This window comes from Schistocerca piceifrons, chromosome 6, assembly GCF_021461385.2.
Source record: "Schistocerca piceifrons isolate TAMUIC-IGC-003096 chromosome 6, iqSchPice1.1, whole genome shotgun sequence".
Classification (NCBI taxonomy): domain Eukaryota; kingdom Metazoa; phylum Arthropoda; class Insecta; order Orthoptera; family Acrididae; genus Schistocerca; species Schistocerca piceifrons.
The window spans coordinates 466,132,473-466,420,830 of NC_060143.1; the positions used below are offsets into that span (position 1 = coordinate 466,132,473).

The following is a 288,358-nucleotide window of genomic DNA, read 5'->3' on the forward strand; positions in this document are numbered from 1 at the left end:
ATGAGGTGTACAATATTTTTTTAATTGAAGCAAAATGTTAGGAAACAGTGGAAGACAGAATAGTATAAAGGAAAAACAGATGAAGATGGTTTACATAGTTGATGCCATGATTTGGAATGGGATAACTACAATGGAATGGCACAGAACTTCACCAATAAGAATTATAACTCTACTTTTTAATGCAGTTACAATGTTGCCTGAGTTGTCAGGGTTGGAGCTTAGGCTGTGCACTGGGCCAGGCCACTGTTGAATACTAGTATCTGCTCAAGGTTTCGTATGGAAGGGGGGGGGGGGAGGGGAAGAGGACAATAATGAGCACTACATCCACCGTCATGTGGACATTGCGATTACAATGACAATCATAACAAAGTATGCATTCAAACTTTTTACTTACTTCATGTGTTTTTACACCAAGCCATACTTTGTACTGGGTTTGTAAAATGCTTGAGCAGCAGTAGTCCCAATTTTACTAATGAGCTTCAGCAAAAGGAGGATCACTTTTGTTGTAGTTAAGACATTGCATTGCCAATGGAAGGATTAGAGGGTAAAATTTTCAAAAAATTGAAATTTTCTGCTATACATTAATGACCATCAAATGAAAACTGGAAGAGCTTGCTTGCACTAATTTCTCATAGAACATATGAGTAGACAATTTCTCTAAAACAACATCAGAATTTCTTTTCATAATGTTGTTACGATCCTACCTGGACTTTCCATTGTTAGAATATATTATTAAGCTGCCATACCTACATGAAACAGTATATTTTCACTGGAATATAGAAAACAACCCCTACAAAAATAGAAATGTATCAGTTTGTAACATATCACTAATTACTTTTCTGAACAGAGTTGTTGGAAAAAAAATTGTTCTGTAAATAAGTTTTTATCTAATTTAATACAAGAAGTTTCCTAAAATTACATTTATTTCATATTGTGATGAAGATTGTATTATTTACATGTGCAGGCTGAATTTCATGGAGCTTATACTGGCAGTGAGCAGTAATAATACAAGTACTATATTAAAATACTTAATATTTGTTTAAAAAATTCAGTTTATAATTAAATTTGTCATTGGCTGTATTGTAAGAGGAAGACAGCTGAAAACATTCTTTCTACACATTCCAAATTTTAATGCCCAGCCAGCCTGTTAAAACATGCTACTGATATATGCAAAAATAAATAAAAATAAAATTAAATTTAGTTTACTTTTATTTCTGAAAATAGCACAATGTATTTACATGATGTCAGCACTCTTATACACACAAGAGTCTTTCAGTGGCAGACCTGCCCAGCAAAGAAATGTTCTTTTCTTTACAGTAAGCGCACTAAACATTTCTTGCACACAGCAGCAGAGTGTGCCACACAGAAACGGTCTTTCCGGAGGCAGCCATTCTACTTCTTAGCTTGTTTGGAGGGTGCTTCTTTGGCAGCATCCTCTTCACGTGGTTCATGCGGTGCTGGAAGTTTTTCCCAACTGGGTTCCACACCCCAAATTTCTCTGGCATATTCTGCTATTGTGCGGTCACTTGAGAACTTCCCAGATGAAGCAATATTATTTATTGCCATTTCTGTCCACTTGCTCTGGTTCTGGGAACAGAACAGTGAATTAACAACAATGGTGACAATGATAATCCGAGAAACATAGATTTATAGTCATGATACGTTAAGTTTTCATACATAGTATCTTCATCTTGAAGAGATTTTTAAGTGTATCAAGCCTGTCACATACCTGGTACACTTCACCAACTTTTTCTTGGCACTTAATATATGCTTCATAGTCAGCTAACAAATAGAACCTGTCATACTTCATTAGCATGTCAGCAACATCTCTGAACTCATCAGGGTTGCCTGGGCTGAAGAAACCGTTCTGTATCTGATCAATACACTGCCTAATTTCAGGGTTACTATTATAGTAATCGTAAGCATTGTAGCCACGCTTCTTCAGTTCTTCTACTTCATCAACAGTCATGCCAAAGATGAAAATATTATCACGGCCCATCTCTTCTGCCATTTCTACATTTGCACCATCTAATGTGCCAATTGTGAGAGCACCATTCAACTAGAAAATGAAAATAGTACACAATATAATGGATTATTTTGGCCTGCTTTAACACAAACATACAACTTTACAGCTGTTTATGGATAAAATCAATGGTGAGTTTGAACAGAAATATATTAGTGATGGTGAAAAGATATTTTACGCTCTGAAACATGTGAATCGTTATTCAGTTATTCACTGTTCTGGTTACATCTTGGTATAGAACTACTTGAATTAACAGTGCTGTGGCCAGCTGTATGTTATGCTATTAAAAATTGGCACGATTGCCACTCGCACTATAATTTGACATTTACTCATACAGTTCAATGAAACCTCCTAATACAATCTAAAAGGCAAAAGTCATGTCCATCAACTGTGAGAATTTAACAGGGTTGACATAATGAGAAAATAAAAGCCTTCTATTTGTCATTTTCGAACTTCATTCTTTATGCTTAATCAGTCATACTGGGGTAGGTGTATTGCTGTACTTTGTCTACACTTACCATGAACTTCATGTTCCCGGTTCCTGAAGCTTCAGTGCCTGCTGTGGAGATTTGTTCACTCAGATCTGCTGCTGGCATTATTCTTTCTGCCAGAGTCACCCTATAATTCTCCAGGAAGATCACTTTTAGTTTGTCACCAATAACAGGATCATTGTTCACAATATTACCAACACTGCATATTAGTTTGATAATCTTCTTTGCCATATAATAACCTGGAGCAGCCTATGAAAAACAAACAAAAGCAGAGTTCACAAGATGGAACAGTTTACATACTCTTTTGGTTTCATGTTCAATGACTTTTTTTTAAAGATCTTATGAACTGCGCAGAAATAAATCTTCTTTTCCCCATTTGGTATCTTTCTCAGGTTCATATTTGAACAAAGAAATACATCATAGAGAAGTTATATTTCTAGGAACGTGTACCTCAGAGCTTCCCCATTCTTTTATCACCACATACCACATAAGTAAGTGTAATAAACTATTTGTTTACACACATGAAGTAATGGCTTTACTGCAAATATTTCATTTGTGAAAATGATGTTGTCATTCATATAGATGGACACTGGGTGTAAATGATATAACTAAGCAGAAGCTGTACTTGTAAATGTTGTGTTGCCCATTTATGTTTCAGACGTGACTAATAAATACACATTGGTGTCCAAAATTGAAGCAACAAACCACTATTTCCCCGTTCTGTGCCCAAGTCATGATATAATCATACCAACTATCAACAAATGTCCTTACAATCATGTTCTGCACTGAAGATGGCACACTGGTCAACGGATAACCATGCGAGCGATGACAACAGGGCACCCGTCAAACGGGGTAGTACCTGTCCACAATCACAATGTACTGAGTCACAGATGGTGCAGGATGGTACAGAAAAGACACGTACCAGACTCTCTCCACTGGAAAGCCATAGGAAGAAAGGAAGTAGGACAGTTGCAAACTGATTTGGACCAATGGCTTAATGTGAATCGTTCTGTTGTGTCTTGGATGTGGCGACAGTTTTGAGAGACCAAAATTGTATCCCAAAGACCCGGGCAGGGCTGACCATGTGTGACATCAGAAAGAGAGGACTGTTACTTGGTTGTAAGGGCACAACAGTACCAACTTAGTACTGTACAACAACTGGGATCTGATCTCGCAGCATTTTCTGGACACGTTGGATCGAGGCATACGGTGTAGAGGAAGCTTTGGCAGAGTGGCCTTTATTGTCGGAGACTTGCTGTGAATGTACCTTTGACATGTCTTCTCAGGAGGGAACATCTAGAGGGGAGTTGTCAACATGCCACCTGTACGGTTGAAGAACGAGCCAATGTTCTTTCACAGGTGAGTCCTGATATGGTCTGGAGAGTGATTCTCAATCGATTTGCCTCTAGAAGGAATGTGGAACACTATTTTGAGACCCAAAATTTGTGGAAACAAATTGATATCGATGAGGGTCCACAATGGCATGGGCAAGGATTATGTTTACCACTCGAACAGGTCTTGAGGAAATTGTACGGGTGAATCGGCAAGGTTTAACTGCTGTCAGGTATCATGAGATCTTGGGACCTCATGTGCTGCTGTTGTGAGGTGCTGTGAGCCCAGACTTTGTACTGATGGACAACAATGCTCGACCTCATTGAGCACGGGTGGCTGATGATGTCTTGGAAATTGGACATATTGTATGCATAGCATGGCTTGCTAGCTCTTCCAATTTGAATCCCATGGGATACACTGTGGAGACAGGTTACATCATGTCAGCATACACCAACCACTCCCCAAGACTTGCAAGCAACTCTGCAGCAAGAATGCGGGTTATTGCCTCAACATGCGATTGATGACATCATTCACTGCATGTCCCATCATTGTCAGGCCTATGTTGCTGCCAGAGGTGGTCACACTCCATACTGTGCACATCAATCAGTTGCTGGACTGTGTGAGCAATGCTGTTAAGTTGGAAAAAACGAAGAACATTTTTGTCTACCGTTACGCATATTGCAATTGTTTACATTCTGTATTCTTTACACTATTTCTACTTTACTGTCATCTATTTAAACTGTTTCCTGGCAAAGTAAATGCAACCTTGCAAAGTTTCCATTTGTACTTCAATTTTGGACACCAGTGTACTTCAAATAACACGATTTACATAAGTATCAGATTCATAAAATACGTTGCCTATGTTTTAATTAAGTTTTTAATAACAGCCACAAGTTGCACTTTTTTTGCTCTTCAAATGTACAAGAGCATCATCAGAATATACAGTTTAAAGTTGGCTGACAGCATTAAAGATTGCATTTAAAGTTCGCTGACAGCTCTAAAGACTAACTGGCTGTATTGTAGTCCTATATCTAAAGTATAGTAGTAGATGATGCCACTGACAGCATCCAAGATTAAATGGAAATGCCTGTTCTTGCTAAATCTTTTAATTATTCAGGTCTTTGAGGTGCACCATATGTGTTAGTTATATCTCACAGCCATATTGTACTGCTGGTCTTCATCCTTGATACAAATGTTACAGAACTGATATGTCAGTGGGCTGGAAATGGTCAATGTGACAGCAGTCACAACATTCAATTGCTCCAGATGAAGATGGAGAAAGCTCAAGATTTTTGCCTAGATGTGACATACACGTAAATAAAAAATTTACAGGTTTGTCTGCCAGATGAAACAGTAAATTTTTTATCCAAAATAAACAAATGAACAAGAACCATTGCTGTATTATCAGAATCAGAGTCCTTCTGAAAAGTCTGGTTATTTAACCCTGCAGTAGTTGTGTGTGGACTGACAGTCCATACGGATGATTTTTTTTTTTCTTTCCTTTTAATCTTGTTGGACCTAAGAATCACTTGATCCGTGAACCTTCCTACAATCAGCAGTACTATGTTATGCCTTTGTGTCATTTGGACTGAAGCAGTGGTGGTGGAATGGTTGACAATTATGGACTCACAGTCCCGTGCAAGCAATGGTGTTACCTGAGTAATAGTAAAAGGTATGCTACTATTGGCATATTATTGTTAATTTTCAAGAGGTTTCTTATTATTGCAGTGTTACTTTCTGTTAGTTACATTGTTTTGTTAGGTTCAGGTTAGCTACTTACTTTATTTATTTATTTTACAGAATGGTTGCACATGAAAAAGTCTGAAAGAATTAGAAACTTGCTTGCTGAGGTTTTGGCAGAGAGCGATCATGAAGGTGACTTTGATGATAGATGTGAAGAAAGTGTAGATAAGGCATAGGAGCAACCTGAAAATTCTCATACAGAACACGAGATGTCCGATGGTGAAGACACTATTGACAATATCAAAAATGATCCAGTGTATGTTGGAAAAGATCAGGTTACAAAATGGAATAAACATGAACCTTCCAAAAATGTTAGAACCATGTCCGAAAATATCATAATCCATGTTCCTGGTGTAAAGTCTACTCTAAAACATCTGAAAACACCAACTGAAATTTGGAAGCATTTTTTTAGTGATGATATTATCAGCACAATAACAGGAAAGACAAGCCTGTTTATTGAGCCCCAGAAGGGTAAATTTTCCAGAGACAGGGACTGCAATGCTACGAGTGCAAGTGAAATTCAAGCTCCAATAGGTTTACTGCATTTGGCTGGAATGATGAAGGCTAACCATCCAAATGCAGACAATCTATGGAAGATTGATGACACAGAGGTAGAAATTTTCAGGGTCACCATGTCACTGTCTAGATTTTGCTTCCTTCTCAGCTGTCTGCAATTTGGCAAGAGACAAAAGACTGAAATATGACAAGTTAACTCCAATACGAAACATTTTGACATTTTTGTCTAGAATTGCAAAACAGCATACACTCCCTTTCAATACCTCACAATCTAGGAGAAGTTAGAGGCATTTTGAGGCAATTGTCAGTTTAGACTGTATATACCCCGCAAGTCGAACAAATACGCAATAAAAATATTTGCCCTTTCTGAGGTCAAAATGTATTATGCCCTTGATATGGAAGTATATGTTGAAACAAAACCAGAGGGGTCATATTATGTAAGTCGCTGTAGCTCAGAGACTGTCTACCTCCATCAAAGGAATTCACAGGAATATCACAGTGGATAACTGGTTTACCAATCTTCAGCTGGTTGAAACACTGAAAAAAGATTTTTGGCTAACTTCATCAGGAACCACATGCAAAAACAAAAAGGAATTGCCACGTGAATTCACAAAGCCAAGTAAGCATTCAGTGGGTTCAAATATGTTTGCGTTCAGAAAATCTTGCAGTCTTGTAACATCTACTCCTAAGAAAGGCAAAAATCTTGAACAGTTATCCGGTCTCCACCATGATGAGAGTGCTGATGAAGAGACAGGCAAAACAGAAATGATAGTCACGTGTAACAAGACGAAAGGAGGTATAGACATGTGTGAAAAGTTGTGTGCTGTCTAAAACTGTGCAAGACACACTTGCTGATGGCCTATGGTCATATTTTATTCATTACTTAATGCTGAAGGCATCATTTCTTTAGTGATTCATGCTGCCAACAACCCAGCCAGCTGCTCTCCACAAAGAGATCTTCTGCACCAGTTGTCTTATGAGCTTGTTACAGAACACACGTGAGTCCGAACTGCCATGAGTACCATACTGTCTAAGATTCCTTCAAGGATTTGAGAAATTTTCCAAATTGGGGTGAAAGCAAGGCCCACCAACTATGGTAACAAACAGAGAGGACATTGTGTATACTGAAACAGGAGAAAGAACAGACCTACCAGGTACAGCTGCTGCTAATGAGTAAATATCTGTGTTTGGAACATGCATGTGTTATTTGTTCAGAATCTTTAAAAAACAGAGGACTGTGACTGAACTGTGTAAACTGAAAGAACTGTTGAACGAATGTGTGCCTTTCATCCTGTTTACGATATTATTAAACATCTTTTTCATATCCACACAAATATTGTAACATATTTGGAGACTTAGTATTTCAGTGGAAGTGGACAGAAAAAAATGTACCTTTATAAAAGGTATGTACTTAGTACATTAAAATCAAACATAATAAACAGCATATTCTCATTTACTTTGTTGATTTGCACTTTTAAATTTGTATTTATCGCCAAGTGGACTAAAATCCCACAGTGACTACTGATGGTACTAAGCATTGTGCAACTAATGCAGGTTAATATGGGTTTATTTGTACAACTGACAGAAATATATTTGGAGTAGGCACGGCATTCAAAATGTGAACAACTACTGGTATGGTGCACTGCCAGTCTTTGGCTAGTTTCTAGGTGGTTACTTGAAAGCCCTGTCAAGAATAGTATGCTGGCTCCCTTATTTATGAAACTATATGCATGGTGAATGCAAATGTTATCATCAAACTTCCATGACTCAATCAAGAGATGCTTAATTTCCTATGCCTCCACATGAGCCCTAATTTTTCCTGCCTTTGTCTTCATGGTCCTTAAGCGAAATAAATGTTGGTGGCCGCAGAATCATTCTGCAGTCAGCTGCAAATGGCTGTTCTCTAAACTTTCTCAACAGTGCTTCATAAAGAGAATATTGTATTCTCTCCAAGGGTTCCAATTTGAGTTCACAATGCATCTCCCCAACTCTCACATGTTGACAAAACCTACTGGTAACAAATATAGCAGCTTGCTTCTGAATTGCTTCCATGTCTCCCTTTAATACAATCTGGTGGGGTCCCAAACACTCAAACATTGCTCAAGAGTGTTGCACAATTGCTCTGTAAGTGGTCTCCTTTGTAGATGAGCTACACATTCCTTAAATTATCCAAATAAACCAAAGCTGACCATTCACCTTCCCCACTACTGTCCTTAAGCGCTCATTTTATTTCATATCACTTTGCAACATTACATCTAGATTTTTAACTGTCACGACTTTGTCAAGCAGGACACCACTAATACTGTATTTCAGCATTATAGAATTGTTTTTACTACTCATTCATTAAATTAGATTTTTCTACATTTACAGCAAGCTGCCATTCATCACACAAAATAGAAATTCTGTCTGTCATCTTGTATCCTTCTACACTCATTCAACAATACTTTTCGATATGCTACAGCATTATTTGGAAAGGGACACAGATTGCTCCTCATCCTGTCCTCAGATAATTTATATATAGGGTGACCCAAAAGTTCATTAATATTTGAAAATTCAATTCTTCACACAATAATGTAGGTACAGAGGTAAAAATTGACACACATGCTTGAAATGATATGGGGTTTTATTAAAACCAAAAATGTACATGAAACAGCCAAGAGATGGCACTTCAGATGATACAAAAGCAATAATTAGCACAACAATTAATATGTAGCAAAGGTGTTGCTCCTTATAGCAAATGCTTAACATTTCACCAACATTCATTAACAATACCTGTAGTTGAGGGACAATATTTTTGAACAGTACTCTATAGCATATCGGCAGGTATGGTGAGTTATTTCCATTAGATGTTGTCTTGTTAACATCCCTAGTAAGGTTGGACGATCGCAGTGCACTTGCAACTTCAGGCAACTCCACAACCAATAATCACACAGATTGAGGCCTGGGGCCTGGGAGCTCAAGCACAATGGACATGGCAGCCCAGCATGGAAGCCTCAACAAACGATATGCACAAGAGATCTTTCATACATGTAGGAATATGGGGTGGAGCGTCATTCTGCATAAATGTTGTATCTTCCAGCATGTGTTTCTCATGACAGCTCATTTTAGACATGCTTCTCATGCGGCCTCACTGATGTGTTGCTGTCCAGCACCATCTGTTAGCCAGTTTTTGTATTTGTTTTTGGTTTCAATAAAATCCCATGTCAATTCAGGCATATGTGTGAATTTATACCTCTCTACCTACAGTGTTTCGTGTTTTAGTGCATTTTCAAATGTTAACCGACTTTTGGGTCAGCCTGTATATAGAGAATGAGAGTTGTCCCATCACGCTTCCTTGGGGCACTCCTGATGATACCCTTGTCTCTGCTGAACACTCAACATCAAGGACAATGTACTGGGTTCTATTACATAAGAAGTCTTTGAGCCATTCACATATCAGAGAACCTATTTCACATGCTCAAACCTTTTTTAATAGTCTGCAGTGAGGCATGGTGTCAAACTGTTTCTGGAAATCTAGGAACACGCAATCTGCCTGTGCCCTACATTCATAGTTCACAGGATATCTTGAGGAAAAAGGGCAAGCTGAGTTTCACTTCAAAACACTTTCTAAATCTGTGCTGATTTGTGGACAGAAGCTTTTCTGTCTCAAGGAAAATAATTATATTTGATCTTAGAATATGTTCAATAATTCTGTGGTGTACTGATGTTAAGCACATGGGTCTAATTTTGTGGGTCCATTCTCAAATCCTCCTTATATACAGGAATTGCTGGCACTTTTTTCCAGTCACTTGGGAATTTGTGCTGGGTGAGAGATTCCTGATAAATGGAAACTAAGTAAGGGACTAAAGCTGTTTAGTATTCTCTGTAAAACCAAACTGGGATTATATCCAGACCTGTGGAGTTATTTGCTTTCAAGTCTTTCAGTTGACTCTCAATGTCAGGGATGCCTATTTCTATTTCCCATATATGGAAATCTGTGTGATGGTCAAATGATAGTATGTTAATGTGATCCTCCTCTGTAAATGATTTTTTGAACATTAAATTTTAAAACTTCAGGTTTTCTTTTATTGCCTTCTGTTGCGCAAGACTGGTTGCCGAGTGACAGAAACCCTCAGCCTGCTTAATGATTTTATGCAGGACCAGAATCTTCTCAGGTTCTCAGAAAGATCTTTTGCCAAAGCAAGGTTGTGAAAGTGGTTGTGTGCCTTGTGATTCTTTTTTTACCCGAGAGTAAAAAAAAATTTCTTGTTCAGCATTTTCCACATTTTATTGCTAACACTGAGTCTTTCCATCCTTAATCCACTTACTAACTACATGTTTCGCCAGGGTGAGACTTACATTCAATTTAAAGTTTTCTCATAATTCCTTTACATATATCATACTGAAACTAAATTATGTCTTTTCACTATCCAAGTACGACACCAAGAACTGCTTATCTGCTCTTTGTACCATAAATACTCTCCTAGGCTTCTTGATGGATTTATTAACTTTAGCACACATTTTTGCTATGATGACATCACAATCACTAGTCCTTGCCTCACACTGTTGGTAAGGTCAGGTCTGATTATAACTACAAGGCCTAAAATATTTCCATTTAATGTGGGTTGTTGAACTAACTGAAGAGAGTTTTTTGAAAATTTATTCACAACTATTTCACAAGACTCTCTGTCTGTACCACCTGAAGTGAATCCACTGGCGTCCCAGTTTATTCTCTATACATTAAATTTATCTCCAACTAACATTGCATGATTGGGATATTTATGTGCCACTTAGTGTGGACTTCCTTTGGGTGGTTCCACAAGTCTTACAGCAGAATCGGGTGGCCAGTAAAAGCATCCAATTATTAATTTGAGTTCACCAAGGCTGGTTACTCATGTCCAGATAACTTCACAGTCAGATTTGATTTCAACTTCAACAGACAATTCATTGTATTCTATTAGCTGAACAATGAAATGTCCTCATGCCTGAAGCATGTTGCTGAATCATATGGATTGTAATATGCAGTACTGGCTGATATCGAACTCATGATAAAGTAACACTTTGAAGAGCTGTTCCCATTGTAGGCATTGTTAAGAGATTCTACATTCTTTGAGCAAAATATTTTTCTGCGTTCTTTCAATCTGCACTGAATTGCCCCTCCCATTTTAGCTGGTTGCATACAAGCAGATTTCTGTGATGGGCCAATTCCATAAATATATCTGATGGGTCTGGCCCAATGACCCATCATTTCACTCTAAGGTGCAGTCCCTGCCCAACCAAACTAGTCTCCCCAATTTGCCCACAGGCAACTGATTTTAGGGGTTGCAACTGTGTCTTACTGCAAGCACGTTGTACAGTGTGGTGTTTTATAGGTGTCTTATTATTTCTTGTACATTTATGCACTTTAAAATAGTTTATACCTTCAAGGGAAAGTATAGATGATGCTAGGAAGAAAACTGTGGCACTCATCAATCATTTGGCTCCTCTGGATATACAGTAATTTATAATACCAGTAAAAAATGCACATAATATACTTATGGGTAATAGCCTTCCATAATGAACATTGTACAAGCAACATTTTATAGGCACTCACTATAATGTTGGTTTACACAACTCACACCACCCCCCTTTTACGCCTCTTTCAAGACACCAAACCTTTCTGAGATTATTTCTGAAATTACTGAAGGCATTTTAAATCCGCCTTTGCAACTACAGTAAAATGTGTATTTCTGTCACCAAATGCACCTTGTTTTACTAAAATAAAGCATCATCAGTGGTTTCTAGAGAAACATATTTACAATCTGGCTTGCCATCTGCATCTAAAAAAAAGAGTGCATTGCAAAGGATGATTATTTTACTTACAGTACATTTGTCCAGTTTTCTGCTTGCAGTTTTGTGGGGTATTCCGCATTTGGCACTTTTGTTAGTTTTTATAAGACACTTTGAGTATCGTATAGAAGTGTTCCAACCATCTCTCTGTACAGCCTATTTCTTTACATTTTTGTTCGTGTATTGTTCATGTGTCAGTTTTCACAGACAAGATATGTGGTCTTGGGCCTATCCTCTTTACTTTACTTGTAGTAACTAAAGCTTGCTGTCACCTGGAAACCAAGCATTCATCTGTGGCAAATTTCGAGTATCACCTACTTGTCTCTGGTTGGCAAGTTAAAATTTGCTTCTTTTGACAAAACAAGGCAGGGTTTACACAGTGTCACCTTGCTAACATCCTAATGTGATTGCAATTATGGTAGAACGCTGAAACAGTTGTTTATTAAATGAGGAAATGAGGACAAATCAGGTCAAAATCTTGGTATAAGTATACAAGAGTAATTTCTTCACTTACATTGTTGCACAGCCACAGTAACTCACATTTCACCAACTATTGATGACCCTCAAAAAATTACGTCATTCTACTGCAGAAGTCTGTAGTTAATTGTGCATTGCGGTAGATAAGAAAGTTCCACTTGTTTACCTTATGGCAACATACTCTCCTCTTTGCTTAATATCATTTGCCAAAATCCCGTTTTGATATCTCAAACCATTTGTGAGACATGAGGGGCGTTATGAGTATTTCATTCTAACTTTATTGCTGGTGCATGCGATCGCAAATGAGTGCACTATATAACATCATTTTAAAGAAACTATGTGAGAAAGATTGCAGGGTAGCAGCTGTGAGCGTGCCATCTGCCAGAGTACTGTGTCAGCCACTGGCTCGCCAAAAACTTACGGACTTGGCTGAATGAGGCCCATTGCAAAACTCTGCCCGTGTGTATGTATCTACTGAAAGACGAATCAGCAGTTTCCAGTACTGAAGGTAACAATCTCAAGGTTGTGCCTCCACTAATGCACAGAAACTGCCGCAAATGTCTGTGGCCCATCACTAAAATCTACTCGTGTGGCCAGCTTTTGTCACATCCAAGAAATATTTAGTGTAAGTTGGTTTTTTAGTGAGTTCAAACAGCAAAAACCAAATTAACCATACCAGTACTTTAGTAGGCATATCAGGTCTATACATAAGTACCATATTTTAGAGGAGGTGCAGAGGCTTCTGCTGATTTTTTGTCCATTTCTTAAGGATTATCTGGCATTCCTCATGATCATTTAAGTTTGTTAACAGCCAATTTATCAATGAAACCTTTGTCAACATATACAGATCTTGCTCATCAGGCAACTGACTAAAGAGTGAGCCATATTGTGGGGCAACAATTGAAACTAATTTGATAATTCTAGTTAGATTATAACTATATGATAAATATAATGAAGCAAATAGAGAGAAAGTGAAAAGGGGAAGATTATGCTGTTACCTATGAAAACAGACGTAAGACTTAGTTACTAGTTTATGAAGACACCTCAATGTGAAAGTTTTAAATGAATGAGAAGATTATTTATGGCAAGTGCATTAGGGTAATATCCCAGAGAGAGTGGCTACAGCATATCTAACATCTGTACAAGAAAGCAATTTATGTGGAAGAATGTATCAAATGATGTTTTAGTGGCTTGACAGGGAATGGGATGAAATGTTATAAAAGAATACTAAGAACTAAGTTAATCATGCATGGTCAAGATATTTTCACAGCCACATTAGGACCAAGATAAGTGAGAAGCAGTGGGAAACAGATGTCTGGCAGGCATAATCATACAATGTTGCACTAATTTTTCCCTTTGCATTAACAAGACACTCATTCACATTTCACAGAGAAATAATGGAGCTACCTGGACAAATGACCATTGTGAACAAAACAAGTTATGGCTGGAAATCAGTTGTGATCATTGTTAGTTTACACAGAAGAAATATTAATGTTATAACAGACTAACAATATGCATAATCAACAATAGAAAAGTAGATGTTTTTCACTGATTGCTTACCTTGCCACCAATCATAATAGTACGAGGTGAGATCTTGACATTAGGGTTCCTTTTAATTCTATTGTACATTGTTATTATATGAAGGCAATTCAGCAACTGACGCTTGTATTCATGGATTCTCTTCACCTATGGCAACAAAAGAGTAGCCATGTGTCACAAAAGAAGGTAAAAATATTTTTGTTGCTGAACTGAAACTTCATAAGTTCTTTTAATGATACCTGAATGTCAAACATTGAAGCAGGATTTACTTTCACATTATACTCTTTTTCTAGCAGTTGGGCCAGTTTCAGCTTGTTCTCCTGTTTGACCTTCATGACAGCTCGCTGGAATGTTGCATCCTTTGAAAATGCCTTTAGTTTCTGCAGCTGCTCCAAATGCACAATCCAGTCTTCACCAATTTTCTAAAGAATAAATAAATACATAAATACTCATTGCTTTAAATCTGTATGACATTGAGAAAATAATTGTGCAATCAAATTTTCAACAATCTTAGTGTTAGAATAACTGCATGAAAACTTCTACATTTACTTAGAAATGATAAACATTTTAAGGAAGAGTCATGTGCAGGTTAATTTTTAATTCTGGACACATCTAACACAAAAATAAGAAATCATAATAGTCTCCAGTAAAATAAGTTTCACTTATCCCTGCCCAAACACCATCCCCACACAGCAGCAAATTCACTCAAGGTAGTGGTGACAGTTACTGTTTTTTTAAGAGCTTTAACTGACTTTGACAATACACTTTTTATGGTGATACAAATTTTCTCATTTTACCATTACCAATTTCGAGCCACTTAGCAACTTTTCATCAAATGGTATACAGTTCTTAATGATTGGTTGTAACATTGTGGCAGGTCGTCACACAGCTGTGCCAGGACAGACAAAAATTGAAGTACGTATGGATTGCATGTCTGCTGCTTCAACAACAGATTTTATCAATCATGACTTATTTACAATTAAATCACTGAAGTAACAGTTCCAGCTTTTTCTGGAAATATACAAAACCAAATACTTCTGGAGATGGATACCATGTGGTCAGTACAGTACCGAACATCAGTATTGGTAATCACTGTCTGCAGGTTCAACTATAAACACACACTGAAAACACAACCTTCAATTAGACACAGTCCCACATCAGACAGACTGACAGGTCTGCATGCTAGACAAATGTCAACTATAGATATCAACAAAGACCAAGCAATATCATCATCAATAGATACTCCAGAGAGTCTGCTGTAAACATCATTTGGTTGACAAGTGAAACCATGGTTGTTTGCAGCAGTCATTGAATCTAATGTGAGTGTTATGGCATGTGATGTGAAGTGGGCAAATGTATCCTTCCACCCATGCCTATCAGATGATGTGCAATTATACTGAGTGATATACTTATATCCCCGGAGGGCTTACAAGAGCAAACACTGAATGTGGCAAAGTATCCGGAATTATTTAGTCATAAGGGTGGTGTTACTTACTTATGAAAATACTTATAGTAATACAGCAATACTGTAAGTAATACTGTCAAATCAACCTTATGATGTATGTAACTTTAGATATTAAGTTGGTACATAAGTTCGTAGCATTTTTGTTTTTCATGTTGGTGTGCTGGTGGCTCGAGTTTACATATTGTCATTTCGTCACTTTGGGATAGTGAGCGGAGCTGTGGACACTATAAAATGGAGTGCCAAGGTGAGAAATCTGAACATTTTGAACATATCCTTCTGTTTGATTTCAATAGAGGAGTGACAGCAGTGAAGACAGCCAGGAACAGTTGTGCTTTCTATTGGACAGAGCACAGGAAGAAAATGGTTTTCTTGTTTTAAGGAGGATTGTTTTGACATTAGTAACTCTCCACATTCAGGAGGACCTTTGGGTTTGATGAAGAGTGTTTAAAGGCATTAATGCACAATGGTGCATGTCATTGTACTCAAGAACCGGCAAATGTGAAGAACTGTGATCATTCCGCCATCATGTGACGTATGCATTTAAAGGGGAAGGATCAAAAAATTGGGTGTACGGGTACTGCATGCTCTCAGCTGAAATCACAAAAAATCTGCAGGTGACCATATGTGCACGTCTGCTTGGTTATCATCAATTGGCTTCTCAACAAAACTGACCATTCCTATCTCTTATCATTATTGGTGACAAGAAATGGTGTCTTTATGCTAACATAAGGAAAACCTGTACGAAGTGATGCTACTCAATGATAATGCCCACTTGCATGCTGCTAGACTGACAAAGAAACCTGTATACAGGAGTTAAGGTATGAAGTCATTTGCACCCACCTTATTCAACTGAACTTGGGCCCTCAGATTTTCACCTTTTCCACACTCTATCAAACAACCTTCAAGGTTCCTCTATGGATGAAAATGGGCTCCAAACATGACTCAAGTTCTTAGCCTCAAAACCATGTGATTTCTACAGTCACGAAATCAAAAAGTTACCCCAATGTTGGGAGACTATTGTAAATAGTTAAGGAGAATATATTACTGATGGCAAAAGTCTCTGTTATGCGTATCTGTTGTGTTTATTAAACTTACAGAATAACAATATGAACTTATGCACCAACCCCATACTTTGCCACATTCAATGCTTACTTGTTTCAATTTTCCTGTCTTCCACCACAATACATTCCTCACAATGCTACAAACAACTGTGAAGAACTTTATACCATCTAATGACAAATCATCAGGTGTCCTGAAACAGTAATGGTAAAATAAAAAAAGTTAGTAGTCATTTCTAAACATTCTTATTCATCACAGGTACAGTATTCCACACCCATAATGGATGAAAGTTTTCTTTTTTGAGGTTTTGAGTTTGACCCACAATAATAGCAGGTATATGAAGCAGTGTCACTACAAATTGACTCATTTACCTTTCCTGCAGAATTTTGGAACACGTATTATGTTAGAGTATAATGACTTTTCTGGAGAATAGAAATCTACTCTGTAGGAATCAGCATGGGTTCCGAAAAAAAACGATCGTGCGAATCCCAGCTCACGCTGTTAGTCCACGAGACTCAGAGGGCCATAGACACAGGTTCCCAGGTACATGCCATGTTTCTTGACTTCCACAAGGCATTTGATACAGTTCCCCACAGTTGTTTAATGAACAAAGTAAGAGCATATGGACTACCAGACGAAGTGTGTGATTGGATTGAAGAGTTCCTAGATAACAGAATGCAGCATGTCATTCTCAATGGAGAGAAGTCTTCTGAAGTAAGAGTGACTTCAGGTGTGCCGCAGGGGAGTGTCGTAGGACCGTTGCTATTCACAATATACATAAATGACCTTGTGGGTAACATCGGAAGTTCACTGAGGGTTTTTGCGGATGGTGATGTTGTTGTATATCGAGAGGTTGTAACAATGGAAAATTGTACTGAAATGCAGGAGGATCTGCAACGAACTGACGCATGGTGCAGGGAATGGCAATTGAATCTCAATGTAGACAAGTGTAATGTGCTGCGAATACATAGAAAGGAAGATCCTTTATCATTTAGCTACAATATAGCAGGTCAGCAACTGGAAGCAGTTAATTCCATAAATTATCTCGGAGTAGGCATTAGGAGTGATTTAAAATGGAATGATCATATAAAGCAGATGCCAGACTGAGATTCACTGGAAGAATCTTAAGGAAATGCAATCCGCAAACAAAGGAAGTAGGTTACAGTACACTTGTTCGCCCACTGCTTGAATATTGCTCACCAGTTTGGGATCCGTACCAGATAGGGTTGGTAGAAGAGATAGAGAAGATCCAACTGAGAGCAGTGCCCTTCATTACAGGATAATTTAGTAATCGCGAAAGCATTACGGAGATGATAGATGAACTCCAGTGGAAGACTTTGCAGGAGAGATGCTCAGTAGCTCAGTACGGGCCTTTGTTGAAGTTTCGAGAACATACCTTCACCAAGGAGTCAAGCAGTATATTGCTCCCTCCTACGTATATCTCGTGAAGAGACCATGAGGATAAAATCAGAGAGATTAGAGCCCACACAGAGGCATACCGACAATCTTTCTTTCCACGAACAGTACGAGACTGGAATAGAAGGGAGAACCGATAGAGGTACTCAAAGTACTCTCTGCCACACACCGTCAGGTGGCTTGCAGAGTATGGATGCAGATGTAGATGTAGATGCATGGTACCCACTTAAGCATTAAGTTTACCTCCGCAATGAGATCAGCCAGTCCGGGGTTGCAGAGCAGCAACCATCTTCTAGGGGTTATTCCATTTGTCTTGTTCTGAAACTTATGAGGTGTCATCTCATAAAAGTCATGGAACCTGTAACAAAATAAAAAATTTTGTTAAACGTACTACCTCTATGAATCTTAAAAACTAAAATTATGTACACCTAGTAATTATCTGTATTTGTAACTTCTGCACAAATTTTACTACATTTGAAAAAAATGTTGTTGTTGTTGTTGTTGTTGTTGTGGTCTTCAGTCCAGAGACTGGTTTGATGCAGCTCCCCATGCTACCCTATCCTGTGCAAGGTTCATCATCTCCCAGTACCTACAGCAACCTACATCCTTCTGAATCTGTTTAGTGTATTCATCTCTTGGTGTCCCTCTACGATTTTTACCCTCGACGCTGCCCTCCAATATTAAATTGGTGATCCCTTGATGCCTCAGAACATGTCCTACCAACCGATCCCTTCTTCTAGTCAAGTTTTGCCACAAATTACTCTTCTCCCCAATTCTATTCAATACCTCCTCATTAATTATGTGATCTAACCATCAAATCTTCAGCATTCTTCTGTAGCACCACATTTCAAAAGCTTCTATTCTCTTCTTGTTCAAACTATTTATCATCCATGTCTCACTTCCATACAAGGCTACACTCCATACAAATACTTACAGAAACGACTTCCTGACACTTAAATCTATACTTGATGTTAACAAATTTCTCTTCTTCAGAAACGCTTTCCTTGCCATTGCCAGTCTACATTTGATATCCTCTCTACTTCGACCATCATCAGTTATTTTGCTCCCCAAATAGCAAAACTCCTTTACCACTTTAAGTGTCTCATTTCCTAATCTAATTCCGTCAGCATCAACTCGACTTAATTCGACTACATTCCATTATCCTTGTTTTGCTTTTGTTGATGTTCATCTTATATCCTCCTTTCAAGACACTGTCCATTCCGTTCAACTGCTCTTCCAAGACCTTTGCTATCTCTGACAGAATTACAATGTCATCGGCGAACCTCAAAGTTTTTATTTCTTCTCCATGGATTTTAATTCCTACTCCAAATTTTTCTTTTGTTTCCTTTACTGCTTGCTCAATATACAGATTGAATAACATCGGGGAGAGGCTACAACCCTGTCTCACTCCCTTCCCAACCACTGCTTCCCTTTCATGCCCCTCAACTCTTATAACTGCAGTCTGGTTTCTGTACAAATTGTAAATAGCCTTTCGCTCCCTGTATTTTACCCCTGCCACCTTCAGTATTTGAAAGAGATTATTCCAGTCAACATTGTCAAAAGCTTTCTCCAAGTCTACAAATGCTAGAAACGTAGGTTTGCCTTTTCTCAATCTAGCTTCTAAGATAAGTCATAGGGTCAGTATTGCCTCACGTGTTCCAACATTTCTACGGAATCCAAACTGATCTTCCCCGAGGTCGGTTTCTACCAGTTTTTCCATTTGTCTGTAAATAATTCGTGTTAGTATTTTGCAGCCATGGCTTATTAAACTGATAGTTTGGGAATTTTCACATCTGTCAACACCTGCTTTCTTTGGGATTGGAATTATTATATGCTTCTTGAAGTCTGAGGGTATTTTGTCTGTTTCATACATCTTGCTCACTAGATGGTAGTGTTTTGTTAGGCCTGGCTCTCCAAAGGCTGTCAGTAGTTCTAATGGAATGTTGTCTACTCCCGGGGCCTTGTTTCGGCTCAGGTCTTTCAGTGCTCTGTCGAACTCTTTGCGCAGTATCATATCTCCTAGTTCATCTTCATCTACATTCTCTTCCATTTCTATAATATTGTCCTCGAGAACATTGCCCTTGTATAGACCCTCTATATACTTCGTCCACCTTTCTACTTTCCCTTCTTTGCTTAGAACTGTGTTTCCGTCTGAGCTCTTGATATTCACGCAAGTGGTTCTCTCTTCTCCAAAGGTCTCTTTAATTTTCCTGTAGGCAGTATCTATCTTATCCCTAGTGATATGCAGCTCTACAGCCTTACATTTGTCCTCTAGCCATCCCTGCTTAGCCGTTTTGCACTTCCTGTCGCTCTCATTTTTTAGACGTTTGTATTCCTTTTTGCCTGCTTCATTTACTGCATTTTTATATTTTCTCCTTTCATCAATTAAATTCAATATCTCTTCTGTTACCCAAGGATTTCTACTAGCCCTCGTCTTTTTACCTACTTGATCCTCTGCTACCTTCACTATTTCGTCTCTCAAAGCTACCCATTCTTCTTCTACTGTATTTCTTTCCCCCATTCTTGTCAATCGTTTCCTAATGCTCTCCCTGAAGCACTTTACAACCTCTGGTTCTTTCAGTTTATCCAGGTCCCATCTTCTCAAATCCAAAAAAATGTAAACGACAAACATTTGATATTATGCCAGTGCTTATTTTTTCCTGGAATGAAATGAAATGGAAGTTAACCTTTTACTATGAAACTCAGTTGTACAGAAACTTACTATCAGTACGTCCGTATTAATTTTGTGTGTTTATCATAAGGTCCTATAATAACATAAACACTTATATAGAATTACAGGTTCTTACACATCTTTCTTCAGAATGTCTGAATGAATAGCTGCAACTCCATTTACAGCATGTGAACCAACAATGCAAAGATGTGCCATGTTGACCCTCTTTTCACCATGTTCTTCAATCAGAGACATACGTCGTAGTTTGTCTAGGTCTCCAGGGTACTTCTTGCCAACCTCCTGTAAATAATAGGAATTGAGAGACATGTGAATAAACTTAGAAAGTACAATAAATAAAACAAAATTATTTTTGTATACGTGCACAGTGAAATAGATGAGTTATTTCTGACCAATTTCAGTTTCTAATGCTGAGTAGGGATTGGCACAGGTGAAAAGAGTATTTGACTTGCAGAACTCAACTCCATCAGCATCTGGCATGAATTTCTGCACTTTGACAGATGTGTAGTATTCCTCATTCATTTTCAACAATAAATTAGCAGTATATGTCAGGTCAAAACAAATTTAAAGTTATACAATAAAGGAACTTCCAGGATGGAAACAATGAGCAAACATAGTTGTTTTGATGCGGGGTACAAAGACAAACACAACACATATGTTTAATTAATTTTGAAGATATAACATTTTTCCAGTGTAAGGGAAAAGAACACTACCCCACAACTGCAGTGACACTGAGAACTTCCTCAGGATCATACATTATTTCAGCTCTAATTTTGTTAGTTCCATTACCTTTCCCATCCCAGCTGCCACTTGGTTCCCTGGCTGTAGCTGCAGGTTGGAGTGTTCGCATATGTGTGGTTGTACCCATGAGTCACAACTGTAGTCAACTTTTACATACTTGGGAACAACAGTTTCTAGAGATATGAAAAGGTATGGTCATTTAGATTCAGTTATATTAGGCAGGTGGCAGACTTTGAATCATTGGCAGGATACCAGGAAAATGCTGTTAGTCTACGAAGGATACCGTTTACAAAACCCAAATAGGAGTAGCAAGAGATACTGAATCTACATTAACGGATACTGCAAATGGTCCCAGGTTTGCGCAATTCATGGGAGAGTGTCCCAGAAATGTTGAAAAAACATGAATTGTCACACTTTAAGATAGATAGAAATTATACCACTACAGCCAGCTTACAAAGTTTTTAAACCAGTATTATTTGGAGAATTTAGAAATGTTCTTTAGCCCCCTATATATTGCTCCCTTAGCGGCTGAGAATATATTATTACACTAACCATAGCACATGCTTCTCACACTCCACACAACCCTTAAAATTGGCACTGGGCCTTTACAGTCAATGAAAGGCAAATGAAATCTTGGTCCAGCTGTTGGTTTTAATATGTAATTAATCTCCAGTCCCTGAAATACTCCACTGTGAGTAATATTTTCTAAAAATAAAAATGTTGAGTTTCAGAAATTAACTAGAAGAGAAAAAAATATTTTCCTACATGAACAGTGCAAAGAACTGGAAGAGAATAACAGAATGGGGAAGATAAGTGGTCTTTATCTCCTGATATTCTGATGCCATATACTAACATTATTTTTCACTGCACTTTTATGAGAATCTTGTTTATATTTTAACGTATCTAATACCTGCCTTTCTAAGCTTCTCATTAATCTTAATTTCATTCAATGTTGGATCATTGGATAGTGATCTTAGCCTGAAAAAGAGGTACTTTCATGAGTTCCAGTCCCTCACCCCCCTCCCCACCAAATTATTTTGCTATCATCCTGGCCAATTTACCCTTCCCTTTCCTACTGAGATGCAAGGTCATGCCTCGTGAATTCCATTCCTTTTGAATTATTAACTTGGATGTTGAATTGAAAAATGAATGTGTTACTGTGCATGGAAACTGTATGGTTTGGCAGTTAATCTGTGTAGATTCAATACCTTCTAACTGCAATACAGTGCAGTTCCAGTTTTATAAAAAGTGAACTGTTGCTCATGTTTCTAAGTTATAAACGGAGGCAGGAGATTACTACAGATTTCGTCTCCTGAGTAAACTGTTGAATACTGCATTCTTCGATGGGGAAACAGTAGGGAATAGATAAGATATAAATATGAAGTAAATAGCTATCTCAATGTAAGTGAAATTTATGCTTGAGTTTTTTGAAGTGATATAAAATCTCTATGCCAGCTACAAGAGAACTGCTTTGGTATAGAGACAGACTTGACGCCAAATGGGATTACAAAGAGTTTTCCCTGTTTTGTCACTCTCCCTTGCATTATAGCTTCACCTTTTTCTCTCTGCTATGCACCAACACAAATCTCACTGAGGTTTAACAAAAACCTAAGTTCCACTGATTGACTGTTAGATTATTTTATACATTATGAATGAAAACACATAACACTGGTGTAATGTTTTACAATATTTATTATTTGTTCACAAACCAGTTTTCGGATGTTATGTCATCATCTGATACATAGAGAAGCACGTGGTGCAGTGAAATTTTGTTGGCTCAAAGATTTTTAATTAGTGCATCTACATAATATCCTCATACTTTCTGGAACATGTTACCAAAGTTTATTGTTCAATTATTTTCTTCTGTGTACAACTGTTGTAATTTGTCCGTATTTTATTAATTAATTTGTCATATGTTTTATCTTAGTTAAATAATCTTACATTTCATTTACACTTAAGTAATCCCTCTTGTTTTATTCCTTAATCTAAGATTAAAATTTTTCATCTCTGGTAATGGAGATACTCTGTAGATGCATTAGTTTCAAATCTCTGATCCAACAAAATTTCACTGCATCTCATATGTATCTTTGTACCTGATGATGCAATAGTCAAAAATCAGTTTGTGATGTTTTCATTCACAATGAAAACCTTAGTTGTACATAGAAGTCTGAGACATCATAACCTTTATTTATCAAGGTGAGCTGGTTTCATTCAATGAAGAACTTAAATTATCCCTGACAGAGAGAACTTTGTAGCAGTACTGAAGGGAAATTCAACTGGGGGAAAAAAAAATAAAATAAAATAAAAAAAAGAATTTATGAGGCAGAATGACTGACTAGTATGTAATTTCAAATGGAAAAATGTGTTTACTGTCGATAAATACATATAAGTAACAGTGGCAGACTACAGGAGTCATTGGAACTAATAGTTCCTTTGTCAGTGAGAAGAGAGGAGCCTATAGAGGTGTTGGTGCATTATGAGAATAGTCGTTGTCTTTTATAAATTTTCTAATAGTGTTACAGTTGATATATATTTTTAAAACAACAATTTGAGAGATAGCTGCTGCAATGCTGACTAGACTGAAGAAACTTTTGTTTATAAGAAAGACTGAAATGATACATTTTCTGTAAAATTTAGGAGAAATTTATTCAGGCAAAACATTATGACCACTACCCACTGTGAGGCTGAATGCCTCCTGGTGGTGTTGTGGACATGCGGCACAATAACGAAAGAATGTAAGCAGAACAAAGACAAATGAGCAGTCACCATAGCTAAGATATGTGCCACAAATGCAGAAATCCAGTGATTCGGTTTTGTTTCGTTTTAGGGTGCAAAAACAACTATTCATATGCGCCCATGTTAGAACCTTACAACACTAATACAAAAAAGGAGCTAAAACCAATCAATGGGAGGAAAGAGAGCTACGAAAAAGGACTTCCTGTTTGAGCTTCTCCACAAAATATGCCATAGAGACAATGGAGGTCCCAAACTATGGCGGATAAAAAGTAAAATACAGTTGACAGTCTATGCGTTGTTCGCTCAAACAGCCAATAACTCAAGACGGCAAACAGACATTAGAATGTAAATGGTTAAGAAAAGGGCATTCGGTCACAAAATGGCAAACTGTCGAAGGTTGATTTCGATGAGCACAAAGTGGTAGGCGAGCACCGCTTAACAAGTGGCAATGGCTAAAATGAGAGTCCCCAATATAACTGTCTGAAATGATCTCATTGTGACAAGAGGGCTGAAAGGAGGATGGCACATCACTGGGGATAGGTTAATTCCCCGGAGCTTGTTCCCTGGAGGTAGAAAACAAGTGGACCCTGTGATTCCAAGAGCATCTGTAATTCCTCCTTGTTGGATTTAAGGCCCCAAACACGCTATTGGAGGAGAGTCATGACGGAGAAAGCGGGGGAGGAAAAAAATGAAGGGTTGTACCTCGTTAGTTGCCGAGTGCCAGCCTTTGAAGACGCACTGCTACAGGGTGCAGAGGCTGGAGGAGATCTACAGAGTCATCAGCATTCTCTTTGGATCAGGTTGCAGATTCCAGGTCAGAAAAATGGTTGGCAGTGCACACCAATGAAATGGAGATCTGCCAGGTGAGGGTATCATGTGACAACACTGTTTAACGGGGGTCTCTGCGTTGGCAAAGGAGAAGACTTTTTGCCTTTGATTGAATTTTTTGAGCCTTTGTGATTGGCAGATGGAGACTCAGATGCCTGTTGGCTGAAGGAATGTAAGAAGTCACTGCAGAAGTGTTCCTTCCATCCTTTTGTGGCCTGCTGGTTGTGGAGCATGGGATTTCGATGCCAAGGGCATAGATCTGGTGGCTTCGTGTGCAGTTGTAGGAGAAGCAGACAGGGATGCTACAGTGATACTGGGCTATTTGATAACTGCAGTGCTGAATTTGAAGTTACAAGTCTGTGTGGCCATGTCCTTCATGGAGCAATGCATAGCAAGAATGCTACTGTAAGTGCTAGATGGTAAAACACAGGGCTTTTCGACTAACCAACAATTTGCAAGCGACAGGGAAAGGGACTTTTTCCTTCAGCCACACCTCCTGTACGGTCCACTCACTGAGATAATGGGACATTCTCAGGATGAGGCGGCATGGTCTCCATTATAATTGATACAATGGGGAGGAGAAGGAAGGCAATCGCCCTAGTGGGCAACCCTACCACAAGTAACACATTTGGCAGTGTTCTTACGTAACATTCAAGTGTAGTTGTAACATGGACACTGGTAGCAATGCATCAGATTTGGAATGTACAGTCAGACTGTGATGACTTCGTAGCCTGCTTTGATCTTTGATAGAAGCACTACTCAGTCAAAAGTGAGAAAAGGAGTGTGCATAGGAACTTAGATCGCATCAACCTTTTTCATTACCCAATGTACTGCAGTGGTTCCCTAATCAGGGAGAAAAGTTTCGATTTCTCCCTCAGTCAGACCATCAAGCAGCAGAGGGTAAATAATACCACGTGAAGAATTCAACATTTGACGGAGCTCTACACAACAGGATACCTGTGTAAAACGGAAGCTGTAAGCACCTGTTAGGATTGAAAATTAACATTGGCTTCCAAAAACAAAGTCCTATTATGTTGATGAGAGCAAGATTTCAAAGAATCAGCAATTGCATCCACATCTTTCTGAATAATAAAAGGACTAACTGTAGCAAAGGACTGACCACCTTTAGTACGTGATGCCACGAGGAACCAAGGTGCGACAGGGAGAGTCTTTGAATCTCTAGCCTCAGTCTGTTTACATTTAGTAGACACAGACCGAGATGAAGGTGAGTGACTCATTGCAAAAAAATCCCCCATTATTGCCAGTGTCTCTAATGGCATGCTCCTTCCAACTGGGGCCCCTTTCGGATGTGGGCTCACCCACTTTATATGATTGTTCACACCTCTGGTCACACCTTCTGAATTTGTGACAAAGGTACCAATGGGCAATTTGGAAACATCACAGCTCAGTCAGTCATCCCTCCCTGGGCCTGGCCTGCACCAGGGGTACGTGTAAACCCTACCTGTTAACCCGGGGCTGGGAATTATGCATTACCCAGTCACCAGTTATGCATCAAGCATGTGGGCCTCCCTTCAGAAACACATAGGGAGGAAAAAACAAAGGAACTTCAAACACCAAAGAGGAGGAAAAGTATGATATGCGGAATGAAGAAAGAAAGAAAGAAAGAAAGAAAAAACAGATGAGGGACAGTTCTAATGCCAGGCTATCGAAACATCAGAATACATTCCCAAAAACATCCCAGACATGTTCCCCAGGAGAGGGGAAAAAGGATATCAGAAGTATAGACATGCAGCACGGAAAGGGAAGAGGTACTGCAAAGGCTTGCGCCCATGGTAGCCAAGTATGAACTCACCAAAGAGTGGTGAGCCCCCTGGGGGGAAAAATCCACTGACGTAAGTGGTCTTGACAAAAGGCACATTGTTGTGACACAGCAGCTGGAAATGAGAATCTCTGAAATGGCAAAGCTGGTTGACAGTTTGTGCACTACTGTCATGAGCACCTACAGAAATCGGTTGAAGGATAATGGAATAACGCATAGGCTGTATGGTAGTTGTTGTCCACATCTCATCACAAAATGCAGAGGTCGGAGGATCCGCCACTGTGTAATCCAGGACACGCACTGGTCTGTGGCAGATCTGATGACAGAATACAATGCTAGTGCAGGAACACACCATTCAAAGGCCATTGTTGAACATGGAGGTCCACATCACATCACCCCTACATGTTCCTGTGCTGACCCAACAACATCATCAGTCACGATTGCAGTGGGCACAGCCTCACTGAGTTTTCACCATGGATCGATAGAAACCTGTTACCTGTTGAATGAATTGCATTTCTTGATACAACAGGTTGATGGTTGGGCCCTTACACACCATCATCCAGTCGAATGGCTGCTAGAAAGGTGTATTGTGCCACAGACGCAGGTCGGCAAGAGCAGACTTGTGCTATGGGTTTCACTGAGTTGGGCTTCTATGGGACCTGTGGTATTACCCAAAGACACCATGACAGCAATGAACAACATGAACATTACTGTGGACCACCTGCACCCCTTCATGATTGAAGTCTTCTCTGAGGCAATGACATTTTCCAGTAGGATAACCCTCCACAATACAAGACTAAAATCATGCTGCAGTGGCTCAAGGAGCATGATAGTGAACTCATATTTATGTCTTAGCCAGCAAATACCACTGACCTGTGGACATTGGAACACATGTCGGGCACCTGCTGCATGCCCACAAACCACCATCCTGTAATTTGCTGTAATTTAGTGACTAGTCAGTAGACATCCGGTACCATATACTTCTGGAAACCAATCAAGGACTTGTAGAATCCATGCCAAGCAGAATCACTGCTCTACTTTGTTTGAAAAGTAGAGCTACATGAGATTAAACTGGTGGTCATAATTTTTTGGCTCAGTGGTGTATATTACAAATGGCAAATATAAGAGGGAGAGAGGCTGAAGTTACCTTTTCTCCTATTTTCTTATCAACTGTACTATATCAGTGAAGCTCTCCTTTACATGTTTTTACAACAAAAGATGATAGAAGTAAAATGTTTCTTTTTCCATTGTATTTAATGGCAAACTTAATTTGACTGCTATAATTTTTCTGATTTTTATCAGGAATAGTGCTCAGACTTAAATCTCCTTTAAAAAGTCATCCCTCAGATGTGTGAATAAGGCTCTCAAAATCAAGGAGATCAGGGTCCAAGTCATATCAAACCACTATTTTGATATGCTGATAAAGCATTTAGCTTACCTCAAGATGGATATGATTGATGTGGTAGATGATCTGCATGTGCCGTGGCAAAATTCTTTCAATCATATGCACAGGCCACCTCTCCAGAGCTTCAGGTAGCACAGTGTGGTTTGTGTATGCACAGGTACGTACCACAATATCCCAAGCCTAAGGAAACAGTGTTTCATTATATACATAGATAAATTTCTGTGCCTTCATACAAATCTACATCATTCTTACAACAACCTCAGGAAACTTACATCTAGGGACCATTATATCAGATAATCTGCAGTCAGAAAAGCATTATAGGGACTGTAAAGTTATTAAAAATCTTAAATGAGTATTGAAGTTATATCTATTGTCTTCCATGAGATAATTTTTGTCAAACACTTCTGAAAACAATTACAAAGTCACAGATGAGAAGAAACCACAGCATAATACCTTCTCCCAAGGTAAACCTTCAACATCCACAAGAATTCGTTGCAACTCTGGAATAGCCATTGATGGGTGAGTGTCATTTAGTTGTATTGCAACCTTCTCTGGAAATTGATCAAATGAGGTTCTCACAGCATCACGGCTGCCAAATTTAGAGGCCTTGAAGCGACGTATTATGTCCTGTCAAAAATATCACATTATCAAAAATCACTTCTCACATCTACCAAAATCAGCATAAGATTTCACAGCTGTTACCTGAAGGGTTGCAGCACACATGAAATACTCTTGTTTCAGTCTTAGTTCTTTACCCTCAAAGAAATTATCATTGGGGTACAATACACGTGAAATATTTTCTGCAAGGTTTCTGTCCAATACAGCCTGAATATAATCACCATCATTGACTGAAAAAGAAAAGAAAAATGTGCCCTATTGAAACATAAATAATTTATTTTGGTCAAACATAAATCACGATTCACAACACTTACAAAATTTGAGGTTAAATTCAACAGGTGACTTTGCTGACCACAGTCTCAAAGTATTGACCACATTGTTACCATATCCTGGAATTGGACTGTCATATGGCATTGCAAACACAATCTGAAACAAAATTGTTGAACTGCATTACAAACTTACATATTCACTTCACAAGCTACCTTACAGTTTGGGGTGGAGGGCATGTAGAGTACAATGATCATTTTGCCCTCACTTTCCTGTTTCATTTGTGAATAATGTGCAGAAAGAATGTGTGCTGATCAGCCTGCAAATGTAACAATAATGGCAATTTCTATATACAGAAATATGTAAAATAAGGGAAATTTGACCACTCACCTATAGTGAATCGATATGTGGAGCACATAACAGAAAATGGACTCTCACCATGCAACATGGCCATGGGATTGTTTGTGGGCATGTCGGTATGGTTGGGCATGTGAGTGTGTTCTTGCTGCAAAAATAGTTATTGCTCAAAACTACTGAGTGCTGTTTTCTGTTATGTTATGTGTAGCAGTGCTCCATGCATCCATCAGCTACAGTGAGTAGTTGCCTTTACCTTATTTTACATAATGTGTTAGTTTATTTGTTGTGGAAAGTGCATTGTACAACTTGTCCCAGCAAACATCTGAGTTGCATGTATTGCTTCTCTTTTAGCATCTGCTGTGAGGTGGACACTCACCTCTTTGCTGTTATGTGACAAAGTTATGGCAAGAGAGAAAGTTGGACAAATAAGTGTATACCATAGCAAGACTCTACAGGATTTGTCATTAGCATGGGGAATGTTATGTAAATAGACTTGAAGTGGATAAATGATGTTGTTGTTGTTGTTGTGGTCTTCAAGTCCTGAGACTGGTTTGATGCAGCTCTCCATGCTACTCTATCCTGTGCAAGCTTCTTCATCTTCCAATACGTACTGCAGCCTACATCCTTCTGAATCTGTTTAGTATATTCATCTCTTGGTCTCCCTCTATGATTTTTACCCTCCATGCTGCCTTCCAATACTAAATTGGTGATCCCTTGATGCCTCAGAACATGTCCTACCAACCAAACCCTTCTTCTAGTCAAGTTGTGCCACAAACTCCTCTTCTCCCCAATCCTATTCAATACTTCCTCATTAGTTATGTGATCTACCCATCAAATCTTCAGCATTCTTCTGTAGCACCACATTTCGAAAGCTTCTATTCTCTTCTTGTCCAAACTATTTATCGTCCATGTTTCACTTCCATACATGGCTACACTCCATACAAATACTTTCAGAAACAGCTTCCTGACATTTAAATCTATACTCGATGTTAACAAATTTCTTTTCTTCAGAAACACTTTCCTTGCCATTGCCAGTCTACATTTTATATCCTCTCTACTTCGACCATCATCAGTTACTTTGCTCCCCAAATAGCAAAACTCATTTACTACTTTAATTGTCTCATTTCCTAATCTAATTCCCTCAGCATCGCCCGACTTAATTCGACTACATTCCATTATCCTCATTTTGCTTTTGTTGATGTTCATGTTATATCCTCCCTTCAAGACACTGTCCATTCCGTTCAACTGCGCTTCCAAGACCTTAGCTGTCTCTGACAGAATTACAATGTCATCGGCGAACCTCAAAGTTTTTATTTTTCTCCATGGATTTTAATACCTACTCCGAATTTTTCTTTTGTTTCCTTTACCGCTTGCTCAATATACAGATTGAATAACATTGGGGAGAGGCTACAACCCTGTCTCACTCCCTTCCCAACCACTGCTTCCCTTTCATGCCCCTCAACTCTTATAACTGCAGTCTGGTTTCTGTACAAATTGTAAATAGCCTTTCGCTCCCTGTATTTTACCCCTGCCACCTTCAGAATTTGAAAGAGATTATTCCAGTCAACATTGTCAAAAGCTTTCTCCAAGTCTACAAATGCTAGAAACGTAGGTTTGCCTTTTCTCAATCTAGCTTCTAAGATAAATCGTAGGGTCAGTATTGCCTCACGTGTTCCCATATTTCTACGGAATCCAAACTGATCTTCCCCGAGGTCAGCTTCTACCAGCTTTTCCATTCGTCTGTACAGAATTCGCGTTAGTATTTTGCAGCCGTGACTTATTAAACTGACAGTTCGGTAATTTTCACATCTGTCGACGCCTGATTTCTTTGGGATTGGATTTATTATATTCTTCTTGAAGTCTGAGGGTATTTCGCCTGTCTCATACATTTTGCTCACCAGATGGTAGAGTTTTGTCAGGACTGGCTCTCTCAAGGCTGTCAGTAGTTCTAATGGAATGATGTCTACTCCCAGGGCCTTGTTTCGACTTAGGTCTTTCAGTGCTCTGTCAAACTCTTCACGCAGTATCATATCTCCTATTTCATCATCGTCTACATTCTCTTCCATTTCTATAATATTGTCCTCAAGTACATCGCCCTTGTATAGACCCTCTATAAACTCCTTCCACTTTTCTGCTTTCCCTTCTTTGCTTAGAACTGGGTTTCCATCTGAGCTCTTGATATTCATGCAAGTGGTTCTCTTTTCTCCAAAGGTCTCTTTAATTTTCCTGTAGGCAGTTACTATCTTACCCCTAGTGAGGTAAGCCTCTACATCCTTACATTTGTCCTCTAGCCATGCCTGCTTAGCCATTTTGCACTTCCTGTCGATCTCATTTTTGAGACGTTTGTATTCTTTTTTTCCTACTTCATTTACTGCATTTTTATATTTTCTCCTTTCATCAATTAAATTCAGTATTTCCTCTGTCACCCAAGGATTTCTACTAGCCCTCGTCTTTTTACGTACTTGATCCTCTGCTGCCTTCACCACTTCATGCCTCAAAGCTATCCATTCTTCTTCTACTGTATTTCTTTCCCCAATTCATGTCAATTGTTCCTTTATGCTCTCCCTGAAACTCTCTACAACCTCTGGTTCTTTCAGTTTATCCAGGTCCCATCTCCTTAAATTCCCATCTTTTTGCAGTTTCTTCCGTTTTAATCTACAGTTCATAACCAATAGATTGTGGTTCACATCTGCCCCTGGAAATGTCTTACAATTTAAAACCTGGTTCCTAAATCTCTGTCTTACCATTATATAATCTATCTGATATCTTCTAGTATCTCCATAATAATAATGATAATAATCAAAAATATTTTACTGCAAAGATACAGAACATTTTGTATTTTAGATTATTTATAATGGATCACAGGAAAGAAGAATGAAGACAAATGGTAGCTTACAGAATTTTCACTGAGAGATCCTTCTGTGGACTCAAACAAGATGTACACAAAAATCACTTCAGGATGGGTAGCAAGGAATGTAAGAACTTCCTACAGCACTGTGTGGATGGGGACTTTGCTAGTATGGAAAGTGATGCCGATAACAAGTAATCACCGGTCAATTCTCAAATTCTTAACTGTTCTTTACTTTTTAACAAATCTTTGTAATTGAAGTCAAATGGATATTGAAAGACCAAGCTAATTAGAAATTAACAGTATTTATTGACATTAATTGCTGCAATAGTCAATTAAAGAAATATAGTCCAAGAGCAGCAACAAATGACTAAATAAACTTGCTTAATTAAAAAAATTATTAAGTAGTCTGCTTTAAAGCAATATATAAAATAAAGAATTATGTCAAAAACAAACCTGTGTATCAACCCATTTCTTGCCCTGGGGAGTATCTTCCACTCTCCCATAGAAGTTCACTGGTAGCATGTATTCCGGCCGTGCCTTCTCCCATGGATTTCCAAATCTTAACCAGTCATCTGGCTCTTCAACCTGACGAACACATTGTCAGTGTGCAAAAAAGGAAAGTAATATTTTGTGTTAGCAACAATTTTTAATAATGAAGCCCATGGCATGCCTACTTAATTGATTTCACTCTACACTACCCTACACAGTCTTCAGTATTGTTTTACTGTTTAACAGTTACACTTCTACCAGTGTTTGCTTCTTACATAGAGATATGGAAAAATCATTAAAAACTGAAGTTTAGTCAGCAAACAATGGTGAGATGTATGTTGAGAATTACTAGGTGAGATAATAAAACTGAATCCCTGCTATTTGATAAGCTGTCCTTAGTTGCCAAAAGAATTGGGTGTGGAGGCAATGGAAGAATGCTATACTCAGCATAATGGCTGTTGCTATCAGAAGAGAAGTGTGGGAGGCACATACTTTGCCCTCTTCACGTAGTGCTGGCACTGCACTTATTAGTACTCCATATTAAGCATCTGCTGAAGCAAAAGTGACTTACATCTCATTTTGTTTGTGACCGTCATTCCCCAAGTAGGTGCCCACAATAGATTCAGAATTTTTCACCATTTATTTTGAACCAACCAAACAGACAACAAAATATGACATTCACTAACAGCTGTTGCACTTTAAACATTAGCAGCCCAAAGTCTTCCAACATCTATCAGTTCAAGAACTAGAGAGCCTAGAAATCAAGAAAAATTTGAAAAATAACATGTTTTGGAACTGTATCTTAGTCAGTGTCCACTACCGTTATGTCTTTCCACTCAGAACTATGTCTTTTGTATCCTATCCTTTCTCCCAACTACAAAGTAAAAATTAGGATTTTATTATTTTGCTATCTGAACATATAAACAAGGTGCCTGCCTCAGAACAACAAATGCAGTCATCAAGGGCACTCAACACCCCATCATTGATCATGTTACAGAATGTGACAGCAAGGACTGCCCGCTTCCTACACTGTCATCATCTGGATATTTGGATTCTACTTCCAAGTACAAGGGCCTCTGAGCTGCAGAAATTGTAACTTTAACTTTAGCTGGACTGCGAGAGCTAATGTATTTTAATTTAAACTAATTCCCTGCTTCTTTGGTTTTCGTATTTCATTCTGCTTTAACATTCCCTCTGCCTGCCTAACAGCATAATTTATTTATTATCTCCCCACAGTTTAATCCCCCCATAGTTTTATCATGTTTTTTCTTGACATTATTTATTTCTCATTACCATTATCTACCTCTTAATGCATTATATTTCATCTCTCATCTTTGCTCTGTCAGTTATCAATAGTTAATTATCAGTAGTACCCTGCAATTTACATTTTGGCTCTTTGTTTACATTAACTACTGATTCCTTCCCACATCTTTCCTTTTCTCCTTATCCAATGGGTGATTCCTCCTTTCCTCCAGTGCCTGTAATCCTCTCCTTCCTAGCTCTATTTTTTTTATTAATTTATTTTATTAATACTGTATGCCATAGATTCAACTTTTATTTTTTGTTTATGTAAGCCCTAGTAGTGAAGTTCCCATTTCTGGGGTTTGTGAGGAGGAGCATGACATTATATCAAATAGCCACAGCTGGAGATGATCCAGACAGGCACTTTGAAGCCAGATGTTACTGATTGAGTTCTTGGATTAACAAGATGAATCTTTTAGTAACAAGGAACTAAGAGTAAAAGTTTCATAACTGTTTCATAATTAGATCATCAACCTGAATTCAGATCACATTAATATTCAGTAGAGGGTGCATTTGAATAAAGGTGGGAGAGACATAGGAACTTCGAGGAGGAGTATTGGAGTGTAAACAGCAAAACTTATTTGAGCACCATCTATATTTCCAATAGTACTCACAGTCTCCATTTCATTCATCTTTATATTCTCTCATACTTACTAAGTGGTGGAAAAAGTAAGCAAATGTGGTTTCTCAAAAGAAGACTTTTTTAGTGGTATTCAACACAACATGTTTTACTGATAGCACTTCATAAACTAGGTGATTTCTAATCAAGCAAATATTTATAAAACATTTTAACATTAGTGTCAACTGCCAAAAATAAAATGAAATAAAATAAAATAAAATAAAATATCAGCGAACCTGTTCTCCATTCTTGATTTTTTGAGCAAATATACCATACTCATATCGAATTCCATATCCATAAGCAGCAAGCCCAAGTGTTGCCATCGAGTCCAAGAAACATGCGGCAAGGCGCCCCAGGCCTCCATTACCCAAACCAGCATCTTCCTCAAGTTCCTCTAACTCTTCTATATCTAACCCCAGCTGAAAGAATAACATTACTTTTCTTTATTCTACAGCAACAGAAAACAAAGTAAGAATAAAAAATTATATCCCCTTTTGTGTAATAATGCACACAGTAAGTTATTCTTACCTGATACATTGCCTCATCACATGCATTCTGGATGCCAAGGTTAATCATCGTGTTCTGAAGGGAACGGCCCATATAATATTCCAGTGAGAGGTAGTATATCCTCTGCAAAAAAAAATTTATGTTAATATTTACATTAACACTTCAAGTATATGACACAATTCATACTTATTTTGTATGTGGATGTCCATGTATAACTGGAGGAAAATCAGCCAGACAACAGTAAAGTAAGTTTATAAAGCAACAGATTTCCATATGGTATTAACTCTATATGGATCATATCTGTCAGTGGTACCCAAATCATACACAACGTGGAACCAAAAAATAGAATTGGTTGACTTAACTCATTGTTATCATTGCAGTAACCCAACATAGATTTGCTTCTACAGGAATGATTCCCAAAGGTCTTGGAGTACAGCTGAATGTACTGGAATATCATCAATTTTTAGTTGAAAAAGAATGACGAATTTATGTATGAGGTTTTGATTTGACTCAAGAAAACTCAATACATTTTTAAAATTAATTAAATCATGAGTGAAAAACATTATTATTTGCATTACATTCTTTAACAGTATTACTCTGCTTGCATCATGCAATGTGTTATGTGTTATGTGTGTGTTTGTAAGACAAGTCAGTAAGAAAGATGTGCCACATTAACAACAATTAGTCTGGCAAGCTGGCCTATTGGACAGTTTTCCTAGGCAGTTTCCATACTTATTTTGTTAAATGATAGATATGATAGTAGCCAATTTAAATTTACAATGAACTATCAAATAAATATATAAAAGTATATTGTACAATGAGATACGTGACTTTCCTCATTTATGCATGCTACGGTGAATCTTTTGCAGGCACCCAACACACAGCCCCATGATGAACCGTTAGGCTTCCAAGATAGGAATTTTGTTTAGTTGTTTTCAATACGAAGTTGAATGGACTACAGTAAATTTGAAACTGGAGAAAAATAGAAAAGATACTGCTGACACCAGTATATTGCATCTCACATCAAAGGGACAAACTATTGATCAAATACTTCAGTGTAATAATATGAGGTATGAAGCTTGTCATGCCGTGGATGTCTAAATTTCTAGACAACATAAACAGGATAACAGACCTTAAAAGGTCACTTCAGAACTAACAGCAAGTCATCACTGGCAAGATGGCCTTGTACTGAGAAGCCTATACCAGTTACATGTTGTAAATATATATTATGTGAAAGGACTAATCCAGCTACAGAATTACTGTGGGAAGACATCTGCTCTTCCTCACTTATCACTCAAGATATTGTAAAGAAGACAAAGTAGGGAGGGATGTAATATAATTTCAAGTAGATACTAATTGAAGTTACTGGCAGCAAAATCATTTTATTAAGTTTTCCACACGTTCAGTGTTCACCAGTGTTAAAGTCAAATGCTTGCTTACATTCTTTTATTTACAAAATAATGTAATGAACTGCTCTGTAAAAAGAGAGGAAGGGCTACTTAAGATATCTGTTACTTGCTAACAATTGAAAAAATGTTTTCACACATTTTCTACTGTAGCAGAATAATCCTGCTGTCTCAAGAAGTTTTCAGATAATACCACATGATCTGAATTCACTTACATGAAATGGATGCAGGTAATGGAAATGATATCACTGAAGTGTGGATGACTGAGCCAAATCAATATCATTGCTGACCCTCTTCCGGATTGGAGAGCCATCTACATGTTTTCAGAACTTTGTAGTGGCATAGAGCAACAGCAAGTGGTCAAATCATAATGAAGTCTTACTTCATATTATAATTTATTACTGGACAGTTTGAAATGACACAAACCCGTTATCAAATTTCAAATCTGACGAAACATCACTTCATCTCTGTGATAAAGTAGTGGTTTCATCGCTATTCAAAACGTAATAAAAGTTGTGTTGCATGAAACCAGGCACCAATAACTTGTAATGTGCAAGTAAGACTGTATACTACATGTTATGATCTCTGTTTGTTCAAAAGTAACAGAAGGTAAGTCTGTGACTCAGGAAGCTTGAGTCAGGCTTGGAGTGATACTCAGATCACCTAATGGTTAAGATAACTGCTAATGAAAAGCAGGAATTAAGATTCAAATTTAAAGGCGACACCAATTAGCATTACTCATACAAGGTGTTTCAAAAATGACCGGTATATTTGAAACGGCAATAAAAACTAAACGAGCAGCGATAGAAATACACCGTTTGTTGCAATATACTTGGGACAACAGTACATTTTCAGGCAGACAAACTTTCGAAATTACAGTAGTTACAATTTTCAACAACAGATGGCGCTGCAAGTGATGTGAAAGATATAGAAGACAACGCAGTCTGTGGGTGCGCCATTCTGTACGTCGTCTTTCTGCTGTAAGCGTGTGATGTTCACAACGTGCAAGTGTGCTGTAGACAACATGGTTTATTCCTTAGAACAGAGGATTTTTCTGGTGTTGGAATTCCACCGCCTAGAACACGGTGTTGTTGCAACAAGACAAAGTTTTCAACAGAGGTTTAATGTAACCAAAGGACCGAAAAGCGATACAATAAAGGATCTGTTTGAAAAATTTCAACGGACTGGGAACGTGACGGATGAACGTGCTGGAAAGGTAGGGCGACCGCGTACGGCAACCACAGAGGGCAACGCGCAGCTAGTACAGCAGGCGATCCAACAGCGGCCTCGGGTTTCCGTTCGCCGTGTTGCAGCTGCGGTCCAAATGACGCCAACGTCCACGTATCGTCTCATGCGCCAGAGTTTACACCTCTATCCATACAAAATTCAAACGCGGCAACCCCTCAGCGCCGCTACCATTGCTGCACGAGAGACATTCGCTAACGATATAGTGCACAGGATTGATGACGGCGATATCCATGTGGGCAGCATTTGGTTTACTGACGAAGCTTATTTTTACCTGGACGGCTTCGTCAATAAACAGAACTGGCGCATATGGGGAACCGAAAAGCCCCATGTTGCAGTCCCATCGTCCCTGCATCCTAAAAAAGTACTGGTCTGGAGCGCCATTTCTTCCAAAGAAATCATTGGCCCATTTTTCAGATCCGAAACGATTACTGCATCACGCTATCTGGACATTCTTCGAGAATTTGTGGCGGTACAAACTGCCTTAGACGACACTGCGAACACCTCGTGGTTTATGCAAGATGGTGCCCGGCCACATCGCACGGCCGACATCTTTAATTTCCTGAATGAATATTTCAATGATCGTGTGATTGCTTTGGGCTATCCGAAACATACAGGAGGTGGTGTGGATTGGCCTCCCTATTCGCCAGACATGAACCCCTGTGACTTCTTTCTGTGGGGACACTTGAAAGACCAGGTGTACCGCCAGAATCCAGAAACAATTGAACAGCTGAAGCAGTACATCTCATCTGCATGTGAAGCCATTCCGCCAGACACGTTGTCAAAGGTTTCGGGTAATTTCATTCAGAGACTACGCCATATTATTGCTACGCATGGTGGATATGTGGAAAATATCGTACTATAGAGTTTCCCAGACCGCAGCGCCATCTGTTGTTGAAAATTGTAACTACTGTAATTTCGAAAGTTTGTCTGCCTGAAAATGTACTGTTGTCCCAAGCATATTGCAACAAACGGTGTATTTCTAACGCTGCTCGTTTAGGTTTTATTGCCGTTTCAAATATACCGGTCATTTTTGAAACACCCTGTAGATGTCAATCAGCATCTATTTTGAAAACACTGGTCATCTGAAACCCAACTCTCACTTGACAACCGAGCGAGGTGGCACAGTGGTTAGCACACTGGACTCGCATTCGGGAGGACGACGGTTCAATCCCGTCTCCAGCCATCCTGATTTAGGTTTTTCGTGATTTCCCTAAATCGTTTCAGGCAAATGCCGGGATGGTTCCTTTCAAAGGGCACGGCCGATTTCCTTCCCCATCCTTCCCTAACCCGAGCTAGCGCTCCGTCTCTAACGACCTCGTTGTCGACGGGACGTTAAACAACACTAACCTAACCTCACTTGACATCCTAAAAGCTGTGGATCAAGAGAGTCAGGCAGATGTAGTACGTCTTGACCTCTCAAAGAATTTGATTCAGTTCCCACTGTTTATTAGAAAAAGTATGATCATATGGGATAGGAAACAAAATGTGTGACTGGATTAAAAATTTATTGGGTACAGATGACAGCATGTTATGTTGGATTGAGAGTCAGCCAGAGATGTAGAAGGAACATCAAGCACATCACAGGAAAATACGGTGGAACCCTTGGTTTTCATTTTTATATTAATTACCCTGTACATAATAGTAATCCCAGGCTTTGCAAGAGTGCCAATTTGCTTTATGAGTAAATGTACAGAACTGTAAAACTGTGAACTTCACAATGAAAAACGTAGTGTCCTATGACTGCAATATCAATGAATCCCAGTGAAGTCAATCTGGCTGTATCAATTTGTACTGAAGTGAAATGGAATCGCCACAGATGCTCAATTGTATTTAAAGCAGCGGGTTAAACTTCAGTTCCTTAGTAGTAAAAATACAGCAGTCACATACATAGTGGTTTGGTTGTGGGGAGGGTGGGGGTGGGGGGGTGAGGGTGAGGGGAATGTGAGAGTTTGTTACTTCACCTCCCCCCCCCCCCCTCCCCCCTGCTCTCCCTCAAATATAACTTGATGCCTAAGATTTTAAATACAATAAAAATATATCATTATTGTATTAAAACATTGTATACAACGAATTGTTTACATCCACACACAGTACATCACTTCAGCATAACTTCCTAGGAATTGCAAATCAGATAAATGCATCATTTGAAAAGTACTTGTCCAAAAATTTTACAGAGAACTAGGCCATCCAATTGATTCAAGAAGTATAATAGCAACAAACATCCACAACTCTGACAACTTATACAGTATAAAATCGAAGTGTGCAGTCACCATTATGAGTGCTAGCTCTACGATTGTGAACACAGATCCGCAGACTACAGCCGTATGCGAACATGTAAATGGGGACAGAATGAGATTTTAACTCTGCAGCTGTGGGGAGGTTGCTGTGTCTTTGTGTTGTTTCCACCTATGTTCAGAAAAGTCACTCTTACCAGCATTTTTTCTTTGTGAAGCACCTTTTCCCCTTCTATCCTGCTTTCTCACAATGGCCTGTAATTTACCGGTTCCACTGGTCAGCTCGAAAACTATGTCAGTTTTGTTGTTGGGAACAGTATGGTCACCCTATGAATAGAAGCATTTTCCTGGCTGGAATGTTTTATATTGCCAGTCAGAACGAAAACCAATCCATGTGGACCAGCCCTCGGGAAAATAAGTGAAACGTATCCTGTGTTACACAATGCATGGAATTTGTTAGAATATCTTGCCATGTTCGAAGGAAGGAATGAAGGAAGATCCGGTTCAATGTCCCATCAACATTGGGGTCATTAGAGACACAGCAAAGGCTCAGATTGTGTCAAGGGAAACGGTCATGCCCTTTCAAAGGAACCATCCCAGCATTTGCCTAGAGCAATTTAGGGAAATCACAGAAAATCTAAATCTGGATGGCCAGATGCGGGCCTGAACTGTCGTCCTCCAACATGCGAGTCCAGTGTGGCCATGTTTGAGGCACTCAGTTCTTGTGATACTGCGTTCTCCAAAAGTTAGCAGAAAATTTTGGAAATTAATATATATATATATATATGGTTATAATAGAGGGAAACATTCCACGTGTATGTGTGGATGGATATATGTGTGTGTGCGAGTGTATACCCGTCCCTTTTTCCCCCTAAGGTAAGTCTTTCCGCTCCCGGGATTGGAATGACTCCTTACCCTCTCCCTTAAAACCCACATCCTTTCGTCTTTCCCTCTCCTTCCCTCTTTCCTGATGAGGCAACAGTTTGTTGCGAAAGCTTGAATTTTGTGTGTATGTTTGTGTTTGTTTGTGTGTCTGTCGACCTGCCAGCACTTTCATTTGGTAAGTCACATCATCTTTGTTTTTTGTATATGTATATAAATATTTTTTTAAGATCTTTGGCTATGCCTGAAGTGCAAACAGTGTGTAAAGGAGGCTAATTATAAAACATTGATGTGTCTCACCATAGCATATTGCTCTAGTGTGTGGGACCCACAGCAAATAGTACTAACTGGGAATATTGAATGTATGCAAAGAATGGCAGCACCAATGGTCACAGGGTTCTTTGACTCATGGGAGAGTGTCACAGAGATTCTGAAAAAACAAATGGTGGATGCTTGAAGACAGATGGCAATTTTTACATTAATGCCAACTTTCTATGAATCAAGAACTAGTATTAACAGAAGAATCTAGGAATATACTTCAGCCCCCAAGATATCACTGCTGTAGTGACTGCGAGGACAAGATTATACTAATTCCGCACTCTATTCTCGAATGGAATGGGGGAAAAATCCTCTCTGAAAGTATCTGTCCTCACTACTTTTGTCAAATAGTCACTGTGCACAGGCAGCTTTCGTACTGAGTTTGAGTATAATATATTTTTAATTATTGTAACTAGATATATCTGAGTTGCAATGGTTCTTTTCTCACTCGATGCAAAACGGCTAGCCATGGTAGAAGCCAATGGAGTATTAGCGGTAGCAAACCCAAGCTGTGCTACAATGCTTGTAATGCTGACCTTACACAATTTTAAAAATGCTTCTTTTGCATGCTAAAACTACAATATGATGATCTGTTGCAGATGCCAAGGAAATCAAGAGGGCAGACCACTATGGGGAGTTGAAAAGAGTGAACAATACAATTCATTCACAATTTATAGAAAAAATTCAGCAACTGATGCTAGAAGAATGTTCAAAGGCCTTTTCAGTACCTGAATTGAGTGTAAAAAAACTAAACAAAAATTGTAATATCTCAATTATGACAAAAAACTAATTTCACTTATTAGTAACAGGCAACCCTCATCAAGCGGATAAGACTGTTAGGCAATGGAGTCTGCTCACAGTATATGGACAGTACTGCAGCCTTGGAATTCACAGTAACTCCTCATAGATTTTCTAAAACAGAATGTCTAGTAGGAAAAGATGGGTTTGGAGCATTTCTGAATGAAACCCAAGGATCAGAATTAGGAGAAACAAAGCAGCATCACGCATTAACAGATTAGTGGGCTTCGTCAAAATTATGTTAAGAAATAGTTCGAAAACCTGGAGGATTTTTCTTCTTCTTCTTCTTCTAATTGTGGCTTCACACCAAATAGCATATACCTGATAAAGCAGGTAACCACAAGAGACTGGCACATCATTTGCCAAAAACACAAGTTCTAAAATATCTGCCTCAGTAAAAATTCAGTTTTCACTAATGACATCACGTTTTACAAAAAATTTTATTTCTCTTCACACACTGAGGTACATGGGGAACAGATGTACTGCCTTTAACACATGTGGTCAGGAAAAGCTGGTGGATGTAGTAGTTTAAATTTTTAATTATAATCTCTTCCCATATGCACAGTAGGCCTATCAAAATTAACTGAAATAAACAGAACAGCATTACACTGATGTGACAATAGTCATGGCACACCATGAGGTGACAACAGCCATGGCACACCGCCTAATATCGTGTCAGACGTCCTTTTGCCCGATGTAGTGCAGCAATTGGACGTGGCATAAATTCAACAAGTCATTGGACATTCCCTGCAGAAATATTGAGCTACGCTACCTTTATATTTGTGAAACTGTTGCCGGTGCAAGACTTCATGCACGAAATGATTTCTCGAGTATGTTCCATAAGTGTTGGATGGGAGACACGACAGGTGAACTGGGTGGCCAAATCATTCATTCAAATTGTTCAGAATATTTTTCTAACCAGTCCAATTGTGGCCTGGTAACATGGCACACTGGTTTTTGAACATGAATTACATGAATGGTATCCAAGTAGGCAAACATAACCATTTCAAGCCAATGATTGGTTCAGTTGGACCAGAGGACTCAGTCAATTCCTCATCAACACAGCCCACATCATTATGGAGCCACTACAAGCTCGCACAGTGCCTTGTTGACGACTTCAACCCGTGGCTTCATGGGGTCTGCGCCACACTCAATTCCTACCATCAGCTCTTACCAACTAATATTGGGACACGACCAGACCACGGTTTTCCAGTTGACTAGAGTCCAACCGATATGGTCACGAGCCCAGGAGAGGCACTGCAGGCGATTTCGTGCTGTTAGCAAAGGCACTCGCAACGGTCATCTGCTGTCATAGCCCATTAATGCCAAGTACGAGCTGCACTGTCCGAACGTATACATTCGTTGTACATCCCACATTGAGTTTTACAGTTATTTCATGCAGTGTTGCTTGTCTGTTAGCATGGACAATCCTATGCAAATTTCGCTGCTCTCGGTCATTAAGTGAAGGCCGTCGACCACTGTGTTGTCTGTGGTGAGAGGTAATGCCTGAAATCTGGTATTGTCGGCGCATTTTGACACTGCTGATCTCGGAATACTGAATTCCCTAATGATTTCCGAAATGGAATGTCCTATGCGTTTAGCTCCCATTCCCCATTCAAAGTCTTAATTCCCGTCGTGCAGCCGTAATCACGTGTGAAACCTTTTCACATGAAACACCTGATTACAAATGAGAGCTCTGCCATTGCACTGCCCTTTTATACCTTGTGTACGCGATACTACCGCCATGTGCATATGTGCACATCGCTATCCCATGATTTTTGTTCCCTCAGTGCAAGTTAAAAATACAACGGTTGCTGTAGTCATATTTTTAGCTAAAATTCCTTGATCTACCGGAATTCGCTCCCTAATACTTCATTGTGCAGGAGAAATGTATTTTCGTAACAGTACATCTACATCTACATCCATACTCTGCAAGCCACCTGACGGCGTGTGGCGGAGGGTACCCTGAGTACCTCTATCGGATCTCCCTTCTATTCCAGTCTCGTATTGTTCGTGGAAAGAAAGATTGTCGGTATGCCTCTGTGTGGGCTCTAATCTCTCTGATTTTATCCCCATGGTCTCTTCACGAGATATACAAAGGAGGGAGCAATATACTGCTTGACTCCTCGGTGAAGGTATGTTCTTGTTACTTCAACACAAGGCCGCACCGAGCTACTGAGCATCTCTCCTGCAGAGTCTTCCACTGGAGTTTATCTATCATCTCTGTAATGCTTTCGCGATTACTAAATGATCCTGTAACGAAGCGCGCTGCTCTCTGTTGGATTTTCTCTATCCCTTCTATCAACCCTATCTGGTATGGATCCCACACTGCTGAGCAATATTCAAGCAGTGGGTGAACAAGTGTACTGTAACCTACTTCCTTTTTTTCTCGGATTGCATTTCCTTAGGATTCTTCCAATAAATCTCAGTCTGGCATCTGCCTTACCGATGATCAACTTTATATGGTCATTCCATTTTAAGTCACTCCAAATGCCTACTCCCAGATAATTTATGGAATTAACTGCTTCCAGTTACTGAGCTGCTATATTGTAACTAAATGATAAAGAATCGTTCTTTCTATGTATTCGCAGCACATTACACTTGTCTACATTGAGATTCAATTGCCATTCCCTGCACCATGCGTCAATTCGTTGCAGATACTCCTGCATTTCAGTACAATTTTCCATTGTTACAACCTCTCGATATACTACAGCATCATCCGCAAAAAGCCTCAGTGAACTTCCGATACTATCCACAAGGTCATTTATGTATATTGTGAATAGAAACGGTCCTATGACACTCCCCTGCGGCACACCTGAAATCTTAGTTTGGAAGACTTCTCTCCATTGAGAATGACATGCTGCGTTCTGTTATCTAGGAACTCTTCAATCCAATCACACAATTGGTATGATAGTTCATATGCTCTTACTTTGTTCATTAAACGACTGTGGGGAACTGTATCGAACGCCTTGCGGAAGTCAAGAAACACAGCATCTACCTGGGAACCCGTGTCTATGGCCCTCTGAGTCTCGTGGAGGAATAGCGCGAGCTGGGTTTCACACGATCGTCTTTTTCGAAACCCATGCTGATTCCTACAGAGAAGATTTCTAGTCTCCAGAAAAATCATTATACTCGAACATAATACGTGTTCCAAAATTCTACAACTGATCGACGTTAGAGATATAGGTCTATAGTTCTGCACATCTGTTCGACGTCCCTTCTTGAAAACGGAGGTGACCTGTGCCCTTTTCCAATCCTTTGGAACGCTACGCTCTTCTAGAGACCTACGGTACACCGCTGCAAGAAGGGGGCCAAGTTCCTTCGCGTACTCTGTGTAAAATCGAACTGGTATAGTATCAGGTCCAGCGGCCTTTCCTCTTTTGAGCGATTTTAATTGTTTTTCTATCCGCCTGTCATCTATTTCGATATCTACCATTTTGTCATCTGTGCGACAATCTAGAGAAGGAACTACAGTGCTGTCTTCTTATGTGAAACAGCTTCGGAAAAAGACATTTAGTATTTCGTCCTTTAGTCTGTCATCCTCTGTTTCAGTACCATTTTCGTCACAGAGTGTCTGGACATTTGGATCCATGTGTATGAGACAATGATTGCTGAACAGCCCTCGTACCAGTTTTGGGAACTGGTTTCGGTAGTCCGCTGCATTACTTAACACGTCTCGTAATCAACCGAGTAAATTATTCGTAGGCGAGGCGGCGCGGGCGTTCTAGATACGACGGCGATGGCCTCGGCGCTGCACCCATTAACAGGAGTCGCTGCTACTCACCAGATGTGGGACGGCGCCTGCAACGCGATACGTGGTCCCAGTTCACTGACCGCGCAACCACTTTCACTTGCGGCCCCATACATCTCTTACGCCGATACCCGACTGCTCTGCCTGAAGCGTGTCGCTGCAGCGATACACGACCACCTCAATTCATAAACGATTTGTAGGGATCGAGTCAAGCGAGTCACCAGCAAGGCTAGTTTCAAGCTGTTATCTGTTATAGGCTAGTTACACGATGTTATCAGTTACAGTCTGTTATCCACGGCCAGACAACAGGAAGTGAGCCGAGATTGGAGTACGACATGCAACACATGTAAGGCTTAAATTAGGGCTGCCTGTATGGGATCAGCGAGCAGCGAATCGGACTGCAGGAAGGTGTCATCTATCCTGCTTCTATTGGACGTCTAGCTTATTTACACCAGTAGTTGAACAATTACATTATTTTCCACACGCTCAGGGTTTTTCCCCCCACAATCAGTTTTACACTATGAATGATCTTAATCTTATACTGCGATTTAAGTTGCCAACTTTATATTATTACGTACTCAGTGGTAGTCTTCGGTTCCAACAATCACAGCAAAGGTATGTTTACACTCTGACCGGCTCTCTGGGCCTTTTCAGTGGACGAGTTATTATGTAAAGTATTCAAGTAATTAGGGTTCTGTATAGAAGTTAGTTTGTATTTTAGTTTTATAATTTAGTTTCTCCTCTTTTACTCTCTTTTTGAACAGATCTGAGAAGGAATTTATAATACAGAGGAATCCAAGGAAATGTATCCACTGTTTAAAAGTCTATAATTGGCAAACTAATTGACGGAGTTGTCTCATCTTTGGTAGTGTAATAGCTTGTAGTTGCAGCAATCGTCACACAAGCGATGTATTGCGTTGTTTTGTTTTGTCAGACGACAGTCGCCAGATAGTGTTTTGATCTTAGTTGTACCTAGTTACTCGAGTAAACATGGCTGGCGCAAGGCTTACATTCGATGACAGGAAGTCAGTTTTGAAGTGGTATTTTAAGTACGAAAACATTAATGAGGTTCAACGGCAATGGCGAAATGAGTATGAAACAGAGCCACCGACACGTTTAACGATTCGTCGCATCCGAGACAAATTTGAAGCCGAAGGCTGTGTTACAGATGTACACAAACAACGATCTCGGCGACCTGTAACAGTAACAAGTCCAGCTAACTCCCGTCGTGTGTTTTCACTTGCTCACCACAGAAGTCTGCGAGTCAGTATGCCCGTGAAACTGGAGTGAGTCGCTCAAGTGTTCGGCGAATTTTGAAGACAGGAAAGTGGAAGTGCTACATCCCACGATTGCTACACGCAATGAACGAGGACGACCCAGATTGTAGAATTCGAGTACTGCGAGTGGTTTACTAACATGGTGCACAACGATGAAGAGTTTGCAGAGATGATTGTGTGGTCTGATGAGGCACAGTTCAGACTCAATGGTACGGTAAATCGCCACAATTGCATCTACTGGGCCGTCGAAAATCCGAACGTCCATGTAGACAAAGCCGTGAATTTGCCAGGAGCAAATGTGTGGTATGGGTTGTCTTACCGGGGCTTGATTGGGCCATTCTTTGACGGCACAGTTACCGGTGAGATGTACCTTCAGAAGCTTCAGACATCCATTTTACCTGCCATCCGAGACTTGTATGGAGACTGAAGAGTTTACTTTCAACAAGTTGGTGCCCCAGCCCACTACCAAAATCGTGTTAGGGCGTATCTCGACGAAAAACTACCAGGAAGATGGATAGGTCGTAGAGGTGCTGTGGAGTATCCACCACGTTCCCCAGACCTAGCTCCTCTGGCCTTCTACCCGTGGGGAACACTAAACGACGTCGTTTATCGACAAAAGCCACGCACATTGGATGAACTTCTAGAATTCATCGTACATTCATGTGCAAATATCCAACTGAACACGTTGCAGTCAGTAGTTCGTGTTGGAGTTCGGTGGCATCGTTTGTGTGTGGACGTTAATGGTGACCATTTCGAACACCTACAGTGATAACTTTAAGTTGGACTTTAAGCTGCACTTTCACCAAAAATGAGACAACTCCGTCAATTAGTTTGCAAGTTATGGACTTTTAAACAGTGGATACATTTTTCGGACCCCTCTGTAAGTCGAAACCGGTACTGATACCACATCTGTGACATGCAGCTCAAGTATACAACAAAAAAATAAATTTTACAAGACAGTCACTGTCTAAGTAACTCTTCATCGTATAAATGATCCCGATGTAAACAAGCGCGGTGATCGGTCAGCGGTCATACGACTCGTTCACGGGTGGTGTTAAGTTATTGGAAGTAGGCTCTAATTATGTATATTTTATGTTATACTAGCGCTAATGAAATTTTAAGATTTTCTGCAGCATTAACAATAGCAATAGTTTTGGTGATCAGTAAGCTGAATGCTTATGCCATGCATTTATTATTTCAAATCTCAGTGTACAGTCGTGCCGGCCGCGGTGGTCTCGCGGTTAAGGCGCTCAGTCCGGAACCGCGGGACTGCTACGGTCGCAGGTTCGAACCCTGCCTCGGGCATGGGTGTGTGTGAGGTCCTTAGGTTAGTTAGGTTTAAGTAGTTCTAAGTTCTAGGGGACTGATGACCGCAGTAGTTGAGTCCCATAGTGCTCAGAGCCTTTTTTTTTTTGTACAGTCGTTTTTCTCCGATCAGCTCTGGGACGACATTATGGCCAGTTCTCATCGGTACATGTCAGCTTGGTTTGTAAATACTTTCAATTTCTCCTGTAAACGTGGAATATCGAAACGCTTGATTTTTCACCGTCTTTTTAATAAATTTGAAAAATATGGTATAGGATCTTTACAAAAATATCACCAAATCTACACAGTTGCGGTAGCGTAGTGGGTACAGTAACTGCAGCAAGCTTGTGGGTATCAATTGCTTTTATGTTTATCGAAATAGCATCTTGTGTTGCACATTTGAGAATAAATGGAGTGTGCGAAGGAAAATCAACCTTTGTATGTGACAATGCACTACTCATCATTTGTCAGCTTGTAAACGGTGACCTTCCTTTGCAGAAGCGTTCAATTATACACATCATTCTGAAGAAACATCCGGAGGATAGGAGGGTGCAAGGAACCTCTCCCATGGAGGGTAATGAATAAAATGGTGGGAGAACATATGTGTACTATGAAAAACAGATCTTTGTACATACGAAGATATTTTGCGATGTTAGAATAATCTGATTTTTATTAACTTTGAAAGTTTTTGAAACACATGTTTGTTTCTTTCAAATGAACTTTCAGTTTTTATTTAAAACTCGGCATTAGGAACCCCTTATCCGAAGGACCAAATTACACTCTTTAGCTGTAAGATCTCCTCCTTACAAATACGACTTACGTGTCACCTGAAGATTTATGTTATAAGTAGTACCAATGAATGTGTGCTACGTACATCTGAAAATTTTGATTTCACAGTTTCGCCAAAATAACTATTTTTAAAAAGTACCACGAAACAGAATTTTCCACTATGGCCGGCCGGACAGTCTAACTCCATTCTTCCTGAGAAGGTGTCCTTTGCTTTACTCCAAGTGCCTCGTCAATCGGCGACGAATCTGGGGGATATGGCTACCGCGACCAACCGGAAGTCATTTAAATGTGGAAACCTTCCCGCTGATTTGAGATGTTGCTAAACAAATTAACGGGAACCTCAAGCGAGAAAAATTCTCTGCGTCATCGATTAGCGGTCTGCCGATGAATGCGAGGTGAACACCCATCCCTCCCACATTTTATCTCACAGATTGGGATGAATCTCACCGGATGAACTTGATGTTGTCCTATAATGATATCTTGATGTGACTAGGATTGCCATACGTCCGGGTTTCCCCGGATTTGTCCTAGTTTTGAGTCCTGGTTTTCTTATACAAATGCCCACAGTAAAACTTTTTTTTTTTTTTTTTCGTGGTACTGAGTGATGTGGTGCACTGGTTAACACATTGGACTCGCATTCGGAAGGACGACGATTCAAATCCGCGTTGGGTCATCAAGATTTAGATTTTCTGTCGTTTCCCAAAATCTCTACAGATGAATGCCGGGATGGTCCCTTTGAAAGGGTACCGCGGATTTCCCTCCTCGTGCTTGAAACAATCCGAGTTCGCGCTCCGTCTCTGATGACCTCGATATCGACGGGACGTTAAATCCTAATCCTCGTTTGTTTATAGAGAAAAAACGGATTGAAAATAAACAGATTTTAACAAATCTTAGTTAAATTCACTAAATGAGGACTAGTGCGTAGGTTCTTTCGTTCCTTTTACGTTGAAAAACCAGCGGCTAATACGTTTAAACGTTCTCTACCCCCTATTTCCCATACTTCTTTACTGAGAACAACGAGAAGCCGCCAAAAATCTAGGATTGTATGCGTTGAGGACGGGAAAAACCGGCCGGTCAAAGCCGATACCGGTATTTTAGTTCTGAATAACTGGTATTTTTCGGTATTTGTTTCGTCTCGGTTATAACACATATATTTTTTAGTGATAACCAAGAAGAAAAACTGAAATATTAGTTAGCCGTAGCAGAAGTGCTAAAATTTCATATTTTTCAATAACAACTTTTTTTAAAAAGGAGTAAATTTTATTCGTAAAATTTGCATTGGTTTGAAATATTGTGTTATTGTAGAAAATGGGAAAAGCGATCAGTGATACTATAATAACAATGCCGGCAGAAACGAGCAAGCCGTCCGTTGTGGCCGAGCGGTTCTAGGCGCTTCAGTCCGGAACCAAGCGGCTGCTACGGTCGCAGGTTTGAATCCTGCCTCGGGCATGGATGTGTGTGATGTCCTTAGATCAGTTAGGTTTAAGTAGTTCTAAGTCTAGAGGACTCATGACCTCAGATGTTAAGTCCCATTGTGCTTAGAGCCATTTGAGCCATTTTAGAAACGAGCAACACACACATGGCATAAGAATTCGTACAGTATTGCTGAGACAGTACTGTCCCCGTTGCCATGTGCCGTGGCCTAAGATACGCGTGTGCGTTGTACTGCAGAATGGCATCAACCCTAGTCTGGAAATATTTTTACGACGTGACGTAGTAGTGAAGTACAACGCTTCATTTGGTTTAAAATATTAAAGATCTGTCTGCCATTTATATGAAAGAGGAAGGAAACTGCGGTAACAGTAATAAATTAAAAACTTGACAGCAATCCATTCTTGTTGTTGTTGTTGTTCTTGTTGTCGTCTTCAGTCCTGAGACTGGTTTGATGCAGCTCTCCATGCTACTCTATCCTGTGCAAGCTTCTTCATCTCCCAGTACCTACTGCAACCTACATCCTTCTGAATCTGCTCAGTGTATTCATTTCTTGGTCTCCCTCTACGATTTTTACCCTCCACGCTGCCCTCCAATGCTAAATTTGTGATCCCTTGATGCCTCAAAACGTGTCCTACCAACCGATCCCTTCTTCTAGTCAAGTGTGCCACAAACTTCTCCCCAATCCTATTCAATACTTCCTCATTAGTTACGTGATCTACCCACCCTATCTTCAGCATTCTTCTGTAGCACCACATTTCGAAAGCTTCTATTCTCTTCTTGTCCAAACTAGTTATCGTCCATGTTTCACTTCCATACATGGCTACACTCCATACAAATACTTTCAGAAACGACTTCCTGACACTTAAATCTATACTCGATGTTAACAAATTTCTCTTCTTCAGAAACGATTTCCTTGCCATTGCCAGTCTACATTTGATATCCTCTCTACTTCGACCATCATCAGTTATTTTACTCCCTAAATAGCAAAACTCCTTTACTACTTTAAGTGTCTCATTTCCTAATCTAATTCCCTCAGCATCACCCGATTTAATTTGACTACATTCCATTATCCTCGTTTTGCTTTTGTTGATGTTCATCTTATATCCTCCTTTCAAGACACTGTCCATTCCGTTCAACTGCTCTTCCAAGTCCTTTGCTGTCTCTGACAGTTAACATTGTCAAAAGCTTTCTCTAAGTCTACAAATGCTAGAAACGTAGGTTTGCCATTTCTTAATCTTTCTTCTAAGATAAGACGTAAGGTTAGTATTGCCTCACGTGTTCCAACATTTCTACGGAATCCAAACTGATCTTTCCCGAGGTCCGCTTCTACCAGTTTTTCCAGTCGTCTGTGAAGAATTCGCGTTAGTACTTTGCAGCTGTGATTTATTAAACTGATAGTCCGATGGTTTTCACATCTGTCAACACCTGCTTTCTTTGGGATTGGAATTATTATATTCTTCTTGAAGTCTGAGGGTATTTCGCCTGTCTCGTACATCTTGCTCACCAGATGGTAGAGTTTTGTCATGACTGGCTCTCCCAAGGCCATCAGTAGTTCTAATGGAATGTTGTCTACTCCCGGGGCCTTGTTTTGACTCAGGTCTTCCATACAGTAAAGCTGCATGTAGACAATTGTAGACATTGATGTAGACAATAAAAATATAAAGTAGCCGATCTGCTGCCTATGTCTACATGATAAGCCTTTATCTGCTTGTAGCCTTTGAAAACGGACAAATTAACACGAAAAATAGAGTTCTTCACCCTCAATTTTCACTTTATACTCAATTTTCACCTTTTAGCACTGAGTATTAGTAATGTCCAAACAGTGGTATGATCTCCGATTACAACATGTTTTCTGAACAGTTTCAAAAAATTACAATCAATAGGAGAATATTAGTGACTTTTTACAGTATTCAGCTACTTATTACTCTTCCAGAAAAGCAGTGAATGGACGGACTAAGTTTTCTTGTATTTGCCTGTTTAATGTTTCAATTCTATGTATCCTGAAACACTGAGACGAAATTTTTCAATCTACGATTACTACACGCTATTAAAAAAAAATTTTACTTCAGAAGCCGGTTATTTTGCGCGATTTTAACAGTCAGGTTAAACTGAGGCGGAAAAAAAAGATATAAGCCAAAACCAGTTGTTTCAGCGATAACCGCCGTCCCTAGTACGCACCGCGCCGCCGCCCCGCCAACCTATACGCAAGCAAGGCAAGGCATTCCACATGCCCACGCTGCGAACATAATGTAATGTTTTAACAGTCATTTGTCTTCTAGTGATTGAGTTCAATAACAAATAACTGCCGCCCGAAGTCGCCGAGTGGTTCTAGGCGCTTCAGTCTGGAACCGCGCGACCGCTACGGTCGCAGGTTCGAATCCTGCCTCGGGCATGGATGAGTGTAATGTCCTTAGGTTAGTTAGGTTTAAGTAGTTCTAAGTTCTAGGGGACTGATGACCTCAGATGTTAAGTCCCACAGTGCTCACAAGGGAACCTCCCCATCGCACCCCCCTCAGATTTAGTTATAAATAGGCCTTGAAAAACTGAACACAGATCAATCGAGAAAACAGGAAGAAGTTGTGTGGAACTATGAAAAAATAAGCAAAATATACAAACTGAGTAGTCCACAAGTAAGATAGGCAACATTATGGACACTGTGAGTTGAGGACCGCCGTGGTCCCGTGGTTAGAATGAGCAGTTGCGGAACTACAGGTCCTTGGTTCGAGTCTTCCCTCGAGCGAAAATTTTAATTTCTTTATTTTCGCTAAGTTACGATCTGTCCGTTCATTCATTGACGTTTCACTGTAATAAGTTTAGTGTCGGTGTTTTGCGACCGCACCGCAAAACCGTGCGATTAGTAGACGAAAGGACGTGCCTCTCCAATAGGAACCGAAAACATTTGATCGCAAGGTCATAGGTCAACCGATTCCTCCACGGGAAAACACGTCTGATATATTCTATACGACACTGGTGACGGCATGTGCGTCACATGACAGGAATATGTTGTCGACCCACCTAACTTGCACACTTGGCGAATGGGTAAAAAGATTCTTCTACCTTGCCCGATTTAGGTTTTCTTGTGGATGTGATAATCACTCCCAAAAAAGTGATGAAAACATAGGAGTTTGTGACATAAACTGCAACAAATGAATGCAACAGTTTCACAGTCGCACAGTTTTCCCTGTGCCCTGTCAAAACATATGTTTTTTACGTTTTTCAAATGTTTCCATGTGTAGACCGTCAAATCCTGCATATGTCCAAGCAAATCTGAACATGTGCTGGAATTTTGGATAGCGAAGTTGATTATGTGTGAGTACGTGTACTTGCATAAATGTCTGAAAATAAAAAATTAAACTTTTCACTCGAGAGAGGATTTGAACCAAGGACCTCTCGTTCCGCAGCTGCTCACGCTAACCACGGGACCACGGCACTCGTAAGTTCACAGAGTTCTTGATGTTGCCTACGTTGCGCATGGACTACTCAGTTTGTATATTTTGCTTATTTTTTTCATAGTTCCACACAACTTCTTCCTGTTTTCTCGATGGATCTGTGTTCAGTTTTTCAAGGCCTATTCCTGTGCCAACTTATAACTAAATCTGAGGGGGGTGCGGTGGGGAGGTTCCCTTGTCAGAGCCATTTGAACCATTTTTGAACAAATAACTTAATTTAAGTTCATGTTCATGACTGCAAATAAGTAGTACATTCAAACCATAAACGTCACTCTATAAGCGCTTTTACAAATCACTGTTAGTATTGTGTGTATTTTATATCATAGCCGCTCATCAGTATAAAGCATGCGCAAGCTGGCGTTGACAGCACTGAAAGACAAACGGGGAAACATCTTTCCCTCCCAAGTCCCCGCTTCACATGGGACATTATGTTCGTCTCACATGGGACGCCAATGTTCGTCGGCCAGCTTATTGTCGACGGTCTGTGTGTGCCTCGGAAAATAATCCGATTTAACCAAAATGTCGCGAGTTTTAGATACCTTTCTCCGGGGTCGGGAATTTAAGTGACGGCAAGCCTAGCTGCGACGGAGGTTTGTTGACCTAGTCAGTGTCACATCAGCTGCTCCACATGCTGGAAGTTAACGTAATGCTAGTGTTGCGTCCTGTCAAATGGCTTTTGTCTGTCGTTTTGCTGCACCATGGAGCACAGTTATTCAGGAGATACGAACTCGCAGTACGGAACATTGCGCAACGGGAAGAATTCGTTGTCTCTTGGCTGGGGAGACTGCATTGTCTTGCAGAGCGTTCGAAATAGAGACTGCCTACCCGCCCCTCCCCTTCCCCTCTGCGAAACAATGCACGTTACTTGGAAACCTGCAATAATTGCCAGTAACACCGCAGTTGTAACTGTGTCTATTCTGCAGCCAACAGAGTAACTGGTTTACTGGTATCGGGGCGCACAACTGCAAAATCCCGCAAATTTTAACTAATAATAGTTTTTGAAAACGAGAACTGGCGATTCCTTGATGCCTCAGGGTGTGTCCACTCAACAGATCCTTTTAGTCAGGCTGTGCCACAAACGTTCTTCCGAATACCTGAAACGTAATCAGTCTAACTGTTCGCAGCTTCATTCACATGTAAACGCACGTATGAAAGACACGAGGATTATACACTGCTGGCCACCGTAAATGCAACACCCTGAAGGAAGCATCCGAATCAAGTGAAATTTACACCATGGGTTTGCAGCGATGAGATATGCAACTGATTAGAATTTCAGCGCAGACGCACATCACGCGCGCCTGTGGCGCCACCTCATAGCGCCATTTAAGGCTTGTCGATTTCGACGAGTGTACGTTCGGCACGTGCGTTTACCTTGTGGTTGTTTCACAAGACGATCAGTTACGCCTCGTAGACAACAGCGAACATCGTTTGATCAAGTATCCGAGTTCGACAGAGGAAGGATAGTGGCTTACCGAGATTGTGGATTACCATACAGAGAAATCGCTAGTCGTGTTGGACGAAACCAAACAATTGTAATGCGGATATGTGACCGTTGGATGCAGGAGGGTACGACGGACCGACGTGGTCGATCGCATTCACCTCGGTGCACCACTGCACGTGCTGATAGGCAAATTGTGCGCATGGCAGTGACGGATCGCTCAGTGACATCCCGAACCATAGCATAGCACATTGCTTCTGTAACGCATCATCCAGTGTCTGCGCGTACCATTCGACGCCGTTTACAGCAGAGTGGTCTGTCCGCAAGACGTCCATTGCTTCGTCTACCATTGACGCAGAACCACAGACGTCTCCGTCGCCAATGGTGTGATGACAGACTGATGTGGACGGCAGAATGGAATGACGTTGTCTTTACTGACGAGGCACGCTTCTGCCTGCAGCACCACGATGGTCGGATTCGAGTGTGGAGACACCGTGGAGAGAGGATGCTGGACAGCTGCATTATGCAGCGCCACACTGGTCTTGCACCGGGTATTATGGTATGGGGCGGTATTGGATATTACTCTCGCACGCCTCTAGTACGCATTGCCGGTACTTTATTTAAATAGCCGGCGCTACATATCCGAGGTGCTAGAGCTAGTTGTCCTTCCTTACCTCCAGGGCTCGGCCGCAGCCATATTTCAACAGGATAATGCGCGACCACACGTGGCACGCACTGTCCAAAGGTTCTTCGTCAATAACCAGATTGAATTGCGTCCCTGGCCGGCTCGCTCTCCGGATCTTTCGCCGATAGAAAACATGTGGTCCATGGTTGCTCAACGAGTGACCCAGATTACATCCCCAGCTGCCACACCAGATGATCTTTGGCAACGTGTGGAAGCTGCTTGGGCTGCTGTACCCCAGGAACACATCCAACGTCTCTTTGACTCAATGCCGAGACGTGTGGCAGCGGTGATCTCCAACAATGGCGGCTACTCTGGCTACTGATTCTGGCAGGAACCACATGTCACAGACGTCTGTAAACGTAATCATTTGATACTTGGTCAACATGTTATCTACAAAATAAATGTTGTTGTGCTACCTCTTGTCTTTCTTGGTGTTGCATTTACGGTGGCCAGCAGTGTACCTTAGCTGAGAATAGATTGCCATTATGTTCTGTATTACCGTTATCATCACGTAAACCATTTTGGCATTTCGTGGTTTTGCCACTCAAGGCGAACAGTATTCTTACTTACCACAAACTTTTATAACCCACTGTATACAATTTTGTTAGAAAATATAGCTGGATCGATGAGTAAATATTACTGTTTTGAAATAAAAAAAAGACGCGCTAAGATATCTCAATAATTTTATTTTTTACATGAAAGCCTGTACCTTAATCTACTTTTCTACATAATTTCCGTCAATATTGAGGCACTTGTCATGGCGCTGTACCAGTTTTTGAATACCCTCCTCATAGAAGTCTGCCGCCTGACTTGTTAACCACTGTATCACCACTGTTTTGACTTCGTCATCGTCTTGAAGACGCTGACCGCCCAGGTGTTTGGTTCAAATGGCTCTGAGCACTATGGGACTTAACATCTTAGGTCATCAGTCCCTTAGACGTAGAACTACTTAAACCTAACTAACCTAAGGACATCACACACATCCATGCCCGAGGCAGGATTCGAACCTGCAACCGTAGCGATCACGCGATTCCAGACTGAAGCGCCTAGAACCGCTCGGCCACTTAGGCCGGCACCCAGGTGTTTCTTCAAGTGCAGGAACAGATGTTAGTCACTGGGCGCAAGATCGGGGCTGTACGGAGGATGATCTAGAGTTTCCCATCGAAAAGATGTGATGAGATCTTTGGTTTGATTCGCCACATGCGGACGGGCATTGTCTTGCAGCAAAACGATGCCCTTGCTCAATTTCCATCGACTGTTGCTTTGATTCTGGTGTGACGTAGGCCACCCATGTTTTATCGCCCGTAACAATTTGGTTTAAGAAATCATCACCGTCGTTGTGGTATCGCTCAAGGAAAGTCAATGCACTATCTAAACGTTTGGTTTTGTGCGCATCCGTCAACATTTTCGGTACCCAAAGTGCGCACTATTTTCGGTAATTTAAGTGCTGGTCACAATGTCATATAAAACACTACGAGAAACGTTAGGAAAGTCATGCCGAAAGGAGGAAATCGTAAAGCATCTGTTTTCTCTCACCTTATTGTCTACTTCCTGCACCAAACTTTCATTAACGACCGAAGGACGTCCACTCCTTTGCTCATCATGCACATTTGTGCGGCCATCTTTAAATGCTCTCACTCACTTTCTTACTATTTCATCACTCATAATGTTTTCTCCGTAAACTGCACAGATCTCACGATGAAAATCAATCGCCTTTAGGCCTTTAGCACTAAGAAATCTTATAACAGCCCGTACTTCACAGTCGGCGGGACTCACGATTATCTGAGTCATTTAACACTCAGTACACAACGTAAACAAGGAAGAATCGGACTGTAATGGCGTCAGTGCGTAGATTAACGTACAGGCTTTCATGTAAAACTAAAATTATTGAGATATATTAGCACGTCCTTTTTTAATTTCAAAACGGTTCTTACTTAAAAAAACACGCCTCGTACTAGAAACCGAAAGATCTGTGGTTCACTTCCAGACCAGTCCTGATGGGTTGCTGTTGCTCAAAACGTCTACGCAAATGGTCTGTACACAGACGAGAATAAGGGGAGGGCGCATCAGCTCAAATAGGATTCACTATTTTATGGATTTTCTGCCATTCCTTAGTCGTCATATGTAATAATGCTATCTTCTTAGAGTATAAATCCCATCTGTGCAGCTATACAAGTTTCACTTCTTTTATTTTCCAAGAATTTTCGGTGCTCTAACATACGCATTTTGTTTCTTACTACATTTGTGTATTAGATACGTGATGAAATGAATTCTGAATTTATTTCTACATTACAGTTTTTAGTCTGAAAATAGCCAATAACTGTAATGCAGAAAGAAATTCAGAACTATTTTACCACACTTCTAGTATACAGGATAGACAAAGACTACCTGAGAAGATCAGAGTCCGTCGATTCGAGCAAAATTTTCCAAATAATCGTCGGTGGGAATAACTGTTGTGGAGCTAGGCTATAAAACGACAGCCAACCAGCCATGGATAGGAATTTAAGGTTTGCCTAGTTTTGACTGTTCAGTTGATACCCGTATCTTTAGCTAATTTAATTAGTAACTGCGTTCTTTCGCGTAGCTGGTATTAGTTGGGGCAAGTTAGTGCAAATTAGGGATCCGGCCGGGCTTCGTACGGGTAGCAGAAAGTATCTACGGCCCTCGTTTAGCGTATCTTGTTTGAGAGCCACTGCGTCGAGTTATGAATAGATGTCAAAGAATAAGGTTAATAACTGAATTTCACTACTTTCATATAACTTACGCGATGTACGCAGCGCACTGCAGGAAATTTGCCTGGAGGCACGAATGTTGTGGGTTCGGTAAGGAATGGGAGTTTGGAGTAGCGTTACAGTCTGGAGATGCGTGACCGCTACGGTCGCAGGTTCTAATCCTGCTTCGGGCATAGATGTGTGTGATGTCCTTAGGTTAGTTAGGTTTAAGTAGTTCTAAGTTCTAGGGGACTGATGGCCTCAGAAGTTAAGTCCCATAGTGCTCAGAGCCATTTGAACCATTTGGAATATCGCGATGGAAGTAATATGTTTACAACCAATGTAAATACTGTCTGCGAATTATGGATGTATGTGTGTTTGGGTGATTCAGTATGTAACGGAGGGTGGCTGCGGTGGCACAATTAAAAAATAAGAAAAAACACGTTTGTTGTATATGTTTCGCTCATGTTACAGCACTTCACGTAAAAAATCGTGTCCACATCTAAGTTTGATTCAAGGAAGGCAGAAAGCTTAAAGCTGAGTCATTTTCTGCGCTGCTGGCAGAACGTACTGTATGTAAACGACGCAGATTGGCTGAAGTAGTTTTTCAGCAAACGCCCTCGTAGCATAAAAATGAAACACCACATATTTTGGATTCGTTATTTCCGTTATGCAGCTGTTTTCAAACGGCTGCGGCGAAACTATTGGTTAAAAATATTTAGTCATATTTAATACGTTACTTCACACTTGAGTAACTCACTACACGTCGTTCGAAGAATTTGAAAGAGCGTGAACTGTGGTTACTTTGAGGACAGCAAGAACTGGCAATCTGAAATTAATGCTATGTTAAAAGGTGGAGTGAAAGAAATGACCCAGCCAGGATTGGCTCCCACATCCTTTCAGCTTCCAGTCACATGCTCTACCACTAGACCAGGGGTTTCAAAACTTTTTCTTAGACAGAGCACTTTGAGAATCCTTTTTGATCGAACACCTTGCATATTTTGAAGGTTAATAAAATTTTTAAAAAAGGACAAAATATTGTTTATATTCAATTTTAAATTACAACTAGTAACACAGAAATCATAATGAAATTAAAATAATTAGTCAAAATGTTTAAAAGAAAACGCCCTGTAATATTAAGTTTTTCCGCAGAGCACTTATTCAGTTCCTGCAGAACACCAGTGTTCTGTGGAACACAGCTTGGGAAACACTGCGCTCGACCACCAGTCCAGATGCGAATTACATCCCGTTTGCTGCGTTCTCGAGGGATTGCTCCTCTCTCTATTTACGGCGGCTGTTCTCTAGGTGGCATTGGCATCATTTTCATAACCTAACTGTAACTGAAGACATGCGCGGAAAAACGGACTAACCCTTAAATGTAAAAGCTTAGAGGTAAGTGTTGTCATCAATTGCCAGGTACGGGAACTATCAAAATTGACATTGGTCTCACCCCCTAAATATCACTTAGGGGTGAGACCAATGTCAATTTTGATACTTCCCGTGCCCATCAACAGATGACAACACATATCTCTAAGCTCTTACATTTGAGGGTTAGCCTGTTTTTCCTCGCATGTCTTCAATCATAATTCAAACAATCATAATTCAAACAATCATAATTCAAACAATCATAATTCAAACAATCTGAACGACATGTTTATAACTTATACACAAAAACTTTCGTCGTAAGTCAGTATATCTAACGGTCAAACCGGATCAAAATCCATAAGGCAGTTCCTGAGATTAGCGTGAGTATACAAACGGATGTGAGCAAGCGACTTCAGCTTATATTTACTGATAACAGAAGAGAAGATAAGAGATGCACACACTTCCGTACGCCAGTCGCTGATTGCCCGTCGTTTTATTGAGCTAGTTCCTCACTGGTGCATTTCTAACCTATAGTTAGCTGGAAAATTAATCCCCATTTGATATCCCCTATCCTGCTCTGACCTTATTACCAGATTGATTTTCTCCACCCGTCGCTTGGGGTATCTAGCCGAGAGGAAGCTCCCAAGCTTACATTTGTATACAGTGCGAACCACAATTAGCAGGACAAACTGACACAGGTGGAAGTGCAGGAGGGAAAGTGGGGGCGCCAAATGATAACTGGCTTGTGTAGAAAGAAATGTACTAGAACTGGCCCTGCATATAGCTACAGACGCACTTCGGCACAGCTTACGAGCAGAAAACTGACTGACGATACAGGATTCCTTTATAGAAGCTCTATGAAACTTAAGGACGCCAGTCGTACCAGGTAGTGCGGTATTCACAGATCTCTCACAAGGGGAGGCCGCCAATTGTGAAATTCAGATTCGATTCATACTGCGCATAATAAAAGCTTATGGCCAGAGGTGTAATGTGGCAAAGCACCAAGATGCACTTCTCAGCCGTTGTCGAGAAAATCGACAGTTAAAAGAAACCGTTGCGGTGAAATACTCTCTACGATTCATGATTTTTCTACAGCGTCATAGCGCAGCGGTAAGCGCTGGGGTTCGTAATCCGCAGGTCGCCGGATCGAATCTCGCAGCATGCAATTTTTTTTATTATTATTAGTTTTTTGCAATTCATATATATATATATATATATATATATATATATATATATAGCTTATGCATGTTGGTGAAGGCGGATCGCTCTCCAATTGTACCGCCTCCATTTTTCCGTTTGTTTAACAGGGTGTACCAAAGCTGTCCCGTCCGCACTGATTTTCGACGATGTTATAAGTTGCGCTAGGGACCGCATCTATCTTCTTTCGAAGTTAGCAGGCAACTACGCTGTTATGGGGCGGCTCGTTTCGGCCTTCAAGTGTCCTTCAAGTGTAACGAGCGAGTAACGGAGTTTATATTTCATACCTGCCACAGCAAGTTTGTGTTCGTGGGGTCTCTATTCTAATTCGAACGTTTGACTTACGCTATACGTATTCGTTTCTACGTCTTCCGTTAACTATACGTGGTTAACATTATGAAGACAATTAATAACATTTGTGAAATACAACTTTGTTTGCGGAAAACATGATGATGTTCGAAGTCGCCAGTTTTTCCACGACAAGCGACTTCCAACAACTTATTATATGCATAATTGTTGCAACTGATTGCCGGGAATTATATATATATATATATATATATATATAAATTACAAAAAACAAATACTAAAAAAAGTTGCATGGAGCGAGATTCGATCCGGCGACCTTCGGATTACGAACCCGAGCGCTTACCGCTGCACCACCGCGCTGTAGAGAATTACTCATCGTAGAGAGTATTTCACCGCAACGGTTTCTTTTAACTGTCGATTTTCTCGACAACGGCTGAGAAGTGCATCTTGGTGCTTTGCCACATTACACCTCTGGCCATGAGCTTTTATTATGCGCAGTATGAATCGAATCTGAATTTCACAATTGGCGGCCTCCCCTTGTCAGTTGCCTAAGTTCAGTACTTTCATCTAATAATGAGCCCAAGGGATCAGAAAAGCTTGTATGCAAATTTTACACAATGGTTTATGAATGGAATCTGCGTTTTCCATTATGCACCAGTTCTAGTACATTTTTTTCTACACAAGCCAGTTATCATTTGGCGGCCCCATTTTCCCTCCTGCACTTCCACCTGTGTCGGTTTTTCCTGCTAATTGTGGTTCGGACTGTATACATACTTACGCTTGGGAGCTTCCTCTCGGCTTGATGCCTCAAGCAACGGGTGGAGAAAATCAGTCTGGTAGTAAGGTCCGAGCAGGATAGGGGATATCAAATAGGGATTAATTTTCCAGCTAACTATAGGTTAGAAATGCACCAGTATGGAACTAGCTCAATAAAACGACATGCAATCGGGGACGGGCATACGGAAGCTTCTATGCAAATTTTACACAATGGTTTATGAATGAAATCTGCGTTTTCCATTATGTAAACGTACGGTCGGGACACCACTCTGCAATAAACAAGATAAACTCGTCGATAGTAGGTGCCCCAAAAATTAAAATACGAGATATCATATTACGCACAAAGTATTCTTTTACATTTATCTTGGATTGCAGTATAAGTTCAGGGTCGTGGCTTCTGACATGTCAGTTCGTCTCGTGTGCGCCTTCGATAATCAGAGCGCTTCGGCCTTGTAGGACATGCTGTCTCACTCGCAAGCTGTGACGCACGCATATACGTTGTATCCAGCTCACTGGAGTCTACAGTCTACACGTTGGAAACGTAGCCCTTTCTTTTCTACGTTAGTATTATGCTGAATCCAACAACAGAGTCTACTGCTAGATTTGAAAATTTAACAGATCAACAAAGAGCAATATCCTCCGTCCTAGCCTTCCTTGACTAGATCTTTCATTCAAAGGTAGAGAATATATCGACGAATATCGGTCGACTTTTGGGGTAACACAAGGTAAGGTACATTTTTTGTCCTCTGTCAAAGACCAGGTACATGGTACGTTCTGTTCATGACGTCTTACGCCTGCGCAACGTTGCGGTGTAACGGTGTGCAGATGCAGCTTGATATAGGCTACTTAGATCTGACCAAGAGGACCGTAGAAGAACGCAGCTATGAACATACACAATAAATTCGCCCGCATCAGCCGAAAAGTCTGATGTTCCAGAGCACTGCCGCACTACTGATCCAACTGATTACTACAAGATGGAACTTTCCGTCCCAACTTCAGACTACTAGGTCAATGTTCAGGAGCTCAAGACTGAATTCGACTAGCCCGTGACCTGTTAAACAAGGATGGAGACTTCTGTTTGAACTCGAGTGAGATTCAACTGTGTTAAAACAGACGTGCAGAAGGCACCAGCGATTACTAGGCCTACGAACAGTCCTCGCCTTGCGAACATCGTTGGCTGTTATCTCTGGTTTTAACAGTCGACAGGTGGCGTTCGTGCTTCCTAGGTATAGTTCCTCTTCGTTTGTCTTTCTAATGGCGTGTACAGACGCTGCCCTGTCCACGGCGAAGTGAAATCACAGAGTAGCAATTCTCACATGCAGGTATTGTCTTGAGAATGGAGGGATGTTTCGGCGTACGGAACATCAGCCGTCTTTGACGATTGTGCCCCCGATTTCTGCTTCAAACAGGCATCACTATGTCGCCGGTAGTCTGTGGTACGACACCGCTAGATACACTAGTAAGCCCATCAGCCACACCACACCGTTTCGCTTCAGTGACAATCTATGTTTGACATGTATTAATAATTCGACTTAGTATCAAATTTAGTTGTGACAAAGATATTTTTGGACCTGACATACTTTGCGCACCAAACACAGCTTCTAAAACGACTTACAGCCATTGCTAAAAGTGCTCAATTCGCTTGCGACTTTGTTAAATAAAAACGTACTCTTCCTTACCAATGATCGCCTGATACCTACGAAGCTTATTTGTGGCTACGGAAATTTCTTAAGTAGTTACAGATTGCCACAAATCTCAACAGTTTTCAAAGAACACACTGCAAACACTTTCTAATATAACTGCAAAAAAATGTGGACAGGGGGCATGAAGTTGTTCCAAAATCACAGCACCCTGTGTACGACACTTCTGTCACCGTTGCTACTTCACAGCCCTTTGGAATGCACTGTTATTTAATTAGTATTATGCTATTGTCTGCATCAGACAGCTACTTTAAAAATAAACCGCAGCTGTTTGAACGCTGTTACCCATAAACTAAGGACACGATATGTAATTTATCCCTGGAGTTATTCGTTGCCGCCGTTCTTAAATCCTTATTGGTCTTTTTGAATCGAAAATTGCAGTTTGTTCCATCGCCGCACTACGTTATTCTCTTCTTCTCTACTGTATTTAAAGGATGACCTCCATAGAATTTTTAGGCATAAAAAAAAATGGTTCAAATGGCTCTGAGCACTATGGGACTCAACTGCTGAGGTCATTAGTCCCCTAGAACTTAGAACTAGTTAAACCTAACTAACCTAAGGACATCACAAACATCCATGCCCGAGGCAGGATTCGAACCTGCGACCGTAGCGGTCTTGCGGTTCCAGACTGCAGCGCCTTTAACCGCACGGCCACTTCGGCCGGCTTTTGGGCATCCTCGTCGCAGATAGTGATTGTCTTGTATACCTCGTCAGGTTATGTATTAATTTCTACAACAATAAGCTTTGACAATCTACTAGTCTTGTGCTTAACGCAAGTCTCTCAGCGAACCAGGATGCTCAAATCAGGTGTCCAGAATACTGCTTCTTTTCCTCGCCCTCATGCTTACGACAGACATGTTCAGATACGAGAAAGATCCCATAGCAAACTCTGTGGTGGACAAGCATTAGGGAAATCACAATACAGGATTAGAATGCATTAGAAAAAACAAAGAACTCCAAAAACTGACGGCGCAGTTCCTACTGCAATCCGAGATCATCACAAAAGAGAACAGAATCTTTCTACACTGACAGCTCAAAGGCTCACTCGATTTATCGATAGGTTGCTCTCAAATCGCACTGTTCGAGAGTAAAATATTGTGTACTGGTTACTACAGTGAAATTACTTCATATAATGATATTCCAAGTTATTCAGAAACTAGTTTTACGCAAATAAAATTTGAGTATGGAAAAGGGAATACACGGAATTCAACATTTCCTTTGTACTTTATTTGGCGGTATTAGTTTAGTTTTGACAAAAAAGCGCACAAAAGAGCACCTTACCATAACGCAACTTCCCTGGGAGAGCGAAAGAGGGGAGTTACTGTCAGTGACACGTGCATTACTTTCGGCGCAAAGTGTGAACTACTAGAGTATTTCTCGGCCTTCTGGGTTTATTATTGCGTTACAGCTTAGACAATAAAGTCGGTCAAGTAACCGCTGGATCTGTGGAATAGTTCAGATCGTACGGCTTTTTAAAGTTGTCATGTTGTACGACTTTTGTTCTAATGCTTTAACTGTAATCAGTACCATCACAAAATTCTATGTTTTTGAGGTTTACTGTTATCGGAATTTCATCAAAATTGACGAAGGCTTACTCGGAATTAACTCCTTGATTTTTTTTTCAAAATTTAGGAATAGGGTGACTGAATTAAACCACATCGAAAACATCAAGAAATGGCAAGACGTGGTGGTAGAAATATGGCGATTAATTCTGTATGAAACAGATGACAATATACGCATATCAGAAGAAAGGGCACGGTAGACTTATGTGCAAAACTTAAACGATGAAAGTAACTTTCGCATGATGTGTCATTACCAAGTAACTGAGCTCAAAACGTTTGAATCATACATAGAAACAATTGCTCCCATATTGTACAGAAGGTAAATACGCAACGAGACGAGCAGTAATGACGTTTTCATTTAAAGATAATATTTTACTGGAGTCACCACGATTCAAGACGTGTCTCTTATTTATTCCCAAACTCAGCGTTTTTTTCTCCTGGTGACATCGAAGTTAGTTATGCTGGAAGTGAACTGCCATTTTAAGATTATATACGAACCTCGCCCTTGAAGAGATTAGAAGTCAAAATGCGATTTTAAAAGTCGATACCTATCAGTTACGAATGTTAGTAAACTGTCGTTCTGAGATTTATTGATTTTTTTTTTCGCGGTATCTATTTCATATTATTTCGCTCAAAACAGCAAATGTCGCGTTACTTTTCGTTTTATCGTATGCACGAAATTTTCCCGCCTTTATCAATACGGGGTTATGACAGTCCGAAGACAGGTATTTTCCCGACTTTTCATAACAGCATTTTGGGAAAACGTCGTCTAAAACGCATTGACCCTAAAATACTATGTGGGAAAGAGAGTTCATTTTTATTTAAGAAACAGGGTGCAGAATGGTTTTTTAAATCTTCAGCGGGGTTTTCGCTAGTTTGCAACCCCCTGGCAGATTAAATCTGTGCGCTGGACGAGTCTCGAGTCTGGAACCTTGTCTTCCATGAGCACTACTCTTAGCGGCTGAACTATCCGGACATGACTCACTACTTGTTCTCCCAGCTTTGCTTCTGTCAGTACCTCATCTCCTGCCTTGCGACCTACTCATAGGTTCTCCTGTACACTTTTTCGGAACCAGCAGTCCTGGAAGAAAGGATACTGCGGAGATACGGCTTAACCACAGCGTAGGGGACTGTTTCCAGAAGGCAAGCACCAGTCTTCCTCTTTTTGGGCTGAGACATTTACTTCACTCAAATTTTCTGCCACAAACGATAAAAATACACACTATCTAACCAAAAATATCCGGACACTCTGCTGCGAGGCGGAATTGATCACCAGATGTCGCCTGAGGCTGACCTGCCACTGAAATTGGAGGCTAGGAGTATTGGGTTGCCAGTAGTGAATAGGTCAGTAACAGAAGACTGGGTTGATCATAAGAAGAAGAAGAAGAAGAAGAAGAAGAAGAAGAAGATGATGATGATCGGTTTGTGGGGCGCTCAACTTCGCTGACATCAGCACCCATACAATGTCCAAATTTGTACACAGTCCAATTTTTACACAATCCAATCTAGCCGCTGTCACGAATGATGATGATGAGGATGAAATGATGAGGAAAACACAAACACCCAGTCCCCAGGCAGAGAAAATCCCTAACCCGGCCGGGAATCGAACCGGGGACCCCATGTTCCAGAGGCAGCAAAACTAGCCACCAAACCACGAACTGCGGATGGCTGGTCAGAAGAGCCCAGCGATCGAACATAGACTGGTCAGTCACCTGAGTAACAAAGCCATCAGCGACATTTCAGCCCCAATGAAGCTGCCTAAGCCAACCGTTGGTGATGTGTTTGTGAGGTGGAAACACGAAGAAACAACCACAAGTAAGCCTCATACACTGACGGACAGGGACCGTTGAACATTGCAGAGGGTGGTTGTACAAAAATCGCATGAAATAAGCGGTACGGATCACTCGAGAGTTCCAAAGTTATACAAGCTGTTCAGCCACCACAATGACTGTGTGAAGAGTTAAAAAGAATGGGTCCCAGTGGTTTAGCAGCTTCTCATAACCCACACACTTCTGTAGTCAGTGCTAAGCGACTGGTGGAAAGAACACCACTAGATAGTAGATGTCTGGAAAAAAAGAGTGATTTCGAGTGATGAATCACTCTATACCCTGTGATGATGTTTGGTTTGTAGGGCGCTCAAGTGCGCGGTCATCAGCGCCTGTACAAGGTCCCAATTTTTTTTCACAGTCCAATCTAGCCACTGTCACGAATGATGATGATGAAATGATGAGGACAACACAAAAACACAGTCCCCGAGCACAGAAAATCCCCAACCCGGCCGGGAATCGAACCGAGGACCCCGTGATCCAGAGGCAGCAACGTGAGCCACTAGATCACGAGCTGAGGAGAAGAGTTTGGGTTTGGCGAATGCCTGTGGAATGTTACCTGCCATAACGTGTAGTGCTAACAGCGAAGTATAAGAAATCGCAAAATGTACTCGCCAAAGGATATGAACACATCTATCAGCATTGTGCACTGCATACAGTAGGGGACCGTTCAGAGATTATGACTGATTGTATCAGCATTCCAATGCATACTGCCAAAAAGCAGCGTCTGTGAGGCAATGGTTTTTGGACAGTAACATTCCTGACATGGACTACCCCCCCCCCCCCCCCCCCCAGGGTCCCAACCTAGACCCAATAAAACATCTTTGGAATGAGTCTGAACGTCGATTTCACTCCAGAACGCAGCGTCTACCACCACAACCTCCTCTGGTTTCGGCCATTGAGGAAGAATGGACTGCCATTCCTCTACGTAGGTTCAGACATGACACCAAAAGCGTGTAACATACGGGCGAATAGTGAACACATCCCAAACGGATGTCCATTAACAAGTGTCCACATACTATTGATCAGATATTACCGAGGTGAATCATCACATGCTAGCAGAAAAAGATGGAAGGTGTTAAACACATAAAGAGAATCTCATGCCAGCCGGAGTGGCCGTGCGGTTCTAGGCGCTACAGTCTGGAACCGAGCGACCGCTACGGTCGCAGATTCGAATATGGTGCTCGGAGCCATTTTTAGAATCTCATGTCGCGTCAACAAGGAAATCGTTACAGAGGGAGGTCTAGCACTATCTGAAAAGACTGGATGAAAGGAGTGGCAATGGTTTTGTACAAAGAATTACTCCGTGACCTACTTAGTCTTGCATGAAGTACGAAAAGCAAGGGAAATCTATATAAGAATGATCGAAGGGAACACTTCTGATTCTCCAAATGTGAGGCTTGTGTGTTACGGTGCCATGTCGTTCGACCTAAGCGAGGGGGGAAATAAATGAACTTCGTTTCAATGCAGTAAGGCTGGGAATATGCCTGTCAGATCCTAATATTTACAGAAGTGAATGGAAAGTTTCTTCAATGTGTAGTGTCTATGTAACCTAGACCACGAATATTTTGTTAGAGACCGTATTTCCCGCATGTCCAGAGGGTTGTCGACTCCCTTTTTGTGCACGGTATTCTAGCGACTCATCTTGTCTGTAACAAGTACTACGAGCACTCGTCTACGATGTACTCTGCTTCTAGACTCTAAATATTTGTAATGGTCTGGCCATCGATCGGAGTACTTGACAAAAGACGTCCGGGTTCAAATGGATCAAATGGCTCCAAGCGCTATGGGACTTAACATTTGTGGTGATCAGTCCCCTTAGAACTACTTAAACCTAACTAACCTAAGGACAACACACACATCCATGCCCGAGGCAGGATTCGAATCAGCGACCGTAGCAGCAGCTCGGTTCCGGACTGAAGCGCCTAGAATCGATCGGCCACAACGGCCGGCTTTCTCGTTTCTGCCGGCATTGTTATTATAGTATCACTGATCCCTTTTCCCATTTTCTACAATAACGCAATATTTCAAACCAATGCAAATTTTACGAATAAAAATTACTCCTTTTTAAGCCGGCTAGACGTCTAGGACAGTCGCCGACATGTGTGTAACATGGGAATCGGTTATACACACGAATGCCCGAAAAAATGCACCGTCTACCAGCCACCCTAGGAAAAATGAAAACGTCCTCTGTCGCACGAGCGTCGAGTCTGAGGGATTGTTTATTTGACACCGCGACACAGAGACAGAATGCTCTCTCACAGCAGAAACATGGTTTTTCAGGTGTGATAAATCCGTAATCGCCAGCCATTCAAACCGTACTGAGTTACTTTAGAAGTGCTTTTCCTGCTGCCTGTGCATGAAGGGGAGGTTTACTATCTTTTGGTTCAAAAAATCGATTTTCTTAAAATTGCATTTTTGGATCCATAAAAGTGTTTAGAATCCACCCCTGAAACGGTTTTTCCGAATACGGAACGGAAATGTTTGTTATTCGCGGTTGAAAAAAAAAAATGCAGCTGCCTGAAATCGACCTTTTTCACTCCCCCTTTTTTTTCGTGAATTTAGACTTTGTAGCCGCTAAATATTATTCTATGTGCTTTCCCATGATTAAAACTGGTAAAGTGATCAAGGGGCTTACGACGTACTACGGCTTGGCAATCCGACGGCATTCCAATTCGATGGAACAGATGACGCAGGCAATTTGGGCAACGTATTTCCACAAGTGTTCGACGGATGACCACCCACAACACCAAAATTGTCCGGCTGGGGAAACTAGTTGGTCCAAGTGGCGCATTGCAGAGGCTACCGGACACCTTTACGAATATCAACACGACCAGCCGCTCTCCAAAGAAGTTCAAAAAGTGGTTCATCTGATTCAGAGGACGAGTTATTGCACCGGTGCTTGGGAAGGTAGCCCCCAAGCATTTACATTCTGGTGCAAAGACAGTGGAGATTGCGACTTTCCTGGCAGTGAGCAGCTTCAACGAAGGGTATTCAGCAATTCTGAAGACCATGACAACGACTCTATTCGACTCTATTCGACGAAGTTCGCCAAGTACTCGGACGACCACCGGATTCAAGCGGTCGAAAACCGCTTGTCACCGGCCGTACGAGCAGCTCTGGAGCAGCGCAGGATGGCCCAGATCGAGCAGAACGCTCTCTATGAGGAAGAGGAAGGACTAGTTTATGGACCCGGAATAGCAGATTGAACGTAATTTGCATAATACTGCATTTATATGTTGTCAAAACTTAAAAAGAAAGACATTTCGAGAAAAAAACCCTTTTATCGCGCGGTATGGTAACTTCAAATCTACTGACCCGATTAGCATGATTCTTTGTTTCCGACGAAGCTAACTAAATTGTCTACGTGTTTTACGACTTTTATTCCGATCCATCAACTATAAATATTTTTAATTGGCTGACGAAGTCGAAAAATCTATGAAAAAACCCCTATTTTTTTTCAAATGGCCGCCATTTTGTTTCCAATGGACCAAATAACTTAATCGAGGTACAACTCCTGAAGAATCTTATATACTTCGCTAACGTCAACTCAATTTTGATTTCAGACGAGCCTGCTGATCTGTGACATACCGCGCGTGGAGGTCTACATCGAAATTTTGTTTCGTTCCGACGACACTTCCGCCTTTGCTCTTCGACATTTCCGGTCGAAAAAATTCCAGTTGTTAGGGGAAATATCAATAGACATTTTGAACAAATTTTAAATTGATATCCATAACAGATCCCGAGAAAAAATTTCTCAAAGAACATGGTTTTTTCGGGACAAAGACAGTAAACTTCCCCTTGTTGTTGTTGTGGTGGTCTTCAGTCCTGAGAGTGGTTTGATGCAGCTCTCCATGCTACTCTATCCTGTGCAAGCTTCTTCATCTCAAAGTACTTACTGCAACCTACATCCTTCTGAATCTGCTTAGTGTATTCATCTCTTGGTCTCTCTCTACGATTTTTACCCTCCACGCTGTCCTCCAATGCTAAATTTGTGATCCCTTGATGCCTCAAACCATGTCCTACTAACCGGTCCCTTCTTTTTGTCAAGTTGTGCCACAAACTCCTCTTCTCCCAAATTCTATTCAATACCTCCTCATTAGTTATGTGATCTACCCATCTAATCTTCAGTATGCTTCTGTAGCACCACATTTCGAAAGCTTCTATTCTCTTCTTGTCCAAACTATTTATCGTCCATGTTTCACTTCCATACATGGCTACACTCCATACAAATACTTTCACAAACGACTTCCTGACACATCTATACTCGATGTTAACAAATTTCTCTTCTTCAGAAACGCTTTCCTTCCCATTGCCAGTCTACATTTTATATCCTCTCTACTTCAACCATCATCAGTTATTTTACTTCCTAAATAGAAAAACTCCTTTACTACTTTAAGTGTCTCATTTCCTAATCCAATTCCCTCAGCGTCACCCGATTTAATTTGACTACATTCCATTATACTCGTTTCGCTTTTGTTGATGTTCATCTTATATCCTCCTTTCAAGACACTATCCATTCCGTTCAACTGCTCTTCCAAGTCCTTTGCTGTCTCTGACAGAATTACAATGCCATCGGCGAACCTCAAAGTTTTTATTTCTTCTCCATGAATTTTAATACCTACTCCGAATTTTTCTTTTGTTTCCTTTGCTGCTTCCTCAATATACAGATTGAATAACACCGGGGAGAGGCTACAACCCTGTCTCACTCTCTTCCCTACCACTGCTTCCCTTTCATGCCCCTCGACTCTTATAACTGCCATCTGGTTTCTGTACAAATTGTAAATAGCCTTTCGTTCCCTGTATTTTACCCCTGCCACCTTCAGAATTTGAATGAGAGTATTCCAGTTAACATTGTCAAAAGCTTTCTCTAAGTCTACAAATGCTAGAAACGTAGGTTTGCCTTTACTTAATCTTTCTTCTAAGATAAGTCGTAAGGTCAGTATTGCCTCACGTGTTCCCATATTTCCGCTTCTACCAGTTTTTCCATTCGTCTGTAAAGAATTCGCGTTAGTATTTTACAGCTGTGACTTATTAAACTGATAGTTCGGTAATTTTCACATCTGTCAACACCTGCTTTCTTTGGGATTGGAATAATTATATTCTTCTTGAAGTCTGAGGGTATTTCGCCTGTCTCATACATCTTGCTCACCAGATGGTAGAGTTTTGTCAGGACTGGCTCTCCCAAGGCTGTCAGTAGTTCTAATGGAATGTTGTCTACTCCCGGGGCCTTGTTTCGACTCAGGTCTTTCAGTGCTCTGTCAAACTCTTCACGCAGTATCTTATCTCCCATTTCGTCTTCATCTACATCCTCTTCCATTTCCATAATATTGTCCTCAAGTACATCGCCCTTGTATAAACCCTCCATATACTCCTTCCACCTTTCTGCCTTCCCTTCTTTGCTTAGAACTGGGTTTCCATCTGAGCTCTTGATATTCACAGAAGTGGTTCTCTTCTCTCCAAAGGTCTCTTTAATTTTCCTGTAGGCAGTAGCTTAGCCATTTTGCACTTCCTGTCGATCTCATTTTTGAGACGTTTGTATTCCTTTTTGACTGCTTCATTTACTGCATTTTTATATTTTCTCCTTTCATCAATTAAATTCAATATTTCTTCTGTTACCCAAGGATTTCTATTAGCCCTCGTCTTTTTACCTACTTGATCGTCTGCTGCCTTCACTACTTCATACCTCAGAGCTACCCATTCTTCTTCTACTGTATTTCTTTCCCCCATTCCTGTCAATTGTTCCTTTATGCTCTCCCTGGAACTCTCTACAACCTCTGGTTTAGTCAGTTTATCCAGGTCCCATCTCCTTAAATTGGCACCTTCCCCTTAAAATAGCTATTTCTAAATACTGAGCGCGGCCTGCAACCATAGCGCACGGTAAGTTCACATGCACTGGAGCAAGGTTGGATCGTTAGTGCGGAAGCATTCTATGGAAGTCTTAATGTGTCGAAGTGCCGCACGGAATTATCATCCCAGCGTTTCCCCACGTGAATACCCAAACGCAATAAACCGCTCACAGTGACCCGTCCCCCCTACAGGTCAGCTATTCTGACGGGCGCAGATTACGAGCGACATCCGTCTCTCCGTATCTTACTCGCGTTTTTTTGATGCAACTCCACTTTTCCGTCTCCCTGCGATTGTGGCAGTCTGCACGACAAAGACTTCTGTGATACTCTGTTGCTACGTCTATTACTTGCGTAATGAGTCTCTTAGCAGCGAATTCTTTCAGCACTGAATGATGTCATACTGCAATCAAACTTTTATATCCGCATCTGTACACGGCAAACCGCCGTACGATGTGTGGTGCAAAGCATGTGTGTACGGGCGTCATTTGCACAGAAGGAACTAGGACTATAGATATTTTTAAAAAACATCGGGAATTCGATCTATAGATATTTAAAAAACATCTTTGGCGGCTCTCGATATATCGAGGAAACGAAGCGATATATCGACGGAAAAGTAAAGACATACCTGGCTATAAAAATATCGGCTGAACATTGTGAATACACTGCCTGTTTTAGAGCTGTGTATTTTAGTATCGATTTATTATTAGAAATTCTGTTCATCAACAAACTAGCAGCCTGTCTACCCCCCCCCCCCCCCCTTAGAGCAAGAATAGAAAGGAAAACGATGCACCCGGCCGTGGTGGCCCATCGGTTCTAGGCGCTTCAGTCTGGAACCGCGCGACCGCTACGGCCGCAGGTTCGAATCCTGCCTCGGGCATGGATGTGTGTGATGTCCTTACGTTAGTTAGGTTTAAGAGGTTCTAAGTTCTAGGGGACTGATGACCTCAGATGTTAAGTCCCACAGTGCTCAGAGCCATTTAATCATTTCTTCGAAACGATGCACGTTGATGCTTGGCGTTAACCACTTTGCTAACATTGGTAACTGCATGTAACTGGCACAATAAAAGGTGTACGATGGGTCCGTCATTGGATTTCGTCACATATCGAATTTGTCTGCAACACCTCATATCGACTACACTGTGGTTTTTTTTTTTTTTTTTTTTTTTTTTTTTTTTTTTTTTTTTTTTTTTTTTTTTTACCAGCGACATAGCTGTTGTAGTGTCAAAATTGTGTGGTGAAGCTAAACATCGCAGTTTCTTTTGCTAGCGCCGAGCGACGATTACGTCAGCATTTCCCCTCATACGTCTCCGCTTAACGTGAAGATCAACCTTGCCATTTGGCTACGAAGTCTTTCGCGACGTATTTCTTGAATAAAAATCTCTCGTTGTACATGCCGCGTCATTCAGAACAAAATTCCCAAGTTTTCGACCACTACCTGCATGGTCGTCGTCAGGGCTAAAACAGTTTTAGCCCTGACGACGACCATGAAGGTAGTGGTCGAAAGCTTGGGAGTTTTATTCTGAATTGACGCGGCATGTACACCGAGAGATTTTTATTCAACCTTGCCATTTATTTTTTTTTGTTCATCATTTTCATTGTTTTCTAACGCGGCTGTTGAGCTATTTCTTCACATCGAAAATCTTGTTGCTCCATTTATATCGGCACATCCCACTGCTGAGTGATTTCCCTAAATCGTTTCAGGCAAATGCCGGGATGGTTCCTTTGAAAGGGCACGGCTGATTTCCTTCCCAATCCTTCCCTAACCCGAGCTTGCGCTCCGTCTCTAATGACCTCGTTGTCGACGGGACGTTAAACACTAACCACCACCCCCCCACATCCCACTGCAATCGGACTTCTTTTGAAAAAAATTATCGATATATCGATATTTTATCTACAGCTCTAGTAAGGACGACTGACTCTCGGGTTCCATACAAGGAAACAAGAAGCGTGCCGTCAATGAAGTGCCATTAGAGACGGAGGACCAGATGCTATTAAACAAGGATTACGAAGGAAATCAACAGAGTCCTTTCCAAAGAACCTACTTCGGGACTCAATCGGTGTAATGTAACCACGTGCACCGGCTATTAAGTCGCTGCAGGCTGGTGTGTCCCTTAAATCTACTTACAACTGAAACTGTTACAAGCTTTCAAAAGGCGTCTTCTCGCCATGAACTGCCGCACTGGCTGTATGATAAACACCTATGTTTGAAAAGTCCCGTACATATACAGGGTGTTTCAAAAATGACCGGTATATTTGAAACGGCAATAAAAACTAAACGAGCAGCGATAGAAATACACCGTTTGTTGCAATATGCTTGGGACAACAGTACATTTTCAGGCAGACAAACTTTCGAAATTACAGTAGTTACAATTTTCAACAACAGATGGCGCTGCAAGTGATGTGAAAGATATAGAAGACAACGCAGTCTGTGGGTGCGCCATTCTGTACGTCGTCTTTCTGCTGTAAGCGTGTGCTGTTCACAACGTGCAAGTGTGCTGTAGACAACATCGTTTATTCCTTAGAACAGAGGATTTTTCTGGTGTTGGAATTCCACCGCCTAGAACACAGTGTTGTTGCAACAAGACGAAGTTTTCAACGGAGGTTTAATGTAACCAAAGGACCGAAAAGCGATACAATAAAGGATCTGTTTGAAAAATGTCAACGGACTGGGAACGTGACGGATGAACGTGCTGGAAAGGTAGGGCGACCGCGTACAGCAACCACAGAGGGCAACGCGCAGCTAGTGCAGCAGGTGATCCAACAGCGGCCTCGGGTTTCCGTTCGCCGTGTTGCAGCTGCGGTCCAAATGACGCGAACGTCCACGTATCGTCTTATGCGCCAGAGTTTACACCTCCATACAAAATTCAAACGCGGCAACCCCTCAGCGCCGCTACCATTGCTGCACGAGAGACATTCGCTAACGACATAGTGCACAGGATTGATGACAGCGATATCCATGTGGGCAGCATTTGGTTTACTGACGAAGCTTATTTTTACCTGGATGGCTTCGTCAATAAACAGAACTGGCGCATATGGGGAACCGAAAAGCCCCATGTTGCAGTCCCATCGTCCCTGTATCCTCAAAAAGTACTGGTCTGGGCCGCCATTTCTTCCAAAGGAATCATTGGCCCATTTTTCAGATCCGAAACGATTACTGCATCACGCTATCTGGACATTCTTCGTGAATTTGTGGCGGTACAAACTGCCTTAGACGACACTGCGAACACCTTGTGGTTTATGCAAGATGGTGCCCGGCCACATCGCACGGCCGACGTCTTTAATTTCCTGAATGAATATTTCGATGATCGTGTGATTGCTTTGGGCTATCCGAAACATGCAGGAGGCGGCGTGGATTGGCCTCCCTATTCGCCAGACATGAACCCCTGTGACTTCTTTCTGTGGGGACACTTGAAAGACCAGGTGTACCGCCAGAATCCAGAAACAATTGAACAGCTGAAGCAGTACATCTCATCTGCATGTGAAGCCATTCCGCCAGACACGTTGTCAAAGGTTTCGGGTAATTTCATTCAGAGACTACGCCATATTATTGCTACGCATGGCGGATATGTGGAAAATATCGTACTATAGAGTTTCCCAGACCGCAGCGCCATCTGTTGTTGAAAATTGTAACTACTGTAATTTCGAAAGTTTGTCTGCCTGAAAATGTACTGTTGTCCCAAGCATATTGCAACAAACGGTGTATTTCTATCGCTGCTCGTTTAGTTTTTATTGCCGTTTCAAATATACCGGTCATTTTTGAAACACCCTGTAAATATGCCGGTAATAAAGAAGCGGGACGTCATTAGTGAGGCCTAAGTTGCTTCTCATGGCGATGAAATAATAAAGATACGAGGGGACTTCAAGAAGTGAGTTTACACCTGTCATCACACGCTAAGGGCGTTGCGTAACAAGAATGGCGCTTTGTCAGAAGAGAATAAATGTTGTGGCTTTCCTGCAGCCACTGTTCTGCTGCAGTACAGATAACTGGTGCACTACAGTGTGGGAGTGAAATGGCGCAGTAACTGGAAACGTGCTTCAGAGTTGAAGTGCGCGAGGCAGTGCGATTCTTACTAGCGAAACGTCTAAACTGCAAACAAATTCACCGTCAAGGTCTTGCCGTATTAGGACCAAATTTTATGTCGCGTCCAGCCGTTGTGGGATGATGCCAACTAATTGATGAAGGCCGCAAAAGCATGGGTAGTGGTGATCGGGTAGGAAGGCCATCGACATCGACTACAGACCACAGTTTCCAGGCAACCAAGGAAGTGGTTCACAGCAATCGCAAATTTTTCAACGATACAGACTTTCACACAGCACGTCCCCAATGGCTTCCTGACCAAGAAGCAGAGTTCTATCGTTGAGGAACTGGTGACTGGTGACTTGTGACTTGTGACTTCGTTGAAAAATAGTGTCATGTATCTGCGTCACTCTCAAGTGTAGTGCAGCATTGAACAAAAGTTACTTGGCCAGCCATAATAATGGGTCACTTTTTGTAGTCCCTTCGTACTTTGAAATGGTCTTCTACTAGTTAGATGGTTCAAATGGCTCTGAGAACTATGGGACTTAACATCTGAGGTCATCAGTCCGCTAGAACTTAGAACTACTTAAACCTAACTAACCTAAGGACATCACATACATCCATGCACGAGGCAGGATTCGAACATGCGACGTAGCGGTCGCGCGGTTCCAGACTGTAGCGCCTAGAACCGCTCGACCACTCCGGCCGGCCTTTCTACTAGTTAGACTGAGCAGCTGTTGTTATTCAATCTGTAATTTCTTCAGGGGAGTGTTTTATGTACATCATGTCTAAACGTAACGTGGAACAACAAATATGTCACACATTGTTCGAGATAAAAAAAAATCGTAATGTGGTAGAACGAGAAGGAGCTGTAAACTAGACTAACACTGAATGTTATTTTCTCTGAATAATACTTTCACTCTTGAAAAGAAGAGAACAATAGCACTTTTGTCAAAACTTGGGGGGAAATGTGTTTAGATGAAATATTACAGTTTGGTGGAAGTGCGAGTTAGTCAAGGAGCGGAAAGAGGTCGGCCGTGACTTTTTCAAACAAACCACCCAGGTATTTGCTTCAATTGCTTTAGGAAAATAATGGAAAATGTGAACCTGAACAGCTGGGCGGAGCTTTGAGCTCCCTTCCTCTGAAACACAAATATGATACCTTAACCACTGCCTCAACTCGCATCGTGGGAATATGTTTATTGTACGGTTGAAGTCATCGCGCCCAAGACACTATCAGCATTCGTATCCTATCTTTACGTGACCGCAGAGATCAGAATAAGCTTTGCCATCACGTGTAGCACGTCACATGGCGCATTCTTCGAAAAGTCTCACTTTTATTCCACTATTCTTTTAAAGAGATACTCAACACTACTTAGGCAAGTTCACAATTCCACAAATAAACGAAAATTCGCTACTTCACTAGCCCGGCAGATAAAGTTTGGAGTATTAAACGTAGAGTAAAGTAAGTGTACTTCCCAGATTGAGATCGTCACTTCGGTGTAATAAATCATTCGCGAAATATTAACAGTGTCAACATTACACTGGACACCATATTAAATGAATGTGTACATCGTTTTGCTTCGTTTGGAATATGGTATTACAACATGGCGAGTGATCTGCTAAGCACACTGTTTAGAGATTCCTGCACTGTATGTAGGATACATCTACTCATATAAAAAGTTACGCGCCGAGGAGGAGAGAAATGAAATTTCGTACAATGAGATATTGTCATTTGATATCAGTGATAACAAAATCAAGTAAAATGGCTAACGAAAACGGCAGTATGCGCTCAATGCTGGTGCCCCGGTCCTCGGTGCATGCAGTGGTTCGGGAAGGGTGTCATACAGTTATATCCCCCTCTTAGAACGTCTTCAACAGGCTCTCACGTACCCTACATTTTGCACTGGGATGGAGTCGACGTCCGAGCTGGCCCACTAGCGTTCTGTCCGGGACAGGACACACTGGAGCATTTTGCTTTCCAGAGAGTACTACAACAGCATGCAAGCGGTTCGTGGAGGAACATACAATGTTTTGTCCTATTGAAAGACAATCACGATACCCTATCATGAGGTGTAACACTTGAGGATGCAAGATTTGTTTTGTTTTGTTTCGTTTTAGGACGCAAAAAACAACTGAGGTCATAAGCGCCCATATCACGAATAAGTAAAGGAAGGTAAAAGCGACTATACGTTAAGCCCAATCTACGGAAGAAAAGAGAGCTAAATAGAAGAACGTCCCCTTAGAGAAAGGTCCACAAAATACGTCGTAGGGACAGCGGAGGTCTCTAATCAACGACTAATGTCCTTAGCCATACTACTACGACGGATAAAAAGTAAAACGCGATGGCTAGCTTTCTTGGAGCTGTTACATTAAGGGGTTGACTGTGTACCGCACACAGAGGCTCTGAAGGGCAGTAAGAGAATCGGAACATATGAGACAATTAAAAAGCCTGTGTCGCTGTTCTGGGTGGCCTGACAGAGGGCGAAGACATGTGCTGTAAAAATCGAGCAGTGTTCTGGAAGCTGATACCGAAAATGGTCGGTGCTAATGAAGGCACACCCGATACCACGGTCGGTCTTACGTGCATCAGTGTACATGAAGGTGCTATCGCTAATTTCCGTGCGAAAGTCGAGAAACATAACTATATGAGTACTGTACTTGTGAAGTAAATGAAGCCCACGATGGGTCGTCGCACGAAGACAAGATGGTGAAGGGAATGTGGCAGCTAGTGTGAAGTTAAGCTACCGGAGCAGTAGCCAAAAGTGAACTCCGGGAGGTAACAAAGAAGACCACGCCCCATACTAGCGGTCAAGGGAGTCACCGATAAAGGGCGCTTAGGATGGGTGGCTGGGCATGGAAGACAAACGGCATGCGTATCTGCTGAGGAGATGATCACGCCGGTATGACACTGATAGTTTGGCAGCTCCTGTAGAGAGACTCTCAACCAGGCTGAAAGACGCCAGTGGCCAAACGTATTCCGCGATGGTGGATTGTGTACAGACGGCGTAAGATAGACGGACGTGCAGAGGAATAAACGAAACCCTCATACTCAGCTTCGAACGAACAACATGGTATAAAAGGAAGTACCGCTTAGGACATGTAGGACATTGATTGACTGAGTACAGCGTATGGCCAGGTAAGACATGTGGGAGGAACAAAGTTTCCTTTCAATCATGAGCCCCAGGAATTCCGTACTTTCAGAAAATGGAAGAGCAAAAGGTCCAAGTTATAAAGATAGTGGAAGAAATCCACAGCTGCGCCAGAAATTCAAACAAACTGTTTTGTCAGTGGCAAAGCGAAAGCCATTCTCGATACTCCACAAGTAAAGACGACCGATACAACGCTGAAGACGCCGCTCAAGGAGAACTGCAATAGACTGCAAAGTCGTCGACGAAAAGTAAGCTGGAGATGCCTAGCGGGAGACAGGCCATAATGGGTTAATGGCTATAGCAAGGAGGACGTCGCTCAGGACGGAGCCTTGAGGCACTGCGTTCACCTGGGTAAGACTGTCCAACAAGACCGAACCCACACATACGTTGTAATCTCGGTCTTTCAAAAATTCCTGAAGGAAATGGGAGAGATCGCCTCAGAAGCCCCACCTGTAAAGAGTCTTCCAGCACGAGTAGTACGTATATGAAGTCTTCACGGGTTGTCGGCCGAGTAGCATCGTCGTCTCGTAGCAACGTTTCGATGGAATGCGTCTCTATCATCTTCAGGCGAAGATGATGGAGACGCATTCCATCGAAACGTTGCTACGAGACGACGATGCTACTAGGCCGACAACCCGTGAAGACTTCTTATATGAAATTAGAAAATATAAAGTTAGAAACTGTGTATATGTCTTACGGTAGCTTAATTCACGGCGCGCAATTTACCTAGAACATGTTCAGTCAGTATTTGAGAATGAGAGCACTTATTTATTTTCAACAAACTACACACACACACACACACACACACACACACACACACACACACAAACGCTTGTCTGATCTTTCTCCTCGCTTATAGTTCCACAAAACAGTTAGGCATTTGCTTGTTCAACTATAAAGGTATTACATGCTTAATGTCAGATATTAAACACATTAACCGATTTGTAAAGCAAACAGAAAACTGAAATTGTTTTATACATGGGAGTTTGATTCTATAAGGACTAAAGGAAGGGGGGTGGGGATTACATGGTCATTTGTTGACAGCAGATGAAGGTACGTACGTCTAATAATTACGTGTACGTCGGACAATTTCATGCAGGCGTTTAACATTTTTGTCACTCTGTATATTACAGTATTCACTCCTCTAGTGAAATGTACAGGTATGCTCGGTTAACAGTGCAAACAAAGAGCGACGACCAGTGACCCGCGCAGGTAACGGTAAGCACTCGCACGGCGGGAATTGTGCGTGACGATTCTATTCAGGCAAGTCGCCAAACTGGCAAACTGGTCCCATACGAAACTTGACGAGGTGCCAAAGGGGGAGGGGGGGGGGGCTAACAGGACACACAGAGAATGAACGGACCCCGCTTTGCTGGTACGCCTCGGCAGGAAATCTGCAACAGCGGCGATCGAACTCACTGACTATTCTACAAGTAGCGTCCTAGGTTTGTCAACTGTACACAGGTGGTTCATGTGAAAAGGTTTTCGACGTGGTTATGGCGGCACGACGGGAATTAACAGACTTTGAACGCGGAATGGTGTTGGGGCTAGACGCAGGTGACGTTCCATTTCGGAAATCGTTAGGGAATTCAGTATTCTGAGATCCACAATGTAAAGAATGTGCCGAAAATAACAAATTTCAGGCATTACCTCTCACCTCGGACAACGCAGTGGCCGAGATGGCCTTCGCTTAACGACAGAGAGCAGCAGCGTTCGCCTACAGTTGTCAGTGCTAACAGACAAGCAACACTGTGGAAAATAACAGCAGAAATCAATGTGGGACATACGGCGAACGTATCCCTTAGGACAGTGCGATGGAATTTGGCGTTAATGGGCTATGGGAGCATATGACGGAAGAGAGTGCTTTTGTTAAAAGCATGACATCGCTTGCAGCGCCCCTACTCGGCTCGTGACCGTATCGGTTGCACCCTAGACGACTGGAAAAGTGTGGCCTGGTCAAATCAGTCACGATTTCAGTTGGTAAGAGCTGATGGTAGGGTTCGAATGTGAGGGAGACGCACTAAGCCATGCACCCAGGTTATCAACAAGTCACTGTGCAAACTGGTGCTGGCTCCATAATAATGCGGACTGTGTTTACGTGGAATGGAGGGAAATGGTTATGTTTGGCTACTTGGAGACAATTTGCAGCTATTATTGTACTTCATATTCCCAAACAGCGATGGCATTTGTATGGATGACAATGCTCCATGTCACCGGGCCACAATGAGCAGATTATGGCAGCATTTTACTTTTTGAAATTCGGCCAATAATTATATGAAGTACTGAAAACAAAATTTTTGTTGCCCCTGGAAGCATTTAGATAGAAAAAAATGCAATGATACCTGGGTGACAGTGCACTGGCTTAGCGATTTAGTTCCAAATGGTTCAAATGGCTCTGAGCACTATGGGACTCAACATCTGAGGTCATCAGTCCCCTAGAACTTAGAACTACTTAAACCTAACTAACCTAAGGACATCACACACATCCATGCCCGAGGCTGGATTCGAACCTGCGACCGTAGCGGACGCGCGGTTCCAGACTGAAGTGCCTAGAACCGCTCAGCCACACCGGCCGGCAGCGATTTAGTAATACAGACACAAGGTGGTTACGATGAACGGAATATAGACCGAGAAAACAGATTATTGAGTGATCCTTTAGTCCGAAGCAACTCCAATTGTATAAATAGCTGTTCGTACGGAGGAGTTTTGGTCGGACGAATACCTGGTCGGCTTCCGCTCCGAAGTAGCTTGCCCTGTCTATAGCGACAGGTGTCTTACTTGCTTTTGGAAGGATATAAATGTTCTTGCACTGAATGCTTTGAATAGTCTCAAATGCAGAACTGCTTGTTAATCAGGGGCTGCTATCGTATAACCGGACTGTGAGTCGATTAGTGAATACTTTTAATACCCAATCAAGCTTTTATTAGTCGGATTATCCATTTTACTACGTGGCCATGTGGAGTCATTATACTAAAATGAACAGCGTTAGTACCGTACTTTACGGACCGTAAGACGCAAATTTTTCTTCGAAAAATTGCCTACAAAATTCAGGTGCGCCTTTTACTCTAAATTAATACAAAAATGTCCAGTGTTTGATTTAAAATTCCGGCCAGTCTTGAAAACGGCCATATATTCGATGCCGCGGAAAACCTCTCTCTATCTCGCAACATTAGGTCTACTGGCAGCAGCAGTGCACCGATAGGACGAACATGAGTTGCGCGGATTCACAAGTTTGCAGACACTGTCTCCCTCTCGCTCCGCCATCACGATGCCTGAACATTGTCCAGCCTATAATACGTCATTGCAGGCTTCGGTGCCAGTGAACTTGAATTGAAAGTGATTTGCGTTATCAGTAAAAGTGCAAAGCTTTTGTTAGTAGCTAGTTTCGTGATGGAAAAAAAATGGTATTCATATAATTCGGACTATAAATTGACAGGAATAGCGTACGCAGAAGAACATGGCAACAGAGCAGCTGAACGGCGTTTCGGCCTTCCACCAACAGAAAAAAAAAAATCGCGACTGGCGGGCTTACTGAAGAACTGAAAAAAGAGGAAGATTGAATGTGCAAATAGAGGACTGAATGTACAATGCCCAAAACCAGTAGATGACGTATTGAAATGGATTCAAGGACACCGTCAAAATGGCATTGTAATTAATACAAAAATGATTCAAATACACGCTCGTAAGCTAGCGCTACAGTAGAACTTGACAGACTTTAAGGGTGGAGTTGGTTGGTGCTACAGCTTTGCGAAGCGTTACGGACTTAGCATGCCAAAACCTTCTGAAATACCGCCAAGTGTTGTTCACATACATGACAATGGTTGGATGGACGAGGCTGGTATGAAATTATGATTAACAGGGTGTGGGAGAGATGGAAAGGTGCTTTATTGAACAAGAATTCTCTTCTTGTGCTAGATCAATTTAGTAGTCATTTGAAAAATTCTATGACAGAGAAATTGAGGCAGGGAAATATAGAGCTTGCTGTTATTCTCGAAGGACTTGCTTCACAATTGCAATCACTTGATGTATCGATAAATAAACCATTTAAAGCGTATATGAGAGAGAAATGTAACAAATGGATGAAACCCAAAATGGATTCTCGCCGAAGGGAACTTTGAAACGATCTATAATCGAACAAGTGCGTCAGTGGATAAAACAGTAGTGTTCTAGAGAGAGAGAAGATATTGGTGACAATTCTTTCAAGAAGTGCGGAATAAGTAACGCTCTCGATGGCAGTGAAGACCATCTTATACATGAAGAAAACGATGACGACGAAGAGAAAGAAGAAGAAAGTTCAGATGATTTTCGGGTATTTTCAAGGTCATTTCGATTTTATGAACTAAGATTTTTTTTAGTTTGGCTTTGCAATTTAATAATAAAAATTGTAAAAATGTTACTTTTTTAACAAACTGCTTCAAAATTAAGCTGCGATTAATGGTCCACAGCGTCTTATAGTTTGTAAAATACGGTGTCCATTTAACTCATGGGCCGGATCTAGTTTCCGCTTACCACTGCAACTTGTTATATTTGGGGAAAAGGGATGTCGTATAACGCCAACGACTGATTTATATGACGAAAGGGGCAGTGCTATACACACAAGGCGGTCGGAAACAGTCTGAAAAGCTTGCAAGGGAGTTGGAGGGTAGAGTGTGCAGAAAATAACTGTTAAAAAAGATTCGATACGTTACGCCGTTTTCCAGTTAATTAGCTTTGAATTCAGCAAATCAGGCTGTTGTGCACGAAAATTCGAGCGGACCACCTAATATACAGGGTTATTACAAATGATTGAAGCGATTTCACAGCTCTACAATAACTTTATTATTTGAGATATTTTCACAATGCTTTGCACACACATACAAAAACTCAAAAAGTTTTTTTAGGCATTCACAAATGTTCGATATGTGCCCATTTTGTGAAGCCGATAATTAAGTTCCTCCCACACTCGGCGCAGCATGTCCCCATCAATGAGTTCGAAAGCATCGTTGATGCGAGCTCGCAGTTCTGGCACGTTTCTTGGTAGAGGAGGTTTAAACACTGAATCTTTCACATAACCCCACAGAAAGAAATTGCATGGGGTTAAGTCGGGAGAGCGTGGAGGCCATGACATGAATTGCTGATCATGACCTCCACCACGACCGATCCATCGGTTTTCCAATCTCCTGTTTAAGAAATGCCGAACATCATGATGGAAGTGCGGTGGAGCACCATCCTGTGGTACGTTTAGCTCCCTGCTTGCTTCATTCGTCGACTTCCGCGGGCTACGCGTGAAACTTGCCCGCACGCGTTCAACCGTTTCTTCGCTCACTGCAGGCCGACCCGTTGATTTCCCCTTACAGAGGCATCCAGATGCTTTAAACTGCGCATACCATCGCCGAATGGAGTTAGCTGCTGGTGGATCTTTGTTGAACTTCGTCCTGAAGTGTCGTTGCACTGTTATGACTGACTGATGTGAGTGCATTTCAAGCACGACATACGCTTTCTCGGCTCCTGTCGCCATTTTGTCTCACTGCGCTCTCGAGCGCTCTGGCGGCAGAAACCTGAAGTGCGGCTTCAGCCGAACAAAACTTTATGAGTTTTTCTACGTATCTGTAGTGTGTCGTGACCATATGTCAATGAATGGAGCTACAGTGAATTTATGAAATCGCTTCAATCATTTGTAACAGCCCTGTAATTAGTATCAGTTGTTCTTATAGCTTGATAACAGCGCAGGAGACTGCTTTGCTTTTGGGTCGGTTTCGATCCTTACTACTTTCCCACCTCCAATACCTGTATCGCTCTCTTGTTGAATTTTAGAAAACCGAACTAAGGATCTCCAGCGGGCCGCTTCAATTTGCACGCGCAATGGCCTGATCGACTAACTGCAATGCTACTTGACTCTGAAACGGCGCAACGTATCGAATTTCTTTCTTAACAATTACTCCTCACCACGACCTACCCTACAATAGCCTTACCAGCTTTTCACTTATGTTAGGCCAAGACACACCTTACAGCAATAAATAAAGACCTTGACCTCTTGATCTTTTAGCTTGGTTTCGTAATATACTGAAGGAATGCTGAGAATATAAAATCTAAGGAGAAATATAATTTGTTCCACCATGAAAAGTAAGCTTTCAAATAGTAGACATAAAGTATAACCAAAAATAGGAAAGAGTGACTTTGCATGCAGAGATCGTAGTATCTATCAACTCTTATTGTATTCTCAGATTAATAAAAGAAGGAACAAAGATCTTCAACAAAATCACATTCAGATTAAGGTTAGTCCTATGAAATTAATTTGATGAAGTTAAGGGAAATACTTAATTCACATCCTTTAAACTGATTAAAAAGATCTCGTTAGCAATAATAATCGGTAGTTGGCGTGAGTGATCGAGAACGAGACAAGTACAATATAGCTGAATTACTGCCAGGCTGAGAAACAAAGGAAAGATATACACTCCGTGAGGACGTGGAGGTTAGTGTTGTTATACCGGTATGTGTGAGAAGCTATTTAACATTAAAATTAGTTATTGGTAGCGGAAAGAAGACCTCTTGTACAGTTGTAAGGTTAATTAGAAAAAAAGAGTGTCATTATATTTAGTAGATACTGTTAATAAAATTCATAAATATTTAGTACAGATTTAGCGATTTTTGCGATTGAGATCATCATCATATTTCATACTTTCAACTGTTTGCAAGCATACAGTGTGTAGTAAGTTATTTTATAAGAATACATTTGCTTAAGACGTACTTTATACTTAGTACTACAAATGGAATATTAAGGAGTATAGCTGTAAAGAAAAGTAATTTTTTACCAGTGAGGTGTCTCTAATTTAAGCACCCAGATCGCAGTAAAAGTCTACGCTGGTTTCTGGTTATTTTGCTGTAACGATTAATTGTATCTTCTGTAGATATATTCACTACCCAAGACTTGAGAATTTTATGTAATAGGCCCGAGGCATAGAAACTAAATAGGGAAGCGCCAGGACATAATTTGAGGCCTTACAAGCTACTGTGCTGTTTCCCATTCCTGATCAGACTAATGCCTGCAACCATGCCACATTTTCCGTCTCAGATAATACGAGGGGCGTTTGAAAAGTCTGTGCAAAAATAAAAACTACTTACGTGTTTGGGGTAAACCTTTTTCAGTTTTCAACATGGTCTCATTTTAGACTTATACACTTCGTCCAACGCTGTTCTTATTTGTCGATCCCTTTCGAATAATAGGATTTGTCAAAGTCTGCAAAATAGCTATTAGTTGCTCCAATCACCTCCTCGTTTCAATAAAATCTTGGTCGCACCAGCAATTTCTTCAAATTGGGGAACAAATAGTAGTCCCTGGCAGCCAAGTCTGAGGTGTGTGCTCGTGCATTGTCATGATGGAAAAGGACTTTTCTGCGGGCCAATCGACGGCGTTTTTCTTGCAGCCCGGTTTTCAAACGGTCCAATAACGATGAATAATTTGCACCTGTAATAGTTTTACCCTTTTCCAGATAGTCGATGAGGATTATCCCTTGTGAATCTCAAAAGACAGTAGCCATAACCAGCCGAAGGAATGGTCTTCGCCTTTTTTGGTGGAGATTCTCCCTTGTTAACCCATTGTTAAAATTGTAGTTTGGTCTCAGGAGTATAGTAACGTATCCATGTTTCATCCACAGTGACGAAACGACGCTTGAAGTCCTGCGGATTCTTCCTAAACAGCTGCCAACCATCCTTGCAACACCTCACACAGTTCCAGTTTTGGTCAAGCGTGAGCAATCGCAGAACCCATCTTGCGGATAGCTTTCTCATGTCTAAATGTTTATGTAAAATATTATGTACCCGTTCATGCGAGATTTCCACAGCACTAGCGATCTCACGCACCTTAACTCTTCTGTCATCCATCACCATATCATGGATTTTACCAATGATTTCTGTAGTCGTAACCTCCACAGGGCGTCCAGAACGTCCAGAATCACTTGTGGCCATATGGCCAGTCCGAAAATTTTTAAACCGCTTATAAACTGTTCTAATCGAAGGTGCAGAGTTACCGTAATGTTTACCATGCTTCTCTTCAGTCTCCTGAGGCGTTTTGCCTTTCATAAAGTAATGTTTAATAACCACACGAAATTCTTTTTCGTCCATTTTTTGACTAGCACTCGACTTCCTTGATTCACACGAATGCCAGACACAAAGAAATAGACCAATATGGCGGAAACCTGGTGTGCGTTCTTTCCAAAGATGCTACTAACTAAACATGAGCTCGATACGCGCCGGTGGTGCCATCTCTCGGTTTTTGCGCGGACTTTTCAAACGCCCCTCGTATGTCAAAGAGTAGTATAAGCTAAGTCGAACAGGGTTACAGAATTTACGGAATACGCTGTGTATGATGCTTTAGACGCGTATGCTATAGCTACATAAAGGCATAACATGTACTGACAAGCAGAAATCTATCTTGCTCAACCTGTGGACGTGTAAGAAAGAACGACTACATGAGGAACAGACGAATCCCCCTCAAATACAACTAACACCAAATACTTCCCACAACGAAGTGTGAAGCAGCTGTGTACGAACAGTATGTCATTACTATAGATGTTTGTCGCCTTCGGGAAAGCTACTGGGAGCACAAGGAATGAACAGCTTTTGTTTGTCCATCGAGAACTGGAGATGCTCTGACAGCGATGGAGCTGTCTTCTGTATGCCGAATGTAAATACAGCCGGTGTGTTTCGTAATGGCTTGCAGGTGGACAGGAGCGAGTTCTGGGGCCGCCGCTGCCTGCTCGCCTTTGGCTGGCTGCCAGAACAGCCTGAGCAGTACAAGCCGTCTCCAGCACCCTGAGCTGTGCCGTCACAGTGTCCTACCTGCTAGCTGGCGGTGGCCGAGGCCTTGGCGGCCTGTCAAGGTGACTGGCGGTTCAGCACATTTCTGGTGACGCTGCGCATCACCCAAATGCAACTGCCAGTCACTTCCTGCGACATTTCACAACTCGTTTCGTAACGATGATCATGCTGCTGCAGAGAAGTTATTGCTTGAATGCAGAATTTGCCAACATGGCGTGTGCAATATTTTTCGATTGATGCCGAAACAGGTGTACAAAGCTAGGAGTCAAGAAAAGGTGAAGACAGTACATCTACACTACTGCCCATTAAAATTGCTACACCGAGAAGAAATGTAGATGATAAACGGGTATTCATTGGACAAATATATTATACTAGAACTGACATGTGATTACATTTTCACGCAATTTGGGTGCATAGATCCTGAGAAATCAGTACCCAGAACAACCACCTCTGGCCGTAATAACGGCCTTGATACGCCTGGGCATTGAGTCAAACAGAGCTTGGATGGCGTGTACAGGTACAGCTGCCCAAGCCGATTCAACTCGATACCACAGTTCATCAAGAGTAGTGACTGGCGTATTGTGACGAGCCAGTTGCTTGGCCACCATTGACCACACGTTTTCAATTCGTGAGAGATCTGGAGAATGTGCAGGCCAGGGCAGCAGTCGAACATTTTCTGTATCCAGAAAGGCCCGTACAGGACCTGCAACATGCGGTCGTGCATTATCCTGCTGGATCGCAGGGATCGAAAGAAGGGTAGAGCCACGGGTCGTAACACATCTGAAATGTAACGTCCACTATTCAAAGTGCCGTCAATGCGAACAGGAGACGTGTAACCAATGGCGCCCCATACCATCACGCCGGGTGATACGCCAGTATGGCGATGAGGAATACACACTTCCAATGTGCGTTCACCGCGATGTCGCCAAACACGGATGGGATCATCATGATGCTGTAAACAGACCCTGGATTTATCCGAAAAAATGACGTTTTGCCATTCGTGCACCCAGGTTCGTCGTTGAGTACACCATCGCAGGCGTTCCTGTCTGTGATGCAGCGTCAAGGGTAACCGCAACCATGGTCTCCGAGCTGATAGTCCATGCTGCTGCAAACGTCGTCGAACTGTTCGTGCAGATGGTTGTTGTCTTGCAAACGTCCCCATCTGTTGACTCAGGGATTGAGACGTGGCTGCACGATCCGTTACAGCCAAGCGGATAAGATGCCTGTCATCTCGACTGCTAGTGATACGAGGCTGTTGGGATCCAGCACGGCGTTCCGTATTACACTCCTGAACCCACCAATTCCATATTCTGCTAACAGTCATTGGATCTCGACCTACGCGAGCAGCAATGTCACGATACGATAAACCGCAATCGCGATAGGTTACATTCTGACCTTTATCAATGTCAGAAACGTGATGGTACGAATTTCTCCTCCTTACACGAGGCCTCACAACAACGTTTCACCAGCAACGCCGGTCAACTGCTGTTTGTGTATGAGAAATCGGTTGGAAACTTTCTTTATGTCAGCACGTTGTAGGTGTCGCCACCGGCGCCAACATTGTGTGAATGCTCTGAAAAGCTAATCATTTGCATATCACATCGCCTTCTTCCTGTCGGTTAAATTTCGCGTCTGTAGCACGTCACCTTCGTGGTGTAGCAACTTTAATGGCCAGTAGTGTTTTACTCTACGCTAAATTTTGCTACCAGTAACTTAAAATAATTCATTTTCGTGATATGCCTCGAGTTTATCTTCGACAGCGATTACATGTTTCATTACATCCCTTTGTACATAAAGTTTCTGTGAACTTCTTTTCTAACAGGCGAAACATAATACATAATCACCATTCCAAATTCTAGTGTGAGATACAGTTCATCTAAATTCTTGTGCTCCGTCTGGGAAATGGTTTACAGCCTTCTCTGAACAGTCAAAGGAGATATTCTGATTGATTGTGAAGATCACACCTAAATTAGGATTCTTATCGGTTTGTCTTGCTGGACGAAATTATTTGTTTTCTTTACCGTCAAAGCATATGGTCAAACCATATCCTTCACCCGAAGTAGGTAGTTTCTCTCCATTTTCGTCGTCGTTTGTCTAACCCGCAAAATTTACGGCGGCTATTAAAGTCTCCCAAGCTGGTAAAAGGAGTCGGTAATGGCTGCAACGATAGGGGTTGCCCTAAATATCTGGTGGTATGTACACTTGTGCAATCTTCAAGTCACATAGATCAGCGTAGATTAGTTCAATGTTTTACTCCCCTTCCCTTTTTTTTTGGGCAAGTTATGATAATTTATTCTGAACAATCACACATTCTTGTCCTGTTCTTAACTGTGACTAGCAATATATTAACACAATACATCACAAGCACAGATCAACTTGTTAAGAACTAGAATGGCGCATATATTGACAATTATATCTAAAGAAACAATTGTTACTCCCGTATCAAAAAGCATAAACAAATAATTAAACCTGTAAAATAAATCATAATTGCTAGTAAATTTTTTTTTGTTTTTGTAGCTGTGGTCTTCTGTCCCCACCACATTCCAAAAGCTTCTATTCTCTTATTGTCTGAAATGCTTATTGACCGCGTTTTACTCCATGCAAGGATATACTAGACACTGCATGTCGTGACACCCCTCAATTTACTTCGAACACTTCGACTATTAACAATGTGTACTATAGCATTCTCAGCTCCTCGTAATTATATCTCTAACGCGTTTTAATGACTGTGAAGTTTTTCCTGAAATTTGCCAGTATAAAATTAGGCGGGGAGTATTGTGTTGTCAGTATAGAAACAGTAACAGAAGAATGGGCCAGTCACTGGATGTCACCTGAGCAGAAAATTCATGAGGGAGACTTCACGTCTGCTCAAGCAGTCCAAGTCGACTGTTGCTAGTGTTGTGCTCTCTATCTAAAAAATATACTTGTGAATCATGTCAGGGTTGCTGTACATATTAGTATTTGGCAGAGACTGTTTAAATGAAATGATAATGCTTATATGGATTTCAATGTAAGACAACAACCTGGCATTATTGACTGTCATTGACATAAGCTAATATTAGATAAAAACAAATTTTGCACAAGTTGACAATGTGAAAAAATTTATTGTTACTTCCGGATTCTGTTAGACAAATGTTGTGCCGTATACTCTCGTGTAAGGGACATGTAAACTGTGTTTACAATGTATTTTGTTGTTATCTCGTTAGCCACGCTTATGGGAAAAAGAAAGATGGATATTAGGCATGTTGAGAACAAAAACCAGTCCTGTTCTTTGTTTTGCGTAATACATTAAATGTGCACCGCCGTTGACTGCTACCGGTAAGATCTTAATATATATATATATATATATATATATATATATATATATATATATATATATATATATATATAAAAGTGGCTCTGAGCACTATGGGACTCAACTGCTGTGGTCATAAGTCCCCTAGAACTTAGAACTACTTAAACCTAACTAACCTAAGGACATCACACACATCCATGCCCGAGGCAGGATTCGAACCTGCGACCGTAGCGGTCGTGCGGTTCCAGACTGTAGCGCCTAGAACCGCTCGGCCACTTCGGCCGGCTTCATATATAAAAGGAGATGCGCTGACTGATCGACTGTCTGTCTGACTGACTCATCATCGCCCAGGTAAAACCACTAAGGATAGAAAGTTGAAATTTGGAGAGGGTGTTGATATTATACTATAGGCGTTGTTTAAGAACGGATTTTTGAAATTCCACCGGTTAGGGGCTGAAATGTTTTATGAAAATATTTCATTATGAAAATATTTTTAAAGCTAAATTTGGCTTCTCGGTTAGAAATAAAAAATGCATTTAAGAGTTTTTTGAAATTTAGTAAGGCATTTTTCGAAATTCCATCCGTAAGGGGGATGAGAGGTCTTTTGAAGATATGTCGCTATTACGGCAATTTTTAATGCTACAACTAGAGAAAATTTGGTTCTCGATCAGAAATAAAAAAAATACATGCTTCAGCATTTTTTAAACTCAACCGCGTCCGCAGCTCGTGGTCGTGCGGTAGCGTTCTCGCTTCCCACGCCCGGGTTCCCGGGTTCGATTCCCGGCGGGGTCAGGGATTTTCTCTGCCTCGTGATGACTGGGTGTTGTGTGATGTCCTTAGGTTAGTTAGGTTTCAGTAGTTCTAAGTTCTAGGGGACTGATGACCATAGATGTTAAGTCCCATAGTGCTCAGAGCCATTTGAACCATTTGAAATTCAACCGTTAAGGGTATAAAATAGGGGATGAAAATTTTTATGGAAATATTTCATTAAGAAAGCATTTTTGCAGCTACATGTCTGAGAATTTGTACTTGGCTTTCCGGTTAGAAACAGAAAAATACATGTTTCAGTGTTTTTTTTTTTTTTTTTTTTAGGTTCAACCCCTGAGAGAGCGAACATTTTTAGGAAATTATTTCGTTATATTAAATTAAAACTAAATTATGAAAATTGATATCTGTGTTAGAGGATGAAAGTTTCTATGGAAATATCACCACAAGAACTCAAAAGGCAGGATTAACAAAGACCTCTGACTCCAGCTACCAGAATAGCTTTTCGGTCAGAAGTATATTCGGAAAACGCCATGCTCATACGGCCTTAATTAGCGTGAAAAGTTTAAAAGATGTTGCAATTTCTGAACAACATAAAGATTCGATTAAAGAAAAACGAAAAAATTCTGTGCTGATTACACAGTCTGCGCGAGCGAAGCAGCGAGTGCTAAGCTAGTAATTAAATAAATTCCGTAACCTAAATGGTGTCTGGTTGTTGCAAATTCTCCCTCGATAATGTACGACACGGTCACTGCGTTCCCCTGTCGACTGAGAAACAAAAGCAGGAAGTTTTCAGGGGGAACGGCTGGGTAGCGTAACGCAGCGGAGGCAGCGCAGACTGAGCTGCCAAGAGTCGAGAGACGCAAGCTGCTGCTTCGGGCTCCCACTGTTCCTCCGCCCCTTCAGTTCCAAGACAAACAGGCGGCAGCCGTGGCGTCGCACCTCAGCTGACGTGAGTCACGCACACAAACCCAAATCGCTCCAAAATAGACCGCCTGAGCCCGTGTTGACACGCTCAAGGCACGTGCACATAGTGCGTGAGGTGCCAGCACGTGTCTCCAGGAACAGCGCTGAGTGGACGAAACAGTCCCACAGCGCGTCGGTTTAGCTTTTCTCACGCAGCCTACACGATTTACAGTCCACGAAATGATGGAAATTCATTTCTACTACAGATGCCGAAGAGATGACGACAATTCGCCAGTAACTTAACTGACTCACCATACAAAAACATAGCCGCTCGAAGGAATGTATAGAACAAGATTAATTAATGTAATAACATCATCCAGACTCATCTAAAAGACAGCATTCTTCAAACCCTTTGCGCCAGATACGAAGGGCGTTTGGAAAGTCCGTGCAAAAACAAAAACTACTTACTTGTTTGGGGTAAACCTTTTTTATTTTTCGACATGGTCTCCTTCGTCCAACGTTGTTCTAATTTGTTGATCCCTTACGAATAATAGGAATTGTCCAAGTCTGCAAAATAGCTATTAGTTGCTGCAATCCCCTCATCGTTTGAATAAAATCTTTGTCCCGCCAGCCATTTCTTCAAATTGGGAAGCAAATAGTAGTCCAAGGGAGTAAAGTCTGGAGAATAGGGGGGATGTAAAACGAGTTGGAATCCTATTTCCATTAATTTTGCGACCACAACTGCTGATGCATTGTCGTGATGGAATGGACTTTTTTGCGGTCCAATCGCCGGCGTTTTTCTTGCAGCTCGATTTTCAAACGGTCCAATAACAATGAATAATATGCACCTGTAATAGTTTTACCCTTTTCCAGATAGTCGATGAGGATTATCCCTTGCGAATCCTCAAAGACAGTCGCCATAACCTTTCCGGCCGAAGGAATGGTCTTCGCCTTTTTTTGGTGGAGATTCTCCCTTGGTAACCCATTGTTTAGATTGCTGTTTGGTCTCAGGAGTATAGTAATGTATCCATGTTTCATCCACACTGACGAAACGAGGCATAAAGTCCTGCGGATTCTTCCTGAACAGCTGCAAACCATCTTTGCAACACTTCACACGATTCCGTTTTTGGTCAAGAGTGAGCAATCGCGGAACCCATCCTGCGGATACCTTTCTCATGTCCAAATGTTTATGGAAAGTATTATGTACCGTTTCATTCGAGATGCCCACACTACTAGCAATCTCACGCACCGTAAATCTTCTGTCATCCATCACCATATCACGGATTTTATAAATGATTTCTGGGGTCGTAACCTCCACAGGGCGTCCAGAACGTTCAGCATCACTTGTGCCCATATGCCCACTCTGAAAATTTTGAAACCACTTATAAACTGTTCTAATGGAAGGTGCAGAGTCGCCGTAATGTTTATCAAGCTTCTCTTTAGTCTCCTGAGGCGTTTTGCCTTTCATATAGTAATGTTTAATCACCACACGAAATTCTTTTTCGTCCATTTTTTGACAATCACTCGACTTTCTTGATTCATACGAATTTCAAACACAACGGAATAGACTAATATGGCTGAAATCTGGTGTGCGTTTTTTCCATAGATGCTACTAAATAAACACGAGCTCGATAAGCGCCGGTGGTGCCATCTCTCGGACTTTGTGCGGACTTTTCAAACGCCCCTCGTAATTTTCTGACAGATACACAAAAGGATGACAACCTCAAAAGAGCTATTTTTTAAAAACTTAACAATGTGGTAGCTTGTTATTATAACAACCTCACGAAATGCAGCTCTAATATTACGAAGAATGTACAAAATCTGCGTCATTTCTCAATATTGAAGAAAGAAACAATGAATTCTCGAAAAGTCTTACAAGGGAAAATCCACACCGCACCCCCTTAGCGATAAGATGGCCCAGTGGATTCCCCTTCAGAAACTGAACACAGATCAAGCATGAAAACAGGAATAAGGTGTACTGAACTGTGGAAAAAGCATCAAAATCGTAACAGTGAACGGTCAAAGCCCAACATGTGTAACATAGAGCGAGTTTGAGTGACCGTGGCGTCGTGGATATTACGTGGTCACGGTGTTGGACTGCGAAGGGAGGAGACCTGTGTTCAGATCTCCCTCGTGCCCCATGTCATTTCTTTTTTCAAAAAATTATGAACTGTCTGTCCGGTCATTGACGTGACTGTTCGCTGTATTCAAATACGCATCTGTGTCGTGGTGTACCGTCAGTTTGCAGCAGCGAGGTGTAAGGAACGGACCTCCAGACGCACACACCTCCTATTTGTCCTACATAAATACCACATGTTAAGACTCTTGCGTTCCATATTGGAAGGTTTGACTCTTGAATTCCTTTATTGTAACACAGTTCACGCCCGTTTTTTTTGTTGTTTTTCCTTTCTATGCGAGATCTATGGGGCATCTCACCTGCTCTCACTACGCCGCCCGATGTGGCCGAGCGGTTCTATGCGCTTCAGTCTGGAACTGCGCGACCGTTACGGTCGCAGTTTCGAATCCTGCCTCGGGCATGGATGTGTGTGATGTCCTTAGGTTAGTTAGGTTTAAGTAGTTCTAAGTTCTAGGGGACTGATGACCACAGATGTTAAGTCCCATAGTGCTCAGAGCCATTTAAACCATTTTTTTATTTACTTGTGACGGTAATATAGGGTGTTTCAAAAAGAACTTTACAACTTTAAAAATTCATGTAAATTTATTGAAAGAAGATACAGAGCTGGGTTTAGTGTTATTTTGTAAGGAAACGCATCAAGTTTTTTTTTTTTTAACCTTAAACCGAAGACGGTGTATGTGGCTTCCGCTAGTTATCCTGCACACATCCCATCGAAAGTCAGTTTCTTCCCAACCTCGCTGTAGCACTGCAGGTGTAATTTGCTCAGTGGCGACGTAAATTCTTCGTATAAGTTCAACTAGAGAAGCCGGCACAGGAAGTACAAACACGATATCCTTGACGGCTCTCCATAAAAAAAAAGAGTGGTATCAGATCTGGGGAACGTGGGGGCCATGTAGTTGGCGCATCACGGCCAATCCATTGACCTGGACAGCGGTCGCAGAGACAATCCCGGATTTCAGCCAGGTAGTGGGGTGGTGCACCATCTTGCATGAAGTAAACATTTCGTTCTTGGTCATCCTCATGGATCAGTGGTATCAAAAATTGTTGTAAGATATCCAGGTACGTTATCCCGTTGATGGTTCTCTCACGGAGAAAAAGGGACCGTACACTTTGTTCTTGCTCAATGCAAAAAAAAAAAAACGTTCAGTTTAGGGCTATCACGAACGCGTTGCAATCTTTGATGTGGATTTTCACTGCCTCAAATCCTACAGTTAACCTTCGAATCTTCAAAACACACAGCTAGCACGCTCGGGTCCAGTGAAGATAGCAATCTTTAATGCAATTGCCACTAGCGCTCCTTACGATGCGATTCGGCACTAGCGAACTACGCAAGACAAAACTTTATGTATTTCCCTGCAAATTAACACTGCAATCGCCTCTGTAGGTACTATGAATTAATTTATATGAATTTTCGAAGTTGTAAAGTCCTTTTTGAAACGCTCTGTATATTCTTACCACACAACTCATATTCTGTAGCCAACGTGTAGTGTGACAATTGCCAAGACTATAGAAGTCAAAGAGACACGTTAATGACCGTAGAAAAACAAATTTCAGGGCACAGGGGAAGTTTGAACACGGATCTCCCACTTCGCAGTCTAATACCGTAATCACACAACCACGATGCCAAGATACTTGCTGGCCCCTCGATGTTGCATATCTTGAGCTTGGACCGTTCACTTATTTTCTCAAACTTCAGTACACCTTCTTCCTGTTAGCATGCTTGATCTGTGTTCAGTTTTTGACGGGATATTCACTGGGCCATTTTATCACTAAATCTGGGGACGGGGGAGGTTGCGATGGGGAGTTTGCCTGTTGGCAGATACAATTCATTGCATTGATTTTTCCTGATGTTGTATAATAAATATATAAATTTATACTGTTTCACCAGCATTCTCCTGTAGCTTTTCGTTACAAATCAGCAAAAAAATTGTGACGCAGAATTCAACTAGATTGTCAATACTTTGGCAGAAATGCGAATATACTCTGCACAACGTTACTTAGTGGGCAACACGTACAAAAGCGTGGGTGATACATACTTGTGAAAGTGAGCTGAAATAGTAAACTTGGTACTACACTTTGGCAACGTACCGTACTGCTAGCAACAGGTGGAATTAAAATTCCTGTTACGTTGAAACAGTTCTTCAGACCGGGCACAGACATAACGCCTGAACTGTACTCGCAAGACGGCTATAAACGATGTTTCTCAAGTTCACAACCACATCAGTTTGAACTGTGTCCGCGACGCGTCGAGCAGAATCTCGATATTTTCAGTCGAAATGGCAGTCCGTCCAGACATCGAATTGTTATCACCGGACTGCTTCAGTCTGCCATTATCCATCCATACGGAACATCGCGCGAGTTGTAGAGAAAAAAAAAAATCTGGCTGGCCACAGCTCCCATAAGTATAACGATTCTTAAGCCTCGTATCACATACTCTTTTTAATCGACCATCCTATCTGTCGAGTTTTATTTGTCACAGGCCTATCTGCCTGTCACCTTTTAGGGTGTCATGAGTTAAAATGACACTTCTCGCTGAACAGAGAATGTACAGCGTTTGTGCGAAATGTACTAGGAAGTTAGGTCTGCATTGCGCTAAAACCCCAAGTGCCGTTAGCTGTCTTAGCAGTGAGCTGCCAAAGACTTCGCGCCAGCACGCGTACCTCGTTCCCCACGCATCTGCCAGCTTAGAGCGGCAGATATGGCTTTCAGCCAGCAGTATAAATCACGTACGCGATGCCTGCTGAAATATGCACTCACCGCAGCTAAAAGCTCTAATCTCGACCTGTCTGCGCTTAGCAAAGTACAGTTAAATGTCTGACATACTGTCCATTCTTGAAGGGTCATCAACCACACTTTAAATACCTAAACTGAACGCCAGATTGCAATATACACTCCTGGAAATTGAAATAAGAACACCGTGAATTCATTGTCCCAGGAAGGGGAAACTTTATTGACACATTCCTGGGGTCAGATACATCACATGATCCCACTGACAGAACCACAGGCACATAGACACAGGCAACAGAGCATGCACAATGTCGGCACTAGTACAGTGTATATCCACCTTTCGCAGCAATGCAGGCTGCTATTCTCCCATGGAGACGATCGTAGAGATGCTGGATGTAGTCCTGTGGAACGGCTTGCCATGCCATTTCCACCTGGCGCCTCAGTTGGACCAGCGTTCGTGCTGGACGTGCAGAGCGCGTGAGACGACGCTTCATCCAGTCCCAAACATGCTCAATGGGGGACAGATCCGGAGATCTTGCTGGCCAGGGTAGTTGACTTACACCTTCTAGAGCACGTTGGGTGGCACGGGATACATGCGGACGTGCAATGTCCTGTTGGAACAGCAAGTTCCCTTGCCGGTCTAGGAATGGTAGAACGATGGGTTCGATGACGGTTTGGATGTACCGTGCACTATTCAGTGTCCCCTCGACGATCACCAGTGGTGTACGGCCAGTGTAGGAGATCGCTCTCCACACCATGATGCCGGGTGTTGGCCCTGTGTGCCTCGGTCGTATGCAGTCCTGATTGTGGCGCTCACCTGCACGGCGCCAAACACGCATACGACCATCATTGGCACCAAGGCAGAAGCGACTCTCATCGCTGAAGACGACACGTCTCCATTCGTCCCTCCATTCACGCCTGTCGCGACACCACTGGAGGCGGGCTGCACGATGTTGGGGCGTGAGCGGAAGACGGCCTAACGGTGTGCGGGACCGTAGCCCAGCTTCATGGAGACGGTTGCGAATGGTCCTCGCCGATACCCCAGGAGCAACAGTGTCCCTAATTTGCTGGGAAGTGGCGGTGCGGTCCCCTACGGCACTGCTTAGGATCCTACAGTCTTGGCGTGCATCCGTGCGTCGCTGCGGTCCGGTCCCAGGTCGACGGGCATGTGCACCTTCCGCCGACCACTGGCGACAACATCGATGTACTGTGGAGACCTCACGCCCCACGTGTTGAGCAATTCGGCGGTACTTCCACCCGGCCTCCCGCATGCCCACTATACGCCCTCGCTCAAAGTCCGTCAACTGCACATACTGTTCACGTCCACGCTGTCGCGGCATGCTACCAGTGTTAAAGACTGCGATGGAGCTCCGTATGCCACGGCAAACTGGCTGACACTGACGGCGGCGGTGCACAAATGCTGCGCAGCTAGCGCCATTCGACGGCCAACACCTCGGTTCCTGGTGTGTCCGCTGTGCCGTGCGTGTGATCATTGCTTGTACAGCGCTCTCGCAGTGTCCGAAGCAAGTATGGTGGGTCTGACACACCGGTGTCAATGTGTTCTTTTTTCCATTTCCAGGAGTGTATTTTGACCTGGAGCCGTGCGATCACCAGAGATGCTAGACGATTTTCATCGTTGGTAAAATACTGTAAGCTGTTCACGGAAGCCACCAATAACTTTCCGAGTAAAAAATGTTCAAATCTGTGTGAATTCCGAAGGGACAAAACTGCTGAGGTCATCGGTCTCTAGACTTGCGCACTACTTAAACTTGTGCTAAGAAAAACACACACACACACACACACACACACACACACACACACACACACGCGCGCGCGCGCGCGCGCGCGCGCGCGCACACACACCAATGCCCGAGGGAGGACTCGAACCTCCAGCGGGAGGGGCAGCGCAATTCGTGACATGGCGCCTCAAACCAAGCGGCCACTCCGCGCGGCACTTTCCGAGTAATCTTTTGTCATATTTTTCGATTCTTGGGTTTAATAGTACAGTTGCAAGGTAAAGTGATAATACACTACTGGCCATTAAAATTGCTACACCAAGAAGAAACGCAGATGATAAACGGGTATTCATTGGACAAATATATTATACTAGAACTGACAAGTGATTACATTTTCACGCAATGTAATCACATGTCAGTTCTAATATAATATATTTGGGGCATAGATCCTGAGAAATCAGTACCCAGAACAATCAGCTCTGGCCGTAATAACGGCTTTGTCCGCAGCTCGTGGTCGTGCGGTAGCGTTCTCGCTTCCCACGCTCGGGTTCCCGGGTTCGATTCCCGGCGGGGTCAGGGATTTTCTCTGCCTCGTGATGACTGGGTGTTGTGTGCTGTCCTTAGGTTAGTTAGGTTTAAGTAGTTCTAAGTTCTAGGGGACTGATGACCATACGCCTGGGCATCGAGTCAAACAGAGCTTGGATGACGTGTACAGGTACAACTGCCCATGTAGCTTCAACATGATACCACAGTTCATCAAGAGTAGTGACTGGCGTATTGTGACGAGCCAGTTGCTCGGCCACCATTGACCAGACGTTTTCAATTGGTGAGAGATCTGGAGAATGTGCTGGCTAGGGCAGCAGTCGAACATTTTCTGTATCCGTGCAGGCCCTGCAACATGCGGTCGTGCATTATCCTTTTGAAATATAGGGTTTCGCAGGGATCGGATCAAGGGTAGAGCCACGGGTCGTAACACATCTGAAATGTAACGTCCACTGTTCAAAGTGCCGTCAATGCGAATAAGAAGTGACCGAGACGTGTAACCAATGGCACCTCATACCATCACGCCGGATGACGAATACACGCTTCCAATGTGCGTTCACCGCGATGTCGCCAAACACGGATACGACCATCATGATGCTGTAAACAGACCCTGGATTCATCCGAAAAAATGACGTTTTGCCTTTCGTGCACCCACGTTCGTCGTTGAGTACAGCATCGCAGGCGCTCCTGTCTGTGATGCAGCGTCAAGGGTAACCGCAGCCATGCTCTCCGAGCTGATAGTCCATGCTGCTGCAAACGTCGTCCACTGCTCGTGCAGATGGTTGTTGTCTTGAAAACGTCCCCATCTGTTGACTCAGGGATCGAGACGTGGCTGCACGATCTGTTACAGCCATGCGGATAAGATGCCTGTCATCTCGACTGCTAGTGATACGAGGCCGTTGGGATCCATCACGGCGTTCCGTATTACCCTCCTGAACCCACAGATTCCATATTCCGCTAACAGTCATTGGATCTCGACCAACGCGAGCAGCAATGTCGCGATACGATAAACCGCAATCGCGATAGGCTACAATCCGACCTTTATCAAAGTCGGAAACGTGATAGTACGCATTTCTCATCCTTACACGAGGCATCACAATAACGTTTCACCGGGCAACGCCAGACAACTGCTGTTTGTGTACGAGAGATCGGTTGGAAACTTTCCTCATGTCAGCACGTTGTAGGTGTCGCCACCGGCGCCAACCTTGTGTGAATGCTCTGAAAAGCTAATCATTTTCATATCACAGCATCTTCTTCCAGTCGGTTAAATTTCGCGTCTGTAGCACGTCATCTTCGTGGTGTAGCAATTTTAATGGCCAGTAGTGTACATTCACTTTTACGTGTGCCTACAGGGCAGAGTGGCACTGGTAACTGTCTGGACCAACTGTTATTACCACGCAAATGAGTCAAATTAACGGGGGAACAGTTCTCTCAAAACCAACGCCGAACTAAGACGATTAAAATCGTCTATCTTTAGCTACATCCAATATGGATTACAGAATGTTGTTTATTATTTCACAATGCCATCAATGCCACATGGTCTTCGCTAAATTAAGTACACCACGCGTCAATTTACGGCGTACCACAGAAGTCAGTCAACAATGGCTACGCGGTGTACTTTCGCGAATTTCACATGGAGTCACTTGCCAACCAGTATATAAAATTTGATTTGCTTCCGGTAAGAAATAATTCACGTTTTATCCATGATTATGCTCAACCCTTTAAAGCCTTAAATTGTTTGAAACGATGTTTCTTGTTGTTGACATCAGAGTGGTTCAAATGTGGGGGTCAATGGAGATTGATGAGTTACTGGCAGACAGTGTATCTGGTTGCTCTAACGGTAAATGGACTCAAGCTCATTAGAAATTAGAGACACGACGGCAGCGACACGGCGCACTATGGACTTCACGACATACCGAAAGCGATGGTGAGTCATCGTGTGTCATGAACGCTCAACCGCCGCTCACAACTCTGTCAATGAAGTGCCAAATGTCCTCAGCAGGAATGAGGTCAAGTGACAAGACAGAGGAAGGGCGGAAAGGGAGCTCTCTCAGACAAGCACACTCATTTGCGTGGTGATCCTTAAACATTTCGGGTGCAATGGTGAGGTGCATAGGTATCTTGCTGAACGCAATGGTCGCCTGCGGATTGCTACAGGGTTACAAACGGATGTACATCATAATGGTCAGCCGGAGTTTTATTACAGATAATGTGAACGATGTTTCTAGTAAAGGCGTGGGGCCTGAGTTGGAGAATGAAATGAGTTTCCGACAGTCCACCTCAGTTTTCTTGTGACACACATGCCACTATCTATCTAATCCTTCAAAACGCTGCATAATGGTCAGTCTTGTGAGACTTAAATGTTCTGCAGATTTAAATGTTTAAAAATAATTGACATTTGTACACAAGGGATTACCATTCTCGACTCTCGGCTTGGAAATCTGCCTCCAAGAAATGCAGGCGGTTTGACAGCACTGCCGAGTTAATCCTCAAATCACAAAACTGAATCTTTTAAGTCGTGGATATCACAAACATGAACTGTCGAGTGCCCTCACAGAATACGACAGTGAGTGAAGACCAATACGAAGACTAATACAGTGACCAAGTATACGCATACCGACCCTACATATCAAGACCACTCTGAATCAAATAAGCCATACTTTTCGTCTCTGGGAAGTCACAACGAACTTGTTCGCAATTAAGATTTGTCGAAGCAACAAACAGCGAAGTCATGGACCCCATCGGATGAGGGAAGGATGGGGAAAGGAAATCGGCCACGCCCTTTCAAAGGAACGATTCCGGCATTTGCCTGAAGCGTTAGAGGAAAATCACGAAAAACCTGAACCAGGATGGCCGGAAGCGGGTTTGAACGGTCATCCTCTCGAATGCGAGTCCGATGTGCTAACCACTGCGTCGTCTCGGTCAGTCAACAAGGTGATCTTTTTCCTTCGCGATTAAAAGGATGTAGCCTTTCTTCGCGGAACGAAATGGCTGTTAACTGTGAACGCCATGATGCGTTTTTATGAATATTTCTCCAAGATATATGACTTCTTTTTGGCAATGATATCGCGTCCATTATGAAGACTCTTGGCCACGATGTCGGTGTAAATGAATGGCGCATCTTCATAGATTCCAAAAGTTAGTCAAAGCAGTTCTTCTTCGCAACGCGGAAAACATTTCTTTCAGTTCCGAATTGCTCAAGCGGTCAATCTGACGAAGACTTGAGAGAACTTTAAATAGCTACGCACATTTATCAAGTATAACGCAAATGTGCAGATCTTTAGAAAATTTCAATTCTTCTCAGCTTGCAGCTCGGGTACAAAAAACACTCTTTCTATGCCAGTGGGACAGCAAAGACAGAAGAAAGTACTGTGACGGGAAAAGTTGCCTGCTCGAAATTAACTACTGTTTGGACGAAACAATGTCCTGTAGGCTCCAAATATGTGTGTCTATCTCTGATACACATTAAATTGGGATTCGTGAAAAAGACAAAACTTCACATGTATTTAAGTACTTGCGAGAGAAGTTTCCAAGTATCAGTCAAACCAGAATAAAGGTAGGAATATTTTTTGGGCTGCAAATTGAGGAATGAATGTCTGATGAACATTAACTTGGTTTGTTGAGTGATGTTGAAAGAATGGCAAGGTTGTCTTTCAGATTGGTTGTAAGAACTTTTTCTGAAGTCATAGGGTAGGGGACTACCGCGACACTGTACAACAACTACCGCGATCAAATCACTTTCTAGGATGTAGCGTTTGACTTAAACCGTTGTTGATGTGTTCAGGCCCAACACTGGTTTGATGCAGCTCCCCATGCGAGTCTATCCTGTGCAAGCCTCTTCATTTCTGCGTTACCATTGCAACCTTTTTCTTTTCTTGACTTCCGGAAGGCGTTCGATACAGTTCCGCACTGTCGCCTGATAAACAAAGCAAGAGCCTACGGAATATCAGACCAGCTGTGTGGCTGGATTGAAGAGTTTTTAGCAAACAGAACACAGCATGTTGTTATCAATGGAGAGACGTCTACAGACGTTAAAGTAACCTCTGGCGTGCCACAGGGGAGTGTTATGGGACCATTGCTTTTCACAATATACATAAATGACCTAGTAGATAGTGTCGGAAGTTCGGTGCGGCTTTTCGCGGATGATGCTGTAGTATACAGAGAAGTTGCAGCATTAGAAAATTGTAGCGAAATGCAGGAAGATCTGCAGCGGATAGGCACTTGGTGCAGGGAGTGGCAACTGACCCTTAACATAGACAAATGTAATGTATTGCGAATACATAGAAAGAAGGATCCTTTATTGTATGATTATATGATATCGGAACAAACACTGGTAGCAGTTACTTCTGTAAAATATCTGGGAGTATGCGTGCGGAACGATTTGAAGTGGAATGATCATATAAAATTAATTGTTGGTAAGGCGGGTACCAGGTTGAGATTCATTGGGAGAGTGCTTAGAAAATGTAGTCCATCAACAAAGGAGGTGGCTTACAAAACACTCGTTCGACCTATACTTGAGTATTGCTCATCTGTGTGGGATCCGTACCAGATCGGTTTGACGGAGGAGATAGAGAAGATCCAAAGAAGAGCGGCGCGTTTCGTCACAGGGTTATTTGGTAACCGTGATAGCGTTACGGAGATGTTTAGCAAACTCAAGTGGCAGACTCTGCAAGAGAGGCGCTCTGCATCGCGTTGTAGCTTGCTGGCCAGGTTTCGAGAGGGTGCGTTTCTGGATGAGGTATCGAATATATTGCTTCCCCCTACTTATACCTCCCGAGGAGATCACGAATGTAAAATTAGAGAGATTAGAGCGCGCACGGAGGCTTTCAGACAGTCGTTCTTCCCGCGAACCATACGCGACTGGAACAGGAAAGGGAGGTAATGACAGTGGCACGTAAAGTGCCCTCCGCCACACACCGTTGGGTGGCTTGCGGAGTATAAATGTAGATGTAGATGAACCTACATCCATCTGAAGGAACATGGTAATGAAGAAAGGTTTCACAAGATATTTACAAATGTAAAAGCGTCATCAAGGCAAATGGAGAATCACAGTATTGTCCCATTACTGCTGGTCCTTATGAAAAGACGTTCTTGAGACAAAGTATCGCAGGAAATACGGAAGGAAGTAATCTTACCTATGACTGTGTATCTGTCTTTTCTGCAGTTTGCATAAAGAAATCTTGTGAGAACGTTCATTTTGCAATTATAGTGCATAGGCTGGTGCAAGCATTTAAAAACGAAAAACATAAAACATTATTTCATGAAAACTGGGACGGGTACAGAAATTCTGACATTAGATCTAGATTCAGGGATGTATTACCTTCGAATAATATTATTCATGTAATTGATTTTTTTTGTATTGGCCGGTATAATTGTACAGTCAATTCTCGTGTGTTTCATGGGCGGGATATACTGACAGACGTATCTCGGGTATTTCATTACGTGTGAACAACCTCCACGTAGGTATACTTCTTCCTGCTTCACTGAAACTACTGCTGTTGGTGATTGCAAACTGTAATCTGAGAAAGGTTACTAGCAGGCGTTCTTCATAACGCTTCCAATGAGATCGATATGAAGCCGCCTCGTGCGGTTTCGTCTTACCCGCCCTCTATCATCGGCGTGAACCAATATCAAACAAAGACTCATCAGTCCAGTGACGTTTAACCATGCTTCAAGAGATCAACGGCGGTGTTCTTGCAGCCATGCTTATCTCTGTGCACTTTGACCTACAGCGAGCACGTGGATTGGGGCGATACCAGTAATTCAACCATCCCCAAGTTCTGTAAGGAATGTAACTCCCACGTATAAAACACCTTCAGAGTCTGATTCCTTTACACACGAGTATTAAATATTGACGCTAAGCCTGTACGCGCGTGAAAGTTACGAAAAGGTTGAAAATTATGTTTAAAAGTTTATCGGAAGTCGCGACGTCCTCTCATTCTCAAATACTGGATGCATTAGTCTGGGTAATTTTCGCGCCATGATTTACGCGGCTCTCAGACATGTACTCAGTCTCTAATTGTAGTACGTGATTTACTGTGTTAATCTTTAACATAATACTATCCCTCTGAAAGCTTAGATTATGACAGAATTAAAAATTTTTAATTAGATCAGTAGCTGTACGAAATGTTAAAAAAAAGTCAAATTTTTATTGCCCCTGAGCCCTTAAGAATGGCAACTTATAATTGGGTCCGTGCCCTGGGTCGGACGTTTAGTAAGACAAATAGCGGCTCACCAGCAGAGTCGTAGCGATGTGATCCTGCAACCCTGGCAGCACTGCTAAAGATTTGGGACACACTGCGGGCGTGAACAGTGATGCTCATGTCACAATTCTAGAGGTACGACGGACGATTTTCGTCTGTTTACAATGTTCTCCCGTTGAGAACGCTGAAGTTAATTTTGTTTCCTCTTAATTCTCCAGAGCAATCTCACTACTGCTGTAATATTCCGCAAGCACGCTCTTTATTTGCTAGGCGACGGTGTGGATCTATATCGAAGTCTTCCCATACGTCTCGGAACACGACATCCATATGTGCTCTGGTACATATAGCCTTCTCGATCTCTCCAACTAACACAGCAAGATGGATTTTCACACGACTGGTGCTTGCGGAATCTGCGCTTCTTCCTACAGGGAAGTTGTTCGGCGTTCCGACTCTTGATACGTAAAGACGTCATAAGGATATGGATTTGGGGGGGGGGGGGGAGGGGCAGGGTAGGGGGGAGGGAAATAGAGGCGTCTCTGAAAACTCCCCAAACATCCAATCCAAGTTTACAGAGCGCTACCTTTCAACCCTATGTAATTTAAAACACAATTTCCTTGTCAAGTGTTAACAAGAATTCCACGAGAAATTAATGGATGCTTATATTCACAGTTGTTATGACGTCAACACATTCTAGGGATGGTCTTGTTTCATTTTAATCATATCCGTAAGAAGCCAGACTGATTCCTTTCTGTATATATGGCAACCAAACTATAAGTATGTCTTTGGCGTCCTGGATGTCACAATATATGGTGACGGTTTCACGAGAATTATACACTATTGGCCATTAAAATTGCTACACCACGAAGATGAAGTGCTACAGACGCGAAATTTAACCGACAGGAAGAAGATGCTGTGATATGCAAATGATTAGCTTTTCAGATCATTCACACAAGGCTGGCGCCGGTGGTGACACCTACAACATGCTAACATGAGGAAAGTTTCCAACCGATTTCTCATACACAAACAGCAGTTGACCGGCGTTGCCTGGTGAAACGTTGTTGTGATGCGTCGTGTAAGGAGGAGAAATCCGTACCATCACGTTTCCGACTTTGATAAAGGTCGGATTGTAGCCAATCGCGATTGCGGTTTATCGTATCGCAACACTGCTGCTCGCGTTGGTTGAGATCCAATGAGTGTTAGCAGAATATGGAATCGGTGGGTTCAGGAGGGTAATACGGAACGCCGTGCTGGATCACAACGGCCTCGTATCACTAGCAGTCGAGATGACAGGCATCTTATCCGCATGGCTGTAATGGATCGTGCAGCTACGTCGCGTTCCCTGAGTCAACAGATGGGGACGTTTGCAAGATAACAACCATCTGCACGAGCAGTTCGACGACGTTTGCAGCAGCATGGACTATCAGATCGGAGACCATGGCTGCAGCTACCCTTGACGCTGCATCACAGGCAGGAGCGCCTGCGATGGTGTACTCAACGACGAACCTAGGTGCACGAATGGCGAAAGTCATTTTTTCGGATGAATCCAGGTTCTGTTTACAGCAACATGATGGTCGCATCCGTGTTTAGCGACATCGTGGTGAACGCACATTGGAAGCGCGTATTCGTCATTGCCATACTGGTGCATCACCCAGCGTGATGGTATGGGGTGCCATTGGTTACACGTCTCGGTCACCCCTTGTTCGCATTGACGGCACTTTGAACAGTGGACGTTACATTTCAGGTGTGTTACGACCCGTGGCTCTACCCTTCATTCGATCCCTGCGAAACCTACATTTCAGCAGGATAATGCACGACCGCATGTTGCAGGTCCTGTACGGGCCTTTCTGAATACAGAAAATGTTCGACTGCTGCTCTGGCCAGCACATTCTCCAGATCTCTCACCAACTGAAAACGTCTGGTCAATGGTGGCCGAGCAACTGGCTCGTCAAAATACGCCAGTCACTACTCTTGATGAACTGTGGTATAGTGTTGAAGCTGCATGGGCAGCTGTACCTGTACACGCCATCCAACGTCTGTTTGACTCAATGCCCAGGCGTATCACGGCCGTTATTACGGCCAGAGGTGGTTGTTCTGGGTAATGATTTCTCAGGATCTATGCACCCAAACTGCGTGAAAATGTAATCACATGTCAGTTCTAGTATAATATATTTGTCCAATTAATACTCGTTTATCATCTGCATTTCTCCTTGGTGTAGCAATTTTAATGGCCAGTAATGTATAATTATATGTTTGGCGTCCTGGATATCACAGTAGCGGTATGGTGACGGTTTCACGAGAAATCTAGGTGGAGTGGGTGGCAGCCGCTGCTGAATATCACCTCGACAGTGCTTACTAGGAACCGTCTCTTGTTCCTTTTGCTAGTGTAGTTACTTCTCAGCACAGCATGCGGTATATGTGGGTGGATCCGTCTGAACCTTGCACAGATCTTCTGTCTGCCACCCCTTGTTCCCTTCACGTCTGGCCACGTCTCTGACAACGCAGTTAGATCGCCAGCTGGACTGATTCTCTCTTGTATTCCATTCTTTGCTCTGATCTTCGTAGTTGGTCGGTCTTCTCACTCCCCACAAACCCGTGTGTCCCTTGGTCAGCGTTACTTCTGTACCGTTTCTTCGTAGTTACAATACAGTAGAGGCTGTTTAGTACGGTAAATAGAGTTTCCTTTCTTCTTACCAACTGGTGTTAAGTGTCTGGAACGCGGAGATGCTCGGCTGTACTGTAGCGCCTTTTCAATAGTCTTCATTAATATGCAAGTACAGTACCTGGTTGATATTTTCGGTACAAGGTAGCAGCCGCAACTGTTATTACGACTCTGCCTAGCGTTGAAAATCAGCTTGTGTAGCATCTTACTGTAAGATGGCGAATTTTATTTATCAGGTCATTCCCAAAGCTTTGTTGCTGTTTTGTAATAAATTTCTTGCTGAGTTACTTTCTAAGTATGGGTAAGGGTGCTTCCAATGTTTCTATTACTAGTCAATTCGTCAAAATGGATCCTAAAACTCAGGAATAATCACGGCGCTTTGTAGTGATACACATCGAGTGTCTCCGCGACATGCCTAATAACTCCACCATACGACACGTTGTAATCTAGATGAGGTCTATCACGCGTGATACACTCGTAAAGCCATGACCGGATCCATGCCCCTTGTGTTTCCCGTTTTGGCGCGAGATACAGGGCTTAGAACAGATAAAACGATTACAAACGTCTTCAACTATTTGATGCTTAGCGATACACTGATAAGAATCACACAGAATGTGAAAGAAACCTCAGAATATTTTCAGTTACTTTATTGGTACTATGTTTAAGTTAAAGGCAACGTGTTTCAAGTGGCCGGCTCGTACTTTTTCCTTAGCAGAAATACCCTCGAAACAGCCGATGCCATCTGCTTCCATCTGAAGGTGCTTGATTGTATCGCTGATGCAATTTTTGCACTGTAATGACAGTTATGTTGGTCTGCCAGACAACGAGGCTGCTGCCAAGTCTGCAGTCCTCGTACGTCTACATCTACATGATTACTCTGCAATTCACATTTAAGTGCTTGGCAGAGGGTTCATCGAACCACAATCATACTATCCCCCCACCATTCCACTCCCGAACAGCGCGCGGGAAAAACGAACACCTAACCCTTGCTGTTCGAGCTCTGATTTCTCTTATTTTATTTTGATGATCATTCCTACCTATTTAGTTTGGGCTCAACAAAATATTTTCGCATTCGGAAGAGGAAGTTGGTGACTGAAATCTCGTAAATAGATCTCGGCGCGACGAAAAAGTCTTTGCTTTAATGACTTTCATCCCAACTCGCGTATCATATCTGCCACACTCTCTCCCCTATTACGTGATAATAAAAAACGAGCTGCCCTTTTTTGCTCCCTTTCGATGTCCTCCGTCAATCCCACCTGGTAAGGATCCCACACCGCGCAGCAATATTCTAACAGAGGACGAACGAGTGTAGTATAAGCTGTCTCTTTAGTGGACTTGTTGCATCTTCTAAGTGTCCTGCCAATGAAATGCAACCTTTGGATCGCCTTCCCCACAATATTATCTATATGGTCTTTCCAACGGAAGTTGTTCGTAATTTTTACACCCAAGTACTTAGTTGAATTGACAGCCTTGAGAATTGTACTGTTTATCGAGTAATCGAATTCCAACGGATTTCTTTTGGAACTCATGTGGATCACCTCACACTTTTCGTTATTGAGCGTCAACTGCCACCTGCCACTCCATACAGAAATCTTTTCTAATTCGCTTTGAAACTGATACTGGTCTTCGGATGACCTTACTAGACGGTAAATTACAGCATCATCTGCGAACGACCTAAGAGAACTGCTCAGATTGTCACCCAGGTCATTTATATAGATCAGGAACAGCAGAGGTCCCAGGACGCTTCCCTGGGTAACACCTGATATCACTTCAGTTTTACTCGCTGATTTCCGCATATTACTACGAACTGCGACCTTCCTGACAGGAAATCACGAGTCCAGTCGCACAACTGAGACGATACCCCATAGGCCCGCAGCTTGATTAGAAGTCGCTTGTGAGGAACGGTGTCAAAAGCTTTCCGGAAATCTAGAAATACGGAATCAAGTTGAGATCCCCTGCCGATAGCGGCCATTACTTCGTGCGAATAAACATCTAGCTGCGTTGCACGTCAACCCACTTGTTCCTATATTCCCTCCGATAATCTCTGTGTTGCCCTCTGTCAGGAGGTGGTGTCACGTTGGCATCGCCATTGATTCTCCCTTCATGGGAATAAGCTCCCAGCAACTTGGACGACTTCCTCTCGGCCCTTCCGCCGGGAGGAGGTTATTTTAACTAGGATGCTTATAGGGCACTGCCTTTTTAGCCATCGCCATTTGCTAAGTGGCGTTCCCCCACCACTTAGTGCACATTGCGCCCAAGTTTTAACTGTCCGCCATTTCCTGACGAAAAGCCCATTTTTTAACCGTTTACGTTCCCGCTTGGGTTTGCTCTCTGAGTTATCGGCCGTTTTAGCGACTGAAGCGCAGGCTGTCAACCGCGTTTTACATTTTATCCGTCATAGCAATATGGCGAAGGCCATTTAATTTTTAGTTCTGGACCTCTGTTTCTCTATGGCGTATTTTATAGGCCTTTCTCCACGTCCCTGTTTTTACCTATCTTGTCTTACGTCGATTGGGATTGACATGTAGTCGTTTTTTAACTCTTCTCTGTCTTCGTGTTCTATAGTTTTGCTTTGGGCGCGTGTGACCCCAGTTGTTCTTGAGCGCAAAAAAAAAAAGCAGAACAACAATTGACAAATTCTATTACGCAAGATGCCTAACATATGTGTTCCTCCACTGTCATATTACGCAACTTCCATTTATACTCACAGCGCATGCGCCGGTTGCGGATTCACTAGGCTTGCGCATAAATCAAAACTGGACTTTCTATTATATTATCTGCAATTCTTGTCGATGTGCACTAAGCATTTAACAGTTTTAGCTGTTCATAAAAGATTTCGCACTTCTTAACAACCAGGATGCGTGCGAACGCGTGACCTACTTGCGCCTGGTTCTACTGCTGCGCTGAAGTTCTCACCAGCTGCCTCGGCTAGGTCACGTCCCCTCTTCGCAATTGGCTGAGATCATCTCTAGTAGGCCGCAAGCCTATCATGCCATCAGGCACCCCTCCATCCTCAGCGTCCGCTCTGCCACAGCTCTCTGCTCAATTTCCTCCATACATCACCCACTCTTTCATGAGGCTCCATCCACCTTCACACTTAATGCCTCTAAGCCAATGCACGTAGTTAATAAAACCACACACGGAGGCACATCTATCATGAAAATAAAAGAATTAAGTTTCTGCACAGAATGGTTTACTTTCTGACATCTAGCCCAAATGACAAATGAAGGGGTCGGCGGAAGAAAGTGGTAACCCACAATAGCATAATTTTGAGTTATTGCATGTTACAGTTTGCTTAAATTCAAAGACACGAACAAAAACAGTAAAACGGAACAATTTACACTGAAGAGCCAAAGAAACTGGTACACCTGCTCAGTGTCGTGTAGTGTCCCCGCGAGCACGCAGAAGTGCCGCAACACGACGTGGCATACACTCGACTAATGTCTGAAGTAGTGTTGGAGTGAACTCAAAAAATGGCTCTATGCACTATGGGACTTAACATCTGAGGTCAGCCGGCCGAAGTGGCCGTGCGGTTCTAGGCGCTGCAGTCTGGAACCGCGAGGCCGCTACGGTCGCAGGTTCGAATCCTGCCTCGGGCAGTTGGTTGGTTAGGTTTAACTAGTTCTAAGTTCTAGGGGACTAATAACCTCAGAAGTTGAGTCCCATAGTGCTCAGAGCCATTTGAACCATCTGAGGTCATCAGTCCCCTACACTTAGAACTAACTAACCTAAGGACACCACACACATCCATGCCCGAGGCAGGATTCGAACCTGCGACCGTAGCAGCCGCGTAGTTCTGGACTGAAGGGCCTAGAACCGCTCGGCCACAGCGGCCGGCGGTGGAGTGAACTGACACCACGAATCCTGCAGCGCTGTGCATAAATCCGTAAGAGTAAGAGGGTATTGAGAGCTCTTCTGAACAGCACGTTGCAAAGCATCGCAGATATGCTCAATAATATTACAGTATGGAGAGTTTGGTGGCCAGCGAAAGTATTTAAAACTCAGAAGTGTGTTTCCGGAGCCACTCTGTAGCAATTCTAGACGTGTGGGGTGTCACGTTGTCCTCCTGGAAGTGCCGAAGTCCGTCAGAATGCACAATGGACATGAATGGATGCAGGTGATCAGAGAGGTTGTTTAGCACGTGTCAGCTGTCGGAGTAGCATTTAGACTTAGCAGGGGTCCCATATCACTCCAACTGCACACGCTCCACACCATTACAGAGCTTCCACCAACTTGAACAGTCCCCTGCTGACATGTAGGGTTCATGGATTCATAAGGTTGTCTCCACACTCGTACACGTCCATCTGCTCGAAACAATTTGAAACGAGACTCGTCCGACCAGGCAATATGTTTCCAGGCATCAACAGTCCAATGTCGGTGTTGATGGTGCCAGGTGAGGCGTAAAACTTTGTGCCATGCAGTCATCAAGGGTACACGAGTGGACCTTCGACTTCGAAAGTCCATGTCGATGATGTTTCGTTGAATGGTTGGCACGCTGACACTTGTTGATGGCCCAGCGTTCAAATCTGCAGCAATTTGCGGAAGGGTTACACTTCTGTCACGTTGACTGATTCTCTTCAGTCGTCGTTGGTCACGTTGTTGCAGGATCTTTTCCCGGCCGCAGCGACAACTAAGATTTTTGTCTCTCCGGATTCCTCATAATCACGGTACACTCGTGAAGTGGCCTTACGGGAAAATCCCTATCTCATCGCTACCTCAGAGATGCTGTGTCCTATCGCTCGTGCGCCGACTACATCATCACGTTCAAACTCACTTAAATCTTGATAACCTGCCATTGTAGCAGCAGTAACCGATCTAAAAACTGCGCCAGACGCTTGTTGTCTTATACAGGGTGTTACAAAAAGGTAAGGCCAAACTTTCAGGAAACATTCCTCAGACACAAATAAAGAAAAGATGTTATGTGGACATGTGTCCGGAAACGCTTAATTTCCATGTTAGAGCTCATTTTAGTTTCGTCAGTATGTACTGTACTTCCTCGATTCACCGCCAGTTGGCCCAATTGAAGGAAGGTAACGTTGACTTCGGTGCTTGTGTTGACATGCGACCCATTGCTCTACAGTACTGGCATCAAGCACATCAGTACATAGCATCAACAGGTTAGTGTTCATCACGAACGTGGTTTTGCAGTCAGTGCAATGTTTACAAATGCGGAGTTGGCAGATGCCCATTTGATGTATGGATTAGCACGGGGCAATAGCCGTGCGCGGTACATTTGTATCGAGACAGATTTCCAGAACGAAGGTGTCCCGACAGGAAGACGTTTGAAGCAATTGATCGGCGTCTTAGGGAGCACGGAACATTCAAGCCTATGACTCGCAACTGGGGAAGACCTAGAACGACGAGGACACCTGCAATGGACGAGGCTATTCTTCGTGCAGTTGTCGATAACCCTAATGTCAGCGTCAGAGAAGTTGCTGCTGTACAAGGTAACGTTGACCACGTCACTGTATGGAGAGTGCTACGGGAGAACCAGTTGTTTCCGTACCATGTACAGCGTGCACAGGCACTATCAGCAGCTAATTGTCCTCCACGGGTACAATTCTGCGAATGGTTCATCCAACAATGTGTCAATCCTCATTTCAGTGCAAATGTTCTCTTTACGGATGAGGCTTCATTCCAACGTGATCAAATTGTAAATTTTCACAATCAACATGTGTGGGCTGACGAGAATCCGCACGAAATTGTGCAATCACGTCATCAACACAGATTTTCTGTGAACGTTTGGGCAGGCATTGTTGGTGATGTCTTGATTGGGGCTCATGTTCTTCCACCTACGCTCAATGGAGCAAGTTATCATGATTTCATACGGGATACTCTACTTGTGCTGCTAGAACATGTGCCTTTACAAGTACGACACAACATGTGGTTCATGCATGATGGAGCTCCTGCACATTTCAGTCGAAGTATTCGTACCCTTCTCAACAACAGATTCGGTGAACGATGTATTGGTAGAGGCGGACCAATTCCATGGCCTCCACGCTCTCCTGACCTCAACCCTCTTGACTTTCATTTATGGTGGCATTTGAAAGCTCTTGTCTACGCAACCCCGATACCAAATGTAGAGACTCTTCGTGCTCGTATTGTGGACGGCTGTGATACAATACGCCATTCTCCAGGGCTGCATCAGCGCATCAGGGATTCCATGCGACGGAGGGTGGATGCATGTATCCTCGCTAATGGAGGACATTTTTAACACTTCCTGTAATAAAGTGTTTGAAGTCACGCTGGTACGTCCTGTTGCTGTGTGTTTCCATTCCATGATTAATGTGATTTGAAGAGAAGTAATAAAATGAGCTCTAACATGGAAAGTAAGCGTTTCCGGACACATGTCCACATAACATATTTTCTTTCTTTGTGTGTGAGGAATGTTTCCTGAAAGTTTGGCCGTACCTTTTTGTAACACCCTGTATAGGCGTTGCCGACCGCAGCGCCGTATTCTGCCAGTATACGTGACTCTATATTTGAATACGCATGCCCATACCAGTTTCTTTGGCGCTTCAATGTATATAGTACGCAGATATTTCTGGTTGGACAAATGGAAATACTTTTTACTCGGCCTGTGGTGCATTCGGAAACAAAACTGATACCGTAATCAGACTAATCCCTGCTGAGATGAGACCACTTCCTACCACCGAACCCTTCGTTTAAGTTTTTGCGCATAATATTTCGATGACCGAGTTCGTTGCAGACGCCGCGTTCCAAGTACAGTATGATATTTTTCAAAAGCTCTAAGAAACACGCAACAGCGGATAAAATAGCAACGGCGCGGATTTTAAAAATTGCAATTAAAACCCTAAAAGGCTTCCACAGAATAACTTAATAAATAATCTCACCATTATTTTTGAGTCATCTCCATTCCCTTGCACATTTTGTCCAGTTACCATGTTCATACTTCCTATCTATGTCATGTATGCTGCATATGTTGTCCGTTGTATATATTTAGTAGCTCTCCTACGGGTTCCTCACTTTTATAAACAAGGACATGTTTTGTAGCCACCTTGCTACGATCTACCGCTCATGCACGACTTTCAGTCTCAAACCGGCGGAGCAACTTCCCGTGTCGAGAGCGGTAAGCGCTCCAGCGGCCTTTTCAATGCCCGTCACAACAGACCGAAACTCTCCATATTCAATGCATTTTTTACTCCAAAATTTCTTGTCAAACCTACAAAATTGTTATGTCACTGAATAACAGATTTGCTATTCTTGCGGAAAATATACTGTGGACGTAAATAAGAAAGTGCATGCATATATCGCTGTGATTTTGTTTCATGGCCCCTGGTCACAATCCGTCTAGTTTTCTTCTCTACCCTTAAAAGTAGAGTAGGCTGTTTCGAGGTGTGAGCCATTGTACAGTCAGGCCTTATGCAGCCACATAGCCAGAGTGTTGGTGGTGTGCCAGAGGGATTCTCAGTTGAGAACGTTTGTCATTTGTGTATGAGTGTATGTAGGAGGGGTATGGGGGTGGGGGTGGGGTGGTTTCCAGCTCCTATGTTTGCTCAAATGGCTCTGAGCACTACGCGACTCAACTGCTGAGGTCATTAGTCGCCTAGAACTTAGAACTAATTAAACCTTACTAACCTAAGGACAGCACACAACACCCAGCCATTCCTATGTTTGCCTTACTATTAAGAGAAATCACCTGAAAACGAAAGAGAGGAACTCTCTTTAATTTAATTGGCTCTGAGCACTATGGAACTTAACTTCTGAGGTCATCAGTCTCTTTAATTTAATTCTGGGAGACTATATGTCTGTTGTGGCATAATTCTCAGTGCAGACTTCACAAACCGTGGCGAAGCGGACAAGCGAGCTGACGGTGGAATGCTGCTGCCGGTCTGGGGTATTGCTGAAACAGCATCCTGCTGGACTCCAGTCTGCCGCAATAGCCGGCCGCCGCGACCGAGCGGTTCTAGTCGCTTCAGTCGGGAGCCGCGCGACTGCTACGGTCGCAGGTTCGAATCTTTATGGGATCAAAAGCTATTGGAAGTGAAATAATTAATCAGCTAAACTTGCATTTGAGGTGTTGGTTAGCGTAGCAAAATGAAAAGTAACAGTGTTCGTTGCTTGCGTTCCACTGAAATTTAGCTGCCAGTTATTATAACTTTCTTCATGTTTGCCGCAAGCACTGAGAAAGTACCAGCAGCGTTTCCTCCTGACTGCTTGCGGTTTGATGGAAGCACCACCAACTGCAGCTGAGTGTGTCTACCAAAATCTTCCCGGAACACTTCGCAAGCTGAGGCGCAGGTCAGAGACCTAGGATGAGTTCACTAGCAGCTAGTGCTTGGGCGAGAGGAGGTCCCTGATTAACTGCGCGGAATTGATCCTACCAAGTTCGCTACGGTCCTCCTACACTGCCACAAGGTTGTTGGCTCCTCTGCAGCTGTCTCCCCAGCACTTTGAACCCCACCTCAGCGGCAAAGGTGGTGGAGGGTCTACGGAGCGCCAAGGTCACGCGGAGGTCAGATGGCTCGGCGAATGTGAGCGCGATACGGTGCGGGCGCGGCTGTTATTTTGAATGCGACTAAATGCGGACTGCTGGCAGCTGCCCACCGCGGCCGCGGGCGGGTCACCGCTCGGTACGAGTGCAAGGATAGCCGGCGAATCGCGAGCGCGCTGAAGGTCGAAGCGGTCGCTCTCTCCCCGTCACCTCTCGGTCGCTTCATCGGCGGCATTTCAACAGCCCACGGCCCAAAACTGCTATTACGAGGGTGAGTCAGATGAAAACCTTAAATATTTTTTAAAATATTATTTATTGTGCAGAACTGACACAAAGCTGTATCATTTTTCAACATAATCTCCTCCACGCTCAATGCAAATCTTCCAGCGCTTACAAAGTGCATAAATTCCTTTAGAAAAAAAACTTTTGGTAGTCCGCGCAACCACTCATGCACCGCGAGGCGCACCTCTTCATCAGAACGGAACTTCTTTCCTCCCATTGCGTCTCTGAGTGGTCCAAACATGTGGAAATCACTTGGGGGCAAGGTCTGGTGAGTATGGTGGATGAGGAAGACACTCAAAATGCAGGTCTGTGTGTTGTGTTGGCAGAAGAGCCAACACCGTATTACTAGAGGAGGCCGAAATGCACGCGTTTTAGCTCACGCAGGCTGGCGTGAGGAGGGAAGGACTATACTGACTCGAGGTCTGGAACATGACAAGGAATTAGAATGCAGAAAGCGGACGTAATTACTTTGATACTTAACTTTAATCCATTAATGACGAACGACGCTCTTGACGGTACAGGAGTCACAATATTATCTGTTCAGAAGACATAGTAACTGAATATGGCGCCTTGCTAGGTCGTAGCAAATGACGTAGCTGAAGGCTATGCTAAACTGTCGTCTCTGCAATTGAGAGCGTAATTTGTCAGTGAACCATCGCTAGCAAAGTCGGCTGTACAACTCGGGCGAGTGCTAGGACGTCTCTCTAGACCTGCCGTATGGCGGCGCTCGGTCTACAATCACTGATAGTGGCGACACGCGGGTCCGACGTATACTAACGGACCGCGGCCGATTTAAAGGCTACCACCTAGCAAGTGTGGTGTCTGGCGGTGACACCACACTGTGATTGATGCAACTGTTGTACGGACAGTGTGGGGCCTCGCATTGTGATGTTGCAAAAGGACACCTGCTGACAGCAATCCACGTCGCTTTGATTTGATTGCAGGCCGCAGATGATTTTTTTTAGGAGATCTGTGTATGATGAACTGGTGACAGCGGTCCCTCTAGCCATGCAATTGCTTAAAATGACGCCTTTTCGTCCTAAAAGAGGGTCAGCGTAACCTTCCCTTCTTCGGTTTAGGTGATGAGGAATGGCGCCATTGCTTGCTCGCTCTCTTCGTTTGCGGTTGGTGGAAGTGATCCCAGGTTTCGTCCCCAGTAACGATTCTTGCAAGGAAGCCATCACCTTCTCGTTCAAAGCGCCGAAGAAGTTCTTCACAAGCATCAACACGTCGTTCTCTCATTTCAGGAGTCAGCTGCCGTGGCACCCATCTTGCACACACTTTGTGAAACTGGAGCACATCATGCGTAATGTGGTGCGCTGACCCATGACTAATCTGTAAACATGCTGCAATGTCATTCAGTCTCACTCGGCAGTTTTCCTTCACTATCGCTCCAACTACTGCAATGTTCTGTGGAGTCACAACTCGTTGTGCCTGACCCTGACGAGGAGCATCTTCCACTGAAGTCACACCATTTGCGAATTCCCTACTCCATTCGTAGACTTGCTGCTGTGACAAACTTGCATCACCGTACTGAACCTTCATTCGTCGATGAATTTCAATAGGTTTCACACCTTCACTACGCAAAAACCGAATAACAGAGCGCTGTTCTTTCCTGGTGCAAGTCGCAAGTAGGGCGGCCATCTTTATACTGATACTGCGACGGTATGTGTGTATCTGCGCTTTGCTGCCACCTACAGGCCATTCTGCACGCTGTTTGTAGCACGCTTACCAACTTACAGGATAACGGAGCGAAATTTCGATTTGTTATTACAAATTTAAGGTTTCCATTTGACTCACCGTCGTAAGTGCGTCCCTCTGGCCTGCTACCCTTTACCATCCACATGGGCACTCTGTAAACTAACGGAATGTGGCGGTGGGTATTTCTGGCACTATTATCAATCCCCCGACCCATTTCCCCTATTACATTCACGAATAGTGCGCGGTAGAAACGACTACCGCTAAGCCCCCATATTCTTCTTAGGTCTTCAAACACCAGGCTTGTTAACAGCAGCTCGCCATGGATTTGTCTTACGCCTTCCTCTTAGAGCAGTACAGGTGGTGCAGCTGGTATCCTCCGTGATCTGGTTTATGTATTCTAGTCTCTGAAACTTCCTGGCAGATTAAAACTGTGTGCCGGACCGAGACTCTAGCTCGGGACCTTTGCCTTTCGCGAGCAAGTGCTCAACCGACTGAGCTACCCAAGCACGATTCACGCCCCGTCCTCACAGCTTTACTTCCGCCAGTACTTCGTCTCCTACCTTCCAAACTTGCGCATACTCCGCTGCAGAGTGAAAATCTCAATCTGGAAACATCCCCCAGGCTCCTTTCTTTCAGGAGTGCTAGTCCTGCAAGGTTCGCAGGAGAGCTTCTGTAAAGTTTGGAAGGTAGGAGACGAGGTACTGGCGGAAGTAAAGCTGTGAGGACGGGGCGTGAGTCGTGCTTGGGTATCTCAGTCGGTAGAGCACTTGCCCGCGAAAGGCAAAGGTCCCGAGTTCGAGTCACGGTCCGGCATACAGTTTTAATCTGCCAGGGAGTTTCATCTCAGCGTACGCTCCCGCTGCAGAGTGAAAATCTCATTCTATTCTAGTCTCTGTCTGCCTCTTGTGTACTTTGTTTCTATTGTCCCTTCAGTGATAGTTTTAATGACATCATCATGGCTCAGAAGGTGGCCCACCCATGTGTCCCTTCTGTGCTTCAAGAGAGAGAGTTTTTCTTCCTCCACTCTGTGGAGGACCTCATCATTTGATATCTTGCCAAAGCAGGAAATGAGCATTCTTTGGTAGCACCGCATCTCAGAACTGTTACTGTCTCTTTTTCTGCTTCTCCGTATGTCCATGTTTCACTTCTACACAGCAGCACACTCCAAACTTCTTTATGAGGTCTTCCCTGAGATGTGAAAAGGTTTCTTTTCTCGTTAAAAGCAGCTTTTGCCTGGTGGATCTGGCTTCCAGTGTCCTTCCTTTACCTTCCATCTGACGTAATTTTACACGCTAGATAGGTCAAGGACTCGACAGTCTCCAGTCGCTCATTGTTAAGTGAACACTGGGCAGCGGTGTTTTGTCTACTCACCACTAAGATTTTTGTTTTCCTTTATTAATTTTGATGTTGTAAGAAGAATTGAGGGTAGCCTCCATCAGGGAGAGCAAAGCTTCTAATTGTTCCCAATCTTCACTTAACACTTCGAGGTCATCAGCAAATCTGAACATCTCTATTTTCTTACCATGAAATGTAATTCCTTCTGTAGTTTCTTGTTTCTCACTGACTTCATATGTTGGCCCCAGAATGTTTCCACTGAACAAGACAGGAGCGTGTGAAGAGCTTTGTTGTACACCCTCCTTAATAGCAGCTTCTTCTTTATGTTTTTCACATTTTATCACGGCAGTACTTCACATTTTATCTCTGCAGTAATTTTCTGTCTCTATACTGTATGCCACTCCCTCTCAGCATCTCAAAAATCTGTAGCCAGTCTACCCTGTCAAATGCTTTTTCTAAATCAACGACGGCAATCCGTGTCTTGAGCCTTCCTTCGTGTTTTATCAAGAAATAATCGTAAGCCGAGTATTGCTTCTCGCGTGCCTACACGTCTTCCAAAGTGAAACTGGTCGTCTCAGATCACTACTTCTGCCCTGGCTTTGATCCGCTTTAGAATGATAGTCAAGATCGTGAAAGCTTGTGTTATCAAACTGTGGGTCATACATTGTTCACATCTGTTTGCAGATGCTCTCTTTGGTACTAGCACTGTAATACATTTTTAAAAGTCTGTTTGGAGCACCCTGTTTCGTATATAACTTGTGTGAGAGGAAAGTGTTCTTAATGTAGCTGTTGTCTAGTAGTCTTGATGAGTTCTGCTCGTATTTCATCAACTCCACTGTCTTTCCCACGTTTTAGCTCTAATTCATTTTTTCGTCGTGGTCATTTCGCAAGTCACATTTGGAACCAATATGTTGTCCGTCTGGGAACGTACGCTATCGGATTTTCGACAGTTGGAGTTTCCTCAGCATCTTCGTATTGCGCTGTTCTCACTGCACGATTCCATGACGAAACGTGCAGCCCTTCTTTGGATCTCTTATTTGTCCAGCCTCACATCGAAAAAAAAAAATGGCTCTGAGCGCTATGGGACTCAACATCTGTGGTCATAAGTCCCCTAGAACTTAGAACTACTTAAACCTAACTAACCTAAGGACATCACATACATCCATGCCCGAGGTAGGATTCGAACCTGCGACCGTAGCAGTCGCGCGGTTCCTGACTGAGCGCCTAGAACCGCTAGACCACCGCGGCCGGCCTCACATCGATCCCAGACTGATTAGGAGTAATCAATATTCAGTCGAAAGTGTGAAGTCATTACAGTTCCTTGATATTCTTCCAATGAATCACAGCTTACCATCTGATTATCCTAGAATTATTTTTGTGTGAATATTCCACATAAGGTCGTTCCGAAAGAATTACTCTGATGGTTGTTATCGTTTCCAGTAGTTTACCACCAACAGCGTAATCAAACAATAATCAGCCTCTTCCCCTATTTATTTGCAATATGTTACATTAATTTACAATCACGGTAAACTGTCAGTACTTGTATCAGTTGTTTGTGCTCCGCAGGCGTTCCTGAATTTGATACAGTCCTCTGACGTTGAAACCATCTCATAGACAACAGTATCGTCTGGGAACAGTCCCTAGGAGTTTCTGATATTATCCATTGGATGATCAGTCTCACTTGACAACAGAAGGGAATAACCTGCAGAAGCGAACTAGTAATTCATGCACAAGAACCAAATGAGAGCAAAAAGCAAAAAATTAAAAAAGAAAACTATGTACTCAGACTTTGTGAGACACACCTGCGATTATTGGCACTGTTGATGTGGAAACTTAAAGACCTAAAATGACCCACATATGGCATACCTCCTGTACAAACCAAAATAACTACTTACTAGGGTTAAAACAAAAATCTTATGACTTCTAACGCAAGTACCAATAGATGTGTTCGTATGATAGTGCGGGAGCATCAGTCAAATTCTGTTGTGTATGCAAGAACTTTCACTAGTTCCGGCGTAATTAGGAACTTCCAGCTACGATGGGATTTCGGTTGTTGGGCCTACCGTAAAATTTAACCACCACTGTCTGACATCGGCGATAGAGACGCCATGTATCTGCCTGCATCCACCGAAAGCCAGTGAAGAGGTAGACCTACGACAACGTGTCAACTTTCTCCAGTGCTGTCATGAAAGGACTGCTTTCACTTCATTTCTATTCTGCGATTACAGAATACAAACACGTACTTCTACTCGGTAACGAAATCGTGTCTCGCTCTCAATGTGGAATGTAAATGAAAGTAGGTGGCAATGTCGAAACCCACACTTCATTTTAGAAGTGAAGTCTGGAGTATTACTGAACATCATCAACATCATCACCAAAAAATGTTCAAATGTGTGTGGAATCTTATGGGACTGAACTGCTAAGGTCATCAGTCCCTAAGCTTACACACTACTTAACCTAAATTATCCTAAGGACAAACACACACACCCATGCCCGAGGGAGGACTCGAACCTCCGCCGGGACCAGCCGCACAGTCCATGACTGCAGCGCCCTAGACCGCTCGGCTAATTCCGCGCGGCTCATCATCATCATCATCATCATCTTGTTTGTTTCGGAGGCTCTAACAGTTATCAGTATTACCATACGTCCACGATTTTCAAGCCTCTCTTCTATCATTTGCGAAGGGCAGACTGCCACCGGATTGACAACGTTCTGAGAGAATCTGGGCTACTCGGAAAGAAGCCTTACGTAATAACCTACATGTGCAGCTCACTTCTAGCTGGGTGAGTACCGGACTTCTATGACTATCCAACATGGGAACAAGTGCACACCATATCGACTGCTCCAATAAACTTTTAGAGGGTTTCCCCTCGTCTGCAAGCGAATAACAGCTTACTGAGAAGTAGACAATTCTTAGATTTCACAATGACCACTTAAAACAACATATTGTGTGTAACATCTGTTCCACAAAGAGAGCACAACTAATTAAAGACAACTGCCTCCGCTTACTCAAAGAAACTCTCTACTGGCGCAAGTTGTGTGTCTAACGCAGTTCGATTAAATTATGGAACAATCATATCGTGTCTGGAAAACTACGATTTATATTCGATCATTAATGATGTTATATATCTGAAGATGAGGGGAGGTGCCTTGAAAGTCGTCGTGGTGCAATGAACAGATTTTTGTGGCTGACTAGCATTTTTGGTGTAACGGACTGAAATCGAAAGGCCTGAGCAAAAATACATCTTCATCTAATACATTCCATCGGCTCGGAATTCGAAGTGTCTGTGCGGAAACGAGGCAGACGATGACGGCGACGCGATTATTATTATTATTATTAATATTTTGTACTTGCTCTGATCGACCTCCAGCGCACAGATTCCTTAGCAAGTTTCAAGGCTTTAATAAAGTTCTTCTTAGCTGTGAAGAAAAGTAAAGTACTTAAAGGATTAAAAACATAAAAACATTGTGATGATAAAGCGTTTGGAGCGCCGTACCACCAATCTGTTTCCGCACGTGACACATGGAATGTAAGTAGCTGTAGGTTTGTTATAATGTTTAGAGATGGTAAAACGAATATTATGTTTTGTTGTTTCAACTGTAATATTGGAAGAAATGTTTGTGTTTATTTGTGTTTCATGATACGAGCCGGGGTGTGGCAGTAGCGGAAGGAAATGTCTTCCCGTTGTCACAGCGTTAACGGCCATCAGGAACATGACAACGACGGTCGAGTTCCAAAGAAGGCGTCCCGAAGCGACTCTCCCAACCTTGCCGTAGTAATAATGGGAAAAAGGAAGAATGTTACAAACTGAAAAAAGATTTTGTATGGAATTGATACTGTGAAGATCGAAAGAGTTCATGTTCAGCTTTAGTCACGAGTTGGTGCAAACTTACTCATCGACGTTGTTAATGTTTGATACGTGGCTATTTATAGCTGTGTGATTTCACTGTAATGAAGTGGATAAAAAGTGAAGTTATTAATTCTGAAGTGTTCAGTCGAAAAGTTTATATGAGGATAATTGTTACGAACTGAGTCAGAGTGGAATATATTGTGAATCAAGTGAAGCTGATTTTTTAAAGTTGAAGTGAGCTTAATGAAACGGATAATGCTGTCTTTGGAATATTGAATGCACGGACGTAATATTTTATGGACTACACCTCACGGCGACTAGGATGCTGAGATTTTCTTTAGCAGGCATACAAAAGATGAATCTAAATACATAACATTGCAGAAACGAAGGTTTATCAAATTACGAACGAAATAAGTTTTCAAGTGACAGTTGTAAATCAACAGACAAAGATTATCTTTGTACTTGAAGCACAGCTGCGGCGGACCACTATGCCAAAGTCGCTGAATATTGTTAAGTTACGTTACAGGCAGTTTTAAAGTGGAAAGTCATACTAATTATGGAAAAGTGTTAGCTTTAATTAGTCCAAAAGCCAATTATTCTTTAAAAGTGAAACTTCTTGAGTGTGGGGTTTCTTTTTAGTGAAAAATCATTAACTAGTCCAACATCAACTGTTATTAGGACCAAAGATCAATTGCTGTGGAAACTTGACAGAAAGTGAATATCTTTGGGTTGCTATGTCGACAATATAAAACAAGACCGTGATAAGGAAAGTTTTATAATCATGAATACTACTAAAGCTACTGCTACCAATGCGCTTACGCCCTCGACGACCGACCGTTAAAGCTGAACCTGCATATTGATTATATCTTCGGAACTATACAGTGTACGGTAGCTACATATGTGCTTTACTTTATTGCAGTAGCATATCGTAACTGACAGGTAGCACCTTTTCGTCACCAAGTAAGAAATTTGCCATGCCACTGTAACATCCGAAAAATCTGAACTCGGGTAAACGAACGCATTTCGCTACTGGACTTCTTTATTGTCAAATGACAATGTTCTCACATGAGTACGTTGCGGGAGGACCCACAGGCGGCGATTGGTAACATATCGCAGGTAACGTATGCGCCAGACTGATTCACTGACAGAATATTGAAGAAGAGTAATCCATTACGAAAGAGGTAGCTTACAAAGTCTTGTTCGACTGATTACAAAGAGAGGCAGCGCATTTCATAACAGGTTAAGTCTTTAGCATATGTCTAGAGACCGAAAATCTCCTCTGCGGGAACCAACATGGGTTCAGAAAACAACGATCGTGCGAAGCCCAGGTCACTCTGTTTGCCCACGGGGCACTGAAAGCAGTACATACAGACGTCCAGGTAGATACCGTGTTCCTTGACTTCCAAAAGGCATTGGACACAGTTTCTCACTGCCGTCTAATGAACAAAATACGAGCGTATGGAATACCCGACCATCTGAGTAAAGTTTCGAGCGAACAGAACACGCCATGTCATTCTGAACGGAGAGTAGTCTTCAGACGTAAAAGTAACTTCCGGCGTGCCCCAGGAGAGTGTTAAGGCACCATTAATTTCCAATATATATGAGTGACCTAGTAGATAACGTCCGAAGTTTCATGAAGATGTTCGGGGTTGATGCTGTTGCATACAGAAACGTGACGACGATAGAAAATTGTACCGAAATGCAGGAGGACAGCACGGATTGGCAATTAACTCTCAACATAAACTAATGCAATGTACTGCGAATACAAATACAGAAAGACAATTTACCATATGATTACAAAATTGCTGAACAATCAGTGGAAGCATTTACTTAGCCGGCCGGTGTGGCCGAGCGGTTCTAAGCGCGACTGCTACGGTCGCAGGTTCGAGTCCTGCCTCGGGCATGGATGTGTGTGATGTCCTTAGGTTAGTTAGGTTTAAGTAGTTCTAAGTTCTAGGGGACTGATGACCTCAGAAGTTAAGTCCCATAGTGCTCAGAGCCATTTGAACCATTTCTGAACCATTTACTTCGTAAAATATCTAGTAGTATGCTTAACCTGTCGCGAGTAAGATAGATGCCAGAAAGAGTCATTGGAAGAGTCCTCAGAAAATTTAGTCTATCGAGAAAGGGATAACTTACAAAACATTCTTAGACCAGTACTGGAATATTGCGTCCGTACGTTACAGGACTGATAAGGGAAACAGAGAAGATCCAAAGAAGAGCAACACGTTTTGTTACAGGTTCATTTAGTGAGAGCGAAAGCGCCACGGAGATGCTTAGTCAATTCCATGGCAGACGCCGCAAGCGATCCGTTCTGTATCACGTTAGCGTTTATTGTTGAAGTTCTCAGGGCGTAGTTTCCTTAATGAGTCAAACAATGTATTACTTTTTTCTACGTAAATTTCGCGAAAAGACCATAAAGATAAAATTAGAGAGATTCGAGCCTACACGTAGGCTTACCAGCAATCGTTCTTCCCGCGAACTATTCGCAACTGGAACAGGAGGAGGAAGTGACACTTGTACACAAAGTACCCTCCGCCACTTGCGGAGTATAAATGTCGATAATGGTCTGGATCGCCAGGAATCAAGTTAGGATGCCGATGAGACTGTGGAATCACTCGATCGACGTCCTGAGGCGTCAAGGAATCGTCTATTTCGTAATTACTGAGGAAGACTAAGGCCTGACTATAGTAAGTCAGTAGAGATGGATGTAGGTTGCTGTAGTTATGCAGAAATGAAGAGATTTGCATCGGCACCGTAGTGTGTGGGCAGCTGTATCCAAACAACTTCGTGTGGACGCAATGCAGCCTTCCACCTGACGATAATGGACATAATTAGGCTGAAGCTGACTAATGTTTAGTGTGTCACCGAGTCAACTGCACGGTGCCAATAGAAAATAAGCGGGAAGTAATTAGATGGTTTGAGAGCAACTGGATGGAACCGGTTGTACTGGTGCAATCATTTCCGCAACCACCACACGCAGCGAGAGCGCGACAAGACGCGAAGAGGCGCCCGTACACTGCGTGACGTAAGAGGTGACGTCACGGAGACCTCGCGCAACTGAGCACGAGGCTACAGTGTGCGAGGGCAGTGACTGGCGGTCAGTCCTCCCGCGCCAGAGCCCGGCTTATCTACACGGGGTTGCGGAACGGTTATCGCCGACGCGTGTTCCGCCGACAGCTGACTCGGTGCGGTCTCGCTGGAACCTGAACGCGTGGACAGGTAGTCTGCACGACCACGCCCAAACGCTCTACTTATTAGGTTGCGATGTCTCGTCATCACGATATCCCGGAGAAAAAATATGAAGTATGGGAGAGACAGTGCACATGTAAAACTAATAAAGACTAAACTTGGCATTCACAATGGCCTCTGGGCACGTTGGTGTGGCACCGTCTCACACAGCCTACACTGAGATGACAAAAGTGGTGGGATAGCGATATGCCCCTATGCGGATGGTGGTAGTATCAACTTCACGTGGTATAAAAGGGCAGGGCATTGCTGGAGCTGTCATTTGTACTGAGGTGGTTCATGTGAAAAGGTTTCCAACTTTATTACTGCCACACGATGCCAATTAACAGACTTTGAATGCTGAATGGTAGCTGGAGATGGGTCATTCCACTTCGGAAATCGTTAGGGAATTCAATATTTCGAGATGCACAGCGTCAAGAGTGGTCCGAGAATAAGAGATTTCAGATATTACCTCTCACCACGGACAACGCAGTGGCTGACGGCCATCACTGAAGGTTGAGAGCAGCGGTGTTTGCGTAGATTTGTGACAAGCAACACTGCGTGAAATAACCGCGGAAATCAATGCCGAACGTATCCGTTGGGACAGTGCGGGTAAATCTGGCATTAATGGGCTACGGTAGCAGACGACCGACGCGAGTGTCTTTGCTAAAAGTAAGACATCGCCTGCAGCGCCTCTCCTGGGCTCGTGCCCATATCGGATGGACCCTAGAGGAATGGAAAACAGTGGCCTAGTCAGTTGAGTCCCGATTTCGGTTGCTAAGAGCTGAGTGTGGTGCAGACGTAAGTTGTCAACAAGCACTGTGCAAGCTGCCACGTAATGGCGTGGGCTGTGTTTATACGCAATGGACTGAGTCCTCTGGCCCAATTGAACAGGTCATTGACTGGAAATGGTTGTCTTCGGCTACCTGAAGACCATTTGCAGCCATTCATGGACTTCATTTGCCCGAAGGTTCAAATGGTTCTGAGCACTATGGGACTCAACTGCTGAGGTCATCAGTCCCCTAGAACTTAGAACTACTTAAACCTAACTAACCTAAGGACATCACACACATCCATGCCCGAGGTGGGATTCGAACCTACGACGGAAGCGGTTACGCGGTTCCTGACTGTAGCGCCTAGAACCGCTCGGCCACCCAGGCCGGCTTTTCCGAAGGACGATGGAATTTTTATGAGTGACAATGGCCTATGTGCTTGAAGAACAACTTGGACAATTCCAGCGAATGATCTGCCCACCCAGATCGACCGCCATAAACCCATCGAACGTTTATGCAACGTAATCGAGAAGTCAATTCGCGCACAAAATCCTGCACCGGCAACACTTTCGCAATTGCGGACGGCGGTAGAGGCGGTATGACTCGATATTTGTGCGGGTGACTTCCAACGACTTCTTGAGTCCACGCCACGTCAATTATACTGCGACGGGCAGAAGACCCGACTCGAAATTAGGAGGTAATCCACGACATTTGACACCTCAGCGTAATGTTACCGTGCACGATCAGGATATAGTCCCTTGGGGTCATCAAGACTGCTTTGACACGATTCGCCACGACTTCCTCTCATCAAATTTTATATACGTACTTCGCAAGTCGCCATAGGATGTACGGAGGAGGCTAGATTGCACCATTACTAGCTTTACAAGTCCTAATTTCTCTTACCTTGTCTTCTTAGATCTTAGGCGAAATGTACGATGGCGGCAGTAGAATCTTTCTGCAGGCAGCTGCAAATGCCTCTTTAATACACTCCTGGAAATGGAAAAAAGAACAGATTGACAACGGTGTGTCAGACCCACCATACTTGCTCCGGATACTGCGAGAGGGCTGTACAAGCAATGATCACATGCACGGCACAGCGGACACACCAGGAACCGCGGTGTTCGCCGTCGAATGGCGCTAGCTGCGCAGCATTTGTGCACCGCCGCCGTCAGTGTCAGCCAGTTTGCCGTGGCATACGGACCTCCATCGCAGTCTTTAACACTGGTAGCATGCCGCGACAGCGTGGACGTGAAGCGTATGTGGAGTTGACGGACTTTGAGCGAGGGCGTATAGTGGGCATGCGGGAGGCCGGGTGGACGTACCGCCGAATTGCTCAACACGTGGGGCGTGAGGTCTCCACAGTACATCGATGTTGTCGCCAGTGGTCGGCGGAAGGTGCACGTGCCCGTCGACCTGGGACCGGACCGCAGCGACGCACGGATGCACGCCAAGACCGTAGGATCCTACGCAGTGCCGTAGGGGACCGCACCGCCACTTCCCAGCAAATTAGGGACACTGTTGCTCCTGGGGTATCGGCGAGGACCATTCGCAACCGTCTCCATGAAGCTGGGCTACGGTCCCGCACACCGTTAGGCCGTCTTCCGCTCACGCCCAAACATCGTGCAGCCCGCCTCCAGTGGTGTCGCGACAGGCGTGAATGGAGGGACGAATGGAGACGTGTCGTCTTCAGCGATGAGAGTCGCTTCTGCCTTGGTGCCAATGATGGTCGTATGCGTGTTTGGCGCCGTGCAGGTGAGCGCCACAATCAGGACTGCATACGACCGAGGCACACAGGGCCAACACCCGGCATCATGGTGTGGGGAGCGATCTCCTACACTGGCCGTACACCACTGGTGATCGTCGAGGGGACACTGAATAGTGCACGGTACATCCAAACCGTTATCGAACCCATCGTTCTACCATTCCTAGACCGGCAAGGGAACTTGCTGTTCCAACAGGACAATGCACGTCCGCATGTATCCCGTGCCACCCAACGTGCTCTAGAAGGTGTACGTCAACTACCCTGGCCAGCAAGATCTCCGGATCTGTCCCCCATTGAGCATGTTTGGGACTGGACGAAGCGTCGTCTCACGCGGTCTGCACGTTCAGCACGAACGCTGGTCCAACTGAGGCGCCAGGTGGAAATGGCATGGCAAGCCGTTCCACAGGACTACATCCAGCATATCTACGATCGTCTCCATGGGAGAATAGCAGCCTGCATTGCTGCGAAAGGTGGATATACACTGTACTAGTGCCGACATTGTGCATGCTCTGTTGCCTGTGTCTATGTGCCTGTGGTTCTGTCAGTGTGATCATGTGATGTATCTGACCCCAGGAATGTGTCAATAAAGTTTCCCCTTCCTGGGACAATGAATTCACGGTGTTCTTATTTCAATTTCCAGGAGTGTATATCTCATTAGCGCTTCCTGAAAACAATGTCGTCTTCATCCCACGCATTTCCATTTGAGTTCATGAAGCATCTATGTAATACTCGCGTGTTGGGTGAACCTGCCGGTAATAAACCTAGCAGCAAGCCTCCGAATTGCTTCGATGTCTGCCTTTAATCCGACTTGGTACAGACCCTAACAATGGAGCAGTACTCGAGAATGGGTCGCACTTGTGTTCTATATGCGATTTCCTTTATAGAGGAGTTACAACTTTCGTAGAATTTTCCCAATATACCGATATCAACCTCTCTCCTGCTACTGCCAACCTTACGTGCTCGTTTTATTTAATATCGCTTTGCAACGTTACGCCTAGATATTTAATCGAAGTCAGTGTGGTAAGCAGTACTGAATTAATACTGTATTCGAACACTACGGGATTGCTTTTCTTAATCATCTGCACTAACTCTGATTTATCTATGCTTGGAGCAAGCTACCATTTGTCACACAAAATAGAAATTCTGTCTAAGTCATCCTATGTCCTCTTGCAATCACTCAACGACGACAATTTCCCGCCATTACAGCGTCATGAGCAAACAGTCGCAGACGGTTGCTGACCCTGTCCTCAACAAGAGGAGTCCTATGAGATTTGCCTGGAGAACTCCTGGCGATAATCTTGTCTCTGATGAACATTTGCCGTCCATGACAAGGTACTGGAGTTTTATCTCTTAAGAAGTTTTCAAGCCAATCACCGTTGGGTGACTTGCGGAGTATAACTGTAGATGTACATCTGAAAGTCTATTCCATGTGCTCGAACCTTCGTTAACAGTCAGCAATGGGGCGCTGTGGCAACAAAAATCTAGGAATGTCTCTCGCCCTTCGTTCACTGTTCGCAGAATATCGTGAGAGAAATAGGCAAGCTGAGTTTCGCACCAGCGATGCTTTCTAAATCCGCGCTGATTTGTGGACAGAAGCTTTCTGCCTGAAGGATATTTTATGTAGTCGAACTTGGAACATAGTCAAGAATTCAGCAGCAAAACGATGTTGAGGTTACTGACCTGTAATTCTGCGGGACCGGTCTCTTACCCTTCTTAGACAGGCGTCACCTGAATTTTTCTTTTTTTTTTTATGTCAGTGTGCCCTTTGGGCTGGACGACAGATTCACGATAAATGCAAGGCAAGAAACGTGTCAGTGCCGAAGATTATTCTCTATAAAATCGAAACTTGCACTCAACGACCTCGATTATGCTTTGGACATATTCCAGCCTCTGGTCGGCTTTGGTATTTTTGCCCTATGCGGCTCGCTCTGGTATCATCGAAGTTATTCCCTGACTTAACCCACACCCTATTATCCAGTTCATTCTTCTAGTCCGTGTTTTCCATGTATTCACCTCCGATTCTTGAGGGATTTTCTGTGACACCACTTCTCAAAACATTTCGATTCTCTTCTCTTTTGGTTTTACCACCGTCCATGATACACTTCCGTGTTCGTAACGTATATTCTCAGAAATTTATTCTTCAAATCAGATCCTATGTTTAGTAGTAGTAGACATCTTTTAACGAAGAATACCCTTTGCCTATGCTAATATGCTTGCATAAAGTTAGCGCAGCGGATGTGAATACATAGTGAACCGTTTCCAAAATATGCACCGATTTCATTCCTTTCCCTATCTAATGATGGGATAAACAACCTGGAAACGACGGGTAATTATCTAGTATAATAATTATTTAAAACAGCACAGAGAGATGTTCAGCCCTAGCGGTAATGAGAGTCATCGGTGTGTGGAATGAAGGGAGAATACTTTATCTACCAATGGCGATGCAATTTCAGTAAGATAGATCGTCCATCCACACCAATAAACGAGTTATGCCCAAGTTTTCGTCAGCTGGCTGAAATCGACCGTAAAAAGTACCCGACTTAGGGGATGTTACAGCGTAGGATTAAACTACGATTAACGAGGTGACAATTCGAAAAGGTATCTTGGTAAGATTCGCTGATGGCATTGCTGTTCTCGCTGAATGCTAGGAAGAATTACAGGACCTGTTGAAGGGAATGAACAGGCTAATGATAACTGAATATGGATCGAGAGTAAAGAAAAAGAAAGAAAGAAAGAAAGCCAAATCATTGAGAAGTGACAGAAACGAGATTAGCGACAAACTTACCAAAATTTGTGGCTACGTAGAGATGAAGTGAAGGAATTCTACCACCTTGCACGCAAAATGTACCCACCTCCGTAGTTCAGCCATTAGTGCCTCATCGTGCAATGCAGATGATCTAGTACAATCCCGATACAGATTGGTATTTTTCCTAGTGGCAGGACTGGAACGGAGTGCAATCAACCTCTCGAGGCCGGATTGAACTACTGGAACGAGAAGTAGCGGATGCAAGTTGTGGAACGCTAACAACGGTTTGCTGACCCCAGGACCCTCTCTACCGTAGTGAAGGATGCCTCGGAAGCTGCTCAGCAAGGCGTGTCCTCTGGTCCTCACCCCCGAATGACTTTCTTTTGGCAACGAAATAATGCGTGAAGAACGAAAACAAGGGGGCATAAGAAACAGGTTCGCAAAGGCAAAGATACCATTCCTCGGGCGAAAGGTCTACTAGGCCCTAACTTCAGAATTAAAATTTCTGAGAATTTACGTCTGCAGAACAGAACATGAAAGTGAAATACTATTTGTTATTTTCTTTTAGCCTGTTACCTACTTGCAAGAACAGACCAAACGGTGCACATGAATTTGTATATATGAGCATAAAACGCAATATTTTAATATAAAATATCAAATATGTTCATATAACTCAGCGATAGGGTGTTTAAGGAAAAAATGTATTACAATATCTACTGAAATAAACAAAAAATAACTGAATCTACAAACTACTCTTTGGCCATATGCCACGTAGGTATATGCTCATCCGGAATTCGGAAGGCACACACTACTGGTCTACTGTACTATACGACATAGCTACGTCACATATTTTGTAGTTTATAATTCTAAATTACACTATACTATACAATACTAGACTATGCACCACTGCACTACACTACACTACTCTACTCTACTGTTCTTGGTATCAGAAGCAAAACTAGATTTCCTCATTTTGTCTGGGTTAACCTCTGGCGCATGGAGACATAGCTTAGGATTCGCATGTGCTGTACGACCACGGCAACCGAAGTGCTGAGACTGCGAAATGGCTGTTGGGTCTCAGGAAATCCTTCCTAGTGCTGCCCTAGGCTCATCTCCTCGGTGCTTACGGACTCGTCATGACGTATGGCCTCCTCTTCTTTTCTCTCTCCACCATGTAGCCTTGCATTTCGTAAGCCGCCCGGCGTATTACCAAGACTGCTGACTCATTGCCAGATAATGTGATCCGGGGTGCCGATTGCTCTGCATTCACAAGTGTGTGTGGTGGGTTGGGGTATTTTCAGTACATACGAGGGTCATTCCAAAAGAAATGCACACTATTTTTGTAAAAATACAGTTTTCATTATGCATGTGTGAAAGTTTTACAGCGTGTAGATACATCCTTCCCGCTTGTTTTCAAACTTAGTTCAACCTGTTCCCGTGAGTGGCACCGTCACAGCATGTCTTCAAGATGGTTGCTACACTTTACGCTCGTCAGAAGCAACGTGCTCTCATAGAATTCCTTTACTGTGAAAACGAGACAGTGGGAAACATCCACAAGAGGTGGAAAAAGGTGTATGGAGATGCTGCTGTCGATCGCAGTACAGTTAGTCGGTGGGCAAGCAGGTTACGTGATGAAAGCGGGCACGGCAATATTGAGGATTGTCCTCGCAACGGCAGGATTCGTAGTGCACACACTCCAGACAATGTGCAGAGAGTTAAAGAATTGGTGACTACTGGCAGACGCATCACAGTGAACGAATTGAAACGCTACGTTGGGATAGGGGAAGAAACTGTTTGCAGAATACTGAAAGTGTTGGCGTTAAAAAAGGTTTGTGCCAGGTGGGTTCCCAGGATGTTGACAGTGGCTCACAAAGAAACAAAAACGGTATGTAGCGAACTTTTGGAACAGTACGAGAATGGTGGAGATGAATTTCTTGGAAGAATTGTGACAGGTGATGAAACATGGCTCCATCATTTTTCACCAGAGACGAAGAGGCAATCTATGGAGTGGCATCATGCAAATTCACCCAAGGAAAAAAAAAAAAAAAAATCAAAAGCACAGCTTCTGCTGGAAAAGGTTTGGCTACAGTGTTTTTCGATTCCGAATGACTCTTGCTTGTGGACACTATGCGAAGTGGAACCACCATAAATTCTGATGCATATGTGATGACAGTGGAGAAACTTCAAGATCGACTGAGTCGTGTTCGACCACATCGGCAAAAGCAGGACTACAATGCACGGCCACATGTCAGTCAAAAAACCATGGAAGCGATCACAAAACTCGGATGGACAACACAAACACCCGCTTTACAGTCCTGACCTGGCTCCATGTGACTATCATCTCTTTGGGAAAGTGAAAGACTCTCTTCGTGGAACAAGGTTTGAAGATGATGACTCTGTTATGCACGCTGCCAAACAGTGGCTCCAACAGGTTGGTGTGTGTGTGTGTGTGTGTGTGTTGGGGTTTATGGGCGCTCAACATCGAGGTCATCAGCGCCCTGACACACAGTAAAAGGAACGAATGTGGAGAGACCTAATAAAACTGAAAAACACACTCAAAGCAGGAAAAGAGGGAAAATACGACCTGAGAAGGTAAAACCTAAGGTAAGGGATAACATAGCGACAAGAATGACATAGGAAACCGTCAGTGTCTGGCCACTTACATAAAATATGGGCGAGCTTGTCACACAGGAAACAAGTTAAAATCCCCTCCCTAAAATCTTTGTAAAAACATTCGACATGGCACAGAACTTTAAAACTTTAACCACATTCGTCCGAGTGTTGCCTAAAAGAGTTGGCAGGTCCGCTGGCAAGGCAGCCGCGGCCCGCTGGTCAGAAAATAAAACGCAATCCAATAAAACGTGGCGCACAGTGACCTGGACGCCGCAAGCACCACACAGTGGAGGGTCCTCCCGCCGGAGCAGGAAGCCATGCGTCATAGGGCTGTGGCCTATTCGAAGCCGAGTGAGGAGAACCTCGTCCCGTCGATGGGGCTGAAAGGAAGTACACCACACACGCGTTGTGGGCTTGACTATACGGAGCTTATTGTCAGTCACTTCCAGCCACTCATCCTCCCACCGACGCATGACCCGTGAGCTCAACAGCAAGGTGAGTGCGTGCAAGGGGATAGCACACTGAGATACGTGTGGATCAAGACACGCTTCCTTGGCTGCGAGATCTGCCCCTTCATTCCCAGCAATGCCAACATGCCCCGGAACCCAGCAGAAAGCTACAACCTTCCCCAGTCGCTGTAGTCGGAGGAGGGCATCCTGGATGGTCTGGACTACTGTAACTGCCGGATACAAATGGTGCAATGATTGAAGGGCACTGAGGGAATCGGAACAGACAAGAAATTTAGGAGAGGAAGAATGTCTCATCTCCTCCAGCGCCCGCAAGATCGCAGACAATTCTGCATCAAAGACCGTGAAAGGCGGAGGCAGTCGGACCTTAAGGACACGATCCGGAAAAACAACGGAGCAGCCAACGGAATCCCCTTGTTTCGACCCATCCGTAAAAACCGCTACATAGTCGTGGTGCTCAGATAAAACAGCAGAAAATGCTGCATGAAAAACGGTGGCAGGAGTGCAACCCCTCTTGTACTGCAATAAATCTAAAATCACTCTGGGCCTCTTCAGTAACCAGGGTGGCAGGTGGTTAAAACCCTGGATTTGGGGTTGTACAGACTCCACACCAAGCGACTCTAGAACACGTTGCACACGGATCCCAAACGGCAACGTAGCCCGGGGACGGCGGGAAAAAAGGCGTTCCAGAGGTGGATGGGCAACAAGGCGGTGAGCAGGCGAGCTGGGAGCCGCAAGAAACTTACAAGCCTGGCGCACCAGAAGGAGCTGCCGCCGGATGGTAAGTGGCGGTTCGCCAGCCTCAGCACAGAGACTTGGTATGGGACTGGTCCGATAAGCACCCGTGGCCAGTCGAATCCCAGCATGGTGGACAGTGTCAAGGATCCGCAAATAAGACGGCCTCGCTGACCCATATACTGTGCACCCATAGTCCAGCCGCGAACGCACAAAAGCCCGATAAAACTGAAGGAGACGCGCCCTGTCCGCGCCCCAAGACCTGTGGCTGAGGCACTTGAGGATGTTGAGTGCCTTCAGGGATCTGGCTTTCAAGTCACGTAGGTGTGGCAGCCATGACAACCTGGAGTCAAAAATTAGTCCCAGAAACCGCACTGCGTCTCTAAAATGTAGGACAGCATCCCCCATATGCAAGGCAGGCAAAGTAAAAAGACGACGAGAACGATTAAAAGGAACACAAACACACTTATCGGCAGAAAACCGAAAACCTGTCTTTGCAGCCCACTCCTCTAACCGCCGCACTGTTAGCTGCAACTGACGGCTCACGGTTGCAACACTGGAGGAGGAACAGAAAACAGCAAAGTCGTCCACAAACAAGGAGCACTGTACTGGACTCCTCACTGTAGACGTTATACTGTTTATGGCTATGGCAAAGAGGGTAACGCTTAAAACACTGCCCTGGGGGACACCGTTCTCCTGCTCAAAGCGATCAGACAGTGTGTTACCAACGCGGGTCCGAAAAAACCGCTGAGACAGGAAAGACCGAATGAAAATGGGGAGGCGGCCACGAAAGCCCCATTGATGCAGTTGTGCAAGAATACAGTGTCTCCAAGTAGTATCATATGCCTTGCTGATATCAAAGAAGATACCGATACAGTGATGCTGACGGAGGAAAGCCTGCTGAATAGCCGCCTCGAGGAGTGTCAGGTTGTCGACTGTGGACCGAAATTTTCGGAATCCACACTGAAAGCGGCTAAGGAGCTGCCTGGTCTCTAGCAGCCAGACCAGACGACGGTTAACCATTCGTTCCAGGGTCTTTCCGACACAGCTTGTCAAGGCAATACTACGATAACTACTGGGACATGTGCGGTCCTTGCCTGGTTTGAGGAGAGGGATGAGGATTGCCTCCCTCCACGAGGTGGGGAAAACTCCCGTCCGCCATATGAGATTAAAACATTCGAGGAGGATTTCCTTTGACGCCGCTGGCAGATGGCGAAGCATGGAGTACCGGATGCGGTCGTAACCTGGTGCGGTGTCAGAAGCCGCAGTAAGTGCCGATTCAAGTTCCCACATGGAGAAAGGGGAGTTGTAGGCCTCAGAATTGTTCGACCGAAAGTCCAGCTTCGCTCGTTCGACAGTCGCACGGTAGCGACGAAATGCTGGAGCCTGGGTTGCAGTGGCAGTACTTTGTGCAAAATGCTCTGCCAGCGTCTGAGCAATGGCTCTGGGTGTTGTTTGGAGGCATCCCTGGTTCAGGACTGCAGCTATTGGTAGACGGCTGCGTTTACCGGAAATCCTCCGGATGGCTTCCCATACTTTTGTGGAACAAGTGGAACGGTTGATGGAGTCCAGGAACTCCTGCCATGACCTTTTCTTGCTCTCTTTAATGACACGGCGTGCCCTGGCTCTCGCGATGCGAAAGGCGGTAAGATTGACTGCTGTTGGGCGGCATTTAAATCGGCGAAGAGCCGCACGCCTGTCCCGGATGGCTGAACGGCACTCCTCCGTCCACCAAGGCACAAGGCGCCGCTTAGGAGGGCCAGAAGACTGTGGCATGGACAGGTCAGCAGCATGATGGATCACAAGTGTGATGTGATCCACCCATTCCTGTACGCTGTTGTGGCGTTCAAAGACAGCCAATCGAGTGAACAGAGGCCAGTTAGCCCTGCCAACCATCCACGATGGCGGCCTCTGCTCCAGCAATACACCATCCAGGAGATGAATGAGGATGGGGAAGTGATCGCTGGAATGAAGGTCGTCAATGACCTCCCAGTGAACAGAGTCGGTGAGGGTTGGAGAGCAGAAAGATAGGTCAATGGCTGAGAATGACCCTGTAGCAGTAGAGAAATGAGTCGGAGTACCTGTGTTGAGGATGCACAACACTTGAGATGTGAGGAGGCTCTCCAAAATTCGACCTCGAGCGCAAAGAGAAGTGGAGCCCCACAGGACATGATGGGCATTGAAGTCTCCCAGGAGGAGAAAGGGGCGCGGGAGTTGGTCGATAAGATCTGTGAGAGCGTCTAAGGTCATTGCATCCAGAGGGGGTAAATAAAGGGAGCAAACAGTAAGCCTTCGACGGGAATGAATTGCAACTGCAACTGCTTGCAGGTCAGTATCCAGGGGGAGAGCAGAGGAGTGGTGGTCATTAGTGACAAACACGGCGACTCCGCCTTTGGCTCTGTCTCCAGTCAGGTCATCTTTGCGATACAACGTATAGCCCCTGAGTACAGGAGCATCAGAGGGTTTTAGATGTGTTTCCTGTAAACACAAGCACAGGGGGCGTTGCCGTGCTAGGAGGTGCAGTTCCTCCACATGTGCCCGGAATCCATTCATGTTCCACTGTATAATGGGAGCCATCGATCAGGGTGGGAGGACCTTCAGTCGCACTTTCTGTCGGGGAGGAGAGGCCACAACAGGTGGAGGCTCAGTTTTGGGGCGAGATGATTGCCCCAGTCTGACATCAACCTCCATCGCCTCTGAAGAGGAGTCGAGAGAGACGTCAGAAAGAACGACATCAACATCAGCAGACTGTAGAACTTCAGTCTCCTTGAGCGGTCGAGTCTTCACCTTTGGTTTGGGCTTCGATTTTCTGGCCAGAGGTGGCAGTGGAGCCAAAACCTCAGAAGCAGTAGGGGGTGTAGCAGCGCTGGGCATTGCACAAGACTGGACCTGGGAAGGGGCAGGAGGTTCCATAACGTCAGCGACCACGGCCCGGTCAGAAGGCCGGGGAGGAGCAGCAGGCTTCACAGGAACAGCAGCAGCACACGTACATTGACAAACGCAGGTGCTAGTGCTGACAGTAGCAACCTCCGTTTGTGTAGCGGCATCAGTTTTCAAGACTGGCTGTTTCAGAACGGAAGAAAAGGAAGCAGCGAACGTGGGCGGCTGCAGGGACTTGTAAATTTTCTTTGCCTCACCGTACGGGATGCGTTTGGTGGTTTTAAGTTCCTGGATCTTCCGTTCCTCAAGGAAAACTCTACATTCCCTACTCCACACAGGGTGATCCCCAGAGCAGTTGACACACTTGGGAGGAGAGGAGCAACCAACTCCCTCATGGGCGGCTTTACCACACTTCCCGCAAGTGGCTTCCCCTTTACAACCGAGAGTAGTGTGTCCAAAGCGTTGGCACTTAAAACACCGCATGGGGTTGGGGTAATAAGGCCGTACACTGAGACGTAGGAAACCTGCCTTCACATACTCGGGCAATTTGGTGCTGTTAAACGTAAGGATGAACGAGTCAGATTTCAGGAGAGCACCATCCACCCGTTTCATAACGTGTTGCACGTCGACAATTCCTTCCCGGGACCATTCAGCCTTCAGTTCGTCTAGGGGAATATCAACGAGATCTCGGCAAGTCACAACACCCTTGCTGTAGTTCAAGGTGTTGTGAAATTCAGTCTCAATCGCAAACTCCCCAAGAAATTGTGCCTTCTGAAGGTTCTGGACTTGCTGGAAGCTAGATGTTTCAACCAACAAGGTGCCATTTCGCAAGCGCTTTACAGATTTTAATGTACCAGCAATACCTTCTAAGCCTTTCTGGATGTAAAATGGCGAAACTTTGTCGAAACTCCCATCTTTTCTTTTAATTATAAGAAACACATTCTGCGAAGCAGCATGCGTTCTGTTACTACTACTACCTGAATCAGGAGGACTGGCTACACGAGCCCTCTTGTGAGATTGGGTGTTAGAACCTACCAGCGGCCCACCCTTTCCGCTGGGGGGAGAAGAAGAAAAGTTCGAGGGTTCCATCTCGGTCCCACGAGCAGCTAGGGAACTAGGAGTCCACCTAGACAGAGCCCCGCATGCCTAGGTAAGCCTTATACAACTGAGGTGCGGCAGACTCCCCAGAGGTCGCCCGCTAACGACTGTTCCACCTCAACAGCCATGCATCTCATCGGCGCGCAGCACACCTTGAGATTGAGGGGTTTTTTATAGAGGTGTATTCCATCCTCGCGACCCGGGCGGTCAAGCCAAGATCCCCATTCCCTGAGACACACAACATTCCACCGCCGCGCCGCACGGTGGTCGTTGAAGTATGCTTAGAGGTTACGGTGACAGGGGACTGGCGGCGCTTACCAGTCCCCAGCTCAGGAACCCCGGGGTCGCCAAGCCCGTACCCAGCAAACGAATGCTGAGCCCCTGGGGGCTCCAACAGGTTGGTCCAGAATTTTACCGCTCGGGAACACAGGCGCTGGTTCCAAGATGGCGTAAGGCAGTTGAGCGGGATGGAAATTATGTGGAGAAATGAAAATATTCCCAGAATGGCAAAGGTCTCTAGTTCGAGTCTCGGTCCGGCACACAGTTTTAATCTGCCAGGAAGCTTCAATGAAAATATTTGTTCCTAAAGGATGTATCTACACACTGTAAAACTTTCAAATATGTAGAATAAAAGATGGATTTAAAAAAAAATAGTGTTCATTTCTTTTGGAGTGACCCTCGTAGGTGGGATACAGACCATGTTCCGACAGGTAGTTTACAGCTCCCTTGGGCGGAAAGAGATATGACTTCTGTTTCTTCTCCCTGTTTCTTGTCATTCTCCATCAATGCATGTTTCATTTTATTTTTAGATGTGGTACTAGCGCCCAATATCTCCTTTTTCATATCATACTCGCCCTTTTTGAGTCAATATTGTGCACCTCTTGTCTTACAGTCAGGTCGGAAGCGTATCAGTCGGTGTTTTACACGCGCTTCAGGGATGTGGTGTTAACTGTTGAAAATCAATTGAACTGTTACGAAATAAGGTTGTTCTCTGCAGAAGCGGAGAACAGGAATATGTAGTGAACATCTCTGAGATGAAGACACTGGCAAGGGTCATAGTATGACTCATTAAACTAATTGAAAGACTGGCGACATCCCGCCCAAAGAAGTGAGAAAATCAAGCGGGCTGAAACAGCGGTGGGCTTGAACAGGTACGAAAGACATGCCACAAGTTAAGGCAGCCTTCATTAGCTTCCGGAGAAACGATTCGTTGCGAGACGGGGTCAGCGCCGGGCCAGTTAGTGGCTGATCATCAAGATACCACGTGACGCCTGTTGGCACTATAGCAGCGATGAGCACTAACTGTCGCGAGTATGCGTGAAGATTGCGTCCTGCGCTCGAAAGAGGTCACTCGGGCTAAAGGACGCGAGAACTTGCAAATGTACCCTCATGATCAGCACCACAGTCTAACATAACTCAGCCGCGACGCTCACTACTGTAAAAATTATTACGGTCTGACAGGTGATACGACTCAAGCGCCCCAAGCGGCGAAAAAGGAACCGTCATTGTAATTATTTCTCTACTTAATTAACACAGCAGTTATTACATTTTTGCGTTCTAAGCATTAGTAAATTATCAGAAGACGTGAATGATAGTGAAAAAAATGTAAAAACAGCCTAAAGTCACTGATTCAGTTATATTAACGACAACTTATTTGTTAAGAAATACTTTCGAATATGCGTATAATTTCATTACAATCAGCTGAAAGCAAGAGAAAATAAACTCACATTTCTTGCATGAGAAGCATATATTGCTTTTGTTGTTTGTTCTTGTGGTGGAAGTCACTTCGTTGACACGCAGGAAGTCTAATGATTCGCACATTCTTACACTTCACTCGGCTTTCTAATGCATGAATATTTTTGTGAACGTAATTACTTTTGTCTCAGAAGCGAATGTGTTTTAAGATTCTTGCCGTTTGTGGCTCAGATGTAGCAACAATCGTGAAATTGGCTGCCCTGTGTTGGGACACAGTTCTGCTGCTTTTGTTGTTTTATTGCCATGTCTGTGTCGTTTTTACTTGCAGTTGTGGTGGCGTAATTGGTGTGTTAAATAATGCAGATATCGCCTTCCATGCCGGTCTCCTACGTTCCACATTCATTGATTTGACTGAACCTTTGGTGAACAAAAATTCACGTTGTAGAGTAGATATGCGATGTCTTCCTGCAAATGTCAGGTCTTCTGATGTTTACTAGCAATTTTTTTGTTCTTAAAAGAACACGACATTCTTCAGTAATTATCTGTAGGTTACAAGACAATCGTAAATAAACTGTTTTATACTGTAGCGGTTCACACACACACACACACACACACACACACATGTACACGCACACACAAAATCTTGCTGTTGTTGTTGTTGCAATTTATTGCGCTACAGACGCTTACGACTGTAAAACCCATTCTGCATATCAATATAAACAGTTATGATTCGCATTTGCAAGCTCACACCGAGCTCGATGGTATAACTTCCTGGCCGCTTAGCGTGTTGCGTGGGTAACAAACACGAGACGAAGTGTCGCAGCTGTTTTGTTACACTGTGACCAGAACGAACACAACATCGCTCTTTCCAGCTGTCGTAGACCAGAGGGATCTTTTGTTTGAGGCATGGTGTACCTTCCACACAGAGGTCGTCATCACCGTCTGAGGGCCGATGGAGAGTTTTTGCCATGTCATGGAGAAACTGTCCATTTCTACGGTTATTTCCATTAATTTCCAACTAGATCACCATAAACAGCGTTGATTAATATATTTAACTATGGGCGAAAAAGAATTAATTCAGAATGATCTGCAGGGCACACTGCACATGGCCTTGCTCACTTGCTGTTGAATTGACTGCACACTACAGCAAGCGAGCACGGCTAAGTACAGTATGCTATGGGAAAAGCTGTGAGTAGTTAATTGTACAAATGTGACCCATCAGTTGAAAACCTCTACTGTGTGTCTAGTGTCTACAGGCGAATACTCGGATACATGAAAAACAGTTAAATAAAAAACACTGATGATGCCTAGTATGGGTAGGTAAAACATGTTTTGTTAGAAACAAAATAAACACTTGCAAAAAATGGAACTTTTCGTATTTACCACGTTAAATATAACATTTTGAAGTAACAACCGCGGAAGAATGGCTGCACATATTAACAATAGTAACCCAACCAATTCATCTACAAAATTAACATGCTAAGTCGCAAATATTATTATCCTATGAAGAAGAGTGCAAATTTTGCTGATGAGTTGCAGGAGTTACTCTTGTACCATTTACAATCACACCTGAAGATGATTGATGGGAAACGAAACTGGTCACGATAGTACTAATAATTTAAAAAAAACGGGATGGAATCTATACGATACTAAAATCTGAAATGTGATATACTTCCTGCAAAAGAAACTTCAGTTTAACCCCGAATTCTGTGGTTTCTGCAAAACTGTACATGACTGAGCTCGACGTAAGAGTAAGCCATTTTAGCATTTTCATTAAGATCCGTCCGTGTTTACTGTATGCAGTTTGTCAAAGATTTCCCGTGGAATGCACATATCTACCAATAAAAGTAATTTTCCAACTATCTGCGGTGAAGCGCAGGTACAACACAAAATACGACACAAAAAATTAAGTTCACAGTTTTCAGCCTTCTCCGTAGACGAATGGAGTAGACCAAAGCAATTTTAAAATTCTTTATGACAATGGTAACGCTGATGATACTGTGAGCTCACTGTTAACCAAGCATCCCGCAAGGTAAAAAAAAAAAAAAAAAAGAAACAGATGTGCAGTCAGATTAATAACCCCCTCCAATCATGTTTACGACAAGAATATGGGAGGAATGGCTGTTGATGTGCGTCTGCGTGGACAGCCATTATTCTTATTTTATCTTCTTGGTCTTAACAACAGCGATAAGAAGGGGGATTAAGAACACGAGCAGATTTTGCCTTTGAGAATGCTTTCTTGGACATATTACAAACACATTCAAGTGAACAGGTGGATTCCGTATTGCTGGATTTCCGAAAGGCGCCAGACACTGTAAAAACACAGGCGCCTGCTCATTAAAGTACGATCATGCGGAATGTCTTAGCAGATGTACTATAAAGTTTTTAGCACACTACGCTGTTGTCTTCGGCACTGTATCGTCGACGGACGATCGTAAAGAAATGGTAGCTCCCTTTAAATGTGAATAAATGCAACATAATACCTTTAAGGGCGAGAAAGAATCTGACAGTTTGCGATTACAAGACTAGTGTACGTATTTCGGTGTATGACACGATATGAAATACGCGACCATATAAAATAAATCAGGGAATGCGAACGGAAGACAAATTTATTGGGAAGGTTCGGGGAAACTGCAGAGCATCTGTAGAGGAAGACGTCAGTGTAACTGATTCTAAAGCATTGACATGGCGTTTGAATCCTTATGAAGTGGACATGACAACGAACATCAAACGACACGACACGCGCTGCTAGGATCCTAACGGGGCGGCATAGCCCATACGAAAGTTTAACACTAATTCTATGGGAAATGAAAAGAGAATCCTTGGAAGAAAGTCGAGCAGTTCTCATGAAACCCGGTTGGATAAATTTAGAAACTGTGTAATCCAAGAAAACGGTGCGACAAATCGGCTTCCAGGATCCCGCATTCAGCGTAAGGATCATGAGAATCAAGTAAGAGATTAGGGTGTGTACGTAGACATTTATTTCCACTCTCTCAGTACGTCAACGGAATAAGATAGAAAATCGCTAATATTTCGCGAAGTACCTTCCGCCATGCACTTATTTGCAGAGTATGTATGTAAATGCATGTGTACATACGTTTTCCGTGTTACATCAGGGGTCTTTCCCCATACGTCTGCCACATGCGATTCTGCAGTATTGCTTTCAAACATTCATATAAAGTAAAGAAAAGCATGCATTTCTTTATATTCACTTGACTTTCCTTATTAGTGCATTGTTGGTAAAAGCTTCTATAAGCAGTCTCGTTCGTAGATGAACTCTTATTATTAATGAAGCGAAATCTCTCATGCTCTTTACGTATAGTTGTGCATAAGCGTACGTTCAATTTGATATCCCCACTCGAATATCATTACAAAGAAATGAAGACTGCTATAATTTACAGACACTGCATCTTAACAAAGTAGAGAAATGTGCATACTTTGTGGAAACCCAATGAACAACAAGAACCGATCTGTCTTTCTCACGTACGGTTTTCATACCAGGTGGCTAAAATTAAAGTGAGCTACTGACGGAGGTCCAGTGTGGGCTGTAATTTTTGTATGGCGGCACAACTCGACACGAATACAAGTGTGTTAGAGCGAAACCGATTTGTACTGAAGAAAAAACGGTTTCGGTTTTGACCAACATGTGCAAATCTGGCGCCGAACATTGTATGACATCTGTGCTGTCATCTGACAAGCAATAAGGGTTAATAAGAAAATTAACATTATGCCTTTCTCACTTGTTTGACCTTTTCTGCCCATCTCCCGTTCTTAAGCTATTAAAAGGTAACATTTCTAAGCGTCTTTCTTGCATTCACAGCGTCAAATTTGCACTTGGTTGACAAATTTGGGACTAATCTTTCTCCAGTGGTAATCGGTTCCGTATTATTTCATTAACATATCTCCTCAAGTTTCACTGCCATACGATAATTACAGCTCACACTTGACCTCTGTGAGCAGCCGCACTTTAATTATAACCATCTGGTACTTATGCTGCCATGGTCCCATGTGGAAAGTTTCGCAAGAAACAGTATCTTTTCTATTGTAGAAGGAGCCAGCTGGCAAATTTCCAAATAACGCTCTAGACAAAGTATTCAGAAATATCTCGCTACCAGAAAACTACATTACGTAATTTCCTAAATAATGCAGAACCAACACACAACTTTCCTGAAACAATGAACTTTTGAAAACAAGTACCTACTCGCTCAGATACTACACAGATGTACGGGGGCGTGCTGAAAAGTAATACCTCCGAACTTTTTTTGTGAAAAGTCTTAAAAACCTCAAATAAAACAAACTTAATTACCATTCTTCATTTTTATTCTTCACGCCTACATATTTACACATTTCTCCCTACGACAGATCAATTTGTTGATACTGTCACTGTAGAATACTCGACTTTGTTGACGAAGACACAACCTCACTTCTACTTGCACCACATCAACATTACCAAAGTGAAGTCAAAGTTTTTTTTAAGTTCTCAGAGGTTCTTTCTTTTTTTTAAGTTTCGGAAACAGATGAAAATCGTATGAGGCCACGTCGGAATTGTATGGGGGGATGATTGATGACACTGAACACAAGTGGCAGCGGGCTGCAAATATGTAGACACGAAGAATAAAAATGCATAATCTTAATAAAGTTTGTACTGCTTAAGAAGCTTTAAGAGTTTTTACATCAAAGATTCGGAGGCATTACTTTTCAGCACGCACTCATTAAGTAGTCCACGATGCTGATCGCTGTGTACAATTAAAATGGAAGTAGGCTGTTATCAATATTTTGCAACATCCGAATGATTCGATAAACTAACCCAACGACCTTTTAATACTTGTGCTGTCTTTTCTTCGAGACTGTGGTGATCTTAGCCATTCTGCTTCTTACTGGCAGTAACCAGATATGCTCAAGTTGGAAACTTTCAGTTTAACGTCCAAATGCGAACAGCTGGACATACTCACAATTCCATACATCATTTGCTAGAAATCCACAGATATTCGGCTTGTAAAGAGATGAACGCCATAGGGGAATTAATAGCCTTTCTTCCTCGTTTTCAAGAAACAGCTACTGTCTTTGCACAAATTTCATGTTCGCCATAGATACTCCTAGCAACAGCCTTGCCGCAGTGGATACACCGATTCCCGTCAGGTCACCGAAGTTAAGCGCTGTTGGGCGTGGCCGGCACTTGGATGGGTGACCATCCGGGCCGCCATGCGCTGTTGCCATTTTTCGGGGTGCACTCAGCCTCGTGATGCCAACTGAGGAGCTATTCGACCGAATAGTGGCGGCTCCGGTCAAAGAAAACCATCGTAACGACCGGGAGAGCGGTGTGCTAACCACACGCCCCTCCTATCCGCATCATCAGCTGAGGATGACACGGCGGTTGGATGGTCCCGGTGGGCCACTTGTGGCCTGAAGACGGAGTGCTTGAGTGCATGGATACTCCTACTAAGAGAAAGACATTTGAGTAGTCACACTCCACATTTCAGCATAAGAAAAACGGGAGACCTTTTTTCATTTTATGGAAACACAGAATGTTCTAGAATCCCCACTGGACATTAATATCATCTGATGTACCTTGAGGGCCTGTTCAAATTTACGGTGATTGCAGGGTTTGGCTGGAAATGATAGCAACGTAAGTGTGAGCTCCTGAAGGCCAGGCGTTAGAAAAAAGAAAAGAAATTTTGGCGCGGATCGGGCGAGCTATAATCAAGCAGCGGCGCTTGGCGCAGCAGCAAGACTTCACAATGCTAAGACGAGGGTCGTGTGTTCGAGTCCCAATGTGGAATCAATTTCTTTCCAATTTTTACGTTACTTATACTGCAAATAAACTGAAATAATGTCCAGTACGTTGTATTTATTAACATTTTCATGAAAGTCATGGAAAGAAAAGACAAAGGAAAATGTTACACTGCAAATAAATTTCAAGGAAGGAATTATAACGTGTCCACGATAACTTGTTGTTGTGGTCTTCAGTACTGAGACTGGTTTGATGCAGCTCTCCATGCTACTCTGTCCTGTGCAAGCCTCTTCATCTCCCAGTACCTACCGCAACCTACTTCCTTCTGAATCTGCTTAGTGTATTCATCTCTTGGTCTCCCTCTACGATTTTTACCCTCCACACTGCCCTCCAATACTAAATTGGTGATCCCTTGATGCCTCAGAACATGCCCTACCAACCGATCCCGTCTTCTAGTCAGGTTGTGCCACAAACTTCTCTTCTCCCCAATCCTATTCAATACTTCCTCATTAGTTATGTGATCTACCCATCTAATCTTCAGCATTCTTCTGTAGCACCACATTTCAAAAGCTTCTATTCTCTTCTTGTCCAAACTATTTATTGTCCATGTTTCGCTTCCATACATGGCTACATTCCATACAAATACTTTCAAAAACGACTTCCTGACACTTAAATCTATACTCGATGTTAACAAATTTCTCTTCTTCAGAAACACTTTCCTTGCCACTGACAGTCTACATTTTATATCCTCTCTACTTCGACCATCATCCGTTATTTTGCTTCCCAAATAGCAAAACTCCTTTACTACTTTAAGTGTCTCAATTCCTAATCTAATTCCCTCAGCATCACCCGACTTGATTCGACTACATTCCATTATCCTCGTTTTGCTTTTGCTGATGTTCATCTTATATCCTCCTTTCAAGACACTGTCCATTTCGTTCAACTGCTCTTCCAAGTCCTTTGCTGTCTCTGACAGAATTACAATGTCATCGGCGAACCTCAAGGTTTTTATTTCTTCTCCATGGATTTTAATACCAATTTTTCTTTTGTTTCTTTCACTGCTTGCTCAATATACAGATTGAATAACATCGGGGAGAGGCTACAACCCTGTCTCACTCCCTTCCCAACCACTGCTTCCCTTTGATGCCCCTCGATTCTTATAACTGCCATCTGGTTTCTGTACAAATTGTAAATAGCCTTTCGCTCCTTGTACTTTACCCCTGCCACCTTCAGAATTTGAAAGAGAGTATTCCAGTCAATATTGTCAAAAGCTTTCTCCAAGTCTGCAAATGCTAGAAACGTAGGTTTGCGCTTCCTTATGATCCACGACAACTTATGTATGTAAAATTAGATTTTTTTTATTTTACCGTTGTAGGGTAGTGCGGTGAAATTTGCCGTTAAGGGACTAAGGCAGCAGACGACTGAAGCGAGTGCCTTTGCTAGCAGCACTACGTCGCCTTCAGCTCCTCTCTTAGGCTCGTGACCATGTCGGTTGGACCGTAGACAATTGTAAAAACGTGACCTGGACAGATGAGTCCCGATTTCCGATTGTGGCGCAGACCTCACGGAGCCATGGAGCCAAGCTGTCAACAAGGCGCTGTGTTAGCTGGTTGTGGCAACATAATTGTGTGCGTTGTGTTTACATGGAATGGACTGGGCCCTCTGGTCCAACTGAACCGATCATTGACTGGAAATGATTATGTTCTGCTGCTTGGAGACCATTTGCATTCATGAACTTCAGTTTCCCAACCAACAATGGAAATTTTATGGATGCCAATGCATCAAGTCACCTAGCCACAATTGTTAGCGATTGGTTTGAAAAACATTCCCGACAATTCTAACGAATGGTTTGGCCACCTCGATCGCCCGACATGAATCCCATCGAATATTTATGGGTCATAATCGAGAGCTCAGTTCGTGCACAATATCCTGCACCGGAAACACACTCGGAATTATGGAGTCCATGCTGCACTACGCCGAGCAAAAGAAACGCCGACATAATATTAGGAGGTATCTCATGACTTTTGTCACCTTAGTGCAAGGCGTCCACGAGAACATATATAAGATTCTTTTGTTATTTTACAGTTGACGATTTACAGGCTGAACAACGGGAACTTATTATTCGCCAGCAGCTGAGGAAAGCTGCTCGAATGTCGAAATGACACTAACGGAATTTCTGTATGCTTTAATTACAATCCCTTCTTGAAAAGGTACCCAGAGTCCTCGTGGACGGTGTTAGTAGGCCTTTCTCGATTGGGACTCGAGCGCACGGTCCTCATGTTACTGTTCTGTACTCTATCCGCTAAATATATATATATATATATATATATATATATATATATATATATATATATACTCATGGAAATTGAAATTAGAACACCGTGAATTCATTGTCCCAGGAAGGGGAAACTTTATTGACACGTTCCTGGGGTCAGATACATCACATGATCACACTGACAGAACCACAGGCACATAGACACAGGCAACAGAGCGTGCACAATGTCGGCACTAGTACAGTGTATATCCACCTTTCGCAGCAATGCAGGCTGCTATTCTCCCATGGAGACGATCGTAGAGATGCTCGATGTAGTCCTGTGGAACGGCTTGCCATGCCATTTCCACCTGGCGCCTCAGTTGGACCAGCGTTCGTGCTGTACGTGCAGACCGCGTGAGACGACGCTTCATCCAGTCCCAAACATGCTCAATGGGGGACAGATCCGGAGATTTTGCTGGCCAGGGTAGTTGACTTACACCTTCTAGAGCACGTTGGGTGGCACGGGATACATGCGGACGTGCATTGTCCTGTTGGAACAGCAAGTTCCCTTGCCGGTCTAGGAATGGTAGAACGATGGGTTCGATGACGGTTTGGATGTACCGTGCACTATTCAGTGTCCCCTCGAGGATCACCAGTGGTGTACGGCCAGTGTAGGAGATCGCTCCCCACACCATGATGCCGGGTGTTGGCCCTGTGTGCCTCGGTCGTATGCAGTCCTGATTGTGGCGCTCACCTGCACGGCGCCAAACACGCATACGACCATCATTGGCACCAAGGCAGAAGCGACTCTCATCGCTGAACACGACACGTCTCCATTCGTCCCTCCATTCACGCCTGTCGCGACACCACTGGAGGCGGGCTGCACGATGTTGGGGCGTGAGCGGAAGACGGCCTAACGGTGTGCAGGACCGTAGCCCAGCTTCATGGAGACGGTTGCGAATGGTCCTCGCCGATACCCCAGGAGCAACAGTGTCCCTAATTTGCTGGGAAGTGGCGGTGCGGTCCCCTACGGCACTGCGTAGGATCCTACGGTCTTGGCGTGCATCCGTGCGTCGCTGCGGTCCGGTCCCAGGTCGACGGGCACGTGACCCTTCCGCCGACCACTGGCGACAACATCGATGTACTGTGGAGACCTCACGCCCCACGTGTTGAGCAATTCGGCGGTACGTCCACCCGGCCTCCCGCATGCCCACTATACGCCCTCGCTCAAAGTCCGTCAACTGCACATACGGTTCACGTCCACGCTGTCGCGGCATGCTACCAGTGTTAAAGACTGCGATGGAGCTCCGTATGCCACGGCAAACTGGCTGACACTGACGGCGGCGGTGCACAAATGCTGCGCAGCTAGCGCCATTCGACGGCCAACACCGCGGTTCCTGGTGTGTCCGCTGTGCCGTGCGTGTGATCATTGCTTGTACAGCCCTCTCGCAGTGTCCGGAGCAAGTATGGTGGGTCTGACACACCGGTGTCAATGTGTTCTTTTTTCCATTTCCAGGAGTATATATATATATATATATATATATATATATATATATATATGGCCCATGTCTAGTTCAACCAGTACCAAAACTGCTTTTTTTCCCTAAACGCTTGGCCATCTGGAGTTCACGCTCCTTTCACATTTCTGGTCAAGCCTTGCTTATACCATAAGTTTGTACAAAATCGATGACAGTAAGTAGGCGCTGTCCCCTTGTACGTTGAAGTCTTAACATGCGACACGAAGACGCTAAGAAGAGTCACGTTTTTCATTTCGCATCCGTGGCAGTGAATAACTTGTAAGCGAAAGAAATTCAGTGATTCTGTCTGTCTGTCTGATGCCGTGATAGAGGAAGAACAGGAGTCGACAGGGAATAGATAGGGGATCCAGAATTACAATTAGAATTTAAAAGAGCTCTGGAAGACTTAAATAAGGCAGAAGGGATTGACAACATTCCACCGGAATTTCTAAAATCACTGGGGGCAGGGGCAACATAACGATTATTCACGTCGGTGTGCAGATTGTACGAGACTGGCGATATACCATCAGACTGTCGGAAAGATATTATCCATACAGTTCCGAAGATTACAAGAGCCGACAAGTGCGACAATTGTAGCACAGTCAGCTTAACAGCTCATGCATCCAAATTGCTGACACGTATAATATGCAGACGAACGGAAAAGAAAATCTAGGATCTGTTAGATGACGATCAATTTGGCTTTAGGAAAGGTAAAGGCACATGAAAAGCAGTTCTGACGATGCGGTTAATAATGGAGGCAAGACTAGCCAAAAATCGAGACACGATCATAGGATTTGTCGACCTGGAAAAAGCGTTCGACAATGTCAGATGGTGCAAGATGTTCAAAATTCAGAGAAAAATAGGGATAAGCTATACGGAAAGATGAGTAATAAATAGTACGTCCAAGAACTAAGAGAGAACAAAAGAGTGTATGACCATGAACAAAGTGCACGGATTAGAAAGAGAGTAAGCCATGGATGTAGTCTTTCGCCCTAGTGTTCAATCTGTACATCAAAGAAGAAATGACGGAAATAAAAGGAAAGTTCAAGACTGGGTCTAAAATTCAAGGTAAATGGGTATCAATGATAAGATTCACTGATGACCTTATTGTCCTGAGTGAAAGTGAAGAAGAATTGCACGATCTCTTGGATGGAATGAAAAGTCTAACGAGTACAGAATATGGACCGATAGTGAACCGAAGGAAGACAAAAGTAAAGAGAAGTAGTAGACATGAGAACAGCGAGAAACTTATCAGAACTGGTGATCACGAAGCAGATGAAGTTAAGAAATTCTGCTACCTAGGCAGCAAAATAACCTATGACGGACGGAGCAAGGAGAACGTAAAAAGCAGACTAGTACTCCCAAAAAGGGCATTTCAGGCCAAGAGAAGGCTACTAGTACGAAATGTGAGGAACACATTTCTGAGGAAGTACGTTTGGAGCACAGAATTGCATGGTAGTGAAACATGAACTGTGGGAAAACCGGAATAGAAGAGAATCGAAGCATTTGAGATGTGGTGTTACAGACGAATGTTGAAAATTAGGTGAACTGATAAGGTAAGGAACGAGGAGGTTCGCTGTAGAATCGACAAGGAAAGCAATATATAGAAAACACTGACGAGAAGAAGGGACAGGATGGTAAGACATGTGTTAAGCACTCTGTCTTCAGGCCACGAGTGGCCTACCGGGACCATCCGGCCGCCGTGTCATCCTCATGGAGGATGCGGATAGGACGGGCGCGGGGTCAGCACACCGCTCTCCCGGTCGTTATGATGGTATTCGTGACCGAAGTCGCTAACTATTCGGTCGAGTAGCCCCTCAATTGGCATCACGAGGCTGAGTGCACCCCGAAAAATGGCAACAGCGCATGGCGGCGTGGATGGTCACCCATCCAAGTGCCGACCACGCCCGACAGCGCTTAGGACATGTGTTAAGACATCAGGGAATAACTTTCAAGACAGTAGAGGGAGCTGCAGATGGTAGAAGCTGTAGAGAACGACAAAACCCGGACGGAGTGGCCTTGCGGTTCTAGGCGCTACAGTCTGGAACCGAGCGACCGCTACGGTCGCAGGTTAGAATCCTGCCTCGGGCTTGGATGTGTGTGATGTCCTTAGGTTAGTTAGGTTTAATTAGTTCTAAGTTCTAGGTGACTGATGACCTCAGAAGTTAAGTCGCATAGTGCTCACAGCCATTTGAACGACAAAAATTGGAAGAAAACCACTTAAAAACTGAGGACAAAGGTTTCACGTGTTGATCTGAAATTTAAAGATTGGCACAGAAGAGGAATTCTTGGCGGGCCACATCATGCGAGCCAGAAGACTGAGGACTCAAAGAAGTTGTCACACACAACACATTTATACGAACATGTTTTGCCCAAGAGTGGTTCTGCGACCACATTGAACTTCAGGCCTCGCTATAAGTGGCTCGTTAAGTCGTTTCTAATGTTAGAGGAAGGGAAGAACATACCTGCCGCAAAAGGACCATGGCTAATAACCACCGTGGTGTTCAACTGTCGTGTTGAGGACAGTTTACCAAGCGTCATAACAACAGAGGAAATTACTGTTCAATTACACACGTAACAGTAATGTTTCATCTTCATCCATACTCCGCAAGCCACCTGACGGTGTGTGGCGGACGGTACTTTGAGTATCTCTATCGGTTCTCCCTTCCATTCCAGTCTCCTTTTGTTCGTGGAAAGAACGATTGTCGGTATGCTTCTGTGTGGGCTCTAATTTCTCTGATATTATCCTCATGGTCTCTTCGCGAGATATACGTAGGAGGGAGCAATATACTGCTGACTCTTCGGTGAAGGTATGTTGTCGAAACTTCAACAAAAGCCCGTACCGAGCTACTGAACGTCTCTCCTGTAGAGTCTTCCACTGGAGTTTATCTATCATTTTCGTAACGCTTTCGTGATTACTAAATGATCCTCTAACGAAGGGCCTTGCTCTCCGTTGGATCTTCTCTATTTCTTCTATCAACCCTATCTGGTACGGATCCCACACCGGTGAGCAGTATTCAAGCAGTGGGCGAACAAGTGTCCTGTAACCTACTTCCTTTGTTTTCGAACTGCATTTCCTTAGGATTCTTCCAATTAATCTGGCATCTACTTTACCGACGATTAATTTTATATGGTCATTCCATTTTAAATCACTCCTAATGCCTGCTCCCAGATAATTTATGGAATTAACTGCTTCCAGTTGCTGACCTATATTGTAGCTGAATGATAATTTTTGTTTCTATGTATTCGCAGCACATTACACTTGTCTATATTGAGATTCAATTGCCATTCCCTGCACCATGCGTCAATTCGTTGCAGGTCCTCCTGCATTTCAGTACAATTTTCCATTGTTACAACCTCTCGATATACCACAGCATCATCCGCAAAAAGCCTCAGAGAACTTCCGATGTTATCCACAAGGTCATTTATGTATATTGTGAATAGCAACGGTCCTACGACACTCCCCTGCGGCGCATCTGAAATCACTCTTACTTCGGAAGACTTCTCTCCATTGAGAATGACATGCTGCGTTCTGTTATCTACGAACTCTTCAATCCAATCACACAATAGGTCTGATAGTCCATATGGTGTTACTTTGTTCTTTAAACGACTGTAGGGAACTGTATCGAACGCCTTGCGGAAGTCAAGGAACACGGCATCTAGCTGGGAACCCGTGTCTATGGCCCTCTGAGTCTCGTGGACGAATAGCTCGAGCTGGGTTTCACACGATCGTCTTTTTCGAAACGCATGCTGATTCCTACAGAATAGATTTCTAGTCTCCAGAAAAGTCATTATACTCGAACACAATACGTGTTCCAAAATTCTACAACTGATCGACGTTAGAGATATAGGTCTATAGTTCTGTACATCTGTTCGACGTCCCTTCTTGAAAACGGAGATGACCTGTCCCCTTTTCCAGTCCTTTGGAACTCTACGCTCTTCTAGAGACCTACGGTACACCGCTGCAAGAAGGGGGCCAAGTTCCTTCGCGTACTCTGTGTAAAATCGAACTGGTATCCCATCAGGTCCAGCGGCCTTTCCTCTTTTGAGCGATTTTAATTGTTTCTCTATCCCTCTGTCGTCTATTTCGAACCTACCATTTTGTCATCTGTGCGACAATCTAGAGAAGGAACTACAGTGCAGTCTTCCTCTGGGAAACAGTTTTGGAAAAATACATTCAGTATTTTGGCCTTTAGTCTGTCATCCTCTGTTTCAGTACCATTTTGGTCACAGAGTGTCTGGACATTTTGTTTTGATCCACCTATCGCTTTGACGTAAGACCAAAATTTCTTACGATTTTCTGCCAAGTCAGTACATAGAGCTTTACTTTCGAAACAAACAATGAGCTTTGCACCTCGGTAGAGCATCGATTAGGCGTGGAAATGATCGCGAAAAAAGTGGAATAGGTCACGTGTCGCACTGGCTGGTGGTGATTGTCATAGAGGCAGACGCTCACTTTCCTACTAGGACTCGTCCAAGTGTTGCGAAACGGCACAATTAAAACGCAGGTGCCAGGGGCCTGGCGAGCGATCAGCTGTCTGGCTTGGCACTGCACCACGGGGCAGACCTCCAAATCTTCCTCTCCTTGCACTCCACGTGCAACGAAAAAACGAGTTGTGTGTGTGTCTGTCAAGAACCCTTTTTCTCAGGAAACATTCAACTGTACGAGGGTCACACCAAAAGAAACACATACTATTTTTGTAAAAATACAGTTTTCATTCTGCATGTGTAAAAGTTTTACTGTGTGTAGATACATCATTTCCGCTTGTTTTCAAACTTACAAGGAGACGGCACCACCGTGGGTTCGGGGATTTGTCCGAATTTTAGTGAGGTGAAGGAGAACCCCTAACACCTCACGTGGTTAAAATATTAGGACGCACTACCCGAAAAATCCCGGGAAAAATCGATCCAAAGTTTCTTAGGTGCCGTATGAGTATAAAATGTTAGTGCATTGCCGAGGCGCCGTCTGGCCTAGAAACCTCAACGAATTGCAAATTCGCAGGAAATAGGCCTAATGGAGTATGTTTTTGTTGGTAATTATGTCTTCGCAATTCGCAAAAATTTAATGAAGCCATATCGTCAAGAAAAATTATCCAAGGAAGAAAAGATCTTTAATTACCGCGCTCTAGGGCACGCAGAGTTGTTGAAAATACATTTGGAATATTGGCATCAAGGTTCCGTATTTTCCATACAACCATAAACTTGAAGCTGTAGAATATTGACACTGTGATATTAACTTGCTGTGTTTTACACAACTTTTTGCGCAGAAAAAAACCCGCAATTTTACACACCATATGAGTCAATGGATCGCGAAAATATCAACGAATGTTCTCTTGAACTGGGCGAAAGATGTGACGAAGAAACTATGCACTCCCTGCAACGTGGAAGGAGTGGACAAATTTTTGAAAGCGCAGAAACTGTTAGAAATAAATATAAACATTATTTCAGTACTACTGGAGCTGTTCTATGGCAGGATGGATTTGTATCGTAAAAAACTTTGTTTTGTAAAAAAAAAAAAAAAATGCTTAGGGCTCGGACTCTTACGCCAAAGGACTCGGGTTCGATTCCTCCTCCGGCACTTCTGTTTCATTTTCTTTTGTTGTTCCACCAATTATTCAGAAAGTTTTCCAAACCTGCATTATCTTTAACAAATTAGTTACATTATTGAATAAAAATTATTTTCTTTTTGTCCAACAACACAATTCATGGCAGTGGGTTTTCCATTTTTCATTGCAAAGTATATGAGGAGAAACAGTGAGTTTTTAATCAGAATAACAAAGTCGATTCGGAAACATTCAATTTTTATACATATAATAATTATGAACAAGAACTGCAATGGTAATTATCGTAAAAACAAACAAAGCAATAGCTTTTGCGACATCTTGCGCAACATATGAAAACGGATTTTTTACAGTCACAGAGCATTTACAATAAATCTGTACAAAAACATGCCCCATTAACATTTACGAAAATGTTTCGAGTTTCTGATAATTTTGATGCTGCACGACAATGCACGGCCACATGTCAGTCAAAAAACCATGGAAGCGATCACAAAACTCGGATGGACAACACTGAAACACCCGCCTTACAGTCCTGACCTGGCTCCATGTGACTATCATTTCTTTGGGAAGCTGAAAGACTCTCTTCGTGGAACAAGGTTTGAAGATGATGACTCCCTTGTGAACGCTGCCAAACAGTGGCTCCAAAAGGTTGGACCAGAATTTTACCGTTCGGATATACAGGCGCTGGTTCCAAGATGGCGTAAGGCAGTTGAGAGGGATGGAAATTATGTGGAGAAACGAAAATATTGTTCCTAAAGGATGTATCTACACACTGTAAAACTTTCAAACATGTAGAATAAATGATGGATTTAAAAAAAAATATATACTGTGCATTTCTTTTGGAGTGACCCTCGTATGTCGTATATTAAGAATTACAGTCGCTCGTCGGCGTAAAAATTTTGAGCTATAAAGTCAATGCAATCAAAAGATATGACCATTTACGTCACATATTTTGATATTCGGAAACTCACTCGCCAAGATTTACAGAGTGCTTTCCGTTCACCTAGAACCACGAAATTTGGCATGAAGCAAGGCTTCGCATTACAAGTAAAGGAAAAAAAATCCGAAAATTCTGAATTCGTAATTATACAGGGTGATTCACGAAGATGTGCAAATATTTCGATACGTTATTCTACAAGTAAAACTAAAGACAAGAGTTCATACTAACATAGGTCCGCAAATGTTTGGTTACGAAGTTAGGGCTAATAAGAGATTTTTCCTGAAATTTAGCAACTTGGCCAATATGAAGCCATCGCAAAACTGTACGAGGTTAAAGTAAAGCACGATTTCCATTTATTTTGTTGTTATTAGTCTGGTAAATCTAAGAAAACATGTCCCAGGCGTGTATCTGCAGTTGTTTTCCAGAACATCTACAAAAGCAAAGATTACTTACAAGTAAATTTGTTTACTTTCCATTAAGAATGTAGAAATGTTTATGTCGTTATTAGCAACCATTAGTGAGCTGTTTCAGTCGTTTCTTAACCTTCAAACGTGCTAGTTTTCTTGTTGTTCAGTGGAAGAACATAATAACAACAGTGCATTTAAGTGAAACCACATAGTAACTGTTGTAGTTTACTTGTGAAATAGGGATGCCTTTCAAATTTACGACATAGGAATACGCCGATATGGTGTTTATTTATGGCAAATGTTCTTCTGTTGAAAACTGTGAAATTGTCTGGAATTTAAAAAACAATTTGAGCCAAGTACTTAATAAATTAAAAATTTTACGAAATTACGTCTTTGCTTCTCTGGATGTTCTCGAAAACTACTGCAGATCCGGGACTTGTTTTATTAGATTCATTAGACTAATAACAATAAAATAAACGGAAATTGTGCATTACTTTAACCTCGTACAGTTTTGCGATGGCATTGTATTAGCGAAGTTGCTAAATTTCAGGAAAAATCTCTTATTGGTCGTAACTTCGTTACTAAACATTTGCGGACCTAGGTTTATCGGAACTTTTTCCTTCAGTTTTACTTCTAGAATATCATACTAAAATATTTGCATATCTTCGTGAATCACCATGTATAAAATGAAAAAAATATTCTTTCGTCATTTTTTTTTATCCGTCTGTCTGTCTCTTTCGACCATTTTTCTCTCTATCAGTTTGGCGCATCAAGTTCAAATTGATGTCACATAATAACGCCTTACACAGAATGAGATTTTCACTCTGCAGCGGAGTGTGCGCTGATATGAAACTTCCTGGCAGATTAAAACTGTGTGCCGGGCGGAGACTCGAACACGGGACCTTTGCCTTTCGCGGGCAAGTGCTCTACCAACTGAGCTACCCAAGCACCGCTCACGCCCCGTCCTCAACAGCTTTACTCCTGGCAGTACCTCGTCTCCCACATTCCAAACTTTACAGAAGCTCTCCTGCGAACATCGGTTCGCTTGTTAACAATTTCGCATGTCCTGTCTGTAAGCTAGCCGCAGTGGCCGAGCGGTTCTAGGCGCTTCAGTCCAGAACCACGCTGCTGCTACGGTCGCAGGTTCGAATCCTGCCTCGGGCATGGATGTGTGTGATGTCCTTAGGTTAGTTAGGTTTAAGTAGTTCTAAGTCTAGGGGACTGATGACCTCAGATGTTAAGTCCCATAGTGCTTGGAGCCATTTGAACTATTTTGAACCTGTCTGTAAATTCTCAACAAATGTAACCTTGATGAATGCGTTATTCAACAGTTCTTTGATTTCGGAAAGGTGCTGCTCTACAATACTATTTCCATCCAAAGTAATTATCTGCTTTCTACAACAATGTAAGTTTCAGTCGACGGAAGTTCTCGATATAAAAAGTTCTAATAAAACTGGTTTTGAATACAGTTAAACAGATCATTTGCGAGGAAAGGTTGATATTATCGCTATGTAAGTTGAGCGAGCTATAGGCTTAGCTTGGAACTTAATCTTTTATACTGGGCGTGGCATTCAGACTAACCCCGACGAAAACAGTTGAAGACACGAGAGGAGATTTAATGGCTTAATGGAACTAAAAACCCCGCAATTTTTTTAAAAAAATGCTTTTGTACGTAGGATCTATCTGTCGAAGATGTAGACATGAATGCAATGAAGAGAGACACTGGTGAATACGAAGAAACACAGAAATCTCATGCTGCACCTCGGTTTTGAAAAGTCTCTGATAACACACACACACACACACACACACACACACACGTGCGCGCGCGACCAAAACCAATGACACCTGAGACCGATCGATTATAACACCGCCATGTCGTTTCCTACAATGATGGAACTCCTACTATGGAGAAGGCAGAGCGTCAACTAAGCACCTTGGAAACAGAGATGATACGATGCGTAACAGATTGTCTCTGCAGGATCAATCAAGGTCAGCTTAACTGCAACTGTTATTATGTCTTAGGAAAACAATCGAATTCCCAAAATATTATTTTCGTAACGAGTCGGACTATTTTCTGGTTCCAACCACATTAACCTTTTTCTCCAAGAATTTTCCAAACATTCTAGGCGACGCCTTAGTGATACTCCCCTGCCCTTGTTAGTAACAAGAAATCATCGTAGACTGACATCATAAAAAAATTGGACAGCGATAGACCTGTGAACTGTTACACCGATAAGGAGATCCCTATGCGCTCCGAAAACAAAGTGCAGTACGAGAGCAAAGTGAATAAGGTGGCGCCACGGAAGTGACGAAGCAACGCATTATACAAGGATCTACAATTTGTAACACAATATGTGTAAAACAGTAGATGCACGTGAAACCCAGTCACTGTGTCATGAAAGAGGAAGTATGCTACAGTAGTTCAGAAACAACATCACTGTCGAGACAGACGAAGTTACTTTAATGGGACGTATGAAGCTAGTTAGTCATTTGGGGTGAACTACCACTGCTGCGAAAAAATGTGTTAAAAATTTCGCAAGAGATACATGATGGAGTGAGGAGAGATGTTAATACGACCACTCCTAACGGACGTGACGGACTTATGTTAAATCTTTTCTGCCGACTTTCGCAGCATGTGCAAGTCTCAACAAGAATTACACATATTATACGTGTCTGTCTTTGACTACGATGATTAACGTAACTGAATTTTAGAATGGCGATGTGTTACAACTGAAAAGAAAAAGGAAGCAAGACTAAGGTTTAACGTCAGCCTGACTATGAGATCACTATAGAGAGGGAACAATTGCTCGGCTGGACTGGAAAGGGAATGTACCCATCACAGCTTTTACTCTGAGTAACTCTGGGATACCAAGGCAATTTGAAATCCAGATAGCCTGGGGGAGGTGGGGGGGGGGGCGATTTAATCACACATTCTCCTGAATCCGATTCCACGTCAGTTGACAAATGATTGTCTTCTGGCTGGCTATATGTCAGTGGCTCCCAACCTTTCTTCGACCATTACCCCTGAGTGCAATTAGACATTAGATAGTACCTCCACCCTCACCCTCATAATCACCAACATTAGCACCCAACTAAACTTCAGAATGAATGACTTTTCTTCGAACACATTTTTAAAATGATGAAAGATGAATGATATTTAGTTTCTGTGTGGTGCACCGCAAGTGCTACCCACAACTCCTTCTCAGAAAAGCAAACTAACTATCCACACTGAGGGTACATATTTGTTACAAAACATGCTTCCTCTCCATTGCAACACTTGGTTGGGGCCGGCCGGGGTGGCCGAGCGGTTCTAAGCGCTACAATCTGGAACCGCCCACCGCTACGGTCGCAGGTTCGAATCCTGCCTCGGGCATGGATATATGTGATGTTCTTAGGTTAGTTAGGTTTACGTAGTTCTAAGTTCTAGGGGACTGAGGACCTCAGAAGTTAAGTCCCATAGGGCTCAGAGCCATTTGAACTTGCTTGAGCTGCACACTGCAACCCATTTAAAATCAAACAAGTTCAGATGTGCGCAGTATACTTACTGTTCGTAAATCACGTTGTTGCTGCAGTCCTTACTTCTGAAATGGCAGAAATTAAGACGACTTCAGGCTGTTATTGCTTTCCGTCTGATCACTCTAGTAAAAAAACTCTGTACAGCACTATAGTAGCCCTGCTGTGTCGTGCTGTCAATTAATTCATTTATCTCTTTCGGCGCGAGTAATGACGCAATTTCTGGACTCCTGCAGGTCCTATGTACAACATGGACAAAACGTTTTCTTGAGGTATTTCGCATTTGTTACGTATATGTCTCACTTTTATCATCAGCGACATACGGGACAGAGCATAACATACATGTGCAGTGGGTTGACTATCTAAAGAGCCTGTAACCTATATCGTATTAATGCTACTAACTGAAACGAAATAATTATTGATAATTTATATGATCAATATTAGAGTCTTACAAAATTGAGATAATAGTAAGGATCTTTTGAAAATATTTTAGTTTCGTGACTGAAACAGAATAGAATCGTTTATTTTTTACTCCTTAGAAAGTTTCATTTTACTCCTAAGGGGGTAACATCCCCCGGGTTGTGAACCACTGGCATAGGTTATAGCCGGGCATTTAAGGTCTAAAATAAACAAGAACCAACGGTCTAGTCCCTAACGATAAATGGTCCTAATCCGCTTGTTTCTCTAATGCGGATGTCAGTTGGCAGGCACTTGGCAGTTCAAAATTGCCTCCCCCCTTTCACAGGTGTGAGATCCTAAAGAGATTACATAGCACAACGCGTTTGTGTCTACACGCTGTCGCAACTGGACTCAGGATCTCTTGGTCGAAGGCGAACGCATTATGTACTCTTGGATAAAGAATAACTTCCGGCGCGCTTTATGTAAGTATACATGGATCCATGCTGTTGATGCTGTATATTAATGACTTGGCAATTTTTTTGCACATGATGTCGTTATCCAAACGATGTACTGTCTGAAAAGAGCCGCAGAAATATTCAAGTCAGGTCTTGATAAGATTTCAAAATTGTGCTAAGACTGGCTACTCGCTTTAAATGCTCAAAAATGTAAAATTCTACACTTCACACAACGAAAACTACAATATCAATAAGTCACAAATGGAATCAGTCAACTCATCCAGATACATAGGTGAACAGTTTGTAGGGTTATGAAATGGAATCATCTTACAGGCTCAGTCGTGGGTAAATCAAATGGCAGACTTCGATTAACAGACAGGGCACCTGAAAAATGCATTGGGCCTACGAAGTAATTTCCTTACTGAACACTCGTACGACCCATGCTAGAATGTAGCCCTAGTGTGCAGATTCCATGCCAAATATGACTGTCAGGGGAGATTGGCATTTACAAAAGGCAGCACATATGGTCACAGGTTTGACCCATAGGAAAGCTCCCGCGAAAGCCTACGTAAGGAGTTTTTTTTTTATATAAAAAAGGAACAGTATTAAGTTAGTAATCGAGAAATATACAACTCCCCGTGAATCCATCCCGCAAGGACCGCGAAGACATAGTGATTAAGCGCGCTCGGATTTAGCGATCATACTTTTAAGCACTCCACACGCGAATGGAATAGAACGAAGCCCTATGTCGTACGCCGGCCGCGGTGGTCTCGCGGTTCTAGGCGCGCAGTCCGGAACCGTGCGACTGCTACTACGGCCGCAGGTTCGAATCCTGCCCCGGGCATGGATGTGTGTGATGTCCTTAGGCTAGTTAGGTTTAAGTAGTTCTAAGTTCTAGAGGACTGATGACCACAGTAGTTGAGTCCCATAGTGCTCAGAGCCATTTTTGGAACCCTACGTCGTACAATTTGAAGTATCCCTCTGCTATGCATTCACAGTGGTTTGCAGAGTACAGGAGTAAAACAGACGCAAACCTGTATTCGTACGAAGTGACCTTTACCGCAACAGAATAACATGAAAATGTAAAAAATTATGCGTTAGAATTGCGGAAACTTTAACACATCAGTTGTGTGTTTTAGCTTCTTTAATAGAACCTAAGCTTTTAATGACCATTATTTATCGACAACATATTGGCATATTGGGGCAACGTCTAAATAATATAAGTTAGCAGCTTTTCTTCTTTCACCAGATGTCCTGCTTCATGTCGCGTTCGTTTGTATATTTGACCTTACATTTTTTCAAACAAGCTTTACGTAACTTTTTACATCTCTATAGACCGAAGTGGAGAATTTGTTATGACACTGGGTGTCATTCAGGAGGAAAGCTGTTAATATTCCTGTAAAGCCAACCTGATTAACGCATTCCGTGGTCCAGGCAAATGCCGGGAAGGTTCTTTGACAACGCCACGGGTTTCTATCCCTACCCATATCCAAACCAAACGCTGCGTTCCTTGTGGCCTTGGAAGGATTTTCAGCTCTAACCGTCATCCCTTCTTTCTTCTCTTCTTTCTTCTAACATTCCACATAAGATTTCCAAAAAAACTGTGAGCTGTAGAGTCTTAGATGTTCACTAGTACAACAATGACCATAGATAATACAAGTACCTTCGTCAAATACCGTCACAGAACAATCATTTCCAATGGTTCCATTTTGGTTTTGATTAGCAACGATAAATTACAGGCCAAAAAATTTATATCTCTGCCTTGGCGACTGTAATTAAAATGTAAAGTATTGAGAAAAGAGGAGAACTGGCAGTCTCAGGCTTGAAGCCTCGAGGACAGGAAGGTACTTTCGCGTTTAGTGACGGGATGCTCTCTAATGACCTGTCTTACGACTCTGCGCAGTTCTCCATAAACGACATATCAACAGGATTTAAATATAAACAGTAAAAATGGAGGCTATCAAATGAATTGACAGCGTTTATACTGTAACAGTAGATGTCCTCTGTACGCCCACTTACGAAGCTATCTACGATTAATACCACATAGATCGGAATATACCACAAATACTTGAAAGCAAGAGTCAAAATATCAATTATTTTTAAGTCTAGAACGATGCGTAAAGGAACTATACATTAGCACAAAAATAAGAATAATGCGAATATATCACCGATCTGAAAACGCAAACGTTGGTGTCATTTCACAATCGCCGGCGCGCGAGATTCATGTAGTACTGTAAGATTTTATTTCAATATCCAGCGCAAAAAACACGTTGCCTTACATTTAACAACAATTAGAAAACCGCGTACAAAATTGAAAATTATGTTTTAGTGGAATTTTTTCTGACAACTACATTCTCCTTTTTGATAATAAAGAGGACTTTGTTGGAAACAAATTTCGAGGCTATGGTGTTAGGTTATAACTTAATCAAATTATTCGAACAGAAATTTTTGCATGTCACATCTACAGTTTTTAATTATTTTCCTTAAGAAAGAAGGGTTTTTGCGTAGTTTACTAGAAAGATATATACATTTGCAACTACTCATGAACAATGCTAATCGTATATACAAGCGGAAACATACAGTAAAAAAAATCAGTCCTAGTTTTTGAAATTGTTAATGCTGCTATTTATGTAAGTTTTTTAAAGCACGAGAAAGGGTGTTTACCCACAACAATCAGCTGTTTGTTTATTTACAAATGTGGATTAGAAGCAGACGACAAAGCTACAACTCTTGCATGTTTCAGCATACATTAAATTACATACATAAAAAAGACACTTACCTTTGGGTCTTTTTCGTAATAATACTGCTGTGTCCTGATCCATCTTGAGACTAAATTGTCTCTAACACAATGGGCTAAAGCAAAATAGTAGTCCCTCGGTGTCGAAACATTTCGGTCTTTGGCAAGAGTGTAATGCAGATGCCGATTAAACGATTTCTTTAGTGTAGATACAGTTTCCACTTGTGCTATTCCTCTCACGCTAATCTGCTTCCTCTTCTCGATATCAGACTGAGGTAATGCCATCCTTACACTTTGCTTCCGAGCCCTAACCAACACAGACCGCGAATGGGATAGTCACCTTCAGAAAGGTCGTGTCTGGAAACAGTGGCGATAGGTGTCACTGGTGTAGCTGTCATCTGCTGCGCGCCGACGAGGGAAGTTCAAAAAGGAGGGTACGTGATTCTTTACAGTTCATGTTATTCTTCCACAGTGGTTAGATAGACTCCTTAGAACATAAGTGATGGAAGCATTTAATGTGAATACGTTTTAAGGGTGCCGTATAACTACGGCGTAGGTGGTTAGTCACTGTATACGAGTCTCCGAAACTGATAGCTTTTGTTGCTTGTGCTTGTTTAGAGGAGTGACTGTGTGAACGTTTGACATAGTCACATGTACGTATTTTCCTCTCTGTTGTTGTTTTCTTTGTTATTCTTTTCATACGTACTTAAACAATTCGGACGTATTTGTTTCTTCCAGAGATTGTAGCCGGAGTTTCGTTAGTCTTTTCATTCTTGTACGTCTACGGCCTCTTATAACGTCTCTTTTATATTAATTACCTGTTAGCTTTAATCAGAGTAGATGTTTATCGGCCGATTTAGTAATGAGCGCACACTGTATCTGCGATACTACTACCGTCCAATTGTCTTCAGTTTGTGGCATCAACAAGAAAGGCATATCCGTAGGGACTTGTATGGTGAGCTTCTGACTAGAATCGAGGTAGGACCACTATTAGATTCAGCCGTCTTTAGAAAATGTTCGCAAGATCACGAGACGTGTTAATTTTGCATGTATATGAAGAACAAAATAATAAAATAGGAGGCTGGCGAGAGTGTTACAGTTTTCTTATCGATTTTCATCGTAAGTTAATGACATTCCTGATTCTTTTGCGAGAGCCAACTTAAAAAAAGGAGATGTTGCAATTTTTATTCACAACACCCTTAGGTCACAGGTTGTAGGTGTAACTACTGCACTGAATAAGATTGTGAAAACTGGGCAGTCAAACTAAATCTCTAGAAGCAGTACGACATAATCATATAATCTACAGGGCACCAGTAGGAGATATCCCAAAGTTTCATTCTCAGTTAGAAAGAGTCCTTACAAAACTTTACAAGAGTAACAGTAAAATTTCCTAATGTGGCGTTTTTAACATTGGCTTTTTGTCAACCAATAGTAACTGTATAAATTAGGAACAGTGATGTCTATTTTAACTTATACCCTTTCAACTCCTTCTCAAGAAGGATTTGTATGTGTATGGGTGCATGACTGCAGTAAGCTTGTGATTGACAGTGCTTCCCCATACTCCACAGTGTACTATGATGTAAATATACAGGCTGTAGTAAAAGGCCAATCTGATCTTGATGGTCAAATAACAATCTTAAAATTCAGGAACAGAAAAACATTTTATGGACAAACCCAAGTTAGGTGTATCAGAATAATAAACAATGAATCCTCCAATATTTGTAGAAACAGTCTACAGCAGGAACTATGGGAAGAAGCCTACCATGAAGACATTATGGATAAGAAACTGTTACTCATTTTTAAACCTTTTTCTGAAACACTTTGAAGCAAGTTTCCTCCAAAGACAAAACTAAATCAAATCTAAGTAGGCAGACAGAATGGGTAACATATGGGATTAGAATATCATTTGTCAGAAAAAGAGAACTTTACCCAGGATAGAGGAATAGTACACACAAAGCAAAGAAAATACACTATAAGATATATTGTAAAATCTTAAATGTGTAATCAGAAACTGTGTAAAACAAATTACTACAATACTTTCTCACCATGGCATCAAAAACCAATCATTAGCTTGGCAAGAATCATACACAGGTAAAGGAAACAGGGTTGCCCTAACAGGTGCTGCTGAAACAATAAAATCAGAGTGGGCAACTGTTGAATACAATGTTTCCCAAGGCCCAATCCCTGGTCCACTGATCTTCTTAGTGCACATTAATGACCTACCAATATCAGTACATAAAAATGTAAATGTAGTAATGTTTGCTGATGATGATAGTATCTTGATCAAGGGTGTAGAATCCTCAATGCAAATTACAACTGAAGCAATAACACAACAAATATACAAATGGTTCACAGCAGATAGTCTATCATTAGGCTTTCAAAAACAAATTCAACACAATTTCCGACAGCAAATAACAAGCTTAAAGGCTTTGAAATAGATTTCAGTGGTCAGAAAATAAATGAAACTTCACACATATGATTTAACAAATAGTTAATAAATTAAGATGGAATTAACTCATTGATTACCTGCTCAAGAAAAGCTCAGCACGTTTTCCTCCAAGAGCTATTTTGTGCTATTTTGATAAGGAGACAATAATCTTGTCATATTTAGCATTTTTCCATCTCATATGATGTAATATTCTTGGGAAATGCTGCAAAAGTGAAAAACGTTTTTCATATACATAAACGAGCTGTGAGATTGACCTATGGTGTTTCAAGTTTGACATTCTGTAGGCAGCTATTCAAGACACTTGGAATATTGACACTCGCAAGTTAGTACATCTACTCATTTGTAATCAACAACTAGAGGTTTTTCAGGACAAACTATGACAGTCACAGTCATAACACAAGGCAGAAGCAAAGCCTTCACAGAGGCTCAGCTACTCTTAATGTAGGACAAAAAAATTTATCCAGGCAGGAATAAGAACTTACAATAATCTCCCACTGAGTATAGAAAAGGCCATTGACAATCTTCATGTATTCAGGAGGAAACTAAAACAGTTCCTCATAAACCATACTGTATATAATATAAATGAATTTCTAGAGCTATAATTTTTGTAAAAGATGTATTATAACATAAGTGATTTAATTGTATTCCAATGTATGTAATACTATATCTTGTACAATAGTGCCTGCAGTACTGTTGTTTTTATTGAAACCTTGAATGTAATATTGTATATCCTGTACTGATTATAGTATTGTTTCTTTTTCTTCTTTTTTGCCATATAACATTGCATTAATTGACCTGTTTTACATTACAGTACAATCTTTGTACAAAATATAATTTCACAGGATCAATCAATTAATGTGGGATGGAATTGTTTGAGTGTTCGTGGCCTTGCAAATGGAGCCTGCAGTCTTCAGAATTTGTTATAAATTTTTCCATCTTTTAAAAAGATTATATGATACGCACATCACTGGCCATTAGCATGCTAAAGTGTCATACATTTCACAATGTGAGATACCTCTCCAGATCCAGAAGAAGTTACTTTCTGTTCTTGCGCCCATGATAATAATTTACAATTTGCTTATTCAAAAGCAATTAACATAACAATTTCAAAGAATTTTAAACTATGCATCAAGCACTTAGACATTTCCTTCCACACTGTAGCTGCAATTACTTCATCTTACTATGTAAGAGGAATGGGAATTTGTAAGTGATAGTTTACCCTCTTGGTATCATTCTGGAGCTGAGGAGCTTATCAAAATTGTGGTGCCATTTCTCACAGATAGCTTTTCTCACACATGATTTTCCTGTTTCATACTTTAACAAGCTAGTTTAATGACTGAAGGGCTTATGGGCAGCATTTACCTCCATATAAAATTTACTCATCTCATTCTGGTTCCTCATTTATTCCAGTTCTTTGATGTTTGCTTTCACCTACTCCCTCTTTCTTTTGTCAATGCATCCTCTCTTCAGTCCTACTTTTTTTCTTTATAAAGTTCCACTAGTGCTCTTGTACAATTGAATTGCAATGCTATTCTGCATGCCACATTCTTTTCATCTGTTCCTATCTCTCACATGATATCAGACTAAGCAGATTTTATGCACCTTGCCTCAGTATTCAGTGTTTCATTTGATGACATCTTCCCCACATTCTTTGTCATTTCCCTCATATCCTCGATGCTGTAACATCTTCAGAAACCCAATGATATGTGATACTCCTGCTATTGCTCTATAATTGCAGATGATTCTAGAGCTGTTAAATTATATTTTTCTCTGTTGGTTTGGGTTCCATTAGATGCATTGGGGATTTTAGCCCTCAGTCGTATCCACAGCATAATATGGCTCGAAACTACAGTTGGGCCTCTGAGAATCCTGATGTCCAAGGGGTCCAACTTGTGTCTGGCATCAATCAACTTATGATTATCTGGTTAAAAATGTTCTTATGTGGAGACTTCCATGTTGCTTTGTGTATAACTTTGTGCAGGGACAGTGATGAACCCACAATCAGGGTTTTGGGATGGTAGCATTAGAATTTCACTACACTGGAACGACATCCTGCACAAAGTTCAAAAATGTACATTAAAATATTACTCTTATTGCATTTTTCTGAGTGAAGAATATCCCTTGAGAATTAATAAATTATAATAAAGTGAAAAAATTGAAGTAAACAAGCTTTCACATTTCATTGTCAGTGGAGATTATTCACATTCTTCCACATACTAGAAATTATCGTAAGGAAAGTAGTAAAAAAAAAAGTCAATCTTTTGAAAGAAACTTGATGGTTCACCAATGATGCCAAGTAACTTCATTTTGTTTTGAACAGCAGTCTAACATTTTTGTTGTATCAACATCTATATGACATAGGTATAAGGGTTGACTGAAAAGCAATGCCCCCACCTTTGTAACTCTTCAACAGTTGGGAGCATTGGTATGCGGCAGGTACTGGCTTGTTACATAGCCTCTTCTCTACAGCTTCAGTTGGCAGGAAACCTTAGCATTGAACGGTTGTGTTGTTACAGTGTAAAGTATGGAACCCTGCGCAGATGGTCAGTCAATGTGATTTAATTGTGTTCATGTGAGTACTGTGTGTCGTTGGGCGAGTAAGTTTAAAGATGTTGAGGCGGGAGCATCTGACCTGCGTGACAAACAAAGAATTGGACGGCCTGTGACAGCAACCACTGAGTTGCACAAGCAAAATGTTGACAGATTGATTCAGGATGATCGTCGTATCACTCAGAGAGGAATTGCAAGAACTATCGGCATTTCACAAGAACATGTAGGTCACATTATTGCTTTGCTTGGTTCTCGGAAGATCTGTGCATGATGGGTATCCTGGATGCTGACCCCTGAAATGAAAGTGCACAGACTTGAAAATTGCCAGGAACTCCTCGCGTTACGAGAATGAAGGTGATGCCTTTCTCCATTCACTTGTGACAGGAGACAAAAGGTGGATACACCATTATGACCTGGAGACGAAATGTCATTCTATGAAATATCAACACAAAGACTCGCCCTAGAAAAAGAAATTCAAGACACAGCCCACTGCTGGAAAAATCATGGCCACAGAGTTCTGGGACGCAGATGGTGTTATCCATGTTTATTTCCTTGATCATGGAACAACAATAAATTCAGAGCGTTACATCACAACACTGTGAATTCTGAAACGACAGGTAACAAGGGTCTGAAAGGAAAAGGGAAATGTTTACCTGCAGCATGACAATGCTATACCACACACTTCACGTGCCAGCACAGCAGAACTTCTGCGACTGAATCTCACCACTGTGTGGCATACTCCATACAGTCCAGATTTAGCATAGTTTCCATATGTTCCTGATAATGAAAGATGATCTGCAGGAACATCACTGTGCTTCTGATGAAGACACTGTGAGAACTGTGAGACTGTGATTGCGGAAACAAAGTTTCGACTTCTTCCGTGGCGGCTTCAGAAAACTTTTTCATTGTTGGCAGAAAAGTATAGAGTTGGCTGTGGTTATGTGGAAAAGTGAATATTGGTAATTAAAGAACACATTCTAAGGATTATCTCTACATCTGATTTATTAAAATATTCCCATCCAAACCCAATTAACGAAGGTGGAAGCATTACTTTTCATTCAACCTTCATACGAGGAAACTTTTACTGCAGCAAATTAAAGTTTCACAATTATGTAGTTATAAACAGCAGCATCTGTTTAATTTAGCTGACTTTTAATAGCAGTTAGAGATTTAAACTAGTACTTGGAGAACTGAAAAATACCATTGTCTGTACTCATGATATCAGCATTAGCTAAAAATTCCATTCGAAGCAATGTTGTTTTTCTGTATTTACAACATGCTCCATTACAATATTTGCAATACAACATGTTAAAAGCAATATGTTACTCTCCATAGATGAATCTTATTTAGCTGTGACAATAATTCCACAGTGTGATTTGTTGAAAGATTAATCACATCTAACTGAATTCCAGAGAGATTTGTGAGAGTATATTCAACGTGTGTTACAGATCTTGAAGTAGACCTATAGTAGTACACTTTCTTCAGATTTTGATGGCTTCAAGATATACGTAAGATATTAAATGAAAGAAGGCAGTAAATTCCTGTTTTCACATAATTCAGCATAGTTTGACATTCTGTTATAAAATAGAGAGTCTGATGTTTGATTTTGTTCACAAGAATATTTCTTTTAGCTCTGCTCAGACACCTACAACATAGATTAAGTGAGATTCAGCTATTTGACATATAATAATTGAGAAGATCACACAACAGTTAAGACAGCTAAAGTTTCATACTTTCTTTCACAGGGAGTACCGGCAAAGCCTTTATTACCATCAGAGAAGTTTTTCCTGTAGTCATGGTACTCCCACAGTATTGTTAATTCAAATTCCTGTGAATTTCTTTTGTGCAGAATGTATAGTAACTGTATTCTACATTTGCCATTGTATACCTTCTGTTGATTATTTTTGTCACATACCTGACACAGATGTGGGAAAAATATTCGTCCTTGATACATGGCAGAAATGGCTTTCCTGTCTGTAAAGTTTCCAATGTAAATAGGTATCATAATACTTCATAATATTAGTAATTTGTTACTGAAAACAAATACATCTGACTTCTTTGGAACTAGGAAAGCAGCGGAAGAGACATTCACTGCACTTTTGCAGGCCAGTAGGGACATGGAACTCAATGCCAACCAACAGAAAATCATATAATATATGGCTGCTGGGAAAGCAAGTAAGTACATCATGCTATCCTCAGTAACATTGGACAAATATACTTTTGAGATACCTGTGCAGTTTAAATATCAGGGATCAACTGTCGCCATCTCTAATGGCACCTCGTAAGAAATTAGAAATTAATAGCACCCAACAGCCTATGTTGCATTAAAAAAACCTTTTTCCCCAACACCCATAACTCATATCACCAAACTAATGATTTATACAACACTTATAAGTGTTTTAAACTTTGCCATTAAGATCAAAAGATATTGGAATGCTAGATGCCTATTAGAGGAAGATGCTTTGAAACCTGTGAAGGAAAAACTCATATGACTAGGTAAAATCTGACTGTACAATATATGTAAATATCCACTTATTCAAAGAATATTGAAGTAATTCAAACTGAGATGGGTGGGCATGTGGCCTGGATGAGAATATAACTAAAATGATATTACATGGAAATCCAGGGAGTCAGCGGGAGAACCTGCAGAAAAAAGGGTGTAGTAGATGGAAAGCTCAAGTAAGGGATCATGATAACTGTTGTGACCATGGGGAGGGGGGAGGGGTGAGAACAAAAGCGTGGTGGGACCAAATGGGAGCGGCCCGTGAACAAACAAAACGAATGGGAAAGGACGGACAAGAACAACGACAGATGACTGGGCAAGACTTTACGAACAACAACACACAAAAAGCAACAGTGTCACAAGTGAAAACCTCACGAATCGACAATGTCCACTCGTACATCGAAACAAAGTAAAGTAAACACACTGTCTGTAGGCAAGATGTCGATAAACTCATGCAAATATCAGACTGCCTCACTGAGTGAGAGGCAGGCACTTAAGTACGTGGAAGGGTACGTCGCTATTGGCAGCTGGGAACACGTGCTCTACCTTGGCACCCTCACATTATACGTGTGTGCAGCCACGGCTTATGGCGCGACGGCTGCAGAGACCTCTAGTGATAATCGAGGTCCATGCTGTCTGGGGCAGATTCAAAACCCGCGGTGCTCAGTACCAGATCCCTCCCCCCTAAAACTTGTGCTTGGGGGGGGGGGGGGGGGGGGGAAACACCCCGTACAGTGCCGCGGTGGTCGGCAGATGAGAGAACACCCAAGCTCATCAACTGCCGTTGGTGGGGAGGAAGGGATGTCTGAGATGTCCATGACAACTGACCCAGAGGCCAGAGTGGCAGACGGAGCCGCCAATCCACGTGGGGGCAGGGAAGGCTGGTGACAGGCCCGCAGGGAGGCAGCAACTGGAAGCAGCGACTGTGACTTGAGGACCATGTCTGTACTCGGAGGAGGTGAATGAGGAGGAGGCGGCAGCGGGAGTCCCGTGGAGGTGTGCAGGCAGAGCTGGATATGATGATGGTGCTCCAACCATTTAGATGACTGCACCGACGTCACACGCCACCCATGGGCCACGATGACCGTGGCGGGCATCCAACCCACCTTGCTTCTGTACACGCGGGCCCACACGGCCGCACTGGGGGCTTAATGCTGAGAGGGCCGGGAGTGGGGGCGGGAGGGGGATGGCATCAGCAAATGGATCAGGGTCCGCGGCTGTCGCCCATGGAGGAGCTCCGCTGGACTACATCCATCAATTGATGTGGTGCAATAGGTGCTCAAAAATAGGGTGAGGGCCGCCATGGTTGGAGTTGTTTCGACCGCCTTCATCAACTGTTGTTTAAATGTGCAGACAAGCCTCTCCACTGTGCCATTGGAGGAAGGGTGGAAAGGCGGGCTACCACTGATGCCGTTGGCCTGACAGAAGTCGTGGAAGGGGGATGCCGTGAATTGGGGGCCATTATTGGAGACCAGTGTGTGAGGCAGGCCTTCAGTGGCAAGAACCTGGGCCAGGGCCATGAGTGTGACCTCCATGGTGGTGGATGCCATGCGTTCGACATATGGGTATTTGAAGTAGGCATCAAGGATAAGTAACCACGCGGACCCCAAATACGGTCCTGCAAAATTGAGATGGATGCGATCCCAGGGCCGGTGAGGCACAGGCCAGGGTGCGAACGACTTGCCTGGTGATGCGCACAAACAGTGCACCTGTGGACCAGGCAGTCGATATCGCCACCAATGCCAGGCCAATACACGTGGCAGTGAGCCTAAACTTTCATATGGGACATACCCCAGTGCCCGTGGTGCAACAAACTGAGCACTTGATGCTGCAAATCTGGAGGGATGACCATCCAATGTGGCCAACGGAAGGACATCATCAACCACGGAGAGCCTGCGGTACAGGTGGTTCCCGGGGCTGAAGTCGGCATGCATCCGATGAGTAATGTAGGAGGGTACCCATGGACCATGTAGCAAAGAACCTGCCACAAGACAGGGTCACCTCGTGTAGCTGTGGCAATGTGAGCAGCCATAAGAGGCAGACTGTGCAGCTCATCCCAGCAGGCAGAATCAATGTGAAAGCAGAGGACATCCTATTGGTCAAATGCAGGATCGGGGCCTGCTGGGAGACGTGACAAAGTGTCTACGTTAGTATGGTGGGCAGTGGGCTTATACTGGATGCTGTAAGCATAATTTCGTAAAAATAACGCCCAGCGCTGGAGACGTTGAGCCTTCCGCTCTGGAAGGTGAGAGTGGGGTCAGGAAAGCCTAACTATGGGTTTATGGTCCGTCAGGAGGGTGAACTTTGTCCCAAAGAGATAGGTGTGAAATTTTTGGACAATGAACATGACTGCCAGGGCCTCCTTTGCAATCTGGGAGTAGTTCCATTGTGCTGGGGTCAACGTCTTAGATGCACAAGCGATGGGTTGTTCTGAGGCATCGGCATTCCGATGTGTGAGGACAGCCCCAACGCCGTATGCCAACGCATCAGCCTCCACAACCAAAGGGTGGTCTAGAGAGAAGGGAGTAAGGCAAGGGATGGACTTCAGCATCGCCTTTAAATGGAAAAAAGCCTGGTCACAGGCAGGAGTCCAGTCAAAAGGCACCCCTTTGTGACACAAGTGATTGAGGGGTTGAGCAATGGAAGCAGCCTGGGGTAATAACTTTAAGTAATAAGTAACCATGCCCAAAAACACCTGGAGTTCAGGTAAGTCCTTGGGACGAGGAAGGGCCTCAATGGCCGCGACATTACGATACAAAGGGCGAATGCCATCTTTGCTAAGCCAGTGGCCTAAGTATTCCATTTCCAGCTGAAAAAATCAACACTTGTCCAGCCGACAGATTGGAGAGTGTGCAATAAGGCACTGAGGTTTTGCAGATGTTTCTGGTGGGAATGCCTGGTGACCAAGATGTCATCCAGATAATTCATGCAGGCAGGTATAGGCTGTGTAAGCTGCTCCATGAACTGCTGGGAAATGGCCGGTGCCAAAGAGACACCAAATGGAAGGCACTTGTACTTGTACAATCTGAAAGGCATATTGATAACCAAGATGTTCTGGGAATCGGCATCCAAGGGTAACTGGTGGTATGCCTCAGCCAGGAAAAGTACTCTCCCCCGGCAAGCTTGGCGAGAAGGTCTTCCTGTCGGGGAATGGGGTAAGTGTCTATGACGAACTGAGCACTGACAGTAGCGCCAATGTCCCCACATAGCCAAAGGGACCCTTTGGGTTTCCATATGACCACCAATAGCGTCTTCCAGGCACTGTATGTCACAGGATCCAGAACACCAGCGGCCTGGAGCCGATCAAGTTCCTGCTTGACTGCCAGCCATAAGGCCACCAGAAGGGGTCGGGCCCAGAAAAAGTGAGGCTGCACATCTGGCCAAAGTGTGATGTGTGCCTGAAAATCGGAAGCACATCCGAGATCCGTCACAAACAATGACGCAAAAGCGGAGCACAGATCTTCCAAGTCCTGAAAAGGAACAGTTGTGGAAACGACCTTAACTTCATCAGAAATTGAAAAGCCAAACAGTTGAAATGCATCCAGGCCAAAAATATTTGAAGCCATTGGATGGTCGATGACACCGGGGGTGTAATGCTGAGAGGGCCGGGAGTGGGAGCAGGAGGGGGACGGCGTCAGCAAATGGATCAGGGTCCACGGCTGTTGCCCATGGAGGAGCTCCACCGGACTACGTCCATCAATTGGTGTGGTACCATAGGTGCTCAAAAATAGGGTGAGGGCTGACATGATTGGATATGTTTTGACCGCCTTTGTCAACTGTTATTTAAATGAGTGGACAAGTCTGCTAACACTTTTCTCGAATTCTTGAACTAATCATCATTATATGTTTTTATTGTAGTAGCACCATTATTTTCTTTATGATCTCCTCACATAACTTAGTTTCTTTAAGCTAAATTCATTTATTTTAAATGTTTTTAAACCCTTAAATCCATAGTCCAGTTTGTCAACTTCCAGACTGTTGATAAAGGGATCCAGTGGATTTTCTGGTCCTTAACGTAATTGTGTTTTTTTTTGTTTATTTATTTGCAATATGCTCCATTACAATATTTGTAACACGTATGTATTTTGTAGCCATGTATGGAAGTGAAACATGGACGATAACCAGTTTGGACAAGAAGAGAATAGAAGCTTTCGAAATGTGGTGCTACAGAAGAATGCTGCAGATAATGTGGGTAGATCACGTAACTAATGAGGAGGTATTGAATAGGATTGGGGAGAAGAGAAGTTTGTGGCACAACTTGACTAGAAGAAGGGATTGGTTGGTAGGACATGTTTTGAGACATCAAGGGATCACAAATTTAGCATTGGAGGGCAGCATGGAGGGTAAAAATCGTAGAGGGAGACCAAGAGATGAATACACTAAGCAGATTCAGAAGGATGTAGGTTGCAGTAGGTACTGGGAGATGAAGAAGCTTGCAGAGGATAGAGTAGCATGGAGAGCTGCATCAAACCAGTCTCAGGACCACAACAACAACAACATGTATTTTTGTGTGTGTGTGTGTGTGTGTGTGTGTGTGTGTGTGTGTGTGTGTGTGTGTGTGTGTGTCTATTGCTGATGAGGGCCATTGGCTGAAAACTTTAAGTGTGAAAGTCTTTTCATTGTGCCTATCTGCAACTCAGCATCTCTGCTATATGATGAGTAGCAACTTTCCTTCTCATAATATTGTTACATTCCATCCTGTATTTTCCATTGTATGATGATGATGAGAGAAAGGAGAGGGTGAAACCCAATGCTGGCACATAATCTACTCCTTGCCAAACATTGGCAGTCAAAATTTTTCCCTAGCACCAGGATTCGAACCAGCTTACCTTACCATCGAAAGCCATTGCACAGGAATGCATTACCAATAGACATGGGTACATAATTTTCACTGAGAGAAGGACAAATGTGATGTGGATTGCCTATTAAACTGTAGGCATTCATTTAACTGACTGTGTTAGGGAAATTGGTAATCACTACTTTATGATCACATTTAGTAAAGAACAGTGATTTTGAATCAGCATTTAATTTTTTGAAGAATATGTTCTTTTCCTTGAAATCAAACAGCCTATTAATTGACAAATAATTACTGGCAAAATCCAGAATGGCTCTGTGTGTTACTTCTACCGTGTATTTTTGCTGTTAAAAGGTTACTCCTAATAGAAATAAAAACAGATGACCCTACTATCAACCTTTATGAAATGTAGCCAGGCATCTGTCTTGGGAGCATCACAATGGTCTTCTGTGCCAAAAATTAAGCAAATCAGTTTATACAGTGAAATATTTTATCACAAGTTCATATTTATAATCAAATGCTTATTGTGTGTTCTGTAGTGGTGTAGCCATAGCTCACATATGGAACTGAAGTATTGGGGTGTTAGGATACAACTAATTTTAAAATACAAGCAGTAATATAGTTTAAACAAAGAGGAGGTACAGAGCAACAGTCAGGTGCAATTACATTTAAAAGTAGAATAAGTTATCAGTCGAAGTCCTTCTCAGATGTAGGTGGGAGGGGCCACTCCCACCACCTCTCACATACACATTCATACATGTACAGCTCTTACACAGAAAACCCTCATCATCTCCCAATTGCAGTGAATAGCTAGCAGCCACATCGGCTTGGGTGGACTAGGGAAGAACAAGTTGACAAGATACTGAGTAGGCTGGGTGAGTGGAGGAACACCATTGTGGGTAGTGGAGGATATTTCTCATTTCAGGACATGATGAGAGGTAGACAACTCCCTCATGGAGAATGTGATTCAGTTGCTCCAGTCCTGGGTGGTACCGAGTTACAAGGGGGCACTCATTTGTGGCCAATGAGTGAGTACTGGAGGTGGGGGGGAATGGTAAGTGCCTGGAGGAAACAAATTGCGGGAGATCTGTTTGTCAACAAAATGTGGAAGGTAATTTTGGTCTGTGACTGCCTCAGCAAGGACCTCAATATATTTGGAGAGGAACTGCTTATTACTGTATATGCATCAACCGTGAGTGTACTGGCTGTTTGGAAGGGACTTATTGGTCTGGAATGGGTGACAGCTGCTGAAATGGAGGTATTGTTGGTGACTGGTAGGTATCATGTGCAAGGAGGTAGTGATGGAGCCATCTGTGAGGTGGAGGTCGACATAAAGGAAGATGGCTTGTTGGGCTGAGGAGAAACAGGTGAAGCGAATGGGAGGGAAGGTGTTGAGGGACAAGAGAAAAGTGGATGGAGTGTCCTCACCCATTGTCCAGGTCATGAAGATGTCATCAGTGAATCGGAGCCAGGTGAGCTGTTTCTGATTCTGGTTTTGTGCACTTGAGTAATTTTTGGTTAATTCTGTGTTTTCTGCATGTGAGTAATTTTTAGTTAATTCTTAAGCCAAATCTTTCACTGATGTATAGTGAAACATATATGTGTCTTCATTAGTAATATATCTATTGACTGCAGTTACAACCACTTGAAAATGACCTAAGGTCATAATTGCAACAATTTATATTGTAATAAATAGAAAGATATGGCGAATATGATGTTGTTTAAAGATATGACTATAATTATTATGAACATTGCTTCTTCTCACAAAGTTAATGAAAATCCTTGAGTGTGAACAATAAGGTAATTTGTAGAAGACATTACTAATAGGAAATGTATAACAGAGAAAGGCTTTGCCATGCCCTGATAAAAGAGAGTGTGAAAGTTGATGAAAAATATGAGGGTGGTTTGAAAAGTTCTCGAAACGGAATAGAAAAAAAGTACTTACATCACTGAAACGTTTTTTATTTTTCCATGTAGTCTCCTTGTAGATTAATGCACTTGGTCCAATGATGTTCCAGTGCCTTGATTCCATCTTGAAAATGAGTTTCCTCCAGGTCTGCAAAATAGTTGTCAACTGTGGCTGTCAGTTCTTCATTTGAAGGAATCTTCATTCACCAAGAAAAATTTTCAGTTTTGGGAAGAGATGGAAGTCTGGCAGAGCCATATCAGGTGAATAAGGTGGGCATGGCAACAATTCATGCCTTAGTTCATGTAATTTTGCCACAGCGATGCCACATGTTTTTGATCCAGTGTCAAGAGTCGCGGCAACCACCTTGCAGATAATTTCTTCATTTCTAATTCTTCAGTTAAAATGTGATATACCCTCTGAGATGACATCTGGAAAGTGCAAGCAATTTCAAGTACTTTCAATCGGTGATTCTACATGACCGTTTTGTTCACTTTTGCTATGATTTCTGGAGTAGTGACACATCTTGGCCGACCACTGTGAGGATCATCATCTAAGCTCTCCTGACGAAATTTAAATTCATTTGTCCACTTGGCAACAGTTGATGGTTTCATACCTTTCTGTACAAAGCACTTAATCACTGTTCGAATCTCGATTTTTTTCCCATCTTTGCAAATCACTACACGGGAACAACAACAGAGCCCTGTCACTGCCACAGCTTTCTTCCAAGAGCACTGATGTGGCATGTGTTTACAGGCAACATTCCAATGAATATCATGTGAACAACTTGTTGTGCTAGCACTGACCTCTCGTGGTGATTCTGAGAACTTTCCAAACCACCCTCGTAACTAGGTATTACAATGATGAAATCTGAGTGGTATGTCATTATCTTGACCAGATCAGCAGGAGTTTACAAGACACCTTTCATGTTCCTAAGATAAGTGGGGCATATGGAAGCTAGAAGGTTATTTTAACTCATTTCATAATCTGTGAAACATCACTGCCATATGATAGATAGCTTGTGTGGATTAATTAATCTCTACGTATTGTAAGGTTCTGTCCACAAAATGGGTCAATTTAAGTAGATATTGGCAAATTCCTTCAATTGAATTAAGCAACTGCTATGTGACATTCATGATACAGTATCATTTGAAATAGGAGTTAATGGAAGGAAAATAGTATGACCATGGAAAACTCTGATATATTAAAGAAGTACAGAGATTGTTCCTTTACAAGGAGTGCTTATCATTTTGATCTGTCAAATGTTTTATTTTGGAGTAATTAGTATTTGTTGTGCTGTGCATCAAAACCTTCCGCAAAATTTGGTATTTTTTGACTTTGTGCCTCTCTTGTGGAATTGCTGATTGTGTAGAATCTCTTTACAAGAGAGTCTTGTGGTGTGAACATGGTCCGCAAGGTGGCATGGCTCAGGCAGTGGAGGGGTCTTGAGTTAGCAGTGGCACAAGGAAGGTGGCAAGTGGGGCTCTATGCTGGGAGCAGTCTATGTATGTGCTGGAAAATAATTTTGCTGCAGCTGGAATGATAGTGCGCTCTAGTTGTAGTTGAGGGCCGTTGTTTGGGACTCTGTAATTTGGAAAGGAGCTCCCATTTTGCATGCAGAATACTGATGTTGCCTGAAGGAGTTAAAGCAGCTGTTGGAGGTCTGTACATCTGTCACTATACTGTCGTTGCACCCTGGTTGCATAGACACATGAGTACTGACAACTCCATGTGAACCTGTGTAACCTTATTATTGAGTATTTGCCCATCTGTGTGTTTAGTTGTTCATCTTCCAAAATTGTTACTGCATCTGCTCTTGTGGGATGCTATTAGTTCCACTATTTCATGACTGGTCATTTGTTTGTTTTAACTGTTCATGTTACAAGGTTGTCTTTGAGTTTGCCCTAGTGTGTCCCATTATTTGTATGCATGTGTGGGACCAGTGGTAACTGATTTATGTTTCAGGTCTTATCACACCAATTTAATGATGTGTGTAATGTATTGCCAGGAAGTGTGCACAAGACTGATGCGTGAAATAAAATAAGATGGCGAGATTATGGCTCTGTAAACCCACTGAGGTAGCAGCAGATGAACTCTAATGCTGCAGATTTGTTCTTGAGTTAAGCAATTACCTTTGTGATTGAATAATTCACACATGTCAATTGGGCTTTCATCTGAAGAGGTTTACACCTAAACTTGTTTGAAATTGTGCGGTACTCCTGTACAGTAAATGAACAAATTTTAAACTGTGCCGCCCCCCCCCCCCCCAAAAAAAAAGAAAAGCATGTAAAAAACTTGTGATAAGAAGGTTCACTGTAATTTGTTGTGTATTTCAAGTGCTTTGGCTAAATTGGATTTATCTGACTACTGTTTTTAGGTTTGAATTGCTGTCTGTTTATTATTGTAAATTTGTTTAAAGGTTACTACATGCATTTTGAAACAGCCTTGGACATTTCAAGCTTTTTTTTAGTTATTGAGCTTGAGATGAAACTTTTAATTGGTGTTATAATTGCACTGGGCTCAAAGACAGTGTTTTCTAATAACTGTTGAGAAAGAATTGTTGTTAATAAATTTGTTTTTAAGGTTGTCTGAATTTCTGTTAGAAGAAGTAAAATCCTTAAGCCTTGCCAATGAGGTTGTAATTCTCCTAGAGGTGGCCAAGGACATCGTATATCATTTGAACGGATTGGATAGTGTCTTGAAAATAGATTATAGCAAATGTAAACACCACTCATGGATTAGGTGTCAGGCCTGTTCTGAGTGGTCATCTGCTGCCTACAAGGCACTATGAGATGCAGTCTATGATCATGGAACAAGTGGTCAGCATTTCACCAATCCCTCAGTCATTATTGCTAGTAGATAAATCCCGATGATGATGTTGCTGCTTATTTATTCAAGCTGCTCCTCGTTTGGCCTCAGAAGGTCTGAGTGGACCCAATACCAGATCTCCCTAACTCAGGAAAAATCTGAGGCAGTACCAGGAATTGAACCTGGGTCCTTCAGCACTAAAGATAGTAATGCTAACCTTTCCCCCTATCCCTCTGAATCAAGTTTCACCATGCAGGCATGTGTTAGCAACTTTTGCAATTAAATTTCACAAGAATGCTGTTCCAGCATTACAAAATACAATATTTCAGTTAGGAATGCTGATAACAAAACAAATTTATATGTATGAACATAATAATCATAGTTCTTACATTAAACAGCACTTACTCCTAAATTAACTTTTATCCTTTGACTAAAAATTACAGAACACTGGTAACTAGCGAAATAATTTTGTGTGGGTCTTTTCCTGTTATTCAGAAAACTCCTTTATTTAACGTGGGAAACAGGAAAAAATAATTCAGAGATGCTTCTGGTGTGTGAAAATGAATCTACAACTGCTCATTTTTAAGTCGCCAGTTGGGGACATGCCTTCAGAAAGTGAACGCCAAGCCTTTGATGGTCCTGAGAATATAGTTTCATCTGTCAACCCTGCCCATCAGAGAGATTCCAACGGTGGAACAGGTTGGAAAAAATGCTCCCCAAATAATTAGCAAAAGTGGACTGGTATTTAATGTGCTGTCTCAGTATGTGGTGGTGTGTTAGCAAAAATGTCCAAAAATCAATCACGTTCTTGGGTCTATTTCTGATGAGACAAAAGATGGACATACCCTTTATCCAGGTAACACTATGCATCTTTGATGGTGGAAAATATGTCCTGTCCAGACAGAGGAGCATACTGGGGACAATAATGTGTGGACCCAGAGACAGAGGGCCAGTATCTGCTGACGAAGCAACCATATGCTGCAGAGGAGATGGTGTTTGTCTGTGTCATCCATGTTACACCTCCGGCAGAGGGGGCTCTCTGCCAGGGCAATGACATGGAGTTTGCATCATGTCAGATATTTACTGGTAATGATGTTGTACCAAGTGACACTTGTTTCTGTGGTGAAGTATGGTTGATGAGCTATTGGCCACACTGCCAGCCACCTAACCTCTTGGTGATATCCTTCAACAGCATTCCTGTGGAGAGTCCACATAGTGGGAGCCATAGTACGAGGAATGTCTTCATGGAAAAGTGTGATATGTAATTGCGCTGGTGCATTGTGGGTGAGGGCGACCGACAGTTGACAAGAACGTTGTGTGAGTTCTTCTACCAAATGTCCAGTGATATTGTTGAGGTTATGATTCTATAACTTCAAGATTGTACGTATGGAAAGATCAGTAGCACATGCGTGGACACTGACCGGAGCAAGACCCTCTCTTCACTTAGAAACTGTGAGGGTGTCACACTTGACCTTGAATATGTGTCCAGTACTGACACAATAACTGAAGACTGCTTGAATCCAACACACTATCACTGTAGAGACAGGTTAAATTTGTATGATGTGTTATGCGGGATGCCATATAAATGTTAATAAGCTGCACCATTCTTAACAAGTCCATTTCTCACAATTACTGACTTTGAATGGCCATCCTGATGTTCTGAAGTAGATGCTGGAAGCTGATCACCATGGTACAATGGCTGTCTCAGTAAAAACTGTTCTTATATGTTGCTGAGTCCCCCCATCCTGAACAAAGCTACACTATCATCAGGTAGTCCCCTTCCAATGGTCATCACACAGTATTTGGTGACACCACGCCGCTCCTGTATCATTCGATCCACTGTGTTGCCTCTTGAACCTCTTAATTGGTACATACAATAAAGACAAGGTTGTCTGCATAGGTGCGGCACTTGTGAGTCTTTGCAGGGTGATCCCTGATAAACAATGTTGCAGGCCACAGAGAAGTCATTCTAGTGCGATGGTGTACAAGGTTGTTGAAACGGGACAACCCTGTCAGACTGACCATGCGATTGATATTGGTATCGTCACCCATCAGTTAACCATCATGCTCAACGAAGCATCACTAGGTAGCCGCATAATTATGAGGACAAAGGCTGGTGAGAGAGCCATCTGTTCTATCACCTTCGTGAAGAAGGGGTGGTTCATGCTATTGAATGTATGATTGAAATCAATGGAAGTCATGGCTCCCTGCAGTTGACAGACTGTTGCAGTGGTGATGACATATCTATAATCTCATAGCATTGACTGTATATTAGAATATTGCCCAAGGGCATCTGTGCATGTGACAGGGCCTGGTGCAAGACCTGTCTGAGACACATTGCAAGGAGGTTTGTAAAAATCTTAAAATCTGAATTGAGTAAAGTGATTTGCTGATAGCTGTCAGGTTGTGTGCCTCCAGAGGGTTTGGGTATCGGAATAATTAGATCTTCCAGAAATTCTGGTGGTGATGGCATTTCAGGGGACAGTAGTTTCTGGTGCATTTCTCTACATTATGGCACATTAAGTCCTTGAAAATTCTGACAGTAGGTCATCTGGTCTAGGCGATCAATTGGAGCCCCTTGGCGAGTGGATCTGTGGTGTCTTCAGTGAAGATGTTTGCTGAAAGAGTGTCTGCCACCTAGCCATCAAGCTTTCACCAGACTGTCTGTAGTATGTCTGTAAGTGCCTCAATATTAGAGTCTTCTTCATGATAGAAGTGATGATAGTGAGCTTTGAAGGCTGTTGAATTGTACATGTGTGATACCAGCCACTGGCTGTCAGGCAAATCTAAAGAATGGACCAGTAACTGTTGACAGTGTCTGAGATTTGTGATGATATCATGCATTGAGGACATTTCTCCATTGATGCTGTCTTGGCATCACACTCAGACAACTATGCCTTGCAAGCGGTGCCAATTAAGGGCCAAAATCTTAGCCTTGATGCATTGAACCTTGACCTGGTGGATGCTCCATAAGATCACAAAGAATCAGGTAATAAAATTCTGCCATGTCTTGGTGCTACTGCTTTCATTCCTTGCCATACTAGACCAGTGCATGGCATGTGGCTGGCTTTACACATTATACCCATCACAGAAGTATGGACGAGTATTGTGTGATGCATCTTTTGCAAGAATCCAATGTGATCATGACCATTAATCAAAATTCCAATTTCTGTAAGTAGGCATAATTAAGTTTGCATTGACCCCAACTGCACCATATTGTTTGCAGTTGGAGGTTGATTGTGCGCACGTGAACACTATGATCTCAGAAGGTCAAAGGCCACTTTTCTGCGAGTTGAAGTATTGTGTAAAGGAGTTTGGGAGAGGTAGTAAAATTTGGATATTGGTCCTTCCTCTTGAGAACATAGTTGATATCTCTGCGGATAATTATGTGATTATATCATCACAGAAAAAGTGATTTGATTTTTTCAGAATAAAACTATGAGTGCCCTCATCATTGGTCTGTGCCAGATGGTGCATAGACATTCAGTAGTCTGATCCTATGGAGTGTTAGTGTTAGCCCTTGTGTTGGCTGCAAGTAAGTGATGTCTTCTACTGCAATGCCACTGTGTATGATAATTCCTGCTCCACTGCCTCCATTGGTGGCTGGTGTGAAGTATGCACCATTACCGTAAAAATCGGCTAAGTCTCTGTCCATAACTCCAGGAACAGGGCCATGTCAATGTCTACTGTTCATAATATGTCGCATAACAATTGAAATTTAACATAGGAACTGATCAGAGTTAAATTGATGGTGGCAATTCTGTATGCCTGCATCAGCAACACATTGCCGTGCGCTCTCATATCGGTAAGAAAATATGTCGTGGTGTCTACATGTCATGGTGTCTTAAGCATTGTCTGTCTCCTGATAATGCCCGGTTCATGAGGGCAGCCTGTGGCATTTCTTCATCTGGCGAGGGTCCAGGAACAGTCTAGTCTGCCCATGAAACGGGGCAGTCAAGTCCGATTAGCGCTAACGCAGGAAGATCTGTTCTCATAAGGGTTTCCTTGTTGATGGCATGCGAAATGTTGCCATGGGGGTCTTCTGGGTGTTGTTGTGTTCCAGAGTCACTGAGTAAATTGTCCTACCCAGGAGGGGAGTGGGTACCAGCAACTGTGTATGTGTCCTTCTCCTGGGAATCGTCTGGTAGACGCATGACGGTTTCATCCTGGAAGTACGTCTCCAACTCTTCTGTCTATATCATCCTGCTCTTCTTGCATAATTTTGTTGAGCTTTGTCTGTGGGGTTGTGGTTCAGAGTTGGATGATGCTATGGAGTCACAACATTTGAGAATGAAGGCGGCAGTAGGCACAGCCATGGCATTGAGAACCCTGTCACCTTCACATCCATAAGATCTTCATCTGGCATCGTGATCTCTGGGGGAGGAGGTGGTTGACCTTATCTCGTCCCGTCCCTGCAGGTTGTGGAAAATCATGCAGAAGTTGCTGTGCAGGCATCGGGTCTTAGTGCTACCACAAAGGTGTATGGAAGGGATGTCATAGCCGGAAGGAGGAAAGCTTTGTCAGTCCACAGCTGCGTAATTCTGTGTTGGAGGCGTTCACTTCACACACGCCCTTCTTCATCACATCCAGAACAGGTCTTTGGCTGTCATCATGTATGACTATGGCCCGGCAACCATCAGTGAAGAGGTAGGATGGGATATGTTTCTTTAGCTCGATGCAGACTTGCCGCATTCTGTTCAAAACTGGGTATCTACACCTACATCCATAGTCTGCAAGCCCCCTGGTGGTGTGTTGCGGAGGGTGCTTTGAGTACCTCTATCGGTATGTAGTGCAGTGTGCCTATTTGTCTGCTATATGTCCAAGTACTGTTTCTGGAGAATGCAGTCCTGCCATCACATCTTCTACCAGCATTTCGAATGGAATTTTGAAGACATGGATCATGCATAATCCCAGACTGGCATGTTCAACAACTACTGGGCCAGTGTTGCTGTCCAATGCTGGAATCTGAGGCCATCATTCATCCATTCTAAGATCTTGTTGCAAGCTACTTCATTTGTCACTTTCACATAAACCATGCTATTTTCAATGGTCATGTGTATTCTAATCAAGTCTTCTGGAGGATCTTCACTTTGTCATGTAGGAATTGTTCAACAGTCAGTGCTTTTTGTCACACATATTCATCCATAAAGGTGAACTTCAGTGTGGTTCCATAGTAGGAGTTACCCATTCTATCGTTGATTGTAACATGTGCAAATACCACTGTGAAGTAAACAACCATGAGGCACATGTTGTGGTGAGGACGTAAACAGCTCCACCTGCACCGCTTCGGCACTGAAGGTGAACTGTCTATTCGGCTGCGGAGATGATCGAAAGAAGTTATAATATGATTACAAACAAAAAGAAAACAAGAAATTTTAGACAGTGACACAGCTGATAGGGAAACTGACATAGTAACTCAAGTTGGGGTAGCAAATGTCTTTACTGCAAAAGGAATTTGTAAATTAGGTAGAAAAATATACAAAACTGTTGAAAAGCAAGCAGCCAGTACTAAAACTGCTGTTTCTCTTTCGTATGACACCTGCTGGAGGACTGGTACTATCCATACTCTCTACACATGGGGCTTCTGTGCCCCTTTTCCTTCAGGAATTTTTAAAAGACTGTGTTTTCAAGGTATGTGTGGATTCTGCCTTGTCGGACACCTTTATCCAGAAAAACAGTGTGCCTCAGGGTTCCACCCTGAGCGTCATTCTATTTGCTGTCGCCATTAACCCCTGTGTCCTGCTGGTAATCTCTGGCTCCCCTTTCGTTGACGATTTTGCCATCTATCTTCAGCAATGTCTCGATCATCTCTACTCATGGAGCATCAACAGTGACTCATTTTTCCACTGAGAAAACCATTTTTATGAATTTCTAGCAGTGCAACTTGTTTCTTCCACTATATTTAGATCTTGGGTCTGTTGCTGTTCTTCTCTGAAACTGTAAAATTCTTGGGGCTCATGCTCAGTAGGAAACTTTCTTGGTCCTACCATGTGTCTTACTTGGCAGCTGCTGTGTGCGGGCCCTCAATATCCTATGTGTCCTCAATGGTACTTCCTGGGGTACAGATCAAACCACCCTCCTTTATTTGTACTGGTCCCTTGTCCAGTCAAAACTAGACTATCGGTATTTTGTTTATGCATCTGTACGTCCATCCCTATTACGCCATTTCGATACTATCCATTTGTGTGGTATCCATTTTGCCATTGGCACCTTCTACCCTAGCCCGGTTCGCTGTTATACTGCCGTGACTTTCTTCTTAGCATATATGCATGCCGTTTATCTGCCATGCGTGGCCATCCATTCAAGGCCTCCTTCTTTGATGACTCCTTTGATCACCAGTATGGGGAGCACCCCCCCTTCTCTGTTACCTCCTGGAGTTCACTTTTGGCTCTTGCTCCAGCAGCTTAACTTCATGCTACCTGCAACTTTCCCAGTGGGTGTGAAACCCTCACCACTTTGGCTTCATGCGGTGGCCCGTGTTCACCTTGGCCTTCATTTTCTTCTTAACGACACTACCCCAGCCTTGCTCTATTGCCTTCAGTTTCATGACCTTTGCATGGAATTTTTGATAGTACCTTTGTGTACACTGATGGCTCTCAGACTGACTGCTCAGTGTTTACAGCAGAGCTCTTTGTCCTGTATCAGGCCAAGCAGTAAATCTGGTGACACAGACATTTCAATGGCATCATCTGCTCAGATTCCCTCAGCACCCTTCAAAGCCTCTGTCTGCTGATCACCATCAATCCCTTAGTGCAATGGGTCCAGAAAAACTGTCACTTACTCATTCTTGATGGAGCCACTGTGATGTTTATGTGGGGTTCTGGTCAAGTCGGTACAACAGGAAATGAGGCCGCTGACATTGCTGCAAAGGCAGCAGTCCTTATATGTCAGCCTGCTAGTTCTTAAATTCCCTCCGATGAGCTCTGTGTTGCCATCTGTCAGCAGATGGTGTCACTTTGGCATCACCACCTGTCCTCCCTTCATGGGAACAAGCTACGGGTCTTGCAGTGGCTTCTACCACCTTCTCTCAGCCCTCTCGCTGCAAGGAGATCATTTTAACTAGGTTGCATATTGGGCACTGTCTCTTTAGCCATCGGCATTTGTTAAGTGATGTTCCACCACAACTTTGTGCACATTGCACCCAACTTTTGACTGTTTACCGTTTCCTAACAGGATGCCCTTTTTTTTAACTGTTTGTGATTGACATATGAGCTATCAGCCATTTCAGTGAACGAGGCATGGGCTGTTGACTACATTTACTTTTTATCCAGCATAGGAATATGGCAAAGACTATTTAAGTTCTGGACCTCCATTTCCCTATGGTGTATTTTATAGACCTTCCTCCATGTCCCTGTTTCGAGCTGTCTTCCCTTCCGTCGATTGGGATTGATGTGTAGTCACTTTTAACTCCTCTCTTGGTCTTCATGTTCTACAGTTTTGACATGGGCATGTATAGCCCTAGTTGTTTTTGTGCCCTAAACCAAAACAAAACAAAACTTATGAGTTATGAGCATTTGTTCATCTTTGATACTGCAAAATATGTAGCTCTTAACATATGCAGCTTAGAGCCCATGATTACAAGACTTTTTTCTTTTAAATGGTCATTCCTGTCATATCCTTGAATACTGACTATCCCTCCTTGGCACCTGGTATAATAAAACTGAGGCGATAGCAGCCTTTTTTCAAAGTAGCAGTTTTCTTAATAATTCACCATCATAAGTAGGGTTCTGTTTCATTCCCATTTTTTTGGAACAGTTCTGATTTTAATAAAATGTCATGATATCCCCAAAGCCTCTTCGTCCAAGATTTTCATCTTAGCTTGTGTTTTTTTTTTAATTTTTATTTATTTATTTAGATCACTTGTCCTAATTCAATGTTTTTTGCCAGGTTTGGAATGTTGGCTGTATTTCATTCACAAGGGGAAACTAAACTGTATCAGTTGTCAAGCTCGATTGTAATGATTCTCTTGCAATGAACAACCGCATGTTTTCATACCATTTCCACTGTTTGCTGCAGTGACTTTGATAAAATTTATCTTAATATTACCTGTGTTAATCGTGGGAAAACATAAGTGCAAACTGAACAGTAAGATTCTGTGAGAATTCCCACTTATTACAGGACGCAGTGAGATTGCTGAGTGTACAGTTTGTAGAGCAAAATTTAGCACTGGAAACAGATGATGCATAAAACATAGTAACTCGTGTAAAGTCAACCAAACATGAAATTGTGCTGCTGTTCAACTCTTTGATATCAAATACTGATAAATGCTTATTAGTGAAGGTAGTTTCAGATATGGATAAGCAACTTTCGATGCAAGAACCCACATTTACATATCGCACTGTTATGCACAACCAAAGATGGACTGCATGACTGACATAATTAAATTATTGTTTAATAAGAAGTTCTCATGCTCACAGGCTAAAACAAGATCAGTTATCACAAAAGTGATTGCACTGTTTGTGATAGAACAGATAATGGAGGAATTGAAAGAAGTACAGTTTACTTCAATGGTGATGTATTCTTCCAGCCACACAGACTGCAAACTGGTTCCTGTAATGGTTAGATTTTATCACCCAGACAAAGGAATTGTAGTGAGAATGTTGGAGATGATGAACCTTCGTGTTGAAAATACAGAACATTTGACTTTGTATGTCTCTGAGGGATTGGATAAGTTCAGTCTCAAAAATGAGATCGACAGGAAGTGCAAAATGGCTAAGCAGGGATGGCTAGAGGACAAATGTAAGGATGTAGAGGCCTATCTCACTAGGGGTAATATAGATACCGCCTACAGGAAAATTAAAGAGACCTTTTGAGATAAGAGAACGACTTGTATGAATATCAAGAGCTCAGATGGAAACCCAGTTCTAAAACCAAAGAAGGGAAAGCAGAAAGGTGGAAGGAGTATATAGAGGGTCTATACAAGGGCGATGTACTTGAGGACAGTATTATGGAAATGGAAGAGGATGAAGATGAAATGGGAGATATGATACTGCGTGAAGAGTTTGACAGAGCACTGAAAGATCTGAGTCGAAACAAGGCCCCCGGAGTAGACAATATTCCATTGGAACTACTGACGGCCTTGGGAGAGCCAGTCCTGACAAAACTCTACCATCTGGTGAGCAAGATGTATGAAACAGGCGAAATACCCTCAGACTTCAAGAAGAATATAATAATTCCAATCCCAAAGAAGGCAGGTGTTGACAGATGTGAAAATTACCGAACTATCCGTTTAATAAGTCACAGCTGCAAAATACTAACACGAATTCTTTACAGACGAATGGAAAAACTAGTAGAAGCCAACCTCGGGGAAGATCAGTTTGGATTCCGTAGAAACACTGGAACACGTGAGGCAATACTGACCTTACGACTTATCTTAGAAGAAAGATTAAGAAAAGGCAAACCTACGTTTCTAGCATTTGTAGACTTAGAGAAAGCTATTGACAATGTTGACTGGAATACTCTCTTTCAAATTCTAAAGGTGGCAGGGGTAAAATACAGGGAGCGAAAGGCTATTTACAATTTGTACAGAAACCAGATGGCAGTTATAAGAGTCGAGGGACATGAAAGGGAAGCAGTGGTTGGGAAGGGAGTAAGACAGGGTTGTAGCCTCTCCCCGATGATGTTCAATCTGTATATTGAGCAAGCAGTAAAGGAAACAAAAGAAAAATTCGGAGTAGGTATTAAAATTCATGGAGAAGAAATAAAAACTTTGAGGTTCGCCGATGACATTGTAATTCTGTCAGAGACAGCAAAGGACTTGGAAGAGCAGTTGAATGGAATGGACAGTGTCTTGAAAGGAGGATATAAGATGAACATCAACAAAAGCAAAACAAGGATAATGGAATGTAGTCTAATTAAGTTGGGTGATGCTGAGGAAATTGGATTAGGAAATGAGGCACTTAAAGTAGTAAAGGAGTTTTGCTATTTGGGGAGCAAAATAACTGATGATGGTTGAAGTAGAGAGGATATAAAATGTAGGCTGGCAATGGCAAGGAAAGCGTTTCTGAAGAAGAGAAATTTGTTAACATCGAGTATAGATTTAAGTGTCAGGAGCTCGTTTCTGAAAGTATTTGTGTGGAGTGTAGCCATGTATGGAAGTGAAGCGTGGACAATAAATAGTTTGGACAAGAAGAGAATAGAAGCTTTCAAAATGTGGTGCTACAGAAGAATGCTGAAGATTAGATGGGTAGATCACATAACTAATGAGGAGGTATTGAATAGGATTGGGGAGAAGAGAAGTTTGTGGCACAACTTGACCAGAAGAAGGGATCGGTTGGTAGGATATGTTCTGAGGTATCAAGGGATCACCAATTTAGTATTGGAGGGCAGCGTGGAGGGTAAAAATCGTATAGGGAGACCAAGAGATGAATACTCTAAGCAGATTCAGAAGGATGTAGGTTGCAGTAGGTACTGGGAGATGAAAAAGCCTGCACAGGATAGAGTAGCATGGAGAGCTGCATCAAACCAGTCTCAGGACTGAAGACCACAACAACAACAACAGTCTTAAGAATAGTATTATAGTAATTTTGGTTGACAATACAAATACCAATTATGGAGGAAAGAAAAGGAAAGGTGAAATCAATCTTCATATTAAGTTGCAAGAAAAGAGTGAAAATAATTTAATAGTTATCGTACATCCAGCTCATATTGTGCATAATTCTGTTGAAACTGGTGCTGACAGTTTATCCATTGATATACAGCTCATAACTAGTAAAACCTATCAACATTTCCACATTAATGCAAAATGTTTTGAAAAACTAAAATCGTTCTGTGATTTTGTCGAAGAGAATACAAGAAACTTCCAGGTCATAGATGTTTTTTTTTTTTTTGTAGCAGCTGTTGAAAGAGTCATCGGTGTTTTTCAAGCATTAAAATCCTACTTCCCATCTTTTGACAAGTGTCCTATCACTGTGAAGAATTTTTCTTCAAACATATGCTGTCCTTCATCACCCTTCAATTCCTTTCAGGCCATTTAAGTATTTTCTCCAACTGTATTCTGTACTTAGATAAAGAAGTTGTATCTGCAATTGTAGTTTATGACAAAATAAATATTTTGCTCAACAAACTAGAAGCCAGAAAATCCAAGAGATTTTTGGCATCTAAATGAAACAGCTGTTCTTGAGCTGGAAAGTGATGTACTAGTGACATCTTACTGATTTAGTCATATTATTACAGCTTTCTATTGTAACTGCATTTGATATATTCAGGAATGGTGTGAGCCATTTCTGGAACCTCAGCCAATGTAGTGTACCACCCTAAATAAAACCATCAACTGATTTAGCGTTAAAGAATTGTACAGTTTTGTGAAATATAGTGTCACAAACTTCACTGTGAATGAGAGAGAATTATTTGGCGAGTACTGTTGTATAACTAAATTCTGTGAAGGTAAAATTATGAACTGGATATGAAATCAAATGTTAGTCTTAGTGAAAAATGGCAGGAAATTTTTACTCATTTTCACAATGAGTGATATATTTGAACTTGAATATTTGAAACATATTTTAAACTTGGTTGAACTTCCACTTGTTATTCCAGTCTCTAATGTATCTATTCAAAGAATGTTACCAGTAATTAAAGCTTTGTGGACAGATTAAAGAAACAGACACAAGTTAGAGACAGTAAAAGTGCTGACAATGATAAAAACCACATTTGTTAGCCTCCCTTGTATGGGCTTTTACAATTTGATACTCAATGAAAATAAACTTCTAGAGCAAATACACACCACTGAAAGCTACTCGTCAAGTACTAGTGAGTCTATAACATTGTGGCATCGATAGGTCATATCGACCACGATTAACACCATAATTGGACTCTTATTGCTTTGCTGAGCTGTGTACACATTTATGAATAACTATGAAATATATCTCTATGCAGAATTTAATGGGGATAGTTATTGCATTTGGCTGATAACCGTTTCCCATTCCCATACTGGTGACCCCAAAGTTTCTATGTCTTCTGCGACTTATGTGCCGGGTGTTGTAAATCAACAGGTTATGTGCAAGACACCATGGCTACCACACCCAATGCTTTGTTCGAAGATTTGGAGGCCCAACTATGACAACCAGGCCACTCCAATCCTTCACCGATGGCCGGCTCTCCGGTAATCGACAGTGATTCATGATCTCCAACCAGGTTAACCTCAAACTTTGTTGTTCTACAATGGTCGAGTGCTACACCGTTAACTCAAACAATGGACTCAGGTTTCATGTCACCAGACTGTGCTCGCCAACATGTGAAGTGTGAAGTGGATAATTTTCAGATCTGTGTAACTACTGATTGGTCGTGTAATGTTCAAAGTGATCTACATTCGCACACGTACTTTGACTCTCAATGGGCTGCAATGTCGGTTACAGTCGTGCCGTGTGCAACGCCGCCATTTGTGCAAAACTCGCACCCTATCAACCTATTCCGGTTTTGCCTCACTCACAAACTAATGATGGACATTTTCATGCACTAAATTCCCATTGCTCACCCACCAGACCTGTTGCTCAGTTTTTCGACAACGTGGGCTCAAGCACATCTTACGGCGCTTCGCCTTCCAGGAATGTTGTACCATAACAATGTGATCTTCAGCAAGTTTCACCAGTAATTTACAGTCCAACCACACGGTGTGTGTTCCTGATGTGCACAGAAAACTCACACTGTTGTCGTACGAAGTACCGCCTTCGCCTTGCAGACCAGCTGTATGCACTGCTGTGACAACACCAACCAGCACACCACTCACAACTGGCTGGCACAACTGCTCCTGTTTACTGGCTGTATACGGGCAGAGGCAAAGCTTGCTCCACCTCCGCAGTGTCTACACTGCCTGACAGTATCCGCTCGCTCGATCCTCCATCCGAGCACTCAAGAATCGCCCACGCACCATATGTGCCAGTATACATCCTGGAACAAATCAATGAGGACAAGCCTCCTCCGCTGCCGCAGTCGCCGCCACTACCACATCTGGCTCATCCATATTGTTGGTACCACAAGATTATCAGCAATGATACCAAGAAGTGTTGATTACCTTGCCAGCACCCAAATGCTGACCACAGGATCTAGAAGACACTGAGTCCTGTGGGGAACCTCACAGGCATCCTCACACATTGCACTCCGACCACCCGGCGGAGTGGTCATTTATATGTGACCAACATTTCATCACGGCTCGTCTTCCTAGTCGACACAGGCACTGACGTGTCTATCATACCCACATCGTTGGCTCCTCCTGCCTTTTCACCGATGAGGTCACTTCTATAAGCTGTCAAAACGTCATCGTTACAAACCTCAGGCTCTGTTTTCTGTGGACTTACTACATTGATGAACCAATTTTCTGTATGTTTCTTTTTTTTCACATTACAAACTCTCTCCGAACGTGGTGCAGGGCTCAGTGCTACATCATCCCACTAACACTCAGATACTGTGCTCCCGCACTTATGTTCCATGTTCTGTTTCTCTTGCGACGTGTGAGTTAGTACATGAGTGCTCTGACATTGTGGGCGACATTGTCACCTGCGTCACTAGCATACTGTCAGAATACGACTCGGCAGCACAACTCTGCTGGGAAAACGACGAGCTGAAACAATGAGCTCATCGCAGCTCGTACCTCGCTGCTGAAATTGCAGTCCACAGTGCCAGCACCTAATTGTGTTTCTCCAGCAGACACCAGCTCGGACACTCAGCAGTTTAGTCCAAAAACATTAATTGCATGTGAAGATTCCCATCCGATGGACACCGCACCCAGGCGCACTCGCCATGTTCAGTGCCATGTGTTTCAAACAGTGCTTCTACTGACAGTCATGTGCATCATACGACCATGCTCACTGCACAGACAGCCGTCCCGTGTGTTGATAAACATTCCTCCTCTCTCGTGTGCCAGCCACAGGACTTGGCGGCCATCGCTGTTCACCGCACGACGCCAAAGCCTCTCTCGCTGCGCTGGTTACGCAAGGCAAGGCTGACAACAGACAGTCGCTGCGCATCCCGACCCGCTCCACGTTGTGCGTGCAACCGACTTCTCCAAACAAGCGCATGCCATGCTCACGTAATTGGCATGTGACTTTCGTGCTGCCTTTGCGCTAGCAGTTACGCCTTGTCGCGCCCCACTCGTCCAAAAACCTCATGTCAGGACATTGCTGAGTCTCATGTGCAGTTCTCAGTTTCTTCCGTCACTCACGGAATGACACACAAGACAGTTACCACTGCTGGCCCTCCTATTAGGCACAAGGTTAGACGCCTCAAACCCATTAAGTTGTGTGTGGCCCGGCAGCAAATTAACAAACTTTTGGAGGCAGGTATCCTGCAACCATCAGACAGCACTGGTCTTCACCCATTCACCTCGTCACCAAACATGACGGTTCTTTCCAAATGTGCAGTCACTACAGATGCTTAAAAGCTCGTACCATCATGGGTAATTACACAGTGCCAAACATAAACAATTTCACTCTTATGTTATTGGGCGCCACAATCTTCAGTGTTGTTGACTGTAAACGTGCCTATCACCAGATTCCCTTAGCACTGGAAGACATTCCAAAGACAGCTATTATTTGTTCCAATACAACTTCAAGCCGTTCGGCCCGAAAAATGTGGCACAAACATGACAACGTTTCGTCGACTCAATCTTACAACAGTTCAAGTTTTGCTTTGCATATCTGGATGACATACTCATTTTCAGCAACTCGGCTGAGGAACATGAAAATCATTTATCCAAAGTCCTCCAGACCTTGACTCCAATGACGTCGAGGTCAACAAGGACAAATTCCACCTGTGCCAGTCTTCTGTCACATTTTTGGGTTACACAGTATCCACAGATGGTATACAGCCTCCCAAATCCTGTGTACAGGCCATCACATCATTGCCGCCTGCAGCTACTTACAAAGAACTCCGACGATTCTTGGGTACAATAAATTACTACTGTCGGCATCTGCCTTCTGCCGCTGCTGTGCAGGCCCCGCTGACAGACTTGCTGTTGGGCAAACAGACTTCAGGCCTTAAACCAGTTCGCTGGACTGAACCTATGCTGGAGGCCTTCAAGGCTCCAAAAACTTCCTTAGCTCACGCCGTGACACTCGCCCATCCCGACCTGTCAGCCAAGTTGTTCATCACTATGGACGGCAGCAACATCTCAATGGGGGCAGTACTACAGCAACGCAAAGGTGACATGGTTTCTCCCCTTAATTTCTTCTCTAAAAAACTGTCTACAGCTCAGAAGAAATATTCCGCTTTTGATAGGGAACTTCTGGTGATGAATGAAGCCATCAAACACTTTTGCCCCAACGTAGAGGGCCATTCTTTCTTCACCCTTACTGATCACAAACCACTAGAGGATGCTTTCTGCAACCCTCCCAAGGGCCTACCCCATGGCGTTTCCGCCACTTTGATTTAGTCTCTCAATTCACAACAGACGTTCGCTACATCAAAGGCACAGAAAACATCCCCACTGATTTTTTCTCACAAATCAATACTGTCTCACGCATCATCGACTTATCCAACCTGGCTGCTCTCCAGGCCTCTGAGGAGGAATCTCAAGCTCTCCTCACAGATCCTCAAACATCTCTTGTGTTTACCAAAGCCAAGTGCCTTGGTATTTTGGACAAGGTGTGGTGCGATTCTTCTACTGGCACCCTGCGGCCGTTGTTCCTGCGACCATTGCACTGGCGAGCCTTTGACGCCTTGCGTAACCTCGCTCACCCTGGCGTCTGCACCACCACATGGCTCATATCTGAGCATTTTATTTGGAAAAATGTTAAATGGGACTGTCAGACCTGGGCAGTCAGCTGCATCTCCTGTCAACACAACAAAATCTCCCGCCACACCTTCCCTCCACTAGGCAAGTTCGACATTCCGCAAGGAAGATTTCGTCATGTACATATCGACCTTATCGGTCCACTACCACTGTTGGAGGGCCACAGATATATTCTATCCACAATCGACCGCATGTCTCACTGGGTGGAAGCTGTTCCTTTACCCAACATCACCGCAGCTCATGAGTGCGCAGCGCCTCACGTGTGCTGTTCACATGCAATCGTCGATCGGGGCAGTGACGACAGCCAGCAGGTTGCGGTAGTGTGGTAGTGTAGTAGTGTAGTACCAGGCTAGGCTGTAGACATTGATGCTAAGTGACTGCTACGTAGTGAACATTGTATTTCAAGAACCGGAAAATGCAGAGTGAATCAAGGAAATTGAGAAGTGGAGATTTGCTTTCTTTTAAAAAGTAATGGGAGAATCATTTTTTTCTTTGTGCGAAAATGTGAAAATTCAAAATGTTTAATATATGGCAGTATTCTCACTGCTCAGCAGAAGTTTAGTATTGAAAGCCATTATAACAAATTTCACAAGGATGAGTACAATTTATTGTCGGATTCTGAGCGGATGGGGAAATTGACTGAGCTTAAGAAGAGCGATCTGACGATATTAGATGAATCTGATGCAAGTTGCTGTTGTCACGAGAGATCTGTGACTTTCTTTCGTCATGTCTCTCATCTAACTGATTTAACATTTTATGGAGCACTGTTTTCAATTTTTCAGGACAACAACAACGATAGCCCAGTGGTACGTGCAAGTTTTAAGATTGCGCTTAATATAGTGATAGCTGGAAAACCATTTGCTGAAGGTGAGTTTATAAAGGAGTGCATCAGTGACGCTGCTGATTTATTTTGCCTACTGAATGCAAATCAGTTTCGAGCTCATAAGTCATCGAATAAGTGCCATGGCAGGTGACGTTTACTGTCAATTAATGAGTGCAGTGCAGGAGTTTATTGTATTTTCCATCGCACTTGATGAGTCCACAGATATTTCAGACACCACGCAATTAGTGATTTATGTCCGCGGCGTGGACACTGCTCTGCACATAACAGAGGATTTTTTTAGATATGATATCTTGAAAAAGCAAGCATAACCACCGCCGCCGGCATCCTAAAAGCCGTTGGAGAAGCTGTTGATTCAGCTGGCTTAAATTGGGAACGTTTGGTGTCAGTGGCAACAGACGGAGCACCTGCAATGAAAGGGGAACAAATGGGATTTGTTGGATTACTAAGAAAAAAGCTACAGCATACAGAAGAATTGTTGTACAGCATCCACTGCATTTTGCACCAAGAAGTACTCTGTGCAAAAGCAGTAAAACTGCAGGATGTCTTGCAATTGGTTATTCGGGCAGTTAATTATTTGAGATCCTCCGGGCTTACACATACACAGTTTCACACATATTTAGCTGAAATTGGGGAAGAGTACGGTGACATACCATACCATAGTAAAGGCCGCTAGCTTAGCTGTGGTAATGCACTCAAAAGATTTTTTGAGCTGAGAATACCAATAAATCAGTTTTTAAAGGACAAAGGAAGGTATGATCCCAAGTTAGAAGATCCAGAGTGGGTTACCGACCTTGAATTTTTAGTGGACATTACCGGACACATGAATACATTGGACACGAGTTTGCAAGGAGAAAATCAGCTAATTTGTGAAATGGCTGAAAAGGTGCAAGCTTTCACTAACAAGCTTGAGCTGTGGGAATGACAGCTCTCATCAGGGAACGCAATACATTTCCCTACTCTGTCTACTGTGCGACAATAGAATATGTTTTCATACTTAGTGCAATAAAAGAGGAATTTCTCAAGCAATTTGGGGATATATCATATTTATCCCAAGCTTTTGGATGGTTCTCGAAACCATTTGCTGTTTCTGTAGACAACATTCATCCCAATTTGCAAATGGAATTAATAGATCTAAGGTGTAATTCTCACCTGAGAGATAAGTTCCTTATGGCGAGATGTGTAATAGACTTTTATCATGACTTTCCACAGCAAGAGTTTCCTCGTCTCCATCGTGAAGCTGCGAAGATAATGTCAGTGTGTGGCTCGACATTCGTTTGTGAGAGCAAACATCAGTGATGAAAATTTACGTAACTGTTTGCATTTATCTGTATGTAGAAATTTTGTTCCAGACATTAAATGTATTGTAAACCCCACCTGTGATAATTAAATAAAATGTATCGTATGTAATAGGCACTCTTTCAAACCATGATTTCTTTCAAGCACTCCTACTAACCTTATTCCTTCATTCAATAAAGCAAGCTATGGTGGGGAGGGGAGAGAAGCAGGTGGTCAGCTTGCCCCTGTGTGCATGCAGAACACCTGTTAACTGCACACGAGCAAGTGCACCACACTTGTGCAGGATTCCTGCCCACCCCTGGACTACGAGGTGGACCTGCTGCCAATCACTCCACCTCCACACTCCGCCTCGACCGAGATGAAAATCCCAGTCGTGCGCCTGCTGCCTCACACGAATAGTACCAACGCCGACTCCCACATTACACCTCCACTCAAGCCTCTTGGGTGGTACTCCGTACTGCGGGGCGGGGGCGGGGGGGGGGGGGGGGGGGGGGGGCTGGGCTGTGTGGCATCGATAGGTCGTATTGACTATGATTAACACCATCTTTGGACTCTTATCACTCTGCCGAGCCTCCATGTTAGTTTTTAGTTCTGTTCTGTATCTCAAGCAATGTACACGTTTATGACTAACTATGAAATATATCTCTATGCGGAATTTAATGGGGATAGTTATTGTATTCAACCGATAATCGTATCCTGTTCCCATAACATCATCTTCAATGTAAAATATGTTTTGTGCTGGAGGAGATAACACTTGCCGGCTCAGCGGTGGGTTCTTAGATTTACTTTTGGTGCAGACTGAGTTGGTACTACAACACACACAAAATATTAGATCACTATATTATAACTTGAACCAAATGAAATATTTAACTTTGTAACAATCCCTTGACACAAAAATGTCATGTAAATTTATTACTGTTACTGAATGCTATTGGATCACTTGATGCAGTACAGGATAATAGTGTCTTCTCTCAGAGTTTATTTATTTATTTTATTTACACATCGAGTTCCATAGGACCAAATTGAGAAGCAAATCTCCAGGTTCATGGAACGTGTCAATATATGAAATTACAACAGAAAACCAATAACAGATAAAAATAAAATGTCTATGAACCCAAAAGAGTCAGACTATAAGTTTAAGTAAATGCAATCGACAATATAACATAAGGATCAGAGTACAGTTGATTATAAACTTTGATACATCATCTGTCTAATATAACTCACACTGGTGGCCCTTTTACTGAAATGATGCTGTCGTCTTCAGTGATTGCAGACTGGGCTAAATGGTACTCCACTCTGACGGAAGTGAGCATGCTCCAGTGGTGGCATATGGGAACTCTTGAGAGCATGTCTACGCTGATGTCTCTCATTCTTCGTTGCAGCTGGCAGCGACTGTGCTTATTTGTGGTTCTGACACAAGGTACCAACCTTGCCTTGGAACCTTGTTCTTTGGACGACACCACCTTCCACCCCCAAACCTCAGCACCATCATCGCATAGTGCTGTGTGATGTGACAAAGAAGGGGCAGAGACCTGAATGTGGGCATAGAGGAGGAGACAGGATGCGAAATGGTTACTCATGGCACCTCCCTGTCTGCACCCTGTTATCCTGCTTGCCGAAAAACCAGCCACAAGATGTATGCATAGTAAGTGGAACTCCAGGGGCAGCATGATGACTGTCTGGGAGCGGCGTCTCCACAAGCATTGACTCAGACTGCAGAAAGGCCTCTGACTTCAGCAACAGAGGTGGAGGGGTGATGTCAATCTGCATTGGCACCACTCTGTATGGTGCCGACCGTTACTGGTGGAGGGGTGGAGATGTCTGTTGCTGCGGACCCCAGTGGTGTACTGGGTCTGTGGGCAAAAATTCTGCAGCCGAATAACTGACATAAGAACACCGCAGCTGGTTCTGGTGATGCTGATGCAACCCAGTGGAACCTTGGATGATGTAAGATGAACATCCCAAGATGTATGTAATGACACCATGCTCCTGACACTGTTCCTTGACAAAAAGTTTAAAGAAGACTTCATCCTGTGGCTAAGACTGCAGAACGAATTTTTTTGTTCCTGCAGTGGCTGCATAAGATCCAAAAGGGTACAGTGACGATGTGATGATGGCCATATAATAATTCTTCTGATGACTTTCTGTCATGTGGTAAGGAGTAGTAGATGGAAAGAAAATCTTTAAGACTTGCCCCCGTGTGTGCGAGGAGAAGAATTGTTCCATATGACTTTTGAATGATTGAACAAACTGTTCAGCTTCATCATTAGACTGAGTGTGAAAAGGAGCAGCAGTCACAAGGCATATACTGATGGCAGCAATAATCTGTTTGAGAATAGGCTGATGTGAATTGTGGTCCATTGTCCAAGACAAGCACCTCTAAATGACCTTCAAAACAAGAAATAGAAGACAAAGCCACTAACATACTTGCAGTAGTGGTGGATGTCATGAGGAGAACAAAAGGAAATTTATTGTATGTGTCTACCACCAACAAGTGTCACACGTTCCAGAATGAACCTGAGAAATCAATATGGATGCGTTGATATTTTCTGGATAGCATTGTGATGGAGCTGATTGATGTTCTACAGTAATGTTACAGCAGGAGCTCATTTGCTCAATCTGGGTGTCAATGAAATTAGGTGAGTTGCTTTGTGCAAACTAAACCCCAGTGACCTTGGTGCAACAAAGATAAACTTTCCACTGGAAGGAGTGAGGAATCACAACCCATGCACATTATTCTCTGTATGCAACAGCAGAATAACTGACTATGTAGATATTAATATAATAGAGGGAAGAAACATTCCATGTGGGAAAAATTTATCAAAAAACAAAGATGATGTGACTTACCAAACGAAAGCGCTGGCAGGTCGAAAGACACACAAACAAACACAAACATACACACAAAATTCAGGCTTTCACAACAAACTGTTGCCTCATCAGGAAAGAGGGAAGGAGAGGGAAAGACGAAAGGATGTGGGTTTTAAGGGAGAGGGTAAGGAGTCATTCCAATCCTGGGAGCGGAAAGACTTACCTTAGGGGGAAAAAAGGACGGGTATACACTCGCACACACACACATATCCATCCACACATATACAGACACAAGCAGACATATTTAAATATGTCTGCTTGTGTCCGTATATGTGTGGATGGATATGTGTGTGTGTGCGAGTGTATACACGTCCTTTTTTTCCCCCTAAGGTAAGTCTTTCCGCTCCCGGGATTGGAATGACTCCTTACCCTCTCCCTTAAAACCCACATCCTTTCGTCTTTCCCTCTCCTTCCCTCTTTCCTGATGAGGCAACAGTTTGTTGCGAGAGCCTGAATTTTGTGTGTATGTTTGTGTTTGTTTGTGTGTCTTTCGACCTGCCAGTGCTTTCGTTTGGTAAGTCACATCATCTTTGTTTTTTGACTATGTAGATAGTGTGTAATATTGTGGAAAACAATGACATGTCACTGGGTGGGGAATTCTTTCAAACTACATGGCCACCCATGGCACACATATCACAGGAATACCTGAAGGGCTGGATCAGAAGCAGTTGCTGCAGCAATACACCAAAAATTGAGATGGAAATTTTGAAGAATTTCAAAATCATGGTTATCGATTTGGTAACATGATTCCTCTGATGAATCAAACTCCATGTCATTACCAACTGTTGACTGAGACAACAAGTCAGCATTCTAATGTTGGGTTTTGGGCCTGTACAACAATTCATACTGATAACACTGATAATTAGATAATATCAGAGCACAACATTGCAGTTTTTGCACTGAATAATATGGTGGGACAGGCTTAGAATGACTGAACAAAGCCATTAAAGGCTGATGATCTGCGGTAAAAAAGAACTTCTGACCATTCAAGTGTTGGTGGAACTTGGTAACACCAAAGATAATGTTGAGTGCCTCTTTTTCAAGTTACCTCTAATTGCACTGCACTTTGTTGCAAGTTTTTCAATGAGCCTATTAGATGAACCAATTGTATGAGAGAGCACAACTCTAATACCTTAAGAAGGTGCGCCCACAGGTAGCACAACAGGTTTAGCTGGATCAAAATGAATCAAACAGTGACAATTGAATAAATGTCCTTTAATACTGAAATGCATTCTAATGTTCTTGTGACTACTTGAAGGAAGCGCTTTTCCACCATTGCCATGTTATAGGGACCGAACAGATCTTTAATTACAGACAAGTGTGAATTAGCAGGATGAATACGTTGTGCATTTATAACATGTCCTAAATATTCAGGTTCTGAGTGGAAACAGGAGCACTTTTCCATGTTGCACTTTAAACCAACCACAGAAAGAACTTAAAACAAGCAGTCTAAATTTGCTAAATGTTCAGCGGGCGTACAACCCGTAACAACAACACCACTCAGATAGTTTGTACATGAAGGGATTTATGCTCTTAATTGTTCCAGGAACCTATGAAAAATTGGAGGAGCCAAAGCACTTCCAAAAGGCAGTCTTTGAAACTGGAACAATCCCAGCTGAATGTTGATCATAAAATATTGCTTAGATTGCTCATCCAGCAGTAACTGTAAGTGTGCCTCATGTAAATCAGTCTTGGAAAAGAATTTTCCCTGTCAGCACACAGATGTAAACTTCCTGATGGCTTTTTGAGAATGACCAAGGACAATGCCCACTGACTTGTAGAAAGGGATTGTATAACCCCACTGTCTTTCCATTGTTGCACTTCCTGAGCAACTTGCTCACATATTGCATGAGGGACAGGCCCTGCATGAAAAAATTGTGGTTGCGCTTTGTCTTTAACAGTTATCTCTCCTTCAAAATATTCAGCCCTTCCTAAAACTGGTTCAGACAGTTCACTGTTCTTATTACATAAGCAGAAACAATAGCATGAGGAACTGAAACACTGATTTGTAACACACTGTCTTGTGTGCAGAGACTGAACATATCAAATAAGTCTAAATCAAAAATGTTTATTCTGTTCCTAGAACTAAGTGCATGAAACAAGACACATTTTTTAATGACATGAAAAGTTTCCGACAAACAGCACACTCCAAGTACTTGTAATTTCATGTCTGTCGTATGCAGACAAGACAGAAGTAGGCTCCTTTGGTGATGGGCTACCGATCCTTTCATATGTGTCTTTATTGATCAGGGAGACAGATGCACCAGTGTCTAATTGAAATATCATTGTTTTATGAGCCACTTTAACTGGACAAAAAGTTTGTTCTTCTGTCTGTCTACTACAGCAGAAGGTTTGTAGGAGGTCAAAATGTGAGCCATCGCATATGCCTTCTCTCATGGCAATGCTGAAACAACATGCATTTCCTGGAAGCATTGCTAAAGCTTTTAATTTTTTTTGGTTCATTCATTTCAGGACTGAGACAATACATTGAATTATAGTAATGAATACTAAATATCATGCTAACTCTCGGCACTTGAACATGGCTTTTTTTTGAAGGTCAGTTCATATATTTTTTAACCGTGTTTCTTCTCTCTGTGTTTAAAATCAGACTTTGTAATAAGACAGCACCCGAAGATGATGGTGGATCGAGCTGGATGACTTTTTGCTTAGAAGTATGGAACCTTTTGCCATGCCAAGTCACCCAAGAATCGTACAATGACTAAAGATACAAAATAAAACATACATAGGTTAATAGTAACAGTATACTCTGAAATAAAAACACGATTTAAGTTATGACACTTACATTATGCAATTATGAGTGCCGAATGGTTGCAACTCATGAATGTATTAATAAAATAATGTAGCATTAATGGTGGTGTGCCAAAATACGTCTGATCTGGACAAGACCTAGAAAACAAAATGTGCCTCTTATTTTGCTAATGATGTGACGATCAAAAATCTTCAAATGTTTCCAGCAGCTGCATACAATATTTATACAGCCATGGACTATATCTATGTCTCAAATTATTTCTTTATTTCATTACTTAAAATTACTTTTTCTGCTAATAAAAGCTCAGCATGCAAATATGCCTTTGAACTGAGTTGTGGGGCAAAAGGACACATCTGCAGGTGAGCAACTCACACTAAAGCTCATTGCATACATAAGTCTACACATACACATATGTATCATATGTAACACACATATCATAACATAATATTTACACAGAACAGATTTTCAATGTTAGAATGTGGTGCATGTGCCTATAACAGTAAAGTTCAGTACTAGTGTGGCCGTTGCAAAGCGACTTCATCACACGACTCGTAGTTTCTACTCAGTCTGTGTGTTCATGTGCACATGACACCACAGAGACAACATTTATCATCATGGATTTCACAAATATGGTTTAACATTTAAAACAGATACAAAATCCTAAAGTTACAACATTTGTTAACATGAAATTACAAATTCTAATTGCTGATAGTCTCTTCCACACAGTATTGCACTTGAAATGTCTTTTTGATTCAGATATAACATCTTTTCACAATGTGTCATTGTTCACAGTCACATGGACCAAAAACATACAATAACATTATAAAGGTGAACATTGTTTGTGGCAGTTAAATGTAACAGTTTGCAATTTTGATACAGATACGTGTGTGCGATCGCTCGTAGCACAGTTTATATTTTTTCACTGGTTGCACTGTTTATTTAGACTGATGTCACTGCTTTTTGCCATAGGTCGTACATCACCTGATAGAAGACCAGTGGATTCCCATTCCACAGCATAAGTCGATATAATACTGATGATATAGCTTATCCTGCATAAGAAGTATTTGGTAATTATTCACATTCTCCAGGTCAGAATTACACTCATTCAAGCCTTGAGGCAGATGAGACAAAGCATCAGAAATGATGTTGTCTTTACCCTTAATATATGCAGTTTCAAAGGAATAGTTTGCAAAGGTAAAGCTCAGCGTGACAGTCTGTTATGTACAAGCTTACAAGTTAACCGAAATGTGAGAGCTTGGTGGTCAGTATAAATTTTTGTGTGCTTACCATACAAATAATAATTGAATCTCTTAAAGGCCCACACTTTAGAGAGCATTTCAAGTTCTGTGGTAGAGTAAGTGCATTCACATTCAGTAAGTGTGTGGCTCGCAAAACTGATAATTTTCACATGTTCTTGTTCTCCATTCTTTACAACCTGAAACAAACAACAGCCTAAGCCATAGGATGAGGCCTCACATGTCATACAAAAATCTAAGTTAAAATCAGGATGATTCAAAATGTTTACGTTAATCAAAGCATGCTTAAGACTATCAAAGTCTTTCTGACACTGGCCAGACCATATCCATATCTGATTCTTTTTGAGTAGGTTCCGTAGATGTTTGCTGTTTAAAAGTTGGTGTGGTAAAAATTGTCAAAAGAAAGAACAGAGTCCAAGGAAAGATTTCAATTGCTTTCTAGTCAGTGGACTTATCTGGCTCAGGTCATGTACCCTGAGCATTAATAATATGTCCAAGCTACTTAATATCACTGCAAGCAAATTTCAACTTTTTTATATTAGTTGTCACTGTCACTCCAGCTTGTGCAAATTTATGCAGAATCTTTTGCAAAGTATCAATGTGTTCAGATCAAGTCTTACTAGCTATGAGCAGGTCATCAGTGTAATGAGTAACTGATTCACCAATTCTTCACCAAGTACAGTATCCAATGTGGTGATAAACATGCCTGAACTGACGTTCAGACCAAAGGGAAGGACACAAAATTGATCGGTTTGCCCCCTGAATATAAATGCAGTATACCATCTAGAATCTGCCATGATTGTGACTTGCCAGAATGAATTGGTCAGATCTATCATAGAAAAATACTTAGAAACTAAAAATTTCGGGAGTTGCTCCTCTGAATTCTCAGGTTTCATATGAACAGGTAAAATAATCTCATTAATTGCAAGAGCATTCAAAACATCTCTGATATTCCTGTTGGGTTTCTTTACAACAAGTAAATGGCTGCAGTAAGGTGACGTGGAAGGTTCGATAATTTTCTTCTCTAACATTTGTTTCAACTCGTGCCACACAGCAGATCATTGGGATAGTGGCACATTACTGGTTTTGTGGGAGAAAATCTTTTTAGGGTTAACTTATGTTTTACACATATATGTGTTGATCACACCTGGTTGTTTGCTAAATACTTGTATGTAGTTGGACAAAATATCATAAAGTTCATTACATTCATCGTGTGTGACAGCTGTTGTTTCTAATAACTTCTTACTAATTAAAGTTTTTAAGTCCTCAAACTCGGCATCAGGTGCATGTGTCTGTGTGTCAACATCATCAGTGTCTTGTGTTAACTGAATCTTGTACCCTGTACAATATATATCGTGCTTCAGAGTCCTGGTATCCAGGTCAATTGAAATTTCACTGCCCTTATCTTTAAGTATACATTTACGTTGGGAGAAGTCAATAGTGCTGTCCTTCTCGCGCAATATATCTACACCTAAAATACAATTAGTGACCAGATTTTGGATGACAAGGAATGACCGTTGTACGATTCCATTACCTACCTTGACTGTCACAAATACCTGTTTCTTAACCCTAGAAGACTTATTGCCTACGGCAGTTGAAATTTTACAGTTCTTGACAGGATACTCTGGTAGGGATTCAAACTTACACATTTTCTTGTAAAAATCACAAGACAAGAAACTAACAGCTGCTCCTGTGTACAGAATAATAGTAGTGGGAACACTACCCACAACCCCAGTAGTTGAGGCCAAAACAATTTCATTGGTTGATGAACGACATTGTATGTTCTCTCGTAACAGTTCATCAGACAAGTTTTCGTCGTGATTATACCTTATGAATAATAATGGTTGCTGTATACTTCTGTCAGGTACATGATTATTGTGCCTTTGCAAAGTGGGTGTGTCAAATAATAAATTTAAATTGAAGTCGCCCCCCAAATCTTCCATGGCCATGACCTGGCACACAGTAGTGACTGTTTGTAGTTTGACATCGTCACATTTGTAGTGGGTGCAGGCACAGATGGAGGTGGAGTATCACTAGTTACTTCGATAATATTTACATTTGAGTATTGTTTATTCCAGTCTCCAGATTGTGGCAGTCGCTTGCATTTTCATGTTTTGTCTCTCCTGCAGGTTTGTAGATGCATTCCAGTTTTGAAAATATTGGTGATTGAAATTCATCATCAGCTGTGCCAGTTCTATGGGCCTAACACCATGAGCAAGCAAATGATGCATTATTGATGCAGAGACTTTGCAGCAGGTCACCACAATGTTTATGATGAGGACTGCAGCAGAAGGCTACACATAATTACAGGTGACCTTGTGGAGCAAGTGTGGGAACACATTACTGAGAATCGTCGCTTCACAATCATGTAACTTGACAGACACCTGGTATTCTGGAAATTGTGATTCAGGTGGAACATGATAAATGCATGAATGAATTGAGGGTACCTTAAACATTAATTTTTATTTAAATTGGAAATGCTTCATATGATGAAAGGAATAATCAGTAAAAGTAAGCTTATGACACTGGTTGTTTAGTTTATAGCAAATATGGTCACAGGGAAATGTTTACAGTTTATTCGTGGATGCAAATCTGGTATAACAATATTTCTCATTTTACATGAAATGACAGGTAACTTGCTAAAAGTTTCTTTAAATAGAACAAAATCACACTGTTACTTTGACATGATAGTTGTATCTCTTTTATCATGTTTGTAGAATGTCATAATTTGCCTAAAAAAACAACACATTTGTTAGTTAAAGGCAATGTTCATGAGGGAACACGAGGCAATGTTCATGAGAGAAGTTTTGACTTTTCTATAGTAGTAGCAAGATGACAGCAACAAGTTTCTGGACTGTATCACCATAGGTGATGAGATGTGCATTGCATACAATAACTCAGAAGCCAAGCAGTAGTCAGTGCATTAGTGTTACAATGGCTCTCCTGCAAGATGAAATTCAAGCAGACTGTCAGAGTGGGAAGTGCTGTGTTCAGTATTCTGGGACAGATAGATAGTTCTCCTCATAAAATTCCTGACCAGAGGTGAGGTGGTAAATGCTGAGCATTACTGCAAAACAATATGGAAATGGTGACGGGCCACTCAAAATGAGCAGCATGGGATACTTAATGCTGGTTATGTCTTTCTGCAAGATAACACTCTGCCACACATGACTTAACAGGCAACAGAGCTCGTGGAAACATTTGACTGGGATGTATTTGATCACCCACCCTACAGCCTGGACTTCACTCCCAATGATTTCCAGCTGTTCCAGAACTTCAAGAAATTCGTATTCAGTTAGAGTTAGCATTTTCAGACTGACAGAGAGGCAGACATGGTCCTCACACAATGGTTCCAATCTCAGGTGGCAGACTTCTATGAAACAGGGAATTTGGTTGATGAATCTGCTGAAAAATAGCTCAACTATTCCTATATCTGTTCCAATAAATCTTTCAATCAAATTGTGTTTTGTGTCTGTTCACTACCCCAAGGAAAGTTGATGTATGGATGTGCCTCATATTTGTCAGATGTACTCTTCTCTATAACTTGAATCAAAGTGCTTCATCAGTAGCTACAGCTCTAGAGATGCACACACTGATAAATATTTCATTATGGCATATGGGAAGAATTACATTCCACTATGACAGTAAATTAACCAACAAATGCATTTTTTTACCCCAGGCAAATTATGACATTCTACAAACATGATAAAAGATACAGATACAACTATAATGTCAAAGTAACAGTGCGATTTTGCTCTATTTAAATAATCTTTTAGCAAGTTACCTGTCATCTCATGGTAAAACGAGAAATATTATTATACCAGATTTGCATCCACGAATAAACTGTAAACATTTCCCTGTGACCACATTTGCTATAAACTAAACAACCAGTGTCATAAGCTTACTTTTACTGATTATTCCTTTCATCATATGAAGCATTTCCAATTGAAATAAAAATTAATCTTTTAGGTACCCTCAATTCATTCATGCGTTTATCATATTCCATACATATCACAAAGCAGGAGAACCTTAAGGAATGTGAAACAAGTACATTGACATACAACAAAGATATCATAGAACTTAATATGGCTACTGTATGAACAATAAAATATTATTATAATGGTGTTCATACTTATGGCTTCTAAATTTTACTGTGTAAACTGGTAAGGAATCTTCTAGTTTGAAAAAATCTGCTGGCTTCACAGTTTTATTTTATAGCTGATGTTTATCTGCTATTAGTAGCTTACTGTTTACTTGATTACAGCGGTATTTTCCAAATAAAATATTTTTTACATGCATGAATATGGAGTCCTACTTATAGCACATCATTACTTGTCTTGCTTCTGTATAACGAACACCGCTACTTGCCATTGTGACATTCTTCTATCACGAGCTCAGACAAAAATGCTGTTTTGTAGTGTGTATTGTTTCTGATAAATAATGATGCATGACACAAACTTAGAAAATGTAGTTGCAGAATGCAACAGAATTATAAAATTTTACTTATCCTGTCTGGTTGTTTGTTGTTGACAATGAGTTTCATTATCTGCTTCATGCATCTTTAAGTTTCCTAGGTGTTTGCTGTATCTCAAAAGGTGGTATTCTAATTAATGTATGTAAAATTTTCAGTTTAATACTCTTCAATACATACTGAAGAAAATTTTCAAAAGTCAAACACATGATAGTTACTGATAGTATGTAATTAACATGCTCTCTAGCCAAACTAATTATATAATCGATATAGAATAATCAGAAGAACAATTTGAGTAATAATGTTACATTGAACTGGGCCTGACTATGACGTTCAAGTTTTCATGTTTCTACTATACATTATGAAAATGGCTATTTTAGGAATCTAACGAATTTGAAAAAAAAAAAAAATTCTAACTACTGGCAGGGGGAAACATAACAAGTGAGAGCTACCCCTAAGTCCTACATTCTTTTCCATTTTTGGTTTGAAAATCTCAAAGATTGACGGTGTTCTGCAGCCATATAGTACTTCATTTGGAGACGGGCCAAAATTTCCATGGATTTGAATTACAATCTGTGGCAATGTATGGCAACAGAGTGTTGCAGTCATTGTAAAGGCTATTTACATAGTGGCTGTTTTCCCTGTTGTTCGATGCACCCTCTCTGTTTTTCCGTTCACCCATGAATGTAATGTGCTCATTCTCTATTTAAGCATAAGTAACTGATGACACAGCTGTTTTATTAACTCTGACTTAACAATGATGCCGTGATTGATAATTAACATTTGCAGAACACAGAACTTTGGTAATCAATTATTCACCATTGCTTGCATCACAGTGTTGGCTTGATGATTCAGGCTATCTGTTATTCCCAAGTAGCTTGAAAAATGGTCTATTACAATCATCACATTGTGATTTTCTGCCAGTGTTTGTGAATAAAGAGCCACGATATTGTAATAAAACTGATTATGGTGAGATAAATGTACTACCTGACCTTGGATCATATGAAGTGAACGATACAGCACTGAAGAAACAACAACCAAAAATCCACTACTACACAGCTATACGAAAATGTTTAAATGAGAACATTAATAAATAATTAATGTAATTACAACAATGATTATGGACTTCTCAAAAAAGATAGATGATTAATTGTATTTTATTTATGAAATGTATGTTCTAAAGATTGTTTTGCATATATAGATTGATATATGATACTGTAGCAATTTCTTTGCTATGTATTGTTAGAGATAAATCTTTTTTCTTTTGGGCAGTTGGTTGTATGAGTTTGAAGTGTGAGGATGAAGAACGAGTTATGTGCATTTTATTGATTTGTATTCTGAAGTGAAATGACTGAAAATATATGTGTAACTCTGCACAAAATTCTCCAGAATTCATATTGTTATTGAAACATCAACCCAATCATGCTGTAGATGATTATAGAAAGATAAACCACAGAAAGGAGAAGAAAAATGAGCCATCAATACATAACAAAGAAGAGCAACAACAAAGATGACTATTTTCATGTTAACAGAACTGATTATTTAAATTTGATTGTCCTTGTCACTTGCTGCAGTGTGTCACTATCTCAGCAAGGCAAGTGCTGTGAAAACGTTATTGATTGCCTGGGTTACTAACTTACTCCAAACATTAACAAACCAACTTTGGGCAACAAGAGGGTGGGGATGGTCAGAATATGGATTTTCTGAAAGTGAAATGTGAATACTTGTTGGGCTATTTTTCTTGTTGTATATTAGAAGATAGTGTGAAACTTTTGTGTGAAAGATTGGCCAGATATGAACCAGAATTACAAAACAGCAACAATAACGAGCAATTAACAACATTGACATCCAAGGACAAAGTTAAGTACTGAAAATAGTAATTTATTTTTTCTTTGTTGCTTCATTGCATAATTATTAATAATGACAGTCACTGAAGAATCTGGAACAATAGGGAATAATATGGACATGGGAGACAAATAGTGTAGTGAAACAAGAACAGGAAAATGTCGGTAATAAACTGGATAAACTAACGGATGAATTAAAATGATATGATAATAATGGCATAAGTACCATGCTATCATTGTTAATAAAAATGGGCAATGATAATAAGGATCAGTTAACAAATATGAGTAAAGACCAGTTGGTAAAAATGGATACGTAACTTGAAAATTAACCTGTGGTTGTTCGTGTATATTGTTGTCACACTATAACTCCCGTGTTAGATTTTTTCTGACAATGAGATCATGCACCTTTTTTATCTCTTTATGCCAGACAAATACATGTTTATACAATAAATCATTTCTTTATTATTACCAAAACATTATAAATTAGTATAAACATTGTATGGAACACGTAATTTTTGTAAACTTAAAAATATTTCAACATGCAAAGATTTCACAAACTTTTTTGATTACAATTACAACACCTGCGTGAACATCATTTCGTAATATTTATAGCAAGTGATGAATAAAAGGTGTACCACACTCCCTTTTACTCATCACATTCAGATATGGCTTCTTGTGACATGCACTCCTGGCAAATAAGAATATTCGACGCTGTATGTTCTTTACACATGGGGCTAGAACAATGGTGGCAGTGATGCTGTGTGAATCTGTTCTTTCTTTTAGGGCAGCAGTGACATCTTGTTTTTTCTCTTGATTCATCTTCTTATTTAGCTGTTGGTAGTTTGCAAATGTGTACAACATTTTTTATTTTCTCCTTCAAGCGAAGTGATACCCTTGAAATTGACGTGTTTTTGATCATGTGGGCTTTTGTAAGCATCAATTCTGTGATGAATCTTCTCCGCGGAATTAAGTCATTTGTGTTTAACTTATATATTATTTGAGCATTTATTGCTCTGATGTTCAACAAGCTGCAAAAACAGTGTAAGAGGCAAGTGGTTGCTTATTCTTGAAACAGAATATTCTGATTTCAAATAGTCAACAACATCTACACCTCCTTTTGTGAGATTGTAAAATGTAATTCTTCAGGTTTGTTCACTTCACCACTGTCAGTATCTACAACATCATCGCTGTGCATGCATTAGAACATTCTGTTTCTGTTTCTTTCTTGGGACGTATGAGCAAATCAAGCAGTGGTTGCTTGGTTTTTCTCCAAATGCGAATATGCTGCTGTTTAGTTGCCTACACTTTATGTCCAGAAGTTCTGGTGGAATTTCTCTTTTATTATTCTGTAGAGTACCTACTACTGTGACTTGATGACTGGCGAACATTTTGTTAGGCAATGGTATAGATGTAAAATAATTGTCCATCCTCATGTTTCTACCTGTTTTGTCAGTCAGTCGAATCAATCATAACAACCACATTCTCTGCATCACTGGGTACTTGATATGGCCCAGTAGGCTGTTTACCTGCATATACTTCCATATTTAGTGTATAAAATGTTCTGGCATCACAGAGCACATATACCTTGATGCCATATTTTGCAGGCTTGTTTGCTATATACTGCCTGAATTTGCAATGTCCACGGAATGGTTGAAACATCTCGTCTATCAATGTCAGTGCACCAGAACTATAGCTCTTCTTGCAAAAATCCACAAATTCGTCAAATATTTCTCTAATAGGTGTCAGATTATCTGTTTCCTTTCTCTTAGCTCTCGTAGATTTGTTGTCAAAACGTGTAGCTTGGAGAAGTGTGCGGAATCTACATTTGCTCATCGATGCAATTAAGAAATCTGATGCAGTCCCATCTCTGGCCCATACATCATCAGTATTAAGATGCTGTGCCTTTTTCACTCCTGTGAGCTATAATAAACCAAAGAAAGCAGATAACTCTTCAAAATATGTCTGTGGGCAGTCTCAGGCACTCCATGAATAATATGCTGCCATTCTGTCAAGTTCTGGTTTGTGTATTCCACAATGCAACCAATTACACTATCTGGAAAAAATAATTTCCAGCATTCCAAAATTGTTTTCGAATTTTTTGCAACACCCTTCACACCTGGAAGCTGTGGTACAGTATTCTGATGGGCAGTTTTTGCTGGAGGAGCATGTTGCTTCAACCATTCTGTTATTCCATCCTTACCAACAAAGGTTTCACGATCTGTATATTGAGAAACAGCTGTAGCAGAAGTATCAGATTCGCTGTCTGACTGATCTGTTGCAGCATTGATCTCTTCATGCTCAGAGGGTGCGTCAGTATCTGATGACAAACCCTCCACGTCAATATCCTTGTCTAATGGTTCATCTAGCCACATCAATATCTGTTCCTCTGACAAGACTTCCTCCCTGAAACGTTTTATATTTTTTCATATCTGACAGGGAATGCCATGTACTCTGTCTAAACAATTGCTTCATTCAATTTGTAAAACCCAATAAGAATACTTACTTTTCTTATAAAATACATAACATATGCTGAACACTTTTAGTAGAAAACAATCAAACACAGCCACATGTTACAAGTACAAGAAGCAGACTAAAAGGAAGCAGGCGGTATTCCACGAAAGGAGAAGTAATTGTTACGTAAAGACTCCCGTGTTCGAAAAAATCTGACACTGTGCATCACTTCAAATAATGGCACAACTAGCAAGTTGTTGTTGAGATTTGATTGTTGAGTCACAGATTAATTGAAGCACAGGATATGAAAGAAAGCATTTCTAGATTTTCAGTTCATTAGCTTTGAAATGTGTTGGAATATTTAATTAAAATCATAAATGTTAGATTTTTCTTACAACGTGAGTGATCATGGGTTATAAACAAGAAAATAAGAATCAGTTCACAGAAATTGGTCATTCAATAGGAACATTACTTGCTTGTATCGGTAAAAAGACAGCTCAGTGAAATGATATCGATCAAAAAATTGAAAGGTTAGATGATCGAGTGGAGTCTTTGGAGTACAAAATGAAAGAAATTGAACTTAAATTTAATAATGGAGTTAAAATGTCAAAGATGAGACCAATGAAGTCAGAAAAAAACAAAATTGTTTTTAATAAGTGCATAAGGAAATAAGAACTGTTGACAAAAACGTAAATAGTCGGATTTAGACTTTCGAAACTAATGTTGGCTCAAAAGCGACACTTGTTGAAAGCAGTTTTGTTGAACACATGAAAACAGTAGACAGCAAACTCACAGAAAATGTAAAATTAAGTAACAGTAAAACTAGCACCCTAGAAAGTAGTGTTTCTGTTTTGTATAAAAATTTGAAGAATTGTCTAATGATGTAGCTGACTGAAATCTTGTTAACAATATGGGTACCATGTTTTGCAACATTTCAGCAAAAACTTTTCAGGTGAAGGTAGTTCACATCCTGTAGATTTTCTGCAGCATTGCAGAGATAGCTTTGTCTGACAGGACTGATATTATGAAAATCAAGTTTGTTAAGAAGTTTCTGGAGGGTGAAACATTAAGTTGGGCAAATCAGTATATTAATAATGACACAGCCTATGTAGATTTTGGGAAAGGATTTTTATATAAATTTTGGTCAGAGACTGAACAAGCTAAAATAAAAAGTTTATTTATCAATGCACAAAATTACAGGGAAGGGCATATCAGTATAAAACAGTTTTGCAAACATCAGCTTAAAAAATTAGCACGTTTGAGCTAACCTTTTGATGAACTTACCCAGGTTGATGTTCTAAAAAGGAAGTTACCAGCTTAGGTACAGCGAGACCTAGTCCATGGGCCAGACGATACTGTAGGCCACTTTTTGAAATATTTAGATAACTTAGATAGAGTATTGGAAAAAAACAGGGAATTACAATAGGCACATTAGTAATCAAAATTGGCACAGTGATAATCACAACATAATCACAACAGGAGAGAAAACAGTACTCACAATGGTAACAATTATCATCAGAAGGAACATAATGGAGTAAATGGTAACAATTTTCATTTTGGAGAGCAACATGGTTGGAACAGAAATTGAAATAGAGGTGATAACAGAAACACAAGGAAGCAGGATGGGGCATTAATTCAGGAAACAAAAAACTAGCTTGGCCCCATTGTTGGTCCTCAAGTTAGGGGCTCACGAAACAGAAAACAAATGGACTAGAAGTTACACAAATACTAACACACAAGAAAAACACTCTAGTGAGGGAATCGGTAGCTATCCTAAAGATGTGTACTATCTTGTTAATGTGATATCTATTGGGAAAGAAATACGTTCCACAGGTAAGGCAAAATATGCAAATAAGGTAAGTGAGCTCACAGAAACTGAAAAAGAGGATACTGGAGAAATTCATTTGTCAGAATTCTATAACTGTCATTTGTTAAATACTGAAGTTACTGATTTTTTGATGATTTTGGAATTTGGAAACTTATGTAAGAACCAGCTAAGAAAAAAGTGAATACTGTATTAATGGATAGCAAATACTACAATAAGAGGGGATATAAATATAGACTTATTAACCAATTATGCCAACACCAAAATGCTACACCTCCTACTAAATGAATTCAATCTGACACCACTTATCCACGAGCCAGCTAGAGAGACTGGCAACAGAAAAACATGTCTGGATAATATAATAACAAACATGACCCATTTTTCCTACAGTACAGCTGTTCTGATACTCGCCATCTCTGATCACCATGCAGTACAGCTTCAATTGCAGGCAAATGAGATGCCCTTTCTATATGTAAGCAAAAGAATTATGTATAATGATAACATCAACTGACTAAACTGCATCTTAGCACACATACCATGATCTGAGAATGATAGGTTTCCTATGATGGCTTTGCTGCTGACTTCTACTATTTTGATGCCACATGCCCAGTTGTAGCCACAAAAGTCAAACTAAAAATATAAACAAAAGTATCTGGATAACTAACGAGGTTATTGAAGCAACGGAAAAATTAAAATTATTTCATAGTGCAATGTTGAATAATAGACAAAATTTCAAGCTAAAGGAGGCCTTCAAAACTTATCAAGAATGCTATAAAAATTTATTAATACAGACTAGGAGCAGCTATGTTGCAAACAAGCTTCAGGCTTCGCACAGTGTTACCACTGGTGTCTGGGGAGTGATAAATAGTTTTAGAACAGGCAGAGGCAAATGCTGTATGGACTTCAATATTGGCCGCAATTGGATGGTAGTAAAAGATCAGATTGAAATTGCTGATATATTCAATGAATATACAGGGTGATTCAAAAAGAATACCACAAGTTTAAAAATGTATATTTAATGAAAGAAACATAATATAACCTTCTGTTATACATCATTACAAAGAGTATTTAAAAAGGTTTTTTTTCACTCAAAAAAAAGTTCAGAGATGTTCAATATGGCCCCCTCCAGACACTCGAGCAATATCAACCCAATACTCCAACTCGTTCCACACTCTCTGGAGATGTGTAATAACGTGACAAATGAATTTGTACAGTGCTTTAATGAAAGACACTTAAATATAAGCAGTAGTAAAACAAGTCTCATGGAGTTTAACAACAGTAGTTTTAATGTCAAAATAAAACTATACATAGGCAATGAATTAATAAAAAAGAGTTTAATGTAAAATTCCTCAGTTTAACAATTCAAATCAATCTAAAGAATTACAGAATAGAAATATGAGGAGCAACAATCATGCTCTATTTCCCCCTTACCTGAATTACAGAACAGAAATATGAGGAGCAACAACCAAAGCAAATCTAAATAAGCTATTCTTACTTCAGGAAAGGGCTATAAGAATCATCTGTGGAGCAGAATATAAGGAATCATGCCATAGCTTGTATCCAAAAACTGGTGTACTAACTGTAGTAAACATTTACATTCTAAAAGCCATATTACTTATTAAAAGACTACAGCCCAACATTTGTTCCAATTTGTATCAGTAAAATATCAGAAATAAAGAAAAATTTTACATCAGCAGCCACAGAACAGCAGTCTGTGTAAAAGGTGTACAATATGTCGGTTTAAAGTTAGCCAATGCACTGTCGAATAAAGTTATGGCTCTATCCACAATGAAGCTTAAATTTCAGCTAAAGAAATTCCTGTTACAAATTAATTTTACATATTAGAAGAATACCATGCTTACATGCAGAATAGGAAGTGCTTCAAAAAGTGTGTACATAGTGTTTATTTGTAATCTAATCATTTTGGTAGTCAATGACATATTCAAAGAATGTATTACTGCGCTTTGTAGCAAGAATTTTAACCTGTTTTTATACATATGCAAGGAATCATTTGATGCTGAAAAAAGTATTATTATTACTTAAGTGAAACTGGGCACTTAAACAATAATGAAGTAGAGAATTATGATGTCGGTAATTTGTGTGATGATATTAATGATATTTATGGTATTTCTGAACATAATGAATTGAAGGTAAGCAATGATGCGAATAGCAATGAGGGAGAAAAGTATTTTCTTAGCCTTGAAGAAGAACTGGAGGCATTTGTAGTAGTAGCTCTATGTTGTAAAGATACCCAAGGACACTGTCAAAAGAAAAAAGGACATTAATGACTCTATCGTAGCAAATAAAACTCTTGATTTAATTGTTAGTAAGGAGGTATGTATAGATGATCACAGTAATTCAGTTACCGGTTATGACAGTGAGAGTAACTTGCTTAATATTATGAATGAAAATGAATCCTTTTTATATAATACGTGGTTAAATAGTGATGCTATTGAGAAAGATGAAAGCTTTAGAAGCACGATAAAAAACTTGTGTTTAACTTTGTATCCAGACTGGTGACATAAAATTAAACATCTTATTGTAAAAGAGCTTAAAGACAAGTACCATAGTGCTGATCCAAGTGAAACAGTAAGTGCATATGGATTGATGAAATTCTGTGACAGTGACAATGATATCTGTGTTAATTTAATGAAAGTGTGTCAAGGCAATGAAAATAGTAAGAACAAGAGTTATTTTATAGGCTTTAGTTTTGAAGAGATAGAAGATGAGCTGTCACATGAGGATGTTAAGACTGATAAAGGCACAGAAGTTTGTTGTCCATTCATTAAGGTCAGAATAGGATCATGGGATGGCAGGTGTCTTGCTGATACAGGCAAATTTCGAGTATCAGAATCCTTAAGTAAAAAATTACAAAAGAATGTGTTGGGAGAGAAGCAGCTGTAATACAGTTACAACAGGTAGAACACCCCATTCAGGAACTAAGATAATAGAAACAATAAAGGTGGCAGCATATTCAGCAACAAGTGTACCAACAGGTGATCCCGCTGTCCATTCTGCAGCAACATTTGAACTACCTACAGCAGGAACCCAGCCACTTAGATCATGTCATGAACAAGAAGAAGAGAAGAGACCTTCAAGAGTAGAAGCATTATCAAGTGTAACGGGCAAACGGAAAACTGTACCTCAATTATGTCTAAACGATTTTTTATTAGAAGGCAGCAAGGGGAAGAAGCCCATAAGATAAAAAGTGCCAGAGATTTAATAGCCTCTCAGCAAAATAGTGCATCTGTAAAGAAAGACAGGTTTGATTATAATCTGTTACCTTAACATTGAAGGTGTATGGGATAAAGAATTTATTGTCAATGACTTTGGATTAGAAAATAAGTTTGATATCTTTTGTTTAAGTGAGCACTGGGCTAGTGAGAGTGAACTCACATTTATTAAATTTGATAATTATAATCTAGCCAGTAGCTACTGCAGAAAATTGCATTTAAGAGGTGGCTTGGCAATCTATGTTAACAAGTCACTTTGCAGCACAGTCAATAGATTATATCTAGATTTTCTGTGTGATGAACAAAACTTTGAAGCTGCTGGTATAGTAATAGACAGTTTTAAGCTAGTTGTAATTTCCCTGTACAGGTCACCTAAGGGTATAACCAATGTATTTTTAGAAAAACTGGACCTGCTGTTACATGTACTTACAGATACTAGATGGATGCTTTATGATATTGTGATAGGTGGAGATGTGAATGCTGATTTCGATGTTACAACACAAAAACGTACTGTCACTGAACTCCAAAACCTACTAAGACAGTGCAACTTACATTCAGTCAATAACAAGCCTACAAGAGAACATGCATGTCTTGACAATATTTTCGTAAATTTTAAAACAACAGAAGAATCATATTGTGTGACAGTATTTCCATATTCTGATCACGATTCAGTATCTTTAAATTATACAAGTAGGTTCCCTCTTGATGAGAGTAACGTAAATAAGCCTGTCCCAGAAGTTGTGGTCACTAGACCAGTCACAGATGAGAAAATTGACAGGTTTCATACATCCCTTTCTAACAGAGATTGGTTTGGCCTGTGTTATGATGACACGTATTATACTCTAAGCAATTATCTGCCAGCAAAGGTGCTATTTGATAGGTTTCTTAAAGCATTTTTGGGACACTTTAATGAGAGTCCTAAAAGCAAAAGTTCCAAATAGACAAAATACATGGTATACAAAACAGCTGTCTACTATGAAAAATCAAGTTATGTTGTTGTACAATATTTATAGAAATCTGAAAGCCAACCATGCTAAATTAGCTTATGTTACATCTTGGAATGAGTACAAAAAAGCAATTGTGGAAGCCAAACAAGCACACAATCTCAGAAGTATTGAGAAATCCACCAATAAGTGCAAAGCAGCATGGACACTAATAAATAGTGTTGCCAAAGATAAAATAAGTGAAAAAATTAGTATATCTCCCCAGGAATATAATGACTTTTTTATTAAATCAGTTGAGGAAGTAGGAAGTGTTATAATGAAACCTGAAATCAGCTCATCACAGTTACTGTCAAAAAATGTTGCTAGGTCATCAACAAACACAAGTACTTTCAATTTTTCTGAGGTCACACCTGGTTTTGTGTTAAGTATAGTGAAGCAGTTAAAATTATCAGACAGTGTAGACATATATGACCTATCTTGTAACATGCTGAAGGAAGTAATAGACTGTGTAGTTCTCTCCCTAACACATTGTATAAACAAATATATACTGGAGGGTTTTTTCCCTGATGAGCTAAAACTGTCTAGGGTAGTTCCAGTACATAAAAAAGGAGATAAAAATTCTGTCTCAAGTTACAGGCCAATATCCATAGTCCCAGTTTTTTCAAAAGTTCTAGAATGCATAATTTACCAACAATTATCTGCCTACTTTGATAACATAGGATTAATAAGTGGATCACAGTACGACTTTAGGAAAAACCTGTCAACCATTGATGCCATAGACAATGTTGTTAAATGCATCCATCAAGTATTTGAAGATAAATTCTTTGCTCAAGTTACTTTTTGTGACCCAAGCAAAGCCTTTGACTGTGTAGAACATACACTACTACTCGAAAAAATGGACTTTTATGGTGTTAAAGGTAACAGCCTTAAGCTATTAAGATCATATTTACAAAACCGTAAGCAAGCTGTCTATGTTGGGAAAGAAATGTCCAGTATAGAACAAGTTAAGGTAGGTGTTCCTCAGGGATCCGTGCTGGGCCCTTTCCTTTTCCTGATAATGATAAGTGACCTACCATCATTTATTAAATCCAGAACAGTACTCTATGCTGATGATACAACGTTTCTGAACAGCAGTAATGATCTTAGTAGCCTTAAAGCATGTGTTACAGAGACAATTGAGCAAGCTTCACTCTGGTTTAAAGATAATGGGTTCTTGCTTAATGAAACCAGATGGTATTTAGTTTAAAAGATAAGTTTCCATCAGATGATCCTAGTTGTGTTAAATTTTTGGGGGTATATTTGGATGATAAACTTTCTTGGAATCCACATATTAAGTATATTAGTGGTAAATTGTCTAGGGTAATATATTTGTTAAGGCGATTAATGCACTGTGTACCTAAAAATTATGTTAGAGTATCTTACTACTCATTTTTCCAAAGCATCATATCCTATGGTATTATTTTATGGGGAGACTCCAAGTAATAAACCTATATATTTATTATGTTTTAATCTACACAAAAAAGAACTTACCTAAAGTAAAACACAGGGCAAATATACATTGTTACAGCACTAGGACAAACAGCTGTATCTATACGCCCTACCACAGACTGTCAAAATCAGTTAACAGTTGTGAATTTATGGGCCACAAATTATTTAACAAACTTCCACAAGCTACACAAAATTTACCAGAGCAACAATACAAACAACACTTTATGACTGGTTGGTTGTAAACCCATTCTAAAATATAAAGGATTTCATGACCTGTGATATTAAGCTGTAACATTAATAACAATTCTGTTCTTTTATAGCATGTACTCTATCATATTATGTGTATGACTTCGTCTATTGCTGTAATGGCTTAAAGACAATAAAATTATTATTATTATTATTGTTATGTGTAATTACCTGTAATTCGAGTATGGATTAAATGTGCGACTGGGAAACATGGTAAATTGGTTAAAACAAATACTAACAAATAGATAGAGGGGCTGGCCAGACGCAAAACAGAACAGAAAATTTATGTTCCTAGCTTTTGGAACTTTGTTCCTTCAACAGGGAGGAGAGAGGGGAAAAAAGGGAAGAAGGGAAAGTGGATTCAGTTACTCACAACTCAGGTTATAAAGCAACAGGAAAAGGTAAACAGGGAGGGTGGCAAGGATGGAGGCATGGTTGTCAGAGGAAAGCCAAAGATATTCTACTGTAAGTACTGTGCCAGCTTCAAACCGAAGAGGATGCATACAGAAGTAAAGAGGTATATAGTATAAAGATAAACACAACTATGTAGGATGAAAAGATGTGTGAATGGCTAAAGAGGAAAGGGAAAAAGGAGAAGACTGAAGAGTAAATGGGAGTGAGGTTGGTTAACATAGGTTCAGTCCAGGGGGATGGTGGGATGAAAGGATGTGTTGAAGTGGAAATTCCCATCTCCGCAGTTACAAGGGACTGGTGTTGGGTGGAAGAAGCCAAATGGCACGTACGGTGTAGCAGGTTCCATCCTTTTACACAAGGATGTTTAATAATTCAAGATCACTGTGAAGATCTTATCTGTAGCATGACATGAATAATTAGGGTGAATGCAGGTTTTGATTGGGGATTACAGAAGTTGGTTATCAGTTCACCTGATGGAGATTGTGTTTGTACTGATCTTATAAAGTTAACTATATCTTATGAGGAGTAAAATAAATAGCATACAATATTTAATTGGGTTTGTAGTCAAAGATATGCCAGGAGCTAAGATTTCAGAAGCAAAAGGGTTAACTGATAATCAGAAATGGGCATTGGAATCTTTATTATGGTAGTATAGCAATGTGTTTAGTAATATTCTAGGTAGAGTTAGAGGATATTAATGTACTTTACAGCTAAAACCACATCAACCATTCTTTATAAAGCCATATTTTGTACTTGACCAAGATCTGGTAGGAAAACTTACTGTTTATGTGGATGACATTTTGGTAACTGGACAAAGTTGGGGAAAGCACTTTGAGTTGTTGAAGCAGGTATGTGAAAAACTTGGACAAGGGGGTATGACCCCGAAACTCAAAAAATGTAAATTTGCTGTCTCTGAACTAAAATTCTTAGGTCACGTAATTACTGGGGAAGGTATCTTGACAGGTCCTGATAAAATCTCAGATTTTCCAGTACCATGTAGTAGAAGACAGTTGAAGTCATTGTATGGATTATGTGGATTTTATTGAAAATTTGTGAGTGGACAAAGTTTGAAAGCATCCTGTTTAACCATGTACTTAAAAAGAATACTGATTGGGTTTGGGCCCAAGAATGTTAGCAAGCATTTGAAAACATTAAGAAAGAATTGAATAATCAAAATTTGCTACACAGGTCAGATTTTAGCCTATCATTTTGTTTACACACAGTTAGTAGTGATTATGGTTTGACAGCCTAACTATTTCAGAGAAAACAAGTTGTGAGGAAATTATGCAAGACATAATTGCCTTTGCAAGTAGAATGCTATTAAAACATGAGAAATCTTACAAAGTTACAGAGAAGGAATTGTTAACTGTTTATTGGGCTTTTACTAAATTCAGGAACTATCCATTGGCAGATATAAATATGGAAATGCCATGTGGCTAGGGCCTTCCGTCGAGTAGACCGTTCGCCTGGTGCAAGTCTTTCGAGTTGATGCCACTTCGGCAACTTGCGTGTCGATGGGGATGAAATGATGATGAAAGACACACAACACCCAGTCATCACGAGGCAGAGAAAATCCCTGGCCCCACCGGGAATCGAAGCCGGGACCCCATGTGCGGGAAGCGAGAACACTACCGCAAGACCACGAGCTGCTGACCATTGGCAGATAAAGTAATTGTATATTTGGCCCACAAAGCATGAAGCTACATACAGGATTGTAGACTATATCACAACAGACTTACCACATGGGGAATGTATTTGCAACAGTTTGATTATGAAATGAAATATATTAAAGCTGCAGACAATGTTGTTACAGATGCTTTGTCAAGGATGCCATTGGGTGGAGATAAAGAAAGTTTTGATTGAAACAAGGAAAAAGAGTTTAAAATCAGATATATGAAGGGTATACATGAAGAGAAAATTATTAGGAGAATGTTCAACAAAATTAGAAGGAACTAAAACCATGAATCAAACTGGGGGTTAGTAAAGAGCTGTTTAAGCAAAAGACGTTATGAAAAATTGGACAGGTATTATAAAGTATAGAAAGAAACACTTTTCACGAGAACAGATGTGGATTCTGATGATTGGAAGTCATGTTGGCCAGAGAAAGAAGCTGGAAAAGCACACTTGATTAAGTATATACATGAAGCTATGGACGCTGTGGTATTCAAAAATGTATTCAAAAGCTACAAAAATGTCTATTTCTATAATATGACTAAAAAGTCTAGGAGAGAACTATCTGCTTGTGACAAGTATCAGAGAGTCAAGGTGGGATGCAAAATGAACACCTGAGAAACTTATGGATTTAGTTGCTGTGGATTTTTATGGAAGTTTAGCAGAAAGTAAAAATGGTTATTGTTTTATTTTTGTTATGGTTGATATTTTCTCCAAATATGTAAAATTATATCGTTTCAGAAAAGCTAAATGTAAGTAGATTATGGCCAAAATTGAGAAAGATTACTTAAATGTAGGGAAACATGAAGTAATCCTGTCAATGGATCATGGCTTGTATCTAAGTGTTGAAAGCCATTCATAGAAAAATCTGGCATTAAACACATTTTGATTTCAGTTTATAATCCTTCATCCAATCCAGCAGAGAGATATGTATATGAAATTAATTATCTCTGTTGCACATATTGTAACCACAAACACCTTACATGGTATGAATACATTAGTGACTTTGAAGATGTAATGAATAGTTTGCAACACAGTTCCACAGGATTTTCACCTTTTGAAGTTATGTTTCACAATCAACCAGCAAATCTTGTCTTTGAATTAGTAGATTATTCACCATGTACTGTCACATCTGCTCAAGAATGTGAAGCAGTTGTGAGAGAATCCATGAAAAACACAATAATAATGTCAAAATCACTAAGTTTAACACTGGAGATTACATTCTTGTTAAAGCACATGAGAAATCTAAACTGTTAACATCTGAGTTAATTAGTTATTTGGGTATGTATATTGGTCCATTTGATGACTTTGAGAAGCTGCATCTCAATGTCTACAAAATGATTTATCTTAAATCTAAAGAGCTTCTTGGGCTAAGAATCATTACCTCATTGAAACCATACAAACAAAAAAGTAAAGATAACTAATGAAGAGGATTCTTACTGGAATGTTACAGAAACAAAATTTTTTCTAGCACATGTAATGAACTATGAAGTTACAGTTTCTCCTACATTTTTGTGCAAATGATCTAGCTGTAAATTATTACTTTTGACTGTACCGCATTATTTTCTACAGGTTGTAAATAAGTCATGATTTTTATTTTATTATGTTCTTTCATGAGAAGTAATTAGTTTATTTTTTAGAGTGTTATTTGTCAATTTTTAGAGTAATTTTTAAGTGCAAGTATCAATCAATTCTGAACATTTATTCAGTTCTTAATATAACTTTCTTTATGGTACATAATGGATTAGTACTTGTGTCATTTCCCTGTTAATTTTGATCATGATATTTGTGTAAAAAAAGAGAAAAAAGGCTCTGAAAGCACAAAAATGACCATTAAAGCATCTTGTTTTGCTGTCTAAAATTATTGATCACCTGATGAAAATATGACATTTCTTGTATTCTAGTTTTGGGAATGTGTGTAGAAAGCACCACACCATTTCTCACAAAATAACTGCTATTTGTTGTACTGTATATAATTTACTTGTGTTTACCATCATAAATAATTTTTTGGTGTTCGATATTGCTTTGTATATGTTTTGAACTTTCATATTGCCCCATTGAATCAGTGTACTTTATGTACATGTGAAATAAGAATTATAAATGTAACTGTGACAAATAGTTAATGAACAGCTCTTTAAAGTAGATTTCAGTGTTAGTGACATTTTTGGCATAATTTATGGCCAATATTTTTTTTTTACATAAGTAGCTAAATAATTCAATTTTTAAGAAAACATATAAGAATGAGCTATTTGTCTCATGCTGCAACATAATTTGAAAGACTTGAAATAAATTTTGCACTCTGACACTACCTTTTCAGCAAGGGTGCTGTTCTTACCCAGTGTACCGGCTTCAGCTTTTTCAGTTATTTCCTTTACATCTACACATACCTTATCCCTCTGTTTTTTGGCAAATTTTGTCTCTAAATTTAACTTTTCTGTGCTTTTGTAGGTAAGTTTTCGCATATGTCTTGTAGCTTGCTGACTGCCTCCATCACAATTTTTACTGATGCATGGGATTGAGTCTCCTGAATTTGAGAATATGGTTCACTAAGGTTTTGTAACTCACCTAAAAGTTGTTGCTGTTTGTCATCTATGGATGAAACCTTTTTTGTTAACGTATTTATAACGTATTTATATTGTGCACATGTCAGTAATTATTTCTTGTTTTGTTGTTTACCTAGCTCAGTCAACTTCCCGGATAGTCCGTCCGATATTTCAGTGCATATAGTTTTGCTCATCTCACTGAACTGTTGACTAATACTGTTCCTGAAATCATTAAATGTCTGATTCTACTGTGTAAATTGTTGTCCTGTATTTTCCTGATGTTTTGTGAACTGCTGTGGCACACCCTTAAGTTGTTGTGTTACACTTCGCTGAAATTCCTGTCGTGTTATTAGTTGTATGAGTTGTGTCAAATTGTGCATCTCACTATTATTTACATTGCTTTTATGAACTGTTTCCTGTTCTTGCATTCACGATGTCATGAGCCAAGTAATCAAAAGAATTTTCACTGTCACGCACTTCAGTTTGACTATTTGCAAAAATGTTTCCCGGTGAGAACTGAGCAAGCATCATAAAAGTGACATCATAATTAGTTATATTATAAGTGTCATCCTCTTTTGATAGTGGGATGCCAACCTTATTATTTTGGTTGCCATCGGCCAGTTCATGAGTTGGCGCATTACCTTCAACTGTTGCCAAGCTTGGATTTCCTACATCTTGGCATACTGCATTTTGTAATGAATTTTCAAGAATGGTCATTTCCTTTCACTCCATTGTGAATAGTGTTGAACAAAATTATAAAAAAAATTTTCAAAAATGAAAATTTGCCTGTATCAGTACTTTTTAATTAATGAACCTCATTATTATCTGACACAGTTTTATAGAATCTAATGACTTATCTTGCACTTTAATGATAACTTTATACCAATTTCGTCTTTTCTGTGGAAATGCACTTTCCGTAAAGGATATTAATTGGAAGGAAAAGAGATTATCTACTGCCAGAGAGACAGTGCCAAGCATGACCATATAAGCATACAGCATAGCAGCTTCCTACCTTTACCACTGAAACTAGCATTCCCTGCGCGTCTCGTTTGTGGGCAGAATTTAATTTTAATTTGCTCCTTCAATGTTTTTCTTATTCCCAATCTCATGGACATGTAACAAATGCAACAAAAGTTTCATTAGTTTCTTGTGACAATAAAGTGCATCATTTATCTCAAAAATTTTTTATCTCAACTGTTGGTAGGTCTGTTCATATTCCACTTGGTGCCGTCCTTTAAACGGATGCCATTGAATAGTGGCATATAGAAACTGATTAATAATTGTTGCTTGAATAATTTAAAAAAATTGATTGGAAAGTATAATTGAGAGAAATTGGAAGGTAATTTATAATTCTGTACACATATGCTGGGTGAATTTAATTTTAATTTGCTCCTTCAATGTTTTTCTTATTCCCAATCTCATGGACATGTAACAAATGCAACAAAAGTTTCATTAGTTTCTTGTGACAATAAAGTGCATCATTTATCTCAAAATTTTTTTATCTCAACTGTTGGTAGGTCTGTTCATATTCCACTTGGTGCTGTCCTTTAAACGGATGCCATTGAATAGTGGCATATAGAAACTGATTAATACTTGTTGCTTGAATAATTTAAAAAAATTGATTGGAAAGTATAATTGAGAGAAATTGGAAGGTAATTTATAATTCTGTACACATTTAAGATCAATATTCGTATTTTTAGTTACGCACTGCTTCACATTAGTTCCACTGTGCATATTGTTGGTTATAACAATACCAATACAGGATCATCTTTCTGCTGCTCGCATAAATTCCTCTCGTCTGCTTCGAAGTTCTTGATGCAGAATTCTCATCACAGGTGAATTCGTTAAGAGCCAGGTGTGATTGATGTAAGTATATGAATAAACTTGGCCGTCCTAATTAGTTCATAACACTTTTTAATATACAGTTGGAATACACATTTTTAAACAATACTGGTATGATGGAACTAGTATACATCTGCCTGCTACCTCTCATAGAATCAAACAGATGAAGATACTGGAATTAATCAACTGAAGAGTGTATCTCTTCTCTTTTTATGTATCAAAACATTATCTTTGCCATAAAATAACTAGTTACTTTACCTTTGGCTTTATATATTTATAGCTTACATATTTGAAAAGAAAAGAACAAATAAAGAAAATAAATAATAATATGATCCAGCATACAGTCCATTTTCTAGGTATCCATGTGCTGTGTGCTGTATTTCATATAGTGTATCATTTCTTCACATTCAAAATTGATTTGCATGTTACAATCATTATGGTCATAGAAAATTATGTTTCTTCAAATATTCTTAATAACTTACGTAAAAGAGTTTAATGTTTCAGTTTCATGTATCATCATATTGTATGACGTTATTATTACTAAAAAGGCTTCTCAATATCAAAGGCTTCCAGTACCTTCATCTTTTGTTACATTTTTTTTAGGCAACAACTTATTTTCATGCATTATACCGAAAGTCACAAAATATTCTACAATGTGTGTGTGTAATATTGGTGGGGGGGGGGGGGGGGGTATTGTACAGATCCAGCTCCCTCAGAACTCCTTCTCAAGTAATGAATACCACTTTATGTTTAGCCAGACTGAAGTGGATTTTCTTATGTAAATTATGTAGCTCTTATCTGTGGATGTCAAGAGAGATTTCTGACCACCTTGTACAATTTTCTATTTGTATTTTGATATATAATCAGGTATTGCTCTTACACTATGAAAATTAGTAGTCTCAGTTTTACAAGTATGTGATCTGAATTGACATACACATTAGCACAATAACTTTTATTCTTCAACATTATCTGCAAACGGAATATCTGTCTCCATTTATAATTTTATTACTTTTATTGTTGATAACGAGTCTGATTTTATAAAATAACAGGAATCCTGTAGTTTTCATATTTCCAAAAATTTGCAACCTTTGTTATTAATCATTAGGCCTATAAATCTTCACTTAAATAATTTTTTTCCAAAAAGTTGATAACAATTTCAATAAAGAAAGCTATCTTAATACTAATTTGGTCTACTTGGTGTTCTCAAAGGTTCTGGAACCTGGGCTTGTAACATATACAGTGTGGACCATTACAATCCACAATGGGAATAACTCAGGACAGAGATGAGATACAGTGATATGGTGTAGGTAAAAATTGTAGGTGGCAAAGAGCGTCCAGCATTGCTACCAATGGCCATGACCTTGAACGTGATTTTCAAGGTGATTTGGAGGTTAAAGTGATTTTTTAAAATAGGAAACCCAATTTTTGATTTAAGATTTGAAAAGATCAGCAGATTTTTGTATAAATTGATACATTGTTCTAGGTCATTATAAGGTTCAATGAAGGTCAAATAAGCAACAATGTTTTTAGCCCTAGTAGAGATTAACTTGGAGCAGAGGAGGGATACAGCAAAATACACTGTTAGATACAATTTGGAAGGGGCATGAGGGGTCACATGCCATGATCTTAAATGTAATTATCAAAGGTCATTTGAAGGTTTTTGTGATGTCAGATTTCGAAAGAGAGAAGAGAGTTTTGAATTTTAAGTTTTAGTTAACATATTTGTGGGCAAAAATAAATACATCAAAACATATAAATGTTATTTTGTCATTTTCAAGAAAAAAAATAATAAAATAAAATAAAAAAAATTACATACATAATATGTACCGGTATATCACTGATTTACAAGTCACTGAATGAGCCTCCTTGTATCTCATTCCTAGGGGCGCCCCTGCCAGTTTGTATCTAACATTGCATTTTGCTGTCTTCCTCCTCTACTCTAAGTTAATCCCTACTAGAACTAAAAACATATTCATTTATTTGACCTTCATTGAATCTTGCCATGGCCTTGAATAACGTATCAATTTATACATCAAATTTGCAGCACTTTCAAGTTTTAAATCAAATATTAGGGTTCCCATTTTAAAAAAATCACTTTAACCCCAAAATCACTTTGAAAATAACATTCAATGTCATGACTGTTAGTAGCAATGTGGGACTCTCTTTTCCACCTACAACTTTTATTGAAAACATTTTGCAGTATCTCATCTCTCTCCTGTGCTACTTCTCATTATGGAGTAAAATGGTCCACCCTGTATATTAATTTTTTGGCACCATGTGCATAAGAATGGGATTGGCATTTTTAGAGAACGGCCCATGTTGCTTTCAGTTTACGATTGAACAGTTTTCAATTAAAGTCATATTACTGTATGAACAAGATACATTTTCTATGTTTGCTTTTGAAAAAGTGTATGCACTATTTGTGAAAATATGTGTGCTCAAATAAAAAAATAATATGAACAGCTGTTGTAAACTGAAACTGTTACTTGTTCAGACAAAGCTTATGATAACACCCAGGACCTCCTTTTATGGAATATTACATAAAATGAGAAGAAACATAGACACTAAAGCCATCTTTAATTGGTAAGTACCAAATTCTTTCTGCAGTTTAATGAATTTTATCTTCCACCTAGGAAAGGATGAGAGACATTATATAGTGATGTTATTATGAAGAAATAATTCAAGGAATTATTGTGGAACATTTAAGGATATGTCCCTTACATCACGTATACATGACCACTAACACCAGCAGCCGTGGCCAGAATGCAACTGTGTCATGTTGAAGTGAAGTAGCAATCTGGAGAGGGACGGGGAACTGTGCAGCATGCAGGGACTAGATGGCTGCAGAACAAGACTGCCAGGTGCAGTGGAAGTGGGAGAGGAGGGGAGAGATGGAGCAGAAAAAGAGAGGAGCAGAAAAAGGGAAAAGACTGATGGGTTCATTTGCACAGAGTGGTGTACAGTAAGGGTGAGGGGACATGAATTGGAAAGAGATGACAGGACATAGCAGGCAGAAACTGTTGGGTGGAGGGTGTGGGTGTAGGAAGTTCCTGTATTTGAGGCTGGGAAAATTTCAGGAGCACAGCATTGTAACGACGCTATATTCTTGAACGTTACTTAAATTAACTTAACTTGGCCTGGAGTTCATTTGATGAATGAAAATAACAGTTTCCAACTTCACAAAATTTATTGACAACTGAGTTGCATACTCGTCATGTTAACAAAACACTGACTGGCATACTTCACTGATCTCTTTGACTTCCAAAACTAACTTCAAGACTGAGTGACTGGCAGAATCGTTGCTTTGCTTTATATAGAATTTTAACAATAAATTACAACATAATCCATTATTAAATTTGTACAATTTCAATGTTACAATTAAAATTTACAAAACGTAAAGAAACTGATGTTACAGCTGAATAAGGTAAAAACTACAATATTAATTGATGTAATTTTTATAGTATCACCACTAGTTATAAATATGAAAATCGATCTGAACTTTAATTACAATAATGTCTCTTGTACTATTTTAGTTACGTAATTAATTACTGCTTGGATTTGGTTACTAACATTCTATGGTAGTACAGAACTCATGCTTTATCTGGTTACTTACCTGAAAATTACAAAAAAATGTCTCAAATTCTGAAAATTGGAAAATTGTGTAATCTAAACAATTGGAGAGTTATTTATAAAGGATATTAATTACAGAGGAGGACATAAAATAGATAACAAATGAAAATACATCGCTTGGTAATAACTTTTAAGCTGTTTCTCAAAGTAAAGATGTTTTCTGTGTCTACTCGTTATTCAATTCTAATTATGGTAATTAGAGGCACCAGCCATTTATGCCAACATTTACATGGCCTTTTAACATTTGTTACTAAATATCTGTTACTTCAACTTCTCATCTAGGTTTTTGATTTGGAAGCTGTACATAATTTTGATAATGACAACAATCCCCTGGCAATCATGATAATATACATTTTTCCAGAACCTTCTATTTGCATTCACAATGTATATCAAGTGTTTTAGCAAATTGGACAGAATGATATGTATAAAGACACACATACAAAGCCTTAGGAAGCACTAAATTGTCCAATAATTATCTGGATGCATATATATATATATATATATATATATATATATATATATATATATATATATATATATATATATATATATATATATAAAAGAGTTGGTATCAGACATTTCATTAGAGTTTTGCGGAAGTCTGTATCGTTATAGCATGCATTGTAAGGATAACTCCCATTTGTGCACTTCAGAGAAACTGGTGGTGGAGGGGAGGTTTCAGATGGCTCGGGTTGTGAAGGAGGCACTGAAACTGAGCATGTTATGCTCAGCTGCATGTTGTGCAACAGGGTGCTCTTGGCTTCAATTTGATGGTGGTCATTCATCACCCTGGTCGACAGTTAACTCAAAAATGGTTCAAATGGCTCTGAGCACTATGGGACTTAACTGCTAAGGTCATCAGTCCCCTAGAACTTAGAACTAATTAAACCTACCGACATCACACACATCCATGCCCGAGGCAGGATTCAAACCTGTCACCGTAGCGGTCGCGCGGTTCCAGACTGTAGCACCTAGAACCGCTCGGCCACTCTGACCGGCGGACAGTTAACTCAATTAGTTGGTAGTCGCACCCATATAAAGAGCTATACAGTGGTTGCAGCAGACCTGATATATGACATGATTGCTTTCAAACAATCCCAATCTCTGATTACAGTACAAGCTGGTGACAGGACTTGAATAAGAAGTGCTGACTGGGTGGATTAGCAGGTCTTGCAGCCTGTGGCAAGGGGTTGGGATTAGGAGTGGCATGGGAATGGACTAGCATGCTGAGGAGTTTGGATGGATGACAGAACACCACTTTAGGAGGTGTGGGAAGGATCTTGGGTAGGATGTCCCTCAGTTCAGAGCATGATGATAGATAAGTAAAACCTCAAATCTCTGTCTGTTTTAGGTTCCTTGATGATATATTCATGATCTGGACAGAGAGCCATTTCAACTTGGTGACTCCAGTTTGACTTGTCATCCAGCTGACATCAAGTAATTTTACACATTGTGCTTCATTCAGTTTATGACCATTAATGTCTACTTCTGGTGCCTGAAGGTCATTATTGCTTGTTTGAATGTGCTTAATACGAGCCTTTGTGAGATTAAGACTTGCTTTGTTACTTGTGAACCATTAGAAGGCCTGTTGAGCTGTTCCTGTTAGGGCTGAGTTTGAGCATTTGGTTAATATGTATGTATTATCAGCAAACATTACAGTTTTTGAACAACTATTTAAAGTTATTGGAAGATCATTTATATATATTAGAAAAAACGAGTGGGCCAAATGCCCTGTGGCACCCCACATGTTATGTTACCCCATTTGGAGGTTATTTTCATGCCCTTCTTCCTACAAAAAATGTCAAAATGACTAAAAAAAATTAACTGAACTATGGTCCTTTCAAACAAAGGGAAGTCCATGTTGGAATATCAACAATATTATGAAAATGATGCTGTGCTGTCTGTAGTTCTCACAAGTTGTGGTGACCTGAATTCCATCATCCACATCTTCTGCACTCATTGCAGTGTGGCATTGTGAGCAGCACCAAACGTGGCACCTCCTAGTTCCAGCTGTGGCTTACCAGACACATTGTGGGAGCTACTGTCTGATTGTGTTCACAACCTGGAAGGGTCGGCGTCACCTTGCTCTCACTGCCACATGCTGTTTGCTACACCAGTGCAGCTTGTTGACTTGGTCGGTATCAGAAACAGTGGCAGTCACCATCACACTTGTCACTAATGTACTGGTTGGCGTCGATGGTCAAACAAGCCTGTAGCTGAGGTTTAAATTTGTTGGCTGCCAGTAAACAACATGGCTAATGTGTCAGTGCAGACCCCGTGCTGGTTAGGGCATGTAAAGTGGTGCTGACGTTATCATGAAGCAAGTAATGTCAAATAGGTTATAGGTGCTAGAAGTTACTGTGGAAGAACACATTTTGACGACTGTGAATAGTGTTGAGCTGTAACGTTTTCTTATTCGGTGCATTAGACACCTGTGTGCCTTGGAGAATCATCATCCAGGCATGTTCTTCATAAATTGAGTGTGCGGTTATGTACTGCTCAGTTAAAACTTCTCTGTTGTAAAAGGGGTGGTTGTGTACTAGCTTCCAATGCTAAGCTGTAAATTTATATCAGGGTTTCTTTTTTTTTTTTTTTTTCGGAAGTAAGTGTTTGAAATTTTGCCTTGTTATAACTGTGTGAGAAATTATTTGCAATTAAGCGTTTTGAAACTCTGTCTTGTTATATATATATTATTGTGTGAGAAGTTATCTGAAAAAATTTCAATTCATTATTATTATTATTGCAGTAGCCACCAGAAAGATCGCGGGAGGCGCACATCGGCACGGCGCGTCTCGGACGGTAGTTGCCGCAAGTAGAGTCCCGTCCACCAGAGGGCACAAGAGAATTCGGACGCGACCTCTGCCGGCGTAACAACAACAACAACTCAGGCAGCACGGGCTGGGCCCAGTCAGTTGACATCGGGCAGGTCTAGCAGACAGTTCCTGGTCTACACTAGGTGAAGTGCGACGTAAACGTGAACAGTGTTACTATACAATTGGCGACGAGTAGGGTCGTTCTTTCACGTGTTGCGTCGTTGTTCCGTCTTCGCAGCTTCTCCACGGCATGGAGGATGTAGTGCGGGTTTTGGTTGAGCAGCAGACGGAGCTCATGGCCACCATGAAACAAGTGCTTCCGGCGTTGTTCTCCACGCAGTCTGCTCCAGCGCCGTTCCCTCCTCCCTTTCCCCCGTATGACGAGACGGCGGAGGATTGGGACGCATATGAACATCGCCTTCGGCAGCATTTCCACGCGTTTCATGTTGCCAATGCGGAGGTATGTCGTGCTCTCTTCTTGTCTTGGATATCTCCCTCGCTGTATCAAGTTTTGCGGCAGCTAGCGCCGTTGCAGGAACCCTCGTCCTTGTCTTTTGACGCATTGTGTTCATTGCTGTCTTCATATTATCGCCGCCGCACGCATGTTGTGGCGGCTAGGGTCGAGTTCTATCAATGTAAGAAACAGCCCCATCAGTCTTACCGGGCGTGGGCCGCTACCCTGCACGGTCTTAGTCGCAAATGTCATTTTGTCACGGAGCAGTCGCGAGAGTCGTATGCCCACATTATGGTACGCGACGTCATTGTTCGTTCGGCCGCTGATACGGAGGTCCGGCAACGGGCCCTGCAGTTAGAAGACCCTTCCCTTGAGGAAGTCCTGTCCATTGCTCAATCGTATGAAGTCTCTCACGCCACAGGTCAATAGCTGGAAGCGTGGTGCGACGTCGCGGCGGTTCAGAGCGGCGCGGCCGCGTCCACTGTGTCCGGGGTGGTCGATGTGCGAGCGGTACAATCCGGCCGTTACGGCCGCTCCCGCACGGCGCGTAAACGGAATTCCGGCCGCCGGCCCCTGTTGCCGTCCTGTGCGTCGTGCTATATACATCATGATCGGTCAGAGTGCCCCCAGCGTTGGGCCGTTTGTCGCAAATGTAATAAAAAAGGTCACATTGCTAAAGTTTGCCGCTCAGCCTCAAAAGAATCGAAGGAAGCAGGTACAGAGGACATGGACGTTGACAGTCAGGAAGTTTCATCTGGCCAGGCTCCCGACGCATCGGCACGCAAACTCTTTATCGAGGTGTCGGTTCGGCCGCGCCGGTTGCAACTGCAAGTAGATACGGGCGCGGCAGTTTCGTTGTTGAATGCTCAAACTTACTCCGACCTTGGATCGCCCCCGTTGGCGCCAGTTTACCGGCGTCTACGCGGGTATGGTAAACAGTTCATTCCCCTATTGGGTCAATTCGCTACCGACGTGACTTACAAATCAGTCACTCGGCCTATTACTTTTATTGTTGTCAGTGATGCGAGCTCCGCTAACCTTTTTGGCCTGGATGCCTTTCAAGCTTTCGGTTTTTCTATCGCTGACACCATACAGTTGGTCTCCAAAGACGTTCCCTATCAATCATTGGAATCTTTGATCTCAGAATTTCCAGATATCTTTGAGGAGGGCCTGGGGCGTGTTTCAGACTTTGAAGTTCACTTAACGTTGAAGGCATCGGCTCACCCGCGTTTTCTACGCGCGACGCAGATCCCCTTGGCTCTCCGCCCTCAGGTAAAGGAAGAGCTAGACCAGCTGACAGCCCTAGGGGTCGTTCTTCCCATTTCTTCTAGTGAGTGGGCTTCGCCCCTCGTTATTGTAAGGAAGCCCTCGGCAAAATTACGTCTTTGTGGCGATTTCAAGGCCACCATTAATTCCCAATTGGTGGTGGACACCTAACCTTTGCCTCGTGCTGATGAATTGTTCTCCGCTGTGGCGGGAGGCCAATATTTTTCGAAAATCGATCTTTCGGAGGCTTATCATCAGATACCACTTGATGAGGACTCCAAACGGCTGGCGGTCGTCAACACCCCGTTTGGCCTTTACCAATACCAGTGGTTGGCCTTCGGAATATCCAGTGCCCCAGCGATATTCCAGCATTATCTTGAGCATGTCACATCGACAATCCCTCATTGTATTAATTACCTGGATGACATAATTGTCACAGGCCGCAGCACGGAGGAACACTTGCACAGCCTTTGCACCCTCTTTCTCAAATTCAGGTTTGTGGGCTTGCGTTGCAACCTGCATAAGTCAAACTTCTTCCAACCGTGCATTGAGTATGTGGGCTACACCATCTCTCGGCATGGCGTCCAGCCACTAGGAAGTTTGGTCCAAGGTATCGTCGACCTTCCTCGGCCCGCTTCGCTGAAAGAGTTAGAAGCTTTTTTAGGTAAGATAGCCTATTACCACCGGTTCATTCCAAGGGCTTCCACCATAGCCCGCCCCCTGTACTGCCTTCTGTGCAAGGGTGTTCCTTTTGATTGGTCGCCTGCATGCGAGCGAGCGTTCACCTCGTTGAAGGGCCTCCTCACGTCAGCCCCTTGTTTGGCTACTTTTGATCCCCATAAGCCATTGGTCCTGGCTACAGATGCTTCGCAGTATGGGGTGGGGGCGGTCCTGGCCCATCACAACGCAGATGGTTCCGAGCAACCACTGGCGTTTGCGTCTAAAACCCTTAGTCCCGCGCAGGCCCATTACTCCCAGGTGGAGAAGAGGCTTTGGCCATTGTCTACGCTGTTACCAAGTTTCACCCTTTCTTGTATGGCACGAAGTTTCAGTTAATCACTGACCATAAGCCGTTAATATCATTATTTGGCCCCGCGTCTCAGATTCCAGATAGGGCAGCCCACAGACTACAGCGCTGGGCCTTGTTCCTCTCTAAGTACCATTATGACATTCATTTTCGCCCTACCAGACAGCATGCCAACGCCGACGCTCTTTCCCATCTTCTGGTGGGCCCGGATCCTAAGTTCGATCGAGAGGAGATTATGTGTTTTCATTTGGATGTGGCGTCCCGCCAAGCGGTTGATGGCTTCCCGATCACTAGTTCTCGAGTCACCAGGGAAACGGCAGCTGACCCAGTTCTCCGGCAGGTAGTTCACCTCATTCAGCAGGGGTGGTCATCCCGCCCTCCAGGCCGGGCCTTGGACCCTCTTCATAATTATTTTATTCTACGAGACCACCTCTCGGTCTTGGAAGGAGTTCTCCTTCTGGCTACCGATGATACAGCTCCTCACGTGGTTGTTCCTGCAAGTTTACAAAGGGAGGTCCTCACGTTATTACATGCGGGGCACTGGGGTGTTTCCCATACTAAAACCTTGGCTCGCAGACATGTGTACTGGCCCGGTATTGACAGAGAAATTGAGCACTTGGTGGCCGCCTGTTCCCAGTGTGCGAGCCAACAGACATCTCCCAGGGCAGCGTTCTCTTCATGGCCGCCGGCAACCCAAGCATGGGAATGTGTTCACATTGATTTTGCGGGCCCGTTTCTCAATGGCTTTTGGCTCATTATCATTGATGCTTATTCTCGATTCCCATATGTGGTTCGCTGCTTCTCAACCACTTCACTTCAGACGTTGCAATCCAGGCACTCGCAAAACTCTTTTCTGTGGAAGGTCTGCCAATCACCCTGCTCTCGGACAATGGACCGCAGTTTATTTCGCAGACCTTCCAGGATTTTTGTAGGCGCTTTGGTATTCGGTACTTTTGCTCTCCCCCCCTTCCATCCACAATCGAATGGGGAAGCCGAGCACATGGTGCGCACATTTAAGACACAGATGAAAAAGTATGTGTACGAATTTCCTGCGGAGGAGGCATTGACGTTTTTCCTGACAGCATACCGGACCACACCAATGGGAGAACGCAGCCCCAAAGAGCTCCTCCATGGGCGCCAACCTAGGACTCTGCTGCACCTCCTCCGGCCTGGTCCTCGCCAGTCTTCGCAAAACGGAGTACCTGGCTTTCCACTGGGTATGTTGGTCTGGGCACGTGGGATTGGTCGCAATCCACATTGGATACCGGCGGTGGTCCTGCGCTGAAATGGCCGCCGGCTCTATACCTTGCAGGTGGGGGACCGGGTGGTACGTCGTCACCAAAATCAGCTACGTCCACGTTTGGGCACCCACCCTCCGACCTCTCGGACACCAGCTTCCCCATTGCCGGCACCCGTGTTGGTTTCTCAGGGGACGTTACCGCCTCTCCCCGCTTTGACTCTGCCACACTGCGATGGTTCTCAGCCTTGGCAGCCTCCAGTAGCTCCAGCACCGCCATCACCATTGTTCGAGATGCCCCAGCGAGAGCCGGCCCCCCTCGCAGGCCTGGTTTCTCAGGAAGCTGGTTCACCTGTGGTCGTCCCTTCCCCATCGTGCCCGCCCCTGGGTCTTGCCCCTCCCAAGGTGGAACAGGATCCGGAGTTCGTCAGCTTGTCGCCCGTTCTGTCCTAGGCTCTGGTGGTGGGACGACGGGGGCCTTTTCGTGTGGGTCACTTCCAGCCGTATTCCAAGGTTCCGGCTCGAGGGTTGGCAGATCCCCTCGACTCCGGCCTTCCAATGGATGTGGAGGTCATCGCTCCTGCCCAATGCTCCACCTTCCGACGCAGTGGATCACGGTGGCTTCACCCCCTGAAGGAGGATGAGTGCAGTAGCCACCAGAAAGATCGCAGGAGGCGCACATCGGCACGGCGCATCACGGACGGTAGTTGCCGCAAGTAGAGTCCCATCCACCAGAGGGCACGCAAGAATTCAGACGTGACCTCTGCCGGCGTAACAACAACAACAACAACAACAACTTAGGCAGCACGGACCGTGCCCAGTCAGTTAACATCGGGCATGCCTAGGACACAGTCCCGGTCTACGCTAAGTGAAGTGCGACGTAAATGTGAACAGTGTTACTACAATTATCATTATTATTCTTATTGCATCAGGGATCATCACAATAAACTTCCTGGGAAGGTTGAGATTTTAAAATTGTAACACAGAAATTGTTAGTGGAGATTTTAAAAATTATTTTAATGAAATGTTTGTTGGCTTTTAATATCATAATAAATGGATTATGTCTTAAATGAATGTCACACCCACTCAATCCTAGCCCTTTGACTCACTGAAACTGTAACAGATAGATTGCTACTCACAGTAAAGATGACACACTGAGCTGCAGACAGGCACAATGAAAAGACTGTTCCACATTGAGCTTTTGGGCAAAGCATTCTTCAGAACCAAAAACACACAAACAGATTCACACAAGCAAACACACCTCACACACATGTGACTGCTACCTTCAGCCACACCTGCCAGAATGCAACTGTGCCATGTTGAACTGAAGTAGCAGTCTGGAGTGGGGTGGGGGAATATGCAGCGTGCAAGGTCTAGATGGTGGCATGACAAGGCTGCCAAGTGCATCATCAGGAGGCTGTAGGAGAGGGAAGGAATGGGAAATGAGGAGCAGATAAAGAAAGGAGCAGAGAAGGGGCAAAGACAGGTGTTGCATTGGCAGAGAGTGGCGCATAATGAGGGGGAGGTGACATGAACTGGGAGGATGTTATAGGACAGAGAGGGCAAAGACACTTGGGTGGAGGGTGTGGGGACAGTGTGTTACTGTATTTTAGGCTGGGATGATTTTAAGAGTAGAGAATGAGATCTGCCAAACTGTGGCCAAGAGCAAAGTGGACCACACTGTGGCACAACATGCAGCTGAACATAATACATTTGATTTCAATGGCTGGGTTCTACCCTCCACTACCAGCTTTTCTAAACTGTGCAGATGGGAGTTACCCTTACAACACATTCTCAATCAACCTATAGTAACCTACTGTTTATGTACCCTTCGTCCAACAGTTTCTGCCCCTTTATCCTATCAACTCCTCCAAATTTACATCCCCTCACCCTTACTGTGCACTACTCTCTGCCAATGTAGACCCACTGGCCTTTCCCCTTCTCTATTTCTCTCTTGTTCACCCAGTGTTGTACCTGGCAGCCTTGTCCTGCCACCATCTAGTCCCTGCATGCTGCATGCTTTCCTACCGTTCTTCTGATTGCTACTTCAGTTCAACAAGACACAGTTGTATTCTGGTCAAAGCAGCTGGAGCTAACAGTCATGTTTGTGTGAAGTGCACTTGCCTGTGTGAATCTGTATGTGTTTTTCTTTCTGAAGTAAGCTTGGCTGACAGCTCAATGTGTGACAGTCTACTCACTGTGCCTGTCTGTAACTCATTGAGTCATTGTTATGGTGAGTGACAGTCTATCCTTTTCATAATATTAAGATCTTGTCAGTTACAAAACTGGTCATGACTGTGGTTCAACTAGAAGCAGTTGAGGAACATCACATATACAGTGGAAATCAACGGGCTAAGTGCTAATAAACCGAATCAAAGTTATTCAGTGCTGTTTTTTATTTTGACAAAAATATTTTAATGAAAAAAACTTCAACTATATTTTTTATTTACTGTCTACAGTAACACTCACACTACCATTGCAAAATTTTTTTAGTTCCCTTTCTTTTATCAATGAAAATAAATATTTCATTCTGCAAAACACAGTATGTGCTAAGTATGATAGTGGTACTGGTTAAAACTAGGTATGAATTTATCAGAATTTTTTAATAACAAACAATTTAGATACGTATTTTACAGGTACACTACCCTGTGATTAATTGTTTTTAATCCTTCTTTTCATTTTATAGTGCACAAAGCAATTTTAATTGATTAACTGTTCAAAAAATTTTCTATTATTTGTTTTCAAGTATGACAGCATCTGTTTGCAGATCCTTTTTCTTTTCAGCTGAAAAGTTATTTTTATATTGTTGTGACGGTAAAACAAAGTTCCTTGTTAAGTCAGTATAACCCTTTTCTTGAACTCTTGTAGATGCTCCAGTCTTCAAGTTTGTTACACATTGTTCTCATATTGATAACAGCAGGTGCAATTTTTTTTTCACTTGAATCCAACTACATTTGGGAATATTTACTGTTGTGTTAATATGTGTATCAGCTCTTTTTTTAAATTAAAGTTCCTAAGCCTGGGGCACAGTAACCACAAGTGGATCATTAGATGTCGCATTCTAGAGGGCGTGTTTTTTAAGTAAGTACCATTTCGAAATTAAAAAAAAGATGTGCTAAGAAATCTCAATAATTTTATTTTTACATGAAAGCCTGCACCTTAAACTACACAATGACACTATTACTGTCTGATTCTTCCTTGTTTCGTTGTGTACTGAATGTTTAAGATGCCTCTGATAATCGTATGTCCCGCCGACTGTAAAGTACAGGGTGTTATTTCTTAGTGCTAAAGGTCTAAAAGCAATCGGTATTCATCGTGAGATCTGTGCAGTTTACGGAGAAAACATTATGAGTGATGGAATGGTAAGAAAGTTGGTGAGAGCATTTAAAGATGGCCACACAAATGTGCATCATGAACAACGGAGTGGGCCTCCATCGGTCGTTAATGAAAGTTTGGTGCAGGAAGTGGACAATAAAGTGAGAGAAAACAGGTGCTTTACGATTTCCTCCTTGCGGGATGACTTTCCTTATGTTTCTCGTAGAGTTTTGTATTGCATTGTGACCGAGCACTTGAATTACTGAATATTGTGTACACGTTGGGTACCGAAAATGTTGACGGATGTGCACAAAGCCAAAAGTTTAGACATTGCATTGACTTTCCTTGAGCGGTACCACAATGATGGTGATGACTTCTTAAGCCAAATTGCTATGGGTGATGCCCTACATCACACCAGAATCAAAGCAACAGTTCATGGAAGTTGAGCAAGGGCATCCTTTTGCTGCAAGACAATGCCCGTCCGCAAGTGGCGAATCAGACCAAAGATCTCATCACATCTTTTCGAAGGGAAACTCTAGATCATCCTCTGTACAGCCCGGATCTTGTGCCCAGTGACTACCATCTGTTCCTGCACTTGAAGAAACACCTGGATGGTCAGCGTCTTCAAAACAATGATGAAGTCAAAACAGTGGTGATGCAGTGATTAACAAGTCAGGCGGCAGACTTCTATGAGAAGAGTATTCAAAAACTGGTACACCGTTATGAAAAACTGGTACACCGTTATGATGAGTGCCTCAATATTGATGGAAATTATGTAGAAAAGTAGATTAAGGTACAGGCTTTCATGTAAAAATAAAATTATTGAGATATCTTAGCATGTCTTTTTTTAAATCTCAACTTACTTAAAAAAACGTGCCTCGTACATAAGTTTCACAACAACTTTAGATACTTTTGACACTCTGATGTTCTACCAACCGCTTACATTTTTCAGTCTGGCCAAAATCTCTGTCACATGCTGCAAACAAGTAAAGCTTTGTGGCACTTAGACTGCTTTGGCCTCATATATGAACTATTAGAAATGATTGCAGTGCTTAGCCTGCTTTACAGGATGTTGACAAAGGCACTTAGCTTGGTTTTTTTGGGTCTAACTAAAAAAGACTTTGCTGGCATTTAGCCTGTTACTGATTTCTACTCTACACATAATATTTAAAATGACACTTTCCACTCTACATATAATATCGTAATCTAGAGGTATAGACATATTTATTATAAAATTCTCATGCATTTCTACCAATGATTGTCTGTAGTTCTACTGAACAGCAGATTTGGTACTTGCTAGTGAGTTAGGTAATTTTGTGGTTACAGCAATCACTATATAACTTGCATTTGTTTGGTTGTCACTCTGTTCAGAGGAAGTTATGCCTTTTCCTTAGCATTTTGATGGTATTGGCATTGCCTGCAGTCTATCTTCATAGAACATGACCAAAATAAGAACTCTGAGTCTTTTCTCTGTCACTTCCTCATACAGTCCTCATTGAACTACAGAAAAACATCATTTTAACTCTCCAGTGCACAAAATCTGGGGACAGTTTCCAGCACAACATAACACATGACAGCAGCATGCCCCCAGTAGCAACAAGGACGCACCCTTATCCTATTGCACAAAGTAATCACAACGGTAGCTTATCATTTGTCTAAACAGTGCAGAGCATGCCCATGCCATGCTGTATACACAGAGGTGATGAGAGTCACGGGATATTGACATGAACTTACACAGATGGTGGTAGTATTGCATACATAACATGTGAAAGGGCAATGCATTGGCAGAGCTGACATTTAAACGCAGGTGTTTCAATGGGAAAGATTACCAACACAATTATGACCACACAGTGGAAATAAACAACTCTGAATTTGAACTGGTAGCTGCAGCGAGACACATGGGACATTCAATTTCTGAAATCATTAGGGAATTCAATATTCCAATATCTATAGTGTCAAGAGTGTGCAGAGAACATCAAATTTCAGGCATTACTATCACTATGGATGATGAAGTGGCCAACAGCCTTCACTTAACAACTGAGAGCAGTGGTGTCTATGTAGAGTTGTCAGTGCTATTAGACAGGCAACAATGCGTGAAGTACCCACAGAAATCAATGTGGGACATATGACAAAATTTGGTGTTAACGGGCTACGGCAGAAGACATCCGACACAAGTGCCTTTGCTAACAGCGTGATATCACCTGCAGTGCCTCTCCTGGACTTGTGGCCGTATCAGTTGGACCTTAGGTGACTAGAAAACTGTGGCCTAGTCAGGTGAGTCCCAATTTCAGTTGGTAACAGTTGATGGTAGCGTTTGAGTGTGGTACAAGCACCATGAAGTCATGGACCCAAGTTGTCAATAAGGGACTGTGCAAGCTGGAATTGACTCCCTAATGATGTGGGCTGTGTTTACACGGAATGGAATGGGTCCTCTGACCCAACTGAACTGACTATTGACTGGAAATGGCTACTTTGAGATCATTTGCAGCCATTCATAGACTTCATGTTCGCAAAAAATGATAGAATTTCTATGGATGACAATGTGCCATGTCACTGAACCACCAGTTTCACCACTGATTGGAAGAACTTTCCGAACAATTTGAATGAATGATTTGGCCCTCCACATCAGCCAACATGAATCCCATTGAACATTTATGGGCCACCAGCAACATTTTTGCAATTATGGATGACTATAAAGGTACATGGCTCAATATTTCTGCAGAGGATTTCCAATGGCTTGTTGAGTTCACGCCTCATCAAATAGCTGCAATATGCCTCATAAAAGGAGGCCCACCATGATATTAGGATGTGTGCTGACTACTGTCATTTCAGAGCGTGAACAGAAATGGGACATTTTTAACTACTGGAATATGGTGTTCATCCATAAGAATAACAGGAACAGTGGACAATTATATATATCTCAAAGTGGAAAGAATGTTCTAGAAAAGATGTGGAGAACAAGGAGTGTAACTGCAGGAGAGAATGTAATGCAAAAATTGAAGCAGGTAAGGGAAAGAAATATTCAAAAATTTTTCGAAATTGGCAGACTACTCCAGACAGAATGTGTATATTTGGGGACTTGTTCAGTCAAACTCAATACAAAGAAAATGCTTGAAGGAGGGATCTCATTCTCCAAAAACAGTCACATATAAATGCTTTCTTAGGGTAGGAAATAACAGTATACATCTGTGCAAAAAGTACTTCTTAGGGACACTGAAAATAAATGAAGGGAGATTATACAGGTGTATAGGAAAGGAGGAAGTGTTTGCTATGACTGATTCACAAGGATGAAAAACATCTGAAAATAAAATAGATGACACTAGTGTTCAAGAACATATCAAGTTGTTTCCATCTTACCAGAGGCATTATACCAGAAAGGATAATCCCGATCGACAATATATCAGCCAAGACCTCACAGTGAGAAAAATTTATGAACTCTATATTCAATGACGTAGGAACACTGCCAGAGAACTGGTGAAAGCAAAATATTACTATCATGTTTTCAGTTCAAAATTTAATCTACACTACAAGTCTCCATCAAAAGATCCTTGTAAAACATGTGATAAACTACAGTTGAAGATTGCAACTGAGGATGATGTACAAAAGAGATGTAGGCTGCAAAATGAGGAGAACACACACATAGCACAGGCTGAAGAAGCAAGAGAGTCAATGAAACAAGACACAAATGCAGTATCTTATGACCACTAGGTGTGCATGTTTGATTTACAGAAGGAACTACCCTTTACAAAACTGCAGATGTCTGTTGCTTATAAGAGAAATTTATTTGTGTGTAATCTGGGATGCCATTCTTTTAATGGTGGAAATGGGTGTGTGTGGATTTTGGATGAAACAGTAGGAGGTTGAGGTTCCCAGGATGTTGTGTCCTGTGTTATGAAACACATGAAGGAGTATGCAAAGATGTACAAAGTAATAACTGCATATTCTGATTAATGTACAGGGCAGAACCATAACTGTAATGTGTGTGTTTCCTTGATGAAACATAAATGTACTCATAATATTAATAACACTATGCAAGGCGTGTAGTAGTCCCACAGTGAGTCTTCCAAAATCTGGAGATGGAACTCTGTGTGTGTCATCTTAAAAAGACATGCAGATGGATCCATTTGTGTGCCGTGAGTTGAAGCAAAGATGGCATCCTTTAATGGTGTCCATAGTGTCACCTGATGGAATATGGTGAGCCCTGCTGGTAGTATCTTACTGATAAGTTGTGTCTGCCATGGAGATGTGGATGCTGCATGGCACGCTGTTTGCAGTTGGTGTAGACATGGTCCATACCACATTCTTACCTCTAAAAAAATGGCGCACATTATGTTTAGAGTGGGTGTGGATGACAACATGAGGAAAGTCTTGGTTGTGGTGCAGTTGATGGAGTTGGATGCAGCTTGATGGCAGACAATGCCAACCAACCCGCATTCTGACACCTTGTGAATCACTCAGAACATCTGACAGAAAATTGGAGCTAAGATGTCCATTTAATGACACAGGTGGTTGGGTGGAGCAGTGACCTGCTGAGGACACCAAAGATTGTGAGGCTGAAGCAGGCTCAATATTTCTGACTACTGTTACTGTGAAAGGCAATGGATGCAGTGGATGTGTAGGCAGGCATGGATCAAACTCTCCCATGGTTGCTATTTTAATCAAAAGTTAAGAACACAATACATTATAAAATGTGAAGACTGCAGGAAAGAAAACTCATTAATTTGATGATGGATGATATTTTTGTCATAGAATGTAGTTCATTGTAGTGAGATTTGTCTAATCATATCCCACAGACAACAGCAGTTCCACCCTTCTTGCCAGAAACATCTGTTATATCCATAGTTGATACGATGTATCTTGGCTAACTATGAACATTCTAAACACGTAATTATGAATACAATGCAACACTTATTTACAAATTATCCAGGATAGAACGTAACAATATTGTGGAAAGGAAAGTTGCTACTCACCATACAGTGGAGATGTTGACTCGCAGATAGGCACAACAAAAAGACTGTCACATGTAACAGCTTTTGCCCAGTAAGTCAGAATTAGATGGCAAACACACAACTGCACTCACACAACTGCAACTCACACACGCAACTGCAGTCTCCTGCAATTGAGGCCATACTGCAAGCAGCAGCACCAGTGCATGATGGGAGTGGCGACTGGGTGGGGGTAGGAGAAGGCTGGGGTGTGGAGGGAGAGTAGAGTAGACATAGCAGACAGTGACGTGCTGTTGGGAAACACGGAGGGAGGAGGTGGAAAGAGGGTAGGGCAACTATGTGCAGTCGGAAGGTTAGACGGATGGAGCGAAGAGGTGGGGAGGGGGGGGGGGGGGGGGGAGGGGGCAGAACCAGGAAAGGAGAGAAGTGAAATGGCTGCATGTGATGAAGGAATGAGGGCTGTGTAGTGCTGCAATGGAAATAGAGAAGGGGCTAGATGGGAGAGGACAATGACTAATGAAGCTTGAGGCCAGGAGTGTTACGGGAATGTAGGGTACATTGCAGGAAAGTTCCCACCTGTGCAATTCAGAAAAGCTGATGTTGATGGGAAGGATCCATGTGGCACAGTCTGTGAAGCAGTCATAGAAATGCAGGATGTCATGTTTGGTAGTGTGCTCAGCAAGATGCTGGTCCACTTGTTTCTTGGCCACAGTTTGTCGGTGGCCATTCATGTGGACAGACAGCTTGTCATGTCCACATAGAACACAGCACAGTGGTTGCAGCTTAGCTTGTAGATTACATGACTGGTTTCACAGATAGCTGCCTTTGATGGGATAGTTGATGTTTCTGACTGGGCTGGAGCAGGTGGTGGTGGGAGGATGTATAGGACAGGTCTTGCATCTATGTCTATTACAAGGGTATGAGCCATGAGGAAAGGGGTTGGGAACAGAGGTTGTGTAGGGATGGACGAGTATATTGTGTAGGTTCGGTGGACGGCTGAATACCACTGTTGCTCTAGTAATACGACACAGTCAGAGTGACGCCGCAGGGAAGTGTCACCGCGGTGAATTATGGGGATATGAATGCGATGAACCTAATGTTTTGGGCTAGTTAAGATGGCGGTCATCAGTTTCAAGTTTGTGAAGTAATGCCACCTCCCCTTTTTTTTTTACTTCCATGGTTATTACAGGCAAAGAAACAAATGATAGGAGTTTTGTTAATTTACGTGCTCGAATCAATAATAAACCAAAAAGGTGAGAGGAATTCCTCTTCTATTATTTATATATATATGAACTAATCCAAGTAAAGATTTTTATTCCCAGGTTAATTTGCTACATACCAGCAGCAGTAAAGATAATGTGTTCTTATTTATCTCCCTCATCCCAAACAAAGAGGTAATGTGATGATGTAATTGATTATAGATGTGAGACTTGTGACAATATTTTACCCAAGCCAGATAAAATTATCATATAATAGAGATAATTTTCAGTTGTTACCACGAGAAGGAGAGAATATATAAACCCTACGTTAACAAGAAATACAATGCTGCTTCTTCCAGTAAAAGATTTATACGTCAGGTGCGCAGGTGCACTCGAGAATTTTTTTAGAATCAGGAACATCAACAGCACTCTCGTTGTACATGAATGACTGAAGAAGACTCGCATTGACACTTAGTTCAGAGCCAGCAGACATATGATCCAGGCATGGGTCAGATGTCGGCCGGTGATGCACTGTGAGACGAAATACGAGGGTAATCCCAAAAGTAAGGTCTCCTATTTTTTTTATAAGTACAGAACTCTGCTTTTGTGGCAGTTGGTCACACTGTTATGAAGAGTGCTTCACGCGCTGTGTGTAAACATGCGCACGCCGCGCTGAGACGCTGTCTTGGCTTGGCAGTGGTTGGGAATGTAGCTCCCGTTGGATGTTACCGCCAAGTGCGAATTGCGCGCAGTTATTTGGTTTTTGAACGCAAAGGGCACTGCGCCGATTGAAATCCATTACCAATTGACGGAAGTGTATGGTGAGTCGTGCATGGATGTCAAAAATGTTCGTAAGTGGTGTAGAGAGTTTGCAGCTGGTCGGACCGAAATTCACGACAAACAAAGGAGCGGGAGACCATCAATGTCTGAGGAGACAGTGTTGAAGGTTGAGCAAAGCATGCGTGAAGATCGGCGGATCACCGTGGATGATCTCTGCACGTTGGTTCCTGAGGTTTCCCGAAGCACCGCTCACAGAATTTTAACAGAAACATTGAACTACCGGAAGGTGTGCTCAAGATGGGTGCCACGCACGTTGACTGAGGACCACATGCTGCAACGAGTTGATGCTGAAACTTCCTGGCAGATTAAAACTGTGTGCCCGACCGAGACTCGAACTCGAGACCTTTGCCTTTCGCAGGCAAGTGCTCTACCATCTGAGCTACCGAAGCACGACTCACGCCCGGTACTCACAGCTTTACTTCCGCCAGTACCTCGTCTCCTACCTTCCAAACTTTACAGAAGCTCTCCTGCGAACCGTACAGAACTAGCACTGCAGAAGTAAAGCTGTGAGTACCGGGCGTGAGTCGTGCTTCGGTATCTCAGATGGTTGCCGGCACGGTAGCTCAGCGTGTTCGATCAGAGGGTTAGCTGCCCTCTGTAATAAAAAAACTGAGTTAATCGATCAATAACGAACTTCAACGAATGTATTACGACGTCCGCCCCGAACAGATGCAGAAAAAAAAAAAGAAAAAAAAAGATGGCAGAGCACTTGCCCGCGAAAGGCAAAGGTCTCGAGTCTCGGTCGGGCACATAGTTTTAATCTGCCAGGAAGTTTCATATCAGCGCACACTCCGCTGCAGAGTGAAAATCTCATTCTGGAAACATCCCCCAGGCTGTGGCTAAGCCATGTCTCCGCAATATCCTTTCTTTCAGGAGTGCGAGTTCTGCAAGGTTCGCAGGAGAACTTCTGTAAAGTTTGGAAGGTAGGAGACGAGATACTGGCAGAAGTAAAGCTGTGAGTACCGGGCGTGAGTCGTGCTTGGGAAGCTTAGATGGTAGAGCACTTGCCCGCGAAAGGCAAAGGTCCCGAGTTCGAGTCTCGGTCGGACACGCAGTTTTAATCTGCCAGGAAGTTTCATATCAGCGCACACTCCGCTGCAGAGTGAAAATCTCGTTCTGGAGTTGATGCTTCTCGCGCATTTCTTCACCGCCTCGCAGCCGAACAGGACAACTTTCTGGACTCAATTGTCACGGGTGACGAAAATTGGGCATACCACTTTACACCTGAGGCCAAGCAACAATCACGCCAGTGGCGGCATCCTTCTTCGCCAAAGCCGCGGAAATTCAAACAAACACAGTCTCCCGGTAAAGTCATGACAACCGTTTTTTGGGGTAGGAAAGGGGTATTGTTGGTCGACTTTATGCCCACTGGGACCACAATTAATGCTGGCAGGTACTGTGAGACTTCGAAAAAACTCAAACGGGCAATTCAGAACCAGAAACAGGAATGTTGAGCAAGGGCGTACACATTCTCCATGACAACGCTCGCCCACACATCGATCGGCAAACCGTTGCTCTCCTGGAACAGTTTCAGTGGAACATAATCACCCACCCGCCCTATAGTCGTGACTTGGCGCCCAGTGACTGTCACCTGTTCCCTAAGTTAAAAGAACATTTGGCCGGAAAACGATTCAGCTCCGACGACGAGGTGAAAGAAGAGGTTCATAACTTTCTGAACAGAATGGCGGCGAGCTGGTGTGACATGGGCATACAAAAACTGCCACAGCGTCTACAAAAATGCACCGACAGAAATGGTTATTATGTCGAAAAATAGCTAAATGTTCAAGCTGTAAACTGATGTAAATCATTGTAGAAATAAACCGGTCTATGTACTTATAAAAAAACAGGAGACCTTACTTTTGGGATTACCCTCGCACATATGCAGTTGAGTATTACCGTGCTGTCACAGACGAGCTGACAAACAGTAATGCACCCTACCATGTTCGAAAGTACCCCATATAGTCTGAATTTTTCATAAATTAGTGTGATGTTCTGAATTTTGATTTAATCAGTATCGTACTCAAAAGTATCTTAACAGTTAGTTGGATAGTTTAATATACGCCCATTATTTATCATAATCAGCTTACACGCCTTATATTATGGGTGTAAGGTATGGTATAACTGATGCTTGACGAAATAATTCTTGATGCTTCTCTAAATCATTCTGGTTGGTTCAAATGGCTCTGAGCACTATGCGACTTAACTTCTGAGGTCATCAGTCGCCTAGAACTTAGAACTAATTAAACCTAACTAACCTAAGGACAGCACACACATCCATGCCCGAGGCAGGATTCGTAGCGGTCGCTCGGCTCCAGACTGTAGCGCCAAGAACCGCACGGTCACTCCGGCCGGCTAAACCATTCTGGAAAGTACTGTAAATTTTGTTACGTAGCTCATGCTTCTTGCCAATGCATTTCACTCTCAGTTCAGTGTAATTTGTCATGCATGCTGATTCCTTTGGGAAGGAAGGTATCGGCGAGTCTGAACTCGGTGAAAAAAGAGTTTTTGCTTGTAGGAGTAAGCTGCAACTTGTCCTGGCTTCTCTGAGAAAAGCACGCATGCATTTTTGTCGAAAGAGCGATGTATGACCTGCTTGGAGATTGCGAAATTATTGACTTGCTGACTAAGTGAAAACATAGGTAATAGAGAAAGACAGGCACTAGCAGAAGAAAGTCATTGATGCTGCTGCTCTCTGTGTCTGTGTCAACGAGAGACTTCGTACATTGGAGTACTGTGACATCTCCATTTTGCAATCTGTTGATGAGTAAAAGAGCTGCTACGGACAGTTCAGTAGACTAATTTATAAATAATGGGTGAGCCATTTAAAAGAATGTTAAAATCAATGATGATTGCCCATAGAGAATTTTGTGTGGATTCAGCTTTTAAAAGCCGAATATGTGTTGTTGTAATAGCCAACCATGACGGGTTTAAATAACATAATGTACATGCATTGCCTGTAATCATCAATGGTTAACTCTTCAATGGAAGATTGTTCCACATCCTTTGCACTGCGCATTTTGCGTCCTAATTCAGCCTCCTAATTCAGACAGACAAATTCAGTAACAAGTTCGCCATTCAATTTGTCCTTCAGTAATCCAATTTCCTTTTTATTTACAAGTGGAATGTTATGTATGTTATTTACAAGGAAATCTAAAGTGCCAAACCATCTGATATGCTTGTAACACAGGCTGACAGGCTGACACGTAGCCCGCTTGACGTCATCAAGCCGACGCCTATTCCCTTAGACTTCCGGTGCGGGTTTCGTGCTTTCAGTTAGCTTTTAGCCATCGGGTGAGGACCATCGTCTGCGTTTGAGCTGTTCTATGTTAAATTTGTTTCGAGACTTTTGTGTCTTCATATTAAGAAACAGACTGACCAAGATATCTTATGAGGCGATCGAAAAGTTTCTATTCGAAGATCACACCAACTCCTTACCTACATGTCGTTGTTTATATACCAGCGTCTGAGTCGCACTGTGTTGCATTTATTCTGCAGCAACGCCTTCAAGCAGAAACTTTCTAATCGCCCTTTATATAAAAGTACAATCAGTATGTACAAGCAGTCTTTGCTAAATCGTGTGTAGCACGTTTTTCTTGCTGTCGATATATCGTTCTGTTACTTCTTCTAAGTGCAAAGGGGCGCACCTGCGAAATATCAGGTTGTACAGTATATTGCTGGACGAACAAAGAAAAAAAAATTCAGCATTTTCTATTTCAAAATGAGCGGTCAAATTGGGGGAAAGAGGGTAGGAGCGCAATCCACTATGCAAATTTCATCACATCTTCTCAAGGCTTGGGGTAAACGATTAAATCAAGGGAATGTATGAATGAATATTAATTTTTTGCTCTTCACTTTGAATAAGATAAAATATTTTTTTTCCGAGCTTGAGAACAATAATATTTTTACTTCCGTTGCTGCTTAGCAGCGTCTTCTGTGAACGTAGCGCTAAGGAAGATTAATCGAGACAGCTAACTAACGCCGGCCGGTGTGGCCGTGCGGTTCTAAGCGCGTCAGTTTGGAACCGCGTGACCGCTACGATCGCAGGTTCGAATCCTGCCTTGGGCATGGCTGTGTGTGATGTCCTTAGGTTTAAGTAGTTCTAAGTTCTAGGGGACTGATGACCTCAGTAGTTAAGTCCCGTAGTGCTCAGAGCCATTTGAACCATGAGCTAACTAACGCAAGAAAAGATTTCCTTTACCTTGCTTTTTATTCCGAGCAATCCATTTATCATCTGAACAGCATGCACTCAACAACATTCTAAACAAGAGTGTGTTTTTAGAGGGTATATGAGGATTAAATACATGAGACAGAGCTTTACTACGAAGCGTCTAGACTAATGTCTCGGCAAACCAGAACCGATATTTGGTAAAGTCCACGTCCGCTCAGAGAACAAGACAATTGAAAATTCAAAAAGTAAAAAGTGTACATCGCTGTCTTGCTATCGCAGAGGACAGCATATGTAAACCATAGCGCAAGGAAATCAAATATCTACACCACAGGCGCAAAAATGAAACCGAAGTATTGTAATCCGGGAAGAAAGATGTAGTTTGCGCGCATACTTACTGAAAATAAAATGAGGAGAGCAATTGGATCTTTGCTAACAGTTCGTACGACGATTCCCGAGTTAACTTCAGATGATGTTCGTTTTTGTTTCCCGGACAATCATTTTACATATCTGCTCATCCTTCTGCTGAACGAAAATCGTCTAAGGAAAGGGCAAAAAAGATTTTGTTTTCTTAATGCACTGGGAAAACTTACAGCTTCTGTACCTACCTCTAATCATACCGGAAAATTTACACCAGATATACAAAAATAGCGATCATTCACTTAACTGAATACGTTTTCAGAACTCTTGTAGGCTGCAAATGTCTTTATTAGGAGAGTTTCAGAGCGAACCTGTAGATAGGTTTGGTCGCTACAGACAAAGATGCGGTACATGTTAACATGTGTCAGCTGCGCACGTCTCGTACTCCGAAAAAGACAATAAAAACAGTGACTGTCTTGAAAATGACGTCCCCGTTGTTGGGTAAATACGAGTATAAATGGTTCAAATGGCTCTGAGCACTATGGGACTCAACTGCTGTGGTCATAAGTCCCCTAGAACTTAGAACTACTTAAACCTAACTAACCTAAGGACAGCACACAACACCCAGCCATCACGAGGCAGAGAAAATCCCCGACGCCGCCGGGAATCGAACCCGGGAACCCGGGCGTGGGAAGCGAGAACGCTACCGCACGACCACGAGATGCGGGCTACGAGTATAAAACCTGATATTGTGTTATGCAGAAACATCTGACGAACAAGTGTCTATTTGGCATTTACAACACGTTCATGAATACGTAAATAAAACGGAAAACTCCCAGGATGATTTATGGGAGTTTACGTATCGCATTGTTTATTAAAATTAGTAAGCAATTGAGAAAGCGAAGAACTCATTTTTAGTTCTGATGAATTCACTGCAAACGGGATAAACAGCGACATTGACTCGGATTCACTCAATCTGTGCGGAGGGGCCTTAAAGCAATAAACTGTTTGGTTTTTTCAAACTGTCGCTGAACGTTAGAAACTGTTTTAAACATTTTTCATGTAATGACTTTGAATGCTCGTTCCTAAGTAACAAAAACCTTAGGGAATTGTTGATATTGTTTCTGGAAATGACACTTAACTACTCTTAAACTTTTAAGGCATGTATCTGAAGTAAAGATGTGAGAGAAATCACTTCAAAAACTTGTCACATTGTGAGGATCTTTTCACAAATAATTATTCTAAAATAAGGTGCGACCAAGTTGTAAATTGTAGTATACGGGGTGTGACAATAAAGTAATGAGACTAAGGTGAAAAAAATGTTGCTTACCGTTTTAGTAAAGTTTAGTGTTGTCTCCTTCAAAGTAACCTAGTTCCCTTCTGATTGCACACACTTTTTCCAGCGCTACTGCCATTGATGGCAACATTTCTGAAACTCATCTTCTGTAATATCCTCCAAGACCCTCGTCACAGCTTTTTGGACATCTTGTGTTGTTTGAAAATGGTGTCCCTTGACCGCCGTTTTGACTCCTGGAAATAGAAAAAAGTCGCACGGAACGATATCTGGCGAATAAGGTGGCTGTGGTAGTACTGAAATTTGTTTGGAGGTTAAAAATTGCTGTACTGACAGAGCAGTACGGGATGGCGCATTATCGTGATGCAGAATCCAATTATCAGCACTGTTGGCATGGACACAAAGAACTCTTTTACGAAGTCTTTCTAAAATTTCTTTGTAGTAATATTGGTTAACTGTTTGTCCAGGAGGCACCCAATCTTTATGAACAATTCCCTTGAAATCAAAGGACAAGAGCATGCATTTCACTTTTGACTTTAACGTGCGAGCTTTTTTTTTGGTACGGATAATCCCTTTGAGCACAATTGTGAACTTTGGCGTTTTGTCTCTGGATCGTACTGAAAAAACCAACTTTCATCCCGAGTAATAACACAGCTCAACAATTCTGGACTGATTTCCGTTTGCTCTAACAGATCGGCTGCCATATTTTTCCGTGTCTCTCACTGTTGTGGTGTGAGATTTTTGGGGACAATATTTGGACAAATATTTCTCATACCAAGATCTTCAGTTGTTACTAGACGAACCGTTTCTCGATTGATGTTCAGTTCTTCTGCAATCATTTTCACGGTTAATCTTTGATCAGATTGTACGAATTCACACACCCTGGCCAGGTTGACATCCATCCGTGAGGTTGATGGTCGTCAACTGTCGTCTTCATCCTCAACATTCGTTCTGCCTTCGCTAAAGATTTTATGCCAACGAAAAACTTGAGCTCTTGATATAGCTTCCTCTCCAAAAGCCTTCTGAAGCTTACCATAAGTTGTCGTCGCGTTTTAACCCATTGAAACTTACCGTAATTTGTTGTCGCGGTTTAACCCAATTTAACACAAAAAGCAATGGCATACTATTGCGCAATATTATGTGGTTTCTATTTCCGTGACGAGAGAGACAAACACATGTTAACTTGTGACTTTTCATGCTTTCCCGACGGATCTGTTGCAAATACGCTTCTCAGAAACCCGAGAAGCGTATTTGTAACATGTTAACTTATTACAGCACAACTCTTGACTGAGCAGTTGCATCGATGTGCCGCCTGGACTAGAAGCAGCTTATACACCAAGGTCAAAGATATTGTGCCTACGCAAGCCTGCAGGGTTGCTACATCTTGCAAAGAAAATCAGTCTCATTACTTTATTGTCGCATGTTGTATGTACGTTTCTTTAATTTACCAAAGAAATGCAGATTTATATGTAGGGGTGCGTGTTTTCTTCTTCAGTTTTTCGTTCTGAACATTTATTTTCCTGTGTCTTGTGGAATAAAAATCATATTTTTGGTGTAATATCAAGTGGCAAGACTGAGTGTTTTACAGAAGCTCGAAAATGAAGAAAATTTTTAAATAATCGTCTTGTGGCTAAGTTATCTTACATACTGCTGAAGAACATTTATAATTTTAATTCGCATTTCGTAGTTCCTCTACAACTGTTACATAATATGTGTAAATTGTACAATACTTGACGGTTTAAGAGTTCACACCCAAAATTGATTCTAGAAATCGAACTATGAACTGCTAGCGCCGTCGGGTCTGTCCCTGTGCGTAGTACTCAGACTGTGACGTCAGGAGAGGTAGTTGCAGACCGACCTCCACGTAAGCCGCCGGCAGCTCGACACTAGCAACTCGGCCTCCTCCCCCCGCGAGGCGCCTGCCCGTTGCTGCTGGAGGCGGACGAGGAGCTGCTGGAGGCGTTGGTGGGCCGGCAACGACGACGCTGATATCGCTTCCCCTCTCGGTGCCGTGGCGCCCAAGCACTGCAGGTTGGAGGCGCGGAGGCGGGGAGTGGGCCAACCGCGTCCTGCACGACGAGGTCAGTAGTCCGTGAGATCGTCGAGGGGAATGACAAGTCTGGTAAATTTCTGTTGAATATGTCGGTTCTCAAACGGCGTCGCTTTTGTATGCACGTGACACTTGTGAAAGTTTTGTCGAACTGGTAAATACACTCGTGCTCATAAATTAAGGATAATGCTGATACACGGTTTGCGGGTTTAAATCACCTCGGGATATGACCATGCAGTGCGTTTGACCTGCGGTCGTCGCACGATGGCGCTGGCAGCAGTCCACATACGCAGAGGTTTGTTGGTGCATGTCAGAGTACGGTGCAGTGAGTAAGTGTGCAGACGTTCTCAGACGTTCTAATGGTGACTGTGTGTTGAAAATGGCTCAAAGAACACATACTGATGACGTTATGAGGGGTAGAATACTAGGGCGACTGGAGGCTGGTCACACACAGCAGGTCGTAGCACGGGCCCTCCGTGTGCCACAAAGCGTGATCTCAAGATTATGGCAATGATTCCAGCAGACAGGAAACGTGTCCAGGCGCTACAGTACGGGACGTCCACAGTGTACAACACCACAAGAAGTCCGATATCTCACCATCAGTGCCCACAGACGGCTATGGAGTATTGCAGGTAGCCTTGCTCGGGACCTTACCGCAGCCACTGGAACAGTTTTCTCCAGACACACAGTCTACAGACGACTGAACAGACATGGTTTATTCGCCCGGAGACCTGCAAGGTGCATTCCACTGGCCCCTGGTCACAGAAGGGCCAGTAGAGCCTGGTGTCAAGAACACAGTACATGGTCATTGGAATAGTGGTCCCAGGTTATGCTCACGGACGAGTCCATGTATAGTCTGGACATTGATTCTCGACGGGTTTTCATCTGGTGTGAACCAGGAGCCAGATACCAACACCTTAATGTCCTTGAAAGGGACCTGTATGGAGGTCGTGGTTTGATGGTGTGAGGTAGGATTATGAAGGGCGCACATACACCCCTGCATGTCTTTGACAGAGGAACTGTAACAGGTCAGGTGTATCGGGACGTCATTTTGCACCAGTAAGTCTGCCTTTTCAGGGGTGCAGTGGGTCCATCGTTCCTCCTGATGGATGATAACGCATGGCCCCACAGAGCTGCCATCGTGGAGGAGTACCTTGAAACAGAAGATATCAGGCGAATGGAGTGGCCTGCCTATTGTTCACTCCTAAACCCCATCGAGCAAGCCTGGGATGCTCTCGGTTGACGCATCACTGCACGTCTTCAAACCCCTACGACATTTCAGGAGCTCCGATAGGCACTGGTGCAAGAATGGGAGGCTATACCCCAGCAGCTGCTCGACCACCTGATCCAGAGTATTCCAACCCGTTGTGCGGCCTGTGTGCATGTGCATGGTGATCATATCCCATACTGATGTCGGGGTACATACGCAGGAAACAGTGGCGTTTTGTATCACATGTGTTCCGGGACGGTTTTCTCAACTTGTCACCAATACCGTGGACTTACAGATCTGTGTCGTGTGTGTTCCCTATGTGCCTATGCTATTAGCACCAATTTTGTGTTGTGCCACGTTGTGTGGCATCACATTCTGCAATTATCCTTAATTTATGAGCGTGAGTGTAGTTTCCGTGCGCAATTGCCAGGCTCTTTAAGTGGTCAGTAACACTGGTTTCATAATTGGGGATAAAGGCAAGTTCTTGACAAAACAATTTTACTAAAAGAAAATTTAAAAAAACTTTTCAGACAGACGCTAAGTTGACGTAGTTCCGTGGTAGACTCTACAAAAGAATTCAAGATCAACATCTCTAATACAATTTAAACGCTGCCACAAGAAAGACTGCTAGGTTAACACGTTTCAAATACCGGATTAAAGTATAACATATTTGATCAAGTGAACAGTCGCAATTTTAAATTCAGGTATTTCTATAAGTTGACTGAATCCAGCTATGAATCATTGATGTGATAGTCAGAGGATACTAGATTTTTTCGTTTTGTGAAGTGCTCATCTTTAAATTTTTTAACATTGAATGCAAGTTGCCAGTCTTTGCTTCGCTTTGAAACCTCATCAAGATCTCACTGAATATTTATTTGTAAATAACTGCATCACCTGCGAAAAGTCTGAGGTTAGTGTTATTATTTTCCGTAAGGTCATAAATATACAGCATCAACAGGAAGGGTCCCAACACAGTTGTCATCTAAAACAGCATCAAGGTCTGCTACCACGATATTTAAGAAGCATTTCCTCACAATAATCCTTAATCCGGTTTGTAGGATAAAAATTCGCTTCAGTTTCCAGTAATTTCTTAATTTATTCCACGACCGGTTTCGAAGCATAAAGCTCATTTTCGGATACATTTCTTGTATATTATCAGTACCCCCTGTTCCTGTTGTGTTTGTATCTTTTGAATGTTATGCGTACTGTCTCGTTAACTGTTAGGCATTTTCTCTGAAAACTTACGTTTATGTATATTATATACACTCCTGGAAATTGAAATAAGAACACCGTGAATTCATTGTCCCAGGAAGGGGAAACTTTATTGACACATTCCTGGGGTCAGATACATCACATGATCACACTGACAGAACCACAGGCACATAGACACAGGCAACAGAGCATGCACAATGTCGGCACTAGTACAGTGTATATCCACCTTTCGCAGCAATGCAGGCTGCTATTCTCCCATGGAGACGATCGTAGAGATGCTGGATGTAGTCCTGTGGAACGGCTTGCCATGCCATTTCCACCTGGCGCCTCAGTTGGACCAGCGTTCGTGCTGGACGTGCAGACCGCGTGAGACGACGCTTCATCCAGTCCCAAACATGCTCAATGGGGGACAGATCCGGAGATCTTGCTGGCCAGGGTAGTTGACTTACACCTTCTAGAGCACGTTGGGTGGCACGGATACATGCGGACGTGCATTGTCCTGTTGGAACAGCAAGTTCCCTTGCCGGTCTAGGAATGGTAGAACGATGGGTTCGATGACGGTTTGGATGTACCGTGCACTATTCAGTGTCCCCTCGACGATCACCAGTGGTGTACGGCCAGTGTAGGAGATCGCTCCCCACACCATGATGCCGGGTGTTGGCCCTGTGTGCCTCGGTCGTATGCAGTCCTGATTGTGGCGCTCACCTGCACGGCGCCAAACACGCATACGACCATCATTGGCACCAAGGCAGAAGCGACTCTCATCGCTGAAGACGACACGTCTCCATTCGTCCCTCCATTCACGCCTGTCGCGACACCACTGGAGGCGGGCTGCACGATGTTGGGGCGTGAGCGGAAGACGGCCTAACGGTGTGCGGGACCGTAGCCCAGCTTCATGGAGACGGTTGCGAATGGTCCTCGCCGATACCCCAGGAGCAACAGTGTCCCTAATTTGCTGGGAAGTGGCGGTGCGGTCCCCTACGGCACTGCGTAGGATCCTACGGTCTTGGCGTGCATCCGTGCGTCGCTGCGGTCCGGTCCCAGGTCAACGGGCACGTGCACCTTCCGCCGACCACTGGCGACAACATCAATGTACTGTGGAGACCTCACGCCCCACGTGTTGAGCAATTCGGCGGTACGTCCACCCGGCCTCCCGCATGCCCACTATACGCCCTCGCTCAAAGTCCGTCAACTGCACATACGGTTCACGTCCACGCTGTCGCGGCATGCTACCAGTGTTAAAGACTGCGATGGAGCTCCGTATGCCCCGGCAAACTGGCTGACACTGACGGCGGCGGTGCACAAATGCTGCGCAGCTAGCGCCATTCGACGGCCAACACCGCGGTTCCTGGTGTGTCCGCTGTGCCGTGCGTGTGATCATTGCTTGTACAGCCCTCTCGCAGTGTCCGGAGCAAGTATGGTGGGTCTGACACACCGGTGTCAATGTGTTCTTTTTTCCATTTCCAGGAGTGTATATTTCGGATACATTTCTTGTATATTATCAGTACCCGCTGTTCTTGTTGTGTTTGTATCTTTTGAATGTTACGCGTTCTGTCTCATTGACTGTTAGGCATTTTCCCCGAAAACTTACGTTTATGTATATTATATTTAGTAAATGTAAATGTCGTGTGACTAGGGCCTCCCCTCGGATAGACCTTTCGCTAGGTGCAAGTCTTTCGATTTGACGCCACTTCGGCGATTTGCGCGTCGATGGGGATGAAATGATGTTGAGCAGGACAACACAACACCCAGTCCCTGAGCGGAGAAAATCTCCGACCCAGCCGGGAATCGAACCCGAGCCCTTAGGGTTGACAGTTTGTTGCGCTGACCACTCAGCTACCGGGGGAGGACATTATATTTAGTGATGCTTCCACATATCTAATATGGTTTATATTATTTCATTTCAATGACTCTGTCGTAGCATTAATCCTACCGTATCCCATCTATTTTTAGGCATTTTTACCGGTTCCTCATATTTTTATGTGAGTCCGCCCCCAGTAGCTGCTATTTTGCGATGTCGCTGTTCGGAATTTCTCTTCTGTCCACGTAATTTACCCTGGAAGGAACACACATCAAGGATTTACTGAATGATTAATTTGGGTCTGGGAAATGATAATGAGAAACCGACTGCAGAAGAAGAAAATGAGCAAAAAAAAAAAAAAAAAAAAGTCAGCGCGACAGACTGTCAATCCTAAGGGCCCGGCTTCGATTCCCGAAGGGAGGCCCTCGTCACACGCCATTATTATTATTATATTTTTATGTTATTGTATTTATTCCTGGGTTGGGGATTTTTCTCCGCTCAGGGACTGGGTGTTGTGTTGTCCTAATCATCACCATTTCATCCCCATCGACGCGGAAGTCGCCGAAGTGGCGTCAAATCGAAAGACTTGCACCAGGCGAGCGGTCTACCCGAAGGGAGGCCCTCGTCACACGCCATTATTATTATTATATTTTTATGTTATTGTATTTATTCCTATATTTGTAGTCCTATTTTGTATCGGTCTTTATGTACCACACCTATGTAAGCGGTCGGGTCAGACAGCCCCCGTTTCCCGCTCTGATGTGACTACCTACTTCTGTTCCCCACCTCATTGGCTCCTACGTCAGTAGCTTCTGCCGCCGCGGTCAGCTGGCTTCTGGGCCGTCTGCATTGGTCATTTGCGTGTCGTGCTCTCCGGGCGGGCGTTGTGGTTGCTGGTCCTACGTATGAGTTCGGTTACTCAATTATTTACATTATTATTGAGCTCATTTATGTCGTGAATCCTTCACAAAGCTAGCGTTTTTGTTCCAGTCCCTTAGGGTCGTTTGACGTGTGTTTGATCTCCCGTGACTGACTGGCTCTACCGCCACACATTCATGTTTCCATAATTATGTCAGTACACGACTTTTCACAACTGTAGCTTTCATTTTGGTATGTCAGTCCTTTAGTACTTGCACACTAGTAGCCCCCCCCCCCCCCCCCTCTTCTTCACAGTTCATGACACTTGAAGGTCGTGGAAGAAATTACGAAATTACTGGCAACTGAAGCGGATTTTTATTCTATAAACTGGATTAAGGGTTATTCTGAAGTAATGGTCGTTAAATATCGTGTTACCAGATCGTCTCGGTGGCATAGTGATACTGTTTGGATGAGAAGTGACTTGAGATCATTGCTGTTTATGCTGTACGTTTATGACCTTGCTGACAATGATAACAGTAAACTCAGACTTTCCCCATATGATACAGTTCTTCATAATGAAGATTGTCTGAAAGGAGCGGCATAAATATTCAGTCAGATCTTAACAAGATTTCAAAGCGGAGCGAAGGCTATCAAATTGTTTTAAATTTTCAAGAATTTAATTTTGAGCACTTCACAAAACGGAAAAAAACGCAGAATCCTCTAACTATAACTTCACTGAGTCAGAGTTGGATCATTCGAGTCATACAAATACCTAGATGAAAAAAAAATTGTAGGAATATGAAATGGAACGATCAAATAGGATCACTCGTAGATAATGCAGCCTAACTTCAATGGTAATTAACTTAGAAACGGTGCAACGTATCGAACTTTTTTCTTTAACAGTTTTTTCTCAGTACAACCTACCCTGTAACAGCCTTACAAGCTTTCCCGATTGTTTGTGACCACCCCATATATTAAAAAAAATATGTAACGTATGGCAGTCCGAATGCTCACTAAGAGTATCATGTAAAATATTGAAGTAAATCCGTGAAGAACTTTTCGAGATTTTTGGTAACAAAGTTTTCCCTTTATACAGGGTAGTTCATTGATAGTGACCGGGCCAAATATCTCACGAAATAAGCATCAAACGAAAAAACTACAAAGAACGAAACTCCTCTATCTTGAAGGGGGAAACCAGATGGCGCTATGGCTGCCCCGCTAGATGGCGCTGCCATAGGTCAAACGGATATCAACTGCGTTTTTTTTAAAATAGGAACACCCATTTTTTATTACATTTTATTACATACTTTTTTGGCTTTGTTATACATGGCTCTGTAATAGTCACAAACGTATAAGTACGTGGTATCACGTAACATTCCGCCAGTGCGGGCGGTATTTGCTTCGTGATACATTACCCGTGTTAAAATGTACCGTTTACCAATTGCGGAAAAGGTCGATATCTTGTTTATGTATGGCTATTGTGGTTAAAATGCCCAACGGGCCTGTGCTATGTATGCTGCTCTATCCAAGTGCGCGGACCGTTCGCCGGATAGTTATAGAAACAGGAAGTGTTCAGCCACATGTGAAACGTCAACCACGACCTGCAACAAATGATGTTGCACAAGTAGGTGTTTTAGCTGCTGTCGCGACTAATCCGACATCAGTAGCAGACAAATTGCGCGAGAATCGGGAATCTCAAAAACGTCAGTGTTGAGAATGCTACATCAACATCGATTGGACCCGTACCATATTTCTACGCACCAGGAATGGCATGGCGACGGCTTTGAACGTCGTGTACAGTTCTGCTACTGAGCACAAGAGAAATTACGGGACGATGACAGATTTTTTGCACGCGTTCTATTTAGCGACGAAGCGTCATTCACCAACAGCGGTAACGTAAACCGGCATAATATGCACTATTGGGCACCGCAAAATCCACGATGGCTGCGACAAGTGAAACATCAGCGACCTTGCTGGGTTAATGTATGGTGCGGCGTTATGGGAGGAAGGATAATTGGCCCCCATTTTATCGATGGCAATCTAAATGGTGCAATGTATGCTGATTTCCTACGTAATGTTGTATCGATGTTACTACAAGATGTTTCACTGCATGACAGAATGGCGATGTACTGCCAACATGATGGATGTCCGGCACACAGCTCGCGTGCGGTTGAAGTGGTATTGAATAGCATATTTCATAACAGGTGGATTGGTCGTAGAAGCACGATACCACGGCACGCACGTTCACCGGCTCTGACGTCCGCGGATTCCTTTCTGAGGGGAAAGTTAAAGGATATTTGCTATCGTGATCCACCGACAACGCCTGACAACATGCGTCAGCGCATTGTCAACGCATGTGCGAACATTACGGAAGGCGAACTACTCGCTGTTGAGAGGAATGTCGTTACACGTATTGCCAAATGCATTGAGGTTGACGGACATCATTTTGAGCATTTATTGCATTAATGTGGTATTTACAGATAATCACGCTGTAACAGCATGCGTTCTCAGAAATGATAAGTTCACAAAGGTACATGTAATTACATTGGAACAACCGTAATACAATGTTCAAACGTACCTACGTTCTGTATTTTAATTTAAAATACCTACCTGTTACCAACTGTTCGTCTAAAATTGTGAGCCATATGTTTGTGACTACTACAGCGCCATCTATCACAAAGCGAAGAAAGTGGTCCAACTAAAACATTCATATTTCTTTACGTACTACACGAATATGTAATAAAAAAAAAACGCAGTTGATATCCGTTTCACCTATGGCAGCACCATCTAGCGGGCCACCCATAGCGACATCTGGTATCCCCCTTCAAGATAGACAAGTTTCGTTCTTTGTAGTTTTTTCGTTTGACGCTTATTTCGTGAGATATTTGGCCCGGTCATGATCAATGGACTACCCTGTATATTACACATATATTTATTCATTATTCAGGGTGATTTTTGCATCGTGTACGAACTCTGGGGACTGACCGATGAGATGATACGGAGCAAAAACGGTCTAATGAACTTTTGTCCGGAAATACTTGGTTTCCATGCTAGAGACCATTTATTCAGTCATGCAGTGTTACAGAGACTGCGGTCTAATACGCGCTTTACCATGAAGCCACAGTTACAGTATGTGTCAAGAATGTTTTCCATGTGCCTCAACGCGTGAGTATACGCGCCGTGACATGTCCTGTCTCACACGTTCACATCGGCCAGGCTGCATCTCAACAGTGTCAGAGGCAGCACGAGTACGCTGCTCCAGTGTCTCAACATCTGGAATGGGCTCTACATACACGATACTTTTGAGATGGCCTCATAACCAGAAATCGCACGGACTGAGACCCGGTGAACGAGCAGACCGTGCAACTGGGCGCCATCGTCCGGTTTATCGACGAGGAAGATACGATTGAGACGAGTCCGGACGTTAATTGCCAAGTGGGCTGGAGCACCGTCATGTAGCAGCCACATAACCCTTCGAATCATCAGTGGCACTTTTTCCAGCAAGGTAGGCAAAGACACCCGCAAGAAACGCCGATAGTTACCGATTGTATTCACAGCAGGGTGCTGTTTTTTTCCTTCCTTGCAGATAGTTTTCATAGAAAAATCTCGATAAGTTGTTAACCATTTCACTTCAAAAATTTTATCCGTTACTGTGATAAACATTCAGGCTGTCATACGCTATATCTTTTTTTAATGTGTACAATGTATAAGTGGCTTATCGGCTTATGATCAGAATATTATTAATGAATCTGATTTTGCAATATCTAGAAACAAGGTTCAAGATCAGAGAGAGGGAGGAAGAGGAGATGGCAGAAAGGGTGGATGGGAGGAAATGGATATAGAGAGGGGAAGGAGGAAATAGCCAGCGACAAGGGAAAGATGTATATGGACAGAGAGGTATGGAGGGGGGGGGGGGGAGAAGGTGATGGCCACAGAGAGGGGGAGGGAGGCTGCGGACAGGGAGGGCAAGGCAGGAGAAAGAGAGGGGTAGTAGGAGACGGACAGAGAAGAATCCTCTACATCATTTGCCATGTTATGGCTCCAATGCTCCAGCTCCACACAGGATTTCTTCCTTTTTTTGGATGAGATGATCTTGTTACAGTTCATAATATCAGTTCACGTTGTTCGACATTGTTGGTACTATTTGATCATGAAGGACTGGATGATAACTGGATCAGACGCTGTCAGCAATTCGTACTCTGTCCTCAGCGAACATGTTGCATCACAGCCTACCCCATTGCACTAACGCTACCTTCTCAGTATTTTTAAGTTTTCCTGTGCGTGCCTGTGTACGCTTATCTCTTCAACCACTCGCAGTAAATCCCAATACACTGTTGCACCACCACGTACCCGTGTCTCATGACGCCCTCTGTGCCTGCATTAATATTCTGTAGACAAATAGCTATCGACAACTGTGTCTCTAGTCCAACAAAGTTTATTAGCCGTTGCGTCGGGAAACGTCCGTACTGAACCACCTCAGAACCCCGAAAAGGTCTCGAGGTTGCGTATAGACAATGGCAGGTCAACTACCTTTTTGGCTACGTGAAGGGCTGTGGACAGAAGAATTACGGAATTGATGGCATTTCCAGCACGATACTTAAAGCTTGTTCCCCACAGATAAGTAGGATTCTCAGCTACGTATGTAATAGCTCTTTGGAGCAGGGTGTTTTCGCCAATAGACTGAAATATGCCATTGTAAAACCATTGCATAAAAAGGGGGATACGTCGGATGTCAACAACTACCGCCCAATCTCTCTTCTGACAGCTCTATCAAAAATTTTTGAGAAAGTAATGTATTCAAGAGTAGCCTCCCATATTTGTAAAAATAAAGTACTAACAAAATGTCATTTTGGTTTTCAGAAAGGCTTTTCAACAGAAAATGCTATATACGCTTTCACTGATCAAATATTAAATGCTCTGAATAACCGGACATCAGCCATTGGTATTTTTTGTGATCTCTCAAAGGCCTTTGATTGTGTAAATCACGGAATTCTTTTAGATAAGCTAAATCATTATGGTTTGAGGGGGGCAGTGCACAAATGGTTTAATTCATACTTAACTGGAAGAATGCAGAAAGTTGAAATAAGTGGTTCATGTAATGTTAAAACAACAGCTGATTCCTCAAACTGGGGGGGGGGGGGGGCTATCAAGTACGGGGTCCCACAGGGTTCGGTCTTAGGTCCTTTACTGTTCTTGATATACATTAATGACTTACCATTCCACATTGATGAAGATGCAAAGTTAGTTCTTTTTGCTGATGATACAAGTATAGCAATAACATCCAAAAACCAAGAACTAAGCGATGTAATTGTAAATGATGCTTTTCACAAAATTATTAAGTGGTTCTCAGCAAATGGACTCTCTTTAAATTTTGATAAAACACAGTATATACTGTTCCGTACAGTAAATGGCACAACTCCAGTAATAAATATAGACTTTGAACAGAAGTCTGTAGCTAAGGCAGAATTTTCAAAATTTTTAGGTGTGACCATTGATGAGACGTTAAACTGGAAGCAACACATTGATGGTCTGCTGAAATGTCTGAGTTCAGCTACGTATGCTATTAGGAGTATTGCAAATTTTGGTGATAAAAATCTCAGTAAATTAGCTTACTATGCCTACTTTCATTCACTGCTTTCGTATGGCATCATATTCTGAGGTAATTCATCGTTGAGTAGAAAAGTATTCATTGCTCAAAAAAGTGTAATCAGAATAATTGCTGGAGCCCACCCACGGTCATCCTGCAGACATCTATTTAAGGATCTAGGGATCCTCACAGTAACCTCACAGTATATATATTCACTTATGAAATTTGTTGTTAATAGTCCATCACAGTTCAAAAGTAATAGCAGTGTGCATAGCTATAACACCAGGAGAAAGGATGATTTTCACTATGTAGGGTTAAATTTGACTTTGGCACAGAAAGGGGTAAATTATGCTGCCACAAAAGTCTTTGGTCACCTACCAAACAGCAGCAAAAGCCTGACAGATAGCCAACTAACATTTAAAAATAAATTAAAAGATTTTCTAGATGACAACTCCTTCTACTCATTGGCTGAATTTTTAAACAACAGCAACAACTTAAATATTAGTGTCATGCAATATTTTGTGTAATGTAATATCTTGTACAGACATCTTTTATTAACCTGACATGTTCCACATCATTACGAAGTGTCGTATTCATGATCTATGGAACAAGTATTAATCTAATCTAATCTAATAATGACTACGACACTGTTATCAGCTGTGGACGAAAGTTAAAAAGTGCGGCCTTCAGTTACGACCGAAGTCTACAGAGTTGGTGATACTTACCCCTGATGAATCCGTCAGCAGCTCCTCCATTACCCTAGTGTACATTCCATAGCATTCCCGCAGAAACATCTCCCGCTCCTATAGACAAAAGATTTATTAGCTACATAGTAGCCAACAACTGCTACCTCTACATCTAGATGTAACATGAATAGGTTTTATGACACTGAACAAACGAATGCCTACACCACCTTTATCAGCTGTGGACAAAAATAATGTCGGGTGTGCACGTCCAGCTAGAATCTGCTGTCTTCAGTTATTATCTAAGTCTACAGAATATGTGATACTCACCAGCCGGCCGCAGTGGCCGAGCGGTTCTAGGCGCTTCAGTCTGGAACCGCACGACCGCTACGGTCGCAGGTTCGAATCCTGCCTCGGGCATGGATGTGTGTGATGTCCTTAGGTTAGTTAGGTATAATTAGTTCTAAGTTCTAGGGGACTGATGACCTTAGAAGTTAAGTCCCATAGTGCTCAGAGCCATTTGAACCATTTGATACTCACCACTTGTGATTCCACCGACAACTCGTCCATCAGCCTGTTATACATAGCACAGAACTTGCGCAAGAACATCCGACGCTCCTGTAGACAAAAGGATTTATTAGCCATGTAGTAGGCAACATTTAACTCTCCTTCTAGATTTAACATATATAGGTTTTGTGGCACTGTGAAAGTTATCAAGATTTCTTCAAAATGGTTTATTTCGATCTTAAGAACACATGTTTGCACTTTAATCTCAATTTTCGTTGAGATGTCCCAGTCGATACTGAGTGCACTGTTGGTGATGTCTACCAGCAGCACCAAACATCATTGTACCGTTTTACTTGTGCCCGGTATCAGTCGTCAATTAATAATTTTCTCGGGTTCTTACGTATTCAAAACAGTAATTTGCATACAGACGTTAATTTATGGAGAATACTCAAATAATATGCTGTAGATTGTAGGTCAATCTCTGGAATGTGGATCATTTTACAACTATAAAACGAATAAAATTTCGTCTGCATCTCGTGGCCGTGCGGTAGCGTTCTCGCTTCCCACGCTCGGGTTCCCGGGTTCGATTCCCGGCGGGGTCAGTGATTTTCTCTGCCTCGTGATGGCTGTGTGTTGTGTGATGTCCTTAGGTTAGTTAGGTTTAAGTAGTTCTAAGTTCTAGGGGACTGATGACCATAGATGTTAAGTCCCATAGTGCTCAGAGCCATTTGAACCATTTTTGAATAAAATTTCGTTACAAATGACGTCATGTGAAGAAGTAAACACAAGTGTTAGTATTAGCACTACAGTTTCGTAGCACACGTCAATTTCACAAAACCTTGTCTCCAGTTCGCTGTACAATCCAGCTTTACTACCTGTATATAAAGAAGAGGTATTTTGTTTCCTAATCGATAGTTTCAAAATTATGCCCTTCTAGCACCAACGATTCTTGAAAAAAATCAAAGGCAACAGACTTCGTAATTCGCAGTTACAAAGTTATATCTTTCTAAGCCCATCGATTCTTGAAAAAATTCAAAGATCTATTGGCTGTACATTCCTAGCGGCAGGGAGCAGATAGTGACATTCATAGGAACATTAAAAAAAAGAAAAGCTTGAATCTGTACTAAATATATATTCAAAGTCTGCTAACAGAATGCCTTTTGAGCCCCACTTTTTTTTATAAACTTGACCTTCGTGGGCGGAAAGTGGCTTTGTCGGCAATCTTCGACCAAACTTGCGGAATATTTTTGGAAAATGTTTCCTTATAAAAATTACCATATCCTACCGTGTAACTGTGTTTCTCTCTTCACGAACTGTTCTATGCCGAAGAAAGTATATTAGTTGCTTCTATATCTCGGTAAATAAAACACTTCGAGTTTTAACTGGACAATATAAGACCCTGCCCCTTGTATTCTGTCATTCAAACGATATCGAATTACAGTATCTGCAACTGTTGTGGGAAATTGAGGCTGCCAAAATTAGGTGGACCTCCGTATGTATCTTCATCGTGATGTGAATATCGTCGGCTGAGTGCCTCTACATAGCCGGTGGAATATATCTTTCGTGAGCCCGTTTTTCAGTTACTTCAGCCAATTAGCACAGTATCTGGATAACAAGTTCTGTTAACACGCGTGGCTTCTCATGTGAGAAATATTTTTCATTTCCCGAGAATCAATTTCGAAACCCATGTGACACTTTATTCCTGACGTCACAAGTTCAAGAGCGAAGTACTACGGCGAGCCTCACCTGCAGTCTGTCCCCGAATGCGACTTGAGGAGTGTCCTTCGTCACCTGCTGATCTTCCCTCTCCTTCTCCTCCTCTTGCTGACCGTTCTTCTCCTCTTCCGGCTCCTCGGTCCTGCCACAGCAGGAAAACCATCGGTGGATTTTCCGCCACATCTATGCAGACAAGACGTACATTAGGTACGGTCTTTTCCCAGCATGGATACTGCAGTGCCTCAAACTAGCAGTGCAGAACGATGCAGTCCAGATAGGATCCTCCGAAGAGACCCTCCTCCCTGCACTGATAACTAGTGACATAATATCGGAAACTCTAAAGTTCATAGGATTTAGGTAATACATAGTTAGCAATCTCACAAACAAAAAATTACACAAATAGACCAATGCTATAATACTGTTGGCCACAACGTATATTTTTTATCAGCTGAGAACCCAGCATTGCCCAGATATGTATTTGTTCTGATTCTATTAATCCATCTCCTTCTCCCCCTCTCTGACCATCTCCTTCTGCTCCCTCTCTCTGTCCACCTCATCCACCCCCACTCTCTGTTTATCTCCTGCTACCCCTCTCTCTCTTTGTGCAGCTGTTCCTTCCCACTTTCTCTGTCCATCTGTTCCTTGCCCTCTCTGTCCACTTGCCCCTTCCCACTCTGCCCATCTCCTCCATCTTATCCTGCCCCATCTATCTCCTCCTCACTACCTCTATCTCCTCCCCCCATCTCCTTCTCTGTCTGTTCAACTCGTCCCCACCCTTCTCTGTCCACGTTATTACCCCACTCCAATAGGAGGTTGCTGGTTCTTACCGCCAGAGTATTTTCTCTGATAGTAAGTAATATATGTACCAAGTTTGGTAAAAATTGAACCAGGCGTTTAGAAAGAGTTTTTTTTCAGCCGTGGCTTTGCCCGCATACGCACTTGTCACATGTATTTCAGATATATTTGAAGTATTTCACACATATTTGCAAACATACCGGTATTTCACCTGCATCGCTAGCGGATTTCGCCCTACACTTGCACACAGTTCAATGTTTGTAACGTCATTTCTCCTGAACTAATGTGTCGTATCTTCAAAAACTCCTTAACCGCAAGTGTTTCCCCTGAGGCTTGGAAATAGGAACTAATAAAGCTACTTACTACAAAGGATGTTCCCACAGTATACTATGATTATCGAAATATTTACATTCTTCCTGCACTGTCCAAGGCCTCAGAATACACTACTGGCCATTAAAATTGCTTCACCACGAAGATGACGTGGTACAGACGCGATATTTAGCCGGCAGGAAGAAGACGCTGTGATATGCAAATGATTAGCTTTTCAGAGCATTCACACAAGGTTGGCGCCGGTGCCGACACCTACAACGTGCTGACATGAGGAAAGTTTCCAACCGATTTCTCATACACAAACAGCAGTTGACCGGCGTTGCCTGGTGAAACGTTGTTGTGATGCCTCGTGAAAGGAGGAGAAATGCGTACCGTTTCCGACTTTGATAAAGGTCGGATTGTAGCCTATCGTGATTGCGGTTTATCGTATTGCAACAATGCTGCTCGCGTTGGTCGAGATCCAATGACTGTTAGCAGAATATGGAACCAGTGGGTTCAGGAGGGTAATACCGAACGCCGTGCTGAATCCCAACGGCCTTGTGTCACTAGCAGTCGAGATGACAGGCATCTTATCCGCATGGCTGTAACGGATCGTGCAGCCACGTCTCGATCCCTGAGTCAACAGATGGGGACGTTTGCAAGACAACAACCATCAGCATGAACAGTTCGACGACGTTTGCAGCAGCATGGACTATCAGCTCGGAGACCATGGCTGCGGTTACCCTTGACGCTGCACCACAGACAGGAGCGCCAGCGATGGTGTACTCAACGACGAACCTGGGTGCACGAATGGCAAAACGTCATTTTTTCGGATGAATCCAGGTTCTGTTTACAGCATCATGATAGTCGCATCCATGTTTGGCGACATTGCGGTGAACGCACATTGGAAGCGTGTATTCGTCATCGCCATACTGGCGTATCACCCGGCGTGATGGTATGGGGTGCCATTAGTTACACGTCTCGGTCACCTCTTGTTCGCATTGACGGCACTTTGAACAGTGGATGTTACATTTCAGATGTGTTACGACCCGTGGCTCTAACCTTCATTCGATCCCTGTGAATCCCTACATTTCAGCAGGATAATGCACGACCTCATGTTGCAGGTCCTGTACGAACCTTTCTGGAACAGAAAATGTTCGACTGCTGCCCTGGTCAGTACATCTTCCAGATATCTCACGAACTGAAATCGTCTGGTCAATGGTGGCCGAGCAACTGGCTCGTCACAATACGCCAGTCACTACTCTTGATGAACTGTGGTATCGTGTTGAAGCTGCATGAGCAGCTGTACCTGTACACGCCATCCAAGCTCTGCTTGACTCAATGCCCAGGCGAATCAAGGCCGTTATTACGGCCAGAGGTGGTTGTTCTGGGTACGATTTCTCAGGATGTATGCACCCAAATTGTGTGAAAATGTAATCACATGTCAGTTCTAGTATAATATATTTGTTCAATGAATACCCGATTATCATCTGCATTTCTTCTTAGTGTAGCAATTTTAATGGCCAGTAGTGTACATAGTCGACGACCAGCTAACAAACTACCTAACTACAAATAGTCTACGAATACCAATCAGGTTTCTGTAAATATGGAGGCACTACATCTACCTTAATACAGGTAATAGATGACCTTAAGTGTGTCACTAATAAGTAAGAGGCAACTGTCATGTGCTTCTTAGAATTCAGCAAAGCCTTTGACATCGTTCACTTAGACATTTGACCGAGCGAGGTGGCGCAGTGGTTAGCACACTGGACTCGCATTCGGGAGGACGACGGTTCAATCCCGTCTCCAGCCATCCTGATTTAGGTTTTCCGTTATTTCCCTAAATCGTTTCAGGCAAATGCCACGATGGTTCCTTTGAAAGGGCACGGCCGATTTCCTTCCCAATCCTTCCCTAACCCGAGCTTGCGCTCCGTCTCTAATGACCTCGTTGTCGACGGAACGTTAAACACTATCCACCACCACCACCACTTAGACATTTGACTCACCAAACTTAGAAGCCTAAACGTCTCGCCAAGTGCAGCGCAATGGTTGCGCTCATACCTAACGTCTCCTCAGCAATGCATCATGTCAGGCACCATAAACTCACAATGGAAGTAGACAGTATTAGGCTCCCCACAGGATTCGGTGTTATGGCCTATACTCATCGTTACACGTAAATAATATGTCATCAATTTTGTCTTACTGCAATACGAAAAGGACACTGATGGCCTCCAGTTGCATCAAAGTGCAAAACTAATAAGCCTGAAGACAGCTATCGAGATCTTCAGTACCGAGCAGAGTGCAGTATCAAAATGGGAGCAGTAGATAAAGTTAAAGCTCAGACCGTCCAAAACCCAAGCGGTACTGGTTGGTCATCGTAGGCTCATTAGCCCGAAACATCTGGATCCCCTGCCATCTTTAACCTTAAATGGAACAAATATCAACTTCACTCCTTCAGAGAAGACTCTAGGAGTAATAATAGATGAAAATATAAACAAGACTGAGCACTTAACTGCAAATTGCAAGAAGCATCAAGATCTCTCAACACCCTAAAAAAAAAAAAGTTGTCTGAGCAACTTGGCAGAAACATCTGTTCCCATCAGAGCAACAAAATCCTCTCTGCTTCATTTCATCGTTCAGCCACTTTCTCGAAGTCCTTCTCAGTAACAGGAACCCAACTCTGGAATAACGTCCCGCATTATATTACATAACTGAATAACATCTCCAGCTTCAGAAGACAGTTAATGACATATCTACTAAAGGAACAATAAGAATCACCGTTGTCCGCCTACGCACTTGTTATACTTGAACATCCCTCTTTCCAACCAGATCTTCCTCTTTTCCCACTATTCTTAGCTGGTGCAGTCTCCTTGAATTTCGTTTGCCCAGAATTCGCTATATCTGAATACATCTGTTTCGTACACCTATAAATTCTTCTTATATATGCCACTATTATTATTATTATTATTATCATTATTATCACTATTAGAGGCAGCAACAGCAATACTACAAGTACTGCCAGTATGGACTTCATTAGTTCATAGTCAGTATTACTTACATTGCCACCACAGACACTCAAATCAATTTAATACTATTCGCCATATACATAATTACATCCATTTTTATAATATGTATGGATTACAAAGATAAACTTGCTTTTCGTTGCTAGAAGCTTAATCTCCTTGAGAAGCGCAGTTACGAGGAGCAGACTAGGAACATGTGTTGCTCTCAGTTATCATAGGAGACTAATAACCATAAGTTCCACAGGTAGTTCCAAAGTAAAGGACGAAGTGCAGCCGTCATGGCTTGAGATGGTGTGGTCATTTACGAGTCCCAGATGGTTTTTGGCTCCAACTGGCACTACAGGTATTGCACTGTAACACTTCTGCTCCGTAGTGTTCTTGGGTATAGTTCCTACAGGCCTAAACCACACTGCCTGTTTCTCACACCCAAAACCTCCAGATATCAGACCTCAGATCAGTAGCAAACGTTGTACGTCGATAGAGAATCAACCAAAACCTCGACTTAGTTCGTGCTGTGTGCTGTGGTCCAGCAGGCAGTGCGTAAAAGTTAATTAAAAGCAACACCAGGATTACTAGAGCTCAAGAAAAGAATAACTGCGAGTAACTAGTGTAGCTTCAGTGGGGAAGTTGGTAAAACAATAGAACCTCCTAGCAAGGGTGCTGAGATCAACCCCCCTATAACGAATATTTTTGCTGTATTATGCTTGACAGTTTTATGTGAAACAACATGTTCATGACATGTGAAAGGGCTGTTTGAAGTTCACAGCAATGTTCTCTTGGCAGTCTGCTTTCGCTTCGTTTCTTTGAAAGTAGTAAACCTATGGAGTAGATTTATAGCTTCACAGAGTATACAATTAGAACTGAAAAATAAAGAAACAGCTGCTTCACACGTGCAGAAGTAATAATAATAATAATAAAAGCAGAAAGGAAGGAGGAAGGGGATTTATCGATATAAAAAACCTACATTATGGACAGGTAGACAATTTAAGAAAATTCTTTCTAGAACGAGCAGAAACTAACAAAATACACAAAGCAATCACTCATATAAATACATCGGCTACAGTACTGCAATTTCATAACCACTTCTACAACCCTTTAGATCACATAACATCAACAGATACGAAGAAAGTAAATTGGAAAAAGAAAACACTACATGGCAAGCACCCGTATCATCTAACACAGCCACACATCGATCAAGATGCATCCAACACATGGCTAAGAAAAGGCAATATATACAGTGAGACGGAAGGATTCATGATTGCAATACAGGATCAAACAATAAACACCAGATATTACAGCAAGCATATTATTAAAGATCCCAATACCACAACAGATAAACGCAGACTTTGCAAACAACAAATAGAAACAGTAGATCACATCACAAGCGAATGTACAATACTAGCAAATACAGAATACCCCAGAAGACATGACAATGTAGCAAAAATAATACATCAACAGCTTGCCTTACAACATAAACTTATAAAACAACACGTTCCCACATACAAGTATGCACCACAAAGTGTCCTGGAGAATGATGAATTCAAATTATACTGGAACAGAACCATTATAACAGATAAAACAACACCACATAACAAACCTGACATCATACTCACCAATAAAAAGAAGAAATTAACACAACTAATCGAAATATCCATACCCAATACAACAAATATACAAAAGAAAACAGGAGAAAAAATTGAAAAATACATCCAACTGGCTGAGGAAGTCAAGGACATGTGGCATCAGGATAAAGTTGACATTATACCAATTATACTATGAACTACAGGAGTCATACCACACAATATCCACCAGTACATCAATGCAATACAGCTACATCCAAACTTATATATACAACTACAGAAATCTGTAATTATTGATACATGTTCAATTACCCGAAAGTTCCTAAAGGCAATATAACACATACCATACAGTTAAAAGGAAGTGACGCTTGATCAAGGTCCACGTCACTTTCCATTTTTAACCACACATAGAGTCTGAGAAAGTAAAGAAATAATTATAATAACAATAAGAGCAATAAAACTATTAATTGTAATAATAAACAAAATAAGAACATAACGTTCAATTGACGGAGCGAAGCAGACTGCCAAAAGAATATTGTTACTATCTCCGAAAAGCCCTTGTACATGTCAGGAAAATGTTCTCCCATAACAGTTTCACTCGTAAACAGCTAAAAAATTGTCATAAATGAGGTCCGAACGGAGGACCTTTGATACGATGACCACACGCTCTCCCAACTCACCTACGCGAGATCTACGAAGCAATCACTCACTGATACGCATTTCCTGCGCTTCGTAGTTCTGGACTTACTTTTAATTACCATTAACGCATGTTCTGCTGGACGATAGCACATATTACGAACTTAGTCGGTATTTTGGTTGACAAACGATCAACATACAACGCTTGGTACCGATCTGCGTGTCTGACATATGGAGGTCTGGCTGTTAGCTCGCCCGAGCATCCTTAGAACCACAGCATACAGTGATTTTCCCGCATACTGCTGTTCAAAAGTCACTTCACCACACATGAATCCTCGGCGACTCGAAAATAAAATTTCCCCCAGTGAAAACATGAAACGCCTTGAAGAGTTACCATCTTATTCTCAGATACTCACTGAATTATTGAGTCCCATGTGAATAATGAAATCGACTCCTCAAATTATAGCAAGTTCAAAAGCTACTATTTTCAGAATATCACTTACTAGAATCCTTAACTATAGATCTGAACAGTCCTAATCAGACTAGTCTGCGAATATTTGTTTCAGATACAACTTGAAACGCCGGATCTATCACCCTGATTCAGTGGGGCACCCAAAACCGAATTTCGTATACCGATTTCCCAATACCGCTTATGGGCGGTCTTGTAAACACTTCAAAATCTATTCTGGAAAATCGCTTCTAGTTGCCCTTTTTCCAATTCCTCAATCGATTTTCGCACCCATGTAAACGCGGCCGGTTTCGAAACGTGCTTGGGCTGTCTGGTTTCGTCTTCTTTTTAAAAATTTTCGGCTAATATGGGCGGAGTGGATTTTTGTACAATGGAGGAGAAGTAGAAATATTAGACTGAAGCTGTTTACGCCTCGTCTAATTGAAGAGAAATAGTGATTATGCTGACTAAATCAGAAACTTAACATCAGGACGGATGGTCACAAAGTAGATGAAGTTAAGGAATTGTGCTACCTAGGCAGCAAAATAACCAATCATGGACGGAGCAAGGAGGACATCAAAAACAGACTAGTACGGGCAAAAAGGGCATTCCTGGCCAAGAGAAGTCTACTAGTATCAAACAAAGACCTCACTTTGAGGAAGAAATTTCTGAGAATGTGTAAGTAGGCTGTTTATGTTTTCTCTATGTAAGTAGGCTGTTTATGTTTTCTTATTGGCAATGTTACGTAGCGCTCAATATGAAAATCACTGGCTGTGCTGTGTGCAGTCTGTGGCTGCTTTGCATTGTTGTAATACTCGCCATTGTAGTGTTAGGCAGCTGGCTGTGAACAGCGCGTAGCGTTGCGCAGTTGGAGGTGAGCCGCCAGCAGTGGTGGATGTGGGGAGAGAGATGGCGCAGATTTGTAATTTGTCATGAACTGCTATATTTATATATGATGATATCAAGGTAAATACATTGTTTGTTCTCTATTAATATCTTTCATTTGCTAACTATCCCTATCAGTAGTTAGTGCCTTCCATAGTTTGAATCTTTTATTTAGCTGGCAGTAGTGGCGCTCGCTGTATTGCAGTAGCTTGAGCAGCGAAGATTTTTGTGAGGTAAGTGATTTGTGAAAGGTATAGTTTAATGTTAGTCAGGGCCATTCTTTTGTAGGGAATTTTGAAAGTCAGATTGCGTTGCGCTAAAAATATTGTGTGTCAGTTTAAGCACAGTCATATATAAAATTGTTCAAAGGGGAAGTCTCATATGTCGACCCTTAGCCAAGGATACCTCACTGGAATCTTCTGATTTTTTGTTGTAGTTTGTGTAATTAGTGTAGATTTTGTTTATTGCTAGCGCGTAATTGTAGAGAAAATCTCCTTTGTAGTTGCAGACTTTCATTGTTGTACAGTAAAACAGTTGTGGCATGCATGTAGATTTGCACCAAGTATTTCGCAGCTGCAATTAACTAGATATTATTTTCAGTGCTATGTTAATGTGTTGTCTTATTTTTGATCTTCAAATTGTGTTTTTCTGTGTTGTCGTGTGAAATACTGTGACAATAATGGCGTGTGAAAAACGTAATACTAGGCTCCAAAGTAAACTGAGAAATGACAGTGAAAATGAAAGCAGTGTGTTAGCGCCGCAGAGTAATGAATTAACTAATGTTCAAAGTAGTAATTTGGTAATTGCGCATAGGGAAATGGAGCGGGCGGCAAACAATGGTGTAGACAGTGAAACAGGTAGTGAACAGGGAAGCGTTATCGATCGATTGGTCGGCAACAGCTCGCCTCAGGAATCGCGAATGACAGAACACAATATCGCAAATACTGTAGATTCAGGTTTTGGGTCATCACCGTTTTCTCAAATAAGTCAAGACACATTTTCTGCTTGTCAAAATGTGAATGTTGCCGGTGCAAATGCACTGCCGAAAAGCGTAGAGAAACAGATTCCAGACACTAATACATTATTATTGCAATTAATGCAACAAATGGAACAAAATCAGAGACAAATGGGACAAAATCTTAAAAAAGTTAGACACAATGGAACAACACCAGAGACAAACACAGCAACAGTTAGACACAATGGAACAACACCAGAGACAAACACAGCAACAGTTAGACGCAATGGAACAAAATCTTCACACCACGCTTGAACAAACACGTGAAGATTTAACTACTGAGTTACATAACATTGAATCGAAATGTCAAAAAGTCTGTAATGACGTAAAAACACAAATTTGTGAGCATTTTCAACCTATTTTTTCGCGGCATGAAAATGTATTACAGAATCACGAAGCAGCCATAAAAGAACTGCAAACCATTGTTCATGAAAATCACGACACCTTGCAAGCTAAAATTGACTCAGTTGCATCTACCGATTCGGTTACGCAACTTGCAAAAACTCAGGAAAACTTAAAGGACACAGTAAATACTCTGAAACTTGGTTCAGAAAAACATACAGAGGAAATAATTTCACTATCGGATAAAGTAGCTGAACTTTCACATCAGTTCACTAACTTATCTACAAAGGTAGATGATGATCTGAATGACACAAGACCTGTAGCCTTCACTGACACTGAAGAGTGCGAACAAATTAGGAAATTCAAACAAAATCAGAATCAGATTAATACGCAACACCAAAGAGAAATCCGGGAAGTACAAGATCAGCTGACACAGTTAATACAAGAATTACGTATTTCAGAGGATACTCGCGCCCCAATACGGGAAGAGGGACACAGAAATACGGAACAGCCACAAAATAATAACACAGGGCATTTCGGAAGTTATGAAAGAAATTGGCAATGTGCACCGAATTTTGAGATGGAACGGCCGACACGACCTAACAATGACCGATATGCGACTCGCCGACATGATGATTTTGACTATAAGCTGTTCATTACTACACGTAAATTCAAAACATTTAAGAATTCTGGCAACGACATTCATCCACAAGCATGGCTCCATCAATTCTCTCATTGTTTTCCTCCCAACTGGTCATTGGAGCACAGATTAGAATTTATGTGTGGCTACTTAGAGAATGAACCAGCCGTAAGAATGCGATCGGTCATTCACGATTGCCACAGTGAAGGAGAATTTTACCATGCCTTCCTCTCAGCATATTGGTCTCAAGCCACACAAGACCGCGTAAAACATGGCATCATAATGATGAAACATTTCGAACAATCTGAATTCTCCAGTCTTGTGAAATATTTTGAAGACATGTTGCACAAGAATCAGTACCTGTCAAACCCATACAGCCCCTCAGAACTCATCCGCATTTGCTTAATCAAATTACCTGAACATTTACGACATATTATTTTGGCAGGACGTTGCAAAGACGACATTGAAGCTTTTCAGGGACTGTTACAAGAACTGGAAAGTGACACTGACAATCGCGGAACACAGGAGCACAACAATTACAGATCACATCAGTCGCAATTCCGCGATGAAAGAAATAATAACTGGACGCGACAGGGCTATTCTCACAACACAAATCGTGACCGAAACAGACACCACCCGTATCACAACCGTTGGCAGAGTAGTAATAATTACAGGGAAAGATCACCTCTCCGCGGTAGTGACTATCACAGAGACAATCAGAGAAACAGACAATTTGGGAACCAAAATAATTATTATCAAGGGAGACAGAATAACTTTAGACGCAACGGTCCAACGCGCAGTTACGATTCAGGGAGAAATTCTCCACCACTTAACCGACAAGAAAGGAACTACAGGAACTATCGACATGACGACAGACGATGTGATCGTAACGACAGACCTGAATTGCATCAGAACTGGCGGGATTTAAACAGGGCAGGGCCCTCTCGTCACGGTGAATTTGTAGAAGTTAGGTCTCCAAATCCCAATAACGACGCTCGCCAACAAAGAGACAATAGGCAATGACTCACACCGCTGGCAGCCACAAAACGTTCTTATGACACTAACGACGCAGCTGCCGTAGCTAGTAATTACGTAAAAATGGAAGACATTAGGGACATCTTACTCCAGGAACACGACATAAAACATAACAATATTGCATATCCTGTGATTCACATTACAGTACATGATGTAAAATTTACGGCAGTACTTGACTCTGGCAGTCCCATTTCAGTAATTAGTGAAACAGCCTTTAGCAAATGCAACAAATCGAACGATTGTCCCACACTTCCGTTACGTAAGATTAAATTACAAGGTGCAATCTTTGGAAAAAGTGTAGATGTACGCCAACAAACCAACTTAGAATTCTATTGTCAAAGCCACAGCTTCTCTATGAGCTTTCTCATTGTTCCATTATTGTCGACAGAAATTATATTGGGAGTAGACTTTTTGAATGAATACAAAGCAATCTTAAACTTTCACGATGCTGAAATAGGTTTAGAGAAGGAAGGTAAGTCAATAGCTTTGAAATTTGAAGATTGGCTCTCAAACCATGACGAAGAAATCAATCGGCTTTACCTTCTGTTAGACAACAGTTCGGAATTTTCTACGGAACTAGGCACTAACAATCACTCTGCAAGTACTGACAGGGATGATGTCGACGGCGCATTTGACACTAATAAGTTAATTCAGAATAAAATTCAAACAATTGAGAATTGTAATGACACTGATAGGCAGGACCTTTTTGAGATTTTACAAGAACATTCCACAGTTTTTACTCATAAAACAGGAACAATCAAGGGATTTCAATACCAATTTCGTGTTCGTGAGCATACAAAATTTTGTGTTAGACCATATGTAATTCCAGCACATTATAGGGACCGTGTTAGAACAGAAATACAATCTATGCTCGACGAGGGCATTATTGAGCCTGCAGTAAGCTCATACAACAATCCATTACATGTTGTTGAGAAGAAAAATGGATCGATCAGGCTTGTCTTAGATTCGAGGCAAATCAATACTATCATTATTCCTGAAACAGACAGGCCGCAGACGATGGAAGAACTTCTTCAAAATTTTAATGGTGTAAAAGTATTGTCTTCCATTTACCTCAGATCCAGCTTTTATCAGATCGAACTTCATCCAGAAAGTAGAAAATACACAGCTTTCCTTTGTTTCGGCGTTTGTTATCAGTTTCGGAAACTTCCTTTTGGTTTGAACATTTCTTCAGCAGCATTCATTCGCGGGCTAAATTCGATATTACCTGAGTTCTTAAAACGTCACATCACCTTATATGTGGACGATATTCTAATAGCAGAAGCTTCATGGGAACTACATAATCGCATCCTCAACAGTTTGTTACGTATTTTTGCAGAATCTGGAATTACAGTTAACTTGGAAAAGTCTGAATTCGGTAGGACAAAGGTGAAGTTTTTGGGACATTATTTCTTCTGAAGGCATTCAGCCGGATCCTGAAAAGTTAGAAGCAATCAGAGCCATTCCAGTTCCATCCACAAAAAGACAAGTCCGCAGTTTTCTAGGTCTCGTAAATTTTTACCGTCGTTTTCTGAATATGCAAATTCTTGTTACACCAAAACTTTGTTCTCTCACTGGAAAAAATACTATTTGGAACTGGGACGAACAAGTACAGTTGGAATTCAATTCTTTGAAAGAAGCGTTACTTCACGCGCCAATCTTAGCTCATCCAGATCTGTCACAAGATTTCTGCCTTAGCACGGATTCTTCTAAAGTCGGTCTTGGTGCCCATTTATTTCAAGAAGCCATAGAAAATGACACTACCGTTCAGAAAACCATTGCTTTTGCTAGCCGAGTGCTAACAAAATCTGAAAAAAATTATTCCGTTACTGAATTAGAAGCTTTAGCTATCGTTTGGGCATTTAACAAATTCCGTTTCTTTCTTTCTGGTAAGCACGTAAAAGTATACAGTGATCATCGTGCATTACAATTTCTTATGTCTTCAAAATTAAATCATGACAGGTTAAAACGTTGGGCATTGTTTCTGCAAGAATTCCGCTTCACAATAGTCTACATTCCCGGCAAGGAGAACATTGCTGCGGACGCACTGTCACGCGCACCGGCTGGGCTTGAGAAAAGTAACAAAGAAGGCAACCTCGAGAAAAATTTCAGTATTCTTTACATTCAGAAAGTCGCCTTTGAAAACTTCATCACCACATCTTTAAAAGACATTGCTCATGAACAAGATAAAGATCCGATTTGGAGAGACATCAAAAGTAAATGGCATGAAAAGACACACACTCAGATTCGGCATTATTATCTGGTTAGAAACAACATACTGTTCAAACGCTGCACTGTTGATGACAAGCTATGGGTACTTTGCATTCCTGACGATTTTGTTAATAAGCTCATTTGGTACATTCATTTCAGCTACGCACATTTTGGCCCACGAAAATGTTATCATATTCTTCGAACGACTTGTTATTTTAACAATATGGAAAAGAGAATTCGAAGAGTCTTGTCTACTTGTAAACTTTGTCAAAAGGCGAAACCATCTACTATCTCCCATAGTGCTCCGCTGTTTCCTATCATTCCTTCTAAATTAAAAGAATTTGCTGCTGTTGATCTCTTGGGACCGCTTGTCAGAACATCTAATGGATTTTCGTACGTTCTAGTCGCTGTTGAACTTACTTCAAAATTTGTTTCTTTCACACCGTTACGTAAAGCCACTGGACGGTCTGTATCCAAGCCTTTGTTAAAAATTTCTTACGTGAAGTTGGACACGTTAGTAAAGTCATTTCAGATAACGGACCGCAATTCAGATCTGCTGTTTGGTCACGCATGCTTCGCAACCATAAAATCAAACCTGTTTTTATTTCATTGTACTCACCACATTGTAACCCGTCTGAACGGATTATGAAAGAAATCAATAAGCTTTGCAGACTTTATTGTCACAGAAAGCATCAGCATTGGGACAGATATTTACACTTATTTCAAAATGTGCTGAATGAAATGCCTCATGATTCCACTGCTTTACCACCTACTCTTGTACTAAAGAATGAAGAACCACCGAACAGAATCAGAGAGCTTGTACCTTTCCCAAATACACGTAAACTTCGACACAAAGACATAATTGATTTGGCTCTTAAAAATATAAAATCTGCAGCAGACAAAAGGAGAAAACTACACGGTAAAGCAAATGCAAAGAAATTGTATATTGGTCAGAAAGTTCTCATTAAAGCTCATTCATTGTCACATAAGAAGAAACACTTGAGTCACAAATTCTTTCTAGTTTACAATGGACCTTACAGAATCCGACGTATACCACATGATAATTGCGTTGAAGTTGAAACTCTGCGTACTAG

The 288,358-nt window shown here is 42.0% G+C and overlaps 1 protein-coding gene and 1 pseudogene across 1 annotated transcript; one reads left to right on the forward strand and one right to left on the reverse strand.

The window, feature by feature from the left end:
* Positions 1-1,191: 1,191 nt before the first annotated feature.
* On the reverse strand, positions 1,192-167,775 carry LOC124802423 (glycogen phosphorylase). The gene is made up of 15 exons (XM_047263191.1): positions 167,480-167,775; positions 35,080-35,181; positions 34,788-34,970; positions 32,595-32,726; positions 28,981-29,092; positions 28,751-28,896; positions 28,502-28,675; positions 28,082-28,228; positions 20,677-20,840; positions 18,113-18,227; positions 14,169-14,351; positions 13,951-14,076; positions 2,542-2,763; positions 1,730-2,059; positions 1,192-1,587 (listed from the first exon to the last, which is right to left on the reverse strand). Exons 1-15 carry the CDS (start codon positions 167,720-167,722, stop codon positions 1,393-1,395), a joined length of 2,574 nt encoding a protein of 857 aa, XP_047119147.1. The 5' UTR covers positions 167,723-167,775; the 3' UTR covers positions 1,192-1,392.
* LOC124803884 lies at positions 149,022-149,139 on the forward strand (annotated as a pseudogene).
* Positions 167,776-288,358: the final 120,583 nt, after the last annotated feature.

Excerpts from the sequence above, each read along its gene's own strand:
- LOC124802423 (XM_047263191.1), bottom strand. The coding sequence starts at position 167,722 with ATGGCATTACCTCAGTCTGATATCGAGAAGAGGAAGCAGATTAGCGTG. Across the intron at positions 35,182-167,479 it reads ATTACGAAAAAGACCCAAAG|AGGATATACTACCTCTCACT; the intron begins GTAAGTGTCTTT and ends TTTTTTTTGCAG. Across the intron at positions 28,229-28,501 it reads AAGGTTTACCTTGGGAGAAG|GCTTGGGATATTGTGGTACG; the intron begins GTATTATGCTGT and ends CTGTTTCCTTAG.